General features: G+C 44.4%; 1 protein-coding gene and 1 long non-coding RNA gene across 2 annotated transcripts; one reads left to right on the forward strand and one right to left on the reverse strand.

Annotated features, from left to right (window-relative positions):
- The first annotated feature begins 30384 nt into the window (after positions 1-30384).
- On the forward strand, positions 30385-242331 carry sae1 (SUMO1 activating enzyme subunit 1). Its single transcript, XM_073063786.1, has 9 exons — positions 30385-30518; positions 36233-36344; positions 40143-40316; positions 89517-89659; positions 91749-91848; positions 153327-153429; positions 232272-232416; positions 236352-236421; positions 237102-242331. The coding sequence occupies exons 1-9, from the start codon at positions 30427-30429 to the stop codon at positions 237192-237194; spliced, it is 1032 nt and encodes a 343-aa protein (XP_072919887.1). The 5' UTR covers positions 30385-30426; the 3' UTR covers positions 237195-242331.
- LOC140737344 (uncharacterized) lies at positions 89482-92778 on the reverse strand. Its single transcript, XR_012101112.1, has 2 exons — positions 92642-92778; positions 89482-89636 (listed from the first exon to the last, which is right to left on the reverse strand). It is a non-coding gene; the product is annotated as an uncharacterized lncRNA (long non-coding RNA).
- Positions 242332-288358: the final 46027 nt, after the last annotated feature.

The raw sequence follows: 288358 nt of genomic DNA on the forward strand, positions 1-288358 counted from the left end.
AGGTCAGACAGTGTCTACGGACAGAGTAACACACACAAAATGCTGGAGGAACTCAGCAGGTCAGGCAGTGTCAATGGACAGAGTAACACACACAAAATGCTGGAGGAACTCAGCAGGATCAGACAGTGTCTATGGACAGAGTAACACACACAAAATGCTGGAGGAACTCAGCAGGTCAGACAGTGTCTATGGACAGAGTAACACACACAAAATGCTGGAGGAACTCAGCGGGTCAGACAGTGTCTATGGTCAGAGTAACACACACAAAATGCCAGAGGAACTCAGCAGGTCAGACAGTGTCTACGGACAGAGTAACACACACAAAATGCTGGAGGAACTCAGCAGGCCAGACGGTGTCTATGGACAGAGTAACACACACACAACGCTGGAGGAACTCAGCAGGCCAGACGGTGTCTATGGACAGAGTAACACACAGACAACGCTGGAGGAACTCAGCAGGTCAGACAGTGTCTACGGACAGAGTAACACACACAAAACGCTGGAGGAACTCAGCAGGTCAGACAGTGTCTACGGACAGAGTAACACACACAAAATGCTGGAGGAACTCAGCAGGTCAGACAGTGTCTATGGACAGAGTAACACACACAAAATGCTGGAGGAACTCAGCAGGCCAGACGGTGTCTATGGACAGAGTAACACACACACAACGCTGGAGGAACTCAGCAGGTCAGACGGTGTCTATGGACAGAGTAACACACACAAAATGCTGGAGGAACTCAGCAGGCCAGACAGTGTCTATGGACAGAGTAACACACACACAAAATGCTGGAGGAACTCAGCAGGTCAGACAGTGTCTATGGACAGAGTAACACACACAAAATGCTGGAGGAACTCAGCAGGTCAGACAGTGTCTATGGACAGAGTAACACACACAAAATGCTGGAGGAACTCAGCAGGTCAGACAGTGTCTATGGACAGAGTAACACACACAAAATGCTGGAGGAACTCAGCAGGCCAGACGGTGTCTATGGACAGAGTAACACACACAAAATGCTGGAGGAACTCAGCAGGTCAGACAGTGTCTACGGACAGAGTAACACACACAAAATGCTGGGGGAACTCAGCAGGTCAGACAGTGTCTATGGACAGAGTAACACACACAAAATGCTGGAGGAACTCAGCAGGTCAGACAGTGTCTATGGACAGAGTAACACACACAAAATGCTGGAGGAACTCAGCAGGTCTGGCAGCATCAATAGAAAAGAGTAAAGAGTTGATGTTTCAGGCTGAGACCCTTCATCTGGTCTGGAAAGGACGAGAAGGTTGAGTTAGGGGAGGGGAGGGAGAAGTGCAAGGTCGTAGGTGATAGGCCAAACCGGGAGAGGGGGAGCTGGTGAAGTAAAGAGCTGGGGAGTTGATTTGGTGAAAAGATAAAGGGCTGGAGAAGGGGGAGTCTGTCAGGAGAGGTTGAGGACCAAAGAGGAAAGGGAAGGGGGAGGAGCATCAGAGGGAGGTGATGGACAAGAAAGGAGAGAAGATGGGAGAGGGTGACAGGAATGGGGAGTGAAGGAGAGGGGGAGGGGGAATTTTGAGAAATTGATATTTATGCCATCAGGTTGGAGGCTACCAGATGGAATATAAGGTGTTGTTCCCCCAACCTGAGTGTGGCCTCATTGCGGCTGGAGAGGAGGCCGTGGGCTGACATGGGAATGGAAGTGGGAAGTAGAATTGAAATGGGTGGCCACTGGGAGATCCCGCTTTTTGTGGCGGACAGAGTGAAGGTGCTCGGCGAAGTGGTCTCCAATCCACGTTGGGTCTCACTGATATACAGGAGGCCACCGCCTAGAGACCTGGATACAGTCGACGATCCCAACAGACTCGGGGAGTAAAGCGAAGATCCGCTACTGGTAAATTGATAGAAAGCCAGAAAATTATCTCTGTGTCCTGGGCCAATGCTTATCCCTCAGCCAGCAGGATATCTGGCCTTAATCCCTCTGTAGGTTGCTATGCGTGAATGGATCTATCATAATCTGCTCTCAACGGTGACAAACTATATGATTGAATAAATACACAGATAAATAAATCATCTGCGACTCATGTTCTCAGTATTTATTTATTATTCCTACAGCTGATTCTGGTTAATTGGGACATCTGTTAATTGGGGCAGCCTCTTATTTGGGATGCCTTAAAGGACGGAGGCTAATCAAGAAAGTAGTTAGGATTCCCTTCATTTAATTGGGGCACCGAGCTGCCGAATTGTTGGAGATGGGTTGGGCACGTGATGAGAAGAGAGGCCACCTCCATCGTCATGACAGCACTTCACTGGACCCCTGAGGGGTGAAGGAAACACGGGAGAATAAAGACAATTTAGCACCGTGCCATAGAGGCAGAAATGAGGACGCTGAACCACACCTGGGGCACAACGGAGAAGATGGCCAAGGACAGACAGAGACGGAGGACCTTCATTGCTGCCCTAAGCACCAGTGATGTAATGGGAAGTAAGTAAACACACAAAGTGGTAGAGAAGCTCAGCAGGCCAGCAACATCTGTGGAGTCAGATTGATAGTAAACGTTTCGACTGTCTATTCTGAAATGTCTCAAAACTGAAGCGTTGACTGTTTATTCCCTTCCATGGATGCTGCCTGGCCTGCTGAGTTCCTCCAGCATTCTGGTGCATAGCTGCGGAGTAGTGGATAGATCACTGGCACATGTGACGAGATCCTAACGTTTATTCGTTATGGACTGTGCCTTTAAAAAGAGAGAGAGAGAGTGTGTGCCACTGATTCAGAGAGAGGCACCGAGCAGCTCGCGAGTCACTATGGTGATGGAAGGGCAGAGCTATATCATGGACAGTTGATCTATATAATGATTAGTCAAGGGTCTTCTGGCCCTGTGACTGAAAACAAGTTCAAACGGGCTAAACCCTAATGATTCTTGAATCGAGTCTCTGACAGCAAACAAAACTAAAGGCACAACTTCATCCTAGTCTTTTCCAGTTTCCACACAGTAGTGTTACGTACCCCGTAACAGGTTAAAAGAGCCAGCAGAAATGGAACAGACCTGGAGTGCTGCTTATAAACACTGTCTTATTAGTAACCGCGTACTATAGTAATACAAAACCAGATAAATCGAACAGGTTAGCAGAGTTTATGCTTATGTAAGTGTGTAAATATTAAACCCAAACTTCTTCAAGCTTAGGTGGTAAGTGATACAGTCTTATGATGGTATAGGAATGAAGTCAGTTCAGTTCGTGATGTTGAGTTGAGCAGAATTGAGGAGAGAGAGAGGTGATCTGTTATCCCAGTAAGCCGATGCCGTCGATCTTCCCGCTGTCCTCCGAAACCTTTTAAAGTCACCGACTGTGACCACGCTAAGGGTACCGTCTTCACGCGGTGAAGCTATCAACTCAGGCAAGGGTTAAACACACTGATAGCTTTCCACAGGTCACCCCTTTTCCACACTGCGAGAGCCACTGATCGATCCTCAAAACCCACCCTTTCATGGGCACCCAAAACTCGTCCAGTGTCTGTGTCTCTGTGTGTCTACCAGAAAGCCAGCTGACCTTGTATATATATCCAAACGTGCTGAACACCAGCTGACTGGCCATAGCCCAACTGTCACAGAAACAGCAATGAAGAATCTTTCTGTACAGACAGAGATGGAAGACCTTCATTGCTGCCCTAAACACCAGCTGAATAACGGGCAGTCTAAACACAAGAAAATCTGCAGCCGCTGGAAATCCGAGCAACACACACAAAATGCCAGAGGAACTCAGCAGGTCAGACAGTGTCTATGGTCAGAGTAACACACACAAAATGCTGGGGGAACTCAGCAGGTCAGACAGTGTCTATGGACAGAGTAACACACACAAAATGCTGGAGGAACTCAGCAGGTCAGACAGTGTCTATGGACAGAGTAACACACACAAAATGCTGGAGGAACTCAGCAGGTCAGACAGTGTCTATGGTCAGAGTAACACACACAAAATGCTGGAGGAACTCAGCAGGTCAGACAGTGTCTATGGTCAGAGTAACACACACAAAATGCTGGGGGAACTCAGCAGGTCAGACAGTGTCTATGGACAGAGTAACACACACAAAATGCTGGAGGAACTCAGCAGGTCAGACAGTGTCTATGGACAGAGTAACACACACAAAATGCTGGAGGAACAGCAGGTCAGACAGTGTCTATGGTCAGAGTAACACACACAAAATGCTGGAGGAACTCAGCAGGTCAGACAGTGTCTATGGACAGAGTAACACACACAAAATGCTGGAGGAACTCAGCAGGTCAGACAGTGTCTATGGACAGAGTAACACACACAAAATGCTGGAGGAACTCAGCAGGTCAGACAGTGTCGATGGTCAGAGTAACACACACAAAATGCTGGAGGAACTCAGCAGGTCAGACAGGGTCGATGGTCAGAGTAACACACACAAAATGCTGGAGGAACTCAGCAGGTCAGACAGTGTCTATGGACAGAGTAACACACACAAAATGCTGGAGGAACTCAGCAGGTCAGACAGTGTCTACGGGCAGAGTAACACACACAAAATGCTGGAGGAACTCAGCAGGTCAGACAGTGTCTATGGACAGAGTAACACACACAAAATGCTGGAGGAACTCAGCAGGTCAGACAGCGTCTATGGCCAGAGTAACACACACAAAGTGCTGGAGGAACTCGGCAGGTCAGACAGTGTCTATGGACAGAGTAACACACACAAAATGCTGGAGGAACTCGGCAGGTCAGACAGTGTCGATGGTCAGAGTAACACACACAAAATGCTGGAGGAACTCAGCAGGTCAGACAGTGTCTATGGTTAGAGTAACACACACAAAATGCTGGAGGAACTCAGCAGGTCAGACAGTGTCGATGGTCAGAGTAACACACACAAAATGCTGGAGGAACTCAGCAGGTCAGACAGTGTCGATGGTCAGAGTAACACACACAAAATGCTGGAGGAACTCAGCAGGTCAGACAGTGTCTATGGACAGAGTAACACACACAAAATGCTGGAGGAACTCAGCAGGTCAGACAGTGTCTATGGACAGAGTAACACACACAAAATGCTGGAGGAACTCAGCAGGTCAGACAGTGTCTATGGGCAGAGTAACACACACAAAATGCTGGAGGAACTCAGCAGGTCAGACAGTGTCTATGGACAGAGTAACACACACAAAATGCTGGAGGAACTCAGCAGGTCAGACAGTGTCTGTGGTCAGAGTAACACACACAAAATGCTGGAGGAACTCAGCAGGTCAGACAGTGTCTATGGACAGAGTAACACACACAAAATGCTGGAGGAACTCAGCAGGCCAGACAGTGTCTATGGACAGAGTAACACACACAAAATGCTGGAGGAACTCAGCAGGTCAGACAGTGTCTATGGTCAGAGTAACACACACAAAATGCTGGAGGAACTCAGCAGGCCAGGCAACGTCTGCAGAAAAGAGTAAACAGTCAGTGTTTCGGACTGAGCCCCTTCTTCAGGATCCTTCATCAGTAGGTCTAGGATTTCCAGCATCTGCAGAATCCCTTAAGTTGATGACTTTCCCCTCATATTGAACTGTTGAATACCCTGGTAAGCACAGGGCTTGGGGACAAATCAAAAAACTCTCAAAAAATTGGCAGCTAAGATGCTTCTGTTTTATCTCAGGGTTGCAGATTGAGAGTAATTAGGAAATTATGTTATTTAGTCGATTTTTTTTTGAGATTTGGCCAAAGCCAATAAAATATGTTAACACTTATTACCATTAATCTGAATGTTTTCAAGTTGTTCCCACTACCTACACAATGTAGCATGTAGCCCCCACTATTTCCACAAAGGACAATATCACTTTTAACTGCCCTTGGCTAGAGAGTGAAAAAATTTCTAGGCACCTCGCCAATAAGGTGAAAGTGTTACATAAGGACAAACAAAAGAGTTAGGAAATCAGGAAGAATTATGACACGCTAGAAGAGAGACTAATGTGCTTGAAGTCACATCTGCAGGCTGGGGTCTGAAAGTGAGATTCAAAGAGTTTATTTAAACTTATAGATATTACATGGTGACAGGTCTTTCAGGAGCAATGAGCCCGCACAGCACAATTACACCCATGTGGCCAACTAAATCCACTCACATTCTTCTAAACTCCAGTGAGTACAGGCCAGGAGCTATCAGCTGATCCGGATATCCTTTCATTGCAGGGATCTTTCAGTGAACCTCCTCTGGACCCTCTCCAATGCCAGCACATCCTCTCTTCGATAAACGACCCGAAACTACTCACAGTACTCCAGTTGGTGCAACAGGTTTGGCGTCAGGCTATGAGAGCCGAGAGAGGAACTGTCGTGAGCCCTTTGGATCAGCGGGAGTTCCCCCGAGGGCCCAGACCTCACTGCACTACTTCACTTGAATCTCATCAATTTACCTAATCGTGCCTTGCGCTGCCCGTTAATTACTTCCTGAAGCTTTTTTTGTGCTTTTTATTGGTAACCATGGGTTTCTCGTGGGACCATGTAAACTTTAATAGTTCGATAGTTCCAGTTAATATTGGAGAATGTATACAGTATACAACCTGAAATTCTTGCTCTCTGCAGACATCCACAAAAACAGAAGGGTAGCCCAAAGAATGAAAGACAGTAAAAATGTTAAAACCCCAAAACCCCCTTCTCCCCCTCCCACGCACAAGCGGCAGCAAAGCATCAGCCCTCCCCCTCCCCCATTTATTTCAGCACCCTCCAACCACCAAGCAAGCAATAGCAAAACCCCCAACAGAGACCGTGATCTGCAGTACAGACTGTTCACCCGACCAATCTGACATTCCACAGGCTCTCCCCCTCTCCCCAATAAAGAGGCAGAGAGGTGTCGCACAGCAAGAGGGGAGGCCAACAAAAACAAAACAACTCGCTGATTTACATGCATTGAGCACTTGCCTCTCGGTCTTGAACTATCCGTTCCGCGTGCCCTGTGAGTCTTCAGTGAATAAAGTGTTTTATACTCGAGTCACCTGTTACTCTGTGCCTGGGTTCATTGTTGTAGGAACATTGGCCTGTGTCCGTACTGCTAGTGGACAAGTGAACTCCACCTCCGCCTCACACCGTCCCTGTGTGTGTGAGTAAAGGCATCTCAGTATTCAGAATCAGAATCAGGTTTGATATCAAAGGGGCATATGTCATTAAATCTGCTGTCTTTGCAGCAGGTGTACAATGCTGTATATAATAATCGGAAAAAACCTGCGGATTACAGTAATTGCAGTAGTGCACAGATGGAATTGAAAAAGTAGTGGGTAGTGTTCATGGGTTCAATCTCCATTCAGCAATCAGAATACAGAGGGGAAGAAGCTGTTCCTGGATCATTGAGTGTGTGCCTTCAGGCTCCTGTATGGTAGCAATGAGAATAAAGCATTGTCCCTTGGAGATGTCCTAGATACTATGGTGACTAGAGCCCATGATGGAGCTAAGTTTACAAATCTCTGTAGCTTATTTCAGTCCTATGCAGTAGCTCCCCCACCCCCACCCCCCACACCCCACAAAATCTGATGGTAATTCAGCCAGTTAGAATGTTCTCTGTGCTAAACTTGCAATTGCTTTTAGTGACATACCAAATCTCCTCAAACTCCTAATGAAATCTAGCCACTGTCGTGCCTTCTTTGTAACTGCATCGATACGGTGGGTCCACGTTAGATCCTCAGAGATATTGTCACCCAGGAACTTGAAATTGCTCACTCTCTCCACGTCTGACCCTTCTATGAGGACTGGTGTGTGTTCCCTCGTCTTACCCTTCCTGAAGTCCACAATCAATCAGTTCTGCAATGAAAAATTAGGAAGCCGGTAGTTGCCTTCATAAGTCGAAGTATTGATGGTTGGCATGGAGCCATCGGACAAAGGGCCCGTTCCCTTGCTGCAGGGCTCTCTGACACTCAGAATGAGAGCCAGAGGTCCATGGGCCAGTCCTCATCAGAGGATCAGAGGTGGAAAGAGTCGGTAATACTAAATTCCTGGGTGCTACTATCCCAAAAGACCTGTTGTGGACCCGTCATATAAAGGTAATTGCAAAGAAAGCACGGCTTCCTAAAGACTCTGAGGAGACTCAGCATGACTTCAACATTTTTGACAAACTTCTATGGATGTGTAGGGGAGAGTCGATTGACTGACTGCATCACGGCCTGGTATGGGAACACCAATGCCCTTGAATGGAAAGTCCTTCAGAAGGTAGTAGGTTCGGCCCAGTACCTCGCAGGTAAATCTGTCCCAACCATTGAGTACATCTCCACGAAACACTGTCATAGGAACGCTGCATTCATCATGAAAGATCCTCACCACTCGAGCTATGCTCTTTTCTCACTGCTGAGGAGGTGCAAGAGCTTCAGAACTCGCACAATGAGCTTAAAGAACAGTGACTACCCCTCAGCTCGTGAGGCTCTTAAACAAAACTCATCTATTGAGATGTTCCCACAACCAGTCATCTCACTTTAAAGGTTCTTTATCTTGTTATTTCATGCTCTCATTATTTATTGCTATTTATTTATATTCGTAATTGCAGAGTTTGTTGTCTTCTGCACTCTGGTTGATCTTTCACTGATCCTGTTAGAGTTACTATTCTCTAGATTGGCTGAGTGTGCTTGCAAAGGACAAGGATGAATCTGAGAGTTGCATGCATGGCATATATGTGCCTAGGTAATAAAACTTACTTTGAACTTTTACTTTAATAATGAGAAGCAGGAGATTATAGAGAGAAGAAGGAGATGCCCGTCCAACTGATGACAACAGCAACGCCAGGCATGAAATGTTATCTCCCATGTGACTGTGAGCCTCACTACCCTAAAAAAAACAATTGCTTTCATTGACCAGGTCTTCACAAAGTAGTAGAGATAGATCCTACAACAACCAACAAACAGAGGTGGCTGATTTCAGAGGGACCTACGGTACTGTGCAAAAGTCTTAGGCATGTGAAGGTTCAACAAAGGTTCATTTTAACCTCAGGGAATGTATACAGTATACAACCTGAAATTCGTGCTCTTCACAGACATCCACGCAACAAGAAACTCCATGGAAACGTCGAAGCCCCCACCCCTTTTACACAAGGAGCTGTGAAAGCAGCCCCCCCCCCCCACAGTGTGAGCAGCAGGGGAAGCCCCCAAACCCCAAGGAGACCTTAACCTATCAATACTGCGCTTGTCAATGTGGAGCGGAGAGCAAGCTTGTCAATCTGGCGGGAGCAAAGGCTGTTGGGAGTAGTGAGGGTGGAGCGCTGGCGGGAGGGGTGTGGGACAGGTGATAGAAGAGGAGTACCGGGGCGCAGAGTGGTGTGGGTGCAGACGCACCCAGCCCTGAGACACCAGGCAAGGTCATTTGATTCCAAACAATTGATTTATTAATCACTACAGAACGTCTCTCTGGTGTTTCCTGCTCTCTCCCCTCTCCCTACCCCCGTCCCACTCTCAGTCCCTGTCCACAATAGATGGCTGAATCAGGTTTATCATCACTCACATACGTCATGGAATTTTTTTTTGCAGCAGCAGTACAGTGCAATACATAAAATTACTACAGTACTGTGCAAAAGTTATAGGCACCCAAACTGTATATTTGTGCCTAAGACGTTTGCATAGTACTGTATGTCATACACAAACCAATCCTAAAGTCACAAAACTTTTCTTTTGATACTGTGACGGTAATAAACTTACTTCTATAACTTCCAGGTTGGGGCAGTGGAGATCGATGTCACCTCCTCTTCCCTGAATATTCATCGTCTTGCAAATGATTTATCATAAACGCATACAGACAAGTGTGAGTGTTAGACTTTGGGAGGTTAAACCAGGGCTTCACACGGTCAGCGGAAGGGCATTGAGGAGTGCAGAACAGAGGGATCTGGGAATACAGATCCATAATTCCTAGAAAGCGATGTAACAGGTAGACTGGGCATAAACAGAGCTTTTGCTGAGGACTTTGGGATGTTATATTGAAATTGTGTAAGATGTTGGTGAGGCCTAAACTAGAGGACCGTGAATTCTGGTTAATTGGGACACATCGGGACCAGTACATTCTGCCCCAATTAACCAAAGTCTAAACAAGGCCTTTGACAAAGGTTAAGACTTGGCATTCCAGACTTCGCATTAGCAGCGGACCGATCAACTTAAAGAGAGAGAAAGAGCTTTGTACAGGTCGGGGAGGTGAGTTTAAAAAAGGAGCATTTCGCGGGACTGGGCTCATTAGCGGCGGACCAATTGATTCGAAGAGAGAGAGAGTTTTGCATAGATCAGGGAGAGGAGTTTAAATGAGTGTTTCATGGGGGTCAGCGCATTAGCGGTGGACCAATCAATTCGCGATTCATTAGCAGGAGCAAATAAAAGTAAAGCAGTGTCAAAGCGGAGTGGCCATTGTGTAGGAGTGGGAATTTGAGGCTTTGGTGAGGAGGCACAGGTAACGGGCAAATAAGGCTGTTGTCGTGGTTGAATGAAAAGTCACTAAGTTACAGCTAATTAAATAGAGTAGGGGTGATGCAGGATCGGGTGATGTGCTGTAGCTGCACGATGTGGGAGCTGGTGGACCCCATTGTGGTTCCTGGTGACCACATCTGCAGCGAGTGTTGGCTGCTCGAGGAACTCAGGCTCAAAGCTGATGACCTGGAATCTGAGCTTCAAACACTGTGGCTCATCAGGGAGGGGGAGAGTTACCGGGATCCTCTGTTCCAGGAGGTAGTCACGCCCATTAGATTAGCTGCCTCAAATTCGGTCTCTGATCAGGGACAAGAGGCTGTGACTGCGAGTGAGGTGGGTAGTGGGATCCCAGAGACGGTGCTGGAGGAGCCTCAGCCCTTGAGCTTGTCCAACAGGTCTGAGATTCCTGCTCCCCGTGTGGGTGAGAGTGGGGGCTGTAGGAAGGACGAGCAACCTAACTGTGGCACCGTAGTTCAGGGAGCCATTCAAGAGGGGGAGAGAAGGGAGATGTAGTGGTAATTGGGGATAGAACAGTCAGGGGGATAGACGGAGTTCTCTGTTGTGAGGATAGAGCGTCCCGAAGGCTGTTTTGCCTCCCTGGTGCCCGGGTTTGGGACATCTTATCTGACCTGCAGAGGAATTTTCAGTGGGAGGGGCAAGATCCAGTTGTCATGGTCCACGTGGGTACCAATAATATAGGTAGAATGAGGAAAGAGGTTCTGCTGAGGGAATTTGAGCAGCTGGGGACTAAATTAAAAAGCAAAACCAAAAAGGTGGTAATCTCTGGATTCCTACCTGAGCCAAGTGCAAATTGGCATAGGGTCAAGAAGGTTAGAGAGTTAAATGTGTGGCTCAGGGGTTGGTACGGGAGAAGTGGGTTTGAGCTCATGGTAAACTGGCACCAGTATTGGGGAAGGAGGGAGCTGTACCAATGGGATGGGTTCCACCTGAACCGTGATGGGACCTGGATCCTAGCGAATCGCATAACTAGAGCTGTGGATAGGACTTTAATCTAAATCATAGGGGATGGATTCAACAGATTGGAGAAGTATGGATAAAGTAAAAGAAAAGTGTGGATAAAGATAAAGAAAGAGCAAAAGATAAAAAGAGAAAAATAAGAGTGGAGTGAAGAAAAGTCTGGTGCAGAAGAGTAAAAGATTACAAGATTTTAAAAGCACAATGAGTGTGAGGGCAATTTATTTGAATGCCCGTAGAATTTGAAACAAGGTCAGTGAACTTGAGGCACAAATCAGCACAAAGGGGTATGATTTAGTGGCTGCAGGGTGGAGAGAAATATCCGTGGCATGTAAGAATGGAACAGCAGTTATCATGGGGGACTTTAACTTGCACCTAGATTGGGTGAGTCAAGTTGGTCGAGACAGTCTTGAGGAGGACTTTGTAGAATGCGTCCGTGATTACTTTCTGGAACAGCATGTTACTGAACCTACAAGGGAACGTGCTATCTTAGATCTGGTTCCGTGCAATGAGATGGGTAAAATTAGTGATCTTGTAGTTAGGGATCCTCTTGGAAAGAGTGATCACAGTCTGATTGAATTTCTCATACAAATGGAGGGTACAATAGTTCGATCTAAAATCAGTGTATTATGCCTAAACAATGGAGACTACAATGGGACGAGGGAGGATTTGGCGGGTGTAGGCTGGGAACACTGGCTGTATGGTGGGACGGTTGAAGAACAGTGGAAGACTTTCAAAGAGATTTTTCACGGTGCTCAACAAAAGTATATTCCAGTTAAAAGCAAGGACAGTAAGGGTGGGGAGAGCCAGCCTTGGATAACTAAGGAAATAAAAGAAGACATCAAACTAAAAGCTTGTGGATACAAAGTTGCCAAAAGTAGTGGGAAACTGGAAGATTGGGAGAACTTTAAAAAGCAATGAAGTACCACTATGCGAGCAATAAAGAAACGGAGGATAGATTATGAAAATAAACCAGCACAAAATCTAAAAATGGATTGTAAAAGTTTTTATAATTATATAGAGCAGAAAAGGGTAGCTAAAGTAAATGTAGGTCCTTTGAAGGACGAGAAGGGGGAATTGATATTGGGTAAGGAGGAAATGGCCAAGGCTTCAAATGACCATTTTGTGTCGGGTCTTCACAGTAGAGGACACATCTACCTTGCCAAAGAGAGATGATAAGGGTGCGATGGGAGATGAGGACCTCGATACAATAGCTATCACTAAAGAAGTAGTGCTGAGCAAACTGGTAGGCCTTAAGATAGATAAGTTTCCTGGTCCTGATGGAATGCATCCCAAGGTATTGAAAGAAATGGCAGAGGTTATAATAGAGGCTTTGGTGATGATTCAACAAAACTCTCTGAACTCTGAGCAGGTCCCAGCAGATTAGAAGACAGCAAATGTCATGCCACTCTTCAAAAAAGGATGTAGGCAAAAGACAAGTAACTATAGGCCAGTTAGTTTAACCTCTGTAGTTGGGAAAATGCTTGAAGCTATCATTAAAGAAGAAATAGCGAGGCATGCAGAAAGAAATGGATCCATTCGGCAGATGCAGCATGGATTCAGCAAAGGCAGGTCCTGTTTGACAAACATACTAGCGTTCTTTGAGGATATAATGAGCACAATGGATAGAGGGGAACAGATGGACGTTACTTACTTGGGATTTCCAGAAGGTGTTCAATAAGGTGCCTCATAAAGACACAGCACACAGTGTGCCTCTGTGCAGAGGGACTTGGGAGTGCTTGTGCATGAATCATAAAAGGTTGGTTTGCAGGTGCAGCAGGCTATCAAGAAGGCAAATGGAATGTTGGCCTTCATCGCTAGAGGGATTGAATTTAAGAGCAGGGAGCTTATGTTGCAACTGTACAGGGTACTGGTGAGGTCGCACCTGGAGTACTGCGTTCAGTTCTGGTTACCTTTCTTGAGGAATGATATACTGGCTTTGGAGGCATTGCGGAGGAGGTTCACCAGGTTGATTCCAGAGATGAGGGATTTAGACTATGAGAGATTGAGTCTTCTGGGACTGTACTCACTGGACAGAAGAATGAGAGGAGAACTTATAGGAACATAACATATAAAATTATGGAAGGGATATATAAAATAGAGGCAGGAAAGTTGTTTCCACTGGTAGGTGAGACTAGAACTAGGGGACATTGCCTCAAGATTCAGGGGAGTAGATTTAGGATGGAGATGAGGAGGAACTGCTTTTCCCAGAGAACGGTGAATCTGTGGAATTCTCTGCCCAGTGAAACAGTGAAGGATTTCCCAGTAAATATATTTAAGACAGGTTGGATAGATTTTTGCATAGTAAGGGAATTAAGGGTTATGGGGGAAAAGTAGGTCGGCCATGATCTTATTGAATGGTGGAGCAGGCTCGACAGGCCCAATAGCCCACTCCTGCTCCTGTTTATCTTCTCCTGTTCACAGGAGGTAGTAACTTGAATTCAGCAATGAAAAGTGAAAAGTTTAAGGGGAACATGAGAGTAAACATCTTCACTCAGAGGGTCGTGAGTGTGTGGAATTAGCTCCGAGTGCAAATGGTGCATGTGAGTTCGATTTTACTTTTACGCAAAGCTTGGGTGGTAGGGACATGGAGGGCTACAGGCCCGGTGCAGGTCGATGGGACGAGGCAGTTTAAATGGTTTGGCACTGACTAGATGGGCCAAAAGGCTTATTTCCGTGCTGTATTTTTCTGTGGCTGTATGACCCTGTTCATTCTGTGTCCGTGGCTCTCCCTCTACACTTGGGCCATCACTAAATTCCTGTCCGCAAAGGAGCATCAAGGTACTTTAGGCAATTTGAGGGACTAGATAAATATCTGACAGAGGAATATAATGTAAATAAATGTGAAGTTACCTGGTAGGAATACAGAAAGGCAGGGTACCCCTTAGATGGTGATAGATTTGGAAATGTTTGTGGACAGATCTTGGTGTCCTCGTCAGTTTGAAAGCAGCATCCATAATCAGGGACCCCCCCCCCCCACCCCCCAGCTCTTTCTCACCACTGTTATCAGGAGGAAAGTACAGGACCCTTGGGACCTACACCGCCAGGTTCAGGAACAGTTATTACCCCACAACCATCAGGCTCCTGAACCAGTGTGGATAACTTCACTCACCACAATGAGCCTCAGGTCCCACACCACCAGGTTCAGGAACAGTTATTACCCCACAACCATCAGGCTCCTGAACCGGTGTGGATAACTTCACTCAGCACAATGAGCCTCAGGTCCCGCACCACCAGGTTCAGGAACAGTTATTACCCCTCAACCATCAGGCTCCTGAACCAGTGTGGATAACTTCACTCACCACAATGAGCCTCAGGTCCCACACCACCAGGTTCAGGAACAGTTATTACCCCACAACCATCAGGCTCTTGACCATTCAACTTCACTCACCCCATCAATGAAATGTTCGCACAACCAATGGACTCACTTTCAAGGACTCTTCACCTCATGCTTTCAATTCTATTTATTTATCTATCTATCTATTTATTTATTTATCTATCTATCTTTTTTTGTAATTGCACAGTTGGTTGTATTCTGCATTTGGGTTGAACACCCTAGTTGTGTGGTCTTTCTTTGATTCTGTTATGGTTACGATTCTATGGATTTATTGAGTATGCCCACCAGAAAATGAATCTCAGGATTGTACACGGTAACATATATGCGAGGCCTTCGTCGGTCAGGGTTGACCATGAATGTTGCACCCTAGATACGCAATATGCAGAGCAAGCTGTTGCCCATGTAGCCGGCTCCTCCTCTTTCCATGCATCCCAAACCTTTCCCCATGAGTGGGTATAGCCACAAAGCAGCAGAGATTTGAGATCACACTTTTTCTTCTGACAGGTGAGCTGCCAAGCTCCATCCGCCCGAAGCGACTGGTTTTAAGGTGCTGGTAACCTGGCTCGCCCCTTCTCCTGTCAGTAGAAACAGCTCCACTGGGCTTCTACTTGGATAATAAATTTACTTTGAATTTAGAGGAAACATGCAGGCGGTTAAGATGGCAAAAGGTATATTTTCCTTCATTGTAAGTTCAGGGCCGAAGATGTGCTGGAATTTGGACCAATGAACAAATTGCTGGGACTGCGGTGGCAAATGGACCGTAAATGCTTTGGGTCAAGACCTTTCACCGGATCCGAAAGACAGTGGGGAGATGTGAGCTGAAGAGAGGAGCCAGCATACAGAGCTGAGGGGAAGGGGTGGACTGAGGGCTGGGAGGCGATTAGTCGATCCAGGTCAGCTGTCCATTTCCTCAGCAGAATCTGCCTGGCATGCTGAGTACTATGTATACACAGTGCCTATAAAAAGTATCCACCCCTCCCCTTGGAAGTTTTCATGTTTTACAACATTGAATCACAGTGGATTTAATTTGGCTTTTTTGACACTGATCAACAGAAAAAGCTCTTTCATATCAAAGTGAAAACTTCAGTCTCCCACAAACTCTTCTGGCAAACTCTAGCCGAGATTTCATGCGAGTTTTTTTCAACAGTGGCTTTCTCTTTGTCACTCTCCCATAAAACTGCGACTGGTGAATCACCCAGGCAACAGTTGTTGTTTGCACAGTCTCTCCCATTTCAGCCACTGAAGCTTGTAACTCCTCCGGAGTTGTCACAGGTTTCTTGGTGGCCTCCCTCTCTAGTCCCCTTCTTGCACAGTCACTCAGTTTTTGAGGACGGCCTGCTCTAGGCAGATTTACAGCTGTGCCATATTCTTTCCATTTCTTGATGATTGATTTAACTGTACTCCAAGAGATATTCAGTGACTTGGAAATTTTCTAGTATTCATCTCCTGTCTTGTGCTTTTAAATAACCCTTTCACAGAGTTGTTTGGAGTGTTCTTTTGTCTTCATGGTGTAGTTTTTGCCAGGATACTGACTCGTCAGCAGTTGGACCTTCCAGATACCGGTGTATTTTTACTACAAGCGATTGAAACACCTTGACTGCACACAGTGATCTCCATTTAACTAATTATGTACTTCTAAAACAAAATGGCGGCACCAATGATAATTAGGTGTGCCGTATTAAGGGGGGGGGTGGGTGAATACTTACCTATGCAATCAATTATTTTCTGTTTTATATTTGTAATTAATTTAGATCACTTTGTAGAGATCGGTTTTCACTTTGACATGAAAGAGATCTTTTCTGTCAATCAGTGTTAAAAAAAAGCCAAATTACATCCACTGTGATTCAATGTTGTAAAACAATAAAATATGAAAACTTCCAAGGGGGGGACGGGAGGGGATGAATACTTCTTATAGACACTGCAATATCTAAGTAACATTCGAATAATCTTGTAAATATGTTGTTGATTAACCATTCTTGTTTAAGTAATTGAGTTATATGTATAATTACATAAATTGCATACCTCCATCATTCTCAGCCCTACGTGATACGTGCGTGCCTCGCTTAAAGTAAAAAACTGAAGTCTGTAGTGAGGAAGGCAAATGCAATGTTAGCATTCATTTCAAGAGCACTAGAATTATAAAAGCAAGGAGGTAATGTTGAAGCTTTACTGGTGAGTCCTCTCCTGGAATACTGCGAGCAGTTTTGGGCCTTGTATCTAAGATAGATTGTGCTGACATTGACGAGGGTTCAGGGGAGATAAATGGAAATGATTTCATGATTTAATGGATTTAATATGAAGAACATTTGATGTCTCTGGCCTATACTCACTGGAATTCAGAAGAATGAGGGGTGACCTAATTGAAACCTTTTGAATAGTGAAAGCACTTGATAGAGTGGATGTGGAGAGGATGTTTCCTACGGTGGGAGTGTCTAAGACCAGAGGACACAGCCTCAGAATAGAGGGGCATCCTTTCAGAACAGAGATGAGAGGGAGTTTAGTTAGCCAAAGAATGGTGGATCTTTGGAATTCATTGCCACAGGTAGCTTTGGAGGTCAAATCTTTATCAATATTTATCATATTTTCTTCATTGGTTAAGGCATGAAGGGATACAGGGAGAAGGCAAGAGACTGAGGCTGAGAGGGAAATGAATCAGCCATGATGAAAATGGCAGAGCAGACTAGATGGGCCGAATAGCCTGATTCCACTCCTGTATCTTATGGTCTTATAAATACAAAGTTAGACCTGCATGTTCAGACTCCTTTGAACACAAAGTACACTGCAGATGCTGTGGTCAAATCAACACGTACAAACAAGCTGGAGGAACTCAGCAGGTCGGGCAGCATCCGTGGAAACGAGCAGTCAATGTTTCGGGCCGAGACCCTTTGTCAGGACTTCCTGACGAGGGGTCTCGGCCCAAAACGTTGATTGCTCGTTTCCACAGACTCCTTTGAATTAGTTTATTGTTCTGAAGTTACACAACATAACACTGAGTCCCTGTTTGTTGTATGGATATTCTGGATTCTAGCTATCCCCTTCAGTATTAGTGGAGTTGCCCTTACCCAGGTGGAGCCGTACAGCATGAAAAGCAGACACTTTGATACTGTGTCGAAGGAGGCGTAGAGTCCAATAGCACGTGATCGTCTTAGTTGCTTTTCTTGTTATTGCAAGACCCTTTTGCACATTGTTAATGTGGAGTGCCACAAGTTCTATTTACTGATTTACTGGCTGAGAGCAGGAGTGGACGGCAGGGTGCTGCGTGGCCTTGGTCATAGCAAGGACTAGGCCTTAGGCTCCATTGCCACCTGTTGACAGCCACCAGGAGAGTGGCATTAAGGCTGATCTATACTCATGCGTACGGGCTACGCCATAACCCTGATTTTTACTTCTGCATAGCTCTACGCCATAGCGAGCATGCATTGGTGTGCGCCAAAACACTAGTTGGCGGTGGGGTTTCTGTGCCACTGTGTTGAGTTTCTTTGTGAGGGACATGGATGAGGAAATGCATTTCAAACATTTTCGCATGTCGGCAGGTAGATTTGACGATTTGGTTCATCTATTTCACATCGGTGTACAGACCGATGAGGAGAAGCAACCAGAAATGCCCAGGAGGAAATGCAATGCCACCAAGCGGACCAATCACAGTCTTTGCAGTCTGCGTTGCTGCAACGTGTGAGTAACCTTTCTGGTGAGGTGCACGTCACCCTACGCATAGGGTACGGTGTAGGTATGGCGTAGGGTACGCATTACCTACGGTGTCGATGTGACGCACAAGTATAAATCAGCCGGGGGTGGGGTGGTAAACCATCCAGTGTGGAGCCCGTGCTGCCATCCCGGTGTTTGCTCAGCAGAAGATAAGCTATATTGTAATCAACTACATATTTCCATGGCACTCATGGCTGGACTATTTCCCTTGCGTTGCTATATCTTATTGATATCTTTATTTGCTTTCTATCTTTTATGTGCCAGTCGCAGTGCACTTTGTGTTGTGTGTGACTGTTGCTACTGTGGTTTGCACCTTGACCCGGGAGTCACACTGTTAGGTTTGGCTGTGTTCACTGGTATTCATATATGGTTGAACGACAATAAAACTTGAATTGAATTGACTTCCATTAGCCTGCGATTGGCCCATATCCCGCAGAGGGATAACCACGTACACCTCAGTGCATGGCATAAAAAAGGTTGGGAACCCCTGTTCTAAACCCTTCCAATCAAAATCAGAATCAGGCTTAATACTCCAGTATATGCCGTGAAACTTATTGTAAAGCAGCAGTGCATTGCAATACATGATAATAGCAACTGTAACTTACAGTATGTAGTATAGTGAGGTAGTGTTCACGGGTTCAATGCCCATTCAGAAATCTGATGGCAGAGGGGAAGAAGCTGTTCCTGAATCGTTGACAGTGCGCCTTCAGGCTTCTGTACCTCCTCCCTGACGTTAGCATTGAGAAGGGGGCATGTCCTGGGAGATGGGGGTCCTTGGTAGATGTCCCCATTTTGAGGCATCGATCTTTGAAGATGTTCTGGATGCTGGGGAGGCCAGCGCCCATGGTGGAGCTGACTGAGTTCTCAACTTTCTGCAGCTTATTTCGATCCTGTGTTGAGCACCCCCCATACCAGATGGTAAAGTGGCCAGTTAGAATGCTCCCCACAGTGGTGTATTTACTGTGGCACCATTAGGAAGGGGACTTGTGTGAGCAGCTCTGATGGAACTATTCCAATGCATGTACATGTCCAGGTAGCTGTCAAACGTTGCTAATATTGGGTGACTGGGTAGGGATCAATGTTCCCTCTAACCTTTAGTAGTCAGCGTGCGCAAAAATCTTATGTTGTACAGATTTTTTTCCTGTGACAAAAGTATGTGCGCACTGAATGCACACATGGCACAGTTTATGTAGGTTTACAAAATATTTGACATAAAACTGCACAGAATGACAACAAAATAACATACATATTTAAGTCACTCCGTTATTTTTTCTCTCTCCTGTCTTTGGCATTTACCCATTCTTTGTAAACTCTATCTAAACTAATAGAACTTCTATCCAATTGATAGCTTTTGATTCTCATTAACATATCCAAATGACATTCACCCAAACGGTTTCTCAGCTTGTTTTTGAGTTGATTCACTAGGCTAGAACCTCGCTCACAGTCTGCATTAGACGCAAGAAAGGTTCCCCCAGTGTCCATCAACTGTGCAAGGTCGCAAAACTGTTCATTTTGAAGTACAAATGCCACCATTTGAGCAAAGTTTGAAATCAGTTTGGATTTAATTTTTTCTTGCACGGAAAATTTGAAATCATTAAACTGTCCAACTGTTACAGTGTTTTCAGCTAGAAAATCATGATATTTTAGACATAAGGCATTAACTTGTTCTTTGCCAAATGCAAAGTCACAATCTGCAGTTGCGGAGAAATCAAAAGCTGACCATTCTGGTACCTCATCTTCAGGAAACCTTTCTTCTAAATGAACACAAAGACTATTTATAAAACTCAACAGCGAACTTGTATCTGCAGTGACGTTTTCGGTGTAGCAGTTTCTACTATTTTGTTAAGCCATTCAACTTTAAACAAATTTGCAGTTCTTTTGCGCTTCACGCCCTTCGCTTCTTTTGAATTTGACATAGTCAATATTTTTTTCAATAAAAACTTAGTAAGCTATCTACAGGATTTGAAACAGATCTTTGTAAACTTTACGATATGAACACTGTCTGCCAAAGGTGGCTGCTGCCACGATGCAGCTGTACAAACCGGAGCAGGAAAGGTGAGGTGACGTAAATTAGAGACGTGCATTGTGGTATTTGAAAAACTGACTAACTAGTTAACAGAAACATTTAGCTAAAAGATTATTTTCATTAAGTATAATTATTAATTACTACATTATTTTAGATACCTAACCTTTTGTGCGCACCTTAATTTCCTTTGTGCGATGGTTGAAAATCGTGTGTGCACGCACAGCTTAGAGGGAACATAGGTAGGGATTTGTCACTACCAAAGGAGGTGAAAACCACTCCTTCCCTCTGCGAGACTGCAGCTCACCCTTGGGCAAGGCTCTCGATATTTATTGCTTATTTATTTATTATTTTTATTGTTTTTTTAAAAAAATGTTGGTATTGTGGTGACCCAATTACTAGCACACTCGAACCGGCTGACAATTAGCCAGAGCCAGAGACAAAGATACATAGCCTCAGGGAGTTTCAGTTACGTGCCTCTCCAAGTTTCGAGTGGGGGGAGACAGGCTTTTAAGCAAGACTGTGTTTGTGAAATAAACTTATTCCGTGGTTGCAGTTTACCGACTCCTTGTCGTAATTTCAGCGCTGCGCGTAGCACACCGCTACATTGGTGACCCCGACGGTCCAACCGTTTTTTTTGGACCGGAGATGGCAGACGCTGCGTTTGTTAACGCGGTTTCCTTGAAGCTGCCAAGCTTCTGGGCGCTACAACCTCACCTATGGTTTCAGCAAGCAGAAGCCCAATTCCATGTTCGGCAAATAACCTCAGAGGACACCCGTTACTACTACGTGGTGAGCTCCCTCGACCAGGACACAGCGGCCCAGGTCGCAGAGTTCGTACAGTCTCCCCCGGCAGACGGCAAGTACACGGAATTCAAAGCCCTGCTCATAAGGACTTTCGGGCTCTCCCGCCGCGAGCGAGCTGCCCGCTTACTGCACCTGGATGGCTTGGGAGACAGGCCCCCATCAGCTTTAATGAATGAGATGTTGTCTCTGGCCGACGGACACACGCCCTGCCTCATGTTTGAGCAGGCATTCCTGGAGCAGCTGCCCAAGGACATACGCCTGCTGCTGTCCGACGCGGATTTCAGCGACCCCCGGAAGGTGGCAGCCCGGGCGAACGCGCTGTGGAACGCCAAGAAGGTGAGTGGGATGTCCATCGCACAGATCACCAGGCCATCCCAGCAGCAAACCAGTCCAGGCCCGGCCGCAGAGCCCGCTAAACCCAGAGGCCGGGTTGTGGAGCCCAACGAACACTGGTGTTTCTACCACCAGCGGTGGGGCGCAGATGCCCGCCGCTGTCGCCCGCCCTGCCAATTCCACGGGAAACGCCAGGGCCAGCCGTCGCTGATGGCTACGACGGCTGGCCATCGGGATAGCCTCCTGTATGTCTGGGACAAACAGTCGGGACGCCGGTTTTTGGTCGACACCGGTGCCGAGATCAGCGTCTTACCTCCGACGAGTTACGACACCCGCAGCAGGGCGCCGGGTTCCCCCCTACGGGCCGCGAACGGCAGCACCATAAGGACTTATGGCACCCGTCCGGTGCAGCTACGGCTCGACTCCAGCAAGTTTACGTGGGACTTCACACTGGCCGCCGTAGCCCAACCGCTTCTGGGTGCGGATTTCTTGCGGGCTCACAGCCTACTGGTCGACCTGCCCAGGAAGAGACTGGTTCACGCCGAGACCTTTCAGACATTCCCCCTGGGTGCAGCCCAGTTGCCGGCCCCTCACCTCGGCTCCATCACGCTGTCCGGCAACGACTTCACCAGAGTCCTGGCGGATTTCCCATCGGTTCTGGCACCACAGTTCACGGCAGCCATGCCCCGACACGGTGTACAGCACCACATCCTGACCCAGGGACCACCCCTCCATGCCCGCGCTCGGCGGCTTCCCCCGGACAAGCTCCGACTGGCGAAGGAGGAGTTTACACGGATGGAGGAATTGGGGATCATACGGCGGTCTGACAGCCCATGGGCCTCTCCCCTGCACATGGTGCCCAAGGCGACAGGGGGCTGGAGACCGTGCGGCGACTACCGCAGGCTGAACGAGGCTACAACACCGGACCGCTACCCTGTGCCGCACATTCAGGACTTTGCAGCCAACCTGCACGGCGCGCAGATCTTCTCCAAGGTAGACCTAATCCGCGGATACCATCAAATCCCGATGCATCCAGACGACATCCCCAAAACGGCTCTCATCACCCCGTTCGGCCTTTTCGAGTTCCTCCGCATGCCGTTCGGCCTGAAGAATGCCGCACAGACGTTCCAGCGGTTGATGGACGCGGTGGGACGCGACCTGGACTTCGCTTTCATCTATTTGGACGACATCCTCATAGCCAGCAGCAGTCGTCAGGAGCATCTGTCCCACCTCCGACAGCTCTTTGCCCGGCTGAGTGACTACGGTCTAACGATCAACCTGGCCAAATGCCAGTTCGGGCTCGACACCATTGACTTCCTGGGCCACAGGATTACTAAAGACGGGGCAACCCCTCTGCCCGCTAAGGTGGATGCGGTCCGTCATTTCCCCCGACCCACCACGGTCAAAGGCCTGCAGGAATTCGTAGGTATGGTCAATTTCTACCACCGCTTCCTCCCTTCAGCTGCCCGGATCATGCGCCCCCTGTTCGCCTTGCTGTCTGGTCCGGGCAAGGACATTACCTGAGACGACTTTCATTCAAACGAAGGATGCCTTGGCGAATGCCACGATGCTAGTGCACCCCAGAATGGATGTCCCTACCGCCCTCACGGTGGACGCCTCTAACACGGCAGTCGGTGGGGTACTGGAGCAGCTCATCGCGGGCCGCTGGCAACCCCTGGCGTTTTTCAGCAAACACCTGCGGCCACCCGAGCTCAAGTACAGTGCTTTCGACCGGGAGCTGTTGGCGCTATACCTGGCAATCCGGCATTTCAGGTACTTCTTAGAAGGTAGGCCCTTCACCGCGTTCACGGACCACAAACCACTTACCTTTACATTCACAAAGGTGTCCGATCCCTGGTCGTCCCGCCAGCAGCGCCATCTGTCCTACATCTCTGAATACACGACGGACGTCCGGCACGTCTCGGGTAAGGACAATGTCGTGGCGGATGCGCTCTCTCGTCCTAACATTCACGCCCTTTCCCAAGGGGTAGACTTTGAGGCGCTGGCAGAGGCACAGCTGGCAGATGAGGAGATCCCGAGTTACCGGACCGCAGTCTCCGGTTTGCAGCTCCAGGACCTCCCCGTAGGCCCAGGTGAGAGGACCCTACTCTGTGACGTCGCCACCGGCCAGCCCCGTCCCGTCGTCCCGGCACCTTGGCGACGACGCGTGTTCGACTCCATTCATAACTTGGCCCACCCCTCCATCCGCACTACCGTCCGGATGGTCTCCAGCAGGTTCGTTTGGCACGGACTCCGCAAGCAGGTCCGTGACTGGGCCAGAACGTGCCTGCACTGCCAGACGGCCAAGGTGCAGCGACACACCAAGGCCCCGCCGCAGCAGTTCCACCCCACCCACCGGCGTTTCGACCACATTCATGTGGATATCGTGGGCCCCCTGCCTGTGTCACGCGGGGCGCGGCACCTCCTGACTATCGTGGACAGGTTCACAAGATGGCCAGAGGCGGTCCCGCTCACCGACACCACCTCCGAATCTTGCGCCCGGGCGCTGATCGCCACCTGGGTGTCCCACTTTGGTGTCCCGGCCCACATTACCTCCGACAGAGGCGCCCAGTTCACCTCCAGCCTCTGGTCAGCGATGGCCAACCTGTTGGGGACTCAGCTGCACCACACCACTGCCTACCACCCACAGTCGAACGGACTGGTGGAGCGTTTCCACCGCCACCTGAAGTCGGCTCTCATGGCCCGCCTGCGAGGAGCTAACTGGGCGGACGAGCTTCCCTGGGTCCTGCTCGGCGTCCGCACGGCGCCCAAAGACGATCTGCACGCTTCGTCGGCCGAGTTGGTGTACGGCGCGCCCCTGGTCGTTCCTGGGGAGTTCATACCAGCCCCAAGGGGGCGAGAGGAAGAACCCGCAGCGGTCCTGGGCAGACTACGCGAGAGACTCGGTGCCCTTGCCCCCATACCCACTTCGCAGCATGGACAGCACCCGACCTGCGTACCCAAAGATCTGCAGAACTGTAAGTTTGTGTTTGTACGCCGGGGCGGGCATCAGCCACCGCTGAAACGGCCCTACGAGGGGCCGTTTCCGGTGATCAGAAACGACGGGTCCACGTTCGTGCTGGACGTTGGGGGGAGAGAGGAGGTTTTCACGGTGGACCGACTCAAACCGGCCCACGTGGACTTGGCGCAACCGGTCGAGTTTCCGGCACCGCGGCGCAGAGGCCGACCTCCCAAACAGGGCCCGGCCCAGACTGTGGACATTGGGGGGTGTACCGCCGGTTCTGGGGGGGGGGGTTATGTGGCGACCCAATTACTAGCACACTCGAACCGGCTGACAATTAGCCAGAGCCAGAGACAAAGATACATAGCCTCAGGGAGTTTCAGTTACGTGCCTCTCCAAGTTTCGAGTGGGGGGAGATAGGCTTTTAAGCAAGACTGTGTTTGTGAAATAAACTTATTCCGTGGTTGCAGTTTACCGACTCCTTGTCGTAATTTCAGCGCTGCGCGTAGCACACCGCTACAGTATTTGCAGCAACTCTGCTACATCCACCAAAAGCGGAACTACTTGGTGGTCAAATATTTTAATTTCCATTCCCATTCCCACATGTCGGTCCATGGCTCCTCTTGTGCCAAAATGAGGCCCCCCTCAGGGTGGAGGAGCAACACCTTATATTCCATCCGGGTAGCCTTCAACCTGATGGCATGAATATCCATTTTCCCTTCTGGTGAAAAAATCCACCCCTTCCCCTTCCCTCTTCTTCTATTCCCCACTCAAACCTCTTACCTCTTCTCACCTGCCTATCACCTACCCCTGTGTCCCCTCCTCCCCTTTCTTCTATTGCCCGCTCTCCTCTCTTATCAGATTCCTTCTTCTCTAGCCTTTACCTTTCCCACTCACTTGGTTTCAGCTATCACCTGCTAGCTACCCTCCTTTCCCTACCCCCTACTTTATTTATTCTGGTATCTTACCCCTTTCTTTCTGTTTTGAACAAAGATCTCGGCCTGAAATATTGACTGTTTATTCAGCTCCTCCAGCATCTCATGTCTGTCTTGTGTGTAGCCTTTCACTGATTTAGTTGTTTCTTTGTACTGTCAAGTGGTCGGCAACAATGAATATACAGGGGAGTCAGGTTTTGTAAACAAACATAAACATTTATTAAACTCTGCTCAACAAAAGTGAAAAGTAAACAAATGACTAACTTAACCGGAAGTTAACTGCTCTCCGGCAATTTAACAGCCAAACTCCAGAATAGTCCTTAAAGTGGTAAATTTGAAAGTCCAAGTGATTTATACAGTCAGTAAAGAGAAACTTCCCTGAAAACTGATTTCTTCGAAGACATGACGTTACTGCTGATCCCAGCTAAGAGATGCTTTGTCCAAAGGAACCACGACGAAGGAAATAAAACGGCTTAAAGGAGCTGACCTTTTTCCTGGAGGGTGAACACTGTACAAACCTTCCTGATTGTGCAGGGGTTATCTCAGATGCCCCTATTCTTGAACAAAGATTCAATAAGGTCGATCTTTTACAAAACCGCCTAACGACACCAACTTTACTCAATCCTTAGGGTTCCCGTACTTTGGTAAGGTCTTCACTCTCCGATACTAGACTGTAGAGGTAAAACAAAGGTGTACAAACAAAATCTGACAGCGATTGGCGAAACTGCCGGCAATAACGTTTCCACCTTAAAAGTAAAACTCCACTTTAAAATGAAACTGCGTCATGAGACGAATACGCAGCAAAACTAACCACAAACCACGTGACAACAGGGGTTTCCCCTTATATACCTGTCGGAACATGCCATCACGGGACCTCACACCGGCGGGAAAATTCCATCATGTGACCTCACACCGGCGGGAAAATTCCATCGTGTGACCTCACACTGGTGAGAAAATTCCATCGTGTGACCTCACACTGGTGGGAAAATTACATCGTGTGACCTCACACTGGTGGGAAAATTCCATCGTGTGACCTCACACTGGTGGGAAAATTACATCGCCCCACCATCACAAGACAATTACATCATGCTCACAAGATACTCAATTACATCATGGTCATAAGACAGTCACAAGATACCCACGGGGTATGTAACAGTACTTACTGTGAATGGTCGCAAGAAAATGAACCTCAGGGTTGTACATGGTGACCTATACGTACCTTCATAATAAATTCATTTCAAATTTATAATTGAGAATCCGGGCCACATTCTCTGCACCGAAGGTCCCACTCCCGACTGTAGGCAGCTGTCTGGTCAGGAGGGGCAGCTTACTCTTGCCTCCACGTGTCTGTATGGGCAAGTGCAATTCCAGTCAATGGGGATTTCTACAAACAGCAGTCATCTATGTGGTGGTGTGCTGGGGCAATGGCATCAGCAGTTATTTCCTCAGCGGTTTGAACGGGGCATGGAGGTCGGCCAGCGAGAACAGCGGGAAGAGTTTAAAAGGAAGACAGCTTTAGAGAGCGGGCGTCAGAGGAGTGGGAGACAGAGTAGACAGGCTGTACTGGGCTCGGGCGATAAGGAGTCAAGGCCAGGCTGGTTATCTGTTTAAAATAAAGACAGAGAGTATGTGTGTGAGGCCGGTTTTCTGTGTTCGGTGTCAGATGTGGGGGGTCCTGGAAACTCCCGGCCTCCCGGACGGCCATATCTGCACCCGGTGTGTCGAGCTGCAGCTCCTTAGAGACCGCGTTAGGGAACTGGAGATGCAGCTCGATGACCTTCACCTGGTCAGGGAGAGCGAGGAGGTGATAGAGAGGAGCTGTAGGCAGGTAGTCACACCGGGACCACAGGAGACAGAGAATTGGGTAACAGTCAGGAGAGGGAAGGGCAAGAAGCAGGTACTAGAGAGTAACCCAGTGGCCGTCACCCTGTTTGAGTACTGTTGGGGGGGTTTGAGTACTGTCTATCTGAGGGAAGCAACAGTGACTGCGCCTCTGGCACAGAGTCTGGCCCTGTGGCTCAGAAGAGTAGGGAAAGGAAGAGGATGGCAGTAGTGATAGAGGACTCCATAGTTAGGGGGTCAGATAGGCGATTCTGTGGATGCAGGAAGGAAATGCGGTTGGTAGTTTGCCTCCCAGGTGCCAGGGTCTGGGGTGTTTCTGATCACATCCACAATATCTTGAAGTGGGAAGGAGACCAGCCAGAGGTTGTGGTACATATTGGTATCAACAACATTGGCAGGAAAGGGAGAAGGTCCTGAAAACAGACTACAGGGAGTTAGGAAAGAAGTTGAGAAGCAGGACCTCAAAGACAGTAATCTCGGGATTACTGCCTGTGCCACGTGACAGTGAGAATAGGAATAGAATGAGGTGGAGGATAAATGTATGGCTGAGGGATTGGAGCAGGGGGGAGGGATTCAGATTTCTGGATCATTGGGACCTCTTTTGGGGCAGATGTAACCTGTACAAAAAGGACAAGTTTCACTTGAATCCCAGGAGGACCAATATCCTGGTGGGGAGGTTTGCTAAGGCTGTTGGGGAGAGTTTAAACTAGAATTGATGGGGGGTGGGAACTGAACTGAAGAGACTGGGGAAAGGGAGGTTGGCTCACAAATAGAGAAAACTTGGAGACAGTGTGTGAGGATAGGCAGGTGATAGGGAAGGGATGCCCTCAGACCGATGGTTTGAGATGTGTCTATTTTAATGTACGGAGTATTATGAATAAAGTGGATGAGCTTAGAGCGTGGATCAGCACTTGGAGCTATGATGTTGTGGCCATTACAGAGACTTAGATGGTGCAGGGGCAGGAATGGCTACTTCAAGTGCCAGGCTCTGGATGTTTCAGAAAGGACAGGGAGGGAGGCAAAAGAGGTGGGCGAGTGGCACTGCTGATCAGAGATAGTGTCACGGCTGCAGAAAAGGAGTAAGTCATGGAGTTCCATTCAAGAAAGGGAGTAGAGATAGCCCAGGAAATTATAGACCAGTGAGTCTTACTTCAGTGGTTGGTAAGTTGATGGAAAAGATCCTGAGAGGTGGGATTTATGAACATTTGGAAAGGCATGATATGATTAGGAATAGTCAGCATGGCTTTGTCAAAGGCAGGTCATGCCTTACGAGCCTGATTGAATTTTTTGAGGATGAAGGTAGAGCCGTAGATTTAGTGTATATGGGGCCGTTGCTTTGTGGATCCAGAACTGGCTTGCCCACAGAAGGCAAAGAGTGGTTGTAGACAGGTCATATTCTGCATGGCCAGTGACCAGTGGTGTGCCTCAGGGATCTGTTCTGGGACTCCTGCTCTTTGTGATTTTTATAAATGACCTCGATGAGGAAGTGGATGGCTGTCAGAGATTACAGCGGGACATTGATTGGATGCAAAACTGGGCTGTGAAGTGGCAAATGGAGTTCAACCCAGATAAGTGTGAAGTGGTTGATTTTGGTAGGTCAAATATGATGGCAGAATATAGTATTAATGGTAAGACTCTTGGCAGTGTGGAGGATCAGAGGGACCTTGGGGTCCAAGTCCATAGGACACTCAAAGCTGCTATGCAGGTTGACTCTGTGGTTAAGAAGGCATATGGTCTTCATCAATCATAGGATTGAGTTTAAGAGCTGAGAGATAATGTTGCAGCCATATAGGACCCTGGTCAGACCCCACTTGGAGTACTGTGCTCAGTTCTGGTCGCCTCACTACAGGAAGAACATGGAAACCATAGAAAGGGTGCAGAGCCAGATTTACAAGGATGTTGCCTGGATTGGGGAGCATGCCTTATGAGAATAGGTTGAGTGAACTTGGCCTTTTCTCCTTGGAGCGACGGAGGATGAGAGGTGACCTGATAGAGGTGTATAAGATGATGAGAGGCATTGTCGTGTGGATAGTCAGAGGCTTTTCCTCAGGGATGAAATGGCTAGCACGAGAGGACACAGTTTTAAGGTGCTTGGAAGTAGGTACAGAGAGGATGTTAGGGGTAAGTTGTTTACACAGAGAGTGGTGAGTGTGTGGAATGGGCTGCCGGTGGCGGTGGTGGAGGAAGATACGATAGGGTCTTTTAAGAGACTCCTGGATGGCTACATGGAGCATAGAAAATTAGAGGGCTATGGGTAAGCCTAGGTAGTTCTAAGGTAGGGACATGTTTGGCACAGCTTTGTGGGCCAAGGAGCCTGTATTGTGCTGTAGGTTTTCTATGTTTCTAACACGGTGATGCCAACAGGCTCAATAAACTGGTTAGAAAGGCTGGCTCTGTTATAGAAGTTAAACTGGACACAGTGGAGGCTGTGGTAGAACAAAGGGCCCCATGGAAAATCCCGGCAATTCTCACCCTCTGCATGCCACCTTGGCTGAGTAAAAGACAGAGATAATTGTGCTGCTCCAAAAAGTGCTATATGAGGTCATTCGTACCCTTGGCCCTTCTTCCCCTGCATAATTAAAGCATGGAAAATCTTCATCCTACAATAGTCACACAATCAAACCCAATTAAATTCAAGACGGCTCTTCTTTTTCAAAAATCTCCTTCTTAAGCCAACCCTCCGCTGCCACTTCCAGTTCAACTTCTATGCGGAATATTTTGGAGGAGCAAGAACCAGGGCTCTATAATGAGTCAACTTATAGCAGGTTAAGTGATGACACTCTCCTGTTAAGACTGTTTGTGCTAAATTATTTTTTATTCTGTCTACTTCTCTTCCGATATTTATAACTCTGCACTTGTAACGCTACTGTGACACTAATTTCCTTTGGGGTTCAATAAACTATCCGTTATTGAATGAATGAAAGTCCTAACGTCCTCACGTGACTCCAAAAGGTTTCAACGCGGCCACACTGACGTCATGGCTGGTCCGTCGGCGCTCCTCCTCCCTGTGACGTCGCACGGGGGGGGCGGGGAGAGAAGGAGAGGGGACGTCTGACGCGGTGACGCCGTGCGCTCACGGAGTGCCGACGTCACGGGACCGGGGGTTGGAAAAGGGCGGGCAGACGGCGACATGGTGGAGAAGGAAGAGCCGGTGATCAGCGAGGAGGAGGCGGCGCAGTATGACCGGCAGATCCGCCTGTGGGGGCTGGAGGCTCAGAAACGGTGAATGCGGCGAGAGCGCTCGGTTTCTCTTTGGGGGGCGAACGGCGCCGGTGGTCGCACTGAAGGGGAGCAGGCGCGTCGTAGTCAGGTGGCCGGCACCGTTTGTTAGCTTGCTGACACGTTCGCCCGGCTAAAGGAAACGTAGTTAGTGCATTACAGTTTGACCAGTTACCGTACAGAGTTGCGTTCCTACACAGTGGTAGTATTTCATGGTGCTCCCCAAACATGGTTCTCACACCTCACCCATGGTCCACTCTCCTCTCCTGTTGGCTACCTTTGTCTTCAGCCCTTTATCTCTTCCACCTGTCACCTCCCAGCTTCATTTCCCCCACCCACCCACCCACCTTCACCCTCACCTCATCTTACCTGCCACCTACCAGTCTGCACTCCTCCTCTCTCCCCTCATCTTATTCTGGCCTCATCCCCCTTCCTTTCCAATCCCTGATCAGGTCAAGTCCAGTCGCTTTTTATTGTCATTTTGACCGTAAACTGCTGGTACGGTACACAGTAAACATGAAACAACATTCCTCCAGGACCCTGGTGCTACAGGAAACAATACAAGACTTTGTGAGACAACTCAATGTTACACTAGACTACGTAAAACAACACAGAAACTACACTAGACTACAGACCTGCACATGACTACATAAAGTGCACAAAACAGTGCAGGGCAGTACAATAATTAATATTAATTAATATTTAATTAATATAATTGATCATGAATAATAATTAATAAACAAGGCACAGTAGAGGACAAATTTCAATATAATAATAAATGATGTAGATGTCAGTCTAGACTCTGAGTATTGAGGAGTCTGATGGCTTGTGGGAAGAAACTTGCACAGTCTGGTTGTGAGAGCCCGAATGCTTCGGTACCTTTTGCCAGATGGCGGGAGTGCAAAACAGTGCAGGCATTACAATAAGTGTACAAAATAGTGTACAAAAATAAATGTACAAAACAGTGTAGGCATTAGAATAAACAATAAACAAGACAATAGGCACAGTAGAGGGCAGTAAGTTGGTGTCAGTCCAGGCTCTGGGTATTGAGGGGTCTGATAGCTTGGGGGAAGAAACTGTTACATAGTCTGGTCGTGAGAGCCTGAATGTTTCGGTGCCTTTTCCCAGACGGCAGGAGGGAGAAGAGTTTGTATGAAGGGTGCATGGGGTCCTTCATTATGCTGTTTGCGGATGCAGCGTGCGGTGTAAATGTCCCCGATGAGCTCAGCTGACCTCACTCTCTGCTGCAGTCTTGCGATCTGAGACGGTGCAATTCCCAAACCAGGCAGTGATGCAGCTGCTCAGGATGCTCTCAATACAACCCCTGTAGAACGTGATGAGGATGGGGGGTGGGAGATGGACTTTCCTGAGCCTTTGCAGAAAGTAGAGACACCGTTGGGCTTTCTTTGCTATGGAGCTGGTGTTGAGGGACCAGGTGAGGTTCTCCGTCAGGTGAACACCAAGAAATTTGGTGCTCTTAATGATCTCAACAGAAGATCCTCAATGGAAGGGCCTTGGATTCCCTTAGAGCGGGGTCCATGGACCCCTTGGTTAATGGTAGGGGTTTAAGGCATTAAAAACTGTTGCGAACTCTTGTCTTGGAGGCAAACTTTGGTAGTCTGTTCCCCTCCATAGATGCTGCCTGACCTACTGATTTCCTCCAGTATTTTGCTCAAGATTTCCAGCATTTGCAGAACCTTGTGTTTTTGAAAGTGCAGGAGCTTGCATCCCACCTTTGCCATTCTGCGTACTGTTTTCCCTTTTACTGCTTCAGTTCAAAGCAAATTTTATTATCAGAGTACATACATGTCTTCATATACAACCCTGAGGTACATTTTCCCGCAGGCATACTCAGCAAATCTATAGAATAGTAACTCTAACAGGATCAATGAAAGATCAACCAGAGTGCAGAAAACAACCAACTGTGCAAATACAAATATAAATAAATAGCAATAAATAATGAGAACTTAAACAGTACTGAAGGTGAGATCATGGTTTGTGAGAAACATCTTAATTGATGTGGACAAGCGATTATAGTTCAGAATCTGGTTTAATATCGTTGGCATATATCGTGAAATAAGCCAATTCTTCCATTTACATTTCCGGCACGTGACATCTTGCAGACAGCTCATAAAACTGCTGGACACTTACTCTTCTAAATATCCCAGGTCTGGGAATGTAGGTCCATAATTCATTGAAAGAGGTATCACAGAGAGGTTCATAAAGAAAGCTTTTGGCACTTCATAAACCTAAATATCGAGTACAGGAGATGGGATGTTATGTTGAAGTTGTATAAGACAGTGAGCCCTTATTTGGAGTATTGCGTGCAGTTCTGGTCACCTACCTGCAAGGAAGATGTAAATAAGATTGAAAGAGTACAGAGAAAATTTACAAGGATGGTGCTGAGTTATGTTGAAAGGTTGAATAGGTTTAGGACTTTATTCCTTGGAACGATCGAGGAGAGATTTGATAGAGGTATACAAAATTATGACAAGGTAAATACAAGCAGGCTTTTTCCACTGAGGTTGGGTGGGACTTCAACTAGAGGTCATGGGTTAAGGGTGAAATGTTTAAGGTGAACATGAGGGTGGTGAGAGTGTGGAATGAGTTGCCAGCGCAAATGATGCATGCAAGCTCGATTTCAAAGTTTAAAAGAAGAATGGGTAGATATGTGGATGGTAGGCTATAGTTCTTATACAGGTTGGTGGGAGTAGGCAGTTTAAATGGTTTTACATGGCCTAGATGGGCTGAAGGGCCTGTTACTGGGCTGTACTTTTCTGTGACTCTGACTTCTTTTGAATTGGGATCAATTGCAGCCTGTAATTTCCTCCTTAATGTATTTTTGGCCAACTGAACGATCTGGCGCTTCTGCGATCTCTTGGAATATTTGGCGGGGAGTGCAGCTACACTCCTGCTGGGGGTTGATTCCTAATGGCAGACTACAAGCCTGTGGTTGGCACCGTTGTTCCCCGCCAATTAAAGTGTCGAGCAAGGTTAAAATCGACGAGGACGAGAGCGGGAAATGAACGTGTTTGACCGGTCTCCCGCTCGCGGCTGCCGGCGGAAGGTACAGGAGTCTTGGGCCTCACACTGCAAGGTTTGAGCGGCTCACGGGCGATGGACTTGCTTTCATCTCTGGTTTAATGTAGAACGTCCTGAGGGCTGAACGTGCTTTACTATTTGCACAATTTAATTGAGGTGCTTCAGCGTGGAACTGGATCTTCTGTGGCTGTGGTCTGAAGCCGTCGACAAGGCGCTGAGCTGGCTGACTCTGTGGCTGTCAGCCCTTGGACAGGATTCGGCAGCTCATGGTTGTGAGTTCATTTATCAGAATCAGATTCAGTATCACTGGCATATGTCGTGAAGTTCGTTATCTTTGCAGTAGCTGTATGTTGCAATGCATAATAAAAAAAATAACGTGAATTACAGTAGGTAAATATAATAGCTAAATTTAAATAAGTAATCCAAAATAGAAGTAAAAAGGTATTGAGCTTGTGTTCATGGGTTCAATATCCATTCAGAAGAATAGGAAGAAGCTGTTCCTGAATCGCTGAGTGTGTGTCTTCAGGCTCCTGTACCTCCTCCCTGATGGCAGAGGGGAGGAAGCTGTTCCTGAATCACTGAGTGTGTGCCTTCAGGCTCCTGTACCTCCTCTCTGATGGCAGAGGGAAAGAAGCTGTTCCTGAATCACTGAGTGTGTGCCTTCAGGCTCCTGTACCTCCTCCCTGATGGCAGAGGGGAAGAAGCTGTTCCTGAATCACTGAGTGTGTGTCTTCAGGCTCCTGTATCTCCTCCCTGATGGCAGAGGGGAAGAAGCTGTTCCTGAATCGCTGAGTGTGTGCCTTCAGGCTCCTGTACCTCCTCCCTGATGGCAGAGGGGAAGAAGCTGTTCCTGAATCACTGAGTGTGTGTCTTCAGGCTCCTGTACCTCCTCCCTGATGGCAGAGGGGAAGAAGCTGTTCCTGAATCACTGAGTGTGTGTCTTCAGGCTCCTGTATCTCCTCCCTGATGGCAGAGGGGAAGAAGCTGTTCCTGAATCACTGAGTGTGTATCTTCAGGCTCCTGTACCTCCTCCCTGATGGCAGAGGGGAAGAAGCTGTTCCTGAATCGCTGAGTGTGTATCTTCAGGCTCCTGTACCTCCTCCCTGATGGCAGAGGGGAAGAAGCTGTTCCTGAATCGTTGAGTGTGTATCTTCAGGCTCCTGTACCTCCTCCCTGATGGCAGAGAGGAAGAAGCTGTTCCTGAATCGTTGAGTGTGTATCTTCAGGCTCCTGTACCTCCTCCCTGATGGCAGAGGGGAAGAAGCTGTTCCTGAATCACTGAGTGTGTGTCTTCAGGCTCCTGTACCTCCTCCCTGATGGCAGAGGGGAAGAAGCTGTTCCTGAATCACTGAGTGTGTGTCTTCAGGCTCCTGTACCTCCTCCCTGATGGCAGAGGGGAAGAAGCTGTTCCTGAATCACTGAGTGTGTATCTTCAGGCTCCTGTACCTCCTCCCTGATGGTAGCAATGAGAAAAGGGCATGTCCTGAGTGATGGGTGTCCTTAATGATGGACGGCAACTTTTTGAGCCATTGTACCTTGAAGGTGTCCTGGATACTGCGGAGGCTAATGCCCATGATAGAGCTGCCTAATTTTACAACATTTTGCAGCTTATTTCAATCCTGTGCAGTAGCCCCTCATCCCCTTCTTCCCCCCTCCCCCCCCCCCCCCCCCCCCGATACCAGACAGTGATGCAGCCTGTTAGAATGCTCTCCGTGGTACATCTGTAGAAATTTGTGAATGTCTTTGGTGACGTACCAAATTTCCTCCAAATCCTTATGAAATAGCTACTGTTGTGCTTTCTTTGTAACTGCATCGATTTGTTGGGCCCAGGACAGATCCTCAGAAATACTGACATCCAGGAGCTTGGTAATGGAGACTTCAGTAGTGAGGTAGTGTTCGTGGGTTCAGTGTCTATTCAGAAATCAGATGGCAGAGGGGAAGAAGCTGTTCATGAATTATTGAGTGTGTGACTTCAGGCTCCTGTACCTCCTTCCTGATGGTAGCAATGAGAAGAGGGCATGTCCTGGGTGATGGGGGCCCTTGATGATGGATGCCACCTTTTTGTGGCGTTGGTCTTTGAAGATGTCCTGGACACTACTGAGGCTAGTGCTCATGATAGAACTGGCTGAGTTCACAACTCTCTGCAGCTTATTTCATAATTTTGTATACCTTTATCAATTCTCCCCTCAATTTTCTATGTTCCAAGGAATAAAGTCCTAACCTATTTAATCTTTCTTTGTAACTCAGGTCCTCCAGACCTGGCAACATCCTTGTAAATGTTCTCTATACTCTTTCAAAGAAAATAAAATTTGACATTTTAACTTCACCCAGTCCATAGTAAGTTAATTGGACAGAATAGTGGTCGAAGGGATTGTCTTTGACATTGATTCAGGGGACACCATGTGTCGTTTTCTCATGTTTATAATACAAATTCCTGCAAATTTATTCTGTCGTGCTAATAACTTTACACCATCGCAAAGTCTGTGTCTTAAGTAAAGATGTAGTTATGAGGGGACATTTGCACAGTACTGTTCTTCTATAGAATACATTTTTCAATCTCTTTATTAATATTACTGTATGAGCTGTTACTGTGTCTTACACCTTGGTCCCGGAGTAATATTGTTTCGTTTAGCTGTGTATGGTTGAATGACAATAACCTTGAACGTGTTTTCTAGGTTACGCGGCTCCCGTGTGCTGCTGGTGGGGATGAAGGGCCTTGGAGCTGAAGTGGCCAAAAACCTTATTCTGGCAGGCGTCAGAGCACTGACTCTACTCGATCATCAGCAGGTATTCCGGCAAAGTTCTGTCACCTCAGTGTTTGGTAGTACTTTGAGCTTTGGTATTCTATCAACAGGAACAGCTTATTTCAATACAACCTATAGGCATAGAACATTACAGCACAGTGGAGGCCTTTCGGCCCACGATACTCTGCCAGGCTTTATTCTAAGATCAATCTAACCCTTTCCCCGCACAGAGTCCTCCATTTTTTTTTATCATCCATATGCCCAAGAGTTTTGTTGGAGCCATAAATCTATTTTCTATCTATGTTGTATTTTGTGTTGCGCAGTTGAGCTAAGGCAATGAGCTAGAGTTGATATCTTTTATGCTGACTGCTTACTTATGCTTATACAGGTTTCCCCCGCTATTCGAAGGTAGAGTGTTCCTATGAAGTGGTTTGTAAGCCAGAATGTCGTAAAGTAAAGAAGCAATTACCATTTATTTGTATGGGAAAAATTTGTGAGTGTTTGCACACCCAAAAAATAACCTACCAAATCATGCCAAATAACACATAAAACCTAAAATAACAGTAACATATAGTAAAAGCAGGAATGATCTGATAAATACACAGCCTATATAATGTAGGAATACCTTTCTGCAATTATTGCAGCACTGTCCACCGCAGCGAAAATCTCACGCAAGCGCTCTCGGCAGAAACACTCGGTGCAAGCGCTCTCAGCATAATCACTCTTTCCAGTAACCTTTAAGCTATGAAGCTGCCAAATAACACATAAAAATACACAGCCTATATAAACTAGAAATAATGTATGTACTGTGTAGTTTCACTTACCGGAATCGGGAAGACAGTGAGCACACTGATAATGGTGTGTTAGGCTGAGTCATCGGAGGTTGGGGTGGTGGGACACTGGGGTGTCATCTCATCGTCGTCTCTTTCCATCAGGGCAGGCAGGTCACCACCTTCTATGTCTGCCTGCCTTGATGTCGAAGGTCAAATTTCGTCGTCTGCTGTGGCTGATGTGGAAAGCTTGAAAAACAACTGTAGGCTTGACTGCTTAGCCTCACGCATTTTTCTATCATACAGTTCTTTGTAAGCACTCAAACCATACTGCAAATAAGCCCCAAACCTACAGACGCTTTCAAAACTAAAGTTATACTTTTCTGCAATCATTGCAGCGTTGTCAATCGCAGCGAAAATCTCACACAATTGCTTCACATTAAGTTCCTGGACGACTTCGCTTTCAGGCCGTTCACTACTGTGTTAGGCTTCAATTGTTATCCTTTCCTCTTCATCAACTCTTCATCTGTCAGTTCTTGGTCATGGGATGCCAAAACCTCTTCAACATCATCTTTGTCAACTTCCACAAATGCTTAGCCAAACTCACTATATTCTTACTTTGTTCACCATGATCGAAACGCTTAATTATGTCTAGTGTAAGTGTAACACCCTTACGCGCTCTTTTAGGCTTTTCCGATACCTTAGAACTCATCTTGCTAACGGATGCACAAAATAAATCGACATAAAGCACAGATGCTCACAGGCATGTGTTTAAGCAATGTTGGGTAGAATGCAGTTCCGGGAGAGGAGCTTGGCTGCTCGGTGTGCATACTGCCTTTTTTCATAACAATGAAAACACCTTCTGTTAGCGAAAACAGGTAACTAATGTAGGTCTTTCGTAACAGTGAGGTGACGTAAAGCGAACGTTCGAAAAACGGGGGACACCTGTAATTGCTTATATTAGCTTAATTACATTGAAGAAAGCTTAAGTACGTTTAATAGGCTAAGACTGTTTTGGAAATAACTTGGAAGATGCATAGCTTGGGTGGTTGATGGCTGGATTGAGTTGTTTTCTGATCTTGGCAAATGACTTGCAATCGTTTCGTCACCATGTGAGGAGACATTGTCAGTGGGCTGTTGATTGTGGTGTGTCCTCTGAATACTTGGCCTTTATATACTTATCAATCAATTAAGTTCAGAAACTCAGATTCAAAGTGAGGAGGAAGTCCCATCACAGATTGGTTGTGTGGCAAACTTGGTGCATTGTAGTCATTGTGGTAGAGACTAGGGAGATTGGTCATGTCGCTTTACAGCCGGATGATGTTCATGGATCCTTATGGATAGTTTTCTCCCAGTTTGGCCGACATAACATTTGCTGCAATCTCTGCATTGGATTTTGCAGAGCACATCAGGCAAAATTCCTGACCACAATGCACGAAGTTTGCCACACAGCCAGTCAGCACAGATTCCATCCCTACATCACAATTCGTGTTTTAAAATGACAGTCAATCAGCTGATTGATAAGTACAAGCATTCAGAGGACTTGCCACAATCAACAGCACACCGATGATGTCTCCTCACATGGTGATAAAACATTTGCAAGAAAATTGCTAAGCTCAGAGAACAACTCAATCCAACCACATTAGGGACATTTAGATAAGCCCATAGATGTAAGTAAAATGAAAAGGTGCAGGCTGATTAGGAGGAAAGGGGTAGATTGATCATTGAGTAGAATCATGCCCAAACACACCATTCCACAATCATGGTTCTACAACGAAAAGCACGGAAGAATATAACAAGTTGGACATATTGGTCAGCACTACATTGTGGGCATGAGCTTCATGGTGAAACAGAGCTGATGGGCTGAATGGCCATCTGCTGTTTCATTGACGATTCCTTGCATTAGGGTTCAGAACATAGAAGTCTACAGCACATTACAGGCCCTTCGTCCCACAATGTTGAGCCGACCATGTAACCTACTCTAGGGACTGCCTAAAATTTCCCTAGCACATAGCCCTCTTTTTTTTTCTAAGCTCCATGTAGCTACCTGAGGGGCTCTTAAAAGACCCAATTGTATCCACTTCCACCACTGCCACCGGCAGTGTATTCCATGCACCCGTCACTGTAAAAAAAACTTACCCCTGACATCCCCTCAGTACCTATTTCCAAGCACCTTAAAAACTATGCCCCCTTCTGTTACCCTGGGAAAAAGGCTCTGGCTATCCACACGATCAATGCTTCTCATCATCTTATACACCTCTATCAGGTCACCTCTTATCCTGCGTCACTCCAAGGAGAAAAAGCCAAGTTCACTCAACCTATTCTGTTAAGGTACGCCCTCGAATCCAGGCAACCTCCTTGTAAATCTCCTCTGCACTCTCTCTATAGTATCCATATCCTTCCTGTAGTGAGGTGACAAGAAATGAACACGGTACTCCAAGTGGGGTCTGACCAAGGGATTATGTATAGTTTTTTTTGTAAAATTCCTTTGTATTTCTTTATTTTCCTGAAAATGCCTGCTAGAAAATGAATCTCAATGTGGTATTTAGTAACAAATACATACTTTACTAGTAAATTTGGTAGGACAGTTTACAGTGCCAACCTGGGTTCAATTTCTGCTGCTGCCTGTAAGGAGTTTTTATGTTCTCCCCATGCAGCCTGGATTTCTTCCAGGTGCTCTGGTTTCCTCCCGTAGTTCAGAGAGGAACCGGTTGGTAGATTAATTGGCCATTGTAAATTGTCCTCTGATTAGGCTTGGTTATAATTGGGGTTTGCTGTGTGTCGCGGCTCAGAGGGCCAGAAGGGCCTATTCTGCATTATCTCAATAAATAGATTTTTTTTTAAATGCAAAAAAACTTAAAATAGATAGAAATATAGAAAGAAAGAAAAAATTCACTTTGAACTTTGATTATCCTTGCAAGTTAATTAGAAGTTCTGCTGATCAAACGTGATGTCGGGAAGAAATGTGTAATCATCCAGTATGGTTTACATGAGCTTAATAGGTTCCTTAATTTTTGATTGATCGCTTTTAAATTGTTGTTCTCAGTTACTGAAATTCATCTTGATTGCAGACTACCCCAGAGGATGCACAATCTCAGTTCCTCATTCCGGCCGGCACTTTGGGAAGAAACCGGGCTGAAGCATCTCTGGAACGTGCGCAGAACCTAAACCCAATGGTGGAGGTCAAAGTTGACACAGATAACATCAAAGACAAGCCTCTGGAATTCCTAGCCCAGTATGATGCAGTGAGTATCCTAATATTTTCCGTGTGATAGAGGGCCATTTTATCCCACGCTGACTTGTTCCAATTTAATTCTTACTTTACTATTAATGTGTATAGTCAGAAGACAAATCCAGTGGGTTTTCATCTTGGCAATGTGTTCCTTCAAATAATTCTCCCATTTTTTCTTCCGTCAATCCTTTCCTGAGCTTGTTATGATTTTGTTGAGAAAGGATTCTGTTCTCTGCATCCTGCCTTTCTTGTCATAGAGTCATAGAAAAGTACAGTACAGAAACAGACTCTTCGGTTCATCTAGTCCATGCCAAAACCATTTAGACTGCCTTCTCCTATTGGTTTGCACTGGGACTATAGCCCTCCATACCCCTACCATTCATGTACCTATCCAAACTACTATTACAAGTTCAAATCAAACTTGCGCTGGCAGCTCATTCTACATTCTCACAACCCTCTGAGTGAAGAAGTTTCTCCTTAACTTTTCACCTTTCACCCTTAATCTACCCAACCTCAGTGGAAAACGCCTACTTGAATTTATCCTATCTATACCCCACATTATTTTGTATACCTCTATCAAATCTTCTCTTAGTCTTCTACATTCCTAGAAATAAAGTCCTAACCTGTTTAATCTTTCCTTCTAAATCAGGTCCTCCAGACCCGGCAACATCCTTGTAAATTTTCTTTGTACTCTTTCAATCTTGCTTGTATCTTTCCTATAGGTAGGTATCTTCACTCTTCTGTGAATCCCCTCAGTGATGCTGGTATACTATCTGCATGGGTATAACATTCAAACTTGACTCTTTATTTTCAAGATTATTTCCATTACATGTTCCATTACATAACATGGTTAACTCGATCAGGGGATGTAGTGGACAGTGAGGAAGACTGTTGGAGTTTGCAGAGGGATCTGGACCAGCTGCAAAAATACCAGATGGAATTTAATGCAGACAAGTGATGTGTTGCATTTTGCTAGGACCAGCCGGGGTAAGTCTTACACAGTGAACCTTAGGCACTGAGGGGTGTGGCAGGACGAAAGGATCTGGGAGTACAGGTCCATAACTCATTGACAGTGGTGTTACAGCTAGATGGCATAAAGAAAGCTTTGGCACGTTGGCCTTCATAAATCAAAAGTGTTGAATACTGAAGGTGGGATGTTATGTTGAAGTTGTACAAGTTGTTGGAGAGGCCTAACTTGGAGCATTGTGTGCAGTTTTGGTCACCTGCCTACAGGAAAGATGTAAATGAGGTTGAAAGAGTACAGAGAAATTTTACAAGGATGTTGCCGGGCCTGGAGGATCTGAATTGTAAGGAAAGATAGGCTATAGTCCTTGAAACATTGAAGATTGAGAGGAGGTTTGATAGAAGTATTCAAAATTATGATGGCAGGGATATGGATGGATCTAGTGTAGGTGCAGGTTAATAGATTAGGCAGTTTAAATGGTTTGGCACAGATTAGATGGGCTGAAGGGCCTGTTTCTCTGCTGTATTTTTCTGTGACTCTATGCCTCTCATTATACTTGGTGGCCACTTTATTAGGTACAGGAGTGGGACCCAGTGTGGTCTGCTGCTGTAGCCCATCCACTTCAAGGTTTGACGTGTAGTGCACTCAGAGATTCTCTTCTGCACACCACTGTTGTAATGTGCGGTTACCTGAGTTACTGTCACCTTCCTGTCAGCTTGAGCTAGTCTGCCATTCCCCTCTGACCTGTCTTGTTAACAAGGCATTTTTGTCCACAGAACCGTCATTCACTGAAAAGCGTTTTGCTTTTCACACCATTCTCTGTAACCTCTGGAGCTGGGGTTCCCAACCTCCTTTATGCCATGGACCTCTACAATTAACCAAGAGGTCCGTGGACCCCAGGGTCTGAATCTCTGCTTTAGAGACTTCTATACATGAAAATCCTGGGAGATCATCAGTTTCTGAGATACTCAAACAGCACCCGTCTGGCACCAACAATCACTCCACAGTCAAAGTCAATTAGATCACATTTCTTCCCCATTCTCATGTTTGATCTGAATAACAACTGAACCTCTTGACCATGGCTGCATGCTGTTATGCATTGAGTTGCTGTCACATGTTTGGCTGATTAGAAATTTGCATTATTGAGCTGGTGTACCTAATAACAGTGGCCAGCGAGTGTATATATGACTCTGGGAGTTGTGTGGGGGCTAGGGTCAGTGGCTAGGAAACAGTTTTGTCATGTAGAAATCAGGACTAGGGATTTGTGGGGGTGGGGGGGGGGAGAATGGTTTGTGCTATATCACACAGGGTGACAGGAACTAAATAACTGGCTGTTCCAGAGAGGGCACACAGCTTTGGACTGTTTATTCCTCTCCATATGTGCTGTCTGATCTGCTGAGTTCAAAGTAAATTTATTATCAAAGCATATATGTATGTCGCCTGAGATTAATTTTCTTGAGGACATTTACAGTAACCACAAAGAAACAAACAAATATTGCGAATGGGTTTGTATTTTTTGCATCTGCCTTTACTCAGGAGATGGTTTATAGAAGTGAGGCAAAATGACATCAACTTCATGGACCCTGTACAGATTAGAGGAGGAGGTGTTTGCTGACTTGAGTAAAAGTATGGTGGATAAATCGCAGGGCCTGACAAGGTGTTCCTTTGGACCCTGCAGAAGCAAGTGCAGAAATTGCCGGGGCCCTAGCGGAGATAATTAAATCATCCTTTGCGACGGGAGAGGTAGCGGAGGATTGGAAGATAGCCAATGTTGTTCCGCTGTTTCAGAAAGGCTCTAAAGATAGGCCAGGAAATTATAGTCTGGTGAGCCTGACATCAGCAGTGGGAAAATTATTGGACGGTATTCTAAAGGACTGGGAATAAAAGTATTTGGCTAGACATGGACTGATTAAGGTTAGTCAGCATGGCTTTGTGCCTGGTAGGTCATGTTTAAGTTTTTTGAGGAAGTTATTACGAAAGCTAATGAAGGCAAGGCAGTGGATGTTGTCTATGTGGACTTTAGCAAGGCTTTTGCCAAGGCCCTGCACGGGAGGTAGGTCAATTGGAGTGCCACAGGGATCAGTGCTGGGTCCATTGTTTTTTGTCATCCATATCAGTGGTCCGGATGATAATGTGGTTAACTAGATCAGCAGATTGGCAGACGACACCAGGATTGGGAATGTAGTGGATAGAGCTTTCCACGGGATCTGGACCAGCTGGAAAAGTTGGCTGATAAACAGCAGATGAAACTTCATGCTGGCAAGTGTGAGATGTTGCCCTTTGGTAGGTTCCACCAGAGTAGGCCTTACACTGAATGGTAGGGCACTGAGGAGTGTGGTAGAACAAAGGGATCTGGGAATACAGGTCCCTAATTCATTGACAGTGGTGGCTCAGGTTGATAGGGTTGTAAAAAAAAAGCTTTTTAGCATATTGACCTTCATAGATCGAAGTACTGAGTACTGGAGATAGAACGTTATGTTATTATTTACATCTTTCCTGTGCACATTAATGGTGATTGGTGCGTCCTAATCACCATTAATGTGCTTAGGAAAGATGTAGATATTGTTGAAAGAGTACAGATGAAATTAAGGATGATGCAGGGTCTGGAGGACCTGACTTGTAAGGAAAGGTTGAATAGGCTAGGGCTATATTCCTTGGAACATAGAAGATTAAAAAGAGGTTTGATAGCGATATACAAAGTTATGAGACCTTTGGCATCCGTTAGTCTCGCGAGACAATGGATCTGCACCTGGAATCCTCTCCAGGGCGCAGGCCTGGGCAAGGTTGTATGAGAGACCAGCAGTTGCCCATGCAGCAAGTCTCCCCTCTCCACCTCACTGACGTTGTCCAAGTGAAGGGCAAGGGCCGATACAGCTTGGCACCGGTGTCATCGCAGGAGTTGCCAGAACAAGGTTGAAGACAACGTCGGACTGCCTTAGGGACTCCAGCTCCGGATTTGGCCTTGGTTTACTCCCGAAGCCTCTCCCATGAGTGGGTATGGCCGCAAGGCAGCGGAGGTTTGAAATCAGAGTTTTCCCTCTCTTAGATGGACTGCCTTCCCAGGCTGACGAGCTCCATCCACCTGAAGCACTGGTTTTAAGGTGCCAGGACCCGCCTTTGCCCCTTCTCCTATATGAGACCTATAGATAGGGTAAATGCAAGCAGGCCTTTTCCACTGATGTTGGGTGGGACTTCAATTCGAGTTCATAGGTTAAGGGTGAAAGGTGAAAAGTTTAAGGGAAACCTGAGCGGAAACCTCTTCACTTAGAAGCTGGTGAGAGTCTGGAATGAGCTACAAGTGACTCACGTGAGCTCAATTTCAATGTTTAAGAGAAGTTCGCACAGGTACGTGGATGGTAGGGGTATGGAGGGCTAGGCCTGGGTGCAGGTCAATGGGAGTTGGCAGTTTAAAGGGCCTGTTTTTGGGCTGTACTTTTCTATGGCCCAATGACTGTATGAGATGAAGAGTCCCTGAAAGTGACTCCATTGGTTGTGGAGTGAGTTGTTATCCCCTCTGTCCAAGAGCCTGATGGTTGATGTGTAATAACTGTTCCTGAACCTGGTGGTGTGGTTCCTAAGGCTCCTGTACCACCTCCCTGATGGCAGCAAGAAGAGGGCATGGCCTGTATGGTGGGATTTTTGATAAGGATGCTGCTTTCCAGCAACAGAGCTTCATGTAGATGTGCTCAACGGTGGGGAGAGCTTTACCCATGATGGACTTGGCTGTACCCACTACCTTTTGTTCCTCCAGTACCTTGTGTGTGTTGCTAAAGATTTCCAGTAACTGCAGAATCTCTTGTGCTTAAACCTTTTTATTTTAGCTCAGAACCTTTCACCTAAGTGAACAGAAATGGTTCAAAGAAAATAAGTCTAAGGTTTTTTTTATTATCGAAGTATGTACAGAGAATACAACTCTGGGATTTGTCTTCTCCAGATAGTGGTAAGAGACAGAAAACCCATGGAAATTGTTGAGGCTCCCCTCCCACATGAAAAAGAAAAAGAAACAAACTCACATTAAAAACTAACAATGCCCACCAGGACATGGCAGCTAAGATATCAAACCCCTAATTCCCGCACCACCTCCAACCTCTTCCTTGCACAAAAACTAACAGGTCGTCGACCAGGACATGGCAGCTAAGAATCCCTAGGCTGCTCCCACACGAAAACAGCAAACACCCAACCCCTCCCTCACTCACCCAAAGTAACATGTCACCCACCCACCGATCGGCAACAAGAATGAAACCAGAAAAAAACTGAAGGAGCCCAATATAAGCTGCAGTCCACACCGATAGTCACGTCTTGGAATTTCAAAAACATCTTCCCTTCAGCATCGAGGAGAGCGACAACTTGAACTCAGTCCTTCTGTGGGGCCTTCATCCGGCGAGAAGCGTTAATTGGCCAACTCTGGAAATTGGCTGCTTTACTGGATGTATGCAGAAGAAAATAATTAGTTGTCTTTTGAGAATGTATGAGCTGACAGCTGTTTCTTGTATACATTAATTTTTTTTGCGTGAAGTGGCTTCAGCTGTTATATTGATGTAATTGAAAAGCACTGACTGATTCTTCAAAATGCATCACACAAAATTTACCACACTGTATCAAAGGAATAGTTGAAGTGCTCAAAGCATTTGTGAGCAATTTCAAGTTTCTGGCTGTCAGTATCTCTGGGGACCTATAACCTGCAGCCATCATATGGATGCAGCTATGAAGAAGACATGACAGCGTCTGTATTTCATTTAGGAGCTTACAAATTTCTACAGATGTACCGTGGAGAACAATCCAACTGGCTGCATCACTGTCTCATATGGGGGTGGGGGGGGTGGGAGGCCTACTGCACAGGATCGAAGCAAGCTGCAGAGAGTTACGAAATTAGTTGGCTCCGTCATGGGCACCTTCCTCCATAGTATTCAGGTTTTCAAGGAGTGATGTCTCTTAAAGGCAGTGTCCATCATTAAGGACCCCCATCACCCAGGACATGCCCTCTTCTCATTGCTACCACAGGAAGGAGGTACAGGAGCCTGAGAGATCCAGGAACAGCTTCTTCCCCTCTGCCATTCAGTTTCTGAATGGACATTGAACCCATGAACACTACCTCACTACTCTTTTGATTTCCTTTTGCACTATTTAATTATTATAAATATATATTTACAGTAATTCAGTTCTTTTCTCTTATTATTAGGTACTGCTGCTAGAAAGTTAACAAATTTCATGACATATGCCAGTGATATTAAACCTGGTTCTGATTCTAAGTTAGGCAGATAGTTTGTTGCCTCTGAAATGGCACAGCACTCACAGCTGGTGTATTTCAAAGATGGTGTGCATGTTTTAAAAATGAGTCTCTACTAAAGGAGGTGCAAGACACTCCTTCCCTCTGCTAGCCTGCAGGTCACCCTCGGCAAGGTATAGCACCTTCTTAGACCCCACCAGCCCAGCCCCCCCCCCTCCCATCAGGGCCAGGGGAGCAGGTGGTGGACGGTCGTATGAGCAGCCGGTGCAGATCACAAGTCCTGGTGATGCAACCACTGATGCCAGGGAGACAATCTCTAAAGAGTCTTGATAGTGGGTTGGGGGTAAAAACATAGAAAACCTACAGCACAATACAGGCCCTTCGGCCCACAAAGTTGTGCTGAACACATCCCTACTTTAGAAATTACTAGGCTTACCTATAGCCCTCTATTTTACTAAGCTCCACGTACCTATCTAAAAGCCTCTTAAAAGACCCTAACATATCCGCCTCCACCACCGTTGCCGGCAGCCACTCACCACTCTCTGCGTAAAATGCTTACCCCTGACATCTCCTCTGTACGTACTCCCCAGCACCTTAAACCTGTGCCCTCTTGTGGCAACCATTTCAGCCCTGGGAAAAAGCCTCTGACTATCCACACGATCAATGCCTCTCATCATCTTGTACACCTCTATCAGGTCACCTACAAGGGTCACCCGACTTGTAAAGACACTGCCCAGAAGAATGCAATGGCAAACCACTTCTGTAGAAAAAAAATTTACCAGGAGCAATCATGGATAAGACCATGATCACCCATGTCATACGACATGGCACATAAGGATCAAAGTATATAGAGGGAAGGCATTCACCTCTGGAGCCCCTATACCTCATCATGGGGAGGTACAGCGGTGGCCATTTCACGTACCGAGTCCATGCCAGCTGTCAAAGTTCCTGTTTACAGTGTTGGATCTTAGTTCTTTTTGATCCCTGTTTTTTTTTAGGAGTTCAGGAATGAGCAAGAAGTTTTGATTCATTGATTCTTTACAATTGTTTATTATAAAGTTTAAACAAAAATGCAGAGCATTTGAAACTAAGTGAGGAGCTGAGAAGTAAAACAAAGATTCAGTAGATTCAATGAATAGAAGAAAGGATGGCACCTCAGAAAAATCCATCACATTTATAATCCAGTTAACAGAAATTCCTTGGGTAAGAATAGAACAATCAACAGTTGTGCAGTTACATCTTGTGGGTAATGTGCTAATACTTAGTCAATGTAACTGCTATACCACCTTCTGCCACTAGGTGGAGGCAAACCATATACTGTACACAAGTTTGTTGACACGGTTAAAACTACGATTTTAGTCTTACATTAATTCAACTAATGTAAAAACAACTGATTTCTGCAACAGCAATCCTACATTTTTTTATTCTCTCTGTATTCTCATCATCTTCCTCCAGATGGTACCACACACCTACAACTAGCATCAATTTAGAATGGTCCGTTAACTTACCAACCCTGACGTTTTGGGGTGTTGGGGGAACCAGTGCACCTGAGTGGGGGGGTGATACCCATACATTCAGATCAAATGATCATTCAACCATACATGGAAACCGGTGAATAAAACAACATTCCTCTGGGCCCAAGGTGCAAAACGTACACAGCACATTCAAAATAGCAAGCAAAAAAAAATCATTAAGACGCACACACAAAAAAAAACACATATATAGTCCAGGACCCCGAGTGACATATCCCACAAATTAAAGGTACAGCTCCTGGCAATCCAGCCCGTCATTCCACCAATCAAACACTGGAGGGCAGCACCAACGGGAGTCCAGCTTCCAACCGTGAGTGAACGCTGTGCTGCATCAACTCCGGTGTCTCCTCACCTGGACTGCACAACTTGGCTGGAGGCCAAGTCGTCGTTTCAACCGAGACCACGCAGCTCTTGTACTCCTCCCTCACCACCAAACAAAAGAACCAGGCCTGTGGCATCTTACATTGTCAATGGAAGAAAGTGTAAACTCTATGTAAACAGGATCCGAGATCAGGTTGGAACCCGGATCGCTGATACTATGAGGCAATAGTACCAGCTTTACAATTTTACACTCATTGGCCACTTTATAAGGTATTTCCTGGAGTGTATTTCTATATGTTCATGGTCTTCTGCTGCTGTAGCCCATACATCAATGTCAACATGTTGTGCGTTCAAAGGTATTATTCTGCACTGCACACCACTTTTACAATGCGTGGTTATTTGAGTTACTGTTGCCCTCCTGTCAGCTGCTTCCCTGACCACTCACTAACAAGACATTTTTGCCCTCACAATTGTGGCTCACTGCCTTTTTTTTGTTTCTCGTGCCATTCCCTATTGTTTGTTAAAATCCCAGGAGATCAGTAGTTTCTGAGATACTCAAACCACCCTGTCAGGCACCAACAATCATTCCACAGTCATAGTCATTCAGTACGCATTTCTTCTCCATTCTGATGTTTGGTCTGAACAACAACTAAATCTCTTGATCAGGTCTACATGCTTTTATGCATTGAATTACTGCCACATGACTGACTGATTAGAAGCTTTGTAGCTAATAAAATGGCCACTGAGTGTATGTCCATCTGTTGATCCTTGTTCCACACCTAGCTTTGTAAAAAAAATCTTATCAATGTCAGATTTTAAACTATGTTTTAAATATATAACTGCTTGTGGTAAAGTGTTTCAGTCCTTTACACTTGTATTTGAAGAAGCAGATCTTGATGTGAATCCTTAGAAACATAGAAAACCTACAGCATGCCCTACATACAGGCCCTTCGGCCCACAATACTGTGCCGAACATGTACTTACTTAGAAATTGCCTAAGGTTACTACCCGTAGTCGTCTATTTTTCTAAGCTCCAGGAGCCTCTTAAAAGGCCCTATTGTATCCGCCTCCACCACCGTCACAGACAGCCCATTCCACGCACACACCACTCTCTGCGTAAAAAAAACTTACCCCTGACATCTTTGTACCTACTTCCAAGCACCTTAAAACTGTGCCCTCTTGTGCTAGCCATTTCAGCCCTGGGGAAAAAGCCTCTGATTATCCACACGATCAATGCCTCCTTGTATTTAATAACTGGCAGAAACTCCAAGAATCTCCACCAAACATTTCCTGTAGCTGCTCATCGGACTTGCACAGTGGTGAGGAGGAATTTTAGACCATTCCTCCATACAAAACTGTTTCAGTTCATCAATATTTCTGGGATTCCTTACACGACCAACCCTCTTTGGGTCATGCCACAACATCTCAATTGGGTTACGGTCTGGACTTTGACTTGGCCATTCCAAAACATGATCTTTGTTTTCTTTTTAAACTATACTGTTGTTGATTTACTCTTGTGTTTTGGATCATTGTCTTGTTGCATCATCCAACTTCTATTAAGCTTCAGGTGATGGACCACTACCCTGACATTCTCCTGTAAAATGTCTTGATACAATTTTGAATTCATTGTTTCCTCAATGACTGCAAGCTGTCCAGGCCCTGAGGCAGCAAAGCAGCCAACCCAAACTGCTTCTTTCAATGGATGCTGCCCGATCTGAGTTCGTCCAGCTTTTTTGTACGTCTTGATTTGACCACAGCATCTGTGCAGCCCCAAACCATGATGCTCCTTCCACCATGCTTCACAGTTGGGTTGAGGTTTTGGTGTAGGTATGCAGTATCCTTTTTCCTCCAAGCATAGCTGTGTGCATTTCTGCCAAGAAGTTCAACTTTAGTTCTTCTGTCCACAGAACATTGTCCCAGAAGTGTTGTGGAACATCCAGGTGGTCTTTTGCAAACTTGAGACGTGCAGCAATGTTTCTTTTTTTGGAGAGCAGGAGTTTCCTTCCATGAACACCATTCTTGTTCAGTGTTTTCTTACAGTGGACACATGAACAGAGACTTTAGCAAATTTTAGAGATTTCTGCAGGTCTTTTGCTGTTGCCCTTGGGTTCTTCTTCACCGCGTTAAGCATTGTATGCTTTTGGTGTGATTTTTGCAGGGCACCCACTCCTAGGGAGAGTAGCAACAGTATTGAATTTCCTCCATTTGTGGACAATCTTTCTTACTGTGGACTAATGAACACTTAGGTCTTTAGAAATATTTTTGCAGCCTTTTCCAGCTTCGTGCATCTCTACAATTCTTCTTCTAAGGTCTTTTTGAAAGTTTTGATCAAGGCACGGTGCCCATAAGCAGATCATTCTTGAAGAGCAGGCTCTGTCAGTAAAAGACTTAGTGTGTCTTTTTTATAGGCCGGGGCACCTCTGCAACCCACACGTCCAATCTCATCTCATTGATTGGAACACCTGACTCCAAATAGCTTTTGTAGAAGGCATTACCCCTGAGATTCACACACTTTTTTGAACCTAGACTGTGATTGTCTAAATGGTGTGCTCAGTATTGAGAAGTGGGATTCTTTGTGTGTTATTCGCATTTCCAGCATCTGCAGATTTTCTCTTGTTTGCGATTGTGTATTATTAGTTTAGACAGATTGTCTAATATTGTGACTTAGATGAAGATCAGACCACATTTTATGAGTAATTAATGCAGAAAACCAGATAATTGCAAAGAGTTCACAAACTTTTTCTTGCAACCGTATGTTCCAATGTTAGTCACAACCAACTGAAGAGTTTGAGTCAGTCTATCTATAGGATCAGGTGAATGATTGCATAAATTACTTGCTGATGTGAAATGATTCTAAGTACGATGAGATAGTTTACATTTTGAAAAAGTTGTTCCTAGTTTAAGCTTCAGTGCCGTCTCTGCTTGTTGTACTGCGATTATTTTGAGTTTAGATCAGTGATTTGCAGTGAAGAGTTGTGTCAAACAAAACATGTCTCACAGGCAATGATAATTTTGTTGAATCCATGGTGATGTGCTCAGTATCACCCAACTCCAGCTTCATGTCTGTGAACTCCGTGACAACTTGCTCTGCTGTGTGTTGAGCTGAGATTAGGGGCCTGCTTTGGCTATTCCAGGTTTTGTGTCTGTGAACTCCATGACATTTTGAAACATAGAACATAGAAAACCTACAACACAATACAGGTCCTTCGGCCCATAATGCTGTGCTGAACATGTACTTACTTCAGAAATTACCTAGGGTTACCTCTAGCCCTCTAGTTTTCTAAGCTCCATGTACCTATCCAGGAGTCTCTTAAAAGACCCTATTGTATCCGCCTCCACCACAGATGCCAGCAACTCATTCTATACACTCACCATTCTCTGTGTAAAAAAAAAAACAACTTGTCCCTAACATTCCCTGTATACCTACTTCCAAGCACCTCAAACCTGTGCCCTTTCATGTTAGCCATTTTAGCCCTGGGAAAAAGCCTCTGACTAGCCAACGATCAATGCCTCTCATCACCTTGTACACCTCTATCAAGTCACCTCTCATCCTCTGCCGCTCCAAGGAGAAAAGGTCAAGTTCACTCAACCTATTCTCATAAGACATGCTCCCCAATCCAGGCAGCATCCTTGTAAATCTTCTCTGCACTCTCTGTAGTTTCCACATCCTTCCTGTAGTGAGGTGACCAGAACTGAATACAGTATTCCAAATGGGGTCTGACCAAATTCCTATACAGCTGTAACTTCTTGGCTCCTAAACTCAATCCCACGATTGATGAATGCCAATGTATCATGTGACTTCTTAGCCACAGAGTCAACCTGCGCAGCTGCTTTGGGTGTCCTATGGACTCGGACCCCAAGATCCCTCTGATCCTCCACACTGCCAAGAGTTTTACCATTAATACTATATTCTGCTATTATATTTGACCTACCAAAATGAACCACCTCACACTTACCTGGGTTGAACTCCATCTGCCACTTCTCAGCACAGTTTTGCATCCTATCGGTGTCCCGCTGTAACCTCTGACAGCCCTCCACACTATCCACAACACCCCCAACCTTTGTGTCATCAACAAATTTACTAATCCATCCCTCCACTTCCTCATCCAGGTCATTTATAAAAATTGCAAAGAGAAGGGGTCCCAGAACAGATCCCTGAGGCACACCACTGATCACCAACCTCCATGCAGAATATGACCTGTCTACAATCACTCTTTGCCTCCTGTGGGCAAGTCAATTCTGGATCCACAAAGCAAGGTTCCCTTGGATCCCATTCCTCCTTACTTTCTCAATAAGTCTTGCATGGGGTACCTTATCAAATGCCTTGCTGAAAACTATACACACTACATCTACTGCTCTACCTTCATCAATGTGTTCAATCAGGCTCGTAAGGCACGACCTGCCTTTGACAAAGCCATGCTGACTATTCATAATCATATTATGCCTCTCCAAATGTTCATAATTCCTGCCTCTCAGGATCTTCTCCATCAGCTTACCAACCACTGAAGTAAGATTCATTGGTCTATGATTTCCTGGGCTATCTCTACTCCCTTTCTTGAATAAGGAAACAACATCCAGAACCCTTCAATCCTCTGGAACCTCTCTCGTCCCCATTAATGATACAAAGATCACTGCCAGAGGCTCCGCAGTCTCTCCCTCGCCACTCACAGTAACCTGGGGTATATCTTGTCTGGTCCCAATGGCTTATCTAACTTCATTCTTTCCAAAAGCTCCACCACATCCTCTTAATGTCTATATGCTCAAACTTTTCTGTCCACTTTGTCATCCCTACATTGCCAAGTTCCTTTTCCATAGTGAATACAAAGTATTCATTAAGTGCCTCCACTATCTCCTCCGGTTCCATACACACTTTTCCACTGTCACACTTGATTGATCCTATTTTCTCACGTCTTATCCTCTTGCTCTTCACATACTTGCAGAATTCCTTGGAGTTTTCTTTAATCCTGCTCACCAAGGCCTTGTCATGGCCCCTTCTAGCTCTCCTAATTTCATTCTTAAGCTCCTTCCTGCTAGCCTTATAATTTTCTAGATCTTTATCATTACCTAGTTTTTTGTACCTTTCGTAAGCTTTACTTTTCTTCATGACTAGATTTTCAACAGCCCTTGTACACCATGGTTCCTATATCCAACCTTTTATTCCCTGTCTCATTGGAACATACCTATGCAGAACACCACACAAATATCCTCTGAACATTTGCCACATTTCTGCCGTACATTTCCCTGAGAACTTCTGTTTCCAATTTATGCTTCCAAGTTCCTGCCTGATAGCTTCATATTTCCCCTTACTCCAATCAAACGCTTTCCTAACTTGTCTGTTCCTATTCCTCTCCAATGCTATGGTAAAGGAGATACAATTGTGATCACTATCTCCAAAATGCTCTCCCACTGAGAGTTCTGATACCCGATCAGGTTCATTTCCCAGTACCAGATCAAGTACAGCCTCTCCTCTTGTAGGCTTATCTACATATTGTGTCAGGAAACCTTCCTGAACACACCTAATAAACTCCACCCCATCTAAACCCCTCGCTCTAGGGAGATGCCAATCAATACTGGGGAAATTAAAATCTCCCACCACAACAACCCTGTTATTGCATCTTTCCAGAATCTGTCTCCCTGTCTGCTCCTCAGTCCCTGTTACTATTGGGTGGTCTATTAAAAAACACCCAGTAGAGTTATTGATCCCTTCTTATTCCTAACTTCCACCCTCAGAGACTCAGTAGACAATCCCTCTGTGACTTCCTCCTTTACTGCAGCCATGACACTATCTCTGATCAGCCGTGCCAAGCCCCCACCTCTTTTAAGACCAAAAGATATAGGAACAGAAGTAGGCCATTCAGCCCATGAGGCCTGTTCCGCCATTCAATCATGGGCTGATCCAATTCTTCCAGTCATCCCCACTCCCCTGCCTTCTCCCTATACCCTTTGATTCCCCTGGCTAATCAAGAACCTATCTATCTCTGCCTTAAATGCACCCAATGACTTGGCCTCCACAGCCGCTCATGGTAACAAATTCCACAGATTTACCATCCTCTGACTAAAGTAATTTCTCCGCATCTCTGTTCTAAATGGACGATCTTCAATCCTGAAGTTGTGCCCTCTTGTCCTAGACTTCCCTACCATGGGAAATAACTTTGCCATATCTAATCTGTTCAGGTCTTTTAACATTCGGAATGTTTCTATGAGATCCCCCCCCCCCCGTTCTCCTGAACTCTAGGAAATACAGCCCAAGAGCTCCCAGACATTCCTCATATGGTAACCCTTTCATTCCTGGAATCATTCTTGTGAATCTTCTCTGAACCCTCTCCAATGTCAGTATATCCTTTCTAAAATAAGGAGCCCAAAACTACACAGAATACTTCCAAGTATGGTCTGACTTATTGAGCTTCAACACTGTGGTCTGCCTTATTGAGCCTCAACATCACGTCCCTGTTCTTATATTCTTTATCTCTAGAAATGAATGCCAAAATTGCATTTGCCTACTTCACCACTGACTCAGCCTGGAGGTTAACTGCACAAGGACTCCCAAGTCCCTTTGCATCTATGCATTTTGAATTCTCTCCCCATCTAGTAGTCTGCCTGTTTATTTCTTCCACCAAAGTGCATGACCATAAACTTTCCAGCATTCTATTTCATTTGTCACTCCTTTGCCCATTCCCCTAAGCTATCTAAGTCTCTCTGCAGGCTCTCTGTTTCCTCAACACTACCCGCTCCTCCACCTATCTTTGTATCATCGGCAAATTTAGCCACAAATCCATTAATCCCATAGTCCAAATCATTGACATACATCGTAAAAAGCAGCGGTCCCAACAACGACCCCTGTGGAACTCCACTGGTAACCGGCAGTCAGCCAGAATAGGATCCCTTTATTCCCATTCTCTGTTTTCTGCTGATCAGCCAATGCTCCACCCATGCTAGTAACTCCCCTGTAATTCCATGGGCTCCTATCTTGCTAAGCAGCCTCATGTGCTGCACCTTGTCAAAGGCCTTCTGAAAATCCAAGTCCACCACATCTACTGCATCTCCTTTGTCTACCCTGCTTGTAATTTCCTCAAAAAAATTGCAGTAGGTTAGTCAGGAAGGATTTTCCTTTCAGGAAACCATGCTGGCTTTGGCCTGTCTTGTCATGTGCCTCCAGGTATTCTATAATCTCATCCCTAACAGTCGATTACAGCTACTTCCCAACCACTGATGTCAGGCTAACAGGTCTATTGTTTCCTTTCTGCTGCCTCCCACTGTTCTTAAATCGCAGAGTAACATTTGCAATTTTCCAGTCATCCGGTACAATGCCAGAATCTATTGATTCTTGAAAGATCCTTGTTAATCCCTCTGCAATCTCTCCACTACTTCCTTCAGAACCCAAGGATGCATTCCATCAGGTCCAGGAGGTTTATCCATCCTCAGACCATTAAGCTTCCTGAGCACCTTCTCAGTTGTAATTTTCACTACACATATTTCACTTCCCTGACACTATTGAATGTCGGGTATACGGCAGATGTCTTCCACTGTGAAGACTGATGCAAACTACGCATTCAGTATCTCTGTGTCTCTCATTACAATATCTCCAGCATCATTTTCTATTGGTCCTATATCTACCCTCAACTCTCTTTTACCCTTTTATACTTAAAAAGGCTTTTAGTATCTTCTTTAATACAGGTGCCCCCCACTTTACGAATGTTCGCTTCATGCCACTTCGCTTTTACAAAAGACCTACATTAGTAACCTGTTTTCGCATTACAAAGAGGATTTTTGCTTTTGCAAAAAATTTTTCCCATATAAATTAATGGTTCTTTGCTTTATGCCATTTTGGCTTAAGAAAGGTTTCATAGGAACGCTCTACCTTTATAAATGGGGGGTGGAGGGGAGACCTGTATTAGTTGCCAGCTTCCTTTCATAATTCATCTTTTGCCTTCCTCTCTGTCCTTTTTGAAACATCTAAAGCCTTGCAATCTAAGTTACCATTCCTGCCCTGAGCCATCCACATCTCTGTAATGGCCACAACGTCATAGCTCCAAGTACTGATCCATGCTCTAAGCTCATCCGCTTTGTTCATGATACTCCTTTCAATAAAATAGACACATCTCAGACCATCAGTCTGAGCATATCCCTTCTTTATCTACTGCCTATTCTCCCTCTCACACTGTCTACAAGCTTTCTCCATTTTTGGGAGCCAACCACCCCTTCCTCTGTCTCTTCAGTTTTGTTCCCACTCCCCAGCGATTCTAGTTAGACTCTCCCGAATAGCTTTAGCAAACCTCCCTGCCAGGATATTGGTCCCCTGGGATTCAAATGCAACCCGTCCTTTTTGTATAGGTCACTCCTGCACCAAAAGAGGTCCCAGTGATCCAGAAATCTTAATCCCTGCCCTCTGCTCCAATCATTCAGCCACACATTTATCCTCCATCTCACTCTATTCCTATACTCACTGTCGTGTGGCACAGGCAGTAATCCAGAGATCACTACCTTTGAGTTCCTGCTTCTCAAATTCCACCTCAACTTCCTGTAGTCGGTTTTCAGGACCTACTCCCTTTTCCTGCCTATGTCGTTGGTACCAATATGTGCCACAACCTCTGGCTGTTCACCTTCCCACTTCAGGATATCTTGAACATGATCAGAAACATCCCGGACCCTGGCACCTGGGAGGCAAACTACCATCCGTGTTTCTTTCCTGCGTCCACAGAATCACCTGTCTGACCCCCTAACTAGAGAGTCCCCTATCACTGTTGTCATCCTCTTCCTTTCCCTACCCTTCTGAGCCATAGGGCCAGACTCTGTGCCGGAGGCACGGCCACTGTTGCTTCCCCCAGGTAGGTTGCCCCAGGTTCCCCCCAACAGTACTCAAACAGGAGTACTTATTGTGAAGGGGAACAGCCACAGGGGTACTCTCTAGTATCTGACTCTTGCCCTTCCCTCTCCTGACTGTCAGCTACTTATCTGTCTCCTGAGTCCCCGGTGTGACTACTTGCCTATAGCTCCTCTCTATCACCTCCTCACTCTCCCTGACCAGACGAAGTCGCTGGCATCCATGCACCTACGCAGTCGTTCCTCGATTTTGCCCTGCTGTGTGATGAATTGAGGCTGAGGGCTTGCTTCGGTTGCTCTGGGCTTCGTGTCTGTGAACCTCAGAAAAGAGGCATGTCCTTTTAGAACAGAGATGAGGAGTTTCTTTAGCTAGAGAGTGGCGATGGGGAATCTGTGGAATTCGTTGTCACAAGCAGCCGTGGAGGCCAAATCATTGGGAATATTTAAGTAAGAGGTTGATAAGTTCTTGAATAGTTGGGGCACCAGTTGGAATGCTGATCACAGTACATGTGGAAATTTGTGAGTGTTTATGCTGAAGGGCTTGGAGCATACTATTTGATAATGTTGCTCCACCATGCTACTGCAGTGACACTAGGTGGCAGAAATAGTCCACTACATTAACCTCACATAACACTGGTCCTTCAAGTTCCTGCCATTGTCAAGTAAAAGTCAAGTTTATTGTCATTTGCACAAATTACGTTGTATACACAGCTCAGTGGGAAGCTTACTTGCAGCAGCATTCATGGGAAAATCTAAATTCAAGATGTATGCAGAAATTTTACCATGAAAAATACAATTAGAAAAAACTGTGAAGTCCATTTTCATGCAAAGAGATCATAGCGTTGCCAAGCTGTAGTGATTAGAGTTGTAACAGTCTTTTCAAGAAATTAATGTTTGAAGGGAAATAGCTGTTCCTGAACTGAGTGGAGTGGGATTTCAGGCTTCTAAGCTCCTTGGCCGATTGGTAGCTGTGAGAAGCTGCCCATTAGGAGTTTGTACATACTCCCACAGTCCAAAGGTGTACCTGTTGGTAGGTTAACTGTTCAAAGGTTCTTTTTTTTTATCAAAGTATGCAACTCTAAAATTTAATCCTCGGTGTGTAGCCATGAAACCAAGAAAGAAAGAAAAGAAAGGCAGCACAATGATCAACCCCTAAATCCCCCCACCAGCACGAAAAAATAAACAAAATAGATCAAGTACATCAACCCGCAAATCCCTCCCACACACAAAAAAATGAACAAAAATGGAACAGGCATACAGACCCTGAAATCCCTCCACCTACACAAAAAACAAACAAATGGATCAGGCACATCAATCCCTAAATCCCCTTCCCCCACAAAAAATACTCAGAAGATCAGGTGAAAAAAACACAGAATATAAAAACTATAAAACTGAAAATAGTCTATAGTCCTAAATCCAAAAAGCAGAAAAAAACTGGATAATACCCTCCAGGCCCGGGCACAGCAGAAGGCTCTCGTCTCCCCTCTTCGGTACAGAGCAACCAATCAAAAGACGGGTAGCCACGTTCACCCTCTACACTCACTTCGCTGCTTGAATCTCCCTCGGTCCTTTAATCGGCAAACAATGGGAGCTTAATCAGTGTAATGGAGCCAAATATCGGCTTGTACCCCATCCTGCAGCCTGCCCGTTACGAGGTTCATGCACACTGCCTTTTGGAATCCTCTCAGAGACTGCAGAGCGCTGGAACACCCAAAGAATCTTAAAACTTCTGCACTCGTCTTGATGTTTCAATCTCCCTCGTCACTTTAATTGGTGAATAATGGAGGCTATAATTGGTGAAATGGGATCAAATGTCATCTCGTGCGCCATCCTGGAGGCTTCTCGGCTCGAGGTTCGCTCATGTTGCCTTTGCTCCCAGTATCCTCTCAGAAACTGCAGAGCGCTGAGCCACCCAAACAGCAAAGCCTGACAGTTCAGAATCACATTCAAGACAAGAAGCACACTTAAGGACATAAAAGAAGTGGGGGGAAAAACTGATTTCATGATCTATCCAGAAGATACTGACCAAAGGAACATTGTACGCAGATGCCATCTCAACGGGATTCAAGAGCTTAAATTGTTCAGCATTAAATCGGGGGATTGCTCAGCGACCTGGCTTGAATGACCAGAGGGTGATTGGAGGAACGTATAGGAGGGATGTCAGAGTTACGTGCTTTACACAGGGAGTGATGAGTGTATGCAACACCCTGCCAGGGCTGGTGGTAAAGTCAGACACGTTCATCAGTAGAGCCGCTAATGAAACTACAGGGCACCCGAGGTTATTCAGTCATCAGTCACAGTCATTCATTCATTGTATTAAGTACGTAGTACAGCACAGGACAGGCGCTTCAGCCCACGATGTATTTCTGACCTACTCTAAGGTCATTTTAACCCGTTCCTCCTGCATAGTCCTCCATTTTCCTTTCATCGTTATGCCATCTATTATTAAAGAGTTTCTTAAATGCTCCTAATGTATCTGCATAATGCATCGGGTGGCGGGATGGAATTACGTCTCTGCCGCTGGACAGGGTGTAGCACCTGCTTAACCCAACTGGCAACCCCTCCCAAACAGCGTCATGTGAAACCATGGGAGCAGGTGGTGGATGGTTGTATGAACAGCTGATGCAGATCACAAGGCCCGGTTATATGACCACTGATGCCAGGCAGACAATCTCTGAAGAGGATTGATAATGGTTGGGGTTACCAGTCTTGTAAAGACTCTGCCCAAAAGAGGGCAATAGAAAACCACTTCTGTAGAAAATTTTGCCAAGAAATCATGGTCACGTAAAGACCATGATCGCTCATGTCATTGACACGACGCATCAGAATGATGTGACTCCATAACATGTTGCCTATCCCTGATGTTCTTGTTGGGTTTTGGGTCCTACTGGTAACAGTTGTTGTCTCTTGCTATGCAGAACATTAGATCTGATTACAGTCACAGAATTTTTGGGGACAGTGAGCAATTATAATCTTACTTTCCCATAAAGTATCACGCAAGGAGATTTCCAACTTTTCAGTTGAGGGAATGATAGTACAAAGATCAAAGGAAGAATTGTTGCTGGGTTTGAAAGAATGTGAAGAAACACAGTTCTAAGTTAATTTATTATCAAAGTACATACATGTCTCCATACACAACCCTGAGATTCATTTTCCTGCGGGAAATCATAGCAAATACAAGAAACACAGTAGAATCAATGAGATACCACATCCATCAGAATGGTTGACAACCAAAGTGGGGATAAATTGTGCAAATATAAAAAAGAATATGAAGAAAAATGAAATAATAATAAATAAATAAATAAGCAATAATATGATCAAGGGCATACAATGAAGATCCTTGATGATGAGTCCATAGGTTTTGGGAACAACTCGGTGTTAAGGTGAGTGAAGTTATCCTCTTTGATTCAAGAGCCTAATGGTTGTGTGGTAGTAACTGCTCCTGAAGCTGGTGGTGTGAGTCCTGAAGCTCCTGTACCACCTTCCTGATGGCAGCAGTAAGAAGAGAGTATGGCTTGGATGGCGGGTACCCTAGATAACAGGTGCTTTCCTGCAACAATGCCCCATTTAGATCTGCTCAATGTTGGGGAGGGCTTTACCTGTGATGGAGTGGGCCATATCCCTAACTTTTGTAGGCTCTTCCATTCAAGGGCATTGGTGCTTCCATACTAGGCTGTGATGTAGCCAGACAACACACCTCTAGAAGTTTGTCAAAGTTTTAGATGCCATATTGAATCTCCTCATGGCAGAAAGTAGAGGTAGTAGTAGACATACAGCTATGCTTTCTTCATAATTGCACTTGCATGCTAGACCCAGTACAGGTCCTCTGAAATAATAACACTTAGGAATTTTAAGTTGCTGACCCTCCCCACCTCTTATTCTCCAGTGAAGACTGGCTCATGGACCTCTGGTTTCCATCTCCTGAAGTCAATAATTAGCTCCTTGGTCTTGTTGACGTTGAGTGAGAGGTTGTTGTTATGACACCACTCAGCTAGATTTTCAAACTCCCTCTTGTTTGCTGATTCATCACTGCCTTTGATAGTGGCACCATCAGCAAACTTAAATATGGCTTTGGAGCTGTGCTTAGCCTCACAGGCATACGTGCAAAGCGAGTAGAATGAAGGGGTGGGGGCTCTAAGCACACAGCCTTGTTTGTTGGATTTATTAATGCCAACATATGACATATGTTGGTTTGTGGTAGCAGTACAGTGCAAGGCATTTAAAAACAAGAGATAATAAAAACAAATAAATAAGTAGTGTGAAAGAGATGTAGTGAGGTAGTGTTCAACAGTTCATGGACAATTTAGAAATCTGATGGTGGAGGGGAAGAAGTTATTCCTAAAACGTTGAATGTAGTTCCATAATGGTAGCAATAGATCTTCAGGATCCTGTAGCATCTCCATGATGGTAGCAATGGGAAGAGGGCATGTCCTGGGTGGTGAGGTTTCTAATACTTTAGGTCTCATTGATTTCACAACTTAGGGGACGCAGAAGAAGCCGCCTGGAATGGAGAGTATTAGCATTCGGGAAAGACTGGACAAATAGGTGGTTTAGTCTGGAGCATTGAGAATACATGGATAGTGAGGGCACTTAATGGTAACTGTGTGGCCACAAGTCAGGCCACTCTCAGGTTGATGGAACAATACATAGAAAGGGTTCAGAGGAGGTTTACAAGGATGTTGCCTGGATTGGGGAGCATGCCTTTTGAGAATAGGTTGAGTGAACTCGGCCTTTTCTCCTTGGAGCAACAGAGGATGAGAGGTGACCTGATAGAGGTGTACAAGATATGAGAGGCATTGATCGTGTGGATAGTCAGAAGCTTTTTCCCAGGGCTGAAATGGCTAGCACGAGAGGGCACAGTTTTAAGGTGCTTGGAAGTAGGTACAGAGTAGAAGTCAGGGCTAAGTTTTTTATGCAGAGCGTGGTGAGTACGTGGAATGGGCTGCTGGCATCAGTGGTGGAGGAGGAAATGATAGCGTCTTTTAGGAGACTCCTAGATAAGTACATGGAGCTTAGAAAAATAGAGGGCTATGGGTAAGCCTAGGTAGATCTAAGGTAAGGATATGTTCGGCATAGCTTTGTGGGCCGAAGGGCCTGTATTATACTGTAGGTTTTCTATGTTTCTATACCACATGCTCTGTCTTGGTAGCCTCCAACTGGATGGCATAAGCATCGATTTCTCATGGTATCTCCTTTTCAAAAAGATTCCTTCTTCTCCAGCCCTCTACTTTTTCCATTAATCACCTCTGCATTTTACTTCATCCCCATTACCCCACCATGTGGCTTCACCTATCACTTTCTAGCTTGCCCTCCTTCCCCTCTTCCCCCTTCCGCCTCATTCTGGTATATGCCCCCCCCCCCCCCCACCCTGGCCAGCCCTGAAGAAAGGTCTCGGTTCAAAACAGCAACTGTTTATTTATATCCAGAGATGCTGCCTGACCTACTGGGTTCCTCCAGCATTTTGTGCGTGTTGCTCTGGATTGGCCTTTCTTTTCGATGAACAAGTGGTGTCAGAAAGATACAAATACACTCACTGCCTTATTAATACCTAATACTCTATCTGTTCATTTGAGCCTGTGATTTGTTTCTGTCTGAATTCAGTAATTAGTCATAGGTGGAATTTGAGTTGCAGGGGTTTGTTTTACATAGTGATTGAGTAAGGCAGCAAGTAATTATTTCATCATCAAATCTCAGGCATCAAACATATTTTTTAAAGATTAGCTTTATTTATTATTATTTCTTATGTATTTGCACAGTTTATTGCCTTCTGCACTCTGGTTGAACGTCCTAGTTGGGCGGTCTTTCATTGATTCTGTTATGGTTATTATTCCATTGATTTACTGAGTTTGCACACAAGAAAATGGATCTCAGGATACTTTGATAATAAAAGTAATTTGTCATACATATTGTGGTGAACTACATATACCTGTCTAGACATGCCCCCCCCTGCTGACTGCTCCTGTGGCTCCTCCCTCGGACCCCGGTATAAAGGCGATTGGAGACACAGCCCCGGCCTCAGTCTCCAGGATGTTGTGTGGTGGTCATTTGCTGCTTGTTCTTTCTTCCAGCCAATAAAAGCCTATATCTTGCCTCACGTCTCCGAGAGTTATTGATGGTGCATCACATATATCAAACCATATAGTGAAGTGCGTCGTTATGTGTCAATGGCCAACAGAGTCTGATGATGTGCTTGGGGGCAACCTAATGTCGTCCGACTTCCGGCACCAATGTAGCATGCCCATAACTCACTCACCCTAGCCTGTAACAAACGAGGAAATCTGCAGATGCTGGAAATCCAAGCAACACACACAAAATGCTGGAGGAACGCAGCAAGCCAGGCAGCATCTATGAAAAAGAGTATAGTCAACATTTTGGGCCAAGATCCTTTATCAGGAGCTCTGATTGAGGACATTTCTGGCAGCTTTTTGTATAAGGGCCAGTAACATCATGAAGAATCCCACCCTCCCTGCTCATGGACTGTTTGTCCCACTCCCATCAGGGAGGAGGCTGTGTTGCATCCATGCCAGGTCCATCAGGCTCAAAAACAGTTCCTTTCCCCAAGCAGTAAAGCTGATCAACACCTCCACACACCTAACCACCACTACTTTATCATTCCCTATCAGTCACCTTACGAACAGACACTCCTGAGCCTAGCGTCACTTTATAATCAATCTACCTGTATTGAATTCAATCAGTTCAATTCAACCATACATGAGTACAGCCAGACGAGACAGCGTCCCTCCGGAGCCAAGATGCAAAACACAGTACCAGCAGTCACACACAGCACAAAGCACATTTAGCACATACAGGAAAGCAAGCACTTGTATGATATCAGTAAAATACAGCCACACAAAAAAAGTCCAGACCCTGAGTCAGTGTATGCCATCGAAATCTGCAGTTGACCACAGTACAACTTGTCTTCTGCCGAGAGAACACGGGGTGGGGGGGGGGGGGGGGCAGCACTGGCTCCAGAGCTTCTCTGCTGGTGGTTGTAAACAGGAGACACCGTGGCTTGAGGCCAGACAAAAGCTGCCTTGGGTATTTATATTAAATGCATTTTTTTTTAAAAATTGTGTTCTTTATCTTATTGAGTTTTTATTTGTGCTACATCAGATCCGGAGTAATTATTTTGTTCTCCTTTACACTTGTTATATTAACCAGTCTTGAATCTTGATTCCTTATGCTGCGACTTGTTTTCCACCTTCCAGTGCTGCGAGTCCCAAAACATTGGCACTCTTCCCATTGTGTATTTGTTTTAGATTTCCGGCCATTGTGTAAACAGTGCAGCCAAAGGAACAGCTGATCTTGTCCCAGTTGTGATCAGGGACTGCTAATTTTCATTAGGAAGGCGCCTAAAAGCATTAACCCCTGGAGCATCGTTTATTTCGGTGTGCCCCTTTTGTAGCTTTCAGTCACCACATATTACCTTTCTGTTGTTCCGGGTGACCAATTTGATATCCATAGTTGGGTATCAATCCAAGAAGAACGTCAGAAACCAAATTGTTCAAGCTCCCCTTTAGTTCGCGGGGGGGGGGTGGGGGACCAAAGAATTTTATTCAGAAAATATAGATTAATGTTTGAAATTAGAACTGTGGTTAGGAAGTAGATGGTACTTTAGCAAAGGATTTGCTGACTGTTTTCTCTTCTGGAGAGGACCAGAATATAAAAACAATGATGCGATGCTGAGGCGATGGTCAGACTGCACTTGGACTGTTGTGAGCAGTTTACCTAAGAAAAAATGTGCTGCCATTTGAGAGGGTCCGGAGGAGGTTCACGAGAAATGAAAGGGTTAATGAATGAGGGGCGTTTGATGGCTCTGAGTCCTGTATTTGCTGGCGTTTCGAAGAATGAGGGAGGAATGATGGACTGAATAGTCTATTTCTGCTCCTATGTCTTATGGTCTTCTCATATCATAAATATTTTGCGTTATCCATGTTAGTGTACTTTTCAGCTTTGGGGGCGCTCTGTTGAAGGCAGATGTGTAGACTATGTTAAAATGGTAATTGAGTCTGGATCACTTCATTCTTTGTAGTGTGTCACAACACAGCCGCCTGCCCCAAGGTGGTGCCATTGCAGTGAGTTCATCTGCTGTTATGGTATCTTGAATTCTTTGAACATAGATAGGACAGTACAGACCCTTCGGCCTTCAGTGCTGTGTTGACCTTTTAACTGCGTCTACAATCAATCTAACCTTTCCCTCCCACATAGCCCTCAATTTTTCTATCCTCCATGTTGCCTAGCTAACAGTCTCAAATGTATCAACATACGCAACAACGAATACTGCCTAATCTGTAAAAACAAGAATAAATTATTATTTCTAAACTTAATTTAAAACTGTTTGAACTAGACATTAAATTTTAACAGCTTTTGTCAGATCTGGGATTGGGGAGCATGCCTTATGAGAATAGGTTGAGTGAACTCGGCCTTTTCTCCTTGGAGCGACGGAGGATGAAAGGTGACCTGATAGAGGTGTATAAGATGATGAGAGGCATTGATCATGTGGACAGTCAGAGGCTTTTTCCCAGGGCTGAAGTGGCTAACACAAGAGGGCACAGTTTTAAGGTGCTTAGAAGTAGGTACAGAGGAGATGTCAGGGGTAAGTTTTTTTACACAGAGAGTGATGAGTGTGTGAAATGGGTTGCTGGCAACGGTGGTGGAGGCGGATATGATAGGGTCTTTTAAGAGACTCCTGGATGGCTACATGGAGCTCAGAAAAATAGAGGGCAATGGGTAACCCTAGGTAATTTCTGAAGTAAGTACATGTTTGGCACGGCATTGTGGGCCGAAGGGCCTGTATTATGCTGTAGATTTTCTATGTTTCTAGATCTATATTTGGAAGAGATTTAAATCAGAGTGTCAGAGGTTCAATAGTTCCATTTAATATCAGAGAATATATATAATATACAACCTGAAATTCTTACTCTTTGCAGACATCCACAAAACAGAAGAAAACCTCAAAGAATGAATGACAGGGCAATGTTAGAACCCCACTGCCCCCTTCCCCTCCCCTCACACACAGCAGCAGCAAAGTATCAACTCCGCCACCCCCCAATTTGTTCCAGCAGGAAGCAGCCACCGAGCAAGCAATTGCAAAGCCCAGAAAGAAAGACCATGCTCTGCGATCCAGCAAAAGCCATTGTTCATCCAACAGTTCAACATTCTACAGGCTCCCGCTCTCTCTCTCTCTCTCTCGCGCTCACTCACTAGCAAAGGCGAGAGAGGTGTCACGCCTTCCACGACGAGAGCAGATACCAACAGATCGCTGTTTCGATGTTAGAGTCTGAAGTGCCTGTGCTTTGTTCTTTACATCAATAGGTACATTTAATGTAAGAGAAATGTATGCAAAATACATCCTGAAATTCTTTCTTTGCAAACATCCATGAAAACAGAGGAATGCCCCAAATAATCAATGACCGTTAAATGTCCCCCCCAGCTCCCCCTTCCCTGCACAAGCAGCAATGACTCCCCTCCCCCATCAGCAAAAAAAGCATCGGCACCCCCCCCCCCCCCCCCCATCTAAGCAAGAGTTCAGGAAATCATCAATAAAGACACAGACTTGTAGTACCCTAAAGACTACTTATTCTCCTGGTATTCCACATACTGCAGGCTCTCTCTCTCCTTAATAAGGGAAAAAGAGGTGTTCCAGTTTCACAGCGGGGGGGGGGGAGTCATAACAAAACAACTCGCTGATCTATGGTGTTAAAAGTCTGTTGCATCGCCTTTTCCGAACTCTGTGTTGTTGGGCACACAGCCAGCAGCAAGCCCACTGCTTCTGATCTTCCTTGTTCTCCCACAACGTGATAATCAACGACAGTGGCACCAGCCTTGAATCTGCTCGCCTCCAGAGCCACGAAAATCTGGCATCCTGAAGGCACGCTAGTCTTCTAGGCTGAGTCCTTGGCTTATCGAAAAGTGGCTGGTCGTGAGGCCCTGAGAGCAGGTCCCATTCCCGCAAAGAACCAAAGTCAGAGTGTAACTCCAGGTCAGGGTCTTCAAAAGAACCTTTAAAGGGGAAAAAAAGAGATATCAAAGATAGAAATGAAGCTGTTTCTGAAGATGCAAGTAAAGGGGCCATATGGGGCCATCATCACTCAGTTCCATCTTCCATTCCATTGCTCCAATTATTTAAAAAAAATTGTGAGCAGTGCTTTTTCGCCTCAATTTAATTCCAAGTTTAAAGTAAATTTTATTATCGAGGTACGTATATGTCACCATATACAGCCTTGAGATTTATCTTTCTCTGAGCATAAATCTGTAGAATTACAACCATAAAAGAATCAGTGCAACCACCCAGCTGGGGTGTTCAACTGGAGTGCAGAAGACAGCAAATTGTGCAAATACAAAAAGAAAGAAATAATAAATAAACAAACAATAAATATCGAGAACATGAAATGAAAAGTCCTTGAAAGTGAGTCCATTGGTTGTGGGAAAATTTCAGTGATGGGGTAAATGAATTTATCCCCTCCGATTCAAGAGCCTGATGGTTGGGGCATTTGTTTTGTTAATAAGGGTAAGTTTCTTGGGAATAAAACTGTCACAGCTGAAAAGTGAATCTAAATCATGCCAAGCTTGTAAGATGTTGCAAAGGCTGAAGCCTTTAGTGTAATAACCAATGGCACAACTGTTTAATGTTTTGTTATTGTTTGTCAGTGTTCTGTTCTAATTAACAGCACATGGATGATTCCTTCGCTCAAATTGCGTGACTTGGGGTTGTATTTTTTTTTAAAAATAGCCTCAAGCAGTTTCAAGAATCTTATGCTTGAATTGACTGTTTAAAAACTGCACGAATTTCCCTCTTGGGGTTTGACATTATCTAATCACCCTAACACAAATAATGTTTTGTACCTGTGTGCACATGTGAACTCCATTCTCAGTGAAATAGAGTCCTTGTGATTTTTTGGTTCTCTTTCTTGGCAAAACAATACCTTTTGCTCATGACTCAGCACGAGGGTGCACCGTAATACCCTTGGGCTAAGGGCGATGAAATAACCAGGATTTCTCACCGAGCACCTTGTAATTCCCTCTGCCCGTCTCTCAATTATCCCTTACCAGCCAGACCATGTTCTCCTCTTGTTGCTGTCATTAGGAAGAACGTACAGGAGCTTAGGGTCTCACACCACCAGTTTCAGGAAGAGTAATTACCCTTCAAAGAGCAGGCTCCTGAACCGGTATGAATAACTTCACTCACGTCAACTCTGAACTGATTCTACAACCAATGTTGTAGAAACTCTACAACTCATGTTCTCAGTTCTCTCCCTCCCCACCTTCTCTCTCCCTTCTCCCTCAGCTATTGTTCTTGGCAAGTTTTTCTACAGAAGTGGTTTGCCATTGCCTTTTTCTGGGCCGTGTCTTTACAGGATGGGTGACCCCAACCATTATCAATCCTTTTCAGAGATTGTCTGCCTGGCGTCAGTGGTCACATAACCAGGACTTGTGATCTGCATCAGCTGTTCATACGACCATCCACCACCTGCTCCCATGGCTTCACATGATGCTGTTTGGGCGGGATTGCCGGTTGGGCTAAGCAGGTGCTACACCCTGTCCAGTGGCAGAGATGTAACTCCATCCTGCCACCCGATGCATAATGCAGAGACATTAGGAGCATTTAAGAAACTCTTTGATACATGGCACATGGATGAAAGAAGAATAAAGTATTATGTAGGAGGGATGCTCCCATGGCTTCATGTGACCCTGATCGGTGGGGGGGGGGGGGGGGGGTGGTGGGTGGCGGCCTTAACAGGTGCTACACCTTGCCCAAGGGTGATCTGCAGGCTAGTGGAGGGGAAGAGTGCCGTACATCTCCTTTAGTAGAGACGTCTCCACATTGCCACCCTGACATCCGTGTACTTTGATAAATTTGCTTTGTAGTTTGTAGTATTTGATACATGTACTTTGGAATAGAGCCACTATTATGACAGAAATAAGAGTGAGAGATGGTATGGATCTGGAAAACATGATCAAACTTTCCTTTGGCTGAAGACAAAGTTCATGAGGCTGTGGGATTTGCTATTGGAGCAGACAGGAAGGTCTTAGCCAAAGGATAGATTCCTAATAATGAAGTACTCCCTCTGTCCAGCACTGATTGCTGGCTTGGGTTTTCCTGTCAAGTCTCTAGTTCTTCATCTTCATCACTGGGACTCAGTTTGGCTGTGATGCCTTCTGAGGTTAAATAGCCTTTCAGCACTGATTATAGATGTACAGATTTCCCCCCGCTTTCCGAAGGTAGAGCGTTCCTATGAAACTGTTTGTAAACTGAAATGCCATAGAGAAAAGAAGCAATTACCATTAAATTATATGGGAAAAATTTTTGAAGCGTTCCCAGACCCAAAAAATAACCTACCAAATCATACCAAATAACACATAAAACCTAAAATAACACGAACATATAGTAAAAGCAGGAATTATATGAGAAATATACAGCCTATATAAAATAGAAATATTGTATGTACGGTGTAGTTTTACTTACCAAAATCAGGAAAACAGCGAGCTGGAATCGATTTGGAGAAAAAAATCGGCACGTACACGCCTGCGCACACAACTGCCCGCACAGGGCTTCACGGTCTTGGTAGTCTTTGTTGGGGTAAACACACGATGAAAGCAGGCGTCTTTTTTTCATAAAAGCGAAAATCCTCTTTGGTTAGCGAAATCAGGTACTAATGTAGGTTTTTTGTAACAGCGAGCTGTCGTAAAGCAAACGTTCAAAAAACGGGGCCACCTGTAGCATGAAGTTCACTCAGTGTCAGCTGTACCTAATAAAGTGGTCACAGAGACCATCTTTGTGATCTTTCACTGCTATAGCCCATTCATTTCAAGGTTTGGCATTTTGTGCATTCAGAGATGCTCTTCGATACACCACTGTTGTAATGTGATTGTTTGAGTTACTGTAACCTTCCTGTTAGCTTGAACCAGTCTGGCCATTCTCTGACCTCAACACACACAAAATGCTGGTGGAACACAGCAGGCCAGGCAGCATCTATAGGAGAAGCACTGTCGACGTTTCGGGCCGAGACCCTTGGTCCGAAAGGTTAGTCCTGGCGAAGGGTCTCGGCCCGAAACGTCGACAGTGCTTCTCCTATAGATGCTGCCTGGCCTGCTGTGTTCCACTAGCATTCTGTGTGTGTTGTTGTTTGAATTTCCAACATCTGCAGATTTCCTCGTGTTTCTTCTCTGACCGCTCTCATTAAGGAGATGTTTTCATTCATAGAACTGGATTTTTCTGTTTTTCACACCATTCTCTGTAAATTCTAGTGACTGTTGTGTTTGAAGTTCCTAGATCAGCAGAGTTTGAGATACTCAAACAGCCCCATCTGACACCAACATGGCCAAAATCACTTCCCCAATCAATTCAACGGATGCTGCCTGACCTGCTGAGTTCATCCAGCTTGTTTGTACGTACTTCCCCAATCTGATGTTTGGTCTGAACAACAACTGAACCTCTTGACCATGGTCTGCATGCTTTTATGCATTGAGTTACTGCCACATGATTGGCTGATTAGATATTTGCATTAACGAATAGGTGTACACGAATAAAGTGGCCACTGAGTGTATATTCCAGCTATGGTCGTTTGCATTGTACAGCTGTGATTTTGTCCTGCAATGCCTTGGGTGTGTGCAGGTGCAACATTTTTATAAAGTATATCATTAAAAAACCTACGTCTCCAAAACAATCTTACCGCTAAACGTATCTTTACCCCCCCCCAACCCTTGCTTAACACAGGATCACTCCCTCTGCAATCCCCTTGTCATTCTTCTCGTAGTCTCTCCCACTAACCTCCTGCCCAACCACTGAGGTCAGGCTAACTGGTTTATAATTTCCTTTCTGCTGCCTTTCTTAAAGAGTGGGGTAACATTTGCAATTTTCCAAGCCTCTGGCACCATGCCAGAGTCCAGTGATTTTTGAAAGTTCATTTCTAATGGCACCACAATTTCTAACTCTACGTCTTTCAGAACCCTAGGGTGCAGTTCCTCTGGTCCGGGTGACTTATGTGCCTTTAGGTCTTTCAGCTTTTTGAGTACCTTCTCCCTTGTAATAGTAACTGCACCCACTTCTCTTCCTCCACACACTACAACATCAGGCATACTGCTAGTGTCATCCAGTGAAGACTGATGCAAAATACTTATTTAGTTCATCAGCTATGTCCTTGTCCCCTGTTATTATTTCTCCTGCCTCATTTTCTAGCGGTCCTATATCCACTCTCATTTCTCTTTTATTTTTAACATACTTGAAAAAACTTTTACCATCCACTTTGATATGATTTGCTAGCTTGCTTTCATGTTCCACCTTTTTCTTCTAATGATTTTTCTAGTTGCTTTCTGTAGGTTTTTAAAAACTTCCCAATCCTCTATCTTATATTCAAATGATAATGCGATGAACTAGATCAGCAGGTTTGTAGATTGGGATGACTCCAAAATTGGGGGTGTGATGGGCAACGAGGAAGACTGAAAGTTTCCAGGGCAATCTTGACCAGCTAGGTAGATGAAAAATGGCAGATGGAATTGAATGCAGACAAGTATGAGGTGTTGTACTTTTGGACAATAAACCAGAGTAGGACTTACACGGTGAGGAGTGCCATAGAACAAAGTAGTGTGAGAATTCAGATCCATAATTTCTTGAAAATGGCATTACAGGTAGATAGGGTTGTTTTGAGAGTTTTTGACTCATTGGCCTTTAGGTTAAATGTGAACTGTGAAATATTTAAGGGAAATCTGAGGGGGAGCTTTTTCATTCAGAGGGAGGTGAGTTGGACTCCATTGCAAAAGGATTTAAGAGTGAGAACATTTTGCTGCAAGTTAAATGGGGTTCTGATTCTATCATATCTCCCTGCCTAAGGAAAGCTGCGCACAAAATGGAGGGAAGGCAGCACAGGTTTGCCAAACTGATTCCAGGAGTGTCAGATTTGTGTGCCAGCAGTGAGCAGAATGATTAATTCATTTGCAGAAAGTTCAGAGTTGATTAGAGCTACACTTGACTTGTCTATTAGAACATTGGAATAGGTTGAACTCAAGCGCCTATGATGTGTGATCCCACTAGAGGATCAGCTGGTTTGGATCTGGGTGTTGTGCAGTGAACTGCAATTGATTAGAGAGCTTGTGTAAAGGAAACCTTAGCGGAACCAGTGATCATAATAGGATAGGACTCACCCTGCAATTTGAGAAGGAGAAGCTAATGTTTCCTGCGATGAGGGAGACCAGAGGACACAGACTCAGAATGAAGGGATATCCATTTAGAACAGATAAGGAGGAATTTATTTCTATAGTTCCATTTAATATCAGGGAACGTATACAATATACAACCTGAAATTCTTGTTCTTTGCAGACATCCATGAAAACAAAAGAGTGCCCCAAAGAATAAGTGAGGCAGAAACGTTAGAACCCCAAAGCCGCCCCCCCCCCACACACAAGCAGCAGCAAAGCAAGAACCTTTCCCCACCCCACACTTACTTCAGCAAAACAAAGCATCGGCACCCTCCACCCACCGAGCAAAAAATAGCAAAGCCCCCAAGAAAGACCATGATCTGCAGTACAACAAAAACTGTCACTCACCTGACAATTCGACATACCACAGGCTCTCTCTGCTGAGTAAAGAGAGAGAGGGGAGACCAACAGACAAACAACTCACTGATTTACTTTTTCCGAGCTCTCCGACTTGAGAATCCCTCCCCGACGAGAGAAAGAGCGAGAGCGTGTTTCGTTGAGTACAGAGCCTCTGACATCTGGTACGATATTCCATTTTCTCCTGTGATACTCCAGGCGGCGACATTGACATAGAATCGGCTCGTCCCCAGGGCCGCAAAAGCTCGGAACCCTGGAAGCATGCTCGTCTTCCAGGCTGCATCCTTGGGATAGCAAGAAAGGGCCGGTCAATGAGCCCCTGGAGTGGGTCCCATTGCCACCGAGAACCGAAGTTTGGGTATAGCTGTAGATCAGGGTCTTCGATAGAAACCCATCCACCGCTGAGAAGGAGAGGCACTGTTTCCGCGGGTGAGCTTGAAGAAGTCACTTTCGAGCGCCATCGTAGCTCTGCTCCACCCCTTTAGGGGTAGAGTGGTGAATCTGTGGGTTTCTTTGCCACAGGCACCTGTGGAGGCCAAGTCATTGAGTGTATTTAAGGCCAAGGTTGATAGATTCTTGATTAGACAAGCCATGAAGGGTTATGGAGAGAAGGCAGGAGTTTGGGGCGGAGAGGGAAGTGGATCAGCCATGATGAAAGGTAGGGTTTGATAGATTCTTGATTAGTTGGGGTATGAAGAGATGAGAAGGCAGGAGAGGGAAATGGATCAGCCATGATGAGATGGCAGAGCAGACTCGATGGGCCAAATAGCCTAATTCTGCTCCTATGTCTCATGGTCTTAAGTGATGCCCTAGCCAGGCAGCTTTCATCTCCAAAGGTGCAAGCGTATCTAAATATGTTAGGCGCAAGATCTTGTGATAATTTACATTCCTGAGAGATGACTAGGTTACTGGCATCTGAAAGAAAGGTTTTACTTGTACATGTTTGGAGTCCAGGTGCCAAGACCTTGGGGAATGGACACAGCATTCCCAAGGATAAATCGAATATTTATGGTCTTAGTCCTTGTGCTGTGTGGTACTCCAGTGTCTGAAGTAACTAATGCCTCCACATTCTTTTGGTCTGGCAGGATGTTGTTCTGTTCATAAACAGGAACTTTTGAATGATTGTAAAAAAGATCCAGAGGGATTTTGTCAGAAGAAAGGAGAAAGGACGTCGAGATGGTGGCAAGCTTCTCTTGTTGAAGAACAATAAAGCTAAAGTTGTTGGGTTTACATACTAGGTTATTTGACTGTTTTATTAACTGTGTCAGTATACAGTCTGACATTGTCTTAATAAGAATAGAGGGTCACCGTTTCATAACCTTGCAGGTTGTGAGTAGGCTGATAAGGTTTCAGTAGGTGACAGAAAAAATAATGGCGATAGAGCTAACTTTGGTGAGCTTTGTGCATCTATGAAAATAACATCATAACCCCCCACCCACCAAACATCTGAGTCAGCAAAGATTATATTTAACTGAGAGGTTTTGATTCTGCACCCACGTGCAGGGTGTGAGTGGTTTTGAGAAAACAGGTGGCCATTTCTGTCTGTTGCTCTGAGATTATCTTTAATCTTCTCGTCCTATCTGTATTCCTCCTCAGAGTGTAGATCTGTGTGGTAGGGTTCCATTAATGGCCGTTCTCCAATGTCTATCAGACTATGTCGAATCGTCACCCTGAGTCACCACATTCTATTTAGCAAGGTGCTCCTCTGTGGTCATAAGGAGTTATAGAAAAGTACAGCACAGAAACAGGATGCAAAAAGCCCATTTAAAGTCTCCCCCGTCTCTCCTGGCTCCACGCATAGATTACCATTCTGAGCTTCCCGGGAACCAATTTTGTCCCTTGCAATCCTTCTGCTCTTAACATATCTGTAGTATTCTTTTACATTTCTTGTACTCCATAAGTACCCTCGTTTGTTCTGTTCTGCCTATACTTGCTATGCACCTCCTTTTTTTCCTTAACTAGGACGTCAATATCTGTGTGCTATGCCTGGATAGGTTTGCTGAAGTTGTGAATATCCTCTCTGTTGCTATCTATTATCGTTATCTTTTATTCTGACAAGTATGTGCAAGCTTCGTACTCTCAAAATTTCACTTCTGAATGCCTCCCACATACCAAGTAACACTTTTGCCAGAAAACAGCCTGTCCCAATCCACGCTTGCCAGATCCTTTCTGATACCATCAAAATGGGCCTTCCTCCAGTTTAGAATCACAATCTATCTATCTGCAGAACTTTTCCCATGTTTACTTTGAAACTAATGACATTATGATCACTAGATGGAAAGTGTTTCCCTGAACAAAGTTTTGTCATCTGCCCTGTCTCATTCCCTAATAACATAACAAGAATTGCACACTCATTCCTTGGGACGGCTGTGTACTCCACGGTAACAGGCCCTTCCACCCCAACAGGCAAGCACTGTCCAATTACACCTACGTGACCAATTAACCAACCAACCCATACGTTTCAGGGAATAGCATTTGAATCTATTCAACATTTTAAACTTATCCTTTCTGCTTCAATATTTTTTCAGAATCAGGTCTAATATTTCCGGCAATTGTCGTGAAATTTGTTGACAGCAGTACATTGCGATACACAATAATAGAGGCAAAATGTATGAATTACAGTAAGATGTATATTAGTTAAATCAAATTAGCAGTGCAAAAATAGGAATGTAACCCTCAGGTTTGGCCAGCAAGCGTTTGTCTAGGGGAAGATGGCTTCTGGCCCTGCCAAACTTAGAAATCGCGTTTGTATGGATGCTGCATGATGTGTGGCCCGGTTACAAATGTACACCGCAAAATTTCAGACAGTACACCATATGCAGTTAAACGATTGAACTCTCTAAATCTTAATCTGATTATAGGGTTGGTAAAGAAAATAAAAAGAAAGAGGGCGTATTTTAATGAAACTGTCTAAAGTGCACGTTGGAGCTCACTGTTCCGTCCATTCGTTCCCCATCGTCCTCCTTCAAGTGTCGCTGACCCTTGGACCCTTGCTCCGAATCCACTCCATCTGGCGGTCTACCGACTCTCTCCATTTGCGTCTTCTCTCTTCATCTCTCACCAACGAAAGACCGTGAATACCTTCTCTCAGACACACAAGAAGAACCATCATACCTGTCATTGGATGACACACATTCCAAAGTCCCTGTTATCTCTAGTCATAATCTAAACACTGCTGCTACAGAGAAACCATTACATTGGCATGAAACATTACAGCAAGACCATTGCATTTGCAGTGAAACCTTACAGCGCATTACAGGAATAAAAAGCAGTGAGGTACCATTCATGGATTGAATGTCCAATCAGAAATCGGAGGGTGGAAGGGAAGAAGCTGTTCCTGAATCATTGAGCGTGTGCCTTCAGGCTTCTGTACCTCCTTCCGAATGGTAGCAATGAGAACAAGATATGTTCTGGGTGATGGGGGTCCTTAATGATGGATGCTGCCTTTTTGAGGCATTGTTCCCTAGATACTATGAAGGCTAGTGCCCATGATGGAGTTGACTAAGCTTGCAACACTGCAGCTTGCTTCGATCCTGCGCAGTGCCCCCCCCCCCATCTCAGATGATGATGCAGCTAATTTAAATGTGCGCCATGGTACAATTTGTAGAGATTTTCAGATCTCAATCTCCTAATGAAATATAGTCACTGCCATGTTTTCTTTGTAGCTGTTTCAATATGTTGGGTTCGTGTTAGATTCTCAGAGATATTGATACCCAGGACTTGAAAATGCTCACTCTTTCCACTTCTGATCCCTCTATGAGGATTAGTGCATTTCCCTCCTCTTACCCTTTCTGAAGTCCACAATCAGCTCTTTGGTTTTACTGACTTTTAGTGCAAGGTTGTTGGTGCGACTCCACTCAACTGGCTGGTATATCTTGCTCCTGTACGCCTGTCGTCACCATCCGAAATTCTGCCAACAAGGTCAGCAAATTTATAAATTTATAAATGGCACTTGAATTGTGCCAAGCCACACAGTTATGGGTGTAGAGAGAGATTGTCAACATTCTTCCATTTCCTGGGCGTTCGTGTGCCCATCTAAAAACCTCTTGAACAACTCCATCATATTTGCCTCCAGCACCACTCCAGACAGTGCATTCCATGCACACTCACTTTACGGTGAGATTTTAATGATTGAGCCAGGCCAGATTTTAAATGTGATGGGTTGGATCTCTCACCACCACACAGTTGCAAAATTCAGAACAGATTAATCCATTGACTGCTGAGTTTATATAATGTGGGACTGTTTTCCGTAACAGCACGCTCCATCTGTTTCCTCAAGTCTAGAATGTGCTCATCACTCAACAAGGTGCAGATTTCTTCAGATGTTAATTCCCTTCCTCCCTCTGGTATAGTTACTGAATTGGAAATCAGGAACCAAGTTCACAATAGCTGTGCAAATTCTAATGCAAAAGGCATGCACAGATACTTAGCTCCAGCTCTTCCAGAGAGTTTGCAAAACGTCTTTATAAAAAGTTTTGATTTCTGAATCTGAATCATGTTTAATATCACTGGTGTGTGTTGTGAAATTTGTAGTTTTGCAGCAGCAGTACATTGCAATGCATGATAATAAAAGGTTATAAATTACAATAAGAAATGCATGTTTAAAAATAAATTCATTGTATTGCAAAAAGATAGTAGTGAGGTAGTGTTCCATTCAAAAATCAGTTGTCAGAGGTGAAGCTGTTCCTGAATCTTTGAGTGTGTGTCATCAGGCTCCTGTATCTCTTCCCTGATGGTAGCAGTGAGAAGAGGGCCTGTCCTGAGTGATGGGGCCCGACAACAATGAGTGTGGTTCCTAGAAGTGGTGGATAGGTTGAGGGGTGGAATAACCATTGAGTTGAAACCCTCTTTGCTCTGGGTGCTTTAGTAATCACTTCTCATTCTTAAGAACTCGAGAGTATAAGCAACCTGATTTAGCAGGGTTTTGTTTTCCTGCAAGACAATTAGAAAACTCACTAAGGGATTGAATAGTGAGGAAGAGGCACCATTAGAACATTCACATTAGGAAACCCGCACATGGGAAGGGGCACAGAAATTTACATCGAAATAGAACATTACAGCACAACACAGGCCCTTCGGTCCACAGAGTTGTGCTGGATTTTTCACCATCTCTAAGATCAATCTCCTCCAAGAGGATAGAACCTTGTTGTGGGGTATTGAAGCTTGTGTGCCTCAGTGACCTGGAGAGCTATACTGGCTGGAGCTAGGGCCTTGTGCGTTGGTAAGGTCACCCATGTCAAGCAGGTCAAAGGGTAGAGGGCAGTCTAAGAGTGGTCCACCGGACCTCCTGGTTCAGGGGTTCAGCTCAGGTCTATCAACACTGATTGATGAAACAAAATTGTTACAGAAACAGCAATGAAGAATCCTTTTACATCTGAGTGCGACAGTATTCCTTTGTCTCTACCCGGGATTTCGATCATCCAGGTGTCTATCTAGGGCAGGGGTTCCCAATATGTGGTCCTTGAATCCTCTGTTAATGGTAAGGTTCCATGGCATACATGGAACCCCTGATTTAGGAAATCACCTAAATGTCCTGAATGTGTCTGCCCCTACCACAATCCCCGCAGCACATTCCTTGCTCCTTCCACTCTGTGTAAAATACCTAACCTTGACATCGCTCTTCCCCGTACTTTCTTCCAATTACCTTAAAATTATGGGTCTCACATTAGCCAGTTTTACTTTTAAGAAAAAAGGCTCTGGCCATCCTCACTATCTGTGCTTTTTATCATCTTGTACACCTCTATCAAGTCACCTTTCATCCTCCTTAGCTCCAAAAGGTTTGCCCAGAAGCATTCACTTCAATAATCAGCAAACCAGTCAGTATCAAGTGAAAGTTTGTTAGGGCTTTAAAGTCACCAAGGAGTCCATATATTGGGATGTCTTAATGTGGTTTAAATAACTAATAACAATTTTTTAAATTGTTGCTTCTTCTAAATTTTTTTTGGTTTATGATTGCTTGAAGCTGAACACAAATATTTCAAACTACTTTTATCATGGAGGAACTTGGAGACACAATAAGTTAATTTTTATTGAATATAATGCATTTAACTGTATAATGGAGCTGACACTTTGCAATAGTTCAACTAAGCTAAAAATGTTTTGTTGATGATTTTCATTTGTACTCAGTGTCTGAGGCTTCTTGCTTAAGTGTCCAACAATAATCAGCCAGTATTGATGGATTCCAGTTGCCCTGATACAGTTTCTTCATGACTGCAATGTCTTCGTGAAACCTTCCACCATGCTCGTTAGTGATAGCACCAATTTTTGCAGGGAAAAAGCATAAATGGGAATGCAGAAAATGGATCATTAGTGACATGTTGCTCTTCATGGTTTTTGTATGCTTGAAACATGTTGTCAACCAGCTGCACGTATTCTGGTGCTCTGCATTTGCCAAGAAAATTTTCAGCAAACTCCTTGAATGCCTTCCATGTGATTTTCTCCGGTCTCACTAGAAGTTCTTCGAATTGCCTGTCATTGATGACCTGTTTGGTTTGTGGACCAACAAAATTGCCTTCCTTAATCTTGGCAACAGTTACTCTGGCTTGAATTATGAATTGAAATAACAAATGTAGGTGATTTTTTTTTAAAAGGTGCATGATAAGGTAATTTCATGGTGATTTTCGTGATTATCAGCCCAAAATCCATAAGTTACATCCAAAGTATTCACGAAGTGAAATCTTTGTTGTTCAGTGTAATAAGATAAGAAATAGACAAAGCAAAATCACTTGACTTGGATGCCCAAAGTTGTATAACTGAACAGTATAGAAATGGTTTCAGTGAGTGAGGGAGATATGTTCTTGATACAGATAGCCAGGGTTTTTCTGTGCTTTTTATCAACTCAAAGAGAACAGTGCACAGCGCCATTTATTAATATCCAGATGACATTAGAATCTGAATAAGAAGCTGCCTTGAATCTAACGTTCAACATCTGGTCGAGGTCCCATTGCTTTGAGAACAGGGAGGGGATTTCCAAACCTAATCATGCAAGAGGTACAGAAACAAGGGAGGCATCACACTGTGAAATATTGCTTTAGACCTTTAAGAACCGGTCAACCGAAAGCTTTAAAAGTCAGTCCAAGTGGGTCAGTGGGGGAGGGAAGGAGAAAGGTAAAGGAGCAGCTTAGCAGTTAAATCAGCCTGCTCAAACTTAATTCTAATGATGTGAAACTCTGGAATTATTATTACCATTTTCATTACATTTTTCAGTTCCATCCATAACTGGAATATTGAAATTTATAGCACATCTGTCTCCTTCGCATTATGTACAGAGTACCAAAGTTATTACACACATGAGTAAATATCATGAAAACAGTTAGATTACAGGGGCTTACCCAAGTATCATTAATATTTTTATTTTAACTCTTTAACTTTTAATTAGCTTTTATGCTGCATTTTTCTGATCTTTGTTCAATCATCTTGTTTTTCTTTGCATTTATCTAGTAATTTATTTCACTGCTATTTAAGAATTTTTATATATATTTCATATTGTAATTTATAGTATTTTTATGTATTGCACTGTGCTGCTGCTGCAAAATAAATTTGCCAGTGATATTAAATCTGATTCTGAACTGCTGACTGTATTGTATGTCTTCACAATCGGTTGTTATTTAACATATCCTCTTTGAAAATGGAATTGGGAATGCGACGGAAATGGAAAGAACTTTTACCCTTACAGTATTGAACCTTCAGTGGAAAGTTAACCTGCCTCAAAAATCGCTGGCTAACTTACTAATGTGTGACAGAGAGCATACTGACGTAGGGAATGATGGTGTGGGGCTCTGCAGCAAGACATATCACAGAGCACTCTAGTGGGTGATTTAGGATGGCTCAGGACATCATTGGGACTCAACTACCAGACTTGGAGGCAATCTACAACTCTCATTGCCAACAGCATGCTTGTAACATCATTAAAGACCCATCCCATCCCAGGCACTGTCTGTTCAATCTCTTGCCATCTAGTAGGAGGTACAGAAACATCTTAGCTAAGACAGTAAGACTGAAAAAACAGTTTCTTCCCGAGGGCTGTTACATAGCTGAATAATGCTACACCCAGGCTTGCCAATGGCCTCTGAGTGTTACGAACAATCAAAGTCACTTGTTGCTTGTAAATATAGGAATTTAAAAAAATTATTTAAACTGTATCGCATGCAATGTAAATAACCGTTTTGCACAGACTGGAGTAGCACCACAATCTTCTTGTCTTGAACAATGAAAATAAAGTAATATGCTATTCTATTACTATATTCAAGAAAGAGATTGATAATTTTTGGATATACATGGAATCAAAGGAACAGGAAAGTGCTGCTGAAATAGAAAATCACCTATAATTTTACTGAACGGCAGATCTGCTGCACAGGCCTACTCTTGGTCTTTTCTTATGTAACCATATAAATTATAGTCATAGAAAGTACAGAGCAGAAACAGGCCCTTCAGCCCATCTAGTCCGGGCTGAAGCCATTTAAACTGCCTACTGGCAGCAACCTGCACCGGGACCATAGCCCTCCATATCCCAACCATCCATGTACCTTTCCATACTTTGCTTAAATATCACATGCACCTCTTAACCTGGCAGCTCGTTCCACGCTCTCATGACCCTCTGAGTGAAGAAGCTTCCCCCCCCCCCCATGTTCCCCTTAAACTTTTCACCTTTCACTCTTAGCTCATAACCTCTGGTTGTAGTGCCAACCAATCTCAGTGGAAAAAAGCCTGATTGCAGTTACCCTATCGAAACCCCTCATAATTTTGTATACCTCTGTCAAATCTCCTCTCGATCTTCTACGTTCTAAGGAATAAAGTCCTAACCGGTTCAATCTTTCCTTACAACTCAGGTCCTCCAGACTCAACAGCACCCTTGTAGATCTATTCTGTACTCTTTCAACCTTACTTACCTCTTTCCTGTAGGTAGGTGACAAAAACTGCAAATTTAAAAAAAATACTGAGAACAAGGGTTGTAGAGTCTTTGAAAGTGACTGCGTAGGTTGTGAAATAAGTGTGTTGAAGGTGAGTGAGATTACCTACAGTGCTTCAGGAGACTGATGGTAATAATTGTTCCATATATTTGGTTTCTAAAGCCATATTATAATGTTTGTGATATGCTAAAGATGGACTCCTGATGCAGTTTTCAAGGTGAAAAATCTGTTCATTTGAATGCATTGCCGTTGTTAGAGTGAAAGTTTTGTGACTTTTCGTGCCTCATGGGCTGTGTCCCTATTTCAAACTCTGTCTTAAGTGAGTTCAATATATTTTCATAATTGGAGTCTTGAGAGTGAGTGTGTGTGTGTGTTTTTGTGCTGTTGCCTTGTGTGCAAACTTGTGGTTTAGGGACCAGGAAAGATGGTGCTTGCTTGCCTATAACTTTAACCTTTCTGGAATGTTGAAGAGGACAGAAATGATGGGCAATGAGCCCAGTGCTGAACCTCATGAGTTAGGATAACAGAGCAATAAGAGACCGATCATGGGCCAAGAGCTCAGGTTTATAACATGCTGCCAATCAGCAGCAAGTATCCAGAGAAAAAGTACAAAGGCAAATGTTCTTATCAAAGTGTATCTATATTAACATAAGACCATAAAGCCTGTCGAGTCTGTTCCAGCCATTTTTACCCTCAACCCCAATCTCCTGTCTTCTCCCCTTATCCCTTCATGCCTTGACCAATCAAGAATCTATCAGCCTCTGTCTTAAATATACCTAAAGACTTGGCCTCCAAGACCACCTGTGGAAATGAATTACACATATTCACCTTTTTCTGGCTAAAGAAGTTCTTCCTCATCTCCATTTTAAAAGGACACCCCTCTGTTCTGAAGCTGTGCCCTCTGGTCCTGGACTCTCCCACTATAGGAACCATCCTCTCCATATCCACTCTGTCAAGACCTTTCACCATTCGTTAGGTTTCAATTAGGTCATCCCTAATTCTTCTGAATTCTAGTGAACACAGGCCCAGAGCCATCAAACACTCTTCATATGACAAGCCGTTTAATCCTAGAATCATTTTCGTGAATGTCCTTTGAACCTTCTCCTGTGTCGGCACATCCTTTCTAAGATAGGGGACCAAAACTCTTCACAGTGCTCCAGGTGAGGCCTCACCTGTGCTTTATAAAGCCTCAACATTACAGCCTTGCTTTTATATTCTAGGTCTTTTGAAATTGATGCAAACATCATATGTACCTTCCTCACCACAGACTCAACCTGCAAATGAACCTTTAGGGAATTCTGCACATGGACTCCCAAGCCTCAGATTTTTTAATTTTCGCTCCATTTAGAAAATAGTCTTCTTTAATTTCTTCTACCAAAGTGCATGACCATACACTTCCTGACGTTGTATTCCGCCTGTCTATTCTCCTAATCTGTTCAAGTCCTTCTGAAGCTTCGCTACTTCCTCAAAACTACTTGCCCCTCTACCTGTCTTCAAATTGTCTGCAACTGCAACGACACCATCAATTCTGTCATCCAAGTCATTGACGAAAAATGTAAAAAGAAATGGTCCCAACTCAGACCTCTGTGGAACACCACTAGTCACCAGCAGCCAACCAGAAAAGGCCAAGGTCTCTGAGCTTCTTGTCAAGTCTGGATGGAACTATGATGTTGAATGCTGAACTGTTGTCCAAGAACAGCATCCTCCTTCTCCAGATGTGTAAGGATGGTATGCAGAACAGCGGCTATTGCATCATCTGCCGATCGGTTGTGTCAGTAGGCGAAATGTAGAGGGTCCAGATTGCGTGGTAGCAAGCTGCAGATGTAATCCTTGACCAGCTTTTCAAAGCATTTGCTTAGTATTGAGGTGAGTGCGACAGGACGCCAGTCGTTCAGGCATGTTACCTTGGCCTCTTTAGGTACAGGGACAATGGTGGATAATTTGAAGCAGGAGGGCACTCTATGCTGGGAGAGGGAATGATTAAAAATGTCAGTAAACACACCTGCCAGTTGTGCTGCGCACATCCTAAGTATTCACCCTGGGATGCCATCTGGTCCCGCAGCCTTGTGACTGTCCACTTGTTGGAAACATCTGCATACCTCAGCCTCAGAGATGACCAGCTTGCAGGTTGTTAAGGTGGCTTTCCTCAGGCTCAGAGTTATGGACATTGAAACAAGCATAAAAATAATTGGGCTCATCTGGGAAAGAGGCCGTGATGTTGGCAGCACCACAACGTTTGGCTTTGAAGTCTGCAATGGTATGCAGCCCTCGCCACAAGTCAGCTGTGCTATTCGTTGTGAACCTTGGGTGAAGGAGAGCTCTGTAAATGTTGTGGAAGGGAGTGTAGCAGTCGCCAAGTGTGTTATCTCCACAAGTGCTCACCTGGATGAGCTGACAAAACTTCGGAGAGACTTTAGTCAGCAACGCTTGATTAAAGTCACCGGTCACAATGAAGGCATCCTCTGGGTTTGCAGTCTCCAGCGTGTTGATAGTCTCGTAGGGTTCCTTGAGAGCCAAGGTCAGTATCAGCCTACAGCAGAATGTACACCGCTGTGATGATAACAGTCGTGAACTCCCTAGGTAGGCAACCAGTAGGGTCTGCACAGCAGCACCAGGTATTCCAGGTCTGGGGAACAAAAGGATTTGAGTTTATGCACATCCTGGGGGTCACACCAAGCACTGTTGACCATGAACCATACCCCTCCTCCTTTACTCTTCCCAGTGAGGTTCTTCAACCTGTCTGCCCAGAACAGGAAGAACCCAGAGGGCTCAATGGCATGATCCGGTATCTCCTCTGTCAGCCAGGTCTCCATGAAGCACAAAAGGTTGCATTCCTTTGTTTCCAGTGCATGATTGATCATTAGCATCCTGTTTGTAATCTTTGTTTAATGACATAATGAGTTGAATGAACTAAGCAGGGTGTAGAAGGAGCAAATTGGGTAAAGGACAACCAAACTAAAAGGTGAGGGTGTGACCGATGTGACCGTTTAACCTTTAGTTCATCAATTCTTATTCCATGGCAAGAGTGAGACAAAACACAAGGCGGTCCATCTTGCATCAGCAAGCTCTCTCCCAAGCAGAAATTTTGTGGTAGACAAGAGTTTCAAGATGAGCTGTCCAAGAAGCACAAAGAAACAGGCAAGCAGAACGTTTGCCAAACCTTTGCAGAATGCAAGCCAAACAACCAGAAACCAGTGGTTGGTCACAGAAACTGAGTGCAGCAGATGAGAGATACATCAAACTGACATCCCTTCTAAATCGGAGTAAGTCCAGCATTACTGTCAGCTCAGATCTCACCAAAACCACTGGAATTCAAGTGCACCCTCTACAGTCCAGAGAATCTTGTCAGAAGTGGTCTTCATGGAAGAAGTTGTTGCCAAAAAACTATTCCTCTGAAATGGAAACAAAGGCAAGAGACTCACGCACAAAAACACAATGACTAGGATGCTGAGTAATGACAACACGTGCTCTGGACTGACAAGTCAAAGTTTGATTTTTTTTTGGTTCAAACAGGAGGCAGTTTGTCCACAGAAAAGCTAAAGAGCGCTACATGGATGAGTGTCTGCAGCCAACAGTGAAGCACGGTGGAGGTTCCCTGCAGGTTTGGGGCTACATTTTTGCAAATGGAGTTGGTGATCTGGTCAGAATTAATGGAAACCTCAATGATGAGAAGTACAAGCAGATTCTCATCCATCACGCAATACCATCGGGGAGGCGTCCGATTGGTCCCAACTTCATTCTGCAGCAGAACAATGACCCCAAACACACAGCTGAGGTCATAAGGAACTATCTTTGGCGAAAAGAAGAACAAGGAGTTCTGCAACAGATGTTGTGGCCTCTACAGAGCCCTGATCGTGCCTGTCTGGGATTACCTGGGAGACAGAAGCAAAGGAGAAAGCTAAAGTCTGCAGAAGAACTGTGGTCAGTTCTGCAAGATATTTGGAACAACCTACCAGCTGATTTTCTTAGTTCGACAGTGAAGTAAGAGAATTGATGCAGTTTTAAAGTCACACCAAATATTGATTTGGTTTAGTTTTTATACTGCTTACAGCTCGTTATAGCAATTCTTTTGATATTTAGAATCTTTTAATTTCATTATTTTTAAAATCATTTTCACTTTACAGATTTTTTGTACATGTGCCTCAGACTTCTGCACAGTACTGTGTGTTCTCCTCCTACTCTGAAACTCTTAGATCGGCACATGGATGAAAGAAAAATGGAGGGCTCTTTGGGAGGGAATAGTTAAGATTTATCCGGAGAAAGGTTTAAAGCTTGGCACAACATTGTAAGCTGAAGGTCCGGTATTGTGCTATAATATTCTATGTTTACTGGCTGCCTTCTAGTTTAAGTTGGCGCCGGGGAAACCCAGTGACTACTTATTGGTGACAAACAAAGCAAAGGATACAACTAAATATATTATCAATAAAATTTTCTGGTAAAATTACTGGTAAGCGATCACCACAAACAACGAAGAGGTGTGCGGAGGTGAGGAAGAGTCGAGGACTGAAGTAAGCAGGTGCGAGGAGAAATTGAGGCAGACTTGAGGCAAAGTCTAGGCCCATCCACCTAAACCAAGAGCCAGGAAACCTGGAGTTTCATCAGGATGTTCTGGAAAGGTTGGATATGGGCCAAAATGTGAGGGCGGGGGGCAGGGTCCAGGCCCAGAGTATATCAAGGCGACAAGGCCCAGGAATGATCCACCGTTTGAACGATTTAAACGTCAGGTCAGATTGAAAAGGCAGGATGTCGGACCAGGGGCATGGGTCAGGTCAGTTCTGTTCGCAATGTTTACTCAGCTGTGTGCTGAACTGAGGCTGTGGCTGTGGCCTGCTCCGGCTGCTCTGGGCTTCGTGTCTGTGGACTCACTTCCATTCTGAATGCTATGTGCTCACTTTTATTGTTTGCACAATGTGGCTTTTCTTCTCTGCGCATTGGTCTTTTTTTGTAATGGGTTCTTTTGGGTTTTTTTGTTTACTGGCTGTCTGTAAGGCGACGAATCTCGAGGTTGTATAAAATATTCATACTTAGATAATAAATGCACTTTGAACCACAAAAAACCGCACTGAATGGTGGATGTGTGGTGTGTTAACTGCTGACTGATGTCCACAGTTATAACATGGCAAGACCTATTTAGTAATATTTGGAATTTTTGTTTCTGAGGACCTTCTGTTACTTTATGGCGGAGGGTACATGGGGTCACGTTATTCCTCTGGGGTTGCATTCCTTGCAGTTACCGTTTTGTGGCTTGTTCACCAATCACTGCCTCGGATGCCTCTATTGACTTTTCTCTTTCTTATTCTTACACACACACACTCTCTCTCTCTCACACACACACACACACACACACACTCTCTCTCTCTCTCTCTCTCACACACACACACACACACACACACACACACACACACACACACACACACACACACACAAACACACACACACACACACACACACACACACACACACACACACACACACACACACACACACACACACACACACACACACACACACACACACACCACACCCCCACCTCAAAATCTATTCACTCTTTCCCTTCCACATTCAATTCACATGGAGCTCATGTAACCTCCTACCCACAACCCGCACACACCCCAATTTTTAATTGTAGACACCAAAACTAAGTTCTGTAACTGATATAATTAACAGGTGGCCAGTTAATGAGTTGTTGCGGCAGTTTTCATTGATGCCGACAGGAGGATGTTTTCAAAATTCTGAGATTTATGTGATTATTGGACTGTATATTGGTCTTCAGTTTTCAGTGTTTTTGTTCTTGCTGCTGATGGGTGATATGTTACATTTTGGGTGAGGGAGAAGTTTGGGATTTGGGGTCTGATGTTCTTCGTGTTTTTCTGTGTGAGCGATCTGTTAGTTTTTTGTGTTTTTGTGTGTGAGGGGGTTGGATGCTATCGTCACTGTTTTTTTGCGGTTTGAAGTTTGATGTAATTGTCATTTTGTCATTTTTTTGCAAGGGGTTTGAGGTTTGATGTAATTGTCATTTTTTTGCAAGGGATGGGGTTGAGGGTGTTTGGGGTTTTGATGTTTGCAGCTGCTCTTTGCTGTGTGGGCGATCTGTTAGTTTTTTTTTGTACGAGGGAGGCGGTGGGGGTTTGGGGTTTGTGAGTTTTGCTGCTTTGTCTTTTTCATGTCCTTTCTTTCAACAAATCCAGTGGGTTTTTTTGTATTTCATGGCTATCTGGAGAAGACGGATATCAGAGTTGTATTGTACACACACACTTTGACAATAAAATGAACCACGTGGCCGATGTGAGGAGAACTCTGTGCAGGGTCAACCCACGGAAGGCTGCTGGACCAGGCAATATTCCTAGTAGAGTGCTCAGAGGATGTGCAGACCAGCTAGCAGATGTTCTCACTGACATCTTCAACATCTCCCTGAGCAGCGCTGTCATTCCAACGTACTTCAAGGCCACCACCATTGTCCCCGTGCCAAAGAAGTCTTCAGTGTCCTGCCTCAATGACTACCGTCCCATTGCACTCACATCCATCATCATGAAGTGTTTCAACAGGCTCGTCATGAGACACGTCAAGACCCTGCTGTCCCTCCCTCCCCCCCCTCACTGGACCCCCTACAGTTCGCGTACCGTCCCAACCATTCAGCAGAGGACGCCAAACCCACCTGGACAAAAAAGACACGCATGTTTGAATGCTGTTCATAGACTTCAGTTCAGCATTTAACCTAATCATTCCTCAGAAACTGATTGGAAAGCTGAGCCTACTGGGCCTGAACACCTCCCTCTGCAACTGGATACTAGACTTCCTGACTGGGAGATCTCAGTCAGTCCAGATCGGGAGCAGCATCTCCAACACCATCACACTGAGCACGGGGACCCCCCCCAGGTCTGTGTGCTCAGCCCACTGCTGTTCACTCTGTTGACCCACGACTGTGCTGCAACACACAGCTCGAACCATATCATCAAGTTCGCCGATGACACAACCATGGTGGGTCTCATCAGCAAGAACGACAAGTCAGCTTACAGAGAGGAGGTGCAGCGGCTAACAGACTGGTGCAGAGCCAACAACCTGTCTCTGAATGTGAACAAAACAAAAGAAATGGTTGTTGACTGCAGGAGGGCACGGAGCGACCACTCTCCGCTGAACATCGACGGCTCCGTGGTAGAGATCGTTAAGAGCACCAAATTTCTTGGTGTTCACCTGGCGGAGAATCTCACCTGGTCCCTCAACACCAGCTCCATAGCAAAGAAAGCACAGCAGCGTCTCTACTTTCTGCGAAGGCTGAGGAAAGTCCATCTCCCACCCCCCATCCTCATCACATTCTACAGGGGTTGTATTGAGAGCATCCTGAGCAGCTGCGTCACTGCCTGGTTCGGAAATTGCAAGACCCTGCAGCGAACGGTGAGGTCACTCGAGAAGATCATCGGGGTCTCTCTTCCCGCTATTACAGACATTTACACTACAAGCTGCATCTGCAAAGCAAACAGCATTATGAAGGACCCCACATACCCCTCATACATACTCTTCTCCCTCCTGCCATCTGGGAAAAGGCACCAAAGCATTCAGGCTGTCACGACCAGACTACGTAACACTTTCTTCTCCCAAGCTACGAGACTCCTCAATACCCAGAGCCTGGACTGACACCAACCTACTGCCCTCTACTGTGCCTATTGTCTTGTTTATTATTTATTATAATGCCTGCACTGTTTTATGCACCTTATGTAGTCCTGGGTAGGTCTGTAGTTTAGTGGAGTTATTTGTGTTGTTTTTACATAGTTCAGTGTAGTTTTTGTATTGTTTCATGTAGCACCATGGTCCTGAAAGCCGTTATGGTCGAAATGACAATAAAAAAGTGACTTGACTTGGAGTTTTATTAATATTTATTTCCCCCTCGCAGGTGTGCCTGACTTGTTGTCCCCGTGATGTAATGGTCCAGATCGATCAGTTCTGCCGAGCGCACCATATCAAGTTCTTTGCTGGCGATGTCTTTGGTTACCACGGTTACATGTTTGCTGACCTGGGAGAGCATGAATTTGTGGAGTAAGTTCAAAAGATTAAATTGCTTTTCCAGCACAACATATCTCATCATCGTTTCAACAGACTTGCATGGGTGCTTTTCTGGTGATTTTCCGGTGAAATTCTTTTTCCCCTGTTCCTTCCCCACTGGAAGTAAATTTTTAAAGTTCAAAAGTTCAAATTAAATTTATTATCAAAGTACATGTATGTCGTCATATACAACCCTGAGATTCATTTTCTTGTGGGCATACTCAGTAACTCTATAGAATAATAACCATAAAGGAATCAGTGAAAGATTACCCAACTAGTGTGTTCAACCAGAGTGCAGAAGACAACAGGTGTCAGGGTTTTATACTGCATATGTACTTTGATAATAAATCTACTCTGAAACATGTACATCAAAACCATTGAAATAAACAATGAAATGTCATTTGCATCAGCAACCAACACAGTCCACAATGTAAACACAAGGAAATCTGCAGATGCTGGAAATTCATGCAACACACACAAAATGCTGGTGGAACGCAGCAGACCAGGCAGCATCTATAGGAAGAAGCACTGTCGACGTTTCGGGCTGACCTTCTCTTTCTCCTATAGTCCACTTTGCTCTCCTATCAGATCCCTTGACCTATCCTATCCACCTGGCTTCACCTATCACCTTCCAGCTGGCCTCCTTCCCCTCCCCTCATCATTTTATTTTGTCATCTTTCCCTTTTCTGCTCAGTCCTGAAGAAGGGTCTCAGATCGAAACATCAACTATCTATTCATTTCCATAGATGCTGCCTGACCTACACAGTTCCCCCTTCAGTTTGTGTGTGCGTGTGTTACAAAGGGGAGGGGGTGCTGCCTTGTTTTACATCATCAAAATATTGTTAGGCCCCAGAACCTGAGATTGCTTCACAGCCACGTCTCACCTGCCAGACAGAGTGAACCCCCTTGTCAGGAATATGTTATCCCACAAGAAATTCTCCACAGCAAATATATTTAAACATTTTTTTTGTTTAAATAATCGTTACAGATTTTATATATATATATATATATATATATATATATATATAAATGCGTGGATTGCTTACAGTAGCACAGTAGTTGGCACAGTGTTTTACAGCACCAGCGACCTGGGTTCATTTCCTGCCACTGCCTGTGTGTCCTTCCTGGGACTGCGTGGCTTTCCTCCAGGTGCTCAGTTTTTTCCTATATTCCAAAGACCTATCGCTTGGGAGGTTAATTGGTCATCATGCTATTAGGCTAGGATTAAATCAGGGGGTTGCTGGGCAGCACGGCTTGAAGGGCTGGAAGATCCTATTATGCTCTGTATGTCAATACATAAATAAATCAATCACATTACCAATGATGCATGTGTGCCTCGCTCAAAGTAAGCTCGAAGTTAAACCTGTGTTCCCGAACTCCTCTGTCTTTCTTTCAATTAGTTTAATGTTTTAAAGTTACAAAACATAAACACTTTTTTTTACACAGAGAGTGGTGGGCGAGTGGAACATCCTGCCGGAGGTTGTGATAGAGGCAGATACATTAGGGACATTTAAGAGACTGTTAGATAGAGGCACGCCGTTGTCAGAAGTAAGGTTTTTTTTTACATAGTGGTGGGTTTGCGGACGCCCTGTCAAATGTGGTGGTAGAGGCATGTAGGAGACTCTTAGGTGTGTGGATGAAAGAACCATGGAGAGCTAAGTGGAAGGGAAGAGTTAAGCTGATCTTAGAGTAGGTTAAAAGGTCGGCACAGCATTGTGCACCAAAGGGTCTATACTGTCCTATGCTCTATGTTATCTTACCACCCATATTTAGGGCACTTGTTAGCGTAGTAGTTAACACAATGCTTTACAGTACAGGCAAACTAGGTTCAATTCCTGCCGTTACCTGTAAGGAGTTGGTATGTTCCCCCCCCCCCCCATGACCTCCCACAATCCAAAGACATACTGGTCGGTAGGTTAGTTGGTCATGGTAAATTATTCCATGATTAAACTAGTATTAAATCAGGGAATTGCTGGGCACTGTGACTCAAAGATCTGGAAGGCCCTATTCCGCCTGTATCTCAATAAGTAAATGTATGTTACATACAGTATAAAGTGTCTTTGATCTCCATTGAACCTTTCAGAGAGAAGCAGAAGGTGGTAAAAGTTGGACCCACTGAAGAAGATGGACCTAAAGCTAAGAAAGTCAAGCTCGATCCAAACGAAACCACTATGATCAAAAAGGTATTTGAGCCAGCAGTCTATTACTAAAATAATGCTACATTTTGACTCTTGGGAATACAGCTGCAGAGATACTGATCCTCGAGAAGTCAGGTGCCCTTGATTGCTATTATTAAACTGGTTATTATTATTCTACACTGACTGAAGAAATCCTGGAGACATATTCTTAGGGTATTGAGTGGAAGCCTCTGTTGGTCGGGGTCGACCATGGATATGCAATATGTTTACATGATATGCAAGCCAGGGCAGAGAGCATGCTGTTGCCCATGCAACAGGCTTCCCCTCTCCACACAGCTGATTCTACAAAGGAATGGCAGAGACCTATACAGTTTCGCACCAGCAGCATCGCAGGAGTTGCTAGTCCATGTTGAACTCAATGTAGGACTGCCTTAGGGAATCCAGTTATGGATTTTTCCCTCCAGGTTTACATCCGAAGCCTTCCCCGTGAGTGGGTATTGCAACAAGGCAACAGAGGTTTGAGATCAGAGTCTTCCTGATGAGCTGCCAACCACAGAAAGACCGTGATCACCCACGTCATACAACATGGCAGATAACAAACGAATGGAAGTGTTCTGCATGCAGCAGTTTTCTTCTTTATTATGTGCCGTGTCCTACGACATGGATGATCATGATCTATGACAATGATTGTTCTTGGCAAATTTTTCCACAGAAGTGGTTTGCCATTGCCTTTTTCTTGACAGCATCTTTACAAGACGAGTGTAGGGGTGCCTTACACCTCCTTTAGTAGAGACATATCTCCATCCCACCACGCAAATTGACATGCAGCAGAACTTGCCTGTTACTGGAGTCCCCAAGATGCTGACCTCCCGATCAGGAAGGCGTGCTGATGTCACTGAGGCAGCTCGCGGTGATCAGACCTGTTGTGTTCCAGTCTGACACCAGCACCATGATAGTGATTGAACTCTGATGTGTCAGTCTGAGAGAATGAATGGTAATGGAGGAAAAGGGGACAAGAGTAAGTTGTATGTCTCTTCCCCTCCCTCTCTCCTCTCTCCCCCCCACCCAATTGCACCACTGGCATTTAGGGCAGTAATGAAGGTCCTCCATCTCTGGTGGTGTTCAGGGCTTCCTTCATCGTGTCAGTAGTTTCCTCTTGGTTTTTACTACTGTCAGTCGACAAGTCCCAGTATCATTGCACCCAGATATATAATTTTTCATTGCTGTTTCCTTAACAGTTTTGTAAGTCAGGGTTTTTAACCCCGAGCTGAACCCCCTGAACCTGGAGGACCAGTGGACCACTCTCCGTCTGGCCTCTACCCTTTGACCTGTTTGGTGTTGGTGACCCTCCAAAGCCTAAAGCCCTGACTCTCCAGGTCACTGAAGCAGCAAACTTCCAAATTACAACAAGGTTGTGTGTATAGGCCTCCAAATAGCAGCCAAGATGTAGCTTTGAGATTGCAAAGGGAGGTAGAAAAATTGTAATGAAAGACTTCAACATGCACAGGAATTGGAAAAATCAGGTTAGTGTCAGATTGCAGAAGAGGGAATTTGTTGAATGCTGACGAGATGGCTTTTTAGAGCAGCTTGTGCTTGAGCCTATTCGGGGAAAAGGCTATCTTAGATTGGGTGTTGTGTAATAATCCAAATCTTATAATGTAAAGAAACCCTTAGGAGACATTGATCATAATATGATTGAATTCATACTGCAATTTGAGAGGGAGATGCATAAGTCAGATGTATCAGTATTGCAATGGAATAAAGGGAATTACAGAGGCATGAGAGAGGAGCTTGCCCACTTAGGATTGGAGGAGGATACTGGCAGAGATGAAGGCAGAACAGAGATGGCTGCAGTTTCTGGGAATAGTTCACGAGGCACAGATAGATAAGTCCCACAGACGAAGAAATTCTCACATAACAGGGGTAAGCAATTGTGGCAGACAAGGGAAGTTAAGGCTCCATAAAAGCCAAGGAAAGGGCATATAAGGTAGCAAAAGTGAGTGGGGAGTTGGATGATTGGGAAACTTTTAAAATCCAACAAAAGGATGGAGGATGAGAGGTGATCTGATAGAGGTGTATAAGATGTTGAGAGGTGTTGATCGTGTGGATAGTCAGAGGCTTTTTCCCGGACTGAAATGGTTGCCACAAGAGGACACAGGTTTAAGGTGCTGGGGAGTAGGTACAGAGAAGATGTCAGGGGTAAGTTTTTTACTCAGAGTGGAGAGTGCGTGGAATAAGCTGCCGGCAAAGGTGGTGGAGGGGGATACAATAGGGTCTTTTAAGAGACTTTTGGATAGGTACATGGAGCTTAGAAAAATAGTGGGCTATAGGTAAGCTTAGTAATTTCTAGGGTAGAGACATGTTCAGCAGGGCGAAGAGCCTGTATTGTGCTGTAGGTTTTCTACGTTTCTAAGAAGAGGAAAGATGAAATATGAGGGCAGACTAGCCAGTAATATAAAGCAGAATGCTAAAAGTTTTTCAGTTATGTAAAGAGTAAAAGGGAGGTGAGAGTTGGTATTGGACCACTGGAAAATGATGCTGGTGAGCTAGTAATGGGGGACAAAGAAATAGCAGATAAACTTAATGGGTAGTTTGCATCTATCTTTACTGTGGAAGGCACTAGCAGTATGCAAGAGGTTCGTGAGTACTGTTCCTATTGCAAAGGAAGATAGTACTTGGCAAACTGAAAAGTCTTAAGGTGGATAAGTTACCTGGACCAGAGGGAATACATCCCAGTGTCCTGAAAGAGGTTGCTGAAGAGATAACAGATGCATTGGTCATTATCTTTCAAGAATCACTTAATTCTAGCATGGTTCCAAAGGACTGGAAGATTGCAAATGTCACTCCACCCTTTAAGAAAGGAGGAAGGCAAAAATAAGGAAATTTTAGGTCAGTTAGCCTAACCTCAGTGGTTGGGAAAGTGTTGGAGTTTATTATTAAGGATGAGGTTTTGAGGTACTTGGAGATTAATGATAAAATAAGTCAAATTTAGCAAGGTTTCTTTAGAGGGAAATCTTGCCTGACAAATCTGTTGGAGTTCTTCAAGGAAGTAACACGTAGTGTGGACATAGGAGAGGCAATGGATGTCATTTACTTGGATTTTCAGAAGGCTTTGATAAGGCGCCACACATGAGGCTGCTGAACAAGATAAAATCCTATGGCGTTACAGGAAAGATACTGGCATAGATAGAGGAATGGCTGACAGGCAGGAGACAGCAAGCGGGAATAAAGGGGGACCTTTTCTGGTTGGCTGCCAGAGACTAGTGGTGTTCCTCGGGGGTCACTATTGGGACTGCTACTTTTTACATTGTCAATGATTAGGACTTGATGGCTTTGTGGTAATGTTTGTGGATGATATGAAGTTAAGTGAAGGGGTAGGTAGTGCTGAAGAAGCAATGCGATTGCAGCAGGACTTTGACAAATTGCAAGAATGGGCAAAAATGGCATATGGAATACAGTGTTGGGAAATGTACGATAATGCATTTTGGTAAAAGGAACAATAGTGCAGACTATTATCTAAATGGGGAGAAGGTTCAAACATCAGAGGTGCAGATGGAGTTAAGAGTCCTCGTGCAAGACTCCCAGACGGTAAATTTACAGGTTGAGTTTGTGGTAAAGAAGGCAAATGCAATGTTGGCATTTATTTCAAGGGGAATAGAATATAAAAGCAAGGATATAATGCTGAGGCTTTGTAAGACACTAGTCAGGCCACACTAGGAATATTACCAAGTTTTGGGCCCATATCTCAGAAAGGATGTGTTGTCATTAGAGAGAGTCCAGAGGAGGTTCACCCGGATGATTCCAGGAATGAAGAAGTTAACATATGAGAAGCATTTGGCAGCTTTGTGTCAGTACTCACTGGAGTTTAGAAGAAACCTACTGAATATTGAAAGGACGAGGAAGGATGGATGTGGAGAGGATGTTTCCTATGGTGGAAGTATCCAGAACTAGAGGGCACAGCCTCAAAATTGAGGGGCGAGCCTTTAGAACAGATATGAGGAGGAATTTTTTAGCCAGGTGGTGGTGACTCTGTGGAATGCTCTGTCACAGACTGCAATGGAGGCCAAGTCTGTGGGTATATTTAAGGCAGAAATTGAAACTATCAGATGATGAAAGGCCTTGTGAGTGGATGTGGAGATGTTTCCTGTGTTGGGAAAGTCTATAAGTCAAGAGGACGTGGCCTCAAGATAGAGGGTTGTCCTTATAGGACAGAGATGAGGATTTCCTTTAGCCAGAGAGTGGTGAATCAAAGTTCAAAGTACATTTATTATCAAAGTATGTATACATTACACAACCTTGAGATTTGTCTCCTAGCAGGCAGCCACAAAACTAAGAAACCCAAAAACAAATGAACTGAATTCAATTGAATTGACTTCATTACTTGCATCCTTCATATACATGAGGAGTAAAAATCTTTACGTTACATCTCTGTCTAAATGTGCAATGTGCAATTTATAATAATTTGTAAAAATTGTATGTACAACAGGACAGTCAACATAACATAAAAATACAATTGTATCAGCGTGAATGAATCAGTCTGATGGCCTGGTGGAAGAAGCTGTTCCGGACCCTGCTGGTCCTGGCTTTTATGCTGCGGTACCGTTTCCCGGATGGTAGCAGCTGGAACAGTTTGTGATTGGGGTGACTCAGGACCCAATGATCCTTCGGGCCCTCTTAACACAGTCGTCTTTGTAAATGTCCTGAATCTTCAGATAGATGCATTGGGCTGTCCGAACCACCCTCTGCAGAGCCCTACAATTGAGGGAAGAACTGTTCCCATACCAGGCAGTGATGCAGCCAGTCAGGATGCTGACATTGTGCCCAGATAGAAAATTCTTAGGATTTGGGGGGCCCATACCAAACTTCTCCAACCGTCTGAGGTGAAAGAGGTGCTATTGTGCCCTTTTCACCACACAGTTGGTGTGTACAGACCACGTGAGATCCTGAGTGATGTTTATGCCAAGGAACTTAAAGCTGTTCACCCTCTCAACCCCAGATCCATTGACGTCCATAGGGGTTAGCCTGTCTCCATTCCTCCTGTAATCCACAACCAGCTCCTTTGTCTCTGTGACATTGAGGGAGAGTTTGTTTTCTTGACACCACTGTGTCAGGGTGATGACTTCTCTGTAGGCTGCATCATTATTATTTGAGATAAGGCCAATCAATGTAGTATCATCAATAAAGGAGAGGGGCTTAGGACAGCCCTGTGTTGAGGGTCAGAGGGGCAGAGGTGAGGGAGCCCACCCTTGCCACCTGCTGGTGATCTGACAGAAAGTCCAGGATCCAACTGCACAAAGTAGGGTGAAGGCCGAGGTCTCTGAGCTTCTTGTCGAGCCTGGATGGAATTATGGTGTTGAATGTTGAACTGTAGTCCGAGAACAGCATTCTCACATGAGCATCCTTCTTCTCCAGATGTGTAAGGATGGTATGCAGAACAGCGGCTATTGCATCATCTGCCGATCGGTTGTGTCGGTAGGTGAATTGTTACGGGTCCGGTGTGGGTGGTAGCAAGCTGTAGATGTGGTCCTTGACCAGCCTCTCAAAGCAGCTGCTTATTTTTGAGGTGAGCATAACAGTACTCCAGTCGTTCAGACATATTATCTTGGTCTTTTTGGGTACAGGGACAATGGTGGATGTTTTGAAGCAGGAGGGCACTCTACACTGGGAGAGGCAGAGATTAAAAACGTCTGTAAACACACCTGGCAGTTGTGCCATGCACATCCTGAGTACCTTCCCTGGGATGCCGTTCTGTCCCACAGCCTTGTGACTGTCCACACATTGGAAACACCTGCATACTTCAGCCTCAGAGATGACCAAGGTGCAGGTGGCACTCCTTGGGCGCTCAGTGTTTGCAATATCGAACTGAGCATTAAAAAGATTTAGCTCATCTGGGGGAGAGGCCTCCATGTTGGAAACACCACTGCACTTAGCTTTGAAGTCTGCGGTGGTGTGCAGACCTTGTCATAAGCTGCGTGTTGTTAGAGAGTTGTGTCTGGATGTTGTCCCTGTATTGTCGTTTTGCTGCCTTGATTACTTTGTGCAGATTGTAGCTGCACTTCTTGAGTTCCTGTTTGTTACTGGCAACACAAGTTCTGTGTCACGCGGTAAGTTCTGCTCACACGGAACTGTTGATTCAGGGTTTCTGGTTTCTTGTTTGGATAGACCCTGACCAATTTCTGGGGGGCTACATCCTAGATGCACTTCCGGATGAAACTTGTGACCCCTTCCATGAACTTGGAGACATCTCATCATGAAGGACATTCCAGTTGACGTCATCAAAGCAGTCCTGTGGTATGGAGGCCAATTGGTTGGACCAACAGTGGACCGTTTTAACTATGGCCGTCTCTTGTTTCAGCTTCTGCCTGTACCTCGGCAGCAGCAAAATGGAGCAGTGATCCAACTTTCCAAACTGCGGGCGGAGGAGCGCTTTGTAAGCGTTGCAGAGGGAGAGTAGCAGTGATTAAGTATGCTGTCTCCCCGTGTGCTCACCTGGATGTGGTGACAAAACTTCGGAGAGACTTTAGACAGTGATGCTCTATTAAAGTCACCAGCGGCCATGAAGGCAGCCTCTGGGTATGCATGTTCCAGGGTGCTGTTGGTCTTGTACAGTTCCTTAAGAGCCAGGTCAGTATCAGCCTGCAGCAGAATATACACAGCTGTGATAATAACAGCCGTGAACTCCCTAGGCAGCCAGAAAGATCTGCACAGCAGCACAAGGTACTCCAGATCTGAGGAATAAAAGGATTTGAGGGCATGCACATTCCCCAGATATATGAGAAGAAGAAACTCTAACCCAGTGTGCTGAGAACAAAATAACACATCATGCCCATAAGAATTTTTTTTTAAAATAACCAATAAAAAAGACCATTGGACACCCAATGTGCAATAAGAGAAGCATCAAGCAAAAGGTAATCGCAAGCAAATAGCATTTCCGAACTGAAGTCCGCAAAGAGAGTCTGAGACCCAGAGTTCAGCGCAGAGCCGTGTGAACATCGTGGGGCAGCAATCTTGTACCCCGACACCTTGACCTTTTAGATCTGGCCCAGCGCTTAACTCCCCATCCGGACATCAGGTTTTGCCGCCTCCAGCAGTGATCTGCAACGCCTCACTCCTCACCACCCTGAACTTTTCAAACTAGCCTGGCACTTAAATCTCTGTCTGAACAACAGGTTCTGCCACTTGGATACACTGGACTTTGCTGCCTCAGTTTGGCCTGTAAATTTCCATCGAGCATTGTGTTCAGTAGCGTCAGTACACTCTGCAGCTTCGATTCAGTCTGTATCTGACCTTCCACGCGCTCATAGACGAGCCCACCGCATCACTTGCCTCGGTTCTGCCGCATCAAATTGCTTCTAAGTTCAAAGGAAAGTTACAAATTATTATTTGTGGTGATCATTTGCCAGTAAAAGAATGATTAACAGAGTTTTGAGTTGTTATCCTTTTTTTCGTTAGCTACCAGCCAGAAGTCACTGACATTCACTAATGCCATCTTTAACCAGAATTAAAGAAATTGCTGTTGTTTAAAGTCTTTTCTCTCTGTTCCTAGCGAGGGTTCAAAGGTGGTTCACGAAAATTATGAAACACACACAAAATGCTGTGGGATCTCAGCAGGCCGAGACCCTTCAGCAGGACTGGAGTAAAAAAGATGAGTAGATCTGAAAGGTGGGGGAGGGGAGAGAGAAACAAAAGGTGACGGGTGAAACCGGGAGGGGAGGGAGCTGGGAAGTTGATTGATGAAAGAGACCCAGGGCTGGAGAAGGAGGAGTCTGACAGGAGAGAACAGAAGGCCGTGGAAGAAAGAAAAGGGGGGAGGAGCACCAGAGGGAGGCAATGGGCAGGCAAGGAGATATGGTGAGAGAGGTGAAACTCCCGAGTTTCCTTGGCTGCGGTAAGTCTAGGGAAAACACTCTCTGGTCCCACCAAACTTGTGAGACTGAGATGGCTCTCCTGTCCCAAACCCCGGTTTGTGTGGATGCTGTGTAATTTACTATCCTGTTGTGATCAGTGCCACAAAATAACAAGACAGTGCACTGCATACGATTAAAGGAATTATATTTATGAATCTTAACTAAAGGGTTAGTAAAGAAAAACAAAAAGAAAAGGGCCCATTCTAATTAAACAGTCAAATGTGCACAGTCGGAGCTCATCTTGAACTTCGCTATCGCTCACACACTGTGCCCTTGGTCCACGTGAAAGCTCACACCACCTTCCGAATGTCGCTCGCAATCCATCTCGAACAAACGGGTCTCGCACCGGGTCGTATCCTACGACCGGATCTCCCCAGTGTCTTCTCTCTTCTGCTCCCACTGAAACCCCAAGACCAACCTTAGTGTCCCTCACCAGGAAAAAAAACCTTCCCCTAATTCTACCATCCTAATTGGATGGTACAAATTCCTCATCATCCCTTATCTTCAACAATAACCCAAACAGGCTGGCAGCAGAAAAGCCTGCTCTTACAGAACTGCTAAAGGAAATACATACAGCGTAACAGTAAAAATATGAACCAGGGCATTACAGAAGGAGAAGGGATGGCACTGGTGAAGGAGAGGGTGAGGGGTGGGGGGGGGGGCATTACCAGAAGTTTAAGAAATCAATATTCAAGCCATCAGGTTGGAGGCTACCAAGACCAAATGTAAGGAGTTGTTCTTCCAACCTGAGTGTGGCCTCGTCATAACAGTAGAGGAGGCCATGGATTGACATATACGAATGGGAAGTGGAATTAAAATGGGTGGCCTCTGGGAGATCCTGCTTTTTCTGGCGGATGGAGCATAAGTGCTAGGTGAAATGGTCCTCCGATCTACATAGGGTCTCACTGATATACAGGAGGCCACACTGGGAAGACCAGACACAGTATATGACCCCAACAGTCTCATAGGTGAAGTGTCACCTCACCTGGAAGGACTGTTTGGGGCCCTGAGGGGGGAGGTGTAGGGGCAGGTGTAGCACTTATTCTGCTTGCAAGGACAAGTGCCAGGAGGGAAATCAGTGGGGAGGGATGAATGAGCAGGGGAGTCATATAGGGAGGGATCCCTGCGAAATGCAGAAAGTGTGGGGGGGGGGGGGGGTTGAAGAAAAGGTGTGCTTTGGTGATGGTTTCCCGTTGGAGATGGCGGAACTTCCGGAGAATTATTTGCCTGATGCAGAGGCTGGTGGAATGGTAGCTGAAGACAAGAGGAAGCCTGTCTCTGCTAGGGTGGCGGGAGGATGGGGTAAGAGCAGGCTTGCATGAAATGGAAGAGATGTGGTTGAGGGCAGTGTTGTTGGTGGAGGAAGGGAAGCCCCTTTCTTTGAAAAAGAAGGACATCTCCTTTGTTCTAGAATGAAAAGCCTCATCCTGAGAACAGATGAGGTGGAGACGGAGATGTGTTGACAAAAATGAGTCTGGGATTGATGGGCTTTTCATACGAGGAGCGTTTGTTGGCTCTGGATCTCTCTAAATGGAATTCAGGAGAATGAGCAGGGGACCTCATTGAAACCTATCAAATATTGAAAGGCCTCAATAGAGTGCATTTGAGAAGGTGTTTCCAATGGTGGGGGAGTCTAAGACCAGAGGACACAGCCTCCGAATAGAAGAACATTCATTTAGAATGGAGAGTAGGAGGAATTTTTTCAGCCAGGGAGTGGTGAATCTGTGGAATTCAATGGGTGACTGTAGAGGCCAGTGATTGGGTGTATTTAAGGCCGAGGTTGATAGATTCTTGTCTAGTTAGGGCATGAAGGGATATGGGCAGAAGGCAGGAGATTGTAGCTGTGAGGGAAATGGATCACCCATGATGAGGTGGCAGAACATACTCGAGGGGCCAAATTGCCTAATTCTGCTCCTATATCTTGCGTTGTTATCTTCCCAGGCAAACAGAAACCCTTACTTTGATCACTGGTTTATTATTGTCATAAGTACTGAGCAAAGCATGCCATCCTGATTGATCTTTCCATAATGAGTATATTTGTTATGTGCTGTGTCATATGACATGGGTGATCACAGTCTTTCCATGAACGTGATTGGTCTTTGAACATTTTTCTTCAGAAGTGGTTTGCCATTGCCTTCTTCTGGGCAGTGTCTTTACAAGACGGGTGACCCCAGCCATTATCAATACTGTTCAGAGATTGTCTGCCTGGCATCAGTGGTTACATAACCAGGACTTGTGATATGCACCGGCTGCTCGTACGACCATACACCACCTGCTCCCATGGCTTCACATGACCCTGATTGGGGGCTAAGTAATTGCTACACCTTGCCCAGGGTGACTTACAGGCCAGCGGAGGGAAGGAGCACCTTACACCTCTTTGGTGAAGAACCAAGAGACATATGAGGCGTACAAGATGAATAAGGCATAGATAGAGTGGACAATGAGAGACAAGGTTGAAATGGCCAATAGGAGGGACATAATTTTAAGGTGATTGAAGGAAAGTATATGGAAGGACATCAGAGGTAGATTTTTGTTCAACAAAGTGGTGGCTGTGTAGAACGCGCTGATAGGGATGATGGTAGAGGCAGATAAATTAGGGATATATAAAAGACTCTTAGATATGCATGTGGATGATTGAAAAATGTAGGTCTATATGGGAGGGAAGAGCTAGATTGATCTTGGAGTAGTTTAAAAGGTCGGCACAGCATTGTGGGCCACAGGGCCTGTTCTGTTCTAAGTTCTACACTTGGTTCACAGTTGTACTATCAGTACATCAGGTGACACGAGGACTGAGGGTTTGATTGAACCAGACCAACAGATGGCAGCTCTGCTTTGCAATTCTTGTCTGCAGAGGCTGGACTTTTACAAATCAATTACAATACAGTGTTTTTCTGAATGTGACCCATAAAGGTTGAAAACATCGCTGCTTGTTTACCAAGTATTTACTGTAATCTCTCAATGGATGGTGATTAGATTTATGTGACTGACATGATTGAGATCAGGAGCAGCAGAGATAAAGTATGATCGTGTTCTGCTTATTTGGTTGGAGGGCTAGTCGATGTTTCTGACTCCTGGGAGTTCCAGATCTAGATATAGATGCTCAGAACATGCTAATGTGACTGTCTTTCTGGCTGTATGGAATGGGCTAGGGTGATCAGACCAATTTGAGTATCTAGGAATAGGTTGAGTGAGCTAGGGCTTTTCTCTTTAGAGTGAAGAAGGTGACTCGATAGCAGTGTATAAGATTTATTTATTGGGATACAGTGTGAAGTATCAAGGGTGTTGCGGGGACTGGAAGAGCTGAGCTATAAAGAATGTTGGAATAGATTAGAACTTTATTTCTTGGAATGTAGAAGATTCAGGTAAGATTTTTTTAAATTAGTTTTTATTAGTTTTCAAAACATTTTACAAATTAAAAACCCCAAATCCCAATGAGGAACATTAATACAGTGCAAAATTAAGCATACAATAACAATATGCTACAAAGGAAGAGAATTAACAAAAAAGCACCTAAATTAAAGACAAGTAAGCTTAGTATCCTCCCCAAGCCCCACAACACAAGAAAAAACAACTCCAGACCAACCGCAACTCAATATAGAGAGTATAAGTCAGAACAGTCAAACTCCCAGACTGTGAATACACTTAGCAACAGAGGATAATAATGCCTACTACCAGAAAAAAAAAGGGAGCTGAAAGCAAGGGACCGAAAAGAAGAAGAAAAAAAAACAAAACCCCTAGTCAAGAGGAAGGTTATGAAAGTACTCGATAAAAGGTCCCCAGACCTTATGGAACTTTAGATCCGAATTCAGAACTGAATAATGAATTTTTTCGAGGTCCAAGCAGGCCATAATGTCGTTAAGCCATTGCGCATGAGTGGGCGGGGCAACATCTCTCCATCTAAGGAGGATCAAGCGTCTAGCCAGGAGAGAGGCAAAGGATAATATTCGGCATTTGGTCGGACCCAGACATAAATCTGTCTCGCCCCAAAAACCGAACAGAGCAATTAAGGGGTTTGGTTCTTGGCGCTGATTCAGAATACACGATAACGTAGTGAAGACATCTTTCCAGAATTTCTCCAAACTAGGACAGAACCAGTACATATGGATGAGAGAGGCCACGCCCCTCTTGCATTTATCACAGAGCGGACTAATGCCAGGGTAGAATCGAGATAGTTTAGATTTAGACATATGGGCTGTATGAACAATCTTAAACTGTAAAAGGCAATGGCGAGCACAGAGAGGTTGAGTTAACCGATTTGAGAACTGAGTCCCAGCTCTCCTCGGATAAGGAGATATTTAAATCCTGCTCCCAGGCCATTTTAATTTTATCCACAGGGGCCCGTCGTAAGGCTGCTAGTTTATCTCAGATAATTGATATTAAACCTTTACCTAGTGGATTGATGGAAAGAAATAGGTCCATAGCATTTTTCGCAGGCATTTCAGGAAAGTTAGGAATTAAAGGAGCAATAAAGTGTCGGATTTGGAGATATCTGAAAAAATGAGCGTTAGGCAGATTGAACTTAACAGAGAGCTGCTGAAAAGAGGCGAAGCGATTATCAATGAAAAGATCTTCAAAATGTCTAATGCCCTTCCTATACCAAACATGGAATGCTGAATCGTACGTAGTAGGTAAAAAAAGGTGATTATGTGCGACAGGGCTGGAAACGGAGAACCCCTGGAAGCCATAGCATTTCCTGAACTGAGCCCATATACGCAAAGTGTGTCTAACGAGAGGATTAGCTATTGATCTGGGCAGACTACTAGGGAGTGCAGAGCCAAGAAGTGCAGAGATAGATAATTCTTTAGTGGAGCTCAACTCCATTGCCACCCAGTTAGGGCACTCAGGTTGGCCGTGGAAGAAAGACCAAAAGGTAGCACAACGTATATTAGCTGCCCAATAATATAAGCGAAAGTTAGGTAAAGCCATGCCACCCTCTTTTTTAGATTTTTGGAGATGTATTTTATTAATTCTAGAACGCTTATTCTGCCACAAATATGACAAAATAATAGAGTCTAAGGAATCAAAAAAAGATTTAGGAATAAAAATTGGGATAGATTGAAATAAGTATAAAAGTTTGGGGAGAACATACATTTTAACAACATTAATACGACCTACCAAAGACATAGATAGAGGTGACCATTGTACCAGATTCTGTTTTATAGCATATGAAAGATTGGCAAAGTTTTCACGAAAGAGATCTTTAAACTTCCTTGTGACTGTGATTCCAAGATAAGTAAATTGATTATGGACTACTTTAAAAGGGAGATCATGAAATGTTAGTTCTTGTGCTTCTTTATTAATTGGGAAAAGTTCACTCTTATGTAGATTAAGTTTATAGCCAGAGATCTAGCTAAACTGGTCAAGAAGTGAAAACATTAGAGGTAAGGATGTAGACGGATTTGAGAGAAAGAGTAATAAGTCATCAGCATAGAGAGAAACTTTATGCTCAACACCCCCTCTCCAAATCCCAGTCAATTCAGGACAGTTTCAAAATGCTATCGCCAGAGGTTCTATAGCCAAATCAAAGAGAAAGGGACTTAAGGGGCATCCCTGATGGGTGCCACGTTTGAGATTAAATACTTGGGATTTCTGAAAATTAGTTATAACAGAAGCAGTAGGACACAGGTACAGCAATTGGATCCAGGAGATGAAACTTTGGCTGAGGTCAAATTTTTCTAAGACTGCAAAAAGGTAGTTCCACTCTATACGGTCAAATGCTTTCTCCGCATCGAGGGAAATAACACATTCAGGAATCCCAGTTGGAGGTGAGTATAAGATATTGAATAAATGCTGGATGTTAAAAAAAGGGAGACGGTTTTTAATAAAGCCTGTTTGGTCATCAGAGATAATGGAGGGAATAACGGTTTCTAGTCTATGAGCCAAAACTTTAGCTAAGATCTTTACATCAACATTGAGCAGAGAGATCGGCCTATACGAGGAACACTCTGTTGGGTCTTTGCCCTTTTTTAAAAGAAGAATAATAGATGCCTCATTGAAAGAGGGTGGCAATTTGCCGTAATTAAACGAGTCAGATAATACTGAAAGTAACTGAGGAGAAAGAAGTGAAGAGAATGATTTATAAAATTCTACAGGGAACCCATCAGGTCCAGGAGATTTCCCTGAGGACAGTGTAGAAATTGCAAAAGATATTTCTTCTGATGATATAGGCGCATTGAGTTTGGCTTTGAAATCAGATGAAAGTGAGGGGATATTCAGATTCTGTAAAAATTGATCAACAGAGATATTGTCATTCAGAGATTCAGAGGAATAAAGCCGAGAATAGAAATTTTTAAATGCGTCATTAATTTCTAAATGATCCGATGTAAAGTCTCCGTTCTCCTTCCGGATCTTTGTAATATGTTGTTTGGCTTTGGAACGCCTCAGCGGATTGGCTAGGAGTTTACCAGACTTATCCCCATGAATGTAAAAGCGACTCTTGCTTTCGAGAAGTTGGCGTTCGATAGGTTGAGTGGACAGAAGGTTAAATTTAGTTTGGAGTTCAACGTGCTTCTTGTATAATTCAAGGTTCTTAGTTTGGGCATATGTTTGATCCAATTCTTTAATCTGGTTAATGAGGTCTAGTCGATCTGCACGGGATCTTCTGTTGAGATTTGCTGTGTAAGAGATTATTTGACCCCTCAGATATGCTTTCATGGCATCCCAGACAATCTGGGATGGCACTTCAGGTGATATATTAGTGTTAGAATAAAAGGGTATCTGATCCTTAATGAATGTTTAAAAATCATCATCCGATAATAAAGTTGAATCAAACGGCCAGTGTTTATTCCTCTGAGGGAGACTAGGAAAGTTCAGAGAGAGAGTAATTGGGGCATGGTCAGAAATCAGTATACTCTGATAGTCACAAGAGTGGGCAAATGGAATAAGTTGGTTATTGAGTAAGAAATAGTCAATTCTAGTGAAGGTATGGTGAACATGTGAGAAAAAAGAATAATCTCTCTCGGTAAGATGAAGGAAACGCCATATATCAGAGATACCAAAATTAGAGAGAAACGATTGGATAGCTAAGGCAGATTTAGTAGGTGATCTGGTAACAGAGACGATCGATCCAGATTAGGATCCAACCAACAGTTGAAGTCACCACCCAGTATAAGAGAGAATGAGTTTAAGTCTGGTAGTGAGGGAAAAAACCATTCAAAAAAGTTAACATCATCAAAGTTGGGGGCATACAGGTTTGCTAGTGCAACTTTAGTGTTATATAGTTTACCAGAAACAATAATAAAACGGCCATTTGTATCAGAAGTTTTATTATGGAGTTCAAAAGGAATATTTGAGTTAATAAGAATGGAGTCTCCCCTAGCTTGAGCGGCAAAGGATGAATGAAAATGCTGGCCCGCCCACTTTGACAGAAGCCAGGAGTTATCAACACACCAAATATGAGTTTCTTGAAGGAAAGCAATGTCAGCTTTGAGTTGTTTGATACGTGAGAATACCTTCCTCCTTTTAACAGGGTGATTCAATCCCTTTACATTCCAGCTCACAAATTTAAGTGCACTAGCCATTATCAATTACTAATGCATAAAAGGCAGCAGGCATATAAAAAGTCAAGCAGTACAATAGCAGTCTGGGAGCAGAGATGTAAACATAGATTCGTAAAATCAAAACATATACGTGTCCTGAGCAATAAAGAGAGACAATAAATACAGTGAGTGATGTTGGAACTGGAAAACCCACCCCACCCACACAACCCAAAACTAGACGGCTACCAAAACAAGTAGCTAGCTCTACCAAAAAAATTAACCCAAATACAACTTCCAGATCTGTGTCATTAACAGCAGTTCCGTATAAATACTATAGCAAATAGTAACTAGTTTACGCACTAGAAAACATAACTACAGATTAGAACACCTTCTGCAGAAATATAAAACTTAATACAGAGAAAATCAGGAGAAAACCAAAACTAACCTACCCGTGAAAAATTATAGAAGAATAAAGTAAGAGAAAGGGGAAAAAAAGGTAAAAAAAAAAGAAAGGGAAAATTATAAATTCAAGACGAGTATTTATCAACCATTTACAGAGAGGAGAGAAAAAAATTCACAGATTAGAAAAAAGGGTGAAGAAAAGAAAGGAAAATAAATAAATAAATATTAAAAAAAGGAAAAATAAATCAGCAATTAAACTGTGAACCAACAAACAGGGAGGCCTTCACTAAAGACTTCAAACCTCCAAAACAAGTTAGAGTCAGTTGTAGAACTCTGTAGATAAAGTTATACAAGAATAAAATAGATTACACACACACCAAATCCAGGGAGAGATTGTCGACAGCCCTTAGAGTTTCAATGAATAATGTCTGAATGATTCACGTAAAGTCCAGAAAAAGTAATTTTACTACGAGAAGTACTTATCCACTGTTTTAGGAGGTCCGATCGGGTTCCGAAGATGACTGGGTAGCCGGAAGACTTGCCACAAATGCTTCAGCTTCCTTCGCTGATTTAAACCACTTGTATTTTCCAGTATTAAGCTTGATTCGTAGATCAGCAGGAGTACGAAGAGAGGGTTTAAAACCACGATCAAAAAGCACTTTCATTGCGCCTTTAAACTCAGCGCGCATCTTTAAGGTCTGGGGTGCAAAATCTTCCACAAAGCGAATGGTTGTATCCTGGAAAGAAAAAGAGCCTCTGCGACGTGCCTCCTCAATCAGACTGTGTTTTACCTGGTATTGATGGAAGCACAAAATTACTGGTCGCGGGCGGGAGCCCAGAATTCCAGGGGGAACGTAAACTCTGTGTGCCCGTTCGAGCTCGGGCGGGTTCGGAAGCAAATCTTTCCCGAATATCTCACAGAGAAACTTGGCGAAAAACTTCACTGTTGATCCCTGTTCGGTGGTCTCTGGTAATCCAAGAATTCTAAGATTGCAGTGTCTGCTGCGATTTTCGAGATTCACCATTTTGGCAAGGAGTTTGTTACATTTTCCCTCTAAGCTGGAACAGAGAGTCTCCAAGTATCGAACACGGCTTTCTAAATCTTCAGAAGTCGAATCAATGCGAGATAAGTGTTCAGCATGTTTGTCCACTTTATCGTTGATCCGATCCAGTTTGTCTTCCAACTGTTTGAAAGCAGTTTTGAATTCCTTTAAAATTTCGTCTCAGAGCTGACCGAGCGCAGCCCGGGTCTTGTCTGAGGGAGCCGTAGCTTCCTTTCTCCCGGATTTAGAACTCTTGCTAGACATTGTAAGTTAGATGTGTTCACAGGCAAGTAAGAGATACCGAAAAAGTTCCTAATTAAGGTTTAAAAAATGGAGACATTTAGTGCAAAGATAGCGACTGTAACGGAACAAAAGTTCGGAGCAGCTAAGCAATCGCCATCTTACCAGAAGTCCCGATTCAGGCAAGATTTGATCAAGGTAAATGCAAGCAGGCTTTTTACACTGTGGTTGGGTGGGACTACAGCAAAGGTCACGGGTTAAGGGTGAAAGGTGATACCCTTAAAAGGGACATGAGGGATAACTTCTTCACTCAGAGGGAGGTGAGAGTGTGGAACAAGCTGCCAGCGTGCAAGGTCAATTTCAAGGTTTAAGAGAGGTTTGGATAGGTACATGGATGGTAGGGCGATGGTTTCATTGCAGGTTGTTGGGAGCAGGCAGTTTAAATTATTCAGCATGAACTAATGGCCCAAGGGCCTGTTTCTGTGACACTGTGACTTTTTCCCAAGGTGAAAATGGCTAATACAAGGGAGAATAACTTTAAGGTGTTCGGAAGAAAGTATAAGGGAGAATGTCAGTGGTAAGTTTTTTCACACAGAGTGGTGGGTGCTTCGAATGCACTACCAGAGATGGTGCTAGAGGCAGATACATTAGGGACATTTAATAAGCTCCTAGATAGGCACATGGGAGTTAGAAGAATCGCTATGTGGGAGGGAAGGGTTCGATTGATCTTAGAGTAAGTTAAAAGGATGGCACACTAAGGGCTGAAGTTTCTGTACTGTGCTGTTCCGTGAGAAAGAGCTGAGCAGTAACCCAATAGATGAATGTTTGCATGGGATTGATGTGAAGGAAGAGTTTACACATGGTTCAGAGCATGCTCAGGATATTCAGCAAGAAATCCTTCAAAGTACATTTATTTATTATCAAGATATGTATGCGGCATACAACCCTGGGATTGATCTTGTCCACAGACAGCCACAAAACAAAAGAAACATCATGGAACCCATTCAAAGAAAAACATCAACCATCCCCCCCACCCATGTTAAAAAAACAAATTGCACAAATGGCAAAAAAAACCAAGCAAGAATCATGGAATATAAAACAGCAACCCACTAAGTCATTGGAAGAGTCCAGGCATATTCCGTTTGCCTCAGTTCAGTTCAATCTAGCACTGTGCCATTTGTTATCTGCAGGCCATCACAATCAAGATCACACAAAATATCAACAAGAAAAAAGGAACTACCAGAAACACATCAGAACATGAACTACAGAGCCCAATCCACGAACTGCATTGATTAAACCTTGCCCAAGACCCAAGGTTCTGGCATCATCCTCCGACAGCATTGAGGGAGAGAGAGAGACCATTGGAGTGCAGGGATCATGCTCCAGGAACAGGGAGTGAGACCGTCACACACAGACACTTTCCTCCAGCAGCAATAAGCAGGAGGGAGAGAGAGACCTCCCTGTCGTGGATTCTGACTAAACTATTTACGCAAAGATAGTGAGAATGTGGAACCTGCTTCCACAGAGAGTGATGGAAGCAAAAGCTATTGGTACGTTTAAGAGGAGGTTGGAAAAGCAGGGAAATGTCTTGTGTTGTAGGACCTGTTTCTATGACTGAGACCTTGAGGAAGAAGGGCATAGCAGGTTAAACAGAAAGTTGTGGATGTAAAAAGTGAAGAGGAGGTTCAAGACTATAAGATACAGGAGCAGAATTAGGGCCATTTGGCCCATCATGTCTGCTTTGCTATTTCAACCGTGACTAATGGAGAATTTATCAACCTCTGTCTTTAGTACAATCCGTGGCAACAAATTTCACAGATTTACCGCTCTGTCTAAAGAAATTCCTCCTCATCTCCATTCTGAAAGGACACCCCTCTATACTGAGGCTGTGTCTTCTGGTCTGAGACTCCTGCACCAAAGGAAACATCAAATGGAGTATATGTGCCAAGATGTTGAACGTGTTTTAATTCCGTAAGTCCTGATTTGTAAGTGAATGTGAACACAGTGGTAACTGCTTTTCCAGTGGCCCCAGGTGGACCAAGTAAAATGTAAAATTCCTGATAATATCGAGCTATCGGGAAACATTTATTTAACGGGAGTTTTTGAACTAGGGCATTTGACACATTCCTGAAGCCACAAACACACTTTGTGGCCGTAATAGCAAACCACAAAACTATGTTAACTTGCAAAATTTGAGTGGTTAGCACAATTCTTTACAGCACAGACAACCCAGGTTCAATTCCCGTCACTACATTTGTATGTTCTCCCTGTGACCGTGTGGGTTTCCTCCCACAGTCCAAAGAGATACTGGTTGGTCAATTAATTGGTCATTGTAATTGTCCTGTGATTAGGTTCAGATTAAATACGGGGTTTGCTGGGCAGCGTTGCTGAAAAGGCCGCAAGGGCCTATTCTGTGCTATATCTCAATAAGTAAAAAAAAACAATAAAATAAATACTCAAAACTTCCTGCCACTCTTAGGAAATGATGCAGAGTAAAAATTTCAAATGAAGTAAAAGGATGTCTCTCAAAACAGGTTGTTAATGAGGACCAGTTTCTTTTAATTACCAGTGTTGCAGGTGGTATAGACAAATGGTGCTTTGTAGCAGTCATTTATAATGGATTTGGGGAAAATCCCGTCCTTTTGTGCCACGTGCAAAGTTAATGGGATCCAAGGGATCTGTTGTCTTCTGTCAGGATATTTGGAGCGTGCTGTGGAATTCCCCTGCGGTCCTAACACCCACTCGCACTTCCCCCACCTCCCAGCCCAACTCTTCCTTAATTACCACCAGCTGAAAGCAGACATCTGTAGATTTCTGAACAAAGGGTGCATCAATATTTCAAGCAGTAAGGATTCCAAAAATTTGTCAAGCATCTAAAAATAAATTACCTTTAGGTGTCATATATATAGCAAAATATTGAAACACATTATGAAATGGGTAGATCTACCGAAGGAGGTAAGTGCTCCTTCCCTCGACTAGCCTGCAGGTCACCCTTGTGCAAGGTGTAGCACCTGCTTAGCGCACCCCCCCCCCACCCCGAGCAGGGTCACATGCAGCCATCGGAGCAGGTGGTGGATGGTCGTATGAGCAGCCAGTGTATATCACGTCCTGGTTATGCGTCCACTGACACCAGGCAGACAGTCTCTGAAGAGTATTGATAATGGCTGGGGTCACCGTCTTGTAAAGACACTGCCCAGAAGAAGGCGATGGCAAACCACTTCTGTAGAAACATTTGCCAAGGGGGTGTTGTGGGTAGTGTGGAGTTCAACCCAGATAAGTTGAGGTGGTTCATTTTGGTAGGTCAAATATGATGGCAGAATATAGTATTAATGGTAAGACTCTTGGCAGTGTGGAGGATCAGAGGGATCTTGGGGTCCGAGTCCATAGGACACTCAAAGCTGCTGCACAGGTTGACTCTGTGGTTAAGAAGGCGTATGGTATATTGGCCTTCATCAATCGTGGGATTGAGTTTAAAAGCCGAGAGGTAATGTTGCTGCTATATAGGACCCTGGTCAGACCCCATTTGGAATACTGTGCTCAGTTCTGGTCGCCTCACCACAAGAAGGATGTGGAAAGCATAGAAAGGGTGCAGAGGAGATTTACAAGGATGTTGCCTGGACTGGGGAGCATGCCTTATGAGAATAGATTGAGTGAACTCGGCCTTTTCTCCTTGGAGAAACGGAGGATGAGAGGTGACCTGATAGAGGTGTATAAGATGATGAGAGGCATTGATCATGTGGATAGTCAGAGGCTTTTTCCCAGGGCTGAAATAGCTATCACAGGAGGACACAGGTTTAAGGTGCTGGGGAGTAGGTACGGAGCAGATGTCAGGGGTAAGCATTTTACGCAGAGAGTGGTGAGTGCGTGGAATGGGCTGCCGGCCACGGTGGTAGAGGCGGATACGATAGGGTCTTTTAAGAGACTCCTGGACAGGTACATGGAGCTCAGAAAACTAGAGGGCTATGGGTAACCCTAGGTAATTTATAAGGTTCGGCACAGCTTTGTGGGCTGAAGGGCCTGTATAGTGCTGTAGGTTTTCTATGTTTCTATGATCATAATCACCTATGTCATATGTCATAATGATGATGATGACGTCTGTGAAATGTGTCATTTTGCATCGACATCCAGCACCGTCCGTCCAGGGATTGTGCTGGAGGCAGCTGCAAGTGTCGCCACGCTACTGGTGCCAGTAAACATCTCCACAACTCACTAATCCTCAACCTAACTCTGCATCTTTGGAATGTGGGAGTAAATCGGAGCACCTGGAAGAAACCCTGAAGTCACAGGGAGAACATACAGACGCTGATCGATGACCGCTGGTGCTGTAAAGTGACTGCGCTAGCTGCAAGGCTACCCTGCTGCCCATTCACCAGGAAGCACTTTAAGCAGTTAGCATTGGGTGAAAAATCCTGTGAGCTGCATGAAGTTTCACTGGAGTTCCTGTGCAAGTCTGCAACAAACGTTCATTGATCCTTCAGGATTATTTTAATCTTTCTACAGCAATGAGTGGCGTGTCCATCATGACAAGCTAAATGGCAAATCCTGTAAGGCCACCCTGTTGTGAATTTAGTGCTGTAGTCATCTTTTTTAATATCAGACTGCTTGCCATCTACCAAACATTGAACACTACAGCACCGTGCAGGTCATAATAAGAGCATAAGATATAGGAATTAGGCCATTTGGCCCATTGAATCTGCTCTGCCATTTCATTATAGTTGATCCATTTTCCCTCTCAGTTCCAATCTCCTGCCCTAACTAATCAAGAATCTATCAACCTCTGCCTTAAATATACATAACAGTTGGCCTCCACAGCTGCCTATGGCAACAAATTCCATAGATTCACCACCCTCTGATTAAAGAAATTCCTTCTCATCTCCGCTCTAAGGGTGCACCCCTTTATTCTGAGGTTAAGATCCTCTGATCTTAAGAATCCCCCACGATAGGAAAAATTTTCTCCTCATCCACCCTATTGAGGCCTTTCAAGATTCAGTAGGTTTCAATGAGATCACCTCTGATTCTTCTGAATTCCAGTGAGTTAAACGCTCTTCATATGACAAGCCTATCTATCCCAGAATCATTCTTATGAACCTCCGTTGAACCTTCTCTATTGTCACCACATCCTTTCTTAGATAAGCGGCCCAAAACTGCCCACAATACTCCAAGTGAGTCCTCATCAGTGCTTTATATGAAGTCCCAGCGTTACATTCTTGCTTTTATATTCTAGTCCTCTTGAAATGAATGCTAACATTGCATTTGCCTTCCTCACCACCGACTCAACCTGTAAATTGACCTTTACAGAATCCTGCACAAGGATTGTGCAGTGTTGTATCACATAAGCAATCACATCTTGGCAAAGGCTTTCAAATCTTGGCAAATTTTTCTACAGAAGTGGTTTTCCATTACCTTTTTCTGGGCAATGGCTTTACAAGACAAGTGACCCTCAGCCATTATCAATACTCTTCAGAGATTGTCTACCTTGCGTCAGTTGTCACATAACCAGGATTTGTGATGTGCACCGGCTGCTCATACACCTTATTCAGCAGAGCCATGTCTCCATCCCACCACCAAAGAAAGCAAAGGATTGAGATCTGAGCCCTGTGGATCCCCAGTGAGACAATCCTCCTGATATAAAAACACCCATTTAACATTATCCTTTGCTTACTCCCATTAGCCGATTATGGATCCAATTTGATTAAGCCCCATGGGCTTTTACATCTTTGAGAGCCTGCCTTTTGGGATTTTGTCAAAAGACTTGTAAACTCTGTGTATACCTCATCAAGACAACTCTTTATTCCCTTCTATAGATACTGCCTGATCTGCTGAGCTCCTCCAGCATTTTGTGTGTGTTGCTCTGGATTTCCAGTATCTACAGAATGTCACGTGTTTACTTTCCTGTTTACTACCAAACCCCACACACACACCTCTTGCATTCATAGAATTAAGTTAATTAGAAATTACCTTCTCATGACTGATCAGTGCTGTCTGTCCTAAATCAGTGGCATTTTCCATGGCTACTCTACATGAAGAATGCCTCTACTGCCTGCTGTGATTTTGGCTTTGTCCCCAGTAATGATGCCCTGGTCAATGAAACCCAGAGCAACACACACAAAACGCTGGAGGAACTCAGCAGGTCAGACAGTGTCTATGGACAGAGTAACACACACAAAATGCTGGAGGAACTCAGCAGGTCAGACAGTGTCTATGGTCAGAGTGACACACACAAAATGCTGGAGGAACTCAGCAGGTCAGACAGTGTCTATGGTCAGAGTAACACACACAAAATGCTGGAGGAACTCAGCAGGTCAGACAGTGTCTATGGTCAGAGTAACACACACAAAATGCTGGAGGAACTCAGCAGGTCAGACAGTGTCTATGGACAGAGTAACACACACAAAATGCTGGAGGAACTCAGCAGGTCAGACAGTGTCTATGGTCAGAGTGACACACACAAAATGCTGGAGGAACTCAGCAGGTCAGACAGTGTCTATGGTCAGAGTAACACACACAAAATGCTGGAGGAACTCAGCAGGTCAGACAGTGTCTATGGTCAGAGTAACACACACAAAATGCTGGAGGAACTCAGCAGGTCAGACAGTGTCTATGGTCAGAGTGACACACACAAAATGCTGGAGGAACTCAGCAGGTCAGACAGTGTCTATGGTCAGAGTGACACACACAAAATGCTGGAGGAACTCAGCAGGTCAGACAGTGTCTATGGTCAGAGTGACACACACAAAATGCTGGAGGAACTCAGCAGGTCAGACAGTGTCTATGGACAGAGTAACACACACAAAATGCTGGAGGAACTCAGCAGGTCATACAGTGTCTAAGGTCAGAGTAACACACACAAAATGCTGGAGGAACTCAGCAGGTCAGACAGTGTCTATGGTCAGAGTGACACACACAAAATGCTGGAGGAACTCAGCAGGTCAGCAGCATCTATGGAAGTGAGTAAACAGTCAATATTTTGGGTCAAGACTCTTTTTCAGGATGGGAAAGGAAGAGGGAAGATGCCAGAATAAAAAGTTGGCAGGGGAAAGAGGATGGCTAGAGAGGAAGGATCTGATAGGAGAAGAAAATGGACCACAGGAGAAAGAGGAGGAGGAGGGGACCCAAGGGTAGGTGAGAAGAGGTATGTGGCAAGAGTGAGGAATAGAAGAAAAGGGGAGGGTGCCTTTGTTTACTGGAAGGAGAAATCAATATTCATACATTCAGGTTGAAGGCTACCCAGATGGAATGCAAAGTGTTTCTCCTCCACCCTGAGGGTGGCCTCATCTTGACAGAAGAGAAGGCCATGGACCAACATGTCGGAACAGGAATGAGAATGGGAGTTAAAATGTTCGGCCACCAGGAAGTCCCTCTTTTGGCGGATGGAGCGGAGGTGCCCGAAGGGTCTCACCAATGTAGAGGAGGCCATATCGGGAGCACCAGAAACTATTTACGATTCCAGCAGATTCATAGGTAAAATATTGCCTTACTTGGAAGGACTATTTTGGGGTGGGGTAAGTGCTTGGAGGGAGGTTAGTGGAAAGGAACAAAAGGACAAGGGAATCACGGATCGCTGCAGAAAGCGGGGGTTGGGGGTAAAGATAAAGATATGTTTGGTGGTAGGATCCCGTTGGAGACGGTGGAAGTTGCTGAAGATATGTGTTGGGTGCGGAAGCTCATGGGGTGCAATTTTAAAGAGGAGATCTTTTGTTTGTGCAGTCATCTGAGCTATCCAGCTTGTAGGACTGTGACTAATATAGTTGGCATTTTTACACTCATGTGCAATGCTCTTAGAGTGGATACTTAGAAAGACCAATGATTTCGGATTTTGAGACTATCGGATCAGGTTCGCTGATGTTTATCGTGAAGTTTGTTATTTTCATGGCAGCAGTACTGTGCAATGCTTAAAATATACTATAAGTATGATAAGAAATATTGAATAAGAATTGCAAAAGTAATGAGATAGTGTTCCTGGGTTCAATGTCCATTCAGAAATCTGATGGCAGAGAGGAAGCAGCTGTTCTTGAATCGTTCAGCGTGTACGTTCAGGCTCCTGTACATCCTTTTTGATGGTAGCAATGAAAACAAGCATGACCTGAGTGATGGATGTCCTTAATGATGGATGCCACCTTTTTGAGGTATCACTGCTTGAAGATGTCCTGAATGCTACAGAGGCCAGTACCCATGATGGAGCTGATTAAGTTCACAACTCCCTGCAGCTTACTTCGATCCTGTGCAGATGGTTAAAATGTTCTCCAGTGTACGCCTGTAGAAATTTTTGAGTGTTTTTGGCGATGTACCAAATGTTCTCAAACTCCTAATGAAATATAACTGTTGCTGTGCCTTCTTTGTAGTTGGTTCAGTATATTGGGTCCAGGTTAGATCCTCAGAGATACTGACACCCAGGAACTTGAAATTGTTTACTCTTTCCATTTATGATTCCTCGATGAGGACTGGTGTGTGCTCCCTCACCCTGCCCTTTCTGAAGTCCACGATCGGTTCTTTGGGCTTACTGACATTGAGGGCAAGGTTGTGGCTGCAACATCACTCATCTAGCTGATCTATCTCACTCTTGTATCCCTTCTCATTACCATCTGTAATTCTGCCAACAATGTTTGTATCATCAGCAAACTTATGGATGGCTTCTGTACCTCCTCCCTGGCTGTAGCAATGAGAAGAGAACATGTCCTCTACTCTAGACAACAGACTTGCACTTAGAGATGTACATGGCTTCTGTATTCATTTTTGAATCTCTTCTGTTTGAAACCGCTTTAAACCAGTGCAAAGCACAAGTCGGTCTCAAAGTTCTTTCAATGATACCCTGACCACAATCTCCAATAACCTCAAGCTTGATGCATTGTTCATTTTTAATTAATATAATTGATTCAGCACCCTGGAATGCCCTTTCCATGAACTTTAAAGTGAGCACAAAAACTCTACCTGTGCCTGAGGCAGTGACACTTCTTTTTTACAAAGGTGACTGAATTGTGTAAAATACAGTGTTGAGTACATGGGACTGAAGCATTTGTTCTGACATTGTGGAGGCATCTTTCTGCAATTTAAGTCCCATTATTCTCATTTTAGATGAAGTGCTGGTGCCATTAGTAAACCACATAATGGTGTATGGTATATTTTAGAAGCAAGTTTAATATCACTGCCGTATGTCATGAAATTTGTTATGTGGCAGCAGTACATTGGAATGGATGATAATAAAAGATAGGAAAGTTAAACCTACAAGGAAAGTACTGGAAAAATATCTTTTGTACGCCCTAATCCAGCAGTTCCTACGTGCCCATGATGCTGCTGCAGGTTGGTGTTTTATTGTACCTGTTCTTCACCGTATTAGTGTGCATGACGATAAACTCAACTTGACTTAGGCTAGCTGGTCTAGATTGTCCCATGAAAGCTTGCTTCCTGTCACAGACTAGTACGTCACTCGGATGTATCAAATTGCAGTCAACAATTTTGGACAGTTTCACCTAAGGCATTGTGGCAGTTTGAATAAGTGTGTCAGCAGGAAGAAGTATCTAGGACTGGGACTAAGCTGCTCACTTTATTCTCTTTATTATTTAGAGAAGCACTGCAGAAAGACAATGAGCTGTACTGTACAGCAACCCACCTATTTAACACTAACCTAATCAGGTGACAATTTATAGTGACCAATTAACCTACCAACTGGTACATCTTTGGACTGTGGGAGGAAACCAAAACACCCTGAGGAAACCCATGTGGTCACGGGGAGAATGTACAAACTCGTTACAGACAGCACCAGAATTGAACTCAGAACTCAGAATGCCTTGAGCTGTAATAGTGTTGCACTAACTGTCATGCTATCCTGGCACCCTAATCTTTTGGCTACTAATACCCCAATTTTGAGAACAAGTTAAAAGGCACCCACAATTTGGCTAATAGATATTGTCATTTGAAGCTTAACAACAACCATTGCATTTTTCCATCCTGCGGTAATTCTTTCCCTCTACCCCTTCCCTTTTCTTCATTTCCCCACTCTAGCTTCTCACCTACCTATCATCTCCCCCTAGTGCTCCTCCTCCTTCCCTCTCTCTCATGGTCCACTCTCCTCTCCCATCTTCCTTCTTCTCCACCCTTTGACCTTTTCTACCTATCATCTCCCAGCTTCTTAGTTCACTCCCCCTGCCCCATTCACATGGGTCTACCTATCACCTGGTAGCTGGTACTCCCTTCCCTCCCCCCCCCCCCATCTTCTTATTCTGGCATCCTCCCCCTTCCTTTTCAGCCATGAAGAAGGGTCTCGGCTCAAAACGTCAACTGTTTATTCTTTTCCATAGACACTGCCTGACCTGCTGAGTTCCCCCAGCATTTTGTGTGTGTTGTTTAAGTAGGATTTTTTTTTAAGGTTTCAGTTATTTGCAGGTAAGTAAGTAATTTTGGCCTATTCTTTTACGTGTCCACGAGCAACCAGTAATGAAATAAATTGTACACGTGATGATTCTGAGAGTTAAGATGGATTCTTGGTTAAATGTCTCATCCAGAGGACAGTACTTCCATCTGTTCAGCACTTTTCCAGTACTGCACTGGAACATCCGCATAGATTACAAGAATGGTTTGAGTTCAAGACTAGGGAGGAATGCTGATGGTTACAGGTTTGTCAGGATGGGGTTGTGCAAGAGTCACCTTGGTCAAGGTAATTTTTATCTACAGCTTAAAACTTTAATATGAACAGAATGCTAGGTCACAATTTTGATGAATAATCTGCATGTATTCTGCTGGGACTGGAGCTGGCACCAAAGTTTTTTTTTGTTCTTTATTTATCTGGCTCCAAATTTGTGTTGGTTACTGCCCACCCATGAGTTTCAGATACATATCAGGCTGTTTGAATTCAACAGTAGCTGGGCTTCATGAAGATAAAGCTGAAGCTGTCTGTGAAACACTGCCTAGAAATGAGCTGGAGTAATAGAGGAGAATTTAGTTAATTGCCTTGCCCAGTTCAGATAACCGGGCTGCTGCAAATTCTCTCTAAAGATGCAGGTGATAATTTGACACAACCCACAAGAAAAGTGACTTCAGTGAACCTACAGATACTAATGATATTGTAAGTCTTTGACTTGCAGAGTTCAGCAATTAAATGCTCACTTTTCACTCACGTGGGTTCTGGCTATAATAACTCAGCATGCAAGCCACTCGTTGAGAACAAGCCTCTGAGCACATCAAATATGATGATTTATTAATGTTATCATAAACTTTATGATAGAAAAATGGAAGTGTATGTAGGAGGGAAGGATAAAGGGATTCCCAACCTTTTTTATGCCATGGACCAATACCATTAAGCAAGGGGTCAGTGTACCTAGGTTGGGAAGGTTAACCTGAGAGTAGGTTAAAAGATTGGCACAAAATTGCTGGCCAAATGTGCTGTAATATCCTACAAAAGTTTATTTGTCACCCATACATCAAAAATACAATTAATACACATCATTTTGCATCAGTGACCAACACAGTCCGAGATGTGCTGGGGGCAGCCTGCAAGTGTCACCGTGCTTCAACATACAATGCCTAGTTCACTGCCTGCTGGTGTACCCCCCAAAGGTAAATCTAGTAAGACATGAGGAGGGTTAACTTTCTTAGTGGCATTGAGAATATAGCCATTGTTCATAAGAGATAGGAGCAGAATTAGGCCATTAGGCCCATCAAGTCTCCACCATTTCATCATGGCTGACCCATTTTCCCTCTCAGCTCCAATCTCCTGCCTTCTCATCTCTTCCCTGACTAATCAAGAATCTATCAACCTCTTCCTTAAATATACCCAATGACTTGGCCTCCATAGCCACCTGTGGCATTGAATTCCACAGATGCACCACTCTCTGGATGAAGGAATTCCTCCTCATTTCCATTCTAAAAGTACACTCCTCTATTCTGAGGCTGTATCCTCTGGTCTTAGACTCCTCCACCATAGGAAACATCCACTGTACAGAGGCCTTTCAACATTCGATAGGTTTTGTAGTAAGGTCCCCCCTCATTCTTCTGAATTCCAGTGAGCCATTAAATGCTCCTCATAAGCCTTTCAATCCCAGGATCATTTTTATAACTCTGATGAAGGGTTTTGGCTCAAAATGTTGACGATACTCTTTTCCACAGATGCTGCCTGGTCTGATGAGTTCCTCCAGCATTTTGTGTGTGTTGCTTGGATCTCTAGCATCTGTAGATTTTCTCTAGTTTGTGGAGAATACTGTCACACCCAAATATAGGATATTTCATTGCTCTTTCCATAACAGTTTTGTTTTACTGGTCAGGGTTGTTAGCCCTGAGTTGAACCCATGAACCTGGAGGACTGGTGGATCACTCTTATTGTGGCCTCTACCCTTTGACCTGTTCAGCATGTGTGACCCCACCAACAGCCAAAGCACAAGGTCCTCACTCCAGCCAACATAGCTCTCCAGGTCATTGAGGCAAGCGAGCCTGCAAACCCTGTTACAGGGGTGTGGTCCTGTCCTCTTGAAGGGCAGGAGTAAGGAAGAAGAAGGTCAATAGCCTGCAGATCACTATCCAGCACCCTGACCAGGATATGTGACCATGTTCAGCCTTCACACTGGAACAGTTTGCTATTATTGTCCAGTTTAACACGTGAACAAGCACCAAGTTAAGTGTTCAGGGAGAGATAGCACCTCTGGTAAAGGGGCTCGTCATGTTCAATCTGGGGCAGCTTACTCAGCTCCCACCTGTGGGCTCCGAATAGCTCTTTTGCGGCAGCCGTATCCTGGTACACTGCGGGCTAAACCGGGTGAAGGGAGCTGGCGGCCCTACCACGGTGAGGTAGAGACATGTCTGTGCTGGCATGTGAAGTCAGCTCCGGTGGATGAGACCTATATTGAGATCCAACGGCCAGGAAGGCAGTACTGCAACACTCTGTGGAGAGCGAAGAGCATGACAGGGCACAGAAGACGTCATGGTCATCCACTGCAACCAGGGAAGACCCCGGTTTGTGGCATTTGTTTGTACCACTGCACCTGGACTTTTGAGGTTGAGAGAGTGGAACTGCCCCACTTTAAAAATGTCTTGCCTTCATCGGACACGATGGACAGCCACCACACTCAGCCTTCCCTATTTTAATACCGTCTGCTAATTTGATACGTTGCCAATATATTTAATTTCCAGGTTGAGTCAGTGGTGAGGAAGGTGAATGCAATGTTAGCATTCATTTCAAGAGGACTAGAATATAAAAGCGTAGTGAGGCTTTATAAAGCTTTGGTGAGGCCTCACTGGGAGTATTGTGAGCAGTTTTGGGCTCCTTATCTTAGAAAGGATGTGCTGAAGCTAGACAGGGTTCAAAGAAGATTCACAAAAATAATTCCAGGATTGAACAACTTGTCACGTGAAGAATGTTTGGTGGCTCTGGGTCTATATTCACTAGAATTAAGGAGAATGAGGGGGTGACCTAATTGAAACCCATCGAATGGTGAAAGGCCTTGATGTGGAGAGGATGTTTCCTATGGTGGGAGAAAGTCTAAGACCTGAGGACACAGCCTCAGAATAGAGAGGTGTCCTTTTAGAAAGGAGATTTCTTTAGCTGGATCTGTGAAATTTTGTTGCCACAGGCAGCTGTGAAAGCCAGTCTTTATGTGATTTAAGGTAGAGGTAGGTAGATTGTTGACTGGTCAGGGCATGAATGGATATGGGGAGAAGGTAGGAGATTGGGACTGAGAGGAAAATTTGTGAAATAGCAGAACAGGCTCGATGGGCCAAATGGCCTAATTCTGCTCCTATATCTTACGGTCTAACATTTTTTAACAATTTGGGTGATTTGTATAGATAAACACAATGAAGAGGAATTAAAAGAGATTCAGCAAAAGTTGGTGATGTAAGATGTTTTTCTCAAATTTGTTTATAGTTCTCCGAAATAGAGTCCATGGCTATTTTCTGCATTTTTACTGTCAAATCTGATTTGTCTTTTGCCTAGTAGAGTAGCGCTGAGGCTCAGAAAGCGAACAAAAGTCCTGTGTGTGGTTTAGATAATTTTTGTTATTCTATTATCTGGCTTGAATAGACCAATAGAAGCTTTACTGCAGTATAGAATGGAATATCTTGTGGTATTTTGGTGCAAAGACCATTATAAGGTGTGTCCACAAGTGGGTATATTTTCCAGGAAATGTGGTTTCTGTGGATCATTCTCCATTTAAAGAAGACTGTATGCTTATCTAAAGATCTAGAGAGCTTTTTTCTCTGTCTCTGTACGACTGTCTACATTTCATTTTATGTAAGCCTTGTCAACTTGATTTTCAAAACTAACTGGATGAAAATGTAGATGGGTGGATTAATAAGTTTGCAGATGATACCAAGGTTGGTGGAGTTGTGGATAGTGTAGAAGACTGGCAAAGAATACAGCTCGATATAGATCAGCTGCAGATATGGGCTGAGAAATGGCAGATGGTGTTTAACCCAGATAAATGTGAGGTGTTTCACCTCAGCAGGGCAAATGCAATGAGACAGTACAGTGTTAAGGGCAAGGTCCTTAACAGCGTTGTTAAGCAGAGAGATCTTGGGATCTAAGTTAATAGCTCCTTGAAAGTGGCTACACAAGTCGATAAGACGGTTAAGAAGGCTCATGGAATGCTTACTGTTATTTGCCGAGGCATTGAGTTCAAAAGTCAGGAGGTTATGTTGCAATTTTATAAAGCTCTGCTTAGCCACATCTGGAGGATGAATACATTTCTGGTTGCCTCACTATAGGACTGATGTTGAGGCTTTGGAGAGGGTGCAGAAGAGGTTTACCAGGATGCTGCCTGGTTTAGAGAGCATGTGCTATCACAAGAGGCTGGATAAACTGGGGTTGTTTTCTGTGGAATATTGGAGGCTGAGAGGAGATCTGATAGAGGTTTACAAGATTGTGAGGGGCATAGATAATGTGGACAGAGAATATCTATTTCCCAGGGTTGAAATTCCTAATACCAATTGTTATGAATTGAAGCTAAGAGGAAGTAAGTTCAAAGGGGAGCTGAGGGGTAAATTTTTCACTCAGAGAGTCGTGAACGCCCGGAATATGCTGCCTTCTACGGTGGTAGAGAGGCAAATACATAGAGGGTTTTAAGAGACTTTGGTTAGGCACAAGGATGTAATGCAGAAAGAAGGATATGAACATGGTGTAGGTAGGAGGGATTAATGTTCGCGCATTTGTGATTTGCCTTTTAGCTGGTTTATCACAACATTGTAAGCTGAATTATGTTCTAGCTGTCTTAGAAAGATACATTGCATAAAATTTATTGAAGTCATGTTACCTGTAAATACAGCTCTCCAAAGATACCGTGGACAGAGAAGTTCCTGAGCATAGTGTAGACCTCCACTGAGGAGCATTTGATGGATCTGGGCCTGTACTCACTGGAATTCTGAAGAATAAAGGGGGTATCTGACTGAAACCTATCGAATGTTGAAAGACCTCGAGAGAGTAGCCTTGGAGAGTACGTATCCTGTGGTGGAGGAGTCTGAGGCCGGAGGGCACAGCCTCAGAATAGAGGACATCCGGTTAGAATGGAGATTAAGAGAAATTTCTTTAGCCAGAGAGTACCGAATCTGTGGTGTCACAAACATGAAAAAAATCTGCAGATGCTGGAAATCCAAAACAACACACACAAAATGCTGGAGAAACTTGGTAAGTCAGGCAGCATCTATGGAAAAGAGTAAACAGTTGACATTTCAGCCTGAGACCCTTCATCAGAACTTGAGAAACTGTGGAACTTGTTGCCACAGGCAGCTGTGGAGGGCAGGTTATTGGCTATATTTATGGCAGAGGTTGATCAATTGTGGATTAGTCAGATCATGAAGGTATATGGAGAGAAGGTGGGAGATTGTGGCTGAAAGGCAAATGGATCAGCCATGATGAAATGGCAGAGCAGACTTGATGGGCTGAATGGCCTAATTCAAAGGTCCAATTTAATGTCGGAGAATTGTATACAATATACATCCTGAAATGCTTTTTCTTCGCAGAGAAGTGCCCCAAGGAATGAACAACAGTTAAACATAAGAAAAGATTCCCCCCCCCCCCCCCCACCGGCCAAAAAAAAAAGCAAGCATCAGCACCGCCAGAAAACACTCGAGCGTGAGCAAAGCAATAGCAAAGACACAGACTTGCAGTTACCCCAAAGACTTTGCGTTTCAGCCAGCATTCAAAATACCACAGGCTCTCTTTCTCCCCTAATAAGGGAGAGGGAGGTGTCTCCATTTTCCCAGCGAGCAGGGAGACATAACAAACAACTCACTGGTTTACAATGTTAAAAGTCTGTTACACCGCTTTTTTCGAGCTCTGTGCCTGAAGATCGCAAAGATCCCTGGTCTTCAGGCACGCGACAGCAGTAGATTTTCCGGCTCCCCCAACGACACACGGGTCTCCTGCCATGACATTGACCCTCGATCCACCCATCTCCAGAGCCTGAGAACTTATGCTTCCAATACGAGCTGGACTCTCAGGCTGAATCCTTGGCATGCCGAACAACGACCGGTCCTGAAACCCTGAGAGCAGGTCCCATTCCCACAAAGATCCGAAGTCGGTGTGTAACTCCAGGTCAGGGCCTTCGAAAGAACCCTGAAAGGGAAAAATAACGATATTAAAGATCGGAATAGAGCTGTTTCAGAAGATGCCAGCAAAAGAATCACCATTTAGTGCCATCTTAACTCCGCCTCCGTCTTCTGGCAGGAGTTGCCAGTCAGTGTTGAACTCAATGTAGTACTGCCTTAGAGACTCCAGCTTTGGTTTTTTCCCTCTGGGTTTAGTCCCAAAGCATTCCCCCATGTATGTTGGAGGTTTAAGATCATAGTTTTCCATCTGGATGAGCAGACACCATGGCTGATGAGCCCCATCTGTGTAAAGTGACTGGTTTAAAGGTGCCAGTAACCCGTCCTTGCCCCTTCTGTCAGTAGAAGTGCTTCTGCCGGGCTTTGTAGCTAATCCACATGTGAAGGCCAGGAGCTGGACTTGGTTATCAGAGGGTATTTGAGGCACACTCCGCTGGGTGCATTTAATAGGTAGAGGGAGCTTATCCCCATTTCCACCCCCTGCTGTAATCAGAATCAGGTATAACCAGCAAATGGCATGAAATTTGTTGACTTTGCAGCAGCAGTACAATGTAATACATGATAATAAAGGAAAAAAGCTGTGAATTACAGTTTTAAAAAAAGTTTAAAAAAGTAGTGAGGTAGTGTTCATGGGATCAATGTCCATTCAGAAATGGGATGGTAGAGGGGAAGAAGCTGTTCCTGAATTGCTGAGTGTGTTCCTTTAGGCTCCTGTACCTCCTCTCTGATGGTAACACTGAGAAGAGGGCATGTCCTGGGTAATAGGGGTCGTTATTGATGGACGTCACCTTCTTGAGGCATTGCTCCTTGATACTATGGAGGCCAGTGCCCTTGATGGAGCGGACTAATTTAACAACTCTCTGCAGCTTACTTCACTCCTGTGCAGTAGCCCCACCACCATACCAGAGGGTGATGCAGCCAGTTGGAATGCTCTCCACGGTACATCTAGCAACCTTAAAGAACCTGAGCATTGTGAAGCCAGGTTTGTTATCCCATCATTAGTGTCAAGTGAAGTGTTTTTGGGTGTCTGCATTCAGCTTAGCTGCCATAACCTGTCAGCCACTTGAATAAATCGGATGGTTATTTTTGGAAACTATTTAGCTAAGCAAGTTCACCTTTGTAAAACTGCACCACCATAGAAGGCAGTAATAAAGAACCATGTTTAATAACATCTGTATCAGTGTTCTCAATCTTTTTTTGTGCCGTGGATCCCTACCATTAATCGAGGAGTGCGTGTACTTCAGGTTGGGAGCCCTTCATCTATATGAATAGACAGACACAAGAGGTTCTGCAAATATTGGAAATCCAGAGCAACACACACAAAATGCTGGAGGAACTCAGCAGGTCAGGCAGCATCTGTGGAAATGAAAAAACAATCAACTTGTTGGGCTGCCTTCTTGAGGACTGGATGAATATATAAAGTCCTATTTACAACACTGGTGACAGTTTATTCATTTCCATAGATCCTGCCTGACCTGCTGAATTCCTCCAGCGTTTTGTGTATGTTCTTTTGGATTTCCAGCATCTGCAGGCCGTCTCAGGTTTACTATAAAATTCATCTTTTTTTGTGTAGTAGAACCATCTTTCTGCGTTTTAAACTAAATAACTGTTTCTTTAAGGAAATAAAAATACTCGTGAAAGCAAAGGCATGGGTGATGGTATTCATAAGGCAGGTTAACTAAGTGATCTCAATGGCTGTAAGTGCACCACAACAGAAAAGGTCAGTGGTTTTTGAACGTCCGAAGCCAGGCTCCCTTCCACTTTATCAACTTTATTCTGGGATACCATCAACCAGCAGCCTGTCGCTTATGCCTGAATCAGAGTAGAGGTCGCACAAAATGAGGCGTTGAAAGTGAGTCCATTGGTTGTGGGAATATATTAATGATGGGGCAAGTAATGTTGAGTGAGGTTATCCCCTCTGGTTCAAGAGCCTGGTACCTGAGGGGGTAATAACTGTTCTTGAAACTGATGGTGTGAGTTCTGAGGGTCCTGTGCCGCCTTCCTGATGGCAGCAGTGAGAAGAGAGCGTGTCCTGGGTGGACAGGGACCCTGATGATGGATGCTGCTTTCCTGTGACAACAGATGTGCTTAGTGGTGGTGAGGGCTTTACCTATGATGGACTGAGCCATATCCAATACTTTTTTTTAGGATTTTCCATTCAAGGGCATTGGTATTTCCATACCAGGCTGTGATATAGCCAGTCAGTTTACTCTCCATAACTCATCTTTAGAAGTTTGTCAATGTTTTAGATGTCATACTGAATCTTCACAAACTCCTAAGGAAGTAGAGATCCTGCCATGCTTTTATTGCTGGACCTACAGCAGATCCTCTGAAATGATAACACAAAGGAATTTAAAGCTGACGACCCTCTCTACCTCTGATCCCTTGATGAGGACTGGCTAGTGGACTGCTGGTTTCCTTCTGAAGTCAATTGGAGCTCCATGGTCTTGTGGATGCTAAGTGGGAGGTTATTGTGGCATCACTCAGCCAGTTTTTCACTCTCCATCCTTTATGCTGATTCATCGCCATCTATGATTTGGCCTACAACAGTAGTGTTTTCAACAAACTTAAATATGGCATCAGAGCTGTGCTTAGCCACACAGTCATCTGCACAGGATCAAAATAAGCTGCAGGAAGTTGTAAACTCAGGCATCTCAGTAATGGGCACTAGTCTCTCCAGCAGCCAGGACATCTCTAAAAGGTGATGCCTCATAAAGGTGGCATCCATCATTAAGAACCCCAGTCACCCAGGACATGCCCTCTTCTCATTGCCACCATTAAGGAGGAGGTATTGGAGCCTGAAGACACACACTCAATGTTTCAGGAACAGCTACTTCCCCACCGCCATCAGATTTGTGGATGCACAATAAACCCATGAACACTACCTCCCTATTTTTCCTCTCTTTTTGCACTACATATTTTCACAACATATGCCAGTGATATTAAACCTGTTTCTGAATCTGAAATAAATTAAGGGGGGGGGGGGGGGGTCAGCACAACATCATCGTAGGCCAGAGGGCCTGTTCTGTGTTTGAAGACCACAGTAATGAATCGATTAGAGCAGATTGAATGGGAAACAATTCATTTTACCTGTGTACATAGTGGAAATAAATAAGATGTTGTGATCTGTCTGATGTGTGCAGATGCTATGAGTGACTGAGAAAGGTGAGAACTACTGTGGAAAAAATAGTTTCAAAAGGAAATGAGTGACCAGCATGAATTTCTCCCTGATCAGTGTCAGATTAGCAGGTGGCCATTTAAAACTGCAAGCCAGTGACAAAGACATCCATTTTAAAGATAGCTATAAATAGACCGAACAGTATTTGAGCATGAGATTTTTGTGGTAATGTTGCCACAGTGATAATATATTGGATGGCGTTTTCTTGCAATTTCTTTTTCCTTCACAGTATTGGATCCCACAGCCATTCAGCCCGTTGTGCCTGTATTGGCTCTTAATACTCTCCATTAGTCCCGCTCTCTCCCCCCCACCCCCAACACTCACAATGCAACAGTTTTTGGTTTTGCTCTTCGCTATTACCATAATTTTCAGTTGAATATTTTTCTGTTACCGCTTCAGTGTTTTCAAGTCTCAGCAACTATTTGTGTTTAAATAAAAACTTTCCCCTCTCACCTCTGTCTGTTAGCTTGTACTTGTTCCACCTGATTACAGCACATATGCCAGCAAGGAGGCTTTTCATTTACCCTATAAATCCTGAGACACACAAGGGACTGCAGATGCTAAAATATGCAGCAGCAGAGAAACTGCTGAAGAACTTCCGAAACGTTGACTGTTTATTTCTCTACGTAGATGCTGCATAACTTGCTAAGATCCTCCAGCATTCTGTGTGTTACTCTGCATTTCCAGCATCTACATAATCTCTTGGATTTATGATTTGCTGGAGGAACTTAGTGGGTCAGGCAGCATCTGTGCAGGATGGTCCACATCCACGTTCCTCCAGCATGGATAACTTCACTCACCTCAACATTGAACTGTTCACTGAATACAACCTATAGACTCAATTTCAAAGACTCTAGAACTCATGACCTGAGTATTATTTGTTTTTTTTTGTGTTTGCACAGTTTGAATTTTAGTCTATTATAAATCAAGTCCACCTGTACATTCAGTGAGGTGGACGTCATTGTATATAGTTTACGATTATTTGCACTATTTTTGTTTGCTTTTAATTCTGCACAGAGAGAGCTCAGGGAAACTGGCATCAGATTCCCTGTATGTGTCCTCATACTTGGCGATAATAAAGGGATTCTGATTCTGATTGTTTTCTATTGCGAATCAGTTGATAGTCAGTCTTTGTGCATAGCTTTTCACTGGTATGGGATCTCCGTGTTCTTTTAGGAGTCCAATAATGAGTGAGTTGCTTTACGATCGTTTACACAAAAGAACAGACACAGAACATAGGAAACTAAAGTAAAGAACCTCAGGAAAAGACTAAGACAAGATACTAAGGACAAAGTCAAGATGGCAATTTTTGGAGAGACTGATATTTTGATACTGAGATAAAGCCACATTCCTGAAATAAGTGAAGGCCCAATTAAAAGGCACACAGGCACAGCAAGTGTGTAATGTGCTTACACTTAGCCAATGAAAAATGAAAAGGTGATTAAACGTTAGGTGCTTTGCCACCTGTAGGTGGAGTCTAACCATATATTGGGAAAAAACTTAGTAAACAAGCAGCTGTGATCTGTCTGATGTGCTCCTGTGTAGAAGACCTGAGTTATAGAGAAAAATTGAATAGCTTAGCACTTAACTGTCTGAGGTGAAAAAGGCACAACAGCATCTCTTCACCTCAGATGGTTGAGGAAGTTTGATGTGGGCTCCCATATTCTAAGAACTTTCTACAGGGGCACAATTGAGAGTGGCTGCATCACTGCCTGGTATGGGAACTGTACCTCCCTCAATCTCAGGACTCTGCAGAGAGTGGTGCGGACAGCCCAGCGCATCTGTAGTTGTGAACTTCCCATGATCCAGGACAAGTGCGTAAGTACCTTAGGATCCTTACACCCGCAGGATCATTGGGGACCAAGCCATCCCATCCACGGTCTATTCCAGCTGCTACCATCCGGGAAGCAGTGCCGCAGCGTAAAAGCCAGGACCAACAGGCTCCGGGACAGCTTCTTCCACCAGGCCATCAGACTGTTGAACTCACGCTGACTTGAGTGTACTCCATATTACATTGACTGTTCTATTTATTATAAATTACTATGATTGCACATTCCACATTTAGACAGAGACGTAACGTAAAGATTTTTACTCATGTATGTGAAAGATGTAAGAACTAAAGTCAATTCAGTTCCTTGGAATGTGGGAGATTAAGAGGTAATTTGATAGAGGTATACATTAAGAGAGGTATAGATAGGGTAATTGCAAGCAGCTTTTTCCACTGAGGTTGGGTGAGAGTACAACCAGAGGTCATGGGTTCAGGGTGAAAGGTGAAAAGTTTAAGGGAACATGAGGGAAACTTCTTCACTCAGAGGGTGGTGAGAGTGCAGAACGAGCTGCCAGCGCAAGTGGTGCATGCTATTTCTATTTCAGTGTTTCAGAGAAGTTTGGATACATAGATAAATGGTAGGGTTATAGAGGGCTATGGCTCCAGAGCAGATGGGTTGAAGGGCCTGTGTGTCTGTGCTATACGTTTCTTTGACTCTGACTTTAAAACTACAATTGCTAAAATCTCATTAATTCAACTAATACCTTATTAAAACCATAAAAAACTGATTCTATTGTATCTCTTTGTTCTACTATAAATGCCTGCAAGAAAATGAATCTCAGGATAGTATATATGGTGACATATACATACATTAACAATGAAGTTAGTTTGAACTTTGACATTTCAAGTTGAGAGCCGAAACAGTGATTCCTTTTCCTCTACAGGGGTGCTACCTGACCTGCTGAGGTCCTGAAACTGTTTTCTTTTTACTGTGTTAAACCTTGCTTGATTTTCTGTGCTCTAGCCAGCAACCTAATTCTCCTCTGCAAGCCTCTGTCCTGTAAAGCTGAGACTTTATAAAGCATTGGCCAGCTCACATTTGTGGTGTATTGCGGGCAGTTCTGGGCCCCTTACCTAATAAAGGATGTAATCGTACTGGAGAGGGTCCAGAGGAGGCTCTATGAGAATGATTCCCAAGCATGAAGGGTTTAACATTTGAGGAAAGTTTGATGGCTCTGGGCATGTCCTTGCTGGAGTATAGAAGAATGAGGAGGAATCTTATTGAAATCTATCGAATATTGAAAGGTCTAGATTAGAACTTCCCAACTTTAGATCACACAGATCCCTTGCTTAATGGTATTGGTCGATGGCATAAAGAAGGTTGGGAATTGCCTGGCCTAGATAGAGCGGATGTGTAGCGTGGGAGTCTGAGACCAGAGGGCACAGGCTCAGAATAGAAGGATGTCCCTTTAGAATGGAGATGAGGGTGTTTTTAGACAGAGGGTGATGAATCTGAGGATGACTGTGGAGGCCCAATCATTGAATATATTTAAAATGGAGGTTTATCCGTTCTTGAATAGTCAATAGTCATACCAGGAGAAGGCAGGGGAGAGGGGTAATAAATCAACCATGTTTGAGTAGTGTAGAGCGCTCAATGGGCCAAATGGTCTGTTTCTGCTCCTGTATCTTGTGGTCTTTCACAAGTGTTCAGTAGTGTTGTTTGGTTACTGGCTCCAGCATTGCATGAGCTCACTGTAGCAGTCACCTCCGTTTTTAAATGGTGTTGAGTTACCTGAGTACGGAGACCATTACCAGTGAACCTGGCCTGTTCTCACTGACATGACACTACTACAGTTTCCAGCATTGCTGGGCTCTGCACTGAACCAGGGGTCTCAGACTCTCTTTGTGGTCTTCGTTCAGAACATTATTTGCATGCGGTTATTGTTTGCATGATTTGTTTTCTCTCTCTCTCTCTCTCTCTCTCTCTCTCTCTCTCTGCACAAATCTCAAGGTTGTACAATGAACTTTGACTAATTGTATGTATTGCTGACTTAATTGAGATCAGTTACCCCAACACACAGATCAGGACCTAGCATGGGACAATATGCTCAGATTGAAACTGACTGCCCAGTGTTGTTATTAGTTCCTAATACGTATGTATGAAGAATGTTTATTTCTCAATGCCGTGGTGATTGGCTATGCAGGTTGTTAAGCTGCATTGTTGATCACTTTGGGATAAATGTTATTTTAATGCAGCTTCCATGGACTTGTAATTTTTACCAGCTCCAAGGTTAACACTTCATTTATGATCAACACACACACACAAATGCGGGAGGAACTCAGCAGGTCAGGCAGCATCAATGGAAATGGATAAATAGTCAATGTTTTGGGCTAAGACCTTTCTTCAGGACTGGAAAGGAAGGGGGAAACGCCAGAATAAAAAGGTGGGGGAATGGGGTGGATGACTGTACAGAAGGTGATAGGTGAAGCCAGGCGGGTGAGAAAGGTAAAGGGCTGGAGAGGAAGGAATCAGATGAGAGAGGAGAGAGGACCGTAGGAGAAGGGGAAGGAGGAGGGGCACCAGGGGAAGGTAATAGGCAGGTGAAAGAGGTAAGAAGCCAGAATGGGCAATAAAAGAAGAAGGAGGGAATTTTTTTTACCAGTAGGAGAAATTGATATTCCTACCATCAGGTTGGAGGTTACCGATTTATGAGCAAATACATAGAGCAAAGTTATTTTCAGTTCTGTCAGGATCAAAGGTAAGCTGTAGAAAGTTGTGAACTCAGTCAGCTCTATCCTGGGCACTAGCCTTCCCAGCATCCGGGACATCTTCAAGGAGTGATGCCTCAAAAAGGTTGCATCTATCATTAGGACCCCCATCACCCAGGACATGCCCTCTGTTCATGCTAGCATCAGGAAGGAGGTACAGGAGCCTGAAGGCACACACTCAGCGATTCAGAACCGTCTGATTTCTGAACGGTCATTGAACCCATGAACACCACCTCACTACTTTTTTTTTGTACTACTTATTTAATTTAACACACACACGCAAGCACGCACACGCACGTTCATAGATGGCGTCTATTTTGATATGTAAACGCAAGCCAGCAGCTGAAGGGGTAGCCAATCAGGACTGAAGCAAACGAATGGGGGGGAGGGGGGAGTCGCTATATATATGTGAGCACTCCCAGAGAGAAACACTACGCACTGAGGATGGCACCTCGACTGGTGATGAAACGTCTGCAAGCTAATTGCCAAGCTCGGTGAGCACCGCAACGTCAAACAGTTGAATCCAAGTTACCAATGTTCACCGCCATCTCTCTCTCTCTCTCTCTCTCTGACTCTTCCTCCTTGCCTCTCCTCTGTGCCCAAGCTTTTTACACCAAGCTATTCAGTGTTGACATTCTTTTTCAAAAATGAATGTGTGCACCCCACTGAGAAAAGTTATCTTCCAGCATTTAGATTCTGTAAGCTCTCAAAGTTTTTTTAAATTGTTTTGAGTATTTTCCTGTCTTTTCTGGTTATACCATTAGTCGGTGCTGTTGTTTTTAAGGTTGCTGTATAGTTTTATGTGTACGAATCAATTGAACCTGTTATCTGAATCAGCTGCTTCAATATTTTAATCAAAAGTAAACAGATAGTGAAGGACAGATTAACTGGTCTGATTCCTTCCAGATCAATATTTCTCTTGGATTGGTTATTTGATTCAGATTATATAATTAATTTCACATCAATGCCAATAACCTTTCTCAACCTCATTGTCCCACAAGCAACAAAATGTTTTTGACATGACAAATAGAACACACTAGAAACACTCAGCAGGTCAGTCAGCACCTGCAGAGAGAGAAAAAGCAGGTCCACAGCCCAAAAAAAAGGTTCCTGGACCAGAAATGTTAACTGTTTCTCTTACTGAAGTACAGAATCTAAATCAGGTTTAGCATATTTCATAAAATTTGTTGTCCCTTGTGACAGCAGTAAAATGCAATACATAACAATAAAGGAAAAACGTAAATTATATGATACAAATGTATAATATAAAGTAGTTGAATTAAATAAGTTGTGCAAAATAAAAATTAAAAATTAGTGAGGTAGTGTTCACGGGTTCAATGTCCATTCAGAAATCTGATGGTAGAGGGTAAGAAGCTGTTCCTGAATCGTTGAGTGTGTGCCTTCAGGCAGGAGAACAAGGCATGACCTGGGTGGTGGGGGTCATTAATGATGGGCGCCATTGTTTTGAGACATTGCTCCTTGAAGATTTCATGGAGACTAGTGCCCATGGTGGAGCTGACTAAGTTTACAACTCTCTGCAGCTTATTTTGAACCTGTGCAGTAGCCCCCCACTGTCCCGGAGGGTGATGCAGCCAGTTAGAATATAGCCGCTATTGTAGCTTCTTTCTAACTGCATTGATATGTTTGGCCCTGGATAGTACCTCAGAGATATTGACACCCAGGAACTTTTTCCACTTCTGATCCCTCAATGAGGACCGATGTGTATTCCCTCGGCTTACCCATTTTGAAGTCCACAAGTTGTTCTTTGGTCTCAGTGACATTGAGTGCATCGATGTTGCTGCGACACTACTCAATCAGCTGATGTATCTTGCTCTCGTGCAATTCTGCTAATAGTGGTTGTATCGTCAGCAAACTTGTAGATGACATTTGAACTATGCCTAGCCACACAGTCGTGGGTGTAGAGAGAGTAGAGCAGTGGGCTGAGCACACATCCCTCAGGTGTGCCAGTGTGGATTGTCAGTGAGGTGGGGATGCTATTTCCACACAGATTGTGGTTTTCCAGTTAGGAAGCCGAGGATCTGGTTGCAGAGGGAGGTACAGAGTCCCGGATTCTGTAGCTTTTCAATCAGGGCTGTAGGAATGATGGTGTTGAATGCTGAGCAGTAGTCAGTAAACAGCATCCACACATCAGTATTTGCACTGTCCAGGTGACCCAAGGCCCCGTGGAGAGCCAAGGAGATTGCATCCACCGTAGACCTATTGTGGCGATTGGCATAGTGCAGTGGGTCCAGGTCTTTGCTAAGGCAGGAGTTGATTCTAGCCATGACCAACCTCTCAAAGCACTTCATCACCAAAGATGTGAGTGCTACTGGACGACAGTCATTAAGGCAGCTCACCCTGCTCTTCCTGAGCACTGGTATAGTTGTTCCTGACTGACCACCTGTGTGTTTCCAACCTTGGCTGGATTCTCTTTTGATCACAGCAGGCAGTAGGCAGTTTAAATGACTCGGCACAGACTAGATGGGCTAAAGGGCCCATTTCTGTGCTGTATTTTTCCATGACTCATATACAGTTTGTCTTTTAATGTTTCGTTCACTTTTGAGGTGCAATGGCAGTTATTGGGAACGTTCCAGAATGAATCTCCTTACTGTAATCACTGAGTATCTATGATATCTTCAAGACTTCAATCTGTAGTGCTCTGTAGTTTAGGACAGTGATGAATATTGCTGGCTCAGCTTGAGGTGTTGGAATATATCAAAGACAACTCAGTAGCGACAGCCTGACTGCTTGAACCTCATCACATCACAGTCACTCACAAACCAGTAGTGACTTTAAGGCTACATCCACACTAGACCGGAGAATTTTGAAAAAAGCCAGTTTTCTGTAAAACTGATAGGCATCCACACCAAGCGTTTTTGAAAATAACTCCGTCCACGTTAAAACGAGTATTTGGGCGAATCTCCTCCTACTGGGCATGCGCAGGTCACATCTACAGAAAACAAGCGACATGTTTCGTGTCGAATCTCACTGTGAAAGTGCGCGTTTGTGCAGTTACAGACTAGAAAAACTTAAAAGGAAACTGCCAAACAACGGACAGCTGTTAGCTCTCGTGCAGGAGGACTTAAAACTTAAAAAAAACACATACTGGAGCGTGTGGAGGCAACCGTCCGGGAGTTCACTGACATTATGACCCGGCTGACGACGAACATTGAAAAACTGACTAACTGTTGCATTAATAAAGCACCTTGTTAAATGTATAAAACATGTCTGCATCAGTATTATCTTATATTTCCATACAATGTTACATTAGGCTGTTACACATCTATTGTCAGAGAAGTACTTGCATGAATAGGTAAACCACCTTCATACAAGTGAGGACAGAAAACAGGGCAAAGTGAGTATACTTATTTATTCAGTAAGTTATGGGTCAAAGTATTTGGTGAGTACATTTTTAACTCTTCTGGCTTCAGTCTCGTTGCCGCCTGTTCTGAAATTGTGAGGTTGTGTGGGAGGGTTGCGTTCAAGAAAACAATGAAATGCCACACTGCAGCCGCTATCTGTTCCAGCACGTCATGACAACATTTTTGGAAATCTCTGGTTACCCCGTGCACACTGCTCTTGCCCAAGTGGCGTTTTCAAATTTACACACTCTAGAGGGCGTTTTAGAAAAGCTCTGTTTTCGGGGGAGGAAAATGCCATTTCAGAACGAAGAGAAAAGCTTCGGTTACGGATTTATCCAGTCTAGTGTGGACGTAGCATAAGAAAGCTTGTCTCAAGAAGCAAGGTACCAGTAAAGACAACTGACAAGAGCAATGTGGTGTACAGGATCACCTGTGGAGACTGCAACAAGAACTACATTGACCAGACAGGAGGTCAACTCTCACCTTGTTTACAGGAACATAAACTGGCGGTTTGAAGACATGCTCCACTGTCGCTGATCTCAAGTCAAGTCAAGTCACTTTTTATTGTCATTTCGACCATAACTGCTGGTACAGTACACAGTAAAAATGAGACAACGTTTTTCAGGACCATGGTGCTACATGAACAATACAAAAGCTACACTGAACTACGTAAACCAACACGAAAACTACACTAGACTACAGACCGACCCAGGACTGAATAAAGTACACAGAATAGTGCAGGCATCACAACAAATAATAAACAAGACAATAGGCACAGGAGAGGGTAGAATAAAACAGCTGAATGGCGGCGTCTGGGATTTTGACCGTTTCTGTACTCCCGCAGAGTATTTTGTTGCCACAGATGTAGTCCAATTTAATGTCCATTCGAGAGCAGAAAGGATGAGTGAGCCGACCGGCTAGAGCTTGCTTTTTTCCTGGCACAGACTCCTCGCACACCACTTACGATGTCCCCACCTCCGGCCACCGGCATGAGGCAACTGAGGACTGCAGGCCCAATTTCCTCAGCAAGCAGACATTGGAGAGCAGAATGGACAGAAGGGCCAGCTAGGGCTTACTTTTTTCCTGGCACGGACTCCTGCCCGGTCACCTTGCTTCCGCTTCCTCGCACACCGCTTTCAACGTCCCTAACTCCAGCCACCGGCATCAGGTGACTCTGAGGACTGCAGGCCCAATTCCCTCAGCAAGCCGAGGTCGCACAGTCTAACCAGCAGATTTTCATGAAGGTTTGCTTTTGGGCGATCTCTGTATTGTAGCAGTATCTGGCAATGATAGATAGTCACTCTGTTATCCATTGCACTAAACTCTAATTGTGCCTTAAAATTAAATTAAAAAACTAAATTAAAGTAGCGCCAGATCCGAAAGGCCGCTGCTACCGTGTACCGTGTCGCCTTCTCGATACTTCAAGACCGAGAAGGGCACCACGGAGTTTCTGGAGCAGACATGAAATGTTTTAGAAACGAAGTTCTCTTCTGAAAACTCCGTAAACAAACGCTGAAGTAGACACTATCTGTGAACCCCTAAGCGCCAAAGAAACGCGAACCAATAGGTCAACTGACCGAGGCAAGCAAACAGGGGCTCCCCCCCCCCCCCCCCCGAGAGAAACACCGATAACTGTGCACTGGGGATGTCACCTCAACCGCTGATGAAACATCTGCAACCTATTGCAAGCTCGGCAAACACTGCAACGTCAAATGCTATATAGCATTTGGCAGCTGTGGGAAATGGAGGATGAGGGTTTAGGCAGAACACCTTTGCTTTGTTGCAGCATTCTGAGTGGCTAACTACCCGTGACTGCCTTAGCCACAGATATATTGGGCATAAATCACATGTCGAATCACCAAGTACACAAGGTGTTAAGGAAAACAGAGGTCCATGAGGAATGCGGAATTGGACTCTGGATTTCCTGTCAGTTCAGATTGGCAACAACATCTCCTCCGTAACCTCCATCAGCACAGGGGAGCGTTCTTACCCCCTGCTGTACTTGCTTATGACTGTGTGGTTAAGCACAGCTCCAATGCCAGATTGAAGTTTGCTGACAACACCCCTGTGGTAGGCTGAATCAAAGGTGGTGATGAATCAGCTTAAAGGAAGGAGATTGCAAATCTGGCTGAGTGGTACCACAACAACCGCTTCTCAATGTCAGCAACACCAAGGGCTGTTGTAGGAAGAAACTGGAGGTCCACTGGCCAGTCTTCAGTGGGAGATCAAAGGGAACTTTAAATTCCTCGATGTTATTGTTTCAGAGGCCCTGCACGTAAATGCAATTACAAAGAAAGCACGTCAGCACCTCTACTTCCTTAGAAAGATTCGGCATGACATCTAAAACTTTGACAGACTTCTGTAGATGTGTCATGGACAGTATATTGACTGGCTGCATCGTGGCCTGTTATGGAAGTACCAATCCCCTTGAACAGAAAATCCTACTACAAAAGGTCCTGAATTTGACCCAGCCCGTCACAGATAAAGCCCTCCCCTCATAAAACGTTATCACAAGAAAACAACACCCATCATCAGGGATCCCCACCACCCAGATCATGCTCTCTTCTTGCTGCTGCCATCAGGGAAAAGGTACAGGAGTCTCAGGACTCACACCACCAGGTTCAAGACCAGTTCAAGAACCCTGCACCATCAGGCTCCTGAACCAAAGGGATAACCATTCAACTTCACTTACTTCATCATTGAAATATTCCCACAAGCTATGAACTCATTTTCAAAGACTTTTCATCTCATGTTCTCAATATTTATTGCTTATTTATTATTATTATTTCTTTCTTTTTGTATTTGCACAGAATCGTTATCTTTTGCTCACTGGTTGAACATCCATATTGTGTTCTGTATCTGTATTAAATCTGTTCTGTATTTATTGAGTATGCCCACAAGAAAATGAATTCAGAGTTGTATATGGTGACATATATGTACTTTGATAATAAATTTACTTTGAACTTTTAAACTTAGAAAGCCTAGTAGGCTTCAAAGTTCAAAGTAAATTCCCACTGCTGCCTGTAAGGAGTTTGTACATTCTCCCCTATGAACCCATGGGTTTCCTCCCACAGTTCAAAGACGTACCAGTTAGTAGGTTAATTGGTCATTGTTAATTGTCCTGTAATCAAAGTACATACATGTCACCAAATACTACCCTGAGTTTATCTTGCAGGCATTCACAGTAGAATGAAGAAATACTATAGAATCAGGGTAAAACTACACACAAAGATTGACCAAGGTGCAAAAGAAGACAAACTATGCAAATACAAATAAAAGCAAATAATAATGATTATAATAAGTAAATATATGACACTGAGAACATGAGTTGTAGATCCTTGTAAAGTGAACCTGTAGATTGTGAAATCAGTTCAGAGTTGTGGTGAGTGAAGTTATCCACACCGGTTCAGGAGCCTGATGGTTGTGGGGTAATAACTGTTCCTGAACCTGGTGGTGTGGGACCTGAGGCTCATTGTGGTGAGTGAAGTTATCCACACCGGTTCAGGAGCCTGATGGTTGTGGGGTAATAACTGTTCCTGAACCTGGTGGTGTGGGACCTGAGGCTCATTGTGGTGAGTGAAGTTATCCACACCGGTTCAGGAGCCTGATGGTTCTGGGGTAATAACTGTTCCTGAACCTGGTGGTGTGGGACCTGAGGCTCATTGTGGTGAGTGAGGTTATCCACACTGGTTCAGGAGCCTGATGGTTGTGGGGTAATAACTGTTCCTGAACCTGGTGATGTGGGACCTGAGGCTCATTGTGGTGAGTGAAGTTATCCACACTGGTTCAGGAGCCTGATGGTTGTGGGGTAATAACTGTTCCTGAACCTGGTGGTGTAGGACCTGAGGCTCATTGTGGTGAGTGAAGTTATCCACACTAGTTCAGGAGCCTGATGGTTGTGGGGTAATAACTGTTCCTGAACCTGGTGGTGTGGGACCTGAGGCTCATTGTGGTGAGTGAAGTTATCCACACTGGTTCAGAAGTCTGATGGTTGTGGGGTAATAACTGTTCCTGAACCTGGTGGTGTGGGACCTGAGGCTCATTGTGGTGAGTGAAGTTATCCACACCGGTTCAGGAGCCTGATGGTTGTGGGGTAATAACTGTTCCTGAACCTGGTGGTGTGGGACCTGAGGCTCATTGAGGTGAGTGATATTATTCATACCAGTGTGATCTGGGACCTTAAGGTGTCTGTACCACCTTTCCCGATGATAGTGAGAAGAGATCATGGCCTGGATGGTGAGCCAACCTAGATATGGGGCAAGGATTCTTTTTTAGACAGAGTGGTGGGTATCAGAAATACCCTGTGAAGACAAGTTTGATAGAGGTTCTCAGGTAGGGAGAGAATGGAGGGGTACTGATGTGTAGGCAGAAGGGATTAGTTTAGTTAGGTACTTAACTACTAATCTAATTAGTTCAGCATAATGTATGGGTCGAGTGTTCCAGTGATGCACTGTTCTACGTTGTCCGATGGGCAGCAAAGGGATGATACACAGAGATGCTACCTCAGGGCTCCAACAACTCAGGTTCACTCCCAACCTGTGCTTCTCTTAGTGGTGGGTTTGCATCTTCTCCTGTAACTGCGTGGGTGCTCTGGCTTCCTCACTCATCCCAAAAAATAAGCTAGTTGCATTTCAATTGTGCATTGTAAACTGTTAGGGGATTTAAGAACACGCCGGCCTTCATCAGTTCTGAGAGGTTATACTGCAGTTTGGGATGTTGGTGGGGCCAACTTTGAGTATTGCATATAGATCTGCTTGTCTTGCTTTAGGGAAAAATGTTATTAAACTAGAGAGAGAGAGTGCAGAGATTTACCTGGATATTGACTGGACTTGGGTGAAGAGGTTGTGTTTATTCCTTAGAATGTAGGAGATTGAGGGCTTACTTGTATAAAGCAGGAGTCCACTGACTACTTGCTCAATGGTATTGATCCATGGATTAAAAAGGTTTGGTAACTCCTGATATAGGGTATGTAATAGGATAATGATGGGCAGGGACCAGATTGAAGGCACGTTGGAATGAGGTGCTAAAAAGAAACATAGTAACATAGAAAACCTACAGCACAACACAGGCCCTTTGGCCCACAAAGTTGTGCCGAACATGTCCCTACCTTAGAAATTATTAGGCTTACCCATAGCCCTCTATTTTACTAAGCTCCATGTGCCTATCCAAAAATCTCTTAAAAGACCCTATCGTATCCACCTCCACCACCATTGCCGGCAGCCCATTCAACACACTCACCACTCTCTGCATTAAAAACTTACCTCTGACATCTCCGCTGTACCTACTCCCCAGCACCTTAAACCTGTGTCCTCTTGTGGCAACCATTTCAGCCCTGGGAAAAAGCCTCTGACTCTCCACACAATCAATGCCTCTCATCATCTTGTACACCCCTATCAAGTTAACACTCATCCTCTGTCGCTCCAAGGAGAAAAGGCCAAGTTCACTCAACCTGTTTTCATAAGGTATGCTCCCCAATCCAGGCAACATCTTTGTAAATCTCCTCTGCACCCTTTTTATGGTTTCCACATCCTTCCGATAGTGAGGTGACCAGAACTGAGCACAGTACTCCAAGTGGGGTCTGACCAGGGTCCTATATAGCTGCAACATTAACTCTCGGCTCTTAACTCAATCCCATGATTGATGAAAGCCAATGCACCGTATGCCTTCTTAACCACAGAGACAACCTGGGCAGCTGCTTTGAGCGTCCTATGGACTCAGACACCAAGATCCCTCTGATCTTCCACACTGCCAAGAGTCTTACCATTAATACTATATTCTGCCATCATATTTGACCTACCAAAATGAACCACTTCACACTTATCTGGGTTGAACTCCATCTTCCACTTCTCAGCCCAGTTTTGCATCCTATCAATGTCCCGTTGTAACCTCTGACAGCCCTCCACACTATCCACAACACCTCCAACCTTTGTGTCATCAGCAAACTTATTAACCCAAGAGTCAGACATGCGTTAAAGATCAGACACAAGAGATTTAAAAGGGATATTAGCGGCAACTTCTGCACATGAAAAGTGGAATGAGCTGTCAGGAATAATGACTGAAGTGGGCACATTAATAACATTTAAAAGTGATCTAGATATGTGCATATGGAGGAAGGGTCTAGAGGTCTGTAGCCTGATGGGACTAGCTCACTGGACAGCACAGTCGCATGGACAAGTCAAGCTGAATCACTTCTTTAGTAATGGGGTTGTGTACATGTTGTTTGTATATTGTATTTAAGGTAGATACTTCTGTTTATTTTGTAATATGACTGTAGCTCATTGTGGGGTGCATCTTATTCTGATTCGTGTGTAGTCTGAAGCTAGCTTTGGGGGTAATTAAAGATGGTATGTCATAGTGCCAAATAAAAATGCCTTTGCCCTCAGTAAGAGGGAGAGATAGGGACTGCCAGGAGTTCACACGCTGGACAAGAATAAGTACAGAGCTATCATTGTGTTTGCTTGTACATGTAATTTTGTAAATATTGGCACATTGAGGAGCCCTATCTGCCCAAAGCAACTGGTTTTAGGGAGCCAGTAACCTGCCTTTGCCCCTTCCCCTGTCAATAGCAGCTGTTCTGCCAGGCTTAGTAGCTAAGCCACATGTGAAGGCCAGGAGCTGGACTTGGTTGTCAGAGGCTGTTTGAGGCGCATGTCATTAGGAGCATTTAATAGGTAGTGGGAGCTTATCCCCATTACCACCCACAGCTATAACAAACCTTAAGGAACACTTGCCTTATAATTGTATTTATTGTGATGAATGCATGCTGAAAAATAAAGAACTGATTGGGCTGTCCATTGTGTTTGGGAGTACTGAAATGAACTGATTCCATTGAGACTTGCTTCTGATACGAATTCATTTAGATACAAAACATTGCCATTAAATAACTTTTAAAGCTGTATTCCTAAGAAAATAAGTCCAAAGATTCAGGCTGAAGGCTGAAGGACTCTGGAGTTGAACAATAATAGACCCACAGTGATGGTTAGAGCACAGCATCTGATTGAGAGATTAAAACGATGACCTAAATAGCAAACAGCAAAGCTCACAACAGCCAGATTGGGTTACAGGCTCCTTGGTTTCCTATTGAACACAAATAGTGACTTTAAGTCCAAAGAATTCTGCTCTTAGACTACCTTTGTACCCTACATCGACTTTCAGAGTACCCATGTTTTCCATATCTTTGTCAGACCTAACTTTTCCAAGAATGTGGAATTTTATTGAGATCAGATAACGTTCTGTGTACGAAGGGGGCTCAGGACTCAATGAGATTATAGCCTTGAGATTAACGCTATGTATTTCCTTTTCACTTTGTTTTTCTTTTCGCTGCAGAGGGAGATGCTACAGTGTTATAGAGTCAGAGAAAAGTACAGCACAGAAACGGGCCTTTTGACCCATCTAGTCTGTGCCAAGCCATTTAAACTACCTACCCCCATCGAGTTGCTCCCGGACCATAACCCCACGAATCATGTACCTATCCAAACTTCTCTTAAACATTGCAAGCGCCACACGCTGGCAGCTCATACCCTCTGAGTGAAGAAGTTTCCCTCATGTTCCCCTTCAACTTTTCATCTTTCACCCTTAACCCATGACCTCTAGTTGTTGTCCCACCCAACCTCAGTGGAAAAAGTCTGTTTGCATTTATCCTATCCAGACTCCTCGTAATTTTGTATACCTCTATCAAGTCTCCCCTCAATCATCTAGCTTAAATTTCCAAAGCAAATCAGGTAACCATTGCACTCACAATGTACAGGGATAAATGCATGTTTAAGATGCTCATAAACTGCAGCCTTCTGAAGGATACCCAGTGTTGCTACCTTTCTCTAATAAATGCTAGGTTAGTTCAGTTCTGCTGGCCCTCCACGAATATGATTCTCCACACGTGAGCATGGGCAGAGTCAGCCAGAGGTGTGAATCCCACAGATTCATTACTCTCTGGCTAAAGAAATCACTTCTCATCTCCATTACAAATGGATATTCCTTTACTCTGAGGCTATGTCCTCTGGTCATAGTCTGCCCCAGCATATAAAACATCCTCTCCACATCCACTCTATTGAGGTCTTTCAGCATTCGATGGGTTTTGAATGAGATCCCCCTCATTCTTCTGAATTCCAGTGAGTACAGGCCCAGAGCCATTGAATGACTTTCAAGCCCGGAATCATTTTTGCGAACCTCCTTTGAATCCTCTCCAATGTCAGCACATCTCTTCTTAGATAAGGGACCCAAAACTGCTGACAATACTCCAAGTGAGGCCTCAGCAGTGCTTTATAAAGCCTCAACGTTACACCCTTATTTTATAGTCTAGTCCTCCTCAAAATGAACGCTAACATCACATTTGCCTCCCTCACTGCCGACTCAACCTGCAAATTAACCTTTAGTAAATCTTGCACAAGTACTCCCAAGTAAGTCCCTTTGCACCTCAGATGTTTGGTCGTGAACTGGAATGGTATAAGAAATATCAGGAAAGGCGACTAAAAGTGAAAGATGTTGGGTGTTTGAAAAGAAGAAAGAAGCAGCGAGGTGTAGGGGGTGAATCCCAGACCTTAGGGCCACTGTTGAAGCACTTCTGGCTGATAGCCAGATAAACTGATAAACTGAGGTGTGCGTAACAAAGAAACTTGGTGGAGGGCAGAGATCTCGGAGCATTGCAGGATGTTTCAGAGATGGGGAGAATTTATTTAATTAAATTTGTGCCATCTGGCATGGAAGCCATGACAGGCTCTTCAGCAAAGATTGTATGCAGCATACAACTCTTGAGATCCTTCTTCCTGCAGCCAGCCACAAAACAAACAAAAAACATGGAACCCATTCAAAGAAAATCATCACCCCCCACACACACACACACACACACACACACACACACACACACAAATAAATAAACCACACAAACAGCAAAAATATGAGCAGAAGGCACTGAATATAAAACACAAATCAAGAGTCCAGGCATATTCAGTTCAGTTCAATCTAGAGCTATGTCATTCGTTACCTGCAGGCCAATCAAAATAGCAACAAAAAAAGGAGCGACCAGAAACACACCATATTTTGAACTATAGAGTCCAAACTGTGTCAATTAAATCTTGCCCAAGACCAAGGACTCCAGCACAGTCATCTGGAGGCCTGGAGCGAGAGACCATTCAAATGCAGGGACTTTCCACTGGCAGCAGGGAACTACAGGCTGGTAGACAGCACTGAACACCTGCTCGCCATCTGCTCCCACCTTTCCACTGGCTTATCCCCATTACCACCCCTGGCTATAGCAACCTTAAGGAACTCCTGTCTTATCACTCCTAACGTATTAGTGTAGCAATTGACAAGTAATACTTTGTAGGGTGTTTTCATGAGACATAATCTATTTAACACAAATGAGTTAGGCTGATCTTCATCATCGAGCTGGATTATCTGGAGCTAATTGGCATTTGTGGGATTGTCCAAATTCTGATTGTGAAAATTCAGAAGTAATCCTCCTTAATCAACATAACTAAGACCAAACATTGTAGCACATGCAGAGAAGATTATAGCTATGATGATGAGCAATTATTAAAATGGTCCATTGCAAACTGCACACTTCTAATGAAGATTGCCCTCTAATATGCTGCCTATATATTATTAAAGTTTGTTCCATGCTCTCTGCTCCTACTGTACCTCTCAATTCTTGCTGTTGACATCTTATGGATCCCAAAAACATAAATTTAAACCCTTGTCTTTAAATCATTGATACCATTCAAAGTAAATTAATTACCAAAAATTCATATGCGTCATTATCTACTACCCTGAGATTCATTTCAGAGTTTGTCTGCATAGCATCATAACCAGGACTTGTGATATGCACCACCTACCACCTGCTCCCATGGCTTCATGTGACCCTGATCGGGGGGGGTAAAGCAGGTGCTACACCTTCCCCAAGGATGACCTGCAGGCTAGCAGAGGGAAGGAGCCCCTTACATCTCTTTTGGTTGAGATATACTGTATCTCCACCCCACCTCAGATACTGATTTTAAGTTATACAGATCCAATCCTGCCAGCTCTACAATTTCTTATGCAAGTGGAGGAATGAAATAAACATGGAGAAATAATTGTTCAGTACTTTCAAAGGCATTGTGCCTTTACAGGAGCGTTTCTAATAAGCAGCCTCTGCTGTAGCTGAAGGTTACCTTAAGAATTGTTAGTTATAAACAAAGCAGAGATTGTGTGATCTCATTGGTATAAAGAATTTCTTAGGTGTTTGCGTTGCCTCACTTTTTTGGACTACATTTTGCAAAGCTTCACCTGTTCAAAGTTCAAAGTAAATTTTATTATCAAAGTACATTTATGTCATCATACACAACCCTTAGATTCATTTTCTTGTGCACATACTCAATAAATCCATAGAATAATAACCATAACAGAATAACAGAAAGACTGCCCAAATTGGATGTCCACCCAGAGTGCAGAAGACAACTAACTGTGCAAATTACAGAAAGAATAAATAAATAATAAATATTGAGAACATGAGATGAAGAGACCTTGAAAATGAGTCCACTGGTTGTGAGAGCATTTTGGTGATGGGGCAAGTGAAGTTGAATGAAGTTATCCCCTATGGTTCAAGATGGTTGAGGGGGTAATAACTGTTCCTGAACCTGGTGGTGAGGATCCTTAGGCTCCTGTACCTTCTTCCTGTTTGCAGTAGCAGAAGGAGAGTATGTCCTAGGTGGTTGGCGGGGGGGGGGGGGGGGGGGGGGGAGAAGTGTCCCTGATGCTGCTTTCCTGTAACAACATTTCATATAGATATGCTCAACTGGAGGGAGGGCTTTACCATTTCAGTATTAGGCCAGAGATGCAGCCAGTCAATATACTCACTACTACACAACCATAAATGTTTTGGCAGAGTTTTAGATGTCATGCCAAATCTCTGAAGTCTTAAGGAAGTGCTGTGCTTTCTTCATAATTGCCCTTAAGTGCTGGGCTTGTGTGCCTGTTTATGTTGACTTTCCCTACCTGGTTGGCTCTATTCAATTTTCAGCAAGGAGTCGGTGCTAGCAGCTGGCATAGGCTCTTCTGCACTGTTCAAGATTTTAACAGCTTTGCAGTTGTGTTTAACCAGTGTTAATTAGTGCAGAGTTAACATTGGAAAAACACACCTGTAGCATCAGAAATCGTGTTTTTTCTCTGTAACCTCAGTAACTGGCTGCATCACCACTTGGTGTCAGGATGGCAAAGGCACAGGATCAAAGTAAGCTGCAGAGAGTTGTAAGATTAATCAGCTCCATCGTGAGCACTAGCCTTCATAGCATCAAGGACATCTTTAAGGAGTGGTGTCTCAAAAAGGCATTCTCCCTCATTCAGGACCCCCATCATCCAGGACATGTCCTCTTCTCATCAGGAAGGAGGTACAGGAGCCTGAAGGCACACACTCAATGATTCAGGAACAGCTTCTTCCCCTCTGTCTTCCAATTTCTGAATGAACATTGAACCCATGAACACAACCTTGCTATTTTTTAATCCATTTTTTTGCACTACTTATTTAATTTAACTATTTAATAGATATACTTACTGTAATTTACAGGTTTTTCTCTATTATTATGTGTTAGATTGTAGTGCTGCTGCAAACTTAACAAATATCACGACGTGTGCCGGTGATTTTAAACCTGATTCTGATCATTCTCAGTTAATCCTCAGCCCATGGACATGATTGTGTGCTTTGATGCACATCAGTGGTAAGAGTGGTGACCAGATATTGAAGAGGACTGTAAAGATAACTTATGGATGGATGGTGAAAAGGCAAAGATAACGTGCAGTTGGACTGTCAGGAAGGGCAGGCAAATGATAGGACAAAATTGCAGTCAGCAGGGTGAGTAGCTGTGTATTAGGGATGCAGAGTCAAAAAGGGTAGTAAATGTGGTTAACTCAAAAGTGTTATATCTCAGTGCACAGAGTATAAAAAATGAGGTGGATGATCTTGTTGCACTATTACAGATTGTCAGGTATGATATTGTGGCCATCACTGAATCGTGACCGAAGGATGGTTGTAGTTGGGAGGATGGTTGTCCAAGGTTACACCTTATATCGGAGGGATAGGAAGCTAGGCAGAGAGGGTGGTATGGCTCTGCTGGTAAAAACAAGGCATCAAATCAGTAGGAAGATGTGCCATAGGATCGGAAGATGTTGAATCTTTGTGGGTTGAGTCAAGAAACTGCAATGGTGAAAGGACCCTGATGGCAGTTATATATTGATCTCCCAACAGTAGCTGGGATGTGGACTACAGATTACAACAGGAAATAGAAAAGGCTTATCGAAAGGGCAACATTATGATAGTCATGGGAGATTTCAATGTGCAGGTTGGTGATGGATCTCAAGAGAGTGAGTTTGTTGAATGCCTACAAGATGGCTTTTTAGAGCAGTTTGTCGTTGAGCCTACTAGGGGATCAGCTATACTGGATTGGGTGTTACGTAATGAACTGGAGGTGATTAGGGAGCTTAAGGTGAGAGAACCCTTAAGAGACAGTGATCACAATATGATTGAGTTCAACTTGAAAGTTGAGAGGGAGAAAGTAATGACATAGCAGTATTTCAGTGGAGTAAAGGAAATTACTGTGGTATGAGAGATGAGTTGGCCAAATTAAATTGAAAGGAAAGCTGGCAGGGATGACAGCAGAGCGTGAGTTTCTGGGAGGAAATGAGGAAGGTGCAGGATTGATGTATTCCAAAAACAAAGAAATACTCAAATGGCAAAATAGTACAACCGTGGCTGACAAGGGAAGTCAAAGCTAATGTAAAAGAAAAAGAGTGGGAAGTCAGGATTGGGAATTAGTGGGAAGTCAGGATTGGGAAGCTTTTAAAAACCTACAGAGAGCAACTAAAAGAGTCATTAGGAGGGACAAGATGAAGTATGAAAGCAAGCTAGCAAACAATATTCAAGTGGTTAGTAAAAGCTTTTTCAAGTATGTAAAATATAAAAGAGAGATAAGGGTAGTTATAGGACCACTGGAAAATGAGACTGGAGAAATAATAATAGGAATCAAGGAGATAGTAGATGAAGTAAATGAGTATTCTGCATCAGTCTTCACTGTGGAAGACACTAGCAATGTGCCAGATGTTAAAGAGTGTGAGGGAAGAGAAGTAAGTGTAGTTACTATTACGAGGGAGAAGGTGCTCAAAAAGCTGAAACACTTAAGGGTACATAAGGTTCCTGGACCAGATGACCTGCATCCTTGTGGTCTGAAAGAGGTGGCAGGAGAGATTATAGAGGCATTAGTAATGATCTTTCAAAAAACCATTGGACTCTGGCCTGGTGCCAGAAGACTGGAAAATTGCAAATGTCACTTCACTCTTTAAGAAAGGAGGGAGGCAAGAGAAAGGAAATTGTAGAGCAGTTAGCCTGAACTCCATGTTTGGGAAGATGTTGGAGTCGATTGTTAAAGCTGAGGTTATGGAGTATTTGCTGACACAGGAAAAGATAGGACAAAGTCAGCATGGTTTCCTTAAGGGAAAACCTTGCCTGACAAACTTGTTGGAATTCTTTGAGGAGATTACAAGTAGGATAGATAAAGGGAATGCATTGGATGTTGTATATTTGCCTTTGACAAAGTGCCACACATGAGGCTGCTTACCAAGTTAAGAGACCATGGTTTTACAGTAAAGTTACAGAAATGGTTAGAACATTGGCTGATTGGTAGGAGGCAGCAAGAGGGAATAAAAGGATCCTTTTCTGGTGGTCTGCCACTGACTAGTGGTGTTCTGTAGGGGTTGGTGTTGGGACTGCTTTTTATGCTGTATATCAGTGATTTAGATGATGGAATAGATCAGAATCAGAATCAGACTTTAATCACCAAGTACCTATGCACATACAAGGAATTTACTTCCAGCAGATGTTGCCTCTCTGCTCATAACAATAATAATGATAAATATAAATGAAAATATAGATTATACATACAGGTAGTGCAATCCAAGTAATAGTTATCCGACAGTTAACCGGCAGTTAACTGTTCAGCAAAGTGACCGCAGTAGGGAAAAAACTTCTCCAATGCCTATTAGTCTTAGTCTGGAGGGATCTGAAGCGCCTACCAGATGGAAGCAGATCAAACAGTCCGTGCGCAGGATGGGAGGAGTCCTTTATGATGTTCCCCGTCCAACAAAGATGGCTTTGTTGCCAAGTTTGCAGATGATACGAAAATTGATGGGGGGCAGATAGTGTTGAGGATACAGGTAGGCTGGGCAGAAGGACTTAGACAGATTAGGAGAATGGACAAGAAAGTGACAAATGAAATAACAATGTTGGAAAATGCATGGTCATGCACTTCGGTAGAAGAAATAAATGTGCAGACTATTTTCTAAACACAGATGATATCCAAAAATCTGAACTGTAAAGAAACTTAGGAGTCCTTGTGCAGAACAACCTACGTGGCCTATAGAAAGTATTCAGCCCCTCACCCTGAAAGTACAAAGATTCAAAGGTCCAATTTAATTTCAGAGAAATGTATACAATATACATCCTGAAATGCTTTTTCTTCACAAAAATCCACAAAAAAAGTACCCCCAAAGAATGAACAACAGTTAAATGCCCAAAGACCCCCCCCCCCCAGCTCTCCTTCCTCCTGTGCATAAGCAGCAGAAAGCAACAATCCCCTTACCCCCACAAGCAAAAATAAGCATCGGCACCCACCACTAAACACTCAGTGTGAGCAAAACAATAGCAAAGACACAGACTTGCAGTTACTCCAAAGACGTCGCATTTCACCTGGTATGCGACATACCATGGCGCGCTCTCTCCCTAATAAGGGAGAAAGAGGTGTCACTGTTTTCCCAGCAAGCAGAGAGACATAACAAACAACTAGCTGGTTTACGATGTTGAAAGTCCGTTATGTCACTTTTTTCGAGCTCTGTGCCCAAAGATCTCGGGTCTCCAGGCACACAGCCGTAGATGTTTCGATTCCCCCGACGACACACAGGTCTCCTGCCGTGACACCAACCCTTGATCTGTCCGAGATCCTAGGCTTCCAAATCCAACCCGGACCCTTAGGCTGAGCCCTTGGCGTGCCGAACAGCGGCCGGTTGTGAAACCCCGAGAGAAGGTCCCTTTCCAACAAAGAACCAAAGTCAGAGTGGAACTCCAGGTCAGAGTCCTCAAAAGAACCCAGAAAGGGAAAAATGAAGATATTAAAGATGGAAATAGAGTTTCTCATGTTTTATTGTTTCACAACATTGAATCACAGTAGAATTAATTTGGCTTTTTTTTGGCACTGATCAACAGAAAAAAAAACTCATGTCAAAGTGAAACAGATCTCTACAAAGTGATCTAAATTAATTACAAATATAAAGCAATAAATAATTGATTGCATAAGTATTCACCCTCCCTCTTTAAAATTAAACACAAAATCATCACTGATGCAGCCAGTAGGTTTCAGAAGTCACATAATTAGTTAAATGGGGATCACCCGTGTGCAGTCACGGTGTTTTAATTGACTGTAGGAAAAATACACTTGTATCTGGAAGGTCCAATTGTTGGTAAGACAGTATCCTGGCAAAATCTACACCATGAAGACAAAAGAACACTCCAAGCAACTCCATGAAAAGGTTATTGAAAAGCACAAGTCAGGAGATGGATACAAGAAAATTTCCAAGTCACTGAATATCGTTTGGAGTACAGTTAAGTCAATCATCAAGGAATGGAAAGAATATGGCACAGCTGTAAATCTGCCTAGAGCAGGCTGTCCTCAAAAACTGAGTGACTGTGCAAGAAGGGGACTAGTGAGGGAGGCCACCAAGAGACCTGTGACAACTCTGGAGGAGTTACAGGCTTGAGTGGCTGAGATGGGAGAGACTGTGCAAACAACAACTGTTGTCTGGGTGCTTCACCAGTTGCAGCTTTATGGGAGAGTGGCAAAGAGAAACCCACTGTTGATAAAAAGCTCACATCTCGGCATGTGGAGACTCTGAAGTCAGCTGGAAGAACATTCTGAGGTCTGATGAAGCTAAAATTGAGCTTTTTGGCCATCAGACTAAACACTATGTTCGGCGTAAGCAAAACACTGCACATCTTCAAATACACTCCATCCCTGCCCTGAAGCATGGTAGTGGCTGCATCATGCTGTGGAGATGCTTCACTGCAGCAGCCCCTGGAAGGCTTGTGAAGGTAGAGGGTAAAATGAATGCAGCAAAATACAGGGAAATCCTGGAGGAAAACCTGATGCAGTCTGCAAGAGAACTGACTTGGGAGAAGATTTGTTTTCCAGCAAGACAATGACTCCCAAGTATAAAATTACACAGGACTGGCTTAAAAACAACAATGTTAATATTCTGGGGTGGCCAAGTCAGAGACCAGACCTCAATCCATTTGGTAATTTGTGGCTGGACTTGAAAAGGGCTGCTCATTCATAATCCCCATACAATCTGACTGAGCTTGAGTAGTTTTGTAAAGAAGAATGGGAAAAACTTGCAGTGGCCAGATGTGCAAAGCTGATGGAGACCTGTCCACGCAGACTCAAGGCTGTAACTGCTGCCAAAGGTGCAACTACTAAATACAACTAAATCCACAATGAAGCATGAAAACTTCCAAGGAGGCTGAATATTTTTTATAGGCACTGTAAAGGTCAACTTGCAGGTAGAGTCAGTGGTGAGGAAGGCAAATGCAATGTTAGCATTCATTTCAAGAGATCTAGAATACGAGAACAGGGATGTGAGGTGTCAAAAGTTACAGGGAGAAGGCGGGGCAGTGGGGCTGAGGAGGGGTACAAAAAGAATCTGCCATGTTTGAATGGCAGAGTAGACTCGATGGGCCAAATGGCCTTGTTCTGCTCCTATGTCTTACTGTTTTTGGAGGTATCAATTTGTCTCATTATGTTCCTGAGCTTGATTTCTGCTTTCCTTGTTTTTCTTGATGCAGACAGTGAATTTTTGCCACCTCAAAGAGGCTCTAGAAGTGGATTGGAGCAACGAGAAAGCTTCCTCTCTGAAACGAACCCCAAGCGATTATTTCCTACTTCAAGGTAAAGGGGCAGCCTGTGCACTATGTAACTGGATAGTTTTTTAAACTTCCAGTCCTTCTGAGTTGCGTGCAGGCACTGTAGTCTGAATCTTTCATGTACTTTATAGTGTGACACTTAACCCCCGTGTGGTGCCTTTTTTTAAATTTAATATTGGAATTGCATTTGTTATTGTCACATGGACCAAGATAAAGTGTAAAGCTTGTCTTGCATACAGTTCTATTCATTACACAGTGCATTGGGGTAGAACAAGGTAAAACAGTAACAGAATGCAGGATAAAGTGTAACAGCTACAGAGAAAGTGCAGTGCAGGTAGTCTGGTGTCGCATGAACAAAGTCACCATAGAGAAGTAGCAGGTTGATATCAAATAGTATTTTTGTTCAACAAAACGAGATGCAGCAGGCAGTATATTGAGACCCTTTTGGAGGACAAGGCCTGCTTGACCCAACATTACTTGACATTTTATATGTTAAAGATCAAAGGACAATTCCATATTTTTGCAATGCATCCACAGTGCTTCCTTTGATCTACATACAGCCTTCACACCTCCTGCTTCGTACACTCATGAGTCACCCAAATTAATTTTAAATCAGCATTGCCTGGTCTTCCAATTAACTGTAGCTCTTAGGAACCCATCATTCAGAGCTGCATTTTCAATTTAATCTACAGTCTTTATTCAGATCTGAAGATTAGTGGCTGAAGTTAGTCATTGAAATTATTTGCTATATGTGCTGAACCCGAAAAAAAACACCCTAACATAGACAATCAGATGCAAGATCATAACGAGATAGATTGTGATGCTAAAAGGCCAATTTATTGTACTGGAGAACTCTTTGATAGGAGTAGAAGATTTCTTTGAGCCTGGTGATACGTGCCTTCATACTTCTGTATCTTCTACATATTGGAAGAGGACATGATAATGTGGTTAACTGGATCAGCAAGTTTGCAGATGACACCGAGATTAAGGATGGAGCAGACAGCGAGAAAGACTATATCATGGCTTGCAGCGTGATCTAGATCAGCTGGAATAATGGGTTTAAAAATGACAGGTGGAATTTAATACAGACAAGTGCGAGATTTTGCACTTCAGTAGGACAAATCAGGGTCAGTCTTACACAGTGCATGTTGAGGAGTGAGGTAGAACAAAGGGATCAGGGAGCACAGATCTGTAATTTATTGAAAGTGAATTTCAGTGCTGTAATTTCCTATGACTGTATCTTTGAGCCTGCTGATACATGCTTTCAGACTTTTGTATCTTCTGCCTGATAGAAGAGAGAACGTCCTGGGGAGTGAGCCCTTTGATTATGCTAACTGCTTTACTGAGGCAGTGAGAAGATTTTGGCATGCTGCTCTTTGAACAATGCTAGCAAACCAGTGGTTGTGTCATCTGTTTTATGAGGCTACTGCAGAGACTGTTAACTGATGTGGCACAAAGGTTGAGTGAGGGATGTCTGATTTATAAATAGTGGCTATTGCTCAAAAATGTCTGGGTGGTAGCATTATCAGTTTGACAGGGGCATTGTTCATGATAATCTCCCGTTACTGGCTCAGAAAAACCTTGGGCAGAGATCACCTCTGTATATGACACACCAACAACCCGAAAGAGTCAACAGTTTCATCAGACAGAAGAGCGATTGCTGAATCTCAGTGATGATATAAAACAATTAAATCTGCAATATATTTCAAAACAGATATTCATTAATGAGTGGAGAATTGAATCCATTGTGGAAAGAGTGAGCAATTTCAAGTTCCTGAGTGTCAATATCTCTGAGTATCTATCCCGAACCCAACAAAGAAGACACATCTGCAGCTATATTTCATTAGAAGTTTGAGGAGATTTGGTGTGTCACCAAAATGCTTGCAAATTTCTGCAGATGTACAGTGGACAGCATTCTAACGGGCTGCATCACTGTCTGGTATGGCTGGGCTACAGCGCAGAATCGAAGAAGGCGGCAGTGAATTGTAAACTTAGTCATCTCCATCATTAGCTCTGCCCTCCATGGTATCCAGGGCATCTTCAAGGAGCGATGCCTTAAAAAGGTGCTGTCCATCATTAAGGACCCTCATAACACAGGTCATGCCTTGTTCTCATTGGAACCATCAGGAAGGAAGTACGGAAGCCTGAAGTCCCACACTCAACGATTGATATGGTCTTCCCCTCTACCATCCGATTTCTGAATGGACATTGAGCCCACGAACACTACCTCACTACTTTTGTTTATTTCTATTTTTGCACTACTTAATTTAATATATGTATTTTCTCTGTAATTCATAGTTTCTTTCTATTATTATGTATTGCATTGTACTACTGCCGAAAAGTTAACAAATTTCATGACATATGCCAGTATTGTTAAACCTGATTCTGATCTAAACTAGCAGTTCCCAACTTGGGGTTCACAGACCCGTCAGTTAATGGTAGGGGTCCATGGCATAAAAGAGTTTGGTGACCTCTGATCTAAAGTGAGCTTTGAAGGGGGGTGAAGATGGTTGGCACTAGTGACGTTTGTTTTGAAAACAGCTTCTTTAGGTTTAGTCTCTGGGCTATTGATTGTGCTCAAGCTGGTCGTTTCTGACCTAATGATGTTGAATTATACGATGCCTCCCCTGCTACAGTTATACAAGTCAGATTTAAGTGCCGGGGTTGGAGGCGAGGGACAGTCCAGTTCGATTGCTGCTCCACAGAGATTGCTAGTCTCTGTGCCAGACAGAGGCTGTGGCCTGCAACTAGTGGATGCCTGACTTTTGTGAGCTTCAGTTCTGAATGCTGTGTGCTTGCTTTTATTGTTTGCACATTCTCCCTCGCCCTCGCCATCCTCGTCCTCTCCCCTACACTGGGTGTTTGACGGTCCTTTTTTAATGGCTTCTTTTTGGTTTCTTTGTTTTACGGCAACCTGTCAGGAGACAAATCTCAAGTTGTATAAACTATGTACTTTGCATTTTGAAACTTCAGCATGTGTGAAATGCTTCATTTATTCTAAGACAACAATTAAGACCATGAAATATGGGAGCAGCATTAGGCCATTTGGCCCATCGAGTCTGCTCCATTTCATTACGGCTGATACATTTTTCCTTTCAGCCCCAATCTCCTGCCTTCTCCCCGTATCTCTTAATGCCCTGACCAATAAAGAATCTTCTCATGCCTTAAACATGCCCAGTAACTTGGCCTCCACAGCCATCTGTGGAAACGAATTCCACGGGCCTTTGTTGTCCTTTATCCCCCTCTCAAGCAGGTTAATGAATCAGTGACCACACTCTTTGCAGTAAGCTTCTTCGATTCTGTAGTAAAGTTTCTGCATCTGTGATTGCTTTCCCTAATATCTTCTCGCCAAGTGTTTGTTTCTGCAATATTTTGTTGAAAACGTACTGGTTTATTTTCAGTCCTTGCTCTAAGGATTAATTATAAATAGCTGAAGCCCAGTTTCCTGCCACAGCAGCTAGTTTTTCCATTGTCATTGCTACTTCGTTGTTCATCTGTACGGACACCGACCCTTGCTGTCCCACCTGCTCCAACCCAGCATCACTGCTTCCCTCCGTACAAACACTTGGAAATGACTCCCACGTCAATCCGACCAAAACACCACCTGTATCAAAAATAAAGGACCGCTGAAATTTCACAAAAACAGCATTGAACAAGACCTTGTGCTTATTTTTTTGGATGAGTTTATACAGCTGCCTTCTTTCTCATAACACCTGATGGTCAGTGAATATTGCACTTTCCCTTTGCCCTTGTTCACTTCAACTAATGATGAGCCAAGATGATTGTTCCACTGTGGATTCAAATTCTTCTCCAGTGGTTGATGGAAAATATTTTTTTTAATTTCCTTCACCACCTGCTCCCGTGACTTCATATGACCCTGATCGGGGAATTCATGAACAGTTATTACCCTTCAACCATCAGAATCAAGCTTAATATCACCAGCATGTGTCGTGAAATTTGTTGTCTTTGCAGCAGCAGTACAATGCAGTTTATAATTTCGGGGGGGAAACCTGTGAATTATAGTAAGTATTTCAGATTCAGTTTATTGTCATTTATAAACCACAAATACAATGCAGTTAAAAAATGAGACAACATTCTCCGGAATGATATTATAAAAAAGCACAAAACAGACCACACAAGAAAAACCATATAACGTTTGGTAATACCCAATCCAGAGTCTGGAGAGGCTGCTGCGTATTGATATCACGCTACTGTCTTAGCACGTTCCCCAGAAAGGAACTACAAACCCATCAGACAAACCTAAAGCTACAAGACCTACACGAAACCACATAGTTACTTATAGTTATAGTTAACATATAGTTTCAACAGTGCAGACAATACCATAATTGATAAAAGACTAACTGACAAAGACCACATAATTATAACTTTTATATATTGGTGAGACCCGACGCAGACTGGGAGACCGTTTCGCTAAACACTTACGCTCGGTCCGCCAGAAAAAGCTGGATCTCCCAGTGGCCACACATTTTAATTCCACGTCCCATTCCCATTCCCATTCTGATATGTCTATCCATGGCCTCCTCTATTGTCAAAATGAATCCAAACTCAGGTTGGAGGAACAACACCTTATATACCGGCTGGATAGCCTCCAGCCTGATGGCATGAACATTGACTTCTCTAACTTCCGTTAATGCCCCTCCTCCACTTCTTACCCCATCCCTGACATATTTAGTTGTTTGCCTGTTCTCCATCTCCCTCTGGTGCTTCCCCCCCCCCCCTTTCTTTCTCCTGAGGCCTCCCATCCCATGATCCTTTCCCTTCTCCAGCTCTGTATCACTTTTGCCAATCACCTTTCCAGCTCTTAGCTTCATCCCACCCCCTCCAGTCTTCTCCTATCATTTCGCATTTCCCCCTCCCCCCACTACTTTCAAATCTCTTACTGTCTTTCCTTTCGGTTAGTCCTGACGAAGGGTCTTGGCCTGAAACGTCGACAGCGCTTCTCCCTATAGATGCTGCCTGGCCTGCTGTGTTCTACCAGCATTTTGTGTGTGCTGTTGTTTAAAATTCCAGCATCTGCAGATTTCCTCGTGTTTGATAATTATAACACATAGTTTCAACAGTGCAAAGCAATACCATAATCTGATAAAGAGCAGTCCATGCACGGTTTAAAAGAAAGTCTCAAAGTCCTGACAGCCCATCATCTCATGCAGACGGTAGAAGGAAGAAAAACTCTTCCTGCCATGAACCTCCAGCGCTGCAGCTTGCCGATACAGCACTTTGGGCTCCGACCACAGCCAACTCCGAGTCCGTCCGAAAACTTTGAGCCTCCGACCAGCCCTCCGACACCAAGCACCATCTCTGCCGAGCGCTTTGACCCCGGCACCGGCCGCCAAGCAACAGGCAAAGCTGAGGATTCAGGGCCTTCCTCCCGGAGATTTCTCCAATCGCACAGTAGCAGTGGCAGCGAAACAGGCATTTCAGAAGTTCCACCAGATGTTCCTCCGTGCTTCACACGTCCGTCTCCATCAAATCAGGACTGTACACAACCCCTACTTACAGATAACAGATATTCGTTCCTGGAGTGGCCGCAGCGTGCTGCGTCACACCGCCATTTTGAAGTGGACTAAGTAAATATATATCAAATAGTTAAATAAGTAGTGCAAAGCAGAAATTAAAAAAGTAGTGAGGTAGTGTTTATGGTTTCACTGTCCATTCAGAAATTAGATGGCAGAGGGAAATAAGCTGTTCCTGAATGGTCATGTGTGTCCCTTTAGGCTCCCATTCCTCCTTCCTGATGGTAACAATGAGAACAAGCACGTCCTGGGTGGTGGGGGTCCTTAATGATGGACACCACCTTTAGGAGGCTAGTACCCATGATGGAGCTGTTTGTGATGTACTGTACATAAATGACCTGAATGAAAATGTAAATGGGCGGCTTAGTAAGTTCGTACTGAATACCAAGGTTGGTGGAGTTGTGGATAGTGTAGAAGACTGGCAAAGAATACAGCACGATACAGATCAGTTGCAGATAAGGACAGAGAAATAGCGATTTTAACTCGAGTTTTAACCCAGCCAAATGTGAGGTATTGCACTGTGGTAAGGCAAATGTGAGGAGACAGTACACTGTTAAGGACAAGACCAGAGGGATCTTGGGGGTCCAAGTTTATAGCTCCTTGAAAGTGGCTACACAGGTTGACAGGGTGTTTAGGAAGGCATATGGCATGCTCGCCTTATCAAGACATTGAGTTCAAAAGTTATTAAGTTATGTCACAACTTTATAAAACATTGGTTAGGCATACATTGCATACAGTTCTGGTTACTTCATTATAGGAAGGATGTTGAGGCTTTGGAGAGGGTGCAGAAGGGGTTTACCAGGATGCTGCCTAGATTATCACGAGAGGTAAAACAAACGGTTGTTTTCTCTGGAGTGTTGGAGGCTGAGGGGAAATCTGTTAGAGGTTTATAAGATTATGACAGGCATCGATAGATACTCCCTGTCTACTCTTTTTCCCAGACCATGGCCCTTCATATCCCTCGCATCTAAGTAGCTACCCAAACTTCTCTTAAATGCTGCAGTTGACCCACATCTACCACTTTCGCTGGCAGTATAGAGGAACAGAGGGATCTTGGGGTCTACATAAATCCCTCAAAACTGCTGCATGGAGATTTATTTTCCCAGAACAAGAAACATAATTTTAAGGTGATTGGAGGAACATATAAGGGAGGATATCAGATGTAATTTTTTTGCACAGTGAGTTGTGGGTCAAAGGGTAGAGGTCCAGTGGTCCACCACTAAGGACACCTTTCCCTCTCTACCCCTCTTTGCTTTTTGCAGGGATTGTTCCCCCTGCGACTGCCTGGTCCACACGTCCTTCCCCACAGATCTCCCACCTGGCACTTATCCCTGCAAGCGTAAATGCTACACCTGTCCCTACACCTCCTCTCTTACCACCATTCAGGGCCCCAAACCGTCCTTCCAGATGAGGCAACACTTCACTTGTGAGTCTGTTGGGGTAATCTATTGCATCCGATGCTTCCGGTGCGGCCTCCTCTACATCGGCGAGACCTGACGCAGATTGGGGGACCGCTTCGTCGAGCACAACAGACAGGATCTCCCGGTTGCCACTCACTTCAACTCTCCTTCACATTCCCATTCAGATATGTCCATACATGGCCTTCTCTACTGCCATGATGAGGCCAAACTTCGGTTGGAGGAACAACATCTCATATACCGTCTGGGTAGTCTCCAGCCCCTTGGTATGAACATCGAATTCTCCAACTTTCGGTAATTCCCTCCCTCTCCCTTCCCCCATCCCACCTTCACTCTGTCTCCTCTTCTAGCTGCCTATCACCTCTCATGACTCTGCCTTCTTCTACTACCCATAGTTCTTTCCCCTTACATTCCTTCGTCACCTTTCCTGCCTATCCCCTCCCTGCTTCCCCTCCCCCACCGCTTGATCTTTCCTCTGGTTTTTCACCTGGCACCTTCCACCCTCTCCCCACCTTCTTTATAGGGCCCCTGCCCCCTCCTCCTTCAGTCCTGATGAAGGGTCTCGGCCCGAAACGTTGACTGCTCCTTTCAACGGATGCTGCCCGACCTGCTGAGTTCATCCAGCCTTTTTGTACGTCTTGATTTGACCGCAGCATCTGCAGTGTACTTTGTGTTTACTCAAAAAATTCAGTCAGGCTCGTAAAGGCTGATTTATACATCGCATCTACGCCATAGGCATTGCATACCCTACGTCTTACCTATGCTGAACCCTACACAGCAGGGTGACGTGCTCCTCTCCAGAAAAGTTACTCGTGTGTCGTGGTGACGCAGACTGCAACAACTGTGATTGGTCCGCTTGGTAGCATCACGTTTCCTCCTACTCATTTCCGGTTGCTTCTTCTCCGCCTGTCTGTAGGCTGTGCGTACACTGATACGAAATAGATGAACCAAATCGTCAAATCTACCTGTCGACATGCAAAAATATGAAATGTGAAATGCATTTCCTCGTCCATGTCTCTCACGAAGAAACTTAACACAGTGGCATAGAAACCCCACCGCCAACTAGCGTTTTGGCACACACCAATGCATGCTCACTATGGCGTAGAGTGACGCAGAAGTGAAAATCAGGGCTACGACGTAGACTGTGGCGTAGCCCCTATGCACACTTATCAACCAGCCTTAAGGCACAACCTGCCCTTGACAAAGCCATGCTGACTATTCCTAATCATATTATACCTCTCCAAATGTTCATAAATCCTGCCTCTCGGGATCTTCTCCATCAACTTACCCACTACTGAGCCACTCATCTTTCTTTGCTCATTCAACTTATCATCATAAGTTATGCTCTCTAATCCAGGCAGCATCCTGGTAAATCTCCTCTGCACCTTCTCCAAAGCTTCCACATCCTTCCTATCATGAGCCGAAAAGAACTGAACACAATATTCTAAGTGTGATTTAACTAGGGTTTTATTGAGTTGGAACATTACTTCACAGTTCTTGAGCTCAAAAGAGACACCATGCCTGATGCATTCAGAAACCTCTTCAAACCCTCATAGTGGAACTATCCCCACCAACTCTTCAACTCTGCAGTAGTTCTTGAATGCCAGGCATTAATAACATTCTCCAAACAACTAAACCCAACCATTGGTGAGGGGATGTAGCGTACAGTGTGTTGTGGTGTAATAATTTTTGTAAAAAGCTAATAATCTGAACTCTTTGTGAGCTTGCAGCATGTAAGGTGTCTGTACAAATTAAACACTGTAGGTTTGTTAATGTTTGTCAATAGTGGTTTTATGCTTGCACCATAGGTTTGTTAAATGTTTGCTAATAGCAATTGGATTCCTGTAGGAGGGAAGGGTTAGATTGATCTTGGAGTAGGTTAAAAGGTCAGTGCAACATCGTGAGGGTTTTATACTGTATACTGTTATACTGTTATACTGTTATACTGTTCTATGCTAGCCTACTGTTTATAAATGTGACTAAAAGGCCATAAGATATAGGGGCAGAGCTGGGCCATTTGGTTCATCAAGTGTTCTAAACCATTTCATTATGGCCGATCCATTTTCCCCCTCAGCGGCAATCTCCTGTTTTTATATAAAGTGCTTTTAATCTCTATGGAACTTTTCAGAGGGAAGCAGAAGATGGTAGCTTTGAAGGAAGAAGCAGTTTTATATCTGATATTTTATCTGAAGACTGGCACCTCCACAGTCCAGCTTTCTGTCCTGAAGACAGGCCTTGGCCCGGAATATTGACTGTTTATTCATTTCCACAGATGCTGCCTGACCTGCAGAGTTCCTCCTGCATTTTGTGTGTGTGGCTCTCTGTCAATAATATATCTTACTGTTATTGTAGATCGTGTAGTTAAAACGTGGCAGAGAATTTGAAGCAAAGGGTGCATTGTGAGCCAGACTGATTGACAACGCTTAAAATAACAAGTCCCTCTCAGTCATTGTCAAGCAGTTTTAATCTGATCCAAACTATAAGAGCTTTAAGTGCTTTAAATATATCAAGTATATCGATCTTGGGTGTGTGTGTGTGTGTGTGGGTGTGTCTAGAGCACAAAGAGCACAGTGTCATCCATTGGGATTCTAGGTTTCTCCAAGTCGCCTTGTTGCCAGCACCCAGTGGAATAAAGAGTTGTAACAATGCCTCAGCCACGGCAATCTGTCACAGGGGTTCTTGCCCAGACATGTGAGGCAGAGAACCAGCCAGGAGCAAGGACACGGGATTTTCACACAAAAGACCAGATGGACGGACTATTGAAAGACCCTGTGTGTCGTGATATGGACCAAAGCAGGACTGATGGCTTTGGGCCAAGCCGTACAGACAAAACCTGCACTGATAGCCTGCTCTGTGCTGTGTTGAAGCCACTACACAGCACTTGCTTAGAAAGCTGAGCATAGGCATATGCTACAATCACAGCCTGTAGCTTCTTTCAGGGGTTGGTGTGAATGCTGAGGGTTAGGTTTCTGTGACTGCAATTTAAGAAATTGATGATTAAAACAGAGAGCAAAGATCTCTGTGGATGCAGGCCCTTCGGCGCAGGAAGCTGTGCTGACCTTTTAACCTTCTCTAAGTTCAATCTAAATCTTCAGTCCCACGTAGTTCTCCATTTTTCTGCTACCTATGTACAGTCTAAGAGTTGCATAAATCTCTAATCTGTCTGCCTCAACCAGTCCCCCTGGCAGCATCTTCCACACACCTGCTACTCTGTGTAAAAATCAAAGCTCCCCTTTAACGTCCCCATTTATACCTTCCTTCAGTCACCTTAAAATCATGCTCCCTCATATTAGCCATTTCCACCCTGGGAGAAGTCTCTGGCTGTCCACTCAATTAATGCCTCTTATCGTTTTGTGTATACCTCTATCAAGTCACCTCTCATCCTCCCTTTCTCCAAAGAAAAAACACATTCAATCCACTCTCGTAAGATTATATGGGTGGCAGGGTGGAGATACATCTCTACCAAAGGACATCTCCTTCCCTCCACTAACCTGCAGGTTACTGTTAGGCAAGGTGTAGCACCTGTTTAGCCCCTCCCTCCCTCCCCCCAAATAAGGGTCATTTGAAGTTATGGGATCAAGTGGTGTATGGTCGTACGAACAGCTGGTGCACATCACAAGTCCTAGTTATGCAACCACTGATGCCAGGCAGACGAATCTCAAGGTTGTATAAATTATTCATGCTTTGATAATAAATGTACTTTGAACTTGAATTTTGAACCTTCTTAACAACTCGATCAACTTGCATGACATCTTTGAGGATCTGTGGATGTGGACCCCTGAGATCCCAATGTTTTATTTTGTACTTTTTTTCAGTATGTGAACCCATTGTAGTGTTAGCCGCAAAGAGCAGGAATTTGCGGATTTGGCTCCTGTCATGAACTGAGCCAGCTCAGCAAATACTGATTCTTTTCCAAGTGACCTCTGAAAGTTCCTGACGTGGTGACAGGAAAAAGGCTTGTTATGCCACCTGTTGTAATTGATTTGCCTCCAGACCCAGCAGTCGAGCTCACATGGAGAGCAGTCAAGGCACATTGTTTTTCAGGAGAGGAGCTTACTAACTTACTACCCACTACGCCACTGACGTTTAGAGCAGCAGTGAAAATCCTCCATCTCTATCTGTCCTTGGCCACTCAGATGTAGAAAAATCCTTCGCTGTTGTTTTACCAGCCTGGGTTGCTAGCCCTGAGCTGATCCCCCAAATCTGGAGGACTCGTGGATCACTCTGAGTCTGGCCTTTACCTTTGACCTGCATGGCATAGATGACCCTAAACAGAGACATAGCATAAAGCCCTGACTCCAGCCAACATAGCTCTCTGAGTCACTGAGGCAAACAAGCCTCCAAACCAAGACAAGCTCGTTGTCCTGTTGTAGGTAAGAGAGTAGCAATGCACACAACAGTGCTGGAAAAACTGAGGAGGCAGTTTCCCTAGGAGGATAGAAACAGTCGATGTTTCAGGCCGGGACCCTTAGTCCAGACTGGGAAGGGATGGAGAAGAAGCCAGAATTCTGAAGCTTCGTAAGTGGTAATAATGAAAAGTACTTTAAAATTGCAGGGTTTTTTTAACTGATCTATTTTTGTTTTAAGTAGCTTTATTGTGACATTCCTGTGATTGAAGATGAATAAGTAGTAGTTTGTGGGTTTGTGACCAGGTCTTTCAGGCTTGCCTATCGTGGTGCTGCCTGCTACAGCATCCAGCAGAGAAGGCACTGGAAGCGGTGCGAGAGAGCACACTGGGTTCCATGTAGATTAAAATTCTAACCCCTGTGCAGGTCAGCTCTTCCATTAATACTGTGCTCCAATGGCTCCAGGACAAAGTCCTATGCTGCTCAGGGACTTGTGTTAATTTTATTTTGTAGCTGTATTGTGCTTAATCTGAATTATATGTGCTATATCGTAACTGCTGTGTATGGCTATATGTGCTGTGTGGCTCCTTGGCCCCTGAGGAAGAGTGTTTCGTTTAGCTGTATATATGTATGGTTGAAGGACAATAAGCTTGAACTTGATGGAAGTTAGAGGATAAATCTAGAACATATTCCATTGTGTAGTCTTTGGATATCCAAAACGATCGGAGTTTTATGTGACAGACGGTCAAGATAGCATTGTTGTATAAACTAACAATAAATGGGCCTCTTTAGTTCACTTTTTTTGGTCAATTCAGATGATCAGAAGGCAGTAAAGCCACAGCCTTGTCGTTAACAATATCTGGTCAATTCCAGCACTACAGACACCAACGGACGCGTCACTGACAGTGTCGGGCCAGTACCTGCGGGCGTGTCATTGACGGTGTCGGGCCAGTGGCAGAGATGCAGACACCAGACGTCCTGTCATTAACAGCATCAAGTCAATAATGATGAAGTAGCAACACTTGTTTGCAAGCTGTCCTGTGGAAAAAGCCGTGGGTGTTGCAGCTCGCAGCCTCAAGGCTGATGTGCACAGCCAGCAAGAAGCCAGTCCGGGTTAGGTGATGTACAGTTTGGAAGCTGACTGACTGGGGGAGCAACATAGTGATTGACATCTGAACGCAACTCTCTGGCACATCCTGTTGTTCCATGATGTTATCAGTTAACCCCTCTGAGAACCTTGCTGCAAAAAAAAAGAGTGCTGTATCACCTGGCGAGATTATAGAATGATTTGTTGTTGCAGATTAACTGGACTCTGACAACTTGCACTCGTTCCTCAATCACACTTGTATGCCAGGACAAAAGCTTAGCAACTATCAGAATCAGGTTTAATATCACCAGCATTTGTCCTGAAGTTTGTTAATTTTGAGGCGGCTGTACAGTGCGTAAAATAATAAATAAGTAAAAACTGTGAATTACAATAAATATAATAATAGTTAAATTATTAGTGAAAAAAATGGAAATAAAAAAGTAATGAGGTAGCGTTCATTGTCCATTGTCCATTCAGAAATCTGATAGCAGAGGGGAAGAAGCAGTTCCTGAATCGCTGAGTGCATGTCTTCAGGATTCTGGCTTCTTTCTGATGGTAGCAATGAGAAGACGGCAAGAGGGCGGTCTTCAATGATGGCACTGCCTTTTAGAGGCAACATTCCTTGAAGATGTCTTGGATGGTATGGAGGCCAGTGCCCAAGCTATTCTGAATGTTGCACAAAAAAATACTGTTTTTATAGACATTGACTAATTGGATACAAATATTGACCAATTGGTAACCTTGTGGATATTCAAATTCCTTATTTACATTATAAATCACCAATCATATCACAATAATCGTTCATTCTTGATGTGCTGTGTCGTATGACATGGGTGATCATGGTCTTTCCTTGACCATGATTAATCTTGGCAAATTTTTTCTACGGAAGGGATTTGCCATTACTTTCTTCTGTGCAGTGACTTTACAATACTCTTCAGCAATTGTCTGCCTGGAGTCAGTGGTCACAAAACCAGGTCTTGTGATGCAAACCGGCTGCTCATGCAACCATCCACCACCTGCTCCCATGGTTTTACGTGACCCTGATAGGGGGAATGGGATTTCGGGACTGATCAGGTGCTGCACTTTGCCCAAGTGTGATCTGCAGGCTAGCGGATGGAAGGAGCACCTCACACGCCCTTTGGTGGAGACGTATCGCCACTCCACCAGTCTGCTGTAGTACTGTAGTGGGAAAGTTGTTGAAGAAGGTTCTGAGGTGCATGAGTTATGTTAATTTGGAAAGCCAGAGACTAATTACATTGGATAACAATTTTTTTCAGAAATGTTGTTTCCTCTGAATTGTTTTATGTTTATGACAGACCACTTGAAACTGAACACATATATAATTTCAGACTACTCGTATCATATAGAAATTTGGAAAAACAAATTAACTTTTGAATATAGAATTTCAATGTCTGAAATTACATTGCTGATGCTTTGCAGTATTTCCACTAAGCTAAAAATGTTTTGTTGATGATTTTCATTTGTGCATGGTGTCTGAGGCTTCTCGCTTAAGTGTCCAACAATAATCAGCCAGTATTGATGGATTCCAGTTGCCCTGATACCGTTTCTCCATGACCTCAATGTCCTGGTGAAACCTTCCACCATGCTCGTCACTGACAGCGCCAAGATTTGCATGAAAGAAATCTAAATGGGAATGCAGAAAATGAATCTTTAGTGACACGTTGCGCTTCATGGTATTGTATGCTTGAAGCATGTAGTTTGATGCTCTGTAGTCACCAAGAAAACTTTCAACAACATCCTTGAATACCTTCTGTACAGTTTTCTCTGGTCCCACAAGAAATTCTTTGAATTGCCTGTTGTCAATGACCTGTTTGGATTGTGGACCAACAAAATGCTTTCCTTAATCTTGGTGTGAGTTATTCTGACTTGAATTATGAATTAAAATAACAAATATAGGTGATTGTGTAAAAAAAAATAGTGTGAGATAGGGAAATTTAATTCTGATTTTTCATTATTGACAGCTTAAAGTCTGTAAGATACACCCAAAAGCACTCAGGAAGCAAAATCTTTGTTGTCCAGTGTTAGTGGGTTTTGTGCAGAGTAGGTCATGCTTCACAAGTCAGAGGTTTTTTTTGGAGGTGATTGAGGGGATTGGTAAGATTGGTAGAGTTTGTCTATATGGACCTTAGTAAGGCTTTTGACAACATCTTATATAGTAAGCTTGGCCAAAAGGTTCAGGTAGAAGAAAGGAAGAGAGAAAGAAAAAAAAAGATAGAAATAGATGGATAAAGCAGAGAACAGTACAGCAAAGGAACAGGTCATTTGGCTCACAATGTTGTGGCAAACTGGCTAAATAGATAGATAGGTAGACGCTTTCCATAATGTGCCTTTTATTTGGGCTTTTTTCTTTTTTAGGTGGTCTTTAGGATTTGAGGATTATTTTAGGGTTTGGTCACGCCTGTGTCCAGGTGGTCAGCTGTTCTGTTTGAATGCGGATTGTTGTCTTTGTTTTGATGTAAGCCATGCTGGATAAGGAAATATTTTGCAGGTGCATAGAACAGACAAGAAATGATGCCCTGTACTTTCAAGTATTTAATCCTGACCACAGTTTTTTTAAATAGTATTTTGCAAGGTGACGAACACCTAAAGCCACAGATCTTGAGATCTGTGGCTGATCTTGATTGGCTGATCAGTCAGGCTGATCATGCTTTGCTGAAACCACAGAGATCTGAAGAGGAAGAATACACATCCGAGCAAAGGGGAAAAACAAGGATGACAAAGCAAGCCTGGGTTTCCTGTTGTTAATGTTCTTTCCCACAAGAACAGTGCTAAACCTGATGGTTGTCTACTAATCTGCGAAAGGTCTGACTTTTTTGTCCATGACAAGTGACCATTTGCCAAACTACACTCGATGGCCACATTTTTAGATGTCTCCTGTACCTAATAATAAATGGCCACTGAATGTATAAACTCTAGAAAGTCTGCAGATGCTGGAAATACAAAGCAACACACAAAAAACCCTTGAGGAACTCAGCAGGTCAGACAGCATCTATAGAAATGAATAGACAATCGGCATTTCGGGCCAAGACCCTTCTCCAGGACTGGGAAGAAAGGGGGATGATGCCGGAATAAAAAACTGGGAGGAGGGGACTGAGGTTAGCTGGGAGGTGATAGGTGAAGTGAGGTGAGTGGAAAAGGTCAAGAGCTAGAGAAGAAGGAATCTGATAGGAGAGGAGAGTGGACCATAGGATAAAGGAAGGCAGAGAGGAGCCAGGGGATGTAATAGGCAAGTGAGAAGAGGTAAAATGTCAGTGTGGGGAATAGAGTAAAGGGTGGCGGGGGTTTTTGTTTACCAGAAGGAGAAATCAATATTCATGCCATCAGGTTGGAGCCTACCCAGAAAGAATATTACATATTGCTCCTCCACCCTGAAGGTAACCTCATCTTGGCACAAGTATGTAGTCATCTTCTTGAAGTAGCCCATCCACTTCAAGGTTCAACATGTTGTGCATTCAGATAGTCTCTTCTGCACTGTTATTGTCACCTTCCTCTCAGCTTGAACCAATCTGACCATTCTCCTCTAACCTCTCATTAACAAGGTGTTTTCACCTACAGAACTGCCACTTACTGGATGTTTTTTTTCCCCTTTTTTTTTGCACCATTCTCTGTAAAGTAGAGACTGTTGAGCACAAAAATCCCAGGAGATCAGCATTTCTGAGATACTCAAACCACCCCGTCTGGCACCAACTTATTCCACGGTCAAAGTTACTTAGATCACACTTCTTCCCCATTCTGATGTTTGGTCTGAACAAAAACTGAACCAGGTCTGCATGCTTTTATGCATTGGGTTGCTGCCACATGATTAGCTGATTAGATATTTGCATTAACAAGAAATTGTACCTAATAAAGTGGCCACTGAGTATTTGTCAGTATACAGTATTATCTCCATTTATTCCTGATGCAGGATCTCAAAGTTCAAAGTAAATTTTATTGCACCAGATACAACCCTGAGATTCATTTTCTTCTGGGCACACTAAGCAAATCTATAGAATGGTAACCTTAACAGAATCAACCAGAGTGCAAAAGACAACAAACTGTGCAAATTCAAATATAAATAAATAACAATAAATAATGTGAACCTGAGACAATGAGATAAAGAGTCCTTAAAGTGAGATCAATGGTTGTGGAAATATTTCAGTGATGAGGCAAGTGAGTATAGTTATCCTCTTTTCTTCAAGAGCCTGATGGTTGAGGGGTAGTAACTGTTCTTGAACCTGGTGGTACGAGTCCTAAGATTCTTGTACCTTCTACCTGATATCAACAGCGAGAAAAGAGCATGGCCTGGGTGGTGGGAGTCTTTGATGATGGATGCTGCTTTCCTATGACAGTGTTTCATGTAGATGTGCTCAATGGTTGGGAGACCTTTACCCGTGATGTACTGGGCCAAACCTGCTACCTTTTTAGGATTTTCTGTTTAAAGGCATTGGTGTTTCCATTCCAGGCTGTAATGCAGCCAGTCAATATACTCTCCACCACACATTTATAGAAAATTGTCAAAATATTTGGTGTCATGCTGAATCTCCACAGATTCCTAAGGAAATAGAGGTGCTGCCATGCTTTCTTTGCAATTGTACTTAGGTGCTGGGTCTGGGACAGGCCCTCTTATATAGTAACACCCAGGAATCTTAAAGTTGCAAACCTTCTCCACCTCTAGTCATCTGATGACGACTGGCTCAGGGACCTCTGGTTTCCCTGTCCAACATGAATCGTTGACACCTCCCTTCCGTCTCCACCAATACTGCTTGCCCTGTTGGAAGCAGAAGGTTTGCAACTTTAAAAGCAGCTGCCTTTTTGCTCCAGATTTCAGCAATTGCAGTCTTTTGTTCCTCTGTCCTCTAGCAAGGCCTCTCATATTGCAGAACATACAATAGCTTCTATGTATATTTTGTACTCCCTGACCTGAGGATATTCTAATTCACCAAATCTTTAGTGAGATTTTCTGCTGCACAGTATTCAGAAACAGAAAAGGGTTTAATATCACCAGCAAATGTCATAAAATTTGTTGTCTTTGCAGTGGCAGTACAATGAAATACATAACAACAGGAAAAAATTGAATTATAGTAAGTGTGTGTATATATAATACAGAATTAAATAAATAGTACAGAAATATAAATTAAAAAGTAGTGACATAATGTTCATGGGTTCAGTGTCCATTCAGAAATCAGGTGGCAGAGGGAAAGAAACTGTTCCTGAATCGTTGAGTGGGTAGCAATGAGAAGAGGACATGTCTTGGTTGCTGGAGTCCTTAATGATGGACACTCATCATTTTAAGCTAGTGCCCATGATGGAGCTGACTAAATTTTCAACTCTCTGCACCTTATTCTGATACCGTGCAGTAGCCACACCCCCCACCCCCACATACAAACAGTGATGCAGTCAGACAGAATGCTTCCCATGGTAAGTCTGCAGAAAGTTGCAAGTGTCCTTGGTGACCTACCAAATCCCTTAAACTCTAATGAAGTATAGCCACTGTTGTGCTATCTTTGTAGCTGCAACGACATGTTGGGTCCAGGTTAGATCCTCAAAATTAATGGCACCCAGGAACTTGAAATTCTAATTTACTAAGAACACGCTGTAACAAAGTTGTGCTTATTGAGGCATCTTATAAGGCTGATGTCTAATTTTGTGTCTTTGAATTATTATTTTAATTGCGTGATTAGTTACAGTCATAGCAGACTTTCATAATTAGCAGCATTTCCTTTGTTCATAGACCAAGCAACACATACAAAATGCTGGAGGAACTCAGCAGGCCAGGCAGCATCTATGGAAAAAAGTACAGCCGACGTTTTGGGCCAAAACCTATCAGCAGGACTAGAGAAAAAAAGATGAGGAGTAGATTTAAAAGGTGGGGGAAGGGGAGAGAGAAACACAAGGTAATAGATAAAACCGAGAGGAGGAGGAGTGAAGTAAAGAGTTGGCAAGTTAATTGATGAAAGGGTAACAGGGCTGGAGAATGGGGTGGGAGTCTGAAAGGAGAGGACAGAAGGCCATGGAAGAAAGAAATGGGAGGAGCACCAGAGGGAGGCAATGAGCAGGCAAGGATATAAGTTGAGAGAGGGAAAGGGGGATGGGGAATGAGCAGGGGTGGGCGCACATTACCAGAAGTTTGAGAAATTTATGTTCATGCAATCAGGTTGGAACCTACCCAGGAATATACGGTGTTGTTCCTCCAACCTGACTGTGGCCTCATCACAACAATAGAGGAGACCATGGATTGACATATCGGAATGGGAAGTGGAATTAAAATGAGTGGTTCATGGGTGAGCTTGCTTCTTCTGGCAGGCAGGTCTCACCGATATACAAGAACACTGGACACAGTATATGACCCAACAGATTCGGAAGTGTAGTGTCATCTCGCGTAGAAGAACTATATGGGGCCCTGAATGGTAGCGAGCGAGGAGATGTAGCACTTGTTCCACTTTCAAGGATAAGTGCCAAGAGGGAGATCAGTGGGGAGGGATGAATGGAAAAAGGAGTCACATAGGGTGCAGAAAACAGAAAGGGAGTGAGGAGCAATGTGCTTGGTGGTGAGATCCCATTGGAGAACTACGTGCTGGGCACAGAGGCTGTTGGGGTAGTTGTTGAGGACAAGAGGAACCCTATCCTTGGTAGGGTGATGGGAGAGTAGGTAAGAGCAGATATGCATGAAATGGAAGAGTTGTGGTTGAGGGCAGCATTGGTTGAGATCCTATCAGATCCCCCCTTCTCCAGCCCCATGTCTCTTTCACCAATCAACTTCCCAGTTCTTTACTTCATCCCTCCCACTCCCACTTTCATCTATCACCTTGTGTTTCTCTCTTGCCTCCCCCCACCTTTTAAATCTACTCCTCATCTTTTTTTCTCCAGTCCTGCCGAAGGGTCTCAGCCCAAAACATTGACTGTACTTTTTTTCCATAGGTGCCAACTCACCTTCTGAGTTTCTCTAGCATCTTGTGTGTGTGTGTGTGTGTGTGTGTGTGTTGTTTAAATTTCCAGCATCTGCATATTTTCTCCTGTTTGTTTATATACCAAGCATTGTCTTTCAGCACTTTCCTGGATCCTAATTTTCAGAAAGTGTGTGGCAATTAGATGGTCAGCAAATCAAATTCATGAGCTTTCATTCATTTGTGTACCCTCTGTGATCTGGCTAAAAGCAGGCAAGCTCTGGCTGATGTCAGGCTGCAGAGGATTTTGGAAATGATGGTGCCTCCTCCCTTCCGTGGAAAAAATTAGAAAGATTAATGGCTTTTGTTTGCAAGAGCCAGTAATCTACATTCTGGTGGTGTGTTTTCGACTGATTGGGTGATCTGGCACTTTGCCGTGTCTGAGAGGGTTCCATGAGGCTGCGAGCAAAGCGTGAGGCATGGTGGCCAGGAAGCACGGAGACGGACACTACCCCATGATTGACTCCATCTCTTGTCAATCTCACCAATTGAAAACATCAAGGCGAATGCAGGGGCAAACGAGTTTTCAGCACCATCTCCCAGCCTCTCACTCACTGCTGCCGGAGGAGGGTGACTGTGTGCAATGATCTCTCCCTCACTGCTGTCGGAGGACAGTGCTGGAGCAAGGTTTAATTGACGTGGATTGTGGACTCTACTTCACACGTATGATGTGTTCAACTTTCTGGACGCTCCTTTTTTTTTTTGTTGCTATTTTTGGGGTGGTTTTTTAATTGAGGTGACCTGCAGATAACGAACCCTTAGCTGAAATATGCTTTTTGATTTTGCGTTTTATATTCTGTGTTTTTGATCATTTTTCTTGTTGCCCTTTGCACGATTTGTTTTTAGCATGGTGGGGTTTTTATTTCTTTGAACAGACCCCATGGTTCTTTCTTTCTTGGCTGACTGTGGGGAAGATGCATCTCAGAGTTGTATTCTGCATACATACGTTGATAATAGATGTACTTTGAACCTTTCAAATTCTATAGCTTCTTTCACAGTCCAATATTGCAGACACATTGCAGTCAATATACAAAAACGATAGTAACTGTGTGCAGAAAGGAAAGCAACAAATAGATGTAGCAGCAGAAAGTTTTCATCTACAATGGATAGAATTCTTCTCATTGTACTTTGTCCTGATGAAGGGTCTCAGCTCATTCCCTTCCATAGTTGCCTGACCTGCTGAGTTCCTCCAGCATTTTGTGTGTGTTGCTCTGGTGAATTGGTCTGCTGGTCTGAATAGAGGTCACTTCATCAGTCATCAGCTGGAATGGTTCAGTACTTCATCTACGTTTCAAAAACTCCAGCAATGAAACGATCCTCAATATTGTCATTTGAGGTTGACCTAGGTTACACCTTGAAGACTCTGGAATAGATCTCAAATCTACAACTCTTTGACACAGTTGGCAGTACAACACTGTGAACCATGTCACCATCATGTCTCATTGTGTGTGGTTCTCTCTCCAGAATGTTAGCCTATTTATTTCATAGAGTCTTAGAACATTACAGACTGGCCCTTTGGTCCTTCTAGTCTATGACAAACTATTAATCTGCTAGTCCCAACGCCCTGCACCTGAACCATAGCCCATCCATGAACCTATACAAATTTCCTTTAAATGTGCAAATCAAATCCTCATCCACTTATTTCGATGGCAGCTCATTTCACATATGAGGAGTACCCCTTCATGTTCCCCATAAACATTTCACCTTTCACCTTTAACCCAATAACCTGCGATTCCCATTCAAAGTAAGTTTTATAATCAAAGTAGATGTATGTCAACACATATAACCCTGAGATTCATTTTCTTATGGGCAAGCTCAGCAAATCTATGCGATAGTAACTATGACAGGATCACGGAAAATCAAGCAGAGTGCAGAAGACAACAAAATGCAAATATTAATAAATAGCAATGAATAATGAGAACTTGAGATAAAGAGTCATTAAAGTGAGATCAAGACGTACAAAAAGCTGGATGAACTCAGCAGGTCGGGCAGCATCCGTTGAAAGGAGCAGTCAACGTTTCGGGCCAAGACCCTTCGTCAGGACTGAAGAAGGAGGGGGCAGGGGCCCTATAAAGAAGGTGGGGGACGGTAGAAAACCAATCAGAGGAAAGATCAAGGGGTGAGGGAGGGGAAGCAGGGAGGGGATAGGCAGGAGAGGTGAAGAAGGAATCTAAGGGGAAAAGCACTATGGGTAGTAGAAGAAGGCAGAGTCATGAGAGGTGATAGGCAGCTAGAAGAGGAGACAGAGTGAAGGTGGGATGAGGGAAGGGAGAGGGAGGGAATTACTGGAAGTTGGAGAATTCGATGTTCATACCAAGGGGCTGGAGACTACCTGGACGGTATATGAGATGTTGTTCCTCCAACTGAAGTTTGGCCTCATCATGGCAGTAGAGGAGGCCATGTATGGACATATCGGAATGGGAATGTGAAAGAGAGTTGAAGTGAGTGGCAACCGAGAGATCCTGTCTGTTGTGGCGAACGGAGTGTAGGTGCTCAACGAAGTGGTCCCCCAATCTGCGTCAGGTCTCGCCGATGTAGAGGAGGCCGCACTGGGAGCACCGGGTGATGCAATAGATTACCCCAACAGACTCACAAGTGAAGTGTTGCCTCACCTGGAATGCTGTTTGGTGCCCTGAATGGTGGTAAGAGAGGAGGTGTGGGGACAGGTGTAGCACTTAACGCTTGCAGGGATAAGTGCCAGGTGGGAGATCTGTGGGGAGAGACATGTGGACAGTCGCGGAGGGAAAGATCCCTGCAGAAAGCAGAGAGGGGTAGAGAGGGAACGATGTCCTTAGTGAAGGACTGTTTGGGGCCCTGAATGGGCCACTATCTCCTCTTCTAGCTGCCTATCACCTCTCATGACTCTGCCTTCTTCTACTACCCATAGTGCTTTCCCCTTAGATTCCTTCTTCACCTCTCCTGCTTCCCCTCCCCCACCCCTTGATCTTTCCTCTGATTGGTTTTCCACCCTCCCCCCACCTTCTTTATAGGGCCCCTGCCCCCTCCTTCTTTAGTCCTGACAAAGGGTCTCGACGCGTAACGTTGACTGCTCCTTTCAACTGATGCTGCCCGACCTGCTGAGTTCATCCAACTTTTGTACGTTTTGATTTGACCGCAGCATCTGCAGTGTACTTTGTGTTTATTAAAGTGAGATCATTGGTTGTGGGAAGTAAGTGTAGTTATTGCCTTTGGTTCAACAGCCTGATGGTCAAGGGGTAGTAACTGTTCTTGAACCTGGTGGTGTGAGTCCTGAGGCTCCTATGAGAATGGGCAGCAGTGAGAAGAGAGCACGTCCTGGGTGGTGGGATCTCTGATGATGGATGTTGCTTTCTTTTGACAGTGTTTCATGTAAATGTACTCCGAGGTTGGGAGAGCTTTACCCATGATGTACTGAGCCAAATCTACTGCCTTTTGTAGGATTTTCTGTTCAGAGGTACAGTATTGGTGTTTCAATACCAGGCCATGATGCAACCAGTCAATATACTCTCCACCACACATCTATAGAAGTTTGTCAAAGTTTTAGATGTCATGCCAAATCTCTACAAGCTCCTAAGGCAGTAGAGGAACTGCAGTGCTTTCTTTGCAATTGCACTTACATGGTGGGTCCAGGACAGGTCCTCTGAAATAGTAACACCAAGGAATTTAAAGTTAAGCCCTCTCTACCTCTGATTCTTCAATGAGAACTGGCTCATGCACCTCTGATGTCCCTTTCCAGAAGTCTATGATCAGTTCCTTGGTTTTGCTGACATTGTGTGAGAGGTTGTTGTTATGACACCACTGGGCCGGATTTTCAATCTCTCTCCTGTATGCTGATTCCGCTCACAACAGGGGTGCCATCAGCAAACTTAAATATGGCACTGGAGCTGTGCTTAGCTCCAAAGTCATAAAGTGAGGTGAGCAGGGGGGTAAGCACTTAAGAACAGTGAGTTTATGGTACAAATATACAACATGTTACAAATTCAAATGTTTTGAAATAATAAATGTTGCAATTGTGATTTTTTTAAAATATTAGATTTAAATATGATTGTTAGCTGTGTTACGGCTGTAGTAGCATGTGCTTTGTATAGGAAGGAGCGCTTGGAGCATTGTGAGCAGTTTTGGGCCCATTATCTAAGAAAGGATGTGCTGGCGTTGGAGAGGGTCCAGAGGAGATTCACAAGAATGATCCCTGGACTGAAAGGGAGCATTTGATGGCATTGGGCCTGCACTTACTGGAGTTTAGAAGAATGAAGAGCAGATCTTGTTGAAACCTACCAAATATTGAAAGTCCTAGGTAGAGTGGACATGGAGAAGATACTTCCTATAGTGTGAGATCCTAAGACCAGAGTGCAGAGCCTAGAATTCAAAGACTTCTCTTTAGAACAGAGATGATGAACATAAGAAATAGGAGCAGGAGTAGGCCATCCAGCCCATCGAGCCTGCCCCGCCATTCAGTTAGATCAGGGGTGTCAAACTCATTTTAGGTCACGGGCCGGATTGAGCAAAATGCAGCTTCATGCGGGCCGGATCAGTCGGACGCTGGCGAACGCAGCTTTCGTTGCCTCCGTTTTTTCCGTCTGCTCTCATGTGTCTCAGTCTCTGCTATAACTACAAAGTGTTTCACTTCACAAATTCCGTTTCTTATGAAGAAGACTGCCGAATAAACACTAAAAACCCTGAAAACCTGGTACCTGAATAAACTCAGCATTAGCCATATCATACACCATAGGCGCTTCGATTACTGGGGCCAGCTTTAATAGTAATTAGATATTATCTCGCGGGCCAAAGATAATTCCAACGCGGGCCGGATTTGGCCCGCGGGCCTTGAGTTTGACATATATGAGTTAGATCATGGCTGATCTGTCCATAAACTCAGCTCCGTCCACCTGCCTTTTCCCCATAACCCTTAATTCCCCTATTATATAAAAATCTATCTTAAATATATTCAGTGAAGAGGCCGCAACTGCTTTCCTGGGCAGAGAATTCCACAGATTCACCACTCTCTGGGAAAAACAGTTTCTCCTCATCTCCATCCTAAATCTTCTCCCCTGAATCTTGAGGCAATGTCCCCTATTTCTAGTTTCACCTACCCATGGAAACAACTTTTCTTTTCTTTCCTTTTTTTTTTACAATATTTTTATTCAGAAGAAAAAAACAAGATTTATAGAGTGCAACACATAGATACATCTCAACTTAACTTGTGTACGTTCATATATTGTAATAAAATTGATCGAAATGTTATAGCATAACATAAAGGTATACCACTCTGTAATCAAAAATTTAAAGATAAGTCATACATCATAAAAGAAATTTTTTATATAAGAAAAGTCAACCCCCTACCAACTTTTCTACTTCTATCTTATCTATCCCTTTCAAAATTTTGTATATTTCTATAAGGTCCCCTCTCATTCTTCTTGAATTGCAGAGAGTATAGTCTCAGGCGACTCAATCTCAACACATAGGTTAACCCCTTCATCCCTGGAGTCAACCTGGTGAACCTCTTCTGCACTGCCTCCAAAGCCAGTATATCCTTCCTCAAGTATGGAGACCAGAACTGCACACAGTACTGTACTTCCAGGTGCGGCCTCACCAGTACCCTGTATAGTTCCAGCATGACCTCCCTGCTCTTAAATTCAATCCCCCTAGCAATGTGGAATTTCTTTAGCCAGACGGTGCTGAGTGTCTGGAATTCATTGCCACACATGACTGTGGAAGCCAAGTCATTGGGTATATTGAACTGAATTGACTTTATTTCTTGCATCTTTCACATACATGAGGAGTAAAAATCTTTACATTACGTCTCCATCTGAATGTACAATCATAGTAATTTATAATAATTTATAATAAATAGAACAGTCAATGTAATATAGAGTACACTCAAGTAAGCATGACTTCATCAGTCTGATGACCCGGTGGAAGAAGCTGTCCCGGAGCCTGTTGGTCCTGGCTTTTATGTTGCAGTACTGCTTCCCGGATGGTAGCAGCTGGAATAGACTGTGGTTGGGATGGCTGGGAGTCCAGTCATCCTACGGGCCCTTTTTATACACCTGTCCTTGTAAATGTCCTGACTCATGGGAAGTTCACAACTACAGATGCCCGCACCACTCTCTACAGAGTCCTGCGATTAAGGGAGGTACAGTTCCCATACCAAGCAGTGATGCAGCCAGTCAGAAGGGGCTCATCATTTGTGGTTGGCAGCTCAACTAGGAGAAGGAAAACTGATCTCAAACTCCCACTGCCTTACAACTATACCCATACATGAGGAAGCCTTTGGGAGTAAACCCAAGGAAAGATCCGGAACTGGAGGCCCTAAGGCAGTCCTGCACTGAGTTGAACTCTGACTGGTAACTCCTGCAACACTGCTGGTGCCCAATTGTATCAGCCTCTACCGTTCTTTCAGATTCATCAGCTGTATGGAGAATGGTAGCTTGCTATGGGGCAACAGCATGCTCTCCACTCGTACTGCCTTGGCTTGCGTACTGGCTGATGTATCACCTAGACAGCTAGGTTGCAACATTGATGGTTGATCCCTACCTATGGAGGGCCTCAAATGATCAGTTCTTGATTAATCAGGACATCAAAGGTTGCAGGGAGAAGACAAGAGAATAAGGTTGAGAGGGATAATAAATCAGCCATGATTGAGTGGTGGAGTGCAGTTGATGGGCCAAATGTCTGATTCTGCTCCTATGGCTCATGGTCTTGTGTGCATTCTGCACTCTATTCATTTATTAATAATTTTTTCTCTTTGTATTTGCAGTTTGTTGTCTTCTGCACCCTGGTTGAACACCCAAGTTGGTGCGGTCTTTCGTTGATTCTTTTATGGTTATTATTCTATAGACTGGATAAAAGAGGTTCAGTGGAGCATTGCTTGAGACTGCATGGGCTGGATTTGTCTCCTTTGGAGCATGGAAAGTTGTGATAGACATATACAAAATTATGCAGGAGAACCAGAAGAACTATTCTTCAAAATCTCAGAACTTAGTATGTTTCAATAAGTTCATCCTTTAAGCTCTAGAGAATAAAGACCCGGGCTTCCCAGTCTCTCTCCGTGTAACAGATATCCCATACCACAAACCCTCTGAAAGTTCAAAGTCAATTTTACTATGAAACTACGTGTATAGAAAACATAGTGATCAGCGCATGCTTTACAATACCAGCGATCAGGGTTCAATTTCCACCGCTGTCTGTCAGGAGCTTGTACGCTGTCCCCGTGACCGTATAGGTTTCCTCCCACAGTCTAAAGATCTACCAGTTAGTAGTTTTAAGTGGTCAATGCAAACTCTCCCATGCTTAGGCGAGGGTTAAATCAGCAGTTTTTAGGCAGCCTGGATCGAAGGGACCTATTCTGTGCTGTAACTCAATAATTAAATACTTACTTATAACCCAGAGATTCATTTTCTTGTGGGTATACTCAATAAATCTATAGAATAATAGCTATAACAGAATTAATGAAAAACAGCGCCAATTTGGGCATTCAGCTAGAGTGCAGAAGACAACAAATGTCAAATACAAAGGGAAAGAAATAATAGTGATAAATAAATAAGCAATAAATATCGAGAATGTGAGGTGAAGAACCCTTGAAAGTGAATCCGGTGGTTGTGGACCATTTCAGTGAAGGAGCAAGCTATGCGATCCCCAGTGGTTCAGGAGCCTGATGGTTGAGGGTTAATATCTGTTCCTGAACCTGGTGGTGTGAGTCCTGGTGTTCCTGTACCTTCTTGCTGATGGCAGCAGTGACAAGAGAGCATGGCCTGGGTGGTTAGGGTCCCTAGCGATGGATGCTACTTTCCTGCGATAGCATTTAATGTAGATGTACTCAATCATGGGGAGGGCTTTACCCATGATTGACCGGGAAGTATCCACTAATATTTTGCAGCAGATATATCTTTGTTTTTAAGATAAGGAGCTCCAAGCCCCATATAAAACGTTTGTACTTCAATCCTTTTACAATAAGGGGTCACATGCAGGTGTACCTATTAAAGGATACCAGTGCAAAAGATGAAAATTCCTGCTGTAAGCTAGCCAACATAGCTCTGTTTTAGGATACTGAGGAGAAGGATGATAAGGATTGACGGATAGAGTTAGCTGCATGGTGGACAATTACAGTGGTATCATCACATTTCACAGAAAGCACCCATTCCTCCAAACTGCCATTGCTTTTCAAAGTACAATATAGCATGCCCTCCTCCACCTCACTGACAGAGAGCAGTGTATGTGTGAATCCTCAGCCCAGTCTCCTGCTGCATCAGCAGGAACCTGAAGGTAAACTGCTGGTTGTTATCAACACCGCTATTCGGGCTATGATATTCCAGGCAGAGTGAGCTGACTGTAAGGTATTTGGGCAAAATGTGGGAACAGTGCCAATCCTCTGCTTTGGTGCCTCTGTTTCTTCAGGAGCAATTATTGGTGCTGGCATGAGATGATAATCTGTGCCACAGTAGCATGGTGGTTCCATCATGGGTACTAGCCTCCTTAGTAACCAAGCAGCAGGGCCTCAGGAAGGTGGTGTCTATCATTAAGGGCCTGACCACCCAGGACACGCTCTCCAATAAGACCAAAAGAAATAGAAGCAGAACTAGGCCATGTGGCCCATCACGTCTACTCTGCCATTTTATCGTGGCTGACAAGAGAAAATCTGCAGGTGCTAGGAATCCAAGGAACACACACAAAATACTGGTGGAACTCAGCAGGCCAGGCAGCATCTTTGGAAAAGAGCGCAGTCAACATCTCAGTTCAAGTCCCTTCCTGAACCATTGTTTCTCTCAGCCCAATCTCCTGCCTTCTCCCTGTATCCCTTCATGCCCTGACCAGTTTAAAATCTATCAATCTCTGCCTTAAATATCCATAAAAATTAGCCTCCACAGCTGCCTTTGGCAAAGAATTCCATGGATTCACCACTCTCTGGCTAAAGAAATCCCTCATCTCCGTTCTAAAAGGACGTCCCTCCATTCTGAGGTTGCGTCCTCTGGTCTTAGACTCTCGCACTATAGGAAATGTCCTCTCCCATCCACTCTATTGAGGTATTTTACTATTTGATAACACTCAGTGAGATCACCCCTCATTCTGAATTCTAGTGAATACAGGCCCAAAGCCATAAGACACTCTTCATTTCACAAGCCATTCAATCCTGGAATCATTTTCGTGAACCTCCTTTGAACCCTCTCGTGTTTCAGCACATAAAAGGCCCAACCCTGCTCGCAATACACTGGTACTTTATATGTTACATTCTAGTCCTCTTGAAATGAATGCTAACATTGTATTTGCCTTCCTCACCACAGGCTCAACCTTAGTCTTAACGGAATCCTGCACAAGGACTCCCAAGTCCCTTTGTGTCTGTTTTTTTGTATTTTCTCTCCATTTAACAAATAGTCAACTCTTTCTTCTAACAAAGTGCATGACCATACACTTCCCAACAAATGTATTCCATCTGCCAATACTTTGCCTATTCTCCTAATCTGTCTGTCCTTCTGTAGCCTCTCTACTTCCTCAAAACTACCTACCTCTCCACCTATCTTCATATCGTGTTCTTTTCCAATCAATTCTGGCCAATTCTTCTTTCATTGGAATCAGAATCAGGTTTATTATCACCGGCATATCTTGTGAAATTTGTTAACGTAGCAGCAGCTGTTCAATGCAATATATAATATAGAAAAAATAAATAAAATAATAATTAATAAGTTACAATATATGTATATTGACTAGATTAAAAATCATGCAAAAAACAAATAATATATAATAAAAAAGTGAGGTAGTGTCCAAAGGTTCAATGTCCATTTTGGAATCGGATGGCAGAGAGGAAGAAGCTGTTCCTGAATCGCTGAGTGTGTGCCTTCAGGTTTCTGTACCTCCTCCCTGATGGTAACAGTGAGAAAAGGGCATGCCCTGGGTGCTGGAGGTCCTTATGGACGCTGCCTTCCTGAGACACCATTCCTTGAAGATGTCGTGGGTACTTTGCAGGGTAGTACCAAGATGAAGCCAAGTAAACTTACAACCCTCTGAAGCTTCTTTCGTTCTTGTGCAGTAGCCACCACACCACCCCCCCCCCCCCCCCCCATATACCAGACAGTGATGCAGCCTGTCAGAATGCTCTCCACGGTACATCTGTAGAAGTTTGTAAGTATATTTGTTGACATACCAAATCTCTATATATTCCTAGTGAAGTATAGTTGCTGTCTTGCCTTCTTTATAACTGCATCGATATGTTAGGATCAGGTTAGGTTCTCAGAGATTTTGACACTGCTCACTCTTTCCACTTCTGATCCCTCTATGAGGATTGGTATGTGTTCCTTCGTCTTATCCTTCCTGAAGTCCACAATCAGCTCTTTTGCCTTACCGACAGGTTGTTGCTGCGACACCAGTCCACTAGTTGGCATATCTCTCTCCTTTATGCCCTCTCGATGCCATCTGAGATTCTACCAACAATGGTTGGATCATCAACAAATTTATAGATAGTACTTGAGCTATGCCTAGCCACGCAGTCATGGGTATAGAGAGAGTAGAGCAGTGAGCTAAGCACACACCCCTGAGGTGCACCAGTGTTGATCGTCAGTGAGGAGGAGATGTTATCACCAATCCGCACGGATTGTGGTCTTCCAGTTCAGAAGTTGAGGATCCAATTGCAGAGGGCGATTAGAGGCCCAAGTTCTGTAACTTCTCAATCAGGATTGTGGAAATGATGTTATTAAATGCTGAGCTATAGTTGATGAATAGCATCCTGATATTGGTGTTTGTGTTGTCCAGGTGATCTAAAGCCGTGTGAAGAGCCATTGAGATTGTGTCTGCCATTGACCTATTGTGAGATCATGCCTCTGTAATTCCCTTTATTCTACTGTTGTACTGATGCATCTGACTTTAGCTTCTCCTTCTCAAATTTCAGGCCGAATTCAATTATTTTATGATCACTTGCCCCAAGGGTTCTTTTACCTTAAGCTCTCTAATCAATTCTGGTTCATTGCACAACACCCAACCCAGAATAGCTGATCCTCTAGTGGGCTCAACCATGAGCTGCTCTAAAAAGCCGTCTCATAGGCACTCTAGAAATTCCCCCTCCTGTAATCCAAAACAATTTTCCCAATTTATCTGAATATTGAAATCCCCCATGATTATTGTATTGTTGCCCTTTTGGCATGCATTTTCTACTTCCCGTTGTAATTTGTAGGCCACGCCCTTACAATTGTTTGGGGGTCCATCAGGGTATTTTTTACCCATGCAGTTCCTTATCTGTATCCACAACGATTCAACACCTTCTACCCTATGTCACCTCTTTCTAATGATTTGATTTAATTTTTTACCAACAGAGAGAGCAATGCCACCCCCTCTGCTTTCCTGCCTGTCCTTTCGATACAATGTGTATCCTCAGGCATTAAGCTCCCAGCTCTAATCTTTCAGCCATGTTTCAGTGATGCCTACAACATCATACCTGCCAATCTGCAGCAGTGCTGCAAGTTTATCTACCTTACTGGCAGTCCCTGGGTTACATACGAGTTCCGTTCCTGAGTCCATCTTTAAGTCGGATTTGTACGTACGTCAGAACAAGTACATCTGGTATTATTTAGCGTCAGTCAAACGTTTGTCTTAGTATATAGTATGTATTTTACCTTACTATGCATATAAAACACTTAAGAAACATATGTATTCCAATAATTAAACCACTGTGTTCCTTAGTAATAATTGTAGCTTTCATTGGGGCAGGGCATTTCAAATGCTCCATTATTCTCACTTTATCCTTTATCCTTTTAAAATTGTTCCAATCGTTGACCAACTGTAGTCTAACACTTTTCCAGTGAGCATTGGCGTTTCACCTCTTTCCAAACGCTTTATTATTTCCACTTTATTTTCAATCACGATTGCTTCCCATCAATGGAACAGAAACACTGCGGGCGGCAGATCCCGAGTTGTACCGGATCCCGAGGTCTGCTGGGTCCTAAGGACCACCGCACTGAGACAGATCAAATGGGACAAATGGGGGCTGTGCTGGGTTTGGGTATTTGATCCTCCACAATATTCCATGTGGGAATTTAAACTGGAGGTGGCTGTGTTTTTTTTAAGCGGTCGAGTTGCGAGCTCGACATCAACCCGGCACGTATTATACGGGAGTCACTGGATCTACATCAACCCGGCACGGGAGCGGTCTGTCAATGGATCAAACTCGCGAATCTCCGTTCTCCAACCTGGCACTGATCTCACTGTGCCACCAGCCGACCAGAACAGGGGATGCAGGGTCAGGGTCAATTTTACTAAAAACAATTTAAGCCAAATACAAAGTTAAACACTCAACACAGTGTCAATGGCAACGACTTAAAATGGTGGACGGCGTCGTGATCCGATTTAAAATGGTGGACGGCGTTCTCCTTCCTCGGTTCGTAAGTACAAGTTGTCCGTAAGTCAGACGTTCGTAACTCGGGGACTGCCTGTATTTTGTATACTGCGCACATTCAGATACAACACCTTCATTCCTGTATTCACCCTTTTCAATTTTGTCCGTGTTTTACATTGCAACTCATCCTGGCGACTGCAATTTTGATCTACCAGCAGCCTCTCCTCACTACACATTGCCCCCATTTGTAACCCAGCTACCTCATCTTAATCACTATTATCTGCCTTTCCTATGATACTTCTTGCATTTAAATATAGGCAACTCAAGTCTCATTGCACATTGCTCAATTTATTGATTCCTAACTTTGTCTGATGTCTGCCTCCACAACCTCTCCACTAACTGTTCTGCACTCTAGTTCCCATACTCTTGCAACTCTAGTTTAAAACCCACTGTGCAGCATTAACAAACCTTCCCAATAGGAAATTAGTCCCCCTCCAGTTCAGGTGCAAACCATCCCTTCTGTACAGTTCCCACCTTTCCTGGAACAGAGCCCAGTGATCCAAAAATCTTATGCCCTCCCTCCATTAAACTGTACAATCTTCCAAGTTCTAGCCTCACTAGCACATGGCATGGGTAGCAACCCTGAGATCACAACCCTGAAGGTCCTGCCCTTTAATTTAGTACCTAACTCCTGAACTTATTATGCAAAACCTTGTCACTTGTCTTACCCATGTCACTGGTACCTACATGGACCACGACTTCTGGCTGTTCACCCTCCACTTAAGAATGCTAAGGACTCGATCCGAGATATCCCAGACCCTGGCACCCAGGAAGCAACATACAATCCCGGAATCTTGTTCTTGCCCACAGGTTCTCCTGTCCATTCCCCGAAATAGCAAATCCCCTATCACCACAGCATGCTTCTTCTTTTCCCTTCCCTCCTGAGTCACAGAGGTAGACTCAGTGCTAGAGATCCAACCACAGGGGTACTCTACACTGGCTGCTTAACCCCTTTCCCCTTCCTGACTGTCACCCAGTTTCCTGTGTCCCGCACCTTGGGTGTTACTACCTCTCTATGTGTCCTATCTATCACCTTTCAGCCTCCTGAATGATCTGGAGTTCATCCAGTTTCAGCTGCAGCTCCGTGATACAGTTTGTTAGAAGCTGCGGCTGGATGCACTTCTCGCGGTTGTCGTGGTCAGGGATACTGGAGGTCTCCTTTCATATCCCGCAAGAAGAGCGTTGCACTATCCTGCCTGACGTCTCTACTGTCCTAGCTGAGCAGATATAAAGAAGAGAAAGAAAAAACTTGACCTTTTCTTTCCTTTGCTTCTCTTTGCTCTCTTTGCTGAAGCCCCAAAGAGCTAAAGCTTTAAGATCACCGCTCTATGTCCATTCAGATGATGGCCGCTGCACTTGCCCCTGCCTTCTTTTAATTTGTTCTTACCAACCATCCTGTCATTGCTACCATCAAAAAGGAGGGACAGAAGTCTGAAGGCACACACTCAGTGATTCAGGAACAGCTTCTTCCCCTCTGCCATCCAATTGGACATTGAATCCATGAACACTACCTCATTAGTTTTCCTGTTTTTGCATTACTTATTTTAACTATTTAATATACTTACTGTAATTCAGATCTTTTTCTATATATCATATATTGGTTTGTACTGCTGAGCAAAGTTAGCAAATTTCACGACGGTGATATTAAATCTGATTCTGGTTAGTGCATTGCTGTTATAGTTTGGGGTTTCGGAGTTCAATTCCAGTGTCCTCTGTAAAAATAAAGTTTATTAATTCTTCCCATGTGCACGTGGGTTTCCTCCGGGTGCTGTGGTTTCCTCCCACAAGCCAAAGACGTACTAATTAGTGGTTTATTTGGTCATTGTTCTGTGATTAGGCTAGGGTTAAATGGATGGCTTGCTGGACAGCACACCTCAGTGAGCTGGAAGTGCCTTACCGTGCTATATCTCCAAACAAAATAATAATTCCATCATGTTGATTTTAAATGGCAAAATAGTTGAGAAGAACTTGCCCCATCCTTAGTTTTGTGGGTTCTGAGGTTGACTAATCAGGTCAAACCACAGGCTCTTCAGCAGATGGGGTAGAGGTGGTTAATGGGGTGGTTGAATTGGCAGTTTTTAAGATTTTTATTCTTTTATTATTGAGATACAGTGCAGAATAGATCCTTCCAGCCCTTTGAACCACACCACCCAGCAATCCCCCAATTTAATACTAGACCAATCATGGAACATTTACAACGACCAATTAACCTATCAACTGGTACATCTTTGGAATGTGGGAGGTCATGGAGAGAACATACAAACTCCCTACAGGCAGTAGAGGGACTTGAATCCAGATTGTCTGTTGTGCTAACCACTATGCTACCATGTGCCCTACATATGATTGGCGCAGTAGCATCGAGCATAGAATGGTACAGCACAGTATAGACACCTAGACCTACGACGTTGTGCCAACCTTTTAACCTACCCTTCCCTCCCACACAGCAGGGGGAATTGAACCTGGGTCGCCAACAGTGTAAAGTGTTGTGCTAACCACTAGGCTACCACACCCCACAAGCTGGTGCATTCTTGTCCATGGCCTTGAGGTTCTTTCTTCCTTCCCATTTTCTCCTTCTCCACATTGAGCGTCATCGCCCAGGTGTCCTCAGGAATTCTGTGAAGATGTTGCATTTCTTCAAGGAAGCTTTAAGTATAACCTTGAATATTTTTCTCTGCCTAGACATCTTCTCCCACAACAGAGCTGGAAACCGTATCTCCTTCAGAAGTCTAATGCCAGGCATGTGCATTAACTGACATTTCTAGGCACAGTCGCAAAAGATTCTGCAGAGCAACACACACAAAATGCTGGAGGAACTCAGCAGGTCAGGCAGCATCTATGGAGGGAAATAAACAGTTGAAATTTTGGATCACCTGATTAAACATTATTCCTTCCAGTTGCCTAACACCAAAGTTTCTTCGGGATTTAGTGTGTGCTTCTCTGACAGTACAGAGAGGTGTAGCTAATAGAGCTGTTGTCTCACAGCTCCACTGACCTTTGTGGGTTTTTCTGGGGCTCCTCCTTTGCCCACACATCTCAAAGGTGTGTGTGAATTGTGAGTTAATTGGCCAATGTAGATTGCCCCAAGTGTGGATGAGTCTAGGGGAGTTCAAAGTAAATTTATTATCAAAGTACATGTATGTCACCTTATACAACCCTGAGCTTCGGCTTATGGTGAGCACACTCAGCAAATGCTACTACAGGATCTACGAAAGATCAACCAGTGTAGAAGGCAACAAACTGCAAAAGCAATTATAAATAAATAGCAATAAATAATGAAAACGTGAGATAATGAGATAGAGTCCTTAAAGTGAGATCATTGGTTGTAGGAGCATCTCAATGGATGGGGCAAGTGAGTGTAGTTATCCCCTTTGTTCAAGAGCCTAATGATCGAGGGGTAGTAACTGTTGCTGAACCTGGGGCTGATGCTCTTGTACCTTCTACCTGATGACGGCAGTGAGAAGAGACGATCTTCTGGGAGGTGGATGGATGCTGCTTTCCTGTGGCAGGGTTCCATGTAGATGTGCTCAATGGTTGGAAGGGCTTTGCCCGTGATGTACTGGGCCGAATCCACTACCTGTTGTAGGATTTTCTATTCATGGACATTGGTGTGTGCATACCAGGCTGTGATGCAGCCAGTCAGTACACTCTCCACAAGGCATCTATAGAGGTTTGTCAAAGTTTTAGAGTTGATGGGAATGTGGAAAGAACAGTTCACATAAACATTCGATGTGCCAAAATGATCTCCTATGTGATAGGGAGATATCATGTAGCAATTACTAGCAGTTCTGTAGCAGCTTCCATCGGTTCCAATGCGCCTCTCATCTATTGAAGCATCAGATGTGCAGCTATGGTTGTATTATAGGAAACAAGGTAGCCAGTCTGCACGTAGCAAGCTCACACAGATAATAATATGATAATAACCAGATCAGCTGTATGCTCAATATTCAAAGATAACTTTTATTTGACAACAGCATTAGAGTGCAATGCATAATAATAAGGAAAAAAACATGAATTACATTAAGTATAGATATATTAAATAGTTAAAGTAAATAAGCAGTGCAAAAGTAGAAATTTTTTAAAAAGTGAGGTAATATTCATAAGTTCACTGTCCATTCAGAAATCGATTGACAGGGGAAGAAGCTTTTCCTGAATCATTGTGTGTGTGCCATCAGGCTCCTGTACCTCCTCCCTGATGGTAGAAATGAGAAAAATGGCATGACCTGGGTGATGGGGTCCTTAATGATGGATACTTTTTCTGAGGCGTTGCTCCTTGAAGATGTCCTGCATGCTGGGGAGACTAGTGCCCATGATGGAGGTGACTAATTTTACAACTCCCTATGTCTTACTTTGATCCTGTGCAGTAGCTCTCCCATACTGGATGATGATGCAGCCAGTTAGAATGCTCTCTAAGGTACATCTGTAGAACTTTAGTTTTAGGTGACATACCAACTCTCCTCAAACTGCTAACGAAATAAAGCCGTTGTCACGCTTTCTTTTGTGTTAGTGGCTAACACAGTTCGCGAATGTGCTGGAGGTGGCCCCCCAAGTGTTGTGCTTGCGGCACCAGCATAACATGCCCCAACTCATTAACCCTAGCCTGTACTTGTTCAGAATGGAGCACCTTGAGGAAGCCCACATAGTCACGGGGGGAGTGTACAAACGTTTTACATAGATACTCGGTGGGGTTCTGTACAGATTTACTGAACCCCCGCCAATTATTCCAGTGAAACTTAAGGAATATACTCTTCCTTCAGAAGAGTTCCTTTGGGTTCTTCTGTGTCCATCTCTTGGCCATGGTTTCAGAGTGATGGTGGAAGGGTATTATTATGTCTGGAGGTCTGTATTCCACAGGAGCCAGTGCTGTATACTCTAGAGAATACTCAGAGAATTTCAGGTTGTGTACTCTATACATTCTCTGATATTAAAAGGAAACATTGAACAATTGAATGTGCAGGGAATGGGGGGAGGGGTATAGATCCTGTGCAGCCAGAAGAGATTATATTTAATTTGGTGCCTTGTTCAGTACAGAAATTGTGGGCTGAGCAACCTGTTCATGTACTGTACTGTTCTCAGTTCTATATTTAATGTCTCATCTTTTCAGTTCTACCTCAGACCCTCGCTGGAGCATTAGATTCAATTCCTGTTCTCAGGTCTCTGAAGTGGGACTTGAACCCACAGCCTTCTGAGTCATAGCTGATGCAAGACGTGGGAAATGTGTAACATCCTAACCACATTTCCTAGCAATTGTACAAGCATCGTCCCCTAAAGTATACCCATATTTTATACCCATATACCCATATCTGCTCCCGACAACAGATAAATTCAGTAGCGAATAGAATTGTTATGCCTATGATAAACATTTTTTTTTAAACTAAATTCCGTGGAGGTGATTCATCAGTTTTGCAGTGTATTTTACAACTAATTAAAACCTATCATCATGAGGCTCTCACCTTGTGAATGTAACACTTCTCAACGCTTATCAGCAAGTCTGCTTCTCTGTACAAGAACAGGGATGTGATGCTGAGGCTTTTACAAGGCACCGTTGAGGTCTCAATACTTGAGTATTGTGAACAGTTTTGGCCCCTCATCTTAGAAAAGATGTGCTGGCATTGGAGAGGGTCCAGAGGAGGTTCACAAGGATAATTCCGGGAATGAAGGAGTTATCATACGAGGAATGTTTGATGGCTCTGGATCTGTACTCGCTGGAATTCAGAAGGATGAGGAGTACAGATCATCCCTCATTGAACCCTTTCAAATGTTGAAAGGCCTAGACGGAGTAGATGTGGAAAGGATGTTTCCCATGGTGGGAGAGTCTAGGACAAGAGGGCATTGCCTCAGGATAGAGGGGCGCCCTTTCAAAACAGAGATGCAAAAAAATTTCTTTAGCCAAAGGATGGTGAATTTGTTGCCACAGGCAGCTGTGGAGGCCAGGTTGTTGGGTGTATTTAAGGCAGAGATTGATAGGTTCTTGATTGGTCATGGCGTCAAAGGTTACAGGGAGAAGGCCAGGAACTGGGGTTGAGGAGGAGATAGAAGAAAATGGATCAGCCATGATTGAACGGCGGAGCAGACTCGATGGCCAGATGGTCTAATTCTGCTCCTGTGTCTTATGGTCTAAAAGCCTCAAATGTATTTGCCTCTACCACCATACCATGCAGTGCATTCCAGGCATCCACCACTCTGAGCAAAAAACATCCCCCTTAAACCTACCCCCTCTCACCTTCAATGCATGCCCTCTAGTTAGATATTTCAATCCTGGGAAACAGATACTCCCTGTCCACTCTATCTGTGCCTCTCATAATCTTCATAAATATCTATCAGATCTCCCCTCAGCCTCCGACACTCCAGAGTAAACCACTCAAGCTTATCCAGCCTCTCATGATAGCACGTGTCCTCTAAACCAGGCAGCATCCTGGTGAACCTCCTTCCAAAGTCTCAAACATCCTTCCAGAACGTATGCAACACTCCAGATGTGGCCTAACCAGACTTTTGTTAGGTTGCAACATAACCTTTTGACTTTTGAACTCAGTGCCTTGACTAATAAAAGCAAGTATTCCATAAGCCTTCTTAACCACCTCATCGACCTGCGTAGCCACTTTCAAGGAGTTAAGAACTTGGATCAGACCCAAAAGACTCAAACTACTTGAGTATCCAGGAGATGTGGTAATGAGCACACAAGCACAACAAAGTAACTTAAGCCTAATTTATTATCATAAGAATAGAAAGCACAAATAAACCACACTAAATACTAAGTTACAAAGTTTTCCACCAAGACTTCAGAGCTCAGGATTTGTAGTTTTCACTTGATTGCTGCTGTTGTCAGGGGATTGTGATCCTTCGGTGTAGGTGAAGCCTCAAGAACCAAGCGAAAGGTGCCACGGGTTGAATCCACAAGCATAGCGAGACACAAAGAGACAGGCAGACTCTTTGGTCTTTCGTTCACAGCCACCCTCTGCCTAAAATGGGCAAGCCAGTTTTGAATCCATGGAACCAAGTTTCCTTAGGTTCCCATGCCTTCTAACTTTCTGAATGAGCCTACCTCAGGGAACCTTGTTGGACACCTCACTAAAATCCACTGCTCTACCTTCATCGGTGTTTCGTCACTTCTCCAAGGAATTGGTATGGTTGGAGGGTGGGTGGCTGCTGCGCAGCATCGAAGTAAGCTGCAAAGATTTGTAAACTTAGTCATCTCCATCATGGACACTAGCCTCTGTAGTATCCTTCTTGTAGGATTCCTTCAAGAAGCAGTGCCTCAAAAAGCTGCATCCGTCATTAAAGACCCCCCCTCTTGCCCTCTTCTCCTTGCTGCCATCAAAGAGAAGGTACAGAAGCCTGAAGGCACACACAATGTTTCAGGAACAGCTTCTTCCCCTCTGCCGGAAATGTCAATTTCAGAATGGGCGTTGAACCCATGAACACTACCTCACTACTTTTTTATTTCTATGTGTTTTGGACTGTTTATTTAATTTAACTATGATATATATTTACTGTAATTCAATATTTTTTCTCTATTATTATGTATTGCATTGTGCGGCTACAAGTTTCATGACGTGTGCCTATGATATTAAACCTGATTCTGATTCTGACTCTGAATTCAGTGAGGCACAACCTGCCCCTTACAAAGCCATGTTAACTATCCCCAATCAGACTATGCTTGTAAATCCTGTCTCTAAGAATCTTTTTCAGAATCTCATCAGGAGACATTGATTCTTGTTAGATCAGATGGGCAGGAGTGAACGTGACAGACACCTCATACACAATTGCAGGTTTAATCTTTCAAACTCTTAATTAATTTATAGCCCTTTTAATTTGGTGGAACTAAGCATGTTGGTACAGATGGTAGCCCAACTGCATTCAGTAGATTCAGTAAAGCCCAAAGAATTGGAACATGTGACTTCTCCTTGTCTGTTTCTTGTCTTTGTTTCAGTGAGTCATATTCCAGAGTAGAGTCATATAGTCTGCTTTTGATAAGTATAGGAGGACCCCACCTACTAGATCAGATGACAGACTTTTTAACCTTGTCTGCCTAAAATGCAAAACCAAAGTGCAGGAAGCTATGATTTATTTGTTTATTGAGATGCAGAGTAGGCCCTTTTGGGCTCCTCGAGCTGAGCCACACCGCCCAGCAGTCCCCCAATTTAATCCCAATGAACAATAACCAATCAACCTACCAACCAGTACATCTTTGGACTGTGGGAGGAAGCCCACATGTCACAGGAAAAACATACAAACTCCTTATAGGTAGCGGCAGAAAAGACGTGCTGTGGGCTGATGATGCAGCAGTTGCAACCCATGCTCCGTGGCAGCTCCAGAGCTTGATGGATCGCTTCTCCCACACATGCAAGGAATTTGGTCTGACTGTTAGTCTGAAAAAGACAAATGTCTTGGGCAGGATGTGAAGGCACCACCAGTCATTACTGTTGATAACTACAAACTGAATGTTGTTCATCAGTTCACGTACCTGGGGTTCATCATCAGTGACGACCTCTCCTTGGACTCAGGCATCAGCAACAACTCTTACCTGTCTCACTGCATCAGTCTGGGAGAACTCCAAGCTCTCAGTCAAAACAAAGACGGCAGGGTATAATGCTTGCGTCACACTGCTGTACAGCGGCGAGACCTGGACAACATACGCTAAGCAGGAGAGAAGGCTCAGCACGTTCCGCTTAAGGTGCCTTCATCACATCTTGGGTATCTCCTGGAGAGAGAGAGTACCTGCTGTGAGGTTCTCTTTCATGCCAGCCTCCCAAGTGTGTACGCTAGTGGTCGCCAATTGGTCGATCATTGAGACTTTCCCGGGAAAACTGAAAAATGCGCACCGGGCAGAAAAGACCAGAAGTAAAACCCAGAAACAACCTCTCCCCACAAACAGCTCTCCACAGCGGGAACACCGCTACATCACCATTATCCTAATCCAGGGGTCGCCGACCTTTTTTGCACCACGCTTCTTGCAGACCGGCCAACGGGGTGGGGGGGGTGTTAAACACGACGAATACAGCGATACTCGACGGAGGTTCCTTATGTCCAGTCTATTCCACAATTTAGTTTTCGTGGCTCTCAGCACTTGCTTCTGTCCCGCTTGCTCACGTTTTTCCCACTCAAAAAAACTCAACAGGTTTATCTTTAAGTGCAGGGTACTTGGTCTCAAGGTGCCAAAGCAGTTTTGAGGGCTTCATTGCCTCATTAGACAGCCTCCAGGCCTGAACTCCAGCCTCCCACCTGCCCACCGCCAGACACTTTGGCCGGGTGCGGCTGGTCGTGGGTGGGGTGAGAGGACAAGGTAAGGGGTAGGGGTCCCTGTGCCGGAGCCGTGGCGATTGCAGTCCGGAGAGAGCGACGGAGCGAGAAGTGCGACAGGGCGCACGCCCGCCCCCCCTGTGGGATCTGTCGACCGACAAAAGTTTGTTTCAGTAGATCGTAGCGAGTTAGTTGCTCTGCTACTTACGAAACGCTGAGCCCAAATTAGGTCAGCTGCAAATATTTTAGCACCGGGTTCCACACGAGCATTCAGTGTGCTAAACAGGTTTAGAGGCAGCGCCCATCTGTCCGCTCTCCAGTACAGTAGCAATGGCACTTCCCGCCGTTACCCAAGGCCAACCAGTGATCCCTGGCGCGAAGGTATCACTGCGTTTAGGCAACTGATGACCTCGCGTGCGTTCAAGTTCAACTGTGGCCGTGACAGGGAATGAGGAAAGGTGCAGCTGACTCATATCGTTTCATATCAACAAATCATATCGTTTCCTCACTGTCCTAATCGGCATCAACCTACCTTTATAATGCAGACATCCCACCTCTCCCGGAAGTTCCGGGAGTCTCCCGCATATTGATAGCGGCTCCCTGACGCCTGCGAATTATATACAATATCCCGGAAATTGATTTTTTTTTTGAGTGAGAGAGAGAGTGGAAGAGAGAGAGAGAGCACGCACCATGGCAGAGTCAGACAGACATACTTTATTGATCCCGAGCAAAATTGGGTTCCAAGAAAAAAGAAAATATAAAACGTACTTCACCCCAGACTACACTAAAGTGTCCCCCTGCTTAATAGGGGTCAAAATTAATGACAGCGTTGCTTGCTGCACTGATTGCAACAGTGACTTTTCTATTGCCCGTGGTGGGTTAAAATGTAAAAGACATGTTGAGGTGAGTTTAACAGGTGTCATTCATTCATTATCATAGCTAACGTTATTTAAACTAGCTGGCTAGCTGCTAAGGAGCTGCTCTATTGCAGATATCCCACCTCTCCCAGGAGTCTCCTGCAAATTGATGGTGCTACCTCCCTGAAATAAGTTTTTGCAGGGTGGGATGTCTGGTAATGCTCACATTACAACACTTCTTCCCCCTTTAAGTTCCAACGTTCCCCAAATGTACAAGAACTGGGAAACAATAAGCAGTGGTGTCATTAGCTTGCGTACCTCTGAAACTTATACTAGTGTCTCAGTAACAGTTTACCAATGCAAAACACCTGAAAAACGTAGGCAGGTTCAACATTCAGTCTAACAAAGGAAACTGTCCATTCAAATATTCAGTCTGTCAGGAGGTTTGCGAGGGCGCTGTGCTGCAAAAGATGAAAATGATTAAATCTAAGTACAGGAACTGTCTTACTGACAGACACCTCACAGACGGACTCAGACTGGCTATCTGTAGTTATGAACCAAATTTCAGCAAGCTAGCGGAAAGTATTCAGCTCCAGTCATCACATTGAGTGTAACACTCAATTTTTATTCATTTTTCTTGTTGAAATAAAATTAAATAATGAAACTTAGAATTAAAGTTGTTGTAATGTGAGTATTATTAAAACAAGTAATACCAATTAAGATAATGGTAACACAGCAACACTCCAGCTATGGAAAGCCACCTGCAAAGAGAGACTGCTTCCACTGCAGGGCTCCACTTCCGGTCCCTTCTGCCTGGTGCGCATGCGTGTGTCTAAACAATTTGTCCACCATGGCTGAGGTAGTGGATCTTGGGCTTGAAAAGGTTGGCGACCACTCGTGTAGACCCTGCTCAGCCACTATAGGCTATGCTAGCTGGGCCTTGTCTTCTGCATGCAGGATGTCTGCCTCCCAAAAACCATCCCCTGCACAGTTAGCTGGCTTCAGGCAAGAGAACCGCTGGCCGTCTGCGATTGCACAGCAAGGATGTCTGAAAGTGGGACATGAAGGTGCTGGACATCAACACTGAGTCTTGGAAGGAGCCTGCAGCCAACCGAGAAGCACCCTGAAACAACATCTGGTGAAGAAAAACTCCTGCAAGCAGCAGAAGGCAAACGGGCCCATTCAAAGGAACGCAGAGCTGAGGTCACTTCTAGATGTGACCTTTGCATTGTTGTCCAGGTCTTGCATCTATACAGCAGTGTGCTGGTGACACAAGCGGTGTACACTGCTCTCTTTGTTTTAACTGCCACTCTTGCATTGGTCTTATCAGCGCAGACAGAACTGCACCAACAATGTAGATAGCTGGGACGCAACATCCATAGTCGACCTCAACCAATGATGGGTCGCTAAGGAGGCAGTTTGCCAAGTGCAACTGGTAAAAGTGCTGAGATGCACTTGGGTATCAGATGTAGTCCATCATCATCATCGTCGTATGACCATGATTGTTCTTGGCAAATTTTTCTACAGAAGTGGTTTGCCATTGCCTTCTTCTGGGCAGTGTCTTTACAAGATGGGTGACCCCAGACATTATCAATACTGTTTGGAGATTACCTGTCTGGTGTCAGTGTCAGTGATCACATAACCAGGACTTGTGATATCCATCAGCTGCTCATATGAGCATCCACCACTTTCACGTGACTTCATGTGACCCTGATCAGGAGGTGGCGGGGTGGGGGCTAAGCAGGTGCTACACCTTACCAAAGGGTGACCTGCAGGCTAGCGGAGGAAAGGAGCGCCTTGCACCTCCTTGGGTGAAGACGTTTCTCTGCCCTGCCACCCACTGATGGAGTTAGCTGTGGTTTTCTCTTTTTGGTTTCTACGTCACCCCAAACACGCAATAGGAAAATTTCATTTAAGCCAAAAAGCTTTCATGTGTGCAATGTGTTTGCCGTGTAAGAATTTCAATCATCACCTCAGACTGCTTCCTTTATTTATAAGTGTTTTGCAGCCACCACAGTGGCATAGCATTTGGCGTACTGCTTTACAGCACCAGTGATCAGTGTTCAATTCCTACTGCTGCCTGTAAGGAGTCTGTACATTCTCCCTGTGAGCATGCAGGTTTCCTTTGGGTGCTCCAGTTTACTCCCACAGTCCAAAGATGTACGGTTAGGGTTTGTAAGTTGTATACATGCAATGTTGCCACCGGAAGCGTGGCGACCCTTGCAAACTGCCCCCGGCACATCTTCGGACTGTGTTGATTGTTGATGCAAATAATGCATTTAATTATATGTTTTGATACATGTGACAAAGAAAGCTCATATGATAAAAACAAGAAATTCTACAGATGCTGGAAATCCAAAGCAACACACACAAAATGCTGGAGGAGCTCAGCAGGTCAAACAGCATCTCTGGGCTGAGACATTTTTCCAGGACTGGAAAGGAAGGGGGAAGATGTCACAAACCTCATACGAGTCCCGATGAAGGATCTCGGCCTGAAATGTTGACTGTTTATTCCTTTTTGCAGATGTTGTCTGACCTGCTGAGTTCCCAGCATTTTATATGGTTACATATAAAGCTGATGTCTAAACATTTAGGAGTCAGAACTTGATTTATCTAATGGCAGTGTTACAAACATCTCAAACACCCACTATCAAATCTTACCAAATCTTTTTTGATTCGATTAGTCAAATATCTTCCAACAAGTTATTTTGTTAATCCCACACATTGTTGTCTCTGTGTCTTTCTCCTGTCTCTCCCAACTCCTCTGCTGTCCAGGGTGTCTGGGTACATCTCATTCCCAGCATTTTCTATTGCTTTCTCCCTCATTTGTTTGTCTACCATCCCTAGAAAAAACATACAGTGGTGCTAAGAAGTTTGTAAACCCTGTAGAAGTTTCTCTCTTTTAATCTTTTTATTAGTATTAAAAATATTATGAACGAAATACAATTAAAATATTAATAAGGGATTACAAACATATAAACTCCCATTACACATGAAGGAATACATAAACAATGAATACAGTATAAGTAAGCTTTCCCAAAACATAAACCATATAGTATATATATGAACAAGGTAAGTCTAGATATTCCATAATATATAATATAAAAAAAGAAAAAAAAATAAAGCTATATATGAAAGTTAACTAATCTACTAATCTAATATCTAAAGAAAAAAAAACAAAAAAGGAAGAAAAAACTAAAAAAAACTAAAAAAAAAGAGAAAAAAAAAGGGCTGTTCATAGTATCTCACAAGCATACATAAACATCAATGTCGCCATCTCCGATCTTCTCAACATACATACGATTAAAGCTGAAAAAACCAATAAGCCTGGCACAGGGCCATTACATCATATGAAAATATTGAATAAATGGTCTCCATATCTTTTCAAATTTAATAGAAGTATCAAATACAGCACTTCTAATTTTTTCTAAATTTAGACATAACATAGTTTGAGAAAGCCAATGAAATACCATGGGAGGATTAATTTCCTTCCAATTCAACAAAATAGACCTTCTAGCCATCAAAGTGAGAAAAGCAATCATTCGACAGGCAGAAGGAGATAAGTGAAGTGAGCCCATCATCGGTAAACCAAAAATTGCGGTAATAGGATGGGGTTGTAAATCAATGTTCAATACCGCCGAAATAATATCAAAAATATCTTTCCAATATTTTTCCAAAATCGGACATGACCAAAACATATGAGTTAAAGACGTGATTTCTGATTGACATCTGTCACAAATAGGGTTTATATGAGAATAAAAATGAGCTAATTTATCCTTAGACATATGTACAACCTTAAATTGTATTAATGAATGTTTGGCACATATAGATGATGTATTAACTAATTGAAGAATTCTATCCCAATTCTCAATAGGAATAATAAGATTAAGCTCTCTTTCCCAATCATTTTTGGTCTTATCAAAGGGCACTGAACGTATCTTCATAATTATATTATAAAGTTTTGATATAAGCCCTTTTTGAAAAGGGTTTAATTCAAACAAACTCTCCAAAATATCTGAAGACACAAAATTTGGGAATGAAGGAAGTACCGTACTTAAAAAATGCCTAACCTGTAAGTATCTAAAAAAATGAAATCTAGGCAAATTATATTTATTTGCTAATTGCTCAAAAGACATAAAACAGTTGTCCAAAAATAAGTCGGAAAATCTTAATAATCCCTTAGTTTTCCAAGCCAAAAAAGCTTGATCTATAATTGAGGGGTAGAAAAAACAATTAGATACAATAGGACTATTTAACACGAATTGAGTCAACCCGAAAAATTTCCGAAATTGAAACCATATACGTAAGATATATTTAACTATCGGGTTGTCGATTCGATTCGGCAATTTAGAAAGAGCAAAAGGGAGAGATGTCCCTAAAATAGAACCCAGAGCATAACCAGATACCGATTTAGTTTCCAAACTCACCCAATGAGGGCCAAAAGGACCATCCCATTCTTTCAGCCAACATATCAAATATCTAATATTAACTGCCCAATAATAAAATCTGAAATTGGGTAATGCCAACCCACCATCCTTCTTTGTCTTCTGTAAGTATATTTTACCTAACCTGGGATTTTTATTCTGCCATATATATGAGGAAATTTTTGAATCAACATTAGTAAAAAAGGATTTCGGAATAAAAATTGGTACCGCTTGAAAAATATATAAAAATTTAGGTAAAATAACCATCTTAATAGCATTAATCCTACCTATCAGAGACAAAGATAATGGTGACCACTTAGTAAACAAGCCTTTAATCTGATCAATTAAGGGTAGAAAATTAAACCTAAATAATTCTTTATGGTTTTTTGTAATTTTAATCCCTAAGTAAGTAAAAGAGTCTTTAACTAATTTAAACGGTAAAATACCATAGTTTGGGACCTGTCTATTCAAAGGAAACAATTCACTCTTATTAAGATTTAACTTATACCCAGAAAACTCACTAAATTGAGCCAACAATGATAAGACTGCTGGAATAGATTTCTCAGGGTTAGAGATGAATAATAATAAATCGTCTGCGTATAAAGATACCTTATGAATATCTGTTCCACGATTAATACCCAAAATACCCTGTGATTCTCTGATGGCAATTGCCAAAGGTTCTAAAGCGATGTTAAATAGTAATGGACTAAGAGGACAACCTTGTCTGGTGCCCCGAAATAAACGAAAAAATGGAGATCTTTGATTATTAGTAAACACCGAGGTTACTGGAGTTTGATATATCAGTTTAATCCAAGAAATAAAGGTCGGACTGAAATTAAACTTCTCCAGCACATAAAATAAGTAAGGCCATTCAACTCTATCAAATGCTTTCTCCGCATCTAATGAAATAACACATTCTGAAGTATTGTGTGAAGGAGTATAAACAATATTCAATAATCTCCTAACATTGAAAAAAGAATAGCGATTTTTAATAAAACCGGTTTGGTCTTCCGAAATAATTTGGGGTAGTATCTTCTCCAGCCTGGAAGCCAGTAACTTGGAAAAAATCTTAGAATCCACATTCAATAAAGATATTGGTCTATAAGATGCACAATCAGTAGGGTCTTTATCTTTCTTCAGTATTAAGGAAATGGAAGCTCTATAAAAAGATTGAGGCAAATTCCCCAATCTAATTGCTTCTTCAAAAACCTTGCATAGCCAAGGGGATAGAGTAGCAGAAAAACATTTAAAAAATTCTACTGTGTACCCATCTGGACCTGGTGCTTTCCCAGAATTCATTGAGGAAATGACCCCTTTAATTTCCGCATCCGTAAACGGAGTATCTATTACTGAAAGATCATCAGATGATAGTTTTGGAAAATTCAATTTCCCGAGAAAATCACACATGGTATTATGATCCTGAGGGAATTCAGATTGATACAGGGAGGTATAAAAGTCTTGAAAAGACTTATTTATCTCATCATGGTTAACTGTCAGATCCCCGTTCTGCTGACGAACCATAGTGATTTGACGTTTAACTGAAACATTCTTCAGCTGACTAGCTAACAATTTTCCCGATTTATCACTATGTATATAGAAATCAGATCTGGTTTTCATTAATTGATTTTCAATCGGAGATGTGAGTAATAAACTATGTTCCATTTGAAGTTCAACCCTTTGTTTGTAAAGCTCCTTGCTAGGAGTAGTCGAATATTTCTTGTCAATCTCTTTAATTTTATCAACCAATAAAAGAGTTTCCTTCTTAATGCGTTTTCTCAGACCAGCAGAATAAGAGATAATCTGTCCACGTATATATGCTTTAAAAGTGTCCCAAAGTATTCCGCAAGAGATATCCTCCGTGGAATTAGTTGAAAAGAAGAAATCGATCTGTTCCTTCATAAATTTAATAAAGTCCGGCTCTTGCAATAAGGTAGAGTCAAATCGCCATTGTCTAGCACTTAAAGCTGTATCCGTAAAATTAATAGAAAGTTTTAATGGAGCATGGTCGGAAATAGCTATAATATCATAATTACAACCAATTACTGATGGAATAAAACAAGAGTCCATAAAAAAATAATCAATTCTCGAATAGGAGTGATAAACATGTGAGAAAAAAGAAAACTCTTTGTCATTAGGATGACGAAATCTCCAAATATCAAAAACTCCATTATCAGTCAAAAAGGAGTTAATACAAGTGGCCGACATATTGGGTAGAGTCTGAATAGGTGTAGATTTGTCCATCAAAGGAATTAGACAACAATTAAAATCACCACCCATTATTAACTTATATTCATTTAAATTAGGTAAAGAAGTAAATAAGGACTTAAAGAAATCAGGACAATCCACATTTGGGGCATAAACATTAACCATAGCAACCTTTTTGTTACCGAGTAAACCCGTAATTAACAAAAATCTACCATTCGGATCCGAAAGGATATCATGTTGAACAAATGCAATAGAGGAGTCAATAAAAATTGAAACTCCCTTAACTTTGGCATTCGAATTCGAATGATACTGTTGACCCCGCCAAAACCTAAAAAAGCGATATTTGTCCTCCTTCCTCACATGAGTTTCTTGTACAAAAATGATATGAGCATTAAGTCTTTGGAATACTTTGAAAATCTTCTTTCGTTTAATCGGATGGTTTAATCCAGTAGTATTCCAAGACACAAAGTTAATGGTTTGAGCCATGTTTCTAAAGTCATCCCTTTGGTATATAAAAGGTTAACCATGTTATAAACTCATGCACCCGGAAGAGGAACAAAAATAAAGAGCGGACCCGGAAGTGACGACATCGTAGACATATTTGTAGTTCAAGAACAGCCCAAGTAAAAAAACTAAAACAAATTGATAAGAGGAAGTTTCTCTATTTCTGCATAAGTATGACCTAAAATGTGATCAAATCTTCAGGTAAGTCCTAAAACTAGGTAAAGAGAAGCCAATTAAATAAATAACACAAAAACATTCTGTTTCGAGGATAAGAGTCCGAGAATAAGAGTTTCAATTTGTATATTGTATACATTCTCCAATATTAAATGGAACCATTTAAACCACTGAGGTTTAACGTCACCGGCACTAATGACAGCTTCCCTGTGCTGCCTTACGTACAACATTACAGCACAGTATAGTCCCTTGGGCCCACCATGTCCTGCTGACCCTTTAACCAACTCTAAGGTCAATCTAACCCTCCCCTCCTACATAGCTTTTCATTTTTCTATTAACCATCTGCCAATCTCAGAGTCTCTTTACTTTTATTGTTTTCACAATTTGTTTTCATTTTCTCTCTGCATTGAGTGTTTGACGGTCTTTTTTTACTAGGTTCTTTTTGGTTTCTTTGTCTTGTGGCTACATGCAAGGGACAAATCTCAAGGTTGTAGAATGCATACATACATTGATAATAAATGTGCTTTGAACTTAAATGCCCCTAATGTATCTTCCTCTACCGCCACCTCTGGCAGTGAGTTCCACACACCCACCACTCTGTGTTTAAAAAAAATTCTGACGTCTTCCCCCCACCTCCCCTTCTCCCTCTAATCACCTTACAATTATACGCCTCATATTAGCTACTTCCTAAGCCCCCTTCGTTACTCTCTGTTTACCCATGACTGTGTCGCCACCCACAGCTCCAATCTACTAATTAAATTTACTGACAATGCTACATTGATTGGCCTCATCTCAAGTAATAATGAGGCAGCCTACAGAGAAGAAGTCATCACCCTGACACAGTGATGTCAAGGAAACAACCTCCCCCTCAATGTCGCAAAAACAAAGGAGCTGTGTGTGGACTACAGGAGGAATGGAGACAGGCTAACCCCTATTGACATCAATGGATCTGGGGTTGAGAGGGTGGACAGCTTTAAGTTCTTCAGCATACATATCACCGAGGATCTTACGTGGTCTGTACATACTGGCTATGTGGTGAAAAAAGCACAACAGCACTTCTTTCACCTCAGGCGGTTGAAGAAGTTTGGCATGAGCCCTAATCATTAGAACTTTCTACAGGGGCACAATTGAGAGCATCCTGGCTGTCTGTATCACTGCCTGGTATGGGAACTGTACCTCCCTCAATCGCAGGACTCTGCAGAGAGTGGTGTGGACAGCCCAGCACATCTGTAGTTGTTAATTTCCCACTATTAGGACATTTACAAAGACAGGTGTGTAAAAAGGGCCCGAAGGATCATTGGGGACCCAATTCACCCCAACCACAAACTGTTCCAGCTGCTACCATCTGGGAAACAGTACCACAGCATAAAAGCCAGGACCAACAGGCTCCGGGACAGTTTCTTCCACCAGGCCATCAGACTGATTAATTCTCACTGATACTATGGTTTTTTATGTTAATTGACTATCCTGTTGTACATACTATTTATTACAAATTACTGTAAATTGCACATTCAGATGTTCATTTATGTATGTGAAGGATGTAAGAAATAAAGTCAATTTAATTCAATTCACGCTGGGAAAGGGTTTCTGGCTGTTAAAGATTCAAAGTACATTTATTATCAAAGTAACTATGCAGTATACATTGCTGAGATTCATAGAGGCCACAATACAAAGAAGAGCCATGGAACCAACCCATTCAAAGAAACTTATCAAACGTCAACACCCCCCACCACCACTTGATCTATGCCCTTTATCATCTTGTACACCTCTATCAAGTCACCTCTCATTCTTTTTCGTTTCAATTGGGACACTCGGTGAAGTCTGGCTAGGGCAGGGCTTACTCTGCAACCACACACACAATCAGATTTAATTTCACTGGCATATGTCATAAAATTTGTTGACTTTGCAGCAGCAGTACATTGCAATACATCAATAATAGAAAAAAACATGAATTTCAGTAAGTATCTATATTAAATAGTTAAATAAGTAGTGCAAAAATGCAAATTTAAAAAAAAGTAGTGAGGTAGTGTTCACGGATTCAACGTCCATTTAGAAGGGAAGGAGCTGTACCTTCTCCCTGATGGTGGCAATGAGAACAAGGCATGGCCTGAGTGATGGGGGTCCTTAATGATGGGCACCACCTGTCTGAGGCATCGCTCCTGGATACTATGGAAACTGGTGCCGATTATGAAGCTGACTAAGTTTACAACTCTGCAGGTTATTTCGATCCTCTGCAGTTCCCCCTTTATACCAGGTGGTGATGTAACCAGTTAGTAAGCTCTCCATCTGGAAATATAAGACTATTTTAGGTGGCATACCAAATCTCCTCAAGCTCCTAATGAAACATCGCTGCTGTTGTGCCGCCTTTATAGCTGCCTCAGTAAGTTGAGCCCAGGATAGGTCCACAGATATATTGATACCTTGGAACTTGAAATTGCTCACCCTTTCCGCTTCTAACCCCTGTATGCTGACTGGTGTGTGTTCCCTTGTCTTATCCTTCTGAAGTCCACCATTAGTTCTTTAGTCCTACTGATGAGTGCAAGGTTCCTTACAGAGGACACCAGAATTGAACTCTGAAACCCAGCTTTAATAGTGTCGTGCCTACTGCTACGCTGCCATGGTGCCCCCTTCGATCTCTCTGAGCTGCTTGAATTTGTCCTGTATTTCCTGATTCGATTTTGTTCAGATTTACAGCCTCTTCAGTATTTTTAAAGCTGGCTGACTGATTGGCAGTGTGATGATGTTCTAAGATGCTAATCCTGAACAATATGCTCTTGTTTTGTGTTGGTAGTCAGAAAATAATGAACAATGGAGTAACTTTACTTATCCTAAACCAGCTTTTCATCACTTTTAATTATTTATTTCCAATTTAAATAAGATGCAAATGAAATTGACATGTGATACGGTTTTTTAAAAAACTAACAATTGACAATTATCCCACTAAGAGTAAACAGCTTCCATTTCCATTTGGTCTCCTTACAGAGACCAGTCTTAAAGATCGTAAGCTGCTCATTGTCGGGCATTGTTCGACTGGTTAGGCCTCCGCGGCACATGGAGCTTCACGTTTTCACCCCGTGCTGTCTGCTGACCCGTGCAGTTGGGTCAGGATCTCATTCCCATTGTCATTAGACAATGACACAGCACAGGCGACGGTGCTGCTACCCATTCAGCATGTGCTGTGGCATTATTTCAGGGTCTTGTTATCACAGATCGACTTTATTGGGCAAAGTCTCAGAAGGTGACGAGAGCACATACAGGAGCAAGATATACCAGTTAGTTGAGTGGAGTCGCAGCAGTAACCGTGCACTCAATGTCAGTAAGATCAAAGAACTGATTGAGGACTTCAGAAAGGGTAAGACGAGAGAACATAACACCAGCCCTCTCAGAGGTGAGAGGGAATGAGCAGTTTCAAGTTCTCTGAGGACCTAACCTGGATCCAACCATAAAGATTGTCGCAACCGTAAAGAAGGCAAGATGACAGATGCATTTCAATAGAGTTTGAGGAGACTTTACGACACCAAAAACACTAGCAATTTTCTGCAGGTGTACCGTGGAGAGCTTTCTAATTGGCTGCATCACTGTCTGGTATGGGGGATATGGGGACCATTGCATAGGATCGAATTAAGCTACAGAAAGTTGTAAAATTGGCCAGCTCCATCATGGGCTCTAGCCTCTGCAGTATCCAGGAAATCTTCAAGGATCAATGCTTCAGAAAGGCGGTGTCCACCATTAAGGACCCCCATCGCCCAGGACATGCCCTCTTCTTATTGCTAGCGTCAGGGAGGAGGTACAGGAGCCTAAAGACACACACTCAACTATTCAGGAACAGCTTCTGCCACTCTGCCATTTGATTTCTGAATGGACAGTGAAACCATGAACACCACCTCACTACTTCTGACGAAGGGTCTCGGCCCGAAACGTCGACGGTGCTTCTCCCTATAGATGCTGCCTGGCCTGCTGTGTTCCACCAGCATTTTGTGTGTTGTTTGAATTTCCAGCATCTGCAGATTTCCTCGTGTTTGCTCTTTAAAAACACCACCTCACTACTTCTTTTATTTCTAATTCTTTTTTTGCACTACTTATTTAACTATTTAATATATGTAATTATTCTCTATTACTATTTATTGCATTGTAATGATGCTGCAAAGTTTCTGATTCTGCTACGTACATATATATGTCAGGAATTTGCTCCAGCCCACCACCCAGTGTGGGTAGTGACCGCAATGATTCTCAATTCACGTCAGAGACCAATTCGATTGTGACCTCAAGTTGTGGGGATTTTTAATGCAGTTGTATGACTATCTGGTGCTGACAGTCCATACCACTGATCTTTTTTAAGCCACACTCAACCGCATGAGATCTGGAATGCATTCAGAAGTGACTTTAATTGGAATCTGAACTGACAACCCAAAGCACACGTTTGTTTTTCACAGATGGACCTGTGTGGCTTCAGCACTTTCCCTCTTTATTTTCGCGGTCCCTAGTACCTTAGATCTTTGATATAGAAGAGCAGCCCATTTCCCCTTGCCACTGGTGGGTTTTATCACATGTACTTCCTGAAAATACTTGCATGATTGAAGAAGTAAAGTTCAATTTTGATGACATAACTTTGAAAATTGTATCTCTACTTTAAAAGGGCCAGTGGGACTAAATGTTAAGTGGTGTTCTTGGAGAGACAAAAGCAGCAGCCTGACTGGTTCTTTATGAGGAGGTGGAGGGAAGGGGCCTGTTTGCTGTTGTTGTTATTGTGTTGTTCTGCTGAACATGGTGGGCATGCTTTATGGGGGCTGGAATGTGCACCGACACTTGCATTAGGTTTTGGTTCTGTTAGTTGTCAATGGAAGTGATGCGATTCCCTGAGAACGTGAATCTGAGGCAGTGATCCTTGGACTCCAGACACTCCAGGTAGGGAAAACACCTTTCAGGAGGTGTGCTTAAGGAACTGGTTGTAATTTCATCCAACCTCAGTGAGAAAAAAAAACTGCTTAAGTTTATCCTATATATACCCCTCATAATCTCCTCTCAGTCTTCTACGTTCCAAGGAATAAAGTCCTACCTATTAAATTTTTCCATATAACTCAGGTCCTGGAGACCCGGCAACATCCTTGTAAATTTTCTCTGTACTCTTTCAACCTTATTTACATCTTTCATGTAGGTAGGTGACCAAAACAATATATGTATGTATAGTAAATAGATGAATTAAATATGCAGTGCAAAAAGAGAAATAAAAAGTGGTGGGTAGTGTTTATGGGTTCAATGTCCATTCAGAAATCGGTTGGTAGAGAGGAAGGAACTGTGTGTTGAGTGTGTGTCTTCAGGCTCCTGTACCTCTCCCCTGATGGGAGCAATGAGAAGAAGGCATGCCTTGGGAGGTGGGGGTCCTTAAATGATAGACACTGCCTTTTTGAGGCATTCCTCCTTGAAGGTGTCCTGGATGCTGGGGAGGCTAGTGCCCATTATGGAGCTGACTGAGTTCAGAACTTTCTGCCCCTTATTTCAATCCTGCGCAGTGGCCGCTACGCCTACCCCAACCCCCACTGTACCAGACAGTGATGCAGCCAGTTAAAATGCTCTCCACAGTACATCTGTAAAAATTTGCAAGTGTTTTTGTGACATGCTGAATCTCCTCAAACTCTGAATGATAAATACAGTGGTGCTAGAAAGTTTGTGAACCCTGTAGAATTTATTCTATTTCTGCGTAAATGTGATCAGATCTTCTCACAGGTATCTAAAACTAGATACAGAAAACCCAAATAAATGACACAAAAAACATTATACATTTATTGAGAAAAAGTATCCAATATTACATATATTTGTTTGAAAAAAGTATGTGAACCTCTGTCCATTGCCAATTTGACCTTAGCCCTCCATATCACTACCATCCATGTACCTATGTAAACTTCTCTTAAATGCTGAAATTGAGCTCACATACACCACTTGTCCTGGCAGTTCCTTCCACACTCTTACGACCCTCTGAGTGAAGAAGTTTCCCCCGCATGTCTCCTTAAACATTTTACCTTTTACCCTTCAAACAGCGGCCATAGGTTTAGTCCCACCCAGCCTCAGTGGAAAAAGCCTGCTTGTATTTACCTTATCTATACCCCTCATAATTTTGTATACCTCTATCAAATCTCCTGTCAATCTTCTACTTTCCAAGGAATGAAGTTCTAACCTATTCAATCTTTTCACATAACTCAGGTCCTCCAGACTCGGCAACATCTTTATAAATTTTCTCTGTTATTCTTTCAGCCTTATTTACATCTTTCCTGTAGGTAGGTGGCCAAAAAATGCATGCAACACTCCAAATTAGCCCTCACCAACATCTTATAGAACTTCAACATCTCCTGCACTCAATACCTTGATTTATGAGAGGCAATGTGCCAGAAGCTTTGCTTACAACCCTATCTACCTGTGGTGCCACTTTCAATGAAATATGGACCTGTATTCTCAGATCCCTTTGTTCTTTTGCATTCCTCAGTGTCCTACCGTTCACTATGTAAGACCTACCCTGGTTGGTCCTTCCGAAATGCAACACCTCACACTTCTGTCACCTGCCCTGCCTCATTCCCTAATAAGAGAACTAGTATTGCACTTTCTCTAATTAGAACTTCTTTGTACTGATTAAAGAAACTCTCCTGAACACATTTGACAGATTCCGTCCCATCTAGTCCTTTTACAGTATGTGAGTCCCAGTCGATATGTGGAAAGTTAATACCAGCTACTGTCACAACATTGGTTCTTGTAACAGTCTGCCATCTCTCTACAAACTTGCTCCTGTAAATCCCACAGACCGTTGTTTGGTCTATAATATAATCCCATTAACGTGATCATACCTTTCTTATTCCTCAGAGCCACACTAGACAAACTCTCCAGGCTGGCCTGATGGAGCACTGTCATGACATTCTCCCTGACTAGTAACACCACCCCCTCCCCCTTTAATCCCTCCCACTCTGTCACGTCTAAAGCAATGAAACCCTGGAACTGTGAGCTGCCAGTCCTGCCCCCCTGCAACCATATCTTAATTCCATGTGCTGATCCTTGCCCTAAGCTCATCTGCCTTTCATGCAATACTCCTTGCATTGAAATTTACACAGCTCAGAACATGGGATCCACCATGCTCAACAATTTGATTCCTGGCTTCATATGTAGGCTTAACAACATCTTTCTCCACAACCTCTCCACTATCTGTTTTGGCGTTCTGATTCCCATCCCTCTGCAACTCTAGTTTAAACCCTCACCTCTCATGCAGCACTAGCAAACCTTCCCGCTCATCTTTAAATCCATGACATGAGAAGGGAAGGATATAATGGAGATATGTGGGGGCAAGTTTGCCAAAGAGGGTGGTGGATATATGGAATGAACTAGTAGACGAAGTGGTATAGGCAGGTACAGTTACATTTATAAAAACACTGAATATTGAAAGGCCTGGATAAAGTGGACATGGAGAAGATGCTGCCAATAGTGGGGAGTTAAGGACCAGACGGAACAACCTCAGAATAGAAGGGCATCCCTTTAGAACAGATAGCCGGCCGGTGGTGTTGTGGCAGCTGCAGCAGGCTTCAAGGCGAGTGGTCCCAGTTTTGAATCTGGCCAGCTCCTTACAAATTTTCCATCTGTGTCGGGTTGAGCGTCAAGTTAGCAACTCAGCCTCGTAAAAAACAGACAAATGCTTAAGAAATGGCAAGGATGCTGCCCGATGCACCAGAAGAAGCAGAGAGGAACAACAACCACCTTTAGAACAGAGATGAGGAGCAATTTCTTTAGCCAGAGGGTGGTGAATCTGTGAAGTTCGTTACCACAGGCGGCTGTGGAGGCCAAGTCATTGGGTATATTTAAAGCAGAGATTGATAGGTTCTTGATTGGTAAGGGCATCAAAGGGAAAATGCAGGAGAATGGGGTTGAGAGGAATAATAAATCAGACATAATTGAATGGCAGAGTGGACTTAATGAGCTGAATGGCCTAATTCTACTGGTATGTCTTATGGACTGCTGCTGTTTGAGGAGGACACTCGTCACCATCTTAAAGGGAATTAAGATGGAACGAACATTGGCCTTGCCTGTACCGTCCAGATCCCTAAAGTGAAAGAAATGCTGGTCGGGATTTGGGACACGAGGAGTAAATCTAATCACAGAGCCAAGAGAGTATACCTTTCTCACAAGCTGTAATTGGTGACCAGGTCAGCAGTTAATTTTAAATCTGACATCGATGAGACTTCTGTCCTTAAGTCTTAATGGATATGGGGCAGAGAGAGGTATTGAAGCTAGGTCAAGATCAGCCCTGGTCTCAATGAATGGTTGGAAATGCTCAAGGGACTAAACTATTTCCTCCTTCCAAGCTCCTGTACGAGGCGCAACAATACAAAACACAAGTATATTGGGAATGTCCTTGAGTCGTGCTTCAGTGAAAGGAAGCAGTGATAATTACTGAGTATTTACTCAGCCTTGACCAGCAGAATTGTTTGCCTTGCTGTGATTCAGAGCTGTTTGATACTTGATCTTCTCCGCTTATTTGTATTTAATTTTATATCATAAAGCATTGCTTGTCATTGCACTGAGATTTAAAGAAAACAGATTCAGTCCATGTTCCAAGATTTAATGATGGCATTAATATAGACTTCTCCTTCCCATAAAAATAGCTTTTCCCCTCCCCTCCCCTTTTCTTCTATTCCTCACTCTGGCCTCTTACCTTTTCTCCTCACCTGCCGATCACCTCACCCTGATGCCCCTCCTCCTTCCATTTTTCCAACGATCCACTTTCCTCTCCTATCTTCTCAAACCCTTTACCCTTCCCACCCACCTGTCTTCACCTATCACCTTCTAGCTGGTCCTCTTCCACCTCCCACACCTTCTTATTCTGCTGCCTTCCCCCGTTTCAGTCCTGATGAAGAGTCCCAGCCCAGAACGTGGACAATTTATTCATTTCCATAGATACTGCCTGACCTCCTGAGTTTCTCCAACATTTTGTGTGTGTTGCTCTGGATTTCCAGCATCTACAGATTTTCATGTATTTAAAATTTAATCATGTTCCTTGGTGGGACAAATTCATGGATATTGGAGAAAGATTGGGTAGACTTTGCTCAGCTGAGAGCCTGCTGGTCCCTATCAATGCAATTTTCTTAAAAGAGCTATCTTTCTGAATGTTTAATTTAGTTATTAAATACTCCACTCTCTCTTTCGCCCCGCTTTTACCCAGAGTCAGTAAAATTTCCCTTGAAACTTCTTCCTTGTTGAAACAGATAGTTTATTCAGACAGATAGTTTATTAAACAGATAGACATAGGAGCAGAATTAGTTCCATTCAGTTTTAAAGGGATGTGTTTGTATTCTGAGGCTGAGCCCTCTGATCCTTGATTCGTCCATTTTGGAAACACCCTCTCTGCATCCACTCTGTCTTTCGATATTCACCAGGTTTCAAAGAGAACCCCCCCCTCCCAACCTGCATTTTTCTAAACTCCAGGGAGTGCAGGCCCTTGGAGCACCGCAAGTCTCAAGCACCCAGCTACAAAAGGCACCCTTTATTCCCACTCTTTCCCTCCTGCCAGTCAGTCAGTCTTCTGTCCATGCTAGTACCATTCTAAAATTCAGAAGTTCAAAGTGAATGTTATTATCAAAGTACACATGTATCTATCTGTCACCATATACAACCCTGAAATTCATTTTCTTGTGGGCATACTCAATAAACCTATAGAATAATAACCATAACAGAATCAGTGAAAGACCAGCAGACTAGGACATTCAACCAGAGTGCAGAAGACCACAAACAGTGCACAAAGAAGAAATGTTAATAGTAAATAAATAAGCAATAAATATTTAGAACATAAGATGATGAGTCCTTGAAAGTGAGTCTTTTGGTTGTGGGAACATTTCAATGATGGGGCAAGTGAAGTTATCTCCTTTGGTTCAGGAGCGTGATGGTTAAGAGGTAGTAACTGTCCCTGAACCTGGTGGTATAGGTCCTGAGGCTCTGATACCTCTTTCCTGATGGCAGCAGTGAGAAGAGAGTATAACCTGGGTGGTGGGGCTTCCTGATGATGGATGCTGCTTTCCTGCGACAGCGTTCATGGCAATTGCGTATAAATTTTCATGTTGCCACTGTCTTGCTGGTGCTTATATCAGTGGTTACCATACAGCATGTTGTGTATGGTGCCCCATACATGATGTTTAAAGCATCTTTCGGATCTTCCCCTCCGACCCCAGACCTTGAGACTGTGTCCTTTCCAGTTTAGAATTCCTTTCTGGAGTTTACTGGTCAGAAACTTCCACAAGCCAGCTGAGATCAGTCCAGTGTTTAAGTTTTGGCATTCCTTGATTGGTTTCCACTTTGAAATATTGCCTAACTTCACTTCTAAAACTTGACTGAGAGCTCTCCAATACTTCCAGTGGCTTGGAAGACCCTAGGCTCTCGCTATTTTTTTTAGAGATGTAGTGCAGAACAGACCCTTCTGGCCCAGTGAGCCACACTGCCCATCAACCCACCTATTTAACAGTAACCCAGAGGTTCCCAACCTTTTTTTTATTTCCAGGAACACCTACTATAAACTGAGAGGCCCGTGGACCCCAGAGTGGGACTAGCTCAATCACAGGACAATTTACAATGACTAATTACCCTAGTAGTCACATACCTCTTTGGACTGGGAGGAAACCGGAGACCCAAGGAAACCTATGCGCTTCATGGGAAGAAAAACAAACTTCTTACAGGCAGCATCAGAATTGAACTCTGAATTCTTACAGCCCCGAACTGTAATTGACTGGCACTTACCGCTAGGCATCTGTATTCAACTTGATGGTTAACCTCAGCACTTGTAGCTGCGAACCAGTCACCTCGGTTAAGAAGCATATATGTGCTGTCATCATAGATCACAGAACACAGCCATACATGAAATGGCTGTGAAATGTCCATACTTGTATTTGTGAATTGTTGCATTGTAAATACAGTCAGCCCTCTTTATCCGCGGATTCAACCAACCGTGGATCGGGAAAACCTGGAAGTTCTCTCTTCTGCACTCGTTGTTTGAGCATGTACAGACTATTTTTTCTTGTCATTATTCCCTAAACAATACAGTATAACAACTATTTACATAGCATTTACGTTGTATTAGGTATTATAAGTAATCTAGAAATGACTTTAAAGTACAGGCATTTCCCCAGATTATGAATGAGTTCCATTCCTGAGTCCATCTTTAAGTCGGATTTGAAGTCGGAACAGGTACATCCGGTATTATTTAGCGTCAGTCAAACGTTTTTCTTAGTATATAGTACATATTTTACCTTTCTATGCAAATAAAATACTTAAGAAACATACATATTTCAACAATTAAACCACTGCGTTGCTTAGTAATAATTGTAGCTTTCATCGGGGCAGGGCCTTTCAAATGCTCAATTAAAATTGTTCCAATCATTAACTGACTGTAGCCTGAAGCTTTTCCAATGACCGGTGGCGTTTCACCTCTTTCCGATCGCTTTATTACTTCCACCTTATTTTCAATCGCGATCGTGATTATTTTCTTGAACAGAAACACAGCGGATTCAGAGCTACACCGGGTCCTAATGTCCACCGCTCTGAACATGTTAAATAAAGTCCGGGGTTCCGCTGGGTCCTAAAGACCACCGCACTGATTCAGGTTAAATAAGGGACTTGAGCATCCGCGATTTTTGGTATCCGCGGGGGGTCTCGGAACCAATCCCCAGCGGATAAGGAGGGCCGACTGTACATTAGCTGCCACAGTATGTTCGGGGAGGGAGGGTGAGGGGAGGTTTGTTTAGGGGTAAGATATAAAAGCAAAATGGAGGAAAATGTAATCCACTATGTATTCTGTATTGTGTCATTCCTTCAATAAAAATATATTAAAAAAAAGAACACAGAACATTACAGTACAGCACAGGTCCCTTCAGCCAAGGATGTTTTGCCGACATTTCAACCTACTGTAAGATTAATGTAATGCATCCCTCCCACATATCCCTCCATTTTTCTTTCATCTATGTTTAACAGTCTCTTAAATGTCTCTGATATATCTGCCTCTACACCAACCCTGGCAGCATGTTCCAAGCACCCAACAATCTCTGTGTAAACAACCTTCTGACATTCACCCCCCCCCCCCATACTTTTCAAAGTTCAAGGGAAATTTATTATCAAAGTACAAATAAGTCACCATATACAATCCTGAGATTCGTTTTCTTGTGGGCATACTCGACAAATCTGTGAACAGAATCATTGAAAGACAGTCCAACTAGACCTTTCCACTAGAGTGCAGGAGACAAGCTGTGCAAGTACAAAAAGAGAAACAATAATAAATAAATAAGCAATAAAAATATCAAGAACATGGGATGAAGAGTCCTTGAAAGTGAGCCCATTGGTTGTGGGAACTTTTAAATTATGGGACAAATGAAGTTACCCCTTTGGTTCAAGAGCCTGATGGTTGACGGGTAATATCTGTTCCTGAACCTGGTGGTGAGAGTCCTGAGGCTCCTGTACCTTCTTCCTTATAGCAACACAAAAAAGAGAGCATGACCTGGGTGGTAGGGATCTCTGGTGATGGATGCTCCTTTCCTCTGAGTGTTTCATGTAAATGTACAAATGGTTGGGAGGACTTTAAACACCAGTTACCAAAGCACCACATACAAAATGCTGAAGGAACTCAGCAGGTCAGGCAGCACCTATGGAAATGAATACGCAGTCAATGTTTCGTGCTGAGACCCTTCATCTGGACCGAGAAGGAAGAGGGAAGACACCAGAATACAAAGGTGAGAGGATGGGAAGGAGGCTAGCTGGAAAGTGATAGGTGAACCCAGGTGGATGGGAAAGTAAAGGGCTGGAAAGGAGAGTGGACCATAGGAGGTAGGGAAGGAGGAAGGTAATAGGCAGGTAAGAAAAGGTAAAAGGCTAGAGTGTGGAATAGAGGGGAGGGAGGAATTTTTTTTACCAGAATATAAGGTGTTGCTTCTCCACCCTGAAGGTGACCTCATCTTGGCACAGGAGGAGCCCATGGACCTGTGGCCACGGGAATGGGAATTGGAATTAAAATGTTTGGCCAGAAGGAAGTGCTTGTGGTGGATGGAGTGGAGATGCTTGACCAATCACCTGAAAATTATGCCCTCTTGTATTAACCATTTTCGCCCTGAGAAAAAGGAGCACTAGCTGCCCTCTCTATCTATGCCTCTTATCATCTTATACTCCTCTATCAAGTCACCATGATAGATAGAGACGACAAGTATCAGTTTTCAAAAGACGTACACAAAACTATCATGGATATACCAGAAATATTACAAGTCAGTTGTAGGTTTAAAATCTAGTTCACTACCAACAGAAGTCTTTTATTGGTCCCCAGTGTTGTACTAATTTTGAACGTAAGATCATACAGGATGAGTTATTCAATGGTAACCTGATCAAATGATTCTCAACATAAACGTGCCTCAAAAACATATCTGCCCTATATTCTGCTTCTAAGCATAAGTTCATTCAATGGAATTTATTAATCCAATAAATATTTAGCAAAGCAAAGAAATCTAGCTTTGGTCACGAGCCAATATTTGCCTGCAGCTGATGAGACTATGTGTCTGTGATGAAGTATATTTTCCAGACGTGGCATTTTACCATTTTTGTTTACAAGGATTAAAAATTATATTTTTAAAACACCAACCTCTTCAGCTCTACAGAATGCCTCTCTGTCACGTGAACTTTAGCAGTCAGTAAAGGTCAGTGTTTGCAGAAATACTGTAGCTCAGACAGCTTAGAGCAGCTTAATCTGCAGACTAAATGGGCACAGGACTAATTCTGCTGAAAACATTGCAAAATAATTTTCCATTCCGTGTAAACCTCTGCTCCGTGGTTCGGCAGTCGCAGACTAAATCACTGCAAGATAGAAATTCTCAGTGGCGCAACACATAAAAATATCCGAAGGTTAGAAAATCCCAATAGTTTCTTTTCATATACTTTTTAACTTTAGTAGCGCAGTGCAAATAAGGTTTGAGGCAAATATTATAACACGTAGTCTTACCCAGAGATCACTTCCATATCTTCAGTTTGGTGATTACTCCATTTTAAATGTATACCGCTTCTCTGGACTAGGGTGTAAAGCACAACAGTCCTTATGTAACGCACAATAACTTAATTATTTACCTACTTCCCGTTACACCGCTGGTGTTTAGGGCTTCCTCTCGGTTTTCACTGGCGTCAGCCATGCAGATCATGGGTGTCACTCAGATGCAGAAGGACTCTTCATTGCTGATTCCATAACAGTTTTGTTTTACCAGTCAGAGTTGTTAGCCCTGAGCTGAATCCCGGAATCTGGAACACAGAATAACTAAATTAAGAACAAATTCTACAAATGTATTACGCATAGGTAAACAAAGTAAAGTGCATAAATTAAATATTGTAGGATGCAGTACGAATTACCCAGTGACACTTCAAATACAATGTGGCAGGGAGTTCAGAAGCCTAATGGCCTGAGGGAAGAAATGTTCCCATCCTGACTGTTCTTGTTTTACTGCGTTGGAGTCTCATGTCTGATGGTAGAAAGCCATGCTGGATGGATGGGTGGATGGGATCCTTAATATACGAAGGGCCCTGTGTATGCTGTGCTCCTGATAAATGTCCCCGATGGATGGTAGGGAGACCCTTATGTTCCTCTCAGCCGTTCTCACAGACCTTTGTAGGGACTTCTGCACCAATACTCTGCTTCCCTCATACCAGAGGGAGAAGATTGCTCCTTCCCTCCGCTAGACTTCAGGTCACCCTTGGGCAAAGTTTAGTACTTGCTTACCAGACGATATCAGGGTCTGTGAAACAATGGGAGCAGGTAGAAAGAGTTAAGTGCACCAAGTTCCTGGGAATTCACATCATGATGACCTCACCTGGTCTCTTAATATCACCTCCCTGAACAGGAGTTGCACAGCAATGCCTCCACTTCCTGAGGAAAGTGCTCTCCTCCCCCACACATCTTAACTGAATTTTATAGGAGCACCATGAGAGTGTCCTGTCAAGTTGCATCTCCATCTAAGATGATGATTTCCTGCTCATCTAGGAAGAGTAAAACTCTGAACTCAAACCTCCACTGCCTTGCAGCTATGTCCACTCATGGGGAAGACTTCAGGAGTGAACCCTGAGGAAAAATACGGAGCTGGATTCCCCAGGGCAATCCTGCATTGAGTTCAGATCCAACGGGCAACTCCGGCAATGCTGCTGGTGCCAAAGCGTATCAATCTGTGCCATTTCTTTGGATTCATCAGCTGCTTGGAGAGGAGGAGCTTGCTACATGGGCATCAGCTTGCTCTCCATATCGTACTGCCCTGGCTTGCATATCATGTAGACAGCTGGGACACAACATTTGTGATTGACCCTGACCAATAGAGGGCCTCAATGTGCTTCTTCTAAATTAACTAAAACATTAAAACTTGAATAACTAATTTAATTAATTAATTTACAACTAGTATAAGATTCTCTTCTGTAGCATCACTCTTAAATTCATTTGTCTTAAGCCCCTGGTCACTGGGATGTAATTCCTACCTTCTATTCTCTCCACGAACCAACAATATTTTTGCTACCTACCATTTTATTAGGGCCTTTTCAAGAACAGTTACTACCCCTCAACCATCAGGCTCTTGAATAAAAGGGGATAACTACACTCACTTGCCCCGTCATTGTTTCCACAACCAATGATCTCACGTTAAGGACTCTTTATCTCATTATCTCATGTTCTCATTATTTATTGCTGTTTATTTATAGTTGCATTTGCACAGTTGTCTTCTGCACTCTGGTTGATCTTTCATTGATCCTGTTATAGTTACTTCGCTTTGCTGAGTATGCCCACAGGAAAATGAATCTCAGGGTTATAAATGGTGACATACATGTACTCTGATAATAAAATTTACTTTACTGAATGTATAAGTAAATGAATTTAATTTTTTCATACAGAGACTGATTAACCTGTGAAATTCTGTATCTTGGAAGTATTCTGGAGGCCTGTTAAAACAAAAATTGACAGATATTCAGATATTAAGGAATAGGGGAGTGTGCAGGGAAATGCTTGGAGGTAGGAAATCGTTATCTTAATGAATGACAGCATATAATCAAAAAACCAAAATGGCCTACACTTGCTGCTCTTTCTTATGTTCCTAAGATACAAATCAGGCGCGCTGCCATTTAAGGCGGCTAGTTTACCGTTGACACAGTGCCAGCTTCCTGGGGTTCAATTCTACAGCTATCTGTGTGAGGAATAGAATAGAACTCTATTGTCATTGGTCAAGACCACGAGATTGCAGTGCTGACCCAGTCTGTGCAGAACAGATATTTACAATACATGCAGTGTGGCTTAATTAAAAATAAATAAATAAAAATTCCCATATTTCCCTGAAGACCATCTACTTCTTGTGTCAAACAGAATCACACAGAGAGGTGACCCAGGCATATAGAAGCCCTACTTTAAGGTGTAAAGAACATAAAGTATAGAAGTGGAATTATCAAATCTGCTAATTATCATAGCTGGCCTATCCACCATTTCATCATGGCTGATCCATTTTCCCTCTCAGCCCCATCTCCTGCCTTCTCCCCGTATCCCTTCATGCCTTGACCAATCAAGAAGCTATCAACCTCTGCCTTAAGCATACTCGATGACTTGGCCTTCACAGCTGCCTGTGGCAATGAATTCCACAGGTTCACCATGCAACATGTGACTTTGATAGTCCATAATGTTCCAATCCACTGGCAAGCCGGGGCGTAGCATTATTCAGCTGCACAACAGCCTTCAGGAAGAAGCTGTTATTCAGTCTAACTGCCTTTGCTAAGATATCTCTGTGAAAAGGAATAAAGAGGGCGAAGATACTTCATCAGCACTGTTTATTCCTCTCCATAGATGCTGCCTGACCTGTTGAGCTGCTCCAGCATTTTGTGTGTCTTGCTCTGGATTTCCAGGGTGGCAGGGTAGAGATATGTCTCTACTAATGGAGGGGCAAGGTGTAGCACCTGCTTAGACCTCCTGATCAGGATCACGTGAAGTCATTGGAGCTGGTGGCAGATGGTCGTATGAGTAGCTGGTGTATATCACAAGTCCAGGTTATGCAACTGCTAATGCCAGGCAGACAGTCTCCTGAAGAATATTGATAATGGCTGGGTTCACCCGTCTTGTAGAGACACTGCCCAGAAGAAGGCAATTGCAAACCATTTCTGTGGAAAAAATTTCCAGAAACAATCATAGTCATGGATAGAAAAAAGAATAACAACAGCAGAGTGAAGGGGATCAGATTAAAGACAGATGGAAGACCATGATCACTCACGTCACATAACACAGCACATAACAATGATGATGATGTCTATTACCAGAATCTGCAGAATCTCTTGTTTATAGTATGGGTTTGTTTCAATTCTCAGATTTAAATGTTATCAGACCTTTTAAAAGTGAGAACGTTCTCTCTCTCTCTCCATAATTTACTGCTCTGTATTTGTTTTTTCCCCTACTCATCATTTTCTTGCATTTAAATTGGCTCCACAGCAGTTGTTATATTTCTCTCCAATCTCATTGACTCTGACTTAATTGCAATTTGTTCTGAGACGGGGAATATAGTTCCCTGGACACTACCAGGTTTAAGCTCCAGTTCGTCAACTGCCTGTGCTTTTCTCCAGCATACTTTCATTTGTGTACACTGTAACATGTACCATTTAAAGAGCAGTTTATTTAAACCTTTACTACTACACCCCACATCAATTTGTCACATCAGACAGCAACCTTGCCGTTTCCTTTAGCGTTGGTTTGTTTTACAATGCTCAACCCAGCACAAGCAGAACTCATGCAGATATCACTACACCACCAGCACAGTCTATTTAAACTTTTGCTGGGTGTCATCTATCTAAGTGGTAGAACTTAGAACTTTACAACACAGTGTAGATCCTTCAGCCCATGATGCTGTGCTGACCTTTTAGCCTACTCTTAAGTCAGTCTAACCCTGGGGTCCATGAACCCCTTGTTTAATAGTATTGGTCTATGGCATTACAAGGGATGGGAACTCTTTATAATTGGATTTTGTGTTAAAAGATTATGAAGTTTTTTTGTTTTAATGTGATGATTGACGCCAATAAGTATGAGGGGTGGGCGTAATAAGCTATAGCTTCAGCCTACACCCTTTCTGTCTGTTTTAAGATTTTTATTATTTAATTTTGTCTTATGAAGTCATCATTGAAAATGATGCTTTTTGTTATTTTTGTACTGACCGAAATAAAATTTCATTCATTCAACCTCTGATGTAACCCTTCCCTTCTACAGAGCCCTCCATTTTTCTATCATCTATATGCTTATCAAAGATTCAAAGCACATTTGTCATCAAAGTACATATGTAGTATGCAACCCTGAAATTCATCTTCCCCACAGACAGCAGCGAAACAAAATCATGGAACAGAACCCCCCCCCCCATTTACATCAAACATTAGCCCCCCTCCCCCTATGCACAGACAGCAACCAAAAAGAATTAGCAAAAAACACAGAATATAAAGCTCAAAATCAAAAGGAATATTTCAGTACAGTTCAGCGTGGTGTTCATTATCTGCAGGCCACCCTGATTCAAAATTTACCCAAAAGTAGTAACAAAAAAGAGCAACCTGAACTAGAACACAGCGTAAACCTCGATTAGAGTATAAATCTACAATCCACATCGATTAAGCCTTGCTCCGGCACCCATCTGCCAACAGCATCAAGTGAGAGGGAGATCACTCGAGCGAGAGTCCACAATATGCAAATTCCTTCTCTGGCAGAGTAGCAAGTGAGAGGCTGGTAGATGCTGCTAAACACATGATCGCCTCTACACCCACCTCAATGATTTCACTCTTCCTCTGTGCTTTCATCAACAAGAGATGGAATGGTTCGCGGTCTCCTGGCTTCACACTTTGGTTGCAGCCTTGTGGAAGGCTCTCGGAGACAGCAAAGTGCAAGGAGTTGCTTCATGGCCCGTTTTGAGGATGTTGCCTTTGGTAGCATTGTTTGCTGGTGCCATCTTCTTTTCAAAGAGTGTCTTAAATGTCCTTAATGTATCTTCGTCTACCATTTCCCTAGCAGGGTGTTCCATGCACACACAACTCTCTGTAAAAATGTTTTTAGATGCTCTTAATATATCAGTCAGAAAGAAGCCCATTTCTCCTCTCAAATCTCTTTCAGGACATATCAAGAGCTTTACCCACGCATACAGAGAAACTTTTGATCAACAGCTTGGAAACTTAGCACCAGTTGTTCCACTTGGCATTGGCTAGATTGGTTCTGATAAGGAATCTTCTGCAACACACACAAAATGCTGGAGGGATTCAGCAGGTCAGGCAGCATATATGGAAATGAATAGATAGTGGACATTTTGGGCCAAGACTGAGAAAGAAAGGGAAGGTGCCAGAATAAAAAAGCTCATGAGGAGACTAGCTGGGTGATAGGTGAGGCCAGGTGGGTGGGAAAGGTCAAGAGCTGGAGAAGAAAGAATCTGATAGGAGCGTGGACCATAGGAGAAAGGAAGGAAAAGGGGACACAAGAGGAGGTGATAAGCAGGTGAGAAGAGGTAAAAGGTTAGAGTTAGGAGTTGGGGGAGGGGTGGGAGGAAGAATTTGTTAACCAGAAGGAGTAATCAGGTTGGAGGTTACCCCGACAGAATATAAGGTGAAGGGCAGTTAGATACTAACAGTAGGGCCACAGTCAGTCCATGTGGGCAGCAGTGTCTCTAGTCCCATTACACTGAGCACAGGCTGTGTGCTCAGCATGCTACTTTTCACACTGCTGATGCATGACTGTTGCAGGATCCAGCTCAAACCGTGTCATCAAGTTTGCAGATGACACTACAGTGTTTGGCTTATCAAGAACAGTGACAAGATGGAATATAGTGAGGAAGTGGAGCGGCTGGTGGATTGGTGTGAGAACAACAACACAGGTCTGAACGTTGGGGGAAGACAAACAAAATTGTTGTGGACTTCAGGAAGGTGCAGACATCCCACCCCCCCCCCCCTTCCCCCCGCAAATACATGGCTGCTTCATAGAGAGAGTTACGTGCACCAAGTTCCTTAGAGTTCACATCATGATAATCTCACCTGGTCCCTTGATAACATTTCTCTGAACAAGAAGGCACATCAACACATCCACTTCAGGAAGATTGAGGCAAGCAAGGCTCCCACCCCCACCCCCACCCCCATCTTAACTGCATTTTACAGGAGTACCGTTGAGAGCATCCTGACAAGCTGCATCTCCATCTGGTCTGGCAGCACTTAAGCATCGGACCAGAAGTCCCTACAAAGGCCTGTGAGAATAGCCGAGAGGATCATAGGGGTTTCCCTACCCTCCATCTGGGACACTTATCAGGAGTGCTGCATACATAGGGCCCTTAGTATTAAGGATCCCACCCATCCATCCAGCATCCTCTTTGACTTTCTATCATCAGGCAGGAGGCTCCAATGCATAAAGACCAGAACGGTCAGGATGAGGAACAGTTTCTTCCTCCAGGCCATTAGGTTTCTGAACTCCCTGCCGCATGGTATTTGAAGTGTCACTGGTTAATCTGTACGTTCCAATGTTTAAAATTAATACACTTTAATTTGTTATTATGTGTAATTCATCTGTAGGTTTTATCCATACCTTCATATGTTATTGTGTGTTATGTGTACATAACCATTTTCATTATATGGTTATATACGTTATATACATGTATGTAATTAAATAACAATAAACTTGACTTGACAAGGACTGACACATCAGAACGGGAATGGGAATCAGAATTAGAATGTTTGGCCACTGAGTGGATAGTGTGGAGGTGTTCGATGAAGCAGTCTCCCAGTTGACGACAGGTCTCACCAATGTAGAGGAGGCTACATCAGGTGCACCAGTACACAGTAGGTGACCCCAGCAGATTTGCAGGTGAAGTGTTGCCTCACCCGGTTGTGGGTATGTATTTACCAGACTTCAGGGACAGCCCACTGACTTGGATTACTTTATACCCACTGGGTGAGCCTCACATGAATCTGAAAAATCATCTCCATCAGTGTAGGCTTTTGTAGTCCAGTCCCTCAGTAAGATTTGAACTTGTATCCTTAAATGAGTGTGCTGCTTATGAGACCTTGGCAGATACTGAGATTTCAGGAGACAAATCCTCATAATTATATCCTTGCTTAAGGCAAAATCACAGACTTTGTGTCGGTGTAAAGCTATTAGCATGACAGAATAAACTTTCAGGATTTGGTATTATAAACATGAGAAAACGACACACGGTGTCCCCTGAATCAATGTCAAAGTCAATCTCTTCAACTATATTCTGTCCAATTAACTTACTATGCATTGGGTAAAGTTAAAATGTCAAATTTGATTTTCTTTGAAAGAGTACAGAGAAAATTTACAAGGATGTTGCTGGGTCTGGAGGACCTGAGTTATAAGGAAAGATTGAATAGGTTAGAACGTTATTCCTTGGAATGTAGAAAATTGAGGGATTTGATAAAGGTATACAAAATTATGAGGGGTATAGACAGGGTAAGTGCAAGCAGGCTTTTTCCACTGAGGTTGGGTGGGACTACAACTAGAGGTTGTCATGGGTTAAGGGTGAAAAATGAAAAGTTTAAGGGGGACATGAGGGGAAGCTTCTTCACTCAGAGGGTGGTGAGAGTGTGGAACGAGCTGCCAGCGCAAGTGGTGCATGCGAGCTCAATTTCAATGTTTAGAAGAAATTTGCATAGGTACATGGATAGGGAGGGCTATGGTCCCGGTGCAGGTCAGTGAGGGTGGGCAGTTTAAATGGTTCAGCATGGACTAGATGGGCCGAATGGCCAGTTTATATGCTATACTTTTCTATGGCTCAAAATTTATTGTCAACATACATATATATCACCACATACTACCTTGATGTTCATTTTCTTGCAAGCATTCACAGTATAACAAAGAAATAAATAGAATCAATGAAAAACTACACACAAAGACTGACAAGTGTGCAAAAGAAGGAAAACTGGAAATGCAATAATTTCTATTAATTAGCTGATTAATTAATTAATACTGAGAACATGATTTTCAGACTTTGAAAGTGAGTCCATAGATTGTGGAATCATTTCAGTTGAGGTGAGTGAAGTTATCCACACTGGTTCGGGAGCCTGATGGTTGTGGGGTAATAACTGTTCCTGAACCTGGTGATGTGGGACCTGAGGCTCATTGTGGTGAGTGAAGTTATCCACACTGCTTCAGGAGCCTGATGGTTGTGGAGTAATAACTGTTCCTGAACCTGGTGGTGTGGGACCTGAGGCTCATTGTGGTGAGTGAAGTTATCCACACTGGTTCAGGAGCCTGATGGTTGTGGAGTAATAACTGTTCCTGAACCTGGTGGTGTGGGACCTGAGGCTCATTGTGGTGAGTGAAGTTATCCACACTGGTTCAGGAGCCTGATGGTTGTGGGGTAATAACTGTTCCTGAACCTGGTGGTGTGGGGCCTGAGGCTCATTGTGGTGAGTGAAGTTATCCACACTGGTTCAGGAGCCTGATGGTTGTGGGGTAATAACTGTTCCTGAACCTGGTGGTGTGGGACCTAAGGCTTCTGTACCTCCTGATGGTAGTAGCAAAAAGAGAGCATGTCCTGGATGGTGGAGGTTCTTGATAATGGATGCTGCTTTCTTCGGGGGGTGCTCCTTGTAAATATGCTTAGTGATGGGGAAGGCTTTGCCTGTGATGGACTGGGCAACTGCACCGCTTTTTGAAGATTTCTCCATTAAGCATTGGTGTTTCTATACCAGCCTGTACATTAACAGAGCCATTGGCAAGCAACAGTTGTACCTCTGCCAAAGAAAGAACCTCCAAAGGCTCTGTTTCTCAGGTAGAAATGATATTGTTGGAAATGGAAAAACAGCTGAAAAAAAGATGACACGAAATTAACTAGATCCTTCTGGTTGGTAGCTAAACAAAGCGCTGAATAACCTGTACAGGAAATTAATAATGATGGTAGTGATGTGCGAAACTTTCCTAAACCTTACTGCTGATTCAACTGATAAACATTTTGTTTCCATGATTAAAAAGTGAGAAAAAAATTAACGAACTGAGTCACAGGAAATGGTTACAGAAAATAAAAGTTGTCAAGAATTGCTAGGTCTGCACTTGTGCTGACCAGCTAGCTGCAGAGCAGCATCTGATTCAGGTGGTTCGATTTATTATCGAAGGAGGTATACAGTATACACCATGAAATTCTAACTCTTCACAGACGTCCACGAAAGAAGAAACCCAAAAGAATGAATGTCCGACTCTCTACCATGCAGGCAAAAGCAAAAGCTCCTCAAAGAGTTCTGGATCTAGATCTAGAGTCCATCAAAAACTTCAGTCCACAAACCAGCACTTAGGTATCTCAGTCAAGTTCTCTCTCACCAGTGAGGGAGAGAGAGATCACTCCTGCCACAAGAGTGGAGGGCAGCTCCTCGCAGGTCCGGTTACAATCTTCTCCAGATCCCCCAACTGAAGGACGAGTTGCTCGATAGACAAGTTTTTCACTGACATACAGTGCTTTGAAAAAGTATTCAGCCTCCCAGTTTTACATTTTACTGTCTCATTTTCTATATTTAAAATATATTGAAGTAGGTATTTTTTTTAGCAAATCTTCCAGCCCAAGTGTGCATGCGAGCTCGATTTCAACGTTGAACAGAAGTTTGGATAGGTACATGGATGGTAGGGGTGTGGGGGCTATGGTCCCAATGCAGCTCGATGGGAGTAGGCAATTTGATTGGTTCAGCACAAACTAGATGGGCTGAAGGGTCTGTTTCTGTGCTGTACTTTACTATGACTCAAAGGTTTATTAATATCAGAGAATGTATACAATAAACAAACAGAAATTCATACTTTTCACAGACATCTACAAAAAAAGAAACCCCACAGAATGATTGATAGAAACAACACCCCCCCCACCCCCGCACAAGCAACAGGAAAAGCATCGGCACTCAGCCCCACTCGCACCAGCAGAAACACCAAACCACAAACCCCCCCCCCCCCCCACCCTCACCTGGCCTTTCCTAACGATGACTGTGAACAAGCCATAGCCCTAACAAGCTAATTAAGGTCTGAGACCCTGGTAAAAGTTATCTGAGAGCTCAAATCTCTTGGGGTGCCCAAACTTTTGCATGGTGCTCCTTTCCTTTTTTTCCACTCTAAAATTGTACAAAACAAAAATAATACACTAATCTTGCTTAAAATGTTGAAAAGAATGTTTCATCTTTAACTTTATGACTTTTGGAGACCAGTTCACCTTCTACTCACAACTATACACAGTAACAGAAATTTTCACCAGGGGTGCCCAAACTTTTGCATGCCACTGTAAATACACTCAGTGACACCTTTATGAGGGACAGGAGGCTCTGAGTGTAAATGCAAGCAAGTAAAAGCTAAATGGGTCTCATCTGTGGCAAGGCACAGGAAGAAAGGGTGGGGCAGATGGGGGTCTCGTCAGCTGTGGTTGGCAGCTCATCTCAGAAAAGGAAAGCTCTGATCTCTGAGAGTAAACCCCCAAGGGAAATGTCTAGAGCTGGATTCCCAAAGGAGGTCCTACATTGAATTCAGCTCTAACCAGCAATTCCTGCAACGCCACTGTGCCATTCATCAGCTGTGTGGAGAAGGGGAGCCTGCTGCGAGGGCAACAGCTTGCTCTCCATATCACACTGCCCTGGCTTGAGTATCAACTAACAATAAACGGCTATGACGCAACACCTAGGATCAACTCCGACCGACGGAGGGCTCTCTATGTTTCATTGTCACCTCTAATTCAATATATGGTAACTGATTTCATTTCATACTGTGAAATGCTACAGATGAAACCCATTTAGGTTTTACTTGTTTTCATTTACACCAGTGGTCCCCAAACACCGGGCCACAAAGCATGTGCTACCGGGCTGTGCGGGAATGATATGATTTGGTGATATGAAACGATATGAGTCAACTGCACCTTTCCTCATTCCCTGTCATGGCCACTGTTGAACGCATGTGAGGTCATCAGTCGCCTAAACGCAGTGATACCTTCGCGCCAGAGTGTATTAGCCCCTTATAAGTGTCTTATAGTTGACTTATCACCTGCATTCCGATCGTGATTAACACCCTCACGCACACCCTCCGCAAGAATATTGTCAATATTAAACCGGTCCACGGTGCAAAAAGTTTTGGTGACCCCTGACTCACACTGTGTGGCCACATTATTGGTACCTCCTGTACCTCATAAAATGGCCTCTGAGAGCATTCTGAATGGCTGCTCAAATCATCCCATCTGGCACCAACAATCTTTCTGTGGCCAAAGTCATTTAGCTCACATTTCTTCCCCATTCTGATGTTTGGTCTGAACATCACCAGAACCTCTTGACCATGTCTGCATGCTTTTATGCACTGAGTTGCCACCGCATGATTGGCTGATTAGATATCTGCATAAAGAGCAGATATAGCTAATATAGTGGACACCTGTACATTATTTGTCAGTTGTGGCTGCATCTTATGATGGCCGCAAATGGCTGATGAGGCCAGGTCATTGGGTATATTTAAAGTGGTTGATAGGTTCTTGATTAGTCAGGGCATCAGTGGTTACAGCGAGAATGCAGAAGAATGAGGAAGAGTGAAATCAGAATCAGGTCTAACATCACCAGCATATGTCTTGAAATTTGTTCTCTTTGCAGCAACAGTACAATCCAATACATAATATTTAAAAAACACGAGTTACAGTAAGTATATATATTAAATAAGTAGTGCACAATTAAAAATATGAGAAGCAGTGAGGTAGTGTTCATGGGTTCAGTGTCCGTTCAGAAACCTGATGGAGAGGGGAAGAAGTTGTTCCTGAGTTGCTGGGTGTGTGCCTCATCTCTGATGGTAGCAGTGAGAAGAGGGCATAACTTGGGTGTTGGAGGTCCTCAATGATGGATGCCAGCTTTTTGAGGCATCGCTCCATGAAGGTATCCTGGATGCTATGGAGGTTCATATCCATGATGAAGCTGACTGTTTACAACTCTCCATGATGGAATGGGGGAGTGGAGTCAATGGGCTGAATGGTCTAATTTGCTCTATTTCTTATGGTTCCTTCTGTAGAGGCAGATACGTTAGTGAAGTTTAAGAGACTTTTAGATGGGCACATGGATGAATGGAAAATGGAGGATTATATTGGAGGGAAGCATTAGATTGCTCCTTATTTGTTTTTAGTTATTGATACAACATGGTAAAAGGCAATTCCATGAACCCACGCCACCCAATTACGCCCATGGGACCATTAATCCACCACTAACCCATACATAGAAGAGTACAGCACAGGAACAGGCCATTCAGCCCACAATGTTGTGCCAAACATAAGAAAGAGGAGCAAGAGTAGGTTCTGCCATTCAACAAGATCCTGGCTGATCTGACCCTGGGCTCATCTCCACCTACCTGCCTTTTTCCCCATAACCCTTAATTTCCCTACTGTACAAAAAGCTATCCAATTTATTTACTGAGGTAGCCTTCACTGCCTCATTGGGCAGAGAATTCCACAGATTCACCACTCTCTGGGAAAAGCAGTTCCTCCTCATCTCCATCCTAAATCTTCTCCCCCAAATCTTGAGGCTATGTCCCCTAGTTCTAGTCTCACCTACCAGTGGAAACAACTTTCCTGTCTCTATCTCATCTATCCCTTTCATAATTTTATATGTTTCTATAAGATCTCCTCTCATTCTTCCTGAGTCCCAGGTGACTGTCTCTCCCCTTAGTCTAATCTCTTCATCTCTGGAATCAACCTGGTGAACCTCCTTTGCACCACCTCCAAAGCCAGTATATCCTTCTTCTTCAAGTAAGGAGACCAGAACTGCATACAGTACTCCAGGTGCAGCCTCACCAGTACCCTGTACAGTTGCAGCATAACCTTCCTGCTTTTAACTTCAATCCCTCTAGCATTGAAGGCCAACATTCCATTTGCCTTCTTGATAGCCTACTGCACCTGCAAACCAATCTTTTGTGATTCATGCACAAGCACGCCCAAGTGCCTCTGCACAGCAAGCATGCTGCAGTTTTTATCATTTAGATAATAATCTGCTCTTTCATTTCTCCTTCCAAAGTGGATGACCTTGCATTGACCAACATTGTACTCCATCTGACACACCCTTGCCCACTCACTTAACCTATCTATGTCCCTCTGCAGATTCTCCGTATCTTCTGCACAATTTGCTTTTCCACTCAACTTAGTATCGTCAGCAAACTTAGATACATTACACTCGGTCCCTCTTCCAAATCGTTAATGTATATCGTGAACAATTGCGGGCTCAGCACTGACCCCTGCAGCACACCGCTCACCATGATTGTTAACCAGAGTAACACCCATGTATCCCAACTCTCTGCTTTCTATTATTTAACCAATCCTCTATCAATGCTAATACATCACCCCCAACTCTATGCATCCTTATGGATAAGTCTTTCATGAGGTACCTTATCGAATATTTTCTGGAAATCCAAGTAAATAACGTCTATCTGTTCCCCTCTATCCACTGCACTCGTTATATCCTTGAACTCCAGAAAGTTTGTCAAACAGGACCTGTCTTTGCTGAATCCATGCTGCATCTACCTGATGGATCCATTTCTTTCCAGATGCCTCACTAGTTCTTCTTTAATAACAGCTTCAAGCATTTTTCCAACTAGCTAAAAAGCAAATCAAAACGCTAAAAAACTAGGCAACACTCGCAAAATGCTTGAGGAACTCAGCAGACCATGCTGCATCTATGGAAAAGAGTTTCAGGCTGAGACCCTTCAGCAGAGCATAAGAAAAAAGAGAGAGATGAGTCAGAGTGTGAGAGGAGAGGACCCAAAACCTAATCCCTCCTACCCACACAATGTCCATATCCCTCTGTTTTCCTTATATCCATGCGCCTATCCAAATGTCTCTGAAAATAAAAGATGAGAGTGCATATGGGATCACTAGAAAATGAGGTCAGAGAAATAATAATGGGGGACAAAGAGATTGCAGATGAACTAAATGAGTATTTTGCCTCAGTTTTAATTGGAAGACACTAGCAGTGTACCAGATGTTGAAAGGTCGGAGGGAAGAAAAGTGAGTGCATTTACTATTATAAGGGAGAAAACGCTCAAAAAGCTTAAAGTCATAAGGGTAACAGATGAACTGCACTGTAGGGTTCTGAAAGAGGTAGTAGTAGACATTGTAGAGACATTAATAATGATCTTTCAAGAATCATTGGACTCCAATATGGTGCCAGAGGACTGGAAAATTGTGAATGTTCCTACACTCTTTGAGAAAGGAGGAAGGCAGCAAAAATTATAGAGCAGTTAGCCTGACCTCAGTGGTTGGGAAGATGTTGGAGTCAATTGTTAAGGATGAGGTTCTGGAGTATTTGGTGGCACAAGACAAGATAGGACAAAGTCAGCATGGTTTTCTTAAGGGAAAATCTTGTCTGATGAACCTGTTGGAATTCTTTGAGGAGATTACAAGTAGGATAGATAAAGAGGACGTTGTACCTTCACATCCCGTTTGACCCTACCCTCTCTTACTTTCAATGCATGCCCTCAGGTATTAGGCATTTCAACAATGGGAAAGACTATCTCTATCCCAAAATGTCAAGTGTGAGTCTTCAGCCTCCTGTACCTCATCCCTGAAGGTAGTAATGAGAAGAGGATATGCCTCAATGATGAGGGACCTTAGTGAGGCACCACCTCCTGAAGATGTTCCTGATGGCAGGGAGGGTTGTGCCTGTGATGGAGCTGGCTGAGCCTGTAACCCTCTGCACATTGGAGGTTCCATACACAGAATGGCCATTTCCTTCGCTGCTCATCAGAATGTAAGAGCAAGTAAAATAAACTAAGAAAGACCTTCTCCCTATATACATACAACAACTCACCCTAAGCTGGTCAGATAAGGGGGTCTCCTGATAAGAGTGGCAAAGTTCAGTCTGAGCTTGCCATAACACTTGTACATAAAGAAAACACAGAACTATAGGGCTATGCACACTACACATTGCTGAAAGTTTACAAACAGTTGTATATAGAAACACTGAAAGGTTCAAAATTAATTTATTATCAAAATATGTATATGTCACCAAATACTACCCAAGTATTCATTTTCTTACAGTCATTCACATAGAGCAAGGAAGTACAATAGCATAAATGAAAAGCTACAAAGGAAGACTGAGAAACAAGTAATAATAGTAATAAATAAATAATATACACAAGATAGTCTGCTGCACACACAAGCTCAGCAGGTCAGGCAGTGTCCGTGGAAATGTGTGAACGGTCAACATTTCGGACCAAGACCCTTCTTCAGGACTGAATCAATAATGTTGAGAATGTGAGTTGTAGTGTCCTTGAAAGTGAATCCATAGGCTGTGTTCAGTGATCAGACTGCTGTAACTTCTGTCTGGTGGTAGTAGCGAGAAGAGTCCCTGTGGCCTTGTAGGTTGTGGAATCAATTCAGAGCTGAGGTGAGTGAAGTTATCCACACTGGTTCAGGAGCCTGATGGTTGTGGAGTAATAACTGTTCCTGAACCTGGTGGTGTGGGACCTGAGGCTCATTGTGGTGAGTGAAGTTATCCACACTGGTTCAGGAGTCTGATGGTTGTGGAGTAATAACTGTTCCTGAACCTGGTGGTGTGGGACCTGAGGCTCATTGTGGTGAGTGAAGTTATCCACACTGGTTCAGGAGTCTGATGGTTGTGGGGTAGTAACTGTTCCTGAACCTGGTGGTGTGGGACCTATGGCTCCTGATGGGACCTACCTCCTTCCTGATGGGAACAGCATGGCCTGGATGGTGGAGGTCCTTGATGATGGATGATGGTTACTTTCTGCACAGTGCTCATCGATTGCTCTTTTCTCTGGCAGTTCTGTTGAAGTTCCGGAATGTGAAGGCCCGCGATCCATCACCTGACAGCTACGGAGATGATTCAGAACTGCTGCTGCAACTGAGGAGCGATGTGCTGGATTCGTTGGGGGTGAAGAGCGACCTACTTGCAGACGAGTTCATCAGGTAAGTTGGATTTCCTGTGCTCTGCCCAGGAGCTTAGTGCTCAAGTACAGTAGAAACCTTGACAAGGAGGAAGTATTCTGTGTCCATTTTTCTGCATGCTTCTCCAATTGTCTCATGCTGACTGTTATAGCATAGGTACCTCTTCTATAGTGACGGAGAGAACATTACAGCACTGTACAGGCCCTTAGGCTCACAATGATGTGCTGACTTTTTAAAATACCATACAGCTCCTGGAGAGAAATGATGTGCAAAATGTTACTTGCTTCTCTCCCCTGAAGTGTCTTCCATTTTCTGCCTTCAATCAAGAAGAGACCAGGTGCAGAACCCTCTGTCTGTATAATTCAAGGAAAGAGCAGAATGGGCAATGATTTCAGAAATGAAAAGACCTGCAGTTCAGACCTAAAGGGACACCAGTTGATCTCTCACCCCAACTGTAGTATGAGTTTCAAGTAAAGCCAGTGCAGGAGAGGGTTCAGAAAAGGTTCACAGGAATGATCCTGGGAATGAAAGGGTCAATGTATGAGGGAGCGTTTGATGGCTGAAGGCCTGTACACGCTGGAGTTTCAAAAATGAGATGGGAAGGGGATCTCATTGAAACCTACAGAATTTTGAAAGGCTTAGATAGAGTGGATGTGGAGAGGATGTTTCCTATAGTGGGGGAGTCTAGGACCAGAGGACACAGATAGAGTGGATGTGGAGAGGATGTTTCCTGTAGTGGGGGAGTCTAGGACCAGAGGACACAGATAGAGTGGATGTGGAGAGGATGCTTCCTGTAGTGGGGGAGTCTAGGACCAGAGGACACAGATAGAGTGGATGTGGAGAGGATGTTTCCTATAGTGGGGGAGTCTAGGACCAGAGGACACAGATAGAGTGGATGTGGAGAGGATGTTTCCTATAGTGGGGGAGTCTAGGACCAGAGGACACAGATAGAGTGGATGTAGAGAGGATGTTTCCTATAGTGGGAGAGTCTAGGACCAGAGGACACAGCCTCAGAATAGAGGGATGTATCTTTAGAACAGAGACGAAGAGGAATTTCTTTAGCCAGAGGGTGCTGAATATATGGAATTCATTGCCACAGATGGCTGTGAAAGCCAAGACATAGGGTATACTTAAAGTGGTTCTTGATTCGTAAGGGCATTATTTATTGAGATACAGCATGAAATAGGATCTTCCAGCCCTTCGAGCGGCGCCACCCAGCAATCCCCCAATTTAATCCTGGACTAATCATGGGATAATCACAATGACCAGTTAACCTGCCAGCCGGTACATCTTTGGAATGAGGGAAGAAACCGGAGCACCTAGAGGAAACCCAGGTGGTCATGGAGAGAACATACAAACTCCTTATAGACAGCAGCGATCTAAGATCAATCTACCCTTCCCTCTTACATAGACCTCCATTCTTCTATCCATGTGCCATTCTAGGAGTTCCTAAACTGCTCCTAGCGTATCTCCCTAACCCCTAGCAGGGTGTTCCATGCACTCGCATTCTCTGTGTAAGATGCAAACTATCTGTGACATCCCCTATACTTTTCTCCAATCGCCTTAAAATTATGCCATTTCCACCCTGGGATAAACTCTTTTGCTGTCCACTTGAGCTATGCCTTATTATCATATACACTTCTATCAAGTCACTTCTCATCCTCCTAAGCCCCAAAAGAAAAGCCTTAGTTCACTCAACCGACCCCCATAAGGCATGTTCTCTAATCTGGGCAGCATCTTGGTAAACCACCTCTGGGCAATCAGCAAGGATAAATGAAAGAGAAATCATATTTCAGGTATGCACTCAGTGACCATGTTATTAGGTATAGGAATGGAACCTGGTGTGGTCTTCTGCTGGTGTAGCCCATCCACTTCCGGTTCATCCTGTTGCTCCTGCATAGCACTGTTGTCTGAGGCCTCTGTTGCTCAGGGTTGATCATGATATTGCATCCTAGCTATCTAGATACTTAGGCCAGGGCAGTACAAGCTGTTGCCCATGTAGCAAGCTCCCCCTCTCCACACATGTGATGAGCCCAAAGGAACGGCAGAGTTTGTCACCAGCAGCATCACGTCAGTTGCCAGTCAGTGTTGAACTCAACGTAGGGCTGCCTTAGGGACTCCAGCTCCAGATTTCGCCCTCTAGGGTTTACTCCCCGAAGCCTTCCCCATGAGTGGGTATAACCACAAGGCAGCAGAGGTTTGAGATCAGAGTTTTCCTTCTAGATGAGCTGCCAACCACGGCTGATTAGCCCCATCTGCCCGAAGTGGCTGGTTTTAAGGCACCAGTAATCCGTCTTTGCCCCTCCTCCTGTCAGTAGAAACGGTTCCGCTGGGCTTAGTAGCTAAGCCAGACGTGAAGACCAGGAGTTGGACTTGGGCTTCAGAAGCTATTTGAGACACGTGCCATTGGAAAAATTGAATAGGTAGTGGGAGCTCATCTCCATTACCAACCCCGGCTATAATAACCTTAAGGAGCACTGTAGGCCACTGTAGTATTGTGTGTGCTGCATATAGGTCAGCTGTGACAAAGCAACAAGCTGTTGGAGTGCAGCTCAAGTATGATGATTGATAGATAATTCCTGATCCCTTTGGGGGAGGGTGGGTGTCGATGCTTCTGCTGCTGCTTGTGTGTGTGGGAAGGGGAGGGGCTTTGGGGTTCTAATGTTACTATCGTTCATTCTATGGGGTTTCTTGTTTTGGGGATGTCAGTGGAGAGTAAGAATTTCAGGCTGTATACTGTGCATTCTCTGATATTAAATTGAACCATTTGAATCTAAAAGCGTAATGCTTTACAGCGGCAGCTGTAAGATCGACGTTCAACTGCTGCAGTTGTCTGAAAGGAGTTTGTACATCGTCCCCCATGACTACGTGGGTTTCCTTCAGATGCTCTGGTTTCCTCCCACATTCCAAAGATGTGTGGTTGGGGTTAGCGAGTTGTGGGCATGCCACATTGAGCTGGGAGCGTGGTGACACCTGCAGGCTGCCCTTAGCACCTTTCTTCACAACTGCACTTACGTGCTGGACCCAGGACACGTCCTCTGAAATAGCAACACCATGGAATTTAAAGTTGCTGACTCTCTGCCTCTGATCCCCCAGTTAGGACTGGCTTATGGACCTCTGGTTTCCCTCTCCTGAAGTTTACAATCAGTTCCTTGGTCTTGCTGACATTGAGTGAGAGGTTGTTGTCATAAGAACATAAGATATAGGAACAGAAGCAGGCTGTTTGGCCCATCGAATCTACTCCACCATTTTAGCATGACTGATCAATTTTTTCCTCTCAGCCCCAATCTCCTGCCTTCTCCCCGTATCCCATCAAGAATCTATCAACCTCTGCCTTAAATATACATAAAGACTTGACCTCCACTGCCGTCTGTGTCAACAAATCCCACAGATTCACCACGCTCTGGCTAAAGAAATTACTCCTCATCTCCATTCTATAAGGACGCCCCTCTATTCTAAGGCTGTATCCTTTGGGCCTTAACTCTCACACCATAGGAAACAGACTCTCCACATCCACTCTATCAAGGTCTTTCAGCATTCGATGGATTTCAATGAGGTCATCCCTTGTTCTTCAGAACTCTAGTGAGTAGAGGCCCATTGGCATCAAATGCTCCTCGTATGGCAAGCCTTTCTATCCTGGAATCATTCTTGTGAACCTCCCTTAAACCCTCTCCAATGTCAGCAACTACTTTCTTAGATACGGGGCCTAAAACTGCTCACGTTACACCAAGTGTGGCATCACCAGTGTTTTATAAACTCTCAACATTACATCCTTGCTTTTGTGACACAATTCAGCCAAACTTTTAATCTTCTCTTATTCCAAGAGTTTGTTGGTTTGTCACAGTTGAAGAAAAATGAAGTGCTTTTTGTTGTCATAATAAAAAGAATATTTTAGCTGATATGCAGTCAAATAATGCTGTGCTAATATTCTAAAGCTTTACGTCTGATTCCCCTAGCTCATGTTTCTCAGAATTGGCACCCGTGTGTGCTGTTGTGGGTGGAGTGCTCAGCCAGGAAATTGTAAAGGTATGTCAGACTGTAAACTACTCGTCAATAAGCAACTAATAAATTCAGGACTCAGGTTGTGCCAAGTATAGACACAGATGGTCACTATTGTATGCAGGTGTATTTCATGGAGACGGGGATAGAAAGGAGATGGAGGTGGGGAAGGTCACGAAGGGCACAAACAGAATTGAATTTCTGTCTGAAATAGTCTGTTTCTCTGCTGTACGCCAAAGAAGAGGTCCTCTCACATCTCTGGTTTTCTCTCTTCAAATACTTGAAGCCTACCATACTAGCTGTATACTTTCTCACAATATATGCTGCCTGCTAGAATCATAGGATCACACATCTTATTCAGCCCAATTCATCCACGCTGGCTATTGGAAATCCTTCCTTATTAGTCCCAGCACCCAATACTTGGTCCGTTACCCTCCACATTTCTTTTTAGTTTAGAGATTATAGCTTGCTCAGCCTATCCTCACAAGACATGCTGTCTAATTCAGGCAGCCTCCTGGTAAATCTCCTTTGCACCCTCTCTAAAGCTTCCACATCCTTCCCGTAATGAACCAAAGCTGAACACAATGTTCCAAGTGTGAGCTCTAGAGTTAGGAATGGGAGGGTTACAGCAGATACGAAAGCCAGCTTTCTGCTCTGTCTGCTCTGCCACAGGGAAATGGCTCATGGTGAATGTGTGTTCTTTACAGGCCTTGTCTCAGCGAGACCCACCTCACAACAACTTCTTCTTCTTCGACGGACTCAAAAGTAATGGAATTGTGGACTGCATCGGGCCCAAGTAAGGAAAATTGAGGAAGATCGGACATTTTTAGGATGTCATAAATGCACAGTCTTCACAGCCAATAACCAGAATATCCTGCAAACAGCAATATGTTGAACTTCCAAGCAAAGTTACCATTAAAAAAACAAAGTGAAATTATTTGGATAAATTGAACGCAGGCACATTTCTAAAGCTGTGCTGAAGTAATCTCCGAATTGCAAATAAGTAAGGTTCCTTCCACGTGCAGTGAAATCGCAGCCATTCTGTGTCCAAATAGATCTGGTTCTAAGCATCTGTGTTGTTCTTGTTCCCTCAAATTGCTTTGGCTCAGACTTCAGTATCAAGCGATGCTATAAGCAGATGTGTTCTTGCGCAGGCCCCCAACATCCCCCAACCAACCCATGATATCCAGGCCAGAGAATCCACATCCCTGAAGTTATACTGCAGCTGACAAGCCACACCATGAAAGGTTAACAGCTCAAGCTGGAGACCAATGAGAATGTCTTTAGTTAATTAATACTCACACGTCAATGCCAGTTACACCGCTACCGTTTAGGGCAGCAATGCAGGTCCTCCATCTTTAGGGCTTCCTTCATCATGTCAGTAGTTTCCTCTGGTTTTCACCACTGTCAGCCAGGAAAGTCCCAGGTGGAGGCTCAGGAATACCGTCAGACTCAGATGTAAAAGGATTCTTCATTGCTGCTTTTGCGACAATTTTATTTGACCAACGTGGGCTGGTAGCCCCGAGCTGAACCCTGGAGGACTGGTGGACCACACTTAGTCTGGCCTGTTTGGCATGGGCGACCCTACCAAAAGCCAAAGCATAAAGCCCAGACTCCAACTAGCTTAGCTCTCCAGGTCATTGCGGTACGCAAGCCTCCAAACCATGACATGGTTGTGGTCCTCTTTGAGGAGGTTGATTAATATTGAGCTATAGTATCACTCCACATCTCACCTTTTGCCTTTTCCTCTCCTCTGTAGTGTCTGCATTCTTTCCTGGACCATGCTCCACTTTCTGGCACTTGGCTGTTTTTTTATTAATTACCTGCTCTAAAGAGCAGACATGTGAAGGTTACTAGACCTCTGTCACTCCTTAGGTACCGAGGTATCAGTGAGCAAGAGATCAGCTGGAGGCTGTGAGGGTCCGATGGGCCTCAACTCTCGAGAGTGCCATTTTCCATCAGTAATTAGTGTTAGATACAACTTCTTCAGCCTTGCATTCCACTTCATAGCCAGGTTGTTGGGTCAAGTGCCATTCCGGAGACTCAACCGCAAATATATAGACTGCATTCTCAGGGTGGTCATAAAGTCATGGAGCACAACAGTCCAGAAACAGGTCCTTTGCCCCATCTAGTCTGTACTGAACTGTTACTGTGCCTAGTCCGATTAACCTGTACCAGGACCATAGCCCTCCATACCCCTTCCATCCATGTACCTATCCAAACTTATCTTAAATCTTCCACTGCACACAGTACTCCAACGCACACAAAATGCTGGAGGAACTCAGTCCTGAAGAAGGGCCACAGCCTGAAATGTTGACCGTTTATTCATTTCCATAGACGCTGCCTGACCTGCTGAGTTCCCCCAGCATTTTATGAGTGTTGCTTTGAATTTACAGCATCTGCAGACTTTCTTGTGTTCTATACAACTTCAACATAACATCCCAACTCCTGTACTCAATATTTTGACTTATGCATGCTATATCTACCTTAATACCACTTCCAAGGATTATGGATCTGTACTCCCAGGATTCTCTGTTCTACCAGACTCCTTGGTGCCCTACCATTCACTGTGTAAGTCCTACCCTGGTTAGTCCTTCCAAAGTGCAACACCTCACACTGGTGTGTACTGTGCTGCACTGTTGGCTTTTCCGATGTTTGTTTATTGTACGTTTAAAAAGATGCTATGGTTACTGTTACAAAACAAAAGAGTTAGAGTTTGTGGAAGCTTGCTACATGTCAGCTGGCTGCTTCCTATATTACAGTTAATGCACTGGGACTTTCTGAACGAGACTTGATATTTGTGATGGAAATTCAAGGCAGTCTTTTTCTTCGTCATTCCGCTGAACAAGCATCGGCAGTTCTGTCGTTTAAGCTATGGAAAGTGTTTGAAATGGTCTACAGTTGGAGGAATGTAGATATTTCCATGGTGCTGGAAGAGGTTAGAGACAGTGAGTGAGAAGGTAGTGGGTGTTTTGGAGACAAGAAACATGAGTTAATGGGTGAGTAATCTGCCAAATGATGATATGGTCATGGTATATCTGGTTTCCATAAGACGGGCAGAGTTAGGCTGTTCAACCCATCGAGTCTGTCTGCCACTCCATCATGGTTGATTTATTATCCCCCTCAACACCAATCTCCTGCCTTCTCCCCGTAACTTCTCACACCCTAGCTAATCAAGAACCTATCAACCTCTCTGTCTTAAATGCACCAAATGACGGGGCCTCCACAGCACAGACTCACAACCATAGGGCGAAAGAAATTTCTCCTCATCTATGTTCTAAATAGATCTCCCTCTATTTTGAGGCTGTGGCCTCTGGTCTTAGACTTCCCCACCAAAGGTAACATCCTCTTCACATCCACTCTAGGCTGGTCAGCATTCAACAGGTTTCAATGAGATCTCCCCCCCGCCCCCCCCCCCCATTCTTCTAAATTCCAGTGAGTACAGGCCCAGAGCCTTCAGTTGCTGGTCATATGATAACTCTTTCATTTCCAGAATTGTTCTCGCGAACCCCTTCTGAACCCTCTCCAATGTCAACACATCCTTTCTTAAATAAGGTGCCCAAAACTGCTCACAGTACTCCAAGCGAGTCCTCTCCAGTGCCTTCTAAAGCCTCAGCATTACCTCCTTGCTTTTATATTCTAGTCCTCTCAAAATTAACGCTAACAATGCATTTGCCTTGCTCAAAACTGACTCAGCCTGCAAATTTACCTCTAGGGGCTCCTGCACGAACACTCCCAAATTCCTGTGCACCTCAGTTTTTTTACATTTTCTCCCCATTTAGAAAATAGTTTGTGCTTTTGTTCCTTCTACCAAGGTGCATGATCGTACACTTCCCGACACATATTCCATCTGCCACCTCTTTGCCCATTCTTCTAATCTGTCGAAGTCCTACTGCAGCCACCCTGCTTCCTCACACTACCTGTCTCTCCACCTATCTTTGTATTGTCTGCAAATTTTGCAACGAAACCATTAATTCCATCATCCAAATTGTTGTCGTACAAGGTAAAAAGAATCGGTCCCAACGCAGACCCCTGCGGAACACCACCAGTCACTGGCAGCCAACCAGAAAAGCATTCTTTACAGGAGGATACCAGCTGTAACGCAAGAGCCACTGACAGGGTAGGGAGTTAGCCGTAGTTTCTGGCAAAAGCTACATTCATTTGGTCTTAATGAATGGATTGGATTTTCAGGGGCAGTTCAGGAAATTCTTCCTCTGCTGAACTGATTAAAGTCAGGATTCTGCAATATATGGGTGGAATATAAGGACTGGAATTCAAATAAGTAGTAATTCTAATACAGTAAATGAGAAGAACAAGCAAAATCATTGTTGTCCAGTGTAAGTAGTTTGTTAATTCAGAGATGCATTAGCCTTGGGAAATCCTAATGGAGATAAAAGACTGGCAGGAATTAGGGCCAGCATCTTTCTTTACTGTTAGAACAAGCGATGTGCGATTTGGAAAGAACTCTGTGTCACTCACTCCAGTTATCTCTGATATTCCTGTCAAAACCTGGCTGAAATCATTTCAACATAAATAGTGTTTTACTGTGTGATCATATGGTTGTTTGGTGCCAATACCACACAATGGTTGAATTATTTTGTTACTTATTTTAAAAAGAGAAATCTTGGAAATTATCTTATTCTGGGATACCACAGTGAACGTCATCCCAGCTATCTTTATAGCTGCATTAAACTTCAATTTAAAGAGTGATTCTCTAAGAACATTGTATTAGACTTTTTCCCAATAACATAATTCTCAGGCAAAGTTCAAAGTAAATGTTATTATCAGAGTACATATATATCACCACATACAACCGTGAGATTCATTTTCCTGCAGGCATACTGAGCAAATCTATAGAATAGCAGCTATAACAGGATCAATGAAAGATCAACCAGAGTGCAGAAGACAACAAACTGTGCAAATGCAAATATAAATAAACAGCAATAAATAATGAGAACATGAGATAACAATGTAAAGGATCCTTAAAGTGAGATCTTTGGTTGTGGGAGCATCTCAATGGATGGGCAAGTGAACATCTCAATATTTGAGTGTAGATATCTATCCCCTTTTGTTCAAGAGCCAGATGGTTGAGGGGTAGTAACTGAATCTGGTGGTACTAGTCCTGAGGCTCATGTACCTTCTACCTGATGGCAGCAGTCAGAAGAGAGCATGGCCTGGGTGGTAAGCAGCTCTGGCGATGGATGATGCATTCCTACAACAGGCATTCCCAGCCTTTTTTATGCCATGGACCCCTTCTATTAACCGAGGAACATAGTAAACGTTTCAGGCTGAGACCCTTCGTAAAGACTGGAGAATTAGGGGGAAGAAGCTAGGTTAAGAAGTTGGGGGAGGGGAAGGAGTACAAGCTGGCTGGTGAGACCAAGTGACGGGGGGGGGCGAGGTGGGGGGTGTGATGTTGTGAGAAGCTGAGAGGTGATAGTTGGATGAGGTAAAGGGCTGGAGATGAAGGAATCTGATAGGAAAGGAGAGTCGACCATGAGAGAGAGGGAAGGAGAAGGGGACCAAGCAGAAGTGATCAGCAGGTGAGGAGGAGAGGGGAACCAGAGTGGCCAATGGAAGAAGAGAGAAGGGGGAGCAATGTTTGTAAGTTCCCATTTATTCATTTTACTGGTTGCTAAATACAGAGTTTACATTCTTTCACTTTGGATCTGGAAAATGCACAGAACCATTATAAGGAATCGTTATGTTACAGTGACTGCCTTCCACGGTTTAAAGATGAACACAAAATGGTTTTTCCCAAAATGATGCTCAGTTCTTCTCTGTTCAAACCCTACACGTTATTCCTTCAATCTGGTTTTTAAATTCAATTGTAATCTTGCAGACTCGACTAAATTTTACTGAGTTACTTAAAAGTTTTGTCATTTTGCAGGCAAGTGTTCGTTCTATAAATAAAGTTGACCTTTTTCGTAAAAAAAACACCTTCTCTTGTCTCTATTTGGTTGAACAACAAGGTTGGGTCATGCTGGAGTGACTGTCTGTGCTTAACTCACTTTATCTTTCCCTTAGTGATTTCAAGAGAGTTTGTGCAGAAAATCAGACCAACCCAACCAGGACAAAACATATCAAACTCGCACTGAGAAGAGAGTGAAGCGAAATGGGGAATTATTAACTACGATAATCACAAGTGGCTGTGGTCTCTTTTCCCTTTTATTCATCATTCCATCTCCTCTCCTATCAGATTCCTCCTACTACAGCTATTTAATCGTGTGTTTCCCTTACAATTGACTTGCTGCACGGAACTTAGTGTTAAAAAGTAAGAAATTCAAAATTGAAATTATATTTATTATCCAAGTACATATTGGAGGCCCTCTGTTGGTCAGGGTTGACCATGGATATTGCGTCCTAGCTGTCTACGTTACATAAGGCAGGGCAATACGATTTGGAGGTCAAGCTGTTGCCCATGTAGCAAGCTCCCCCTCTGCACACAGCTGATGAATCCAAAGGAACGGCACGGACCGATGCAGTTTGGCACCAGTGGCGTTGTAGGAGTTGCCGGTCAGCGTTAAACTCAAGGTAGGACTTCCTGAGGGATTCCTGCTCCAGAATTTTCCTTGGGGTTTACTCCCTAAGCCTTCCCCATAAGTGGATTATTAGATTAGTCCTCGTTTATTGTCATTTAGAAATGCATGCATTAAGAAATGAACAATGATATAGCCACATATAATGATAAATAAGAAATGATATAGCCAGAAGCTTGAGATCAGAGTTTTCCTCCTCCTAGATAAGCTGCCCAGAAATTTTATTTATTGAGATACAGCATGGAACAGCCTTTCGAGCCTTACCGCCCAGCGTTCTCTTGCAGGCAGCCGCGGGAGTTGAACCCTGGTTGCTTGCACTGTAAAGTGTGCTAACCACTACACTACCATGCCACCGTGAGGTATGTATATCACATCATATTCTACCTTGAGATTCATTTTCTTGTGTGCATTTACAGGAGAGTAAAGAAATACAAAAGAATTTATGAAAACCTATAAATACCAAAGAGACAATTGGGAGCAGTAATGTATGTACTGCCTCACTTGCCTGCTCCATTCAGTAAGACTATGTCTGATCTAATCTATGCCTCAGGCTATTTTCCTTCTTGTCTGTCACAACCCCACGGAATAATAATGTGTGCCAGCCTGAATGAAAACAGAGGCTCAGCTTCCGCAGTCCTCTAGAGATAAAGAAATGCAAACATCAGCAGCTGGCTGAGAGTAGTTCCTCTTGTCCAATGCCAACATAGCCTGCCCACGACTTACTAAGCCTAGCCCATACACCCCTTGAATGTGGGAGGAAACTGGAGCACCTGGAGGAACTTATGTGGTCATGGGAAAAATGTACAAACTCCTTACAGACTTCGCTGGCTCTATAAGGCACTATGCTTACCGCTACACTGCCCTGCCACCCAAACCTCTTTCGTCTCCCCACATCCCCCACCACCATGCTCTGCTTAATTCCAGCAGATTGCTTGTTACGTCACTTTAGAAATCCTTTACTGACCAGCCTCTCAACTCTAGTATGTCTCTCCTTAAGGGCGTAAAAAATTATGCAGTATTTCAGATCAGGTTCACAAAGGTCTTACACAGATGTGAGCAAGCTGCACACAGCAGTCTCAACTCAGAAATAATTGTATCACAGCATCTGTTTGGAGTGTTGCCACAAGACTACATCCATCCATCCATCCATCCAATCTTTTCACGTTTACCATCAGGAAGGAAATACAGGAATCTTAGGTTCAGGAACAGTTATTACCCCACAACCATCAGGTTCCTGAACCAGTGTGGATAACTTCACTCACCACAATGAGCCTCAGGTCCCACACCACCAGGTTCAGGAACAGTTATTACCCCACAACCATCAGGCTCCTGAACCGGTGTGGATAACTTCACTCACCACAATGAGCCTCAGGTCCCACACCACCAGGTTCAGGAACAGTTATTACCCCACAACCATCAGGCTCCTGAACCGGTGTGGATAACTTCACTCACCACAATGAGCCTCAGGTCCCACACCACCAGGTTCAGGAACAGTTATTACCCCTCAACCATCAGGCTCCTGAACCAGTGTGGATAACTGCACTACGGACTCCACAACCAATCAACTCACGTTCAAGGAATTTACTAGTTAGCGTTAGTTATTGACATTCTTACTATTTACCCTTTTGTCTTCTTTTGCATATTGGTTGTAAAAATCTTAAGTACATATATAGCTAGGGTGCCTAAGATCTTTGCAAAGTACTGTAGCAATTTTATGTACTGTACTGCTGCTGCAAATAAACTAATCTCATGACATATCTGAGTGATGATAAATCTGATTCTGATATGTGGAGTGAGAATGAGAACTGTGCATAGAGTGTTCAGTTTTTAAATGGGGTCAGTTGCATACGTTTGTGTTCAAAAAGCAGTGATTTTTGTCACATAATTTGCAAGAAATAAGCAGTAAGACAATTGCGAACTGCTTTGCTCACTGTGGTTTCAAACATTCGGGTTTGGAGAAGCAAGAAATGGCCAGAGTGAAAATGAAATAATTTCACTACTTCAAAAAGTTCAGAAACACAAGAATTTGAAGGTATCGACAATCATCCTGAATGTTACAATGAAAATGAGAGTTTGGAGAATGTAATTATCAAAAGCATCGTATGAAGGCAGTCTATTATCTTCACTATGTTTCAGTCACTCAAAAGAAAACAGCAGATGAATTTGACCATAAGAGATAGGAGCAGAATTAAGCCATTCAGCCCTTTGAGTTGCTGCTCCATTTCATGATGGCTGATGCATTTCCCTCTCAGCTGCAAGCTCCTGCTTTCTCCATGTACCCTGACCAATCAAGCATCTCTGTCTGCCTTAAATATATGTAAAGACATGGCCTCCACAGCTGCCTGCGGGCAATGAATTCCACAGTTTCACCACTTGCTGGCTAAAAAATATTCCTCCTCCTCTCAGTTCTAAAAGGATGTGCCTCTATTCTGAGGTTGTGTCCTCGAGTCCCAAACTCTCCCAGCAGAGGAAGCATCCTCTCCACATCCACGCTATCAAAGCCTTTTAACATTCATTAGGATTCAGTTAGGTCACCCCCTCATTCTTCTGAACTGCAGTGAGTACAGGCCCAGAGCCATCAAATGCTCCTCATATGACAAACCGTTCAATCCTGGATCATTTTCATGAACCTCCTTTGAAGCCTCTCCAATGTCAGCACAAGGGGCCCAAAACTGCTCACAATACACCAAGTGAGGCCTCACCAGTGCCTTATAAAGCCTCAACATTACACCCCCTGTCAATATCTATTAGGAACTAATATACAGTTTCATAGTAGTATTGGTAATGTTCTAATTGGTTCTGTATTTCATTTACTCAGTTAAATGATGATTTGTCTTTTTTTATACCTTTTTAACTATTTCCGTGAGGCTTACGCTAATTGAACCACTGCCTAATTAAGCCAAAATGTACTGGTCCCAATTAGCTGGAATCCACAGTATGTATATATATTTATATATATATATATATATATTGTATATATAACAGGTGGAGTGTAGTGAGATAGTATTCATGGACCATTCAGAAATCTGATGGCAGAGAGGAAGAACCTGTTCCTGAAACACTGAGTGTGTGTCTTCAGGCTCCTGCACCTCCTCCCTGATGGCAGAGGGGAAGAAGCTGTTCCTGAATCACTGAGTGTGTGTCTTCAGGCTCCTGCACCTCCTCCCTGATGACAGTAATGAGAAAATGGCATGTCCTAGGTGAAAGGGGTCATTAATGAGGTTGCCACTTTTTTTAAGCACCACGGTTTGAAGATGTCCTCGAGGCTGCGGAGGCTAGCGCCCATGATGGGGCTGGCTGAGTTTACAACCCTCTGCAGCTTTTCCCAATCCTGCGCAGAGGCCCCTACATGCCAGACAGTGACGCAACCATTTAGAATGCTCTCTGCGGTACTTCTGTAGAAGTTTTCTAAACATAGCAAATCATTTCAAACTCCCAATGGAATACAGTCACCGACATGCCCTCTTCATAATTATCCTCTGAGATACTGATGGCCAACAACTTGAAGCTGCTCACCCTCTCCACTGGAGTCACCTCGATGAGGACTGGTGCGTGTTCCCTCGACTTCCCCTTCCTGAAGTCCACATCAATTCCTTGGCCTTACTGACGTTGAATGCAGGGCTGTTGTAGCGACACCACTCAACCAGCCGATCTAGCTCACTCATGTGCAGCTCCTCAGAAAAGTTCAAAGTACAAAGTATGTACTGTGTATGTCACACTAACCTGAGATTCACTTTCTTGCAGGCATTCACAGTTGAACAAAGAAATGCATTAGAGTCAAAGAAAATCTACACACAAAGACTGACAGGCAAGCAGTGTGCAAAACTGCATAAATACAATAAATCAATCGATCGATCAATCAATGCGTCCATACACCAATCTATAACACTGAGAGTGGGATTTGTAGAGTCCTTGAGAGTCAGTTCACCGTGGTGGTGAAGCAGAATCAGGGTTCACATCACATGCATATGTTGTGAAATTTGTTGTTCTGCAGCAGCAGTACAGTGTGATGCAAAATGATTTTAAAACTACAAATTACTGGAAGAATAAATGTACATGTATTTATTAAGCATAGAGTGGGCCCATTGGGCCACACAGCCCCAGCAACCCCTGTCAAACCCGATTAACCAGAGCAAAATCACAGGACAATTTACAATGACCTATTAACCTTCCCAGTATGTCACTGGACTGTGGGAGGGAATCGGAGTGCCCGGGAGGAAATCCCACATATTCCATGGGGAGGACATACAGAGACTCGTTACAGAAGGTAAACCAGAATCGAACTCCGAACCTGAGCTGTAATGACATCACACAAATTGCTACGCTACCGTGACACCCGTATATATATCCATATAAATTTAATTAAATAAGTATGCAGAAAGAAAGCAAGAACAAGTGAGGTAGCTTACATGGGATTATTGTCCATTCAGAAATCTAATGGCAGAGGCGAAGAAGCTGTTCCTGAATTGTTGAGTGTATGTCCTCAGGCTCCTGCGCCAGGTAGTGGGTGTCCTTAATAATGGGTGCCACCTTTTTTTTGAGGCATCGCCTTTTGAAGATGTCCTCAGTGCTGGGGAGGCTAGAGACCATGGTGGAGTTGACTGAGTTTGAAACTTCACGTAGCGTTTTCCGATCCTGTACAGTCAGCAGCCGCCCCGTACCAGATGGCAATGCAACCAATGAGAATGCTCCCCACAGTACATCCGTGGTAATTTGCTCAAGCGTTTGGTGACCTACAACGTCTCAAACTCCTAATGAAATTTAGCCGCTGTCATGCCTCCTTTGTAATTGCATCAATATGTTGGGCTCAGGATAGATCTTTGTAGACACTGACACGCAGGAACTGGAAATGACTCACTCTTTCCACTGCTGATCCCTCGATTTCCACGTCCTGAAGTTCACAATCAATTGCTTGGCCTTACACTGATGTTGAGTGCAAGGGCATTGTTGCCACACCTCTCAACCAGCTGATCTATAAGTCACTCATGTACGCCTCCTCGTCACCATTAAAAATGCTGACAGCAATAGTGGTCACATCAGCAAAGTTATTGATGGGATTTGAGCTGTGCCTGGCCATGTATGGTAGTTCTGAGTGCAGTGAACTAAGTACTGAGATGCACCAGTGTTGATTGAAACGAAGTGAAGATCTTCTTCCCAATCTGCACTGACGGTGGTCTCCTGATGAGGAAGTTAAGATCTAGAGGCAGAGGCCCAGTTTTGGAACTTGTTGATTGGTACTGAGGGTATGATGGTGCTGTGCACTGAGCTGACGCAGGCATTACTATCGTCCAGGTGATCCGAAGCCAAATAGAGAGCCAGTGAGATTACACCTGCTGGAGACCTACTGTTGCAATAGGCAAGTTGCAGTGGGTCCAGGTTTTTGCTAAGGCAGGAGTTGATTGCCCATGACCAACCTCTCAAAGCACTTCATTACTGTAGATGTGAATACAACTGTGCCATGCCACAGTCATTGTGGCAACTCACCCTGCTCTTCTTGGGCACTGGTATGATAGTCGCCCTCTTGAAGCAGGCGGAAACCTCTGTCTGCAGCAGTGAGAGATTGAAGATCTCCTTGAGCAGTCCCGCCAGATGGTTGGCACATCTTTCCAGTGCCCTAGCAAGTACACCATCAGGGCCTGGCTCCTTGTGAGGGTTGACTTTCTTGAAAGATGTTCTGACATTGGTCTCCACAGGATCACCAGATGCTGCAAGGATTTGTACAGATGTAGCTTTGACTGAGTGAAGTTGCCCACTCCGACCTTGGTGGTGTGGGTCCTTAGGCTCCTGTACCTCCATCCCAATGGCAGCAGCAAGAAGAGAGCTTAGATTTGTCACCATTTCAGATAAGAGATCCTCCAAGAGGACCAAGCATTGTCATTGTTTGGAGGCTTGCATGCCTCACTGACCCAAGAACTATGCTGCCTGGAGTCAAGGCTTTGTGCTTTGGCTCTTGGTAGAGTCACCCATGCCAAACAGGTCTAAGGATGCAGGCCAATCTAAGAGTAGTCCACCAGTCCTCGTTTAGGGGTTCAATACAGGACCAACCATTCTGACTGGTAAAACAAAATCGTTATAGAAACAGCAATGGAGAATCATTCTACATTTGTGAGTCTCCACCCAGAACTTGTGAAAACCAAGAGGAAGCTATTGACACAATGAAGGAAGCTCTGATCACTGCCAGAGATGAAGGATCTTCATTGTTGCTTAAACACCAGCAGCATTACGGGAGTAGAGAGAGAAGAGATCAAGGCTTCAATCACCTACCAAGGGTAGATCTCAGACCTACACTCCCAATGAAAGCCAGAGGCAGTGCTGCCCTGTAAAAAGCACCGTCTCTGATACATTGCTGAGCAACACACACAAAACGCTGGAGGAACTCAGCAGGCCAGGCAGCATCTATGGAAGAGAGTAAACAGTGGACATTTCAGGCCGAGACCCTTCATTAGCACTGGAGAAAAAAGCTGGGAAGTTGAGGAGGGGAGGAAGAAGTGCAAAGTCGTAGGTGATAGGTGAAACCGGGAGAAGGGAAGGGGTGAGGTGAAAAGCTGGGAAGCCGATTGGTAAAAGAGGTATAGGGCTGGAGTCTTCCTACCTTCTTACTCTGACTCCTCCATTTTTTTTCCTCCAGTCCTGATGAAGGGTCTGGCCCCGAAACGTTGACTGTTTACTCTTTTCCATGGCTGCGGCCCGGCCTGCCTGCCGAGCTCCTCCAGCGTTCTGTGTTTCTGGCATCTGCACGTTTCCTCTTGATTGTGGTACGTCGCTGAACCATGGTCAATCGACCCTCAAGGTGGGTCAGGTGTGATTCGGTGCTGAGGCTGGAGGGCAGGGCAGTCTCCCCAGGCTGCTGAACACATCTACATGGTGGTCCCATTATTTGCGACCAGTATTTGCTCCTCAATCAATATCATTAAACAGATTACATGATCGTGTTGTCATCACTATTTCTGGGAGCTCACAGTGAATTTTCCCACATTATTTCAGTGATTACACTTCAAAGGCATTTCACTGATACTTAGAGATGCCTTAAGGTCATGAAGGGCTTCTGAACATGTAGGAGGTATTTATGGCATCACGGGCTCCTTGCGGTTTGCCACGGAGTGCCGAGGTACACTTCTTGGTAAATTGCTTATTTTTATCTCATGGGGCACTTCCTTGTAGGAATTTGTTTCAAACAGGTTTTTATTTTGTTTTCGCTGACTGCTCCTCTGCTCTGTGTTCTGTTTTGGTTCCAGACTCTGTGATTCTTGCTGTTGCCGCGAGACAGACCAAAACACAACTCGCCGTATCGGCTCATCGGTCGTCCTGTGGCTTGTCTGCAGAGTAAACAGCTCTGCGAAACAAAAGTGCCCCCTCTGCCTTCTGTCACGCTGTTTACTAAAATCTTCTGCGTTTGTATCAGTCAGCTAGACTTAACCCTTTGCTGCCTTGATGTCACATGGAGTCATACAAATTTTACAGCACAGAAATAGGCACTTGGGCCCATTTAGTCCAGGCTGAGCCATTTCAACTACCTACCCCCATTGACCTGCACCGGGGCAATAGCCCTCTATATCCCCACCATCCACATAACTGTCCAGCCTTCCCTTAAACAATGAAACCGAGCTCACATGCACCACTTGTGCTGGCAGCTCGTTCCACACTCTCACCACCCTGAGGGAAGAAGTTTCCCTCATGTTCCCCAGAAACTTTTCACCTTTCAACCACAACCTAAATCTCTGGTTGTAGTCCTCAGTGGAAAAGGCCTGATTGCATTTATATACCCCTCATAACTTTGTATATCAAATCTCTTCTCAAACTTCCACGTCCTAAGCTATTTAATCTTTCCTTATAACTCAGGTCCTCCAGTCCCAGTAACATCCTCGTAAATTTTCTCTGTACTCTTTCAATCTTATTTATATCTTTCCTGTAGGTAGGTGACCAGAACTGGACACAATACCCCAAACGAGGTCTCACCAATGTCTAATACAACTTCAACATAACATCCCATCTCCTGTACTGAATACTCTGATATGTAAAGGCCAATGTGCCAGAATCTTTCTTTACGACCCTATCTACCTGAGTCACCACTTCTGCCGGCTGTGCATGTTCAGTATAGGGTTACAGTACAGGCTCTGCTACCCATTGAGTCCTTCCCGACCACAGTGCTCACCCTGCTAGTCCCAATTTCCTGTTTCAGCCCATATCCCTTCCAGACCTTACCCTCCACGGACCTATGTAAATGCACCCGAAATGATCCCATTGTAATTGCCTCAACCACTTCTCCTGTCCATCCCATATACCCACCAATGCACCAAATCCTTGAACAGAAAGCCTACAAAAGATAGTGGACACAGACCACTCCATCATGGGTAAAGCCTTCCCTACCATTGAGCGCATCTACACAGAGCAGTGTCACAGGAAAGCAGCAGCCCCATCATCACCCAGGACCTGCTCTCTTCTCACTGCTTCACTCAAGAAGATGGTGCAGGAGCCTCAGGATGCACGTCACCTACTTCAGAAATAGTTATTAACCCACAACCATCAGGCTCCTGAACCAGTGTGGATAACTTCACTCACCACAATGAGCCTCAGGTCCCACACCACCAGGTTCAGGAACAGTTATTACCCCACAACCATCAGACTCCTGAACCAGTGTGGATAACTTCACTCACCACAATGAGCCTCAGGTCCCACACCACCAGGTTCAGGAACAGTTATTACCCCACAACCATCAGGCTCCTGAACCAGTGTGGATAACTTTACTCACCACAATGAGCCTCAGGTCCCACACCACCAGGTTCAGGAATAGTTATTACCTCTCAGCCATCAGGCTCCTGAACCAGCGTGGATAACTTCACTCACCACAATGAGCCTCAGGTCCCATACCACCAGGTTCAGGAACAGTTATTACCCCACAACCATCAGGCTCCTGAACCAGCGTGGATAACTTCACTCACCACAATGAGCCTCAGGTCCCATACCACCAGGTTCAGGAACAGTTATTACCCCACAACCATCAGGCTCCTGAACCAGCATGGATAACTTCACTCACCACAATGAGCCTCAGGTCCCACACCACCAGGTTCAGGAACAGTTATTACCCCACAACCATCAGGCACCTGAACCAGTGTGGATAACTTCACTCACCACAATGAGCCTCAGGTCCCACACCACCAGGTTCAGGAACAGTTATTACCCCACAACCATCAGGCTCCTGAACCAGTGTGGATAACTTCACTCACCACAATGAGCCTCAGGTCCCACACCACCAGGTTCAGGAACAGTTATTACCCCACAACCATCAGGCTCCTGAACCAGCATTGGTTATGGACTCACTCACTTTCAAGGACTCTACAACTCCTGTTCTCAATATTTATCGATCTATCTCATTATTTATTTATTTATTTACCTATCTACTTGTCCATTTATTTATTTTTGTTCTTGTTTTTTTTTCATTTGTGACATTTGTTGTCTTCTGCACATTGGTTGCCCATCTTTGTGTGTAGTTTTTCATTGATTCTGTTGTGTTTCCATCTATCCACTATGAATGCCCACGAGAGAATGAATCTCAGGGTTGTAAATGGTAACATAGATGTGCTTTGAGAATAATAAATTTACTTTGTACTTTGAACCTTCTCCATGGAGAAGTCGCCCTGCGGTCCCATTGGGTATGTTGCAAGCAGAGGTTGATAGGTTCTTGATTAGACAGGGCATCAAAAAAGGCAGCAGGAGAACGGGTTTGAGAGGGGAAATAAAATCAGCCATGGTGGAACAATGGATGAGGCTCAGTGGGCTGAATGGCCTAATTCTGCCCCCATGTGTTATCGTTCCTTTTAAATTTTTCACCTCTCAGCTTAAATCTATGTCCATAGCAGCTCATTATCTTGAGCAATGGATATAAGGTTCCATTGTGAAGTTCTAATCTAGCTTTGGACTCGCCTACCCTGGGGAAAAGGTTGTTATCATCCACTTTATCTATATCTGGTGGCATGGTGGCGTCTGCGCTGGACTTCGGGGCGAGAAGTCCTGAGTTCGAATCTGGCCGGCTCCCTTGCGCGCTCTCCACCCGTGCCTGGGTTGGGCATCGAGCTAGCAACTCAACCTCGTTAAAAAAAAAACCCTGGAGGGGGATGGGCTCTGCCAGGTTTCGGATGCCCAAGACACGCCCTGCGATGAGCAATCACCAAAAAGATCGGTGCAAAAAGCCTGTCATGGCGGTGCCCGGACGACTCCGGGCGCACACACACTTTATCTATACCTCTTATAATTTTAAACACTTATATTAAGTGACCTGACCTTCTAACCGTCTGGTATGGCGGTGTGGAGGCGGGAGGTAACTGCTGTTCAAGATTGAAATAAGAATTGAATTGACTTTATTTCTTACATCCTTCACATACATGAAGAGTGAATGTCTTTACGTCTCCATCTAATTTTTCAATATGCAATCATAGTAATTTATAATAATTTATAATAAATAAAACAGTCAATATAGAATACACCCAAATCAGCGTGAGTTCATCAGTCTGATGGCCTGGTGGAAGAAGCTGTTCCGGAGCCTGTTGGTCCTGGCTTTTATGCTGCGGTACCGCTTCCCGGATGGTAGCAGCTGGAACAGTTTGTGGTTGGGGTGACTCAGGTCCCCAATGATCCTTCGGGTCCTTTTTACACACCTGTCTTTGTAAATGACCTGAATCATGGGAAGTTCACAACTACAGAGTGGGCTGTCCACACCACTCTCTGCAGAGTCCTGCGACTGAGGGAGGTACAGCTCCCATACCAGGCAGTGATGCAGCCAGTCAGGATGCTCTCAACTGTACCCCTGTACAAAGTTCTTAGGATCTGGGGGCCCATACCAAACTTCCTCAACCATCTGTTGTGCCTTTTTCACCACACAGCTGGTGTGTACAGACCACTTGAGGTCCTCAGTGATGTGGATGCTGGGGAACTTAAAGCTGTTTACCCTCTCAACCCCCAGATCCATTGACGTCAATAGGGGTTAGCCCATCTCCATTTCTCCTGTAATCCACAACCAGTTCCTTTTATTTTCGTAACATTGAGGGAGAGGTTGTTTTCTTGACACCACTGTATCAGAGAGATGACTTCATCCCCGTAGGCCACCTCAGTATTGTTTGAGATAAGGCCAATCAATGCAGTGTCGTTGGCAAATTTAATTAGCAGATTAGAGCTGAGGGTGGTGATACAGGGAGTAAAGGAGGGGACTTAGTACACAGCCCTGAGGAGCTCCCGCATTGAGAGTCAGAGGGGTGGAGGTGAGGGAACCCACTCTCACCCCCTGCCGGTGATCTGACAGGAAGTCCAGGATCCAGGAGCACAAGGCAGGGTGAAGGCCGAGGTCTCTGAGCTTCTTGTCAAGCCTGGATGGAATTATGATGTTGAATGCTGAACTGTAGTCCGAGAACAGCATTCTCACATGAGCATCCTTCTTCTCCAGATGTGTAAGGACAGTATGTAGAGCTGTGGCTATTGCATCATCTGTCGATCGGTTGTGTCGGTAGGCGAATTGTAGGGGTCCAGTGTGGGTGGTAGCGTGCTGCAGATGTAGTCCTGGACCAGCATCTCAAAGCATTTGATTATTATTGAGGTGAGTGCGACAGAACGCCAGTTGTTCAGACATGTTACCTTGGTCTTTCTGCGTATAGGGACAATGGTGGATGTTTTGAAGCGAGGGCACTCTACACTGGGAGAGGGAGAGATTAAAAATGTCAGTAAACACACCTGCCAGTTGTGCTGCACACATCCGGGATGTGGGATCTGGGATGCCGTCCGGTCCCGCAGCCTTGCGACTGCCACTCATTGAAAACCTCTGCATGCCTCAGGTGACCAGGTTGCAGGTTGTAGTGGTGGCTTTCCTCGGAGGCTCAGAGTTAGCGACATCGAACCGAGCATAAAAGCAATTGAGCTCGTCTGGGAGAGAGGCCGCGATGTCGGCAGCAGAAAGTTGTGCCTCATCATGGGCACTGGCCTCCCCAGCATCCAGAACATCTTCTAGGAGTGATGCCTCAAAAAGGGGGCGTCCATCATTAAGAACCCCCATCACCCAGGACATGCCCTTTTCTCATGGCTACCATCAGGAAGGAGGTACAGGAGCCTGAAGGCACACACTCAGTGATTCAGGAACAGCTTCTTCCCCTCTGCCATCAGGGAGGAGGTACAGGAGCCTGAAGACACACACTCAACGATTCAGGAACAGCTTCTTCCCCTCTGCCATCAGGGAGGAGGTACAGGAGCCTGAAGGCACACACTCAGTGATTCAGGAACAGCTTCTTCCCCTCTGCCATCAGGGAGGAGGTACAGGAGCCTGAAGACCCACACTCAGCGATTCAGGAACAGCTTCTTCCCCTCTGCCATCAGGGAGGAGGTACAGGAGCCTGAAGACACACACTCAGTGATTCAGGAACAGCTTCTTCCCCTCTGCCATCAGGGAGGAGGTACAGGAGCCTGAAGACACACACTCAGCGATTCAGGAACAGCTTTTTCCCCTCTGCCATCAGGGAGGAGGTACAGGAGCCTGAAGACACACACTCAGTGATTCAGGAACAGCTTCTTCCCCTCTGCCATCAGGGAGGAGGTACAGGAGCCTGAAGACACACACTCAGTGATTCAGGAACAGCTTCTTTCCCTCAGCCATCAGGGAGGAGGTACAGGAGCCTGAAGGCACACACTCAGTGATTCAGGAACAGCTTCTTTCCCTCGGCCATCAGGGAGGAGGTACAGGAGCCTGAAGACCCACACTCAGCGATTCAGGAACAGCTTCTTCCCCTCTGCCATCAGGGAGGAGGTACAGGAGCCTGAAGACACACACTCAGTGATTCAGGAACAGCTTCTTCCCCTCTGCCATCAGGGAGGAGGTACAGGAGCCTGAAGACACACACTCAGCGATTCAGGAACAGCTTTTTCCCCTCTGCCATCAGGGAGGAGGTACAGGAGCCTGAAGACACACACTCAGTGATTCAGGAACAGCTTCTTCCCCTCTGCCATCAGGGAGGAGGTACAGGAGCCTGAAGACACACACTCAGTGATTCAGGAACAGCTTCTTTCCCTCAGCCATCAGGGAGGAGGTACAGGAGCCTGAAGGCACACACTCAGTGATTCAGGAACAGCTTCTTTCCCTCGGCCATCTGATTTCTGAATGGACAATAATCCCACGTAAGCTACCTCACTACTTCTTTTTGCACAATTTATTTAATTTAACTATTATATTTATATATAATAATTCACAGTTATAAAAAATTTGCTTTGTATTGCATTTTGCAACATGTGCCGGTGATATTAAACCTGATTCTGATTCTGATCTTATTTGGAGCACAGACAGTCCATTAGAAGCAACCACACAGGTTACCGAGAGACTTGGTGCCTGTGGTATCAACAAACAGAAAAAAAATGACCCTATAAGCCACAGGAGCAGAATTAGACCATTTAGCCCATCGAGTCTGCCCTGCTTACTTTTCTGCTTTTATTTCATCAAATACAAATACAAATACTTTATTGTCACCAAACAATTGATACTAGAGCGTACAATCATCACAGCGATATTTGTTTCTGCACTTCGTGCTCCCTGAAGTACAAATCAAAGTAAGTATAATAAAAATTTGAATTATCAATCATAATTAGAAAATAGAAAAGGGAAAGTAAGGTAGTGCAAATCTGGTCCAGATATTTGGAAGGTACGGCCCAGATCCAGGTCAGGATCTGTTCAGCAGTCTTATCACATTTGGAAAGAAACTGTTCCCAAATCTGGCCGTACGAATCTTCATGCTCCTGAACCTTCTCCCGGAGGGAAGTGGGACAAAAGGTGTGTTGGCTGGGTGGGTCTTGTCCTTGATTATCCTGGCTGCACTGCTCCGACAGCGTGTGGTGTAAAGTGAGTCCAAGGATGGAAGATTGGTTTGTGTGATGTGCTGGGCTATATTCATGATCTTCTGCAGCTTCTTCTGGTCTTGGACAGGACAACTTCCATACCAGGTTGTGATGCACGCTAGAAAAATGCTTTCTACGGTGCACCTATAAAAATTAGTGAGGGTTTTAGGGGACAGGCCAAATTTCTTCAGCTTTCTCAAGAAGTAAAGATGCTGGAGGGCCTTCTTGACAGTGGACTCCGCTTGGTTAGACCAAGTCAGGTCATTTGTGATATTCACCCCGAGGAACTTAAAGCTTTTGACCTGTTCCATCTGCGCACCACCGATGTAGATGGGGTTGTGTGGTCCGCTACTCCTTCTGAAGTCAACAACCAATTCCTTCGTCTTGCTGACATTGAGGGATAGGTTATTGTCTTCGCACCATGCCACCAGGTTCTTAATTTCCTCTCTGTACTCAAACTCATCATTACCCAAGATATTGCCTACAATTGTGGTGTCATCAGCAAACCTATATATTGAGTTCGATGGAAACTTGGCTACACAATCATGGGTGTACAGTGAGTACAGCAGGGAGCTGAGTACACAGCCTTGTGGGGCACCGGTGCTCAGAGTGATTGTAGAGGAGAGGTTGTCCCCATTTTTACAGCCTGGGTCCTGTCTGTGAGGAAGTTGAAGATCCAGCTGCAGATCTGAGAGCTAAGACCCAGGTAGCGGAGTTTAGGAATCAGTTTATTTGGAATGATGGTATTAAAGGCAGAGCTGTAGTCAATGAAAAGGAGCCTTACATATGCATCTTTATTCTCCAGGTGTTCTAAGGAGGAATGTAGTGCCAGAGAGATGGCATCTGCCATTGACCTGTTGCTCCGGTAGGCGAATTGCAAAGTGTCGAGGTTGACCGGTAGGTTATGGTTGATGTGTGCCATAACCAATCACTCGAAGCACTTCATAGCAATGGATGTCAGAGCCACAGGTCGGTAGTCATTCAGGCTTGCTTTTCTCGGCACCGGGATTATCGTTGCCTTCTTAAAACATGAGGGGATCTTAGACTGAAGCAGGGAGCAGTTGAAGATGTCAGTAAACACTCCAGCTAGCTCGCTTGCACAGGCCCGGACAACCCGTCCTGGGACGCCATCTGGGCCCATCACCTTCCTTGGATTTATCTTCAGGAAGACTCTTCTAACGTCTTCCTCGGTGATAATGAATCTCGATGCCACCAGGTCCGGTTCATCCAGAGGGGGCGGGATGCTCCTCTTCTGTTCGAATCTTGCGTAGAATATGTTAAGTTCATCAGGAAGAGAAGCGCTACAGTTATTGATACTCCCAGCCTTTTCTTTGCGCCCAGTGATCTCATTTAGACCCTGCCATAGTCTACTGGCATCCCTCTGGTTAGCCTGGGCTTCCAACTTGGCTCGATATTGCCTCTTGGCACCCTTAATGGCTTTCCGGAGTTCATGCCTGGATTCCGTGTAGCGACTGGTATCTCCAGACCTAAAAGCCGCAGCTCTAGCCTTCAAAAGGGACTGGACCTCATAATTCATCCAAGGTTTCCGGTTAGGGAATACCCGGATCGTCTTGCAAGACACACAGTCCTCTGTGCATTTCCAGATAAAGTCCATGACAGCTGAGGCATACTCATCGAGGTTAGCTGCCGAGTCCTTGAATACTAACCTGTCCACCGATTCAAAGCAGTCACGGAGGACCTCATCCGTTTCCTCTGTCCAACGCAACACCACTTTTGACACCGTGACCTCCCGCTTCAGTTTCTGTCTGTAAGCCGGGAGGAGGAGTATGGCCTGATGGTCCGATTTTCCGAAGTGAGGTCGTTGGATGGAACGGTAGGCATCCTTGACTGCTGTGTAAAAAGTTCTGTATTGCCATTAAGGAGCAAACATCCGGAATTTACGTTTCTCTTTCCAAACGTCGAACGTGGCTTTCAAAGCACACGTTTAGGCTGCAGTCCTGTCACCTGCTGAGCAGACCGGATGGTGACCCAATAAGAACCAGGCTTGAGTATGGGGGAATACCAAGCCTTCATAGAAGGAACATAGAACAGTACAGGCCCTTCGGCCCACAATGTTGTGCCAACCTTTCAACCTACTCTAAGATCAATCTAACCCTTCCTTCCCGTGTAGCCCTCCATTTTTCTATCATCGATGTACCTGCCTAAGAGTCTCTTAAATGTCCCTAATCTATCTTAATCTAAGACCTCCCCAGCAGGGTGTTTCATGCACCCACCGCTCTCCGTGTGGAAAATAAACTACCTCTGATACCCCCTGCCCCATCATACTTTCCTCCAATTGCCTTAAAATTATGCCTCTTTGTATTAGCCATTTCCGCCCTGGGAAAATGTCTCCGGCTGTCCACTTGATCAATGCCTCTTATCATCTTATACACCTCTATCAAGTCACCTCTCCAAGGTTCTAAAGAGAAAAGCCCTAGCTCACCTTAATGAAAAATCTGAATAGGCTCTAAAGACCATAAAAATTAACTGATTGATGAAGAGATTATCAGTTCTTGGAACACCTCTAAGAATACATTAAAGAGCCAGTCTCATCTTCTGAAGTAGTACAGATATTACTAACAGAATCACTGACTCAGTAACTGACCAGAAGCAGAGGAAACTCTCCGGACCATTCTTCTATAGGATCTTTGAGGGCAAACATGGTTTAGTCTGGTAGAGCGGCGAACCCTTGAGGACTTGCGGCCTAGATTATGACCCCAACACAACAGAAAGCTGGGGATGCAGTCCAATCAGAATCTGGTCTATTGTCAGTGATGGATGTTGTGAGATCTCTTGTGGCAACAGTACAGTGCAACTTACAATAAAATCATTGAGATGTTCCCACAACCCATGCACTCAACTTTCAAGTACACTTCATCTCATGTTCCTAATAATTATTGTTTGTTTATTGATTATTATGATGATTATTATTATTAGTTCTTTCTATTTCTATTTGTTTTGTTTTTTTTTTGTTGTCTTCTGCACTTTGGTTGAACATCCAAGCTGGTGTGGTCTTTCACTGATTCTGTTATGAATTAAGTTGAATTGACCTTATTTCTTACATCTTTCACATACAAGAGGAGTAAAAATCTTTACGTTGTCTTCGTCTAAATGTGCAAAGTGCAATCATAGTCATTCATGATAATTTATGATAAATAGGGCAGTCGATGTAACATAGAAATACACCCAAATCAGCGTGAGTTATTATTCGATCGATTTACTGAGCATGCCCACAAGAAAGTGAATCTCAGAGTTGTGTATGGTGACGTATATGTACTTTGATAATAAAATGACTTACAGACAGTGACCTTGCCAAGCTGTCATCATCCCACACCATGAGCCTCTGGAAGAAACTCCATATTTTCTGGCCTAGAAATATCTCCAACCGTGCCGTACTCCTTCAGCGTCACCAAGAGGACACGGCCACCATCATCATGAGGAAATAATGGAGATGGACTGGGCACGTGATGAGAAGAGAGGCCGACTCCAGCATCAAGACAGCACTTCATTGGACCCCTGAGGGGCGAAGAAAACACTGGAGACCAAAGACAACTCGGAGCCGTACCGTAGAGGCAGAAATGAGGAACCTGAACCACTTGTGGGACACAATAGACAAGACGGCCAAGGACAGACAGAGATGGAGGACCTTCATAGCTGCCCGAAAAGCCAGTGGAGTAACAGGCAGTATGTAAGTAAATTTACTTTGAGCGCTTGAACTTTAGAAATAAGTGCGAGAAGAGATCATATAGTTAGATAGTGTTTGTGGGTTCAATGTCCAGTCAGAGATTGGATGGCAGAGGGGAAGAGGCTGTTCCTGAATCACTGAGTGCGTGTCTTCAGGTTCCTGTACCTCCTCCTTGAATGTTGTAATGAGAAGAGGGCATGTCCTGGGTGATGGGGGTTCTTTGTGATGGATGCTGCCTTCTTGAGGCATCACATATTGAAGGTGTCCTCAAATCTGGGCAGGCTAGTGCCCATGTTGAAGCTGGCTGAGTTCACAACTTTCTACAGTTTTTTCCGACCCTGTGCAATAGGCACCCCTTCCCCGCACCCCCCCCCCCCACCCCATACCAAGTGGTGAAGCAACCAGTTAGAACATCAGTACATCTGCAGGAATTTGCTGGAGATGTTGAAAACAATGAGATGTGCTGACCACCAGGGGAGAACCGTGTGGCTCAAATTAATGGTTCAAGAACTATGGTCTGTGGGTGAAGATTTGACACCTTGGGCAGTAGTGGTCTGGGGTATGTACCACAAGTGGTGCTAAGAGTTGGTTGGTTTGTGGCTTCACTGAGGGCCGCTGGCATCTAACTTCACCTTCCCTTCGGCAACCTCTCCCAACAATGTACGACCCAGTCATAGTGTCAGATGTGAACGAATGAGTCACTTTGGATTGGAAGTTAATCTTCTGGTCAAATCAGTCAGTTTAAACTAAGTAATGACTATTTAGTAGGCAGGTGGGGAATATCACAAATGGCTTTTGTTCTGATGATCCTGAGTCATTCAGTAATCTTCTGGCAGTTTGTTTTGAATGCCAGCCAGGTTTAATACCATACTGTTAAGTAATTATGAGTACAAGGTGATATCAACTACATTCCAGCCCTGCGGTATGTACTACCTGTACATGTCTTCCCTCTCCTCCTCTCTCTTGCTCTCTTTTCTTCTCTATCTCTCTGTCTCTCCTTTCAACACCCCCCTCTACTCCCTCTCTCGCGCTCCATCTTTCTTCCTCTCTCTCACTTTCCCCTTCTCTCTCTCCTTCTCTCTTTCTCTCCCTCCCTCCCACTCTCTCATCTCTCTTTCAACCTGCTCCTCTCTCTCCCTCTTTCCCTTTCTTTTTCTCCCATCCCCTCCCTCCCCCTCCCTCTCTCTCTCTCCCTGCCTCCCTCTTCCTCCCTTTCCCACCCCCTCTCTCTTTCTTTCCCCACTCTTTCCCTCCCTCTCTTTTCCTCTCCCTCTCCCTTTCTCTTACCCTCTACCTCTCTCATTCTCTCTCTCACGCTCACACTCTCTGGCTGTGTGGGTGGCAGAAATTCTTTGGACATATATGGACCGGCCCTGTATTAAATATTCCCCTCCCCCTCTGCCCCTCCATTGTTCACATCAACAACCCCCACCACCACCCTCACCATACTCGAAAGGAGACATTCGCATTTCTCAAACAGCCTTTCCATCTCAGGCTGCCGGAGAAGCACCTTTTACAATGCAGTCAGCCGCTTGTAACATTAACACTGACATTACACCGGCTGTGTACTGGTCAGTACCCTCTTCCAGTGCTGGATCTTGTTGGATTGGGGTGTAGACATGATATTTTTCTTGTAGTTTAACTTTCCTTTGCTTGCTTGTAGTTTTACATAACCACCGGCATACATGTAATTATTCAGTGAATTTTCCAGTAATTACAGTACAGTTGCTTTTGCATTTTTCTACAAGCTTCTTAGTTTTCAGTAGCAGGTGTCACTCTGCTGAAATCTGTCCACCTGATATATTAATTGTTATCACTGGAATTTGTGTTATCTCCAGCCTGAGTATGAGACGGCCACAGCCGCTTTTTTCTTTCTCGTTTTGTTATCCTCTTGCCTCCTCTTTCTCGGTCATTTTCTGCTCTTGTAACACTTAATAAAACGATCGTAAGCAGTAAGTTTTATGCCTTATTCTTGACTTCGAAATAACCTTTGATCACAAAAGTATCAAGATCCAACAAGCTTTTCTGCCTGCCTTAGAGACGGCCTCAGTTTAACGTCTTCTTCAACAGGTGGTGCCTCCATCCTAAGAAAGGGTATTCTGGCATTGGAGAAGGTCCACAGGAGATTTACAAGAAAGGGTTAATGTATGTGGAGCATTAGATGCCTCTGGGAATGTAGTCACCAGTGTTTAGAAGAATGGAGGGGTGGAATCGCTTTGAAACTTACCAAATATTGTAAGGCCTAGAAACAGTGGACGGCAAGAGGATATTTCTAGTCGTGGCAGAGTTTTGCACTGGCAGCACAGTCTCAGAAAGCAAGTACATCCCTTTGCATCAGAGATGAGGAGGAATTTCTTTAGCAGATGGTGGTGAATCTGTGGAATTGATCGTCACAGATGGCTGTAGAGGCCAAGTCATTGGGTATTTTTAAAATGTAGGTTGATAGGTTCTTGCTTAGTAAAGGTGTCAAAGGTTATGGGGAGAAAGCAGGAGAATGGGGTTGAGAGGGGCAATAAATCAGCCAAGATGGAATGATTGATCTGCCAGCAGAAGTGCTGGCTGCAGATTTGATTTCCACATTTAAGAGAAATTTGGGTAAGTACATGAGTGAGAGGGGAATGGAGGGCTATGCTGTGGGTCAGTGTAGATGGGACTAGGCAGAAACCAAGGCTGGTGCAGACTAGATGAGCTGAAAGGTGTGTTTTCTGCTGTAGACTGTGGTAGAAATTGGAGAGTGTTAATAAATGTGGGGAGAATAAATGGGCTAGAGTAGGATTAGTATAACTGGGTTAGGATAACAGTATTATAAATGGGCTAGGGTAGGATTGGTATAAATGGGTTATGATTGGATTGGTATAAATGGGTTAATCAGTGATTAGTATACAGTAAATGGTTTAGGGTAGGATTCATAAAAATGGTTGGATAGGATTATTATAAATGGGTTACAGTGTGATTAGTACCAATGTGTTAGAGTAGGATTGGTTTAACTAGGATATACCAATGAGTGAGGATAGGATTGGTATTAATAGGTTATGGTATGATTAGTATAATAGGCTAGGGTAGGATCAGTATAAATGGTTTAGGGTACAATTAGACTGAGAAGTGGGGTTGAGGAGGGGAAGAAAAGGATCAGACATGATTGAATGGCGGAACAGACCTGATGGGCCAAATGGCCTAATTCTGCTCCTATGTCTTATGGTCTTATGGATTGTTATAAATGGGTTATGGTGTGATTAGTACCAATGTGTTAGGGTAGGAATGGTATTTAAGGGTTCAGGTAGGAATAGTGTGAAGGGGTTAATGTAGGATTAGTATAAATTGGTTACAGTAGGGTAGCTATAGTTGGGTAAGGGTAGCATTGTTATAAATGGGTTATGGTGGGATTTGTATTAGAGGTTTAGGGTACAATTGGTATAAAAGGGTTAGGATATGATTAGTATATGAATGAGTTGCCTGATTATCCATGGGAGCGGATGTTCTACATCAGAGTCTAAGCCAATGTCCCCTCCTTTCCTCTTATAGTCCCTTAGAGCCACTGCTGTGACTGATCTTGTCCGAACACCTCTTTATATGGCATTGTGTCAGCTTTTCATTGATGAAAAGCTCCCTGGGCTACTGAACAAACGAGGTTTGGAGTTGGTGCTGTTGTCTCTGGATGACAACAATTGAAAAATTCATCCAAGTGAGGCCCGATCGTTGCATGTGAACCTGCCCATAGGGATAGGGATCCGAGATTGGTAAAGATTAAACAAAGCAGCCTGTCTGTTTTACTTGGCTGAGGTGAGGGTCCCTTATCTCTGCAAATTCAGTCACGCTATTTGGTTGTTACAATTTGCTGCGCATAACTTCAGCAATCACTTCAGTTTCAATCGCGTTCAGCATGTTTGGTTCTGGGCCTGACATGGCAAGGAGAGTGGAGTTTGAACCAGCCTTCCTTTGCTTGCTATCCGTTGACGAGAAATGCTGGAGGATACAGAACAAGGAAGGGGTGGTGTGTTAGATTTAAAGAGCTGTGTTTCTCTTGGTCACCCTTCATGTCTCAGTATTCTTTATAACCAGGGGATAATATTTCACACTTGAAATATTCTGTTCAGTGAGGATGTGAAAGCTTTAGAGAGGGTGCAGAGGAGATTTACCAGGACGCTGCCTGGACTAGAGATGCTGCCGTTTCTTATGAGGAGAGGTTGAGTGAGCTCGGGCGTTTCTCTCTGGAGCGAAGGAGAATGAGAAGTGACTGGATAGAGTGTACAAGATGATTGAGTGGACAGCCAGTGCCTTTTTCCCAGGGCAGAAAAATGCAATACAAGGGTGCATTATTTTAAGGTGACTGGGGACAAGTATAGGGGAGATGTCAAAGGTAAGTTTTTCTTCAGCAGAGTGTGGTGGGTGTGTTGAACACCCTACCAGGATAGTGATAGCGGAAGATACAACAGGGGCATTTAAGAAACTCTTAGAGAGGCACATGAGTTTCAGAACAATGGAGGGCTCTGTAGGAGGGACGGGTTAGGTTGATCTTACAGTAGGTTAAAAGATTGGCACAACATTGTGGGCCGAATGGCCTGCGCCGTGTTTTACTGTTCGACGTTCTGATATCACTTTCTGTTTGTGTACAGCAAACTTCCACAAGCAGCAGTGTGAAGAAGGGTCTCGGCCTGAAATGTCAACTGTTGACTCTTTTCAATAGACGCTGTCTGACCTGCTGAGTTCCTCCGGCATTTTGTGTGTGTTACTCTGTCCGTAGACACTGTCTGACCAGCTGAGTTCCTCCAGCATTTTGTGTGTGTTACTCTGTCCGTAGACACTGTCTGACCAGCTGAGTTCCTCCAGCATTTTGTGTGTGTTACTCTGTCCGTAGACACTGTCTGACCAGCTGAGTTCCTCCAGCATTTTGTGTGTGTTACTCTGTCCGTAGACACTGTCTGACCAGCTGAGTTCCTCCAGCATTTTGTGTGTGTTACTCTGTCCGTAGACACTGTCTGACCAGCTGAGTTCCTCCAGCATTTTTGTGTGTTACTCTGTCCGTAGACACTGTCTGACCTGCTGAGTTCCTCCAGCATTTTGTGTGTGTTACTCTGACCATAGACACTGTCTGACCCGCTGAGTTCCTCCAGCATTTTGTGTGTGTCACTCTGACCATAGACACTGTCTGACCTGCTGAGTTCCTCCAGCATTTTGTGTGTGTTACTCTGACCATAGACACTGTCTGACCCGCTGAGTTCCTCCAGCATTTTGTGTGTGTCACTCTGACCATAGACACTGTCTGACCCGCTGAGTTCCTTCAGCATTTTGTGTGTGTTACTCTGTCCATAGACACTGCCTGACCTGCTGAGTTCCTCCAGCATTTTGTGTGTGTTACTCTGTCCATAGACACTGTCTGACCCGCTGAGTTCCTCCAGCGTTGTGTGTGTTACTTTTGAGTTCCAGCATCTGCAGAGTTTCTCAAGCGGCGTGGTGCAGACTAATTCAGGGTCGGTGATGGCCTCTTTTACCTGTTGCCCACTATTTCACCGGCATTTAGAGCAGCAGTGAAGGGCCTCCATCTCGGGTGATGGCCACGGCTTCCTTCATCGTGTCAGCAGCTTCCTCTCGCTTTTCACTACTGTCAGTCAGGCAAGTCCTAGGTGGAGACCCAGGAATAGTGTCGCATTCAAATGTGAAGGGATTCTTCATTGCTGTTTCTGTAACGTCAGTGATGGTGATTGACAGATAGACATTGGCCAAAAACACCAAGGGAAACACTCTTGTTCTTCCTCATGAAACAGACAGTCCTTGGTCTTAATGCCCCGTCCGAACGACAGCATTTCCACTGAACGACACCGTCTGCGGATTACACTGAAACGTCAGTCCAGAGCCGTCGATTCAGCTTCTTGTTTATTTATCACTGTGTGAATCTGTGGAATTCATTGCCACAGTCGGCTGTGGACGCCAGGTCACTGGGTGTATTAAAAGCAGAGGCTTATAGGTTCTTGATTAGTCAGGGTTACAGGGAGAAGGTAAAAGAATGGGGTTGAGGGGGATAATCAGCCGTGGTTGAATGTTGAAGCACACTTGATGGGCTGAATGGTCTCATTCTGCTCCTGTGATAACAACCCCTTAAAGTTCAAAGTTCAAAGTACATTTTTTTAATCAAAGTATGTATACATTATGTAACCTTGAGATTCACCTCCTTACAGGCAGCCACTGAACAAGAAACCCAGAAGAACCCATGAAAAAATTGACAAGTACCCAATGTTCAGAGAGCGAGGAAAAAAATATATAGTGCAAGCGATAAAATTAAGCAAATAGCATTTAAAATGAAAGTGAGCCCTCAGGCACGAAGCCCAGAGCAGCTGGACCAGGCCACAGCCTCAGCCTCAGTTCATCACACAGTGAGGCAAATCATCGGGGAGCTCGCAGACACGAAGCCCAGAGCAGGTGGAGCAGGCCACAGCCTCGGCCTCAGTTCATCACACAGTGAGGCAAATCATCGGGGAGCTCGCAGACACGAAGCCCAGAGCCGCTGGACCAGGCCACAGCCTCAGCCTCAGTTCATCACACAGTGAGGCAACTCATCGGGGAGCTCGCAGGCACAAAGCCCAGAGCAGCTGGACCAAGCCACAGCCTCAGCCTCAGTTCATCACACAGTGAGGCAAATCATCGGGGAGCTCGCAGACACGAAGCCCGGAGCAGCTGGACCAGGCCACAGCCTCAACCTCAGTTCATCACACAGTGCGGCAAATCATCAGGGAGCTCGCAGACACGAAGCCCAGAGCAGCTGGAGCAGGCCACAGCCTCGGCCTCAGTTCATCACAGAGTGAGGCAAATCATCGGGGAGCTCGCAGACACGAAGCCCGGAGCAGCTGGACCAGGCCACAGCCTCAGCCTCAGTTCATCACACAGTGCGGCAAATCATCGGGGAGCTCGCAGACACGAAGCCCGGAGCAGCTGGACCAGGCCACAGCCTCAGCCTCAGTTCATCACACAATGCGGCAAATCATTGGGGAGCTCGCAGACACGAAGCCCAGAGCAGCTGGACCAGGCCACAGCCTCAGCCTCAGTTCATCACACAATGCGGCAAATCATCGGGGAGCTCGCAGACACGAAGCCCAGAGCAGCTGGACCAGGCCACAGCCTCAGCCTCAATTCATCACACAGTGAGGCAAATCATCGGGGAGCTTGCAGACACGAAGCCCAGAGCAGCTGGACCAGGCCACAGCCTCAGCCTCAGTTCATCACACAGTGAGGCAAATCATCGGGGAGCTCGCAGACACGAAGCCCGGAGCAGCTGGACCAGGCCACAGCCTCAGCCTCAGTTCATCACACAATGCGGCAAATCATTGGGGAGCTCGCAGACACGAAGCCCGGAGCAGCTGGACCAGGCCACAGCCTCAGCCTCAGTTCATCACACAGTGCGGCAAATCATCGGGGAGCTCGCAGACACGAAGCCCAGAGCAGCTGGACCAGGCCACAGCCTCAGCCTCAGTTAATCACACAGTGAGGCAAATCATCGGGGAGCTCGCAGACACGAAGCCCAGGGCAGCTGGACCAGGCCACAGCCTCAGCCTCAGTTCATCACACAGTGTGGCAAATCATCGGGGAGCTCGCAGACACGAAGCCCAGAGCAGCTGGACCAGGCCACAGCCTCAGCCTCAATTCATCGCACAGTGAGGCAAATCATCGGGGAGCTCGCAGACACGAAGCCCAGAGCAGCTGGACCAGGCCACAGCCTCAGCCTCAGTTCATCACACAGTGAGGCAAATCATCGGGGAGCTCGCAGACACGAAGCCCAGAGCAGCTGGACCAGGCCACAGCCTCAGCCTCAGTTCATCACACAGTGAGGCAAATCATCGGGGAGCTCGCAGACACGAAGCCCAGAGCAGCTGGAGCAGGCCACAGCCTCAGCCTCAGTTCATCACACAGTGAGGCAAATCATCGGGGAGCTCGCAGACACGAAGCCCAGAGCAGCTGGACCAGGCCACAGCCTCAGCCTCAGTTCATCACACAGTGAGGCAAATCATCGGGGAGCTCGCAGACACGAAGCCCAGAGCAGCTGGACCAGGCCACAGCCACAGCCTCAATTCATCACACAGTGAGGCAAATCATCGGGGAGCTCGCAGACACGAAGCCCAGAGCAGCTGGACCAGGCCACAGCCTCAGCCTCAGTTCATCACACAGTGAGGCAAATCATCGGGGAGCTCGCAGACACGAAGCCCAGAGCAGCTGGACCAGGCCACAGCCACAGCCTCAATTCATCACACAGTGAGGCAAATCATCGGGGAGCTCGCAGACACGAAGCCCAGAGCAGCTGGACCAGGCCACAGCCACAGCCTCAATTCATCACACAGTGAGGCAAATCATCGGGGAGCTCGCAGACACGAAACCCAGAGCAGCTGGACCAGGTCACAGCCACAGCCTCAATTCATCACACAGTGAGGCAAATCATCGGGGAGCTCGCAGACACGAAACCCAGAGCAGCTGGACCAGGCCACAGCCTCAGCCTCAGTTCATCACACAGTGAGGCAAATCATCGGGGAGCTCGCAGACACGAAGCCCAGAGCAGCTGGACCAGGCCACAGCCTCAGCCTCAGTTCATCACACAGCAGAGTAAATGTCATGGAGCCCTCAGACACGAGCTCGGAGTAGGCCCACAGCCTCAGTTCAGCGCATAGCGGAGTAAATGTCTGCAGAACCGGCTCAATCCTGGTCTCTAGTCCCAACACCTGCCTTTTCAGTTAAACTGGACCAGAGTTTAAATCATCCAAGCATTGGGTCGTTCCTCTCTCTCTAGGACCTGTCGCATGGATACACTCTGGGTCTGGATCCCGCTGCCTCGGTTCGGCCCGTATCTGACCTTTCCAAATCGACCTGGTGCTTTGATCAGTCCAACCTAAGCAGCACACACAAAGTGCTGGAGGAACCTATCAGGGCCTCTTTTCCACCATTCCATGACATCTAGCAGGAGAGCTGCAATCGTTGTCAGTGATCCCTCCCATCTGTCCCACAATCTCTTTGGCCCCTCTACTATCAGGCAGGAGGTAGCATTAAGACAAGGACTGCTTCCCCCAGGCCGAGAGACTCCGGGCCACCACCCAGGTCTCATCACGTGTGATCCACCAGTAACCTTATATTCTTTAGTTTTTGACTTGTGTTGTAAAAGCACCTTCATTATCTTCTGGACTGCGTATAATTAATTATTTGTTAACTTACATCGCAGGTGACCTCACCTGGTGCCTCAAGTTCTCCTCTCTGATCAAGAAGGCACAGAAGCGCCTCCATTTACTAAGGAGATTGAGGGAAGTGAAGCTCCACCCACCCCCATACTAACTGAATTTTACAGGAACACTATTGAGATATCTCCATCTGGTCTGGGAGCAGCAGAGCATCGGACTGGAAGTCCAAAGGTCTGTGAGAATGGGTGAGAGGATCATAGGAGTCACCCTGCCATTTATCAGGAGCGCTGCGTACGCAGGGCCCTTAGTTTTATCAAGGATCCCACCCTCTTTGACTTTCTACTATCAGGCCGGAGACTCCGATACATAAAGACAAGAACGGTCAGGATGGGAAAACATCCCTCAGGCCGTTAGGTTTCTGAACTCCCAGCCGCATCACATTTGAAGTGTCACCGGATAATTTGTACTGTACCATACAATATTTAATTTATGCACTTTACTTTGTTTAATTGTGTGTAATTCATTTGTAGATTTAATTCTTATTTGATTGTGTGTTATGCATGCTACTGTGCTTTCACATCCTGGTCTGGAGAAACGATGTCTCATTTGATGGTGTACATGTATGCAGTTAAATGACAATATACTTGGGTTTGAAATTGAACTTGAAACGGCCTGCATTTGAACAGTGTGTGACAACACAATGCACTGATTTCATGGAAGGAGCAGCCAAAGCTACTTTTACACAACGTGTAAAAGGCACGTGTCAGTCTGACGTGTGGAACCATGGCCTCCCCTTGTGCCACGAGGAGCAGCACCTTATTTTTCTGTCTGTCTTGGTACCATCCAACCTGACTGCATGAATATCGATTTCTCCTTCCAGTGAACAAAATTTGCATGCTGTCCCCCACCCACCATTCCCCACTCTGGCCATTGGGTCCCCTCCTCCTTCCCTTTCTCCTATGACCCACTCGCCTCTCCCGTCAGATTCCTTCTTCTCCAGCCCTTGACCTTTCCCACCCACCTGACTTCACCTGTCACCCTCAGCTAGCCTCCTTCCCCTCCCCCCACCTTTTTATTGTGGCTTCAAGCCCCCCCCCCCCCCCTTCCCCACCTTCCTCTTCCAGTCCTGAAGAAGGGACTCTGCCTGAAACATCGGCTGTTTACTCTTTTCCATAGAAGCTGCCTGACCTGCTGAGATCCTCCAGCATTTTGTGTGTGTGTTGCTCTGGATTTCCAGCATCTGCAGATGTTCTTGTGTTTTTAGTTCTACACAAGCTCTTATTGAATATTGATCAAGTACAATTGCTGTGTCAGTGAAGAATGTTAAAGCCACAAGACTTTGATAACAATAGGTCTGGCGCCTAGTGGAAATATTTAAGTATTTGTACAGAGATGCTTTTCCAGTTGACTAGATTTGATAAGCAATCTGAGAGTCAAATATAGAATCTCATGTCAATAGATGAACTCTTGGTTGCAACTAGGAGGTTTAGCTTTGTTCCTCCACTAGGCTCTTTTAATGGTTAACAAGTGGGTGTGAAATTGCCCGTCTATGAGCGTGCAAAGCAGAGCATTGTGAAAGTACAGCTCGCTTCCGGGTAAGCAATTCCAAAATAAGAAAGCAACAGTAAAGGCAACCACTCTGTCACAAGATATCCCTGAAATCAAAACACTTCCTCACAGACTCAATCAGCCAATGGACTTCCATCTGATTAAACACAAAATGCTGGAGGAACTCAGCAGGTCAGGCAGCGTCTATGGAGAGGAATAAACAGCCGATGTTTCAGGACCAGGCACTTCATCACGATCTCGGGTCTTGGCCCGAAATGTTGACTCGCTGCTCCTTTCCGAAGATGCTACCTGACCTGTTGAGTGCCTCCAGCATTTTGTGTGTGTTACTCTGACCATAGACACTGTCTGACCTGCTGAGTGCCTCCAGCATTTTGTGTGTGTTACTCTGTCCATAGACACTGTCTGATCTGCTGAGTTCCTCCAGCATTTTGTGTGTGTTACTCTGACCATAGACACTGTCTGACCTGCTGAGTGCCTCCAGCATTTTGTGTGTGTTACTCTGTCCATAGACACTGTCTGACCTGCTGAGTTCCTCCAGCATTTTGTGTGTGTTACTCTGACCATAGACACTGTCTGACCTGTTGAGTTCCTCCAGCATTTTGTGTGTGTGTTACTCTGTCCATAGACACTGTCTGACCTGCTGAGTTCCTCCAGCATTTTGTGTGTGTTACTCTGACCATAGACACTGTCTGACCTGCTGAGTGCCTCCAGCATTTTGTGTGTGTTACTCTGACCATAGACACTGTCTGACCTGCTGAGTTCCTCCAGCATTTTGTGTGTGTTACTCTGTCCATAGACACTGTCTGACCTGCTGAGTTCCTCCAGCATTTTGTGTGTGTGTTACTCTGTCCATAGACACTGTCTGACCTGCTGAGTTCCTCCAGCATTTTGTGTGTGTTACTCTGTCCATAGACACCGTCTGACCTGCTGAGTTCCTCCAGCATTTTGTGTGTGTTACTCTGACCATAGACACTGTCTGACCTGCTGAGTGCCTCCAGCATTTTGTGTGTGTTACTCTGTCCATAGACACTGTCTGACCTGCTGAGTTCCTCCAGCATTTTGTGTGTGTTACTCTGACCATAGACACTGTCTGACCTGCTGAGTTCCTCCAGCATTTTGTGTGTGTTACTCTGTCCATAGACACTGTCTGACCTGCTGAGTTCCTCCAGCATTTTGTGTGTGTTACTCTGTCCATAGACGCTGTCTGACCTGCTGAGTTCCTCCAGCATTTTGTGTGTGTTACTCTGACCATAGACGCTGTCTGACCTGCTGAGTTCCTCCAGCATTTTGTGTGTGTTACTCTGTCCATAGACACTGTCTGACCTGCTGAGTGCCTCCAGCATTTTGTGTGTGTTACTCTGTCCATAGACACTGTCTGACCTGCTGAGTTCCTCCAGCATTTTGTGTGTGTTACTCTGTCCATAGACACTGTCTGACCTGCTGAGTTCCTCCAGCATTTTGTGTGTGTTGCTCTGGATTCCCAGCATCGGCAGAATCTCTGGTGTTTATGACGTGCGGCTCTGCAAAGCAGTAGCCGTGGGGTCTTTTCCACGCTGGAAGCAGACGTGAGAGTGGAATTTAGACGAAAGCACGGATCTTTAGGGAATGGAGGGATACGGATCAGGTGCAGGCAACAGGGATTAGTTGAATTTGGCATCAGGGTCAGCACATTTATGATGGGCCAAAGGACCTGTTTCCAAAAGAATTGGTGAGGCCTAGTCTTACTAGGGTTACTTAACATGACTTTGTGAGGGGCAGGCCAGGCCCCATGAGCCTGATCGAATACTTTCAGGATGTGACAAAACATTGAGCACTGGATTCTAGCAACGTGTTTGATACCTTTCCCCATGGTAGACGCATAAGGCTGAGGGAAACCTGCCTGCGTGGATTCAGAACCGGCTTGCCCGCAGAAGGCAAAGCGTGGTAGTCGATGGAACCTAGAGGTTGGTGACCAGTGGTGTGACCCCTGCTCTTTGTGATTTTACTCAGGGGAGGAAGTGGAAGGGTGGGTTAGTAAGATTGCAAATGACACCAAGGCTGGAGGTGTTGTGGACAGAAGGTTGTCACAGGTCACAAAGGGATATAGACAAGTTACGGAATAGCAGATGGGGTACAATCCAAAAAGTACAAAATGATAGGGTAAATATAAGCAGGCTTTTTTCCACTGAGGTCAGGTGGGACTACAATCAGAGGTCATGGGTTAAGGGTGAGAGGTGAAAAGTTTAAGTGGAACATGAGGGGAAACTTCTTCACTCGATGGTGAAAGTGTGGAACGAGCTGCCGGCATGTGTGGTGCATGTGAGCTCGATTTCAATGTTTAAGAGAAGTTTGGATAGGTACATGGATGGCTATGGTCTGGGTGTAGGTCGATGAGAGTAGGCAGTTTAAATGGTTTCGCACAGACTAGATGGCACTAATATTTCAAACTGTGATTATAACATTTATATTTGTAGGAAATTGAATTGATTGTCATATTACAACAGTGATCATATTTAAGAAGTCCTTCATTGGCTGTTATGATATGAAAGGATCAAAAAAAGCAACGTAACGTACTTTTAACATCGTAAATCAGCGGGTTGTTTGTTATGTCTCCCCACTCGCTGGGAAAATGAAGACACCTCTTTCTTCCCTAATAGGGAGAGAGAGAACCTGCGGCATGTCGAATATCGGGTGAACAGTGTAGTCTTTGGGGTAACTGCAAGTCTGTGTCTTTGCTGTCGCTTTGCTCACGCTCGAGTGCCTGATGACGGTGCCAATGCTTTTTTTGACCGGTGGGGGAGGGGGGACTGTTGCTCGCTGCCACTTGCGCACGCGAGGGTGGGGGGGTCTTTGTGGTTCTAACATTTAACCGTTGTTCATTCTTTGGGGCACTCCTCTGTTTTCGTGGATGTTTTGCAAAGAAAAAGCATTTCAGGATGCATATTGTACACATTTCTCTGACATTAAATTGTACCTGCAGCGGATAGTGAGGTCAGCTGAGAAGATCATCGGGGTCTCTCTTCCCGCCATCACGGACATTTACACTGCACACTGCATCCGCAAAGCAAACAGCATTATGAAGGACCCCACGCACCCCTCATACAATCTCTTCTCCCTCCTGCCGTCTGGGAAAAGGCTCCGAAGCATTCGGGCTCTCACGACCAGACTATGTAACAGTTTCTTCCCCCAAGCTATCAGACTCCTCAATACCCCGAGCCTGGACTGACATCTTACAGCCCTATTATTTATTATTTATTGTAATGCCTGCACTGTTTTGTGCTCTTTATGCAGTCCTGTGTAGGTCTGTAGTCTAGTGTAGCTTTCTCTGTGTTGTTTTTATTACGTAGTTCAGTCTAGTTTTTGTACTGTGTCATGTAACACCATGGTCCTGAAAAACGTTGTCTCATTTTTACTATGCACTGTACCAGCAGTTATGGTCGAAATGACAATAAAAGTGACTTGACTTGACCTTTGAACCTTTGAAAGGTGTTATGGAAACACGGAAAGTTCTTGATAGCAGCCGTGGGTTTTTCAGCGATTATGAATAAAAGCAGCCAAGAAACAGGCTAGCGGAGGAAAGCCCTCACGACACCCACGTCCCCTCCCCCTCCCTTTCCCTCTCGCCCTTCCCCCTTCCTCATCACCCTCTGGTCCCACTGCCTCCCCGTAGAGTCTGAATGCGGATCAGGTTTATAATCACTGTCAGGGACAAAGGCCGTCAGCTCGCTGGTCCACCACGTTTACTTGTCCCTGCTCTGAACTGAGGCTGTGGGCTGCAGCTAACCAGCTCCTGAATCGGCTGCACGATGCCTAGCTGTGGACTCACTTTTGTGAACTAGAATTCTGAACGTTATTCACTCACTTTTACTGTTTGCACAATTTGTTTTTTTTTTCTCCCTGCACATTGGGTGTTTGTCGATCTTTTTTAATGGGTTCTATTGGGTTTCTTTGTTTTGTGGCTGCCTGTAAGGAGATGAATCTCAAGGTTGTATACAGTATACATACGTTGATAATAAATGTACTTCGAACTTTGAAGTTAATAATGTGCTAAAGTCTTAGGCGCACACACACACACACACACACACACACACACACACACACACACATATATATAGCTAGGTGCCTCAGATTTTTGCACAGTATTTTATTTGTCAACATGGAGCGGAAAGCAAGTTTGTAAATCTGGCAGGAGCCAAGGATGTTGGGAACAGCGAGGATGGAGTGCCACAGAGGGATGAGGACAGAAGGAGTGCCAGGGGCGGGGTGAGGGGGTTGGGAGCAGACACACCCAGCCCTGAGACACCAGGCAAGGTCATTTGATTCCGAACAATTGGTTTATTGATCATTACAGAATGTCTCTCTGGTGCTTCCCGCTCCCTCCCCTCTCCCCACCCCCTTCCCACTCAGTCCACAATAGGGACCCATATCAGAATCAGGTTTACCATCACTCACAAACGTCATGAAATTTGTTTTCTTTTGTGGCAACAGTAGAGTGCAATACATAATAGATAATGACAAGTTACAATAAGAAATATAGTAAAATAAGTAATTAATGGAAAAAGAGAGCCAAATAGTTAGGTAGGTTCATGGACCATTCAGAAATCTGAAGCAGCTGTTCCTGAAATGCTGAGTGTGTGTCGTCAAGTTTCTACATCTCCTCCTCCACGTCTCCTCCACCACTCCCTCCTCCTGGCACTTTCCCTTCTCCCTGTTCCTTCCGTCTATCCGGTTACCATACCTCCTTCTCCCCTTCCCCCGCCCCCCCAGACCCTCCCACTGCACTTTCTCATTCCCTCTTCAGCAAACTCTCCCCAGGCTCAGCTAACCGCGATAAAGGAAACTTTCCGCGCTTGTTTTCCTAGGGCTGGTTTGCTTTCAGGGAAGTGCACTGGGTCAAGGCTGTCTGAAGGAACGGAACGCACTGACTGTGACATTGTCTGCAGGTCATGCCTGCCTGGCCCGCAGCACTTGAGATGCATGCCTAGTTGCTTTTGGCAGTCTGGAACTCGACGATTAATCTTGACCTTCTTTCCGCTTGATGGTGTTCCAGCAGAGAAAATTTCCTCAAACAGCCCCGGAGAGGAGGAGCCGCCAAGGAATGTTGGGGATGCGTCAATCGTACTCTGCCTCAGTAGTCACAGCCTGTGCCTTGGGCAGACCCCCTGAGGGGTGATAGCAGTTTCATGCTCTCTTCCAGACATTCTTCAAGGACCCCACCATCCAGACCACGCTCTCTTCTCACTGCTGCCATCAGGAAGGTGGTACAGGAGCCTCAGGTCCCACACCACCAGGTTCAGGGACAGTTATTACCCCACAACCATCAGGCTCCTGAACCAGAGGGGATAACTTCACTCACCACAATGAGCCTCAGGTCCCACACCACCAGGTTCAGGAACAGTTATTACCCCACAACCATCAGGCTCCTGAACCAGAGGGGATAACTTCACTCACCACAATGAGCCTCAGGTCCCACACCACCAGGTTCAGGAACAGTTATTACCCCACAACCATCAGGCTCCTGAACCAGTGTGGATAACCTCACTCACCACAATGAGCCTCAGGTCCCACACCACCAGGTTCAGGAACAGTTATTACCCCACAACCATCAGACTCCTGAACCAGTGTGGATAACTTCACTCACCACAATGAGCCTCAGGTCCCACACCACCAGGTTCAGGAACAGTTATTTACCCCACAGCCATCAGGCTCCTGAACCAGTGTGGGTAACTTCACTCACCACAACACTCAAGTGATTCCACAAACTTTAGACTCACTTTCAACGACCCCACAACTCAATATTATTTATTATTTTTTTCTCAGCCTGAGTTACAGGCATAGCCAAGCACACTCATTTCTCAATTGCTAGGAACTTTCCGACTATTCTAACGGTGTTCGGTATTGTGGCTTTCTGAAGATTTACATAAATATTGCTGTCCAGTCCTAATTCTTCATTGCTATTGTGTATGATACCGGTTGTAGATGTTACTATAAGGACTCATGTTCCAAAGTCTATCAGTTTCTTCTTTTCATTTTAGTGTTTTTCACCTATTGATTTCTGTCAGGGTTAAGTTTTTTATGGAGAGAGTGGTGAGTGCGTGGAATGGGCTGCTGGCAACGGTGGTGGAGGCGGATATGATAGGGTCTTTTAAGAGACTCCTGGATAGGTACATGGAGCTCAGAGAAATAGAGGGCTATGGGTAACCCTATGTAATTTCTAAAGTAAGGACGAGTTTGGCACAACTTTGTGGGCCGAAGGGCCTGTATTGTACTGTAGGTTTTCTATGTTTCTATGTATGTTGTGTGTACTTGGAATGGCTATATCTATTAAGTACATTGTTCATCCTGTAATTTATTATTATTATTAGTTTCTTTTTTGTATTTATACAGTGTGTCTTCTTCTACACATTGTTTGTCAGGCTTTGTGCATAGTTTTTCCATTGATTCTATTGTATTTCTTTGTTCCTACAAGAAAACGAACCTCAGACCAGGATTTGGTGACATTTACGTACTTTGATAATAAATTTACTTTGAATTTTTTTAACTTTGAGACAGATCTCCTAGACTTGAATTTCAATCCCAGCCCCTTGTCCGTGTGAATCAATGTCATGTCGTCCAGATGGATCCCAGATTGAGTCACCGATGTAGAACCATTTAGATTGCCTCTAATGGCCGGCCGTTGAGACCATACATATAGGGGTTGACTATAGTGGCTTGGCAGCCATCCAAGCTAGTGAGCCAGAGGTCCTGGCTTACAGAACAGCAGTCATGGGCCTGTGGTTGGTTAACATTAAGTTGGGGGAAGTTGTGGTTCCCATCCTGTGTGATGTCTCACCAGTCGTCCTTGCCCCATCTAACTGGTTCTCTATTAGTTACTGAACCGGATATCTATGTTTTTATTTATTTCAAAGCAACACACACAAAATGCTGGAGGAATTCAGCGGACAGCCTCTATGGGAATTAATAAACAGTCGATGTTTCGGGTCAAGACCCCTCCTCAGGACTGAGAAGGAAGGGGGAAGACACCAGAATAAAAGGTGGGGGGTGGGGAGGGAGGACAGCTAGAAGGTGATTGGTGAAGTCAAGAGGGTGGGAAAGGTCAACGGCTGGAGAGGAAGGATGGTGAGGACAGTGGGCCTTAGGAGAAAGGGAAGGAGGAGGGGCCCGGGGGGAGTAATAGGCAAATGAGAAGAGGTGAAAGGTCAGAGTGGGGATTGGGGTGGGGAGGATGCAAACTACTTTACCGGGAGAAATCGAAGTTCATGCCATCAGGTTGGAGGCTACCCAGACGGAATACAAGGCGTTGCTCCTCCAGCCTGAGGCTGGCCTCATCTCGGTATGATTGGTTTATTGAGATACAGCACAGAATAGGCTGCCCAGCAATCCCCTGATTTAACCCTAGCATAATCACAGGAAAACTAACAATGACCCATTAACCTAACAACCGGTATGTCTTTGGACCGTGGGGGGGAAACCTGAGCACCCGGAGGAAACCTATGCAGTACAAACTCCTTACAGGCAGCAGCGGGAATTGAACCCAGGTCACTGGTACTATAAAGCATTGTGTTAACACTACACTAGCATACCACCCTTTCAACCTACTCTAAGATCAGCCTCACCCTTCCCTCCATTTTTCTATCAACCACGTGCCTCTCTAAGAGCCTCTTAAGTGACTTTAATATATTTGCCTCTACCATTACCCTGGCAGGGTGTTCCACACACACGCCCCACTCTCTGTGTGGAAGTCCCACCTCTAACATCCCATGTACTTTCTCCAAAGACCTTAAAATTATGCCCCCTTTGCAGTAGCCATTTCTGCCCTGGGAGAAAAGAGGAGGCAGAGGGAAGGAGAGAGGAAAGGAAAGAGGGGAAAGGAGGGGTAGGGGAGAAAGAGAGAGAGAGAAAGAAGGAATGAGAGAGGAAGGAGAGAGGGATAGGGTGAGAGAGAGAGGCAAAGGGAGGGGGAGAGGGAAAGAGGGAGGGAGGGGTAGAGGAGAGAGAGAGTGAGAAAGGGAGGGAAAGGGAAGGGAGAGAGGGCAAGAGAGGGAGGGGAAAGGAGAGAGAGAGAAAAAGGGAGAGGGAGAAAGATGGAGGCAAAGAGTGGAAGAAGGAGGGAGGAGAGAGGGAGGGAGGGTGCAGGGAAGAGAGAGGGGAGGAGGAGGGAGCGAGGGAGGGGAGGGAGACGGACAGGAAGAGGAGGGAGATAGAGGGGAGGGGGGAAGATGTAGAGGGGAGGGGGAATATGAATGCTTGAGTCTTTATATTCACAAGATTTTACAGAGAGCGGTGGGTATCAGGGCAACGGTAGAAGCAGATATGACAGAGGCATTGAACAGACCCTTAGACAGGCATATGGATGTGCAAAGAGTGGCAGGGCATGGATCTTGTGTAGGTAGAAGAGAATAATTTAATTAGGCATTTAGTTACCCATTTAATTAGTAGGGAATGCCATTGTGGTTGAAAAGGCTTGTTCCTGTTCTACAGGGGGTTCTGTGAATGAAGGGTTGTGAGTCGACTTTCTCTAGCCTCGGGGTATCACCTCCCTTCTCACCTGCAGCTTCGATTCTGCGAAACCAGTGCCGGTGCAGGGGATCGGGGTTTTCAGTTGTGGCCAGAGACTGGAGCAACTCAGCAGATCGAGCGGGGGGGGTGAGCAGGACTCAGATTGAAACCCTCGGAGCAGAGGATGTTCGTGGTTTAAGATGGTGCTGGTGAATCTCAGCGGCTTCTGGCTGGCGGCCAACGGAACAACAAAAACAACTAAATACTTTGTTAATCACTCTTGTTCTGGTAAACGGTCATCGCGAGCAGTAGTCTGTAACTTCCCTTCGAACTGGGAGGTAGCACGATGTGGCAGAACTGAGGCAAGGCAGCGGGTCCATTGCCGAGAGCGGGTCAGACCGAGGTTCAGTGGGTTTAAGCCCTGGGCCAAGTTGGAATTGGAAGGGTAGGCTGCAGGCTGAAATGAGGCAGGGGGCTGCAGGCCCCAGAGAGTGTCGGAGCAACAGAACCCAATGCTTGGACGATGATATACGTGCCGAGCCAAATCAGAAAGGTCGGGTGCAGGCTAAATTGCAGTGGCGGGGTCCAGGCCCAGAGCGCATCGAAGCGACTGAATCCGATGTTAGAATGACAAGTTAGGCGCTGGGCCCGAGGCAAGAGATGGGCCGGTTTAGTTTGCTGCCTCGCACTGGGCTGAACTAGAGGTCAGAGCACAAGCTCTCTTTCTGGACTTCAGTTCAGAACGCTGTTTGCTTGAGCTTATTGGTCGCAACATTTGTTTTTTTTTTCTTCTCTCTCTGCTCATTTGGTGTTGGACGGTCTTCGTTCATGTTTTTTTGTGTCTTTGTTTCATGGCTGCCTGTTAGGAGACAAATCTCAAGGTTGTATAAAGCATACACACTTTGATAATAAATGTACTTTGAACTTATCAAAGTTGAGGCAGGACCTGGCTGATGTCATGAGGGTCAAAGAGAAATGCAACACGAGCGAGGACCTTCCACTCATCTAGTCCATGCTGACCCCAGTAACTTCCCTGCTCATCCCAGTTGCCCATGTTCGGCCCATAACCCTCCAAGCCCCTCCCCTCCCATGTATCGCCCCAAATTTTCTTGTGTGTTGCAATTGTACCCACCTGCACCTCTTCCTCAGGCACTCACTAACTGCCGGGTAGAGCAGTTACCTCTCCAGTCTTTTTTAAATACCTCCCCACTTACCTCGTATTTATTTATTTGTTTGTTTATTTATTTATTATTGTTTGTTTAAGATAGAGTGTGGAATAGACCCTTCTGGCTCTTTGAGCTGTGCTGCCCAGTGACCCCGCCCCCCCCCCCCCCGATTTAACCCCAGCCTAACGATGGGACAGTTTACAATGACCAATTATCCTACCAACTGTCACGTCTTTTGTCTGTAGCAGGGAACTGGAGGAAACACACGCAGTCACTGGGAGAAAGTACAGGCAGCGGCAGGAATTGAACCTGGGTCTCTGGTACTGTAAAGCGTTGTGCTAACTGCTACGCTACCATATCTGTCTCCTCGTCATCCTACGTTCCAAGGAATAAAGTTCTAGCGACGCTGAGCTCTCCCTATGACTCAGGCACTGTAGTCCAGCCTAGATCCTTGTGAATCTGTTTTGCACCTCCTCTGGCTTTCCTACAACAGGGTGACCAAAACCGTACACTGCACTCCAAATGCGGTCTCACCAGTGCCTTGTATTACAGCAACGTAAATCTCCCTACTCTAAACTACCGGAAGAAGATGGCGCCCTACTTCTTTCAATTCTTTCACGTCTTCTTGTTCTTTCAAATGTGGTCTGCACTATCAGAGCCTGTGATCTACATTTTGTTTTGTGTTCTTGGCCTGTCTGAGCTGATAAATCCCGGGTAGACAGCCCCGAAACAAAGAAACACCATGGAACCCAGTGAAGAATACATCGAAACACTCAATGCACAAGGAAAAGAACAACTCATGCAAATGGCAAGAAACGAGTGTAAAGCACAGAATATAAAAAATCAAACTGCAGAGTCCTTGAAACAGTCGGGGACTGTTCAGTTCAATCTAGCGCCGTGACGTTCATTGACTGCAGGCCGCAGAGCCAGTCAGCCCTGATCAAAATTGTGCAAAATAGCAATAAAAATAAAGTAGCCAGAAACCAGAAACGTGATAACATGAACTATAGAGCTCATTCCACAAACCAGCATCACCGAGCGAAAGGGAGAGAGGGACTGGTCAAACGCAGGCATCCTTCTCCAACAGTATCAGGCAAGAGGGAGAGAGAGAGACAGGTCAATACAGGCACCTTCCTCCGACATCATCGTGCGAAGGGGAGAGAGGGACCAGTCAAACGCAGGCATCTTTCTCCAACAGAATCTGGTGAGAGAGAGAGAGACCGGTCGAGCGCAGGCATCTTCCTCCGACCAGTATTAGGTGACAGGGTGAGAGAGAGAGACTGTCACATGAAGGCACCTTCCTCTGGGAGCAGCAAGCAAGAGCAAGAGAGAGAGACCCCTGTCAAAATCTGGTCCCTCTGAACACCCATTCACCTTCCGCTCTCGTTGATATTCAATCTTGCTCGACTCCTTAACCGGTGAGATCGGCAAGAAATGGAGTGGATCATGGGCTGGCTCGCCTGCCCTCCAAGCCACACACTCTGCTCAAAACCTCACCAAACTCCCTCAGACACAGCAAAGCGTCAGTTTGCTCAATCGGCCTGAAAACACGCCATCAAAGTGTAAATCACAGGTTCCAGTCGCATGCAGCTTAGTAGCAGAATCATATTTGAAAGAAGAAATGAGTGGAGAAGTTTTGTGAACTATCCGAAAGACGTCGTTTTTGGTCGCTTTCTTCGCTGACCCCATCCTCCCGAAGGGTAGCACCCCAGGCTCTCTTCCTACCGCACCAGGGTCCCAGCCTGCAATCTGCTGACAAATCTGCACCCAGAACTCAAAGAGCAAACACGAGGAAATCTACAGATGCTGGAAATTCAAACGACAGCACACACAAAATGCTGGTGGAACACAGCAGGCCAGGCAGAAGCACAAAAACGGCCCGAAACGTCGACAGTCCTGATGAAGGGTCTCGGCTCAAAATGTCAACAGTACTTCTCCTTATAGATGGTGCCCGGCCTGCTGTGTTCCACCAGCATTTTGTGTATGGTGCCCAGAACTCAAACCCACATTTCTGTCCCAGAGAGCCGGGTCAAAGCTGTAAAGGTGCATGGCTGGTATTAAAAAGCTTCACGCCACACAGAATATTAATCTGTGACCTGTTAACAAACAATAAAACATCGCATTAATTTGCAAACTTTTTCCGGACTCCTGCCCAGGCTCATTATGTTCCCTCAGCTGGGAATGAACAAGGTTGGTTAGAGAACTGTGTACTTTCAGCGAGCCTGACTCACAAATAACTGACAGTTCTGGAGAAGGTTTTTGGGACGTGTTTGCTGTAATTTGATGGCACAGTGGATCTTGTCATTGTCAGGGTTACTGTCGTGTCATCACTGGCTGTCAGGGTGAGGTTAGCGAGCCTGGGAGTGTCCCTTGGCTGTTTTCGGAGTTGCCTCTGCCATCCTCAAGTTTCCATTGTCGAAAGACTTTCTTTGTCAAATGGGTAGGGTCATACAACACTGAAGAAGGTCCTTCGGCCCGATGAGTCTGTGCCAGCCAGAAGCTCCACTATTTTTTTTCCAGACTCCTGCTGAAGGGTCTCGGCCCGAAATGTCAACTGCTTGCTCATTTGCACAGACGCTGCCCGTTCCCCCAGCATTTTTTCTGTGTTGCTTGGATTTCCAACCGCTGCAGATTTTCCCTGGTTTGTGATTGGACAACAATTTATTTATCTGTTTTGTTTGTTTGTGTATTTATTAATGTATTCACTTGTACATAGCATCCACCAAACTCAACAACAGTTCCTTTCCCCAAGCAGTCAGGCCGGTGGGCACTGCCACCCACTAACCCACCCCCCACCACCACTACCTTATCGTTTCCTGCCAGTCACCTCATGTACAGACACTCCTGTGCCTCGCGTCACTTTGTGGACGTACAATCGATCTGCGTATGTAGGAGGGGAAGGAGGACAAGCTGGAAGGTGGTAGGAGAATGAGGGGACATATGAGTATGCAGAACTTGCACAGCAGCAGACAGAAAGGATCTACAACGGGTAGCCAATCTGCTCAATGCACCATCAGCCCCAGTCTACCCACCCTCAAGGGCACAGATACAGAAAAGGGCCAAAATCATCTTAAAGAACCCACCCACCCTGCTCGGACACCGTTTGTCCCACTCCCACCAGGGAGGTTGCTACTCAATATCCACACCAGGACCACCAGGCTCAAAAACAGTCCCTTTCCCCAAGCAGTGAGGCTGATCAACACCTCCACCCACTGACCCACCCCTCCACACCCCCAACCACCCCCAATCATTTCCTGTCAGAGTCACCTTCTGTACAGACCCTCCTGTGTCCAGTGTCAATCTATGTATATAAGCTATCTTATGTATTTATAACTATTGTTTTAAATTATTATTGTTTTTTTGTTGCAAGACAACCGGGGACCCTTCGCCATTGGAGCCTTCCTCCCCCTTCGCTGCCGCTGTGATGCGTCATCATCGTCCACCAGCTCCACCGTTGAGATCTTTGCCTGGAACCTCCCCCACGGCCTTACCAGGAGCTAGACTCCAGATGGCATCGCTCACTGGCTGCCGGGAACTTGTATGTCTCTGCACGATCCTGGGAGGAGATAGATGCCGCTGTGTCTGTACAGCAGTAAAAGCACGCCCGCAGGGGATGGCTTTAACTAGTGTATTCACATTGCGGCACGAGAGAGAGAGAGTGAGCGAGCAGTGAATATGTGCACAATACACAGTGCTGGTGGGGTGGGGGGTCATTGCTCTGAAAGAAATAGATCCATACATTACACTTCCTCCCCCTCTAGATTAATACAACATTAAACTGCGTATGTACAATTTCCCTTTCATAAGCCCATATTCCAAATGAACATGCTTTCACAGTAACAGTCCATAACTAATTTCATGATACTAAATATTCAGTCTTTCGGGTGGTGTCTGTTTCTTTCATGATAGCACCTCTGGACCTGTGGAGCGGCATCAGGTTTGGCAGGTGTCTTGTCTAAGACAATGTTCTCGGTTTCCAGTTTCACGTTGCTGTCAGTGACGTTATCACCGAGAGGTAAGTCCGGTGACTGTAACGTGTTCATCTTGTTGGATGTAGTCGACTCAGGTGTGTTCTTCAGCTGAGCATCCAGTATCTGGTCCACATGACATCTCCATGTCTGATCTCCAACATCCACTGTGTACATCGGTGGTCCAGTTCTTGTAGCTATCCTTCCAGGTGTCCACTTGTCTTCTCGGTAATCACGTGCTATGACTACTTGTCCAATCTCGAAGCACTTTGCTGCTTCACTTGGCACCTGGCTGAACTGTTTATTCTGCGCTTCCCTCCATAGATCTGGTTTCAGGAGGTCTACGCGAGATCTCAGATTCCTGCACGTGAACAACATTGCAGGTGTTTGATTTGTCATCGTATGAACAGAGTTCCAATGCACAAAAAGAAAACTGTCGACCTTGTGCTGCAGAGGAATGTTCTCCCTGTCCGTCACTTTAATGGACTTCTTGAAGGTTCGGGGAAACCTTTCAGCTAACCCATTCATTGCTGGGTGGTGAGGAGCTGACTTGAAATGTCTGATGCCATTTTTCTTCAAGAACCGTTGGAATTCTTCTGACGGGTATTGTGATCCGTTGTAAATCACAATTTGCTCTAGTAAGCCGTTTCTGGTGAGAATAGGGTGGAGACAAGTCTTTGACTTCATAGGTATAACCTCCGGCCACTTCGAATGGGCATCCACAGTAATCAGAAACATGGAGTCCATGAATGGCCCAGCAAAGTCAATATGTTCTCTTTGCCGTGCCGACAGCCACACCCATGGGGTGTAACGGTGCCTCTGGGGGTGCATTTTGAACTTTTGGGCATCGCAAACAGCTTTCGGCCAAGCTTTCAATATGTTGATCTATTCCCTTCTCATCAGCATTGGGTAGGTGTGACAGCCTCTGCTTAGTCCTACCACATGGGCTACAGTCGCCTATTGATGTGACACAGAGCATTGGTTGCATGCCAGTCTAGTTGCATTCTTCTCAACCATTCACATCTGACAAGTGCTGGCCCTCCACTTTTCAATACATAAAGTTCTAACTACTATGTTTGGACTCCGTACGTCACATTTACTTTCAGTTTGCCTTTAGGAGACACCTTCTCACCTGTGTAAGTCTTTAGCATCACTGACACCTTCTCTAATGGTATCTTAGAAAGCGATCTGTTACGGTCAGCCTCAAATTATGGACAAAGCTGACCCTGTATCCAGCTCCATTTTCATCTGTTGTGATCCAGATGACTTTGTGATTTGCTTCAGTTATACAGTGCAGTCCTAGGCCTGACAGCTCGCCTTTGTCAGATTCCATGTCGTCTGATTCTGTATCACATTTGGTAACTTTATGCATTTGCTTAGTTTTGTCCTTGAGAATTTTACACGTGGTCGTGCTTACTGTCTGCTTTGCACATTCTCTCCGTGTGGCCTTGGCTGTGACACTTCATGCAGTCTTTTTCTTGGAACCAACAATCATTTGGATCCTGGGAGGATTTGCCACATCGACAACATCTTTGGCTTTTTGCATCATTCCAGGACATTTTGTGCATTTCACACTCTAGCCTCCTTTTCTGTAGTTCTGCAGCACCCTTTACTGCAGTCTCTAACGACATTGCGATGGTCAGTGCCCGTTCTAAGATTAGGTCTCGTTTGGACAGTAGCCTCTTTTGAGTGCTTTGACTGTGCATGCCACATACAAGCCTGCCCCTTAATGCATCAGAAAGACCATCTGTAAAGTCACAGTACTGGGAAAGTTTGTGCAATTCTGCAATGTATTCAGAAATGCTTTCATCCTTTGACTGGTTCCCTTTGTAAAATCTAAATCTCTCAGCTATTACCAGCAGTTTAGGGCTCAAGTGATTTTGTAAAATTGTAACAACTTCAAAAAATACCTTGCTTGCTGGCTTTTCAGGGGTTTCTAAATTGTGTAAGAGTCTGTTCGTTCTTGGGTCCATTAAGCTAAGAGGTGTAGGGCTTTTCTTTTGCTCCTCCACATTGTTCACGTTACAATGCAGTTCCACCCTCTCGATATACAACTCCCAGGCTTCATTAGTACTATCAAATATGTCAATTTTCCCGACTGACACCATCGCCACGTGATTTTCACTTTAAATTCAGCATGACTTTCACCGTTAATGTACACTGTACTCATACCTCTGCGAGCGCCTGTGACAGCCTTCTTGTGCAGATCAATTTGCTGTTTCATCCCCTATCTGTCGGTGCAGTTCATGTTACTTCCTGACATTCAGGTTCATACTTGTTGCCAATTTGTTGTGTCTGTGCACAACTACATATCAATTAAATAAAAGCTCGCATGCGGGAGATGTCTTTAACAGGTGTAGTCCCACTGCAGAGACAGAGAGAGATGTGTATGCACAGACAACAGATCATTGCATAGTGCTGGGGGGGTGTCATTGCTCTAAAACAGGGGTAGGCAACCTATTGGGATACAACGCTCATCTGGCCCGCGAGCAATTTGTCCTTATTCTGAGTGTTTCACGCGACCACACTGACGGACGTTGTTACACTGGCCCCAGGTTCCGTTTTGTCCCAAACCAAACACTGGTATATACAAATGACGGGAAGGCAGACTACCTTATTGATATGTATTAGATACTCTCCGTGCACGCGCAGGTTTTCAGATGGGTTCATTCAAGTTTATAAACAGAAACAGTGTTACTGTGTCTTAACAAGAAATCCACACTAAATATCCAGGTACTTACATGTGCTACGATCCTGATTGGCATGCAACCTTGCAACCTTGGCATTTCTTGTGGACATTACATCTTATTTAAATAACTTGAATTTGCAACTTCAAGGAAAAAAAACATCAGCTGATACATGAGATGTATGGTCATATTCTGGCCTTTGAAAGAAAGCTGCAATTGTGGGAGTACCAGCTTCAAAATGGAAATTGTGCACGTTTTCCCACTTTTCGAAAAAAATAAAGCACAAGATCCAGGCATTTTGGTGAATAGGGTCCAAGAATTGAGAAAAGAGTTTGCATCTCGTTTTGCTGATTTTCACTTGCATGCAAATGAGTTCAGGCTGTTTGCTGCTCCGTTTGATGTGGAAGTGGACACTGCATCAGAAATTTTCCAAATGGAATTGATTGAGATGCAGAGTGATGGCACACTGAGATCAAAATTTCATTCTGAAGCTGTGTCAGTGCTTGATATTCATCCAAGTGGGAGGTATCCTAACTTAGTGGACCATCCAAATGAGATGGCATCATTGTTTGGCGGCACTTACCTGTGTGAGCAATTATTTTCAAAAACAAAGCACACCAAGAACCATTTGAGAACAAGATTGACTGATGCCCATCTGGATAATGTCTTGCTCTTGGCATCAACACGTCTGACACCCAATATTGAGAAGCTTTCAAGCAACAAACAGCATTAAGTTTCACACTGATTTATCGACCATTTGCATTAATATTTTCTTCTTTATTATACTGATTTACCACCGTTCAATGCATCATGTTCATACGTTTCATGTTTAAAGATTCTTCGTGTCCTTCTAATAGATTCCA

Source organism: Hemitrygon akajei, chromosome 12 (genome assembly GCF_048418815.1).
Source record: "Hemitrygon akajei chromosome 12, sHemAka1.3, whole genome shotgun sequence".
NCBI classification, from domain to species: Eukaryota; Metazoa; Chordata; class Chondrichthyes; order Myliobatiformes; family Dasyatidae; genus Hemitrygon; species Hemitrygon akajei.

What these genes read in the sequence shown, in the direction of transcription:
- sae1 (XM_073063786.1), top strand. Translation starts at nt 30,427, where the DNA reads ATGGTGGAGAAGGAAGAGCCGGTGATCAGCGAGGAGGAGGCGGCGCAG. An exon ending in CGATTATTTCCTACTTCAAG is followed by an intron (nt 153,430 to 232,271) that starts GTAAAGGGGCAG and finishes TTTCTCTGGCAG; the next exon opens with TTCTGTTGAAGTTCCGGAAT. An exon ending in TCAGCCAGGAAATTGTAAAG is followed by an intron (nt 236,422 to 237,101) that starts GTATGTCAGACT and finishes TGTTCTTTACAG; the next exon opens with GCCTTGTCTCAGCGAGACCC.